Source organism: Lynx rufus, unplaced genomic scaffold, assembly GCF_022079265.1.
Source record: "Lynx rufus isolate CCGP_SWC_20201006 ecotype Redwood Valley unplaced genomic scaffold, mLynRuf1.p SCAF_2, whole genome shotgun sequence".
NCBI lineage: Eukaryota > Metazoa > Chordata > Mammalia > Carnivora > Felidae > Lynx > Lynx rufus.
This window is the reverse complement of record NW_025814834.1, coordinates 8,328,216-8,616,573: the sequence shown is the minus strand read 5'-3', so window position 1 is coordinate 8,616,573 and position 288,358 is coordinate 8,328,216. Positions and strand designations below refer to the sequence as shown.

The 288,358-nt window shown below is 44.4% G+C and overlaps 4 protein-coding genes across 4 annotated transcripts in view; 3 read left to right on the top strand and 1 right to left on the bottom strand.

Annotated features, from left to right (window-relative positions):
- CUNH2orf72 (chromosome unknown C2orf72 homolog) overlaps nucleotides 1–3,701 on the top strand; it is a 10,248-nt gene extending 6,547 nt beyond the window's left edge. The window contains exon 3 of the mRNA XM_047085302.1: nucleotides 1,052–3,701. Within this exon, the coding sequence (XP_046941258.1) occupies nucleotides 1,052–1,191 (140 nt within the window). The 3' untranslated portion in view covers nucleotides 1,192–3,701. The remainder of the gene's footprint in view (nucleotides 1–1,051) is intronic.
- A 7,755-nt stretch (nucleotides 3,702–11,456) lies between these two features.
- PSMD1 (proteasome 26S subunit, non-ATPase 1) lies at nucleotides 11,457–106,264 on the top strand. The gene is made up of 25 exons (XM_047083921.1): nucleotides 11,457–11,611; nucleotides 15,951–15,994; nucleotides 16,626–16,699; nucleotides 16,878–17,047; nucleotides 18,991–19,196; nucleotides 21,726–21,869; nucleotides 25,060–25,286; nucleotides 29,962–30,022; nucleotides 30,933–31,061; nucleotides 32,571–32,659; nucleotides 33,096–33,174; nucleotides 33,672–33,845; nucleotides 35,454–35,565; nucleotides 36,514–36,710; nucleotides 37,672–37,767; nucleotides 38,812–38,876; nucleotides 74,892–75,006; nucleotides 79,300–79,416; nucleotides 86,775–86,877; nucleotides 92,079–92,248; nucleotides 94,474–94,566; nucleotides 96,110–96,196; nucleotides 96,970–97,116; nucleotides 103,796–103,952; nucleotides 106,048–106,264. Exons 1-24 carry the CDS (start codon nucleotides 11,596–11,598, stop codon nucleotides 103,940–103,942), a joined length of 2,862 nt encoding a protein of 953 aa, XP_046939877.1. The 5' UTR covers nucleotides 11,457–11,595; the 3' UTR covers nucleotides 103,943–103,952; nucleotides 106,048–106,264.
- On the bottom strand, nucleotides 45,212–59,338 carry HTR2B (5-hydroxytryptamine receptor 2B). Its single transcript, XM_047083922.1, has 3 exons — nucleotides 58,975–59,338; nucleotides 50,162–50,362; nucleotides 45,212–46,104 (listed from the first exon to the last, which is right to left on the bottom strand). The coding sequence occupies exons 1-3, from the start codon at nucleotides 59,321–59,323 to the stop codon at nucleotides 45,212–45,214; spliced, it is 1,443 nt and encodes a 480-aa protein (XP_046939878.1). The 5' UTR covers nucleotides 59,324–59,338.
- Nucleotides 106,265–128,433: 22,169 nt separating the features above from the next.
- ARMC9 (armadillo repeat containing 9) lies at nucleotides 128,434–280,059 on the top strand. Its single transcript, XM_047084655.1, has 25 exons — nucleotides 128,434–128,498; nucleotides 135,347–135,437; nucleotides 137,096–137,221; nucleotides 142,635–142,805; nucleotides 144,598–144,753; nucleotides 151,142–151,234; nucleotides 152,957–152,981; nucleotides 160,413–160,570; nucleotides 167,069–167,167; nucleotides 178,544–178,578; nucleotides 182,049–182,163; nucleotides 185,010–185,102; nucleotides 188,296–188,386; nucleotides 189,647–189,770; nucleotides 192,448–192,587; nucleotides 194,550–194,626; nucleotides 197,312–197,386; nucleotides 201,163–201,253; nucleotides 205,598–205,653; nucleotides 246,492–246,596; nucleotides 257,998–258,113; nucleotides 262,799–262,923; nucleotides 267,521–267,635; nucleotides 276,322–276,494; nucleotides 277,890–280,059. Exons 2-25 carry the CDS (start codon nucleotides 135,387–135,389, stop codon nucleotides 277,910–277,912), a joined length of 2,433 nt encoding a protein of 810 aa, XP_046940611.1. The 5' UTR covers nucleotides 128,434–128,498; nucleotides 135,347–135,386; the 3' UTR covers nucleotides 277,913–280,059.
- The last annotated feature ends 8,299 nt before the right edge of the window (nucleotides 280,060–288,358 follow it).

Below are 288,358 nucleotides of genomic sequence, written 5' to 3'. Positions count from 1 at the left end.
TTTTGCAATCAGCTTCCTTCACAATAACATATGGTGGCTGCAGTATTCCACGGCAATGATTGCATATCAACGATATCTTTTCTCTTTTGAGGGGATAGTGTGTAATTGTAGATTCACATGCAGTTGTAAGAAATCATACAAAGAGATCCTGTGCACTTGGCCCAGTTTCCCTCAATGGTAACATCTTGTGTGAAACTATCGGATAATATTACCACTGGGATATTGACATTGAAACAATCCACAGATCCTCCTCAGAGTTCCCCAGTTTTACTTGTATTTGTGTGTGTGTGTGTGTGTGTGTGTGTGTGTGTGTGTGTTTAGTTCTATGGAATTTTATGTATCTTTTTTTTAAGGTTTATTTCTTTATTTTGAGAGAGAGAGCATGCACATGTGTGCACGCAGGGGAGTGGCAAGGGCAGAGAGAGAGGGGGAGAGAGAATCCCAAGCAGGCTCTGTGCTGACAGTGGCAAGCCCGACTGGGCTCGAACTCACGAACCGTGAGATCGTGACCTGAGTTGAAGTCAGATGTTCACCCGACTGAGCCACCCAGGCACCTGCCCCATGCATCATTTTTAATGCCTGACTCCCATCCTATGGGTGAGCCGTGGTTACCCCATCCCGTGGTTGCACATCTAATCGGTATGTTTGCTTTCAGCTGCAGGCAGAGAAAGCAGGCATAGCAGCACAGGCATTCAGTATCTCACCTAAAAGACGGTCTAGTGGTAGAGTCCGCTTCAGAGCTGGTCGATTCAGGGGCCCAGATTCTTTCCTTCTCTCCGCTGGGCTGCCGTCACTGTTGTTTCATCCTTGGGCTGGTAGCAAGACGGCCGCAGCAGCTCCACTAATTATCCCTAATTATCTCCATAGGATAAAATCCTAGAAGTGGAATTCATGGGTCAAAGGGTATGTACATTTTTAAGGTTTTTGATATGTATTTCACTGTGGTTTTTAAGTAGATATTTGCTGAGGCCAACTCTCTCCCTTTCACTCCTAGTTTATTCACTCCCAAACTTGACCTTCTGATCGGGTGGTTCCTGCTCTTGTGTTCCAGGTCACCTCCAGGACCCTGAGGAGGAGCTGGCCCTGACAGACGTGTTTCCCAATGGAGACTGTGAGGAACCCAGAAAGGGGCTGAGAGCCTGTGATGGATTTGTCCACACTCCGGCTGAGCCCGCTGGAGACTCAAGATGAAGGCCGGACACCCGGACTGCCTGGGCTCGAACCTGCACTCTGGGGACTGGCGCCTTCTCACTGAGCCCCCTTGCCTCCATGGTGACCTTGGAATGGTGGTGACCACAAAGGCCCCTGCTGCCAGGGGGCTGCCGCATTGAGCCAGCTGGGAAAACTTATTTTCCTGGAACCTGCCCCCACCTCATAATTTGCTCAGTCTCTGATCACAGTGAGGTTATTTGTTCTTTCTGTACCTCAGTTTCCCTGTACCATTGGGACAGATGGCTGTCTCCTTTGAGGCTCTGTGGTGCTGTGGCAGCCTGTGGTGTGTTTGCATGAGCATCCATCATTTCAAGTGCGACTGGAAAGAACTCTGGACCAGAAGTCATCAGATCTGGGGGGAGTGGTCTTAGACATGTCACTGAACCTTTGTGGCTTCTGTTTCTCAAATACATGAGGGGACTACCAGCCCAGGGGCTCTCACCCAAGGGCCAGGCTGCTGCTCCAGGCAGCATTGGAAACTTTGAGTGTGCGTGTGTGTGTGCGTGTGTGTGTGTGTGTGTGTGTGTGTGTTGGGAGGGTTACTGTAACTATGAGGTGCCCTTGGCACTCAGTGGTTATTTTACAACGTACAGGACAATCTCAAACAGCAAATTATTGTTCCATCCAAATTGCTCATCATGGCAACCTTGAGAAACTCTGGATGAGCCAATCCCTTCTCCCTGTGAAATTCTAGGACGAGTCCCCTGGAGCAGAGAGGGTTGGGCTTCCCAAGACCCTGGCTCCCAGAGCAAGCCAAAATAAAGACTGCATTGCTGCCCTGGGGGCCTATTGGGCCAGAGACAAGACATCCAAGTACTTTGCATGCCCTCTCTCTTCCTCATGTTGACATTGATCTGTGCCAAAGCCTTTGAGAATAAGAATGATAGGAATGGCCCACAGGACCAAACAAGGAAAGGTAGGAATAAAGACATGGGACTTTCTCTCGATCTCAGGCCCTTGTCCAAGGTCAAAGCAAACCCAGCCCAGAGGTGCCAAGTTCCTGAATCATTTTTTCTCTGTTTATGAGTCAGATAGGGTCGATGATGTTCCCTTAAAAGCCAGGAAAGCCATCCGTTCACTTGTAGAAGGAGCTCTGCATTACCTCCATTGCCTTCCTTGCCTGCCCCTGGAGTTAATACAGTCTTTGGAGTGGCAAGCGCATCTCCTGATTTTCCGTGGTAGGAAGCGCTATCTAAGCAAAGTAGCTGAATTCATTCATTCGTGCACGGTTTGCTCAGCAGACGTGCTGTTGGGCAGGTTTCTGCCCAGGGTTCTGCAAGATGCTGCATGACTTCCAGTAGTTATTTTGGTTTCCATTTCTGGTACCAAAATGTGGAATTGGGGTTGAGGGGCTGTATGAGATCAAGGAGGGTCCCTCCTGGCTCTATGCTTCAATTTATTCTTCATAATCAGCCTAATTCAACCCCTCTCTGCCTCATGGGGATAGTGTAAGGGCAGACAGGGTGACATCTTATTTGGGGCTTGGTTAACAGCAGGTGTCATTTTAATAATGCAAGGCTGTCTCACCGATAAGTGGACCCAGCTGACCTCCTTCTCCGCAAGAATGAACTCAATGAATTAACTTTTGATTTTGTTTTAAAATGGGGAGACTGGTATTTTTGAAGCTGCTATATTTTTCTATTTCTCTGTTAATTTCTTTGTAATAATCGGGTTGGAGTTTTGTTATTTGGTGGGGGGAGGGAGCTTTTATTAAGTTAGGAAGTTACCTAAGGCAGAAGTTCCAAGGCAGCCCGCCTCTGCTGTGTTCAAAAATCTTTTGTATTTGTTAACAATATCTGAGACTTGAGAGATTGCACATAAAAAAGCTAGTTTTCTAGGGTGGAGGATGGGGCAATGCCATCATCTCCAGTTTGCTGCAACCCCCTCCCCTGATTGGAGGCCCCCTCCCAGCCATCTACACCGCCCCCCATCCACTGCACTTCACTCACGTAAGCCACCTGCCTGATCCTGGAGGACATAGGAGTTTGCAAGCCTGTGGGGTAAAGGGTGGTTTGCATATTATTTTTTCATTGCTTTCAGTATCTCTGGTGAATAGTGGAAGAGAGAAGGTCTTTACTGAGATTTGTGTTCTGCCTCCCAACAGATAAACACAAGACTGAGATCCTTCCGGGTCTAGCTTGGCTTCCTTGACACATGGCTAAGATAAGCACTGTCCTTTTAGGAACAGCCTAGTTGATATTTTTTAGCAGACAGAGGAGTTAGGTGCTGGAAGGGATGACCTTGGTGGTAGATCTCTTCCAAGGACTCTTCCAAGGCATGAAGATTGGATGGGCCTGTCCGAGAATAGAGGCCCCGGATTAAGTCGGTGGTACCAGGAGCCATTGGCGAAGGCCTCCGGTCAAGTCATGGTCTGGACTGTTGGGTATTAATCCTTCTAATATGGCAGTAATTGTGCTGCTTCTGACTTGAATCAATAATTCCTTATATCTAATAAAACCAAACGGTACCTCATTGCTGTCTAATCAAAACCAGAATGGATCTTCCCTTTCATTTTCATAAGGTGTTCCTTGCAAGGGCCCCTGGGAGCAGAGCATCTGGGCAAAAGGTGGGAACTTCTGGAATAGTTTGGCCTGAAACACTTCCATTCCCGCCCTAGATCACACCTCCACCACCCTATTGGCTAGAATTGGAAAATCTATAGCTGGAAAGTAAATACTTGAAATTTTTGAAAAAGATAACATTTAGCTTGGTATTTAACAGGATGTGTGTGTTTTGTGTGCCCATATGAGCATGTTTAATGAGACCAAATGGCCTTGCCTGAGTCTCAGAGAGCCCTTTATCATTTGTGTCATGGTGCCTTTCCTCTCAAAGAATTTGTCTCCAAGACTTGCCACACAGAAGGAATCCGTTGGTTGTCAAACCAAAAACAAGGCAAAGCTGCAAAGGGGCCAAGGGCCGAGCCCCCCATACCTGTGTGCTCTAAACAAGTCCCTCTTATCCCAGACAGAGAACCCAGGGCCCAGCCTCACCGGAAAAGGTGATGGCAGCCATGTTAACCTGATGGCAGCTGCACTTCAAAGTGTAACAGAACCGCGCTGCGGGGCTGGGTTCCCTGTAGTCAGCAGGCCTGCACTTTGTCCTGTTTGGATGGCAAACGCGATCAGCGCAGTGGAGACAGCCTTTTGTGTTGTGCCCAGGGGCTGCACAACTCCCCTCTGACCTGGTTTTGTGTGTTAGTGGATCAAGGATTGAGACAGACCGTTGTTTGTGTAATTTTAGAGTTCAAAGGAAATGAGGTACAAGGCAGCGTGGATGACCAGGATCCTGCATGAATTCCTCAGGTGCCTTTGGCCCCTGAGCCAGAGCCCTCTGGTTGCATTATACTTGGGGCTGCCGAATCGGGAACAGAAACAGAGCCTACCAGCCGGGCCATGCCATGGCTCACAGACCTACCGAAGGGACCAGGGTGTGGGATTGCTTGGGTCCGAAGTTGGGCTGGGCACTAGGGCCACTGTGGGTCCAGGGCTTGGCAAGGGCGAGAGACCCCTCTGGCTTCTTCCCTGAGCTCCCCAGCCCCAGCCAGGGCTCCTGCTTCAAATGCAGACCCACACCTGCATGTTCCATGGCTGGTGAAATTCAGAGACACTCCAGTAGGAGTTCAGATGTTAAGTCTTAAGTCAGGCTTGTTGCTATCGTTCTCTGCACTCATTTGGAGTAGTTAGGCACTTAGTCCTTGTGACTAAGCTCTCATTTTGAGTTCTGGTTACCAATACTGGGCCTCTGTCTTGTCACCCTGCGTTCCCTTTTCCTCACTGGTCAGTGAGGGCTTCTCAGATCATTCCCCCAACCCCAGACTATCCTAACCCTGACCACCTGCTGTCCCAGATATATCGCCCACTCCAGAACTCCTGGCTGCCAGGACAGCCACTCCAAGCCCCTTGCTCCCTGATGGGAGTGGGTCTCACCCTTAGCCTCTGCCCCTCAGTCCGGTCTGGTCCAGCACGTGCCAGCACCAAAGAGCAGAACCAGGCCCAAGTGGCAAGTCGGAACGAGAGTTCTGGGTAGGTCTAGACCGGCCCTGTCTAAGAGAAATCTAACATCAGGGACGTATATATGTCGGTTTAGATTTTCTAGTAGCCACATTAGAAAAAAGTAGGGGCGCCTGGGTGGCTCAGTTGGTTAAACATCCAACTCGTGATTTTGGCTCAGGTCAGGATCTCACAGTTTGTGAGGTCAAGCCCCACATCGGGCTCTGCACTGATCGTGGAGCCTGCTTGGGATTTTCTCCCCCTCTCTCTGCTCCTCCCTTGCTCATGAGCACTCTCTCTCTCACTCTCTCTCAAAATAAATAAACTTGAAAAAAAGGAAAGAAAAATAATTGACTAAAGCAATGAAATTAATTTAAATAATATATCTTATTTAGCCCCATATATCCAAAATAATATTATTTCAACTTAAATATAGAAAGATTTTGAGACATTTGGCATCTTTGAAATTCTGTGAGAATTTTACACTTCGAGCTCAATTCAGACACTAAATTTTTGTTCAAAGTACTTGATATTGTTCCAAACATACTTAGAAGTTTCCCATAACTGAATTGGGCGCCAGTCTTTAAGTTTCAATGAGATAAAATAAAATTTAATTTAAAAGTCAGTTCCTGGATTGAACAGCCACATATCCAGGGCTCAATATCACCTGTCGCTAGTGGCCACCGGATGTGAAAGCAAGAGTCTAGAGAACACTGGAAAGGTGGAGACCTGTCTTGGGGGTTCACTGTGGGGTTCCCACCCCCCCCCCCCCAGACTCCCAGCAAGGAGTTGTCCTCATGGAGACCATGCCTAGGGTGGAGAGATTTCAGCATCTCAGATGGCTTTGCAGGTCTCTGGGCCTCGGTCCACCCGGGGCGATTCTCGCCCCATCCAGGCCTTTCCCTCCCACCAAGCACCCGCCCACCGGAGGCCCACGTCACCCGCTGCGTTTCACGCTTCTACTCCCGAGAACAAATGCCTTCCCTCTAAAAGCACGTGGCAGGCGTGCTGTACGTGAAGCAGTCAGCAGCCTCTCCGCCAGGCCCTGTGACATAAGATCTGAGGTTCATTGAACGCTGCTCTATGCCAAACCCTTGACTAGAGCACCCCCCACCCCGGACGAGTGGCCCCGCCAGGCAGGTGGACCCGCCCCCTGTACGCCTGGGATCGAGTGACCCCACCGCCACAGCGCCGCTAAGCGGCAAAATATCGGAGATTTGATCCTGCTGTTCCTGGCTCCGACGCCTGCCCTAATCAACTCATCATGCTTCTGCTCAAAAAGCAATCAAGCTCGATTCTTGGCAGGAATGAGCCCTCCTAAGACCCAGGATTCAAATGCCTGGAGGTGGGGCGCCGGGGTGGCAGGGAGCGGGGGATGTGGGTGGCCAGAGGGTCTCGCACGTAGCGGAGTTTTCTGCCTTCCGGGGAGCACTGTGGCCTCTAGAGGGCGCCGCGCCGATCAGGGAGTGGCTCCAGGCAGAGCGTGGTACTGAACCCTTTTTGAGGTGGGTTTCTTCCCTTCACCCTGACAGAGACCCCGGCCAGGCCGATACCCGGGTGAGCCCACAGATGACCTTGTCTGGGCTCTGAGAACTTTCGTGTCGCTCCTAAATTTGGAGGGAGATAGTTGTTTATGAACAGAGCACTGGCTAAGAATTATTTCTGTGATTTTGGTATGTCCTCAAACTTCTTTGAAGATAAATATATCTCATTTTCAAATCTTGGAGAGGGATGGGAGCCTGGGTGGCTCAGTTGGTTAAGCATCAGACTCTTGATTTCTGCTCTGGTCACGATCTCATGGTTCGTGGGTTTGAGCCCTGCGCCCAGTTATGCACTGGCAGCACAGAGCCTGCTTCGGATTCTCTCTCTCTCTCTCTCTCTCTCTCTCTCTCCCTCCCTCTCTCACTGCCCCTCCCCTACTCTCTCTCTCACTCTCTCTCTCAAAATAAATAAGTAAACTTAAAAAAAAAATCTTGCAGAGGGCAAGGGTTTGAGAGACATAGGTGTGAGTTCTAGCATTGTGCCAATAAATAACTGACCCTGCGTTCATCCATTCATTCAACAAACATTTATTGAGCACCTACTGTGTGCTGACACTGTGCTAGTTACTATAGGGGATACTGAGATGAATAAGATGTAGCTTGTTCCCTTGAGAAGGTCCTGGTCCAGTTGGAACGTGGGCAAGGAGACAGGATACTAACTGTGTGGGGTAAAGTCCGTAAGAGGGCACATAGTGGAGTGGTCAAGAAGGCCTACCCGGAGGAGGAGCTGCTTGTTAGCTGAGGGGGAGAGGGAGAGGAAGACAGAGGGAAGAGCAAGTACCAAGGTCAGAGACGAGGTGCGTGGCGGCATGGCCACTCTGGGACATAAAGATTGAGGGTAAGCAGGGTTGGGTGAAGGTCTTGGGGGAGAGAGTCCTTGTCTTCCTTGTTTTTGATTGTGCTCTGGGCTGGCTGGGAAGAATGGACTGGGGAATCATGAGATGGTAAGCAGGAAGTCAAAGCTGTTGGAAGCTGTTGCAGCCAGGAAAGAAAAGGGGCAGCCAAGACCGTTGGGAAATGGAGCTGCACTAATGTGAGAGACATTAGACTGACCGGATCGGGTACAGACCAGGTGAGGGGCAGTGAACAGTCAAGTGCACGCCCCAGGGCCCCGCTACGGTAGCTGTTGGGTGCCCTTCGCCACACTGAGATCAAGGCAGGAGACAAGAATGGAGCTTTGAGGTTGTTGAGTTAAGGATTATCTAGCAGAGATGTATGGTGCGTGTGTGGGCCTGGTGCTCGAGAGAGAGGACAGGCATGCAGGGATCTATTTTAGTGTATAGCAATGGGAGGCATTGATCTCTCACAGGGAGAATGCGGAATGAGACAGAAAGAAACTCAGAAGAACAAAGCATAAGAATAGAGCTCGGGATGAGGGCTGAGGGTTTCAAGGAGTGGAGGCAGTGGTCAGAGTTGAGTTTTGAAAAGATCGCCCTGAGTAAAGAATGCACAATTGAATGGAGAGGAAGAAACCAAAGGCCTGGAACAGGTGGAAAAGCAGAATCCCCAGGAAGAGAGGGAGCCCCTCACAGGGTTCCCACAGGGGCTCAGATGAGGTTGTGGCAGCTGCAAACACAGTATCCAAGCCAGAGACATGATTGTCCTCCCACAGGGGATTTCTTCTCTTTGAAGAGCAGGGGTGGCGACTGGCCTCCTCGTTTGTTTTGGTTTTGGTTTTTGTTTTTGGGTTTTTTTTTTTTTTTTAATGACAGATGGGTGGGGCCGGAGGGAGAGGGAGAATCTTAAGCAGGCCTCATACCTCAGTGCAGAGCCCCACGTGGGGCCGGATCTCACCACTGTGAGATCATGACCTGAGCCCAAATTAAGAGTTGGGCACTCAACTTGACTGAGCCACCCAGGCACCCCTCCTCTTGTTTTAAAACATTTTGAATTAGTTGCCAACATTTATTTTTTTATTGAGATATAACGTAACATTGTGGTTAGTTTTAGGTGTACAACATAATGACTGGGTATGTGTATATATTGGAAAATGATTACCACAATAAGTTTAGTTACCATCCAGCAGGGTGTCAGTATAAATTTTTTCTTGTGTTTAGAACTCTAAAAACTTTCATACATACAATACAATATCTTTAACTATAGTCACCATACTGTAACATCCCCAGGACATCTTTTTAGACTGAAGTATAGTTGACACACAATTGTACATTAGTTTCAGGTTAATAGACCTATTTATCTTATAACTGGAAGTTTGTACCTTTTGACTACTATCTTCACCCATGTCACCCAAGTTACCACCATTTTTTTAAACTAAAAAACAATTTTTTAAGAATTTATTTTGAAAGGGAGAGAGAGAGCATGCACATAAACGGGGGAGGGGCAGAGAGAGAGAGAGAGAGAGAGAGAGAGAGGAGAGAGAATCCCAAGCAGGCTCCATGCTGTCAGCACAGGGTCCAACATGGGGCTCAATCCCACAAACAGTGGGATCATGACCTGGGCTGAAACCGAGATTCGGACACTTAACTGACTGAGCCACTCAAGTGCCCCCAAGTTATCACCATTTAAAAGTCATATTTCATATGAAATTCTGATTTCTGTCTTTTCTTGCAAAAGTCATAAGCTTTCAGGGGCGCCTGGGTGACTCAGTTGGTTGGGTGACTGACTTCGGCTCAGGTCATGATCTCACAGTTCATGAGCTCGAGCCCCATGTCGGGCTCTGTGCTGACAGCTCAGAGCCTGGAGCCTACTTCAGATTCTATGTCTTCCCTTCTCTCCACCTCTCCCCTGCTCACGCTCTGTGTCTCTCTGTCTCTCAATAATAAATAAACGTTTAAAAAATTAAAAAAGTCATAAGCTTTCACAACAGCAGCCCTACATTTTGCACAGCAACGCTGGGCTACTCAGCCCCCACTCTCTTTCAATGGGACACTCATTCTTCGTGTTGGTGCAGTTATCACCACGCCCTCCTGCCTCCCTGACACTGTTAGTTGCCATTCACCATCATGCTGATCTAATATTATACTCAGACTGCTTCACTCCTTTACATCACCTGTTACATTTGTGATTCCTCTAGAAGTTCCGGGCATACAAGCGTCGTTATATGAGGGATTGGCCAAAATGCATCCGTAAAATGATACTCCCAGACATCTGTTTATTTTTTGTGCACACTTCCCAGGGCAGTGCCTTTCATCCTGAGCTATAGGGTCTTCAAAAGTGTTTCATAGTTATATTTGATATATTTTAACAAGCTTAGCTTAAGAATACTAATTTAAGGGGCGCCTGGGTGGCGCAGTCGGTTAAGCATCCGACTTCAGCCAGGTCACGATCTCGCGGTCCGTGAGTTCGAGCCCCGCGTCAGGCTCTGGGCTGATGGCTCAGAGCCTGGAGCCTGTTTCCGATTCTGTGTCTCCCTCTCTCTCTGCCCCTCCCCCGTTCATGCTCTGTCTCTCTCTGTCCCCAAAATAAATAAACGTTGAAAAAAAAAATTTAAAAAAAAAAAAAAAGAATACTAATTTAAAAAATTCACACATACACTCCAACATGTTATCAAGCAAATTTTAATTGCACCGCAAAATATTTTTGTGCCAGTAGGTTACATTGCTTTCACAAGGCCTCAGAAATAATCCTGATTTTTCTCTTTCAGAAATAATCTTTTCTAACTGCTATCCAATCGATGAGTAACTTGATGATGTAAGGCAAGTGGCTTAAAAATGCCACCATCTGTCTCTAACCTTTGTCAAGGCTTTCTCAGTACTGGCTATTGAAGCAAATTGGCCATTGAAGCTGGTGTATGACTGCAAACAGGGACCCCAACTGCCATTTCAAATTAGGTATATGAAACACCAAGAACCTGTTGTTATTGGAGGAAAGAAGAATTAGGCAAGTGGAAACAAGAATGGAAAGCTTTTTTTTTTTCCCTTTGGGACATTTTCACTGTATATGTTTCTACACTTCTATAAAACAATGTACTGTGTTAATGACTCTAAATGTAAAACAAAATTCTCATGGTTTAATTTTATTCGAAAGCAGTGAATACTTAGGGATTCATTATGACAATCAAGCATTTCTGTGAGGATTTCTTTAGAAGACGGGTTCTGCTTTTTAAAAACTTTTGAGACTCGGGGCGCCTCGGTGGCTCAGTCGGTTAAGCATGCGACCCCTGCTCACGGTTGGTGAGTTTGAGCCCCACGACAGGCTCTGACAGCTCAGAGCCTGGAGCCGGCTTCGGATTCTGTGTCTCCTTCTCTCTCTGCCCCCACCCCACTTGCACTTTGTGTCTCTCTCTCCCTCTCTCAAAAATAAATAAACATTAAAAAGTGTTTTTTAACAAAGAAATAAAAACTTTTGAAACTCATTTCTCTAAGAAAACGCTCTTTGCCCTGATGCCAAAGGTTTGGCTGAGGTGGATGCTGCAGAGAGACCGCCCAGGCGGCAGGTGGCGCTGCGAGCTCCGCGAGCACCTGCCCGCAACACCCTTTCTCTGAGCAATGGCGGGTGATGATGGGGTCCTCTTTCTGGGGGTGGCCATTCTGAAGCCTGATCGCAGGTGCGCAGTGGTGTCCGCGCCCCAGCGGGAGCGCCGAACCTCGAGGAGGGTTGAAGAAAAACATGGAGCTCTCCTGCACCCTTCAGCGAGGGCCAGGGCGGCGGTCGGGGCGCGGAGAACCGCAGGCCGGGGGAGAATTCGCGCCGAGCAGCAGGCGGGGAGGCGGGCAGCCCCGGAGCGGGCGGGGTCCTGGAAGAGAAGCGAGCCGGCGGCCTGAGGAGGCTACTGACTGAGCAGCGCACCGGGAGAGCGAGCAGGCGCGGCGGAGTGGACGGGCCCGGAGCTGACAGATACACGGCGCGGCCGGGACGGCGAGCGAGCGGGCAGGCCTGTGCGGGACGCAGCCATGATCACCTCAGCTGGTGAGTGCGACCGCAGCCGGCGCCGAAAGGGAGGAGCCGCCACGCCGGCTTTTAGCTGAGTCAGGGCCGGTGACTGGGCACCTCCCGGCGGAGCGCCGGCCCGCGCGGCCCCTCGCTGCCCACGGCCCAGCCCCCGGGCCGGGGGCTGGCAGTCCGGTCCGGCCTCTCTGAGGGCCCCGCGTACCCCCCGGGCTCGGGGGAATCGCGCCGGCTCGACCGCCTGGGCATCCCTCCCCAGTCACACCCCCGTGCCCGGTCCCGAGGAGCTACCTGGGCCCTTCTCTGGCCCCGGGGCGGCGGAGGTTCTAAGTTCTGCGCCTCCCGAAGTCGGCCCTGTGGGGCCGTCTCATCCATCCCAGGGCTTCCTCGCAGGTGCTTAGGATGGGCCGGTCCCCCTGTGCGGTCGGCCGATAAGGCGGCCTCCCTGTAAGTGCTCTGGCCCCATCCTCCTGATAATTATATTGAGGCGGGTGGTTTCTGGGCCTATTCCAAGAGGATTCAGTTAAAACGCCCAGACAACTTTTGTGTGCGGTGAAGACAACACCCGGAGACAGCATTACGCTGCGAATCATTGTGTGGTTTGGAGGCGAGGTGCTCAGTAAACATTCTGCATTGAGCAAAGAATTCGCGGGTGTGCGGAGCAGGCTTCACACGCTTAACGTTGTAGATGTAGATTCGGGTAATGACATTTGAAATGGGATAAGCTGTACAGGTCTGGCGGCGATTTTTAAGCCCCCTGCTACAAATTGATTTGCGTGTAGCTGCCCACAGCCTTGATGTCTCGTTTTCTTTTCTTTTCTTTTCTTTTCTTTTCTTTTCTTTTCTTTTCTTTTCTTTTCTTTTTTTCTCTTTCTTTTTCTTTCTTTCTTCCTTTCTTCCTTTTTTGCTTGCCTGCTTACACACCCTTTTCTCCTCCTGTTTTATTTATGCTTGTCCCTCAAGCATTTTGTTGTGAGCTAGGCTGGTAATCAGAATAACTTGTAAGGAGCTCAAAACCATGCATTTGTGAGGATTGCTTAAAGAAATTGGTGGAGACCCCAGGGACGTAATAGCTACTCTCAAAGACTTCAAGAGCCGTCACCTGCACCTGGAATCAGACTTTTGCCCCCAAAGAATACAAATGAGATGAATTTGAGTTGAATAGGGAAGAGTTTTTCCAGTCCCGGCTCTCCAAAGGTACAATCAGCATGAAGTCTCTTGCCATTTGTAAACGTGGGCCTCGTTCTGCTTCACATCTGTCCACTACCACCGCTTCTTTGCCGGAGACCGCCTTTTCTTTTGCCTGGGTTACCGTAACAGCCTGAAGATTAGGTTTTTCCACTGTTACCTGCATACATTCCGTTCTCCTTGTTGTAGTCAGGGTATTTTTTTTCAAACTTTAAATTTTTTTTTTTAACGTTTATTTATTTTTGGGACAGAGAGAGACAGAGCATGAACGGGGGAGGGGCAGAGAGAGAGGGAGACACAGAACCGGAAGCAGGCTCCAGGCTCTGAGCTGTCAGCACAGAGCCCGACGCGGGGCTCGAACTCACGGACCGCGAGATCGTGACCTGGCTGAAGTCGGACGCTTAACCGACTGAGCCACCCAGGCGCCCCTTTTTTTTCAAACTTTAATCACACAATATCATCTTTCTGGCTTTGAATCTCCAGTGATTTCCACTGTGTTTAGAACCAGATCCAGTCTTGTAACCCGAGACTTACCTGGCTGGATACCTGCCTTGTCCTACACCACTCACTGCATCCGAATCTTACCGGCCTTTCTGTTCCTTGAATATGTCAGTTTCTCTCCTACCTGAGGACCCTTCCCTCTTTTTAGACTCTTTTTCCTCGAGTTTTCCCTTAACTTCTCCGTCTTTAGTCTTGGTTCGAATGTTAGTCTTTCCTGATCATTCTGTTAAAACGTGCTGCCTGCCTCTCTTCCCCTTGGCTGTCCCCTCCCTTCATCGCAGTCCTGTGATTACTTTGTTTACTTGCCTGATAGCTTTCTCTCTGATACAATTTTGGGCGACAGACTTGTCGTTTTCATAATTCTTCGAGCACCGTCAGGCAGATGGCAGAAGTTCACAAGTATGTCTTGAATGAAGAAATCATTAGTCAGCTAATCAAATCAATAAATCGATCCCTAAAGTGTTTTGGAGGCTGAAAAAGCGCTTGGTGGGAATATAATGGGAAGAATTTAAGCCTTTTGGTGGTAAGAATAAAGGCCTTTGAGGTCCTACTCTGAGACTGTGGTGATGTGCTATATTTGTGGTGAGTGTGTATTTGTTACTATCATTTGTTATGTTTACTGAATTAGCTTCTGCTCCAAACCTTTTGTCACCTTATTTCCTGTCCTTTGGCTCACAGTGGCTTAGGATCTGTCCCAGGTGCTAAACAGGCTAGCTTCATGGTTCTGGTGTGGATTCATCCGTTCATTTGTTTATTTCTCTACTCACTTGCTGGGCACTAAGAACACAGTGACGAATAAGAGGTGAATGTGGATTGTTACATTTTTCAAACCATTTGGCAGAGAAAGGGAGTGGAGAGATAGAAACATAGGTGGTTACAGGAGAGAGATGGAAAATTGTTGTTGTTTTTTTTAACATAATATAGGCACAGAAAGAGAAATCATGCTACAAAGCTTTAAAACAGTAGCCTCCCACTCTTCTTTCCTCTTCTTAATCGCTGGAGACAGCCACTTTCAACTTTTAAGCTGTTTCCACTGGAACATACGTCACTATTTATAAATCACATCCAAAGTTTTCTATAAACGGATTGGATAAGTTACATAGGATCTGCTTACTTTTTATTAGGGCAGGAGAGATTTTTCTAGCATGCTAAACTTTTCACATGCCTTGTGTATCTCCCCTCCCCTGTCCAAAGGAGCGTTCTATTTTGTTTTTAAGATGAGAAAGATTTGTGTATGGAGTGTAGAGTATCTGATTTAGTTGTGTTCCATGAACAAAGGCTGTATTTCTAAGCCAGGATAACCATGTAACAAGCTAGTCATAAGTGAAACCAAATAGGAGAGTGTAAAAAATTCATTATCTCTTTTGGTAAAAGCAGTTCAGACACATCATTGATGATGGGCAATGGGTAGCATTTGTAGTACGTTGATGAAGTGTTCGGTTGTTCATGATCTGTTCCACATTTAAAGCATTCTTGTCTATCAGCTATCCACGTCACTAGTTCAAAATCCCACCCATTACATTTTTTAATTTGTTTTCTCTCCACTCTGTCAGTTTAGCCTCTCTGTTCTGGACTTGTCCTACCAAACTAGAGTACCAAGAAGTTCTTTCTATTTGCTTTTTGCTTTTAGAATAGCATTATGACCTAGCCAGCACCATGGTGTGATTTTGTTGGCTATATTTTGTATCCTTTCCTGTATGGCTCTCTAAAGACTGCTGGAGTTATTTGGCAGACTGACACCAATTAAAAATGGCGACATCTCCTAAGTAAAGTTGTCTTGATCAACTTTAATCAACTCACAGTTTGAACTCAGTGTTCCAGAATGATTTTAAGACCTACATGGAAAACCTGTATCTGAGAGACAGTTTCTTTGTGGTCTAAGGACACTAATTTCCCATATATTTTTTCTAATAATCCCTTTGACTGTATTTCAAGGTGTATTCTTTTGGAGAGGTTAGTTGTTTCCTTTACTCTCCAGTGTTCATGTTAACACTTCAGGGTCACGGGAGGAACACTGTGCTTGGGTACTTAGAATTCAGAACAAGTCAAATTGCTCATCATTTCACATAACTTCTAGGTTACTTGTGATAACAAGGAGGTGCCTTGAAATAATTGATGTATTTTACCCTGTTGAGTTGATTACGCTCTTTTTTTTTTTTTTTTTTGGTAAATAATTTTATAACTGTTGGTTTATTTTGTGTGAATAAATTTGTTCTCAAACAAATTGTCTGGGAAGGTTTCCCCTTGATCAGTAACTAGGCCAGTGATTATCAAACTGTATTATCAGTATCCCAAGGAAAACTTGTTGCCCTGTAACTGGACCCCACCGCCACATTTTCTGATTTAGTAGATCTGGAATGAGGCCAAGAATTGCATTTTTAACAAGTTCCCAGGTAATGCTAATGCTGTGGATGCAAGGACTACACTTAGAAAACTATTGAATTTGGCAAATAATGTGATATATGTGGTGTCATGGTATCATAAGGATTTGATAACATAATTCTTAAACTTCAAAATATACGCATTTATAGATATAAAGAAAAATAATTATTGTAGTGAAGTCACTCCTCAAAAAATACTTATTTTTTCCAACTGTGATATATTTTTGAATAAGCAGTAGCTTCTTTCTTCGCATATACTTCATTATCACGATAAACCTTTTGTTTTATAGCTGGAATTATTTCTCTTCTGGATGAGGAAGAACCACAGCTTAAGGTATGAGTTGAAGAAAAATTAACTGGGGTTGATAGGAGTGCTGTGAAACTCTTTGGCTATAGTGATATTTGTGTATTTTCCATCATTTAAAATAGCCATCTTACCCAGTCTATACCCATTCAAATCTAGCCCCAAAGGACAGTATTTTGGCAATAGCAGTTGTTCATTTAACAAAGCTAAGGTAAATAATTCTCAATATGCCACCAGAACACTCCCTTCACCCTTGTTTCTTTATCAAAGGAAAGCACAAAAAATTGATTCTCGTGTGTCACGTATTTTTAAATTATTTTTATTTGATTGAAATTTGGAATGTATGTTAAGAGGCTCTACACACCTGAATTCATTTATGTCCAGACTTATAGTCAACTTTGTATATACAGAGAAGAAAAATGTTCCTTATGGTAAGGAATGACCTATGGCTAGTCTGATGTTTTATGATTAAAAACCAAGGAAATGTGTAGACCTAAGAGACAACATAAGTCAGTTAATTTTTATGTTTGTCATAGTAAAAATTTTAGTAAATGTGACTGAGAATTTGGCCACTGATTTATTGGAAACATTTTTTTTTTTTTTTAAGAAAATGTAATTGTAAGTCTCTCTCAAAATTGAATTTTGGTTTTATCTTCTACAGGAATTTGCACTACACAAATTGAATGCAGTTGTCAATGATTTCTGGGCAGAAATTTCTGAGTCTGTAGATAAAATGTAAGAAATTATTTTATTTCTATAAACTGGATTCAAGTAGATCAACTAATCTCTGTGGATGTGGATCATATGGCTTATTGATTCCTTTAGAAATTTGCTGCTACTAAACATATTTAGATTTGGGATTTTTGAGAAGAACCACAGTTTAAGATTGCCCATACTTCCAAATTTCTTTCAGAGAAGTTTTGTATGAAGATGAAGGTTTCCGGAGTCGGCAGTTTGCAGCCTTAGTGGCATCTAAAGTATTTTATCACCTTGGGGCTTTTGAGGAATCTCTGAATTATGCACTTGGAGCCGGTGACCTCTTCAATGTCAATGATAACTCTGAATACGTGGAGACTATTATAGGTAATTATTCTCCATCTGGTAAGGCTTTATCTTGTTGGCTTCTCTCTTGCCGTAGTGCACATAACATTTTTTTTTTTTCCGATTACTTCTTGCTCTTGCCAAATTTAATTCTTAATCTTTTTTTTTTTTCTTTAAGTTTATTTATTTAGTTTTTGAGAGAGAAGGAGAGCAAGGGCAGGGGAGTGGCAGAGAGACAGAGGGGAAGAGAGAATCCCAAGCAGGCTCTGTGCAGGGCTTGATCTCACAGACTGTCAGATTGTGACCTGAGCCACAACCAGGAGTTGGATGCTTAACTGACTGAGCCACCTAGGCACCCTGCCAAATTTAATTTTAATTGGAAGTTTATAATCTTATAATTTTATGTAAGCTGAGTTTTTAGATCTGCCTTCCAGTTTTGTGCTTTATTATCTTTTGACATAATGAGCAGTAACATTAGTAACAGTAATAATGAAGATGCCTACCTCACAAAACATTTTAAGAATTAATCTGATAAATTATTCAGAAACTGCCTAATCAACACAAAGATAGTTATCTTACATTATGGTTATTGCTACTCCAGTGAGCATTCTGTAGCATGAAAAAGTTCAGTCAGATTATTATGAGTGACAAATTAAATGACAGCAATTTATAGAGTTGTTTCTAATACCAGAAACCATTATTGACTGCCTTCATTGTGCTAGGCACTGTGCCACTCATTCTGCATGGTGTGGTTTATTCCACAGCTCCCCTGTGAGGAAGGCGCTATAACTCAGGTTTCGAGATGATAAAGACACAGGGCTATTAAATAGGAGGGCCAGAATTTAAAACTGAGGCTTACTCACTTCAGAGTCCTTACTGTTTCTACTAGAAACCATCATTTTCTAATTTGTTTCTTTATTTTTGAAGTGGGGGGTAGGATACTGGCAAGGCTTTAGGCTCTCTATCTTATAAATTGAATTATAACTATGTAAGGTTTTGTTCAAAGATGTGTCACTTTAAAAAAGCGATTGGAAACTGATCTAATAGATGGAAAAAGGACTGCATACTCTCCAGGCAAGTGTAGGAATATCAAGTTTTCAGTCATAGTTATAGAGAGAGCCCAAGGGTGTGTTTTCTCAGGAGTGTGCGGTGTAGGTATTTTTTTGAATTGCTGATTTAGAAGAGATCTGCATTATTCACCTGAACCCTTAAAAGGAGAGATTTGGTATTCTTTCTCAGAAATTGGGAAGTGCTGCACAAGGTGGTCCAAAGGGATACTTTCAAATGTCTCTGATGTTGTAACTAGAATTCTACGTTCATGTTTTTAAGTTTTATTTATTTTGAGAGAAAGAGAGAGTAGAGGAGGGGCAGAGAGAGAGGGAGAGAGAATCCCAAGCAGGCTTCACCCTGCCAGTGCAGAACCCAACATGGGGCTCCAGTTCACAAACCGTGAGATCATGACCTGAGCCACAAGCAAGAGTCAGACGCTTAACCTACTGAGCCACCCAGGCGCCCCCACCATTATTTTAAAGAGATGATTTAGACATGGTTTCTACTGTTTTACTAACGTGAAGAAGTCTAATAATTTATTGCTCTGTGATAATTGTTACAGTAGGTCTTTTTTAATATCCTCAATGATAGCAAATATTTGATTTTGAAAGTGAAAGAGCACTTGTAGCCAGTTCTGTCTAATAAGCAGCACAGTGAAGTTGAAGAGTATAATTTTGGTTAAAATATAGTAACAAAGTAGAAATATAGTGAATGACATCAGCCTTACTGGAATTAGTGTGTAAGCCCTCCAGTATAACTTTTGAAGGGAACAATATTAATTTGAATATATAACTTCTAGAATTTAAAATTTTTGAAGTTTGCTTATTACTCTATAGTTATCCCATAAATTTTTATGATTATAAATGTAGGCATTTCTCTTTTCTAGTAGTTCAGTCCTGTTTATAAGGTGATTCGTTATTTTATTTTCTTCATAGCAAAATGCATTGATCACTACACCAAACAATGTGTGGAAAATGCAGATTTGCCAGAAGGAGAAAAAAAACCAATTGACCAGAGATTAGAAGGAATTGTAAATAAAATGTTCCAGCGATGTCTAGATGATCACAAGTATAAGCAAGCTATTGGCATTGCTCTGGAGACACGAAGACTGGACGTCTTTGAGAAGACTATACTGGAGTCGGTAGGTAGATGATGTGATTTTAGAGACTGTTATTAATGGGGAATCAGCAAAGCAAGTCGTTAAAACTAAAAAACCTCAAGGGTAGTGAAAAGAAAATCTAGTTTAGAAATAATAAGATGCTTTTTAACCAAATGTTTTATTTTCATGTATATATATATGAACTTTGGCTAGGTTTTGTGGTCATCAAATCCCTGCTTTTATCCTATCACATTCGTTCCTTTGAAGTCTTGCATAGGGAAGTTGTTTTTCATTATCCTACCCTTGTTAAGAAGACTGTACTGATAAGCTATTTTAATGCATTTATTATGGTTAAAACTACAGACTAGATTCTTGTTTGAGGGTGTTTTGCAGTAATTATAACATTTGTAGTGAGTTAGTGTAAGGAAGTGGTCAGGAAGGTATGAGACTGAGTTAAGTGGGCATTGATTTTTATGCCCACTTTGCCTGCCTAGCCACCTGTCTCCATAAGCTGGCTCTGTTCTCCAGCCAGTTTAACCTCACTTCAGTTCCTAGATGTACCCTGCCCCATTCTCCTTACCAGAAATACTGCCTCTGCCAAAAATGTTCCTTTCTTTACCTGTTTTATTCCTGTACAAGATACAGAGTTTAGCTCAACTGTCACTATTTTACAGATCCATCGATTCCCAGCACCCATACCTCCTCAACCCCTACTGCAGACTAGCTCCAATTCTTTTATTAACCTCTTGGAGCCTTGTGTTTTTTTTCATAGGGTTTACTATTAAAGTAATTAACTCATTGTGTTACTTGGTAGTTAACATCTGTCTTCGCCACTAGATTATAACTTCCATAAGGACAGGTACTTTGTGCCTTATTCACCACTGTGTCTCCAAAGCCAGAGGCAGTGTTTAGCAGCAGTGTGATAGGATTTGTTTAAACGAGTAAATGAATGAGCAACCTTGTGTGATAGAATTGGACCTTGTTTGAGACTGTTAAAAACTGAGAACAAACTGAGGGTTGATGGGGGTGGGAGGGAGGGGAGGGTGGGTGATGGGTATTGAGGAGGGCACCTTTTGGGATGAGCACTGGGTGTTGTATGGAAACCAATTTGACAATAAATTTCATATATTATAAATAAATAAATAAATAAATAAATAAATAAATAAATAAATAAAAAGTTTGCATCCATCAAAGTAAATCCAAAAAAAAAAAAAAAAAGGAATTGGACCTTGTTTTATACTGTTTCATTTTTGTGCAGTTGTAGCTTCTCCTTGTCTTCATGTGAATAGAATTTGTTTTCATTCACTCAACAAATATTTTTTGACTGACTCCTGTGTGTCAGACAACTATTCTAGGCTTTGGAGATGCAGTGGCAAATAAGACCAACAGAGTTTCTGACCAGATGGAACAAACCATTAGGGGAATAGGCAGTTGAGCAAGTAAAAATTTAAAGTCAAGGGGTGACATGTTCAAATCAAGAACAAAGCTCAGTAAGAAATGCATCTTATTTTGCATCTCCGTGCACGTATACATATGGATATAACTTAGGTTTTATGAAACAGTACCTGCTTTTACTACTTATGATATAGCTCTGATATTTTTATTTTTTTATTTTTTAAATGTTTATTTTTGAGAGAGAGCCGGGGAGGGGCAGAGAGAGAAGGAGATAGAGGATCTGAAATCGGCTCTGTGCCAACAGCAGAGAGCCTGACATGGAGCTCGAACTGACTATCCGTGAGATTACAACCAGAGCTGAAGTCAGACACTCAACCGACTGAGCCACCCAGGCGCCCCTTTTAAAGATTTTTATTTAAAATGGTTACTTTTTAATTTTTTAAACTTTTGTAAAGTTTATTTTGAGAGAGAGTGCATGCATACATGTGTGAGAGAGCTTGGGGGAGGGGGAGGGGGAGAGAGAATCCCAAGCAGGCTCCATGCTATCAGCATAGAGCCTGTTGCAGGCTTGATCCCATGAACCGTGAGATCATGACCTGAGCTGAAATCAAGAGTTGGATACTTAATTGGCAGAAACACCCAGGCACCCCTAAAAACAGTTATTTTGTTTCAGTTTTATTTATTTAATCTCTCTACCCAACATGGGGCTCAAACTCATGACTCTGAGATCGAGAGTTGCATGCTTTTCTTTTTTTTTTTTTACTGAATAATTTTTTTTTTAATGTTTATTTATTTTTGAGACAGAGAGAGAACATGAACAGGGAGGGTCAGAGAGAGGGAGACACAGAATCCGAAACAGGCTCCAGGCTCTGAGCAGTCAGCACAGAGCCCGATGCGGGGCTTGAACTCACAGACAGCGAGATCATGACCTGAGCCGAAGTCAGACGCTCAACCGAATGAGCCACCCAGGCGCCCCTGAGAGTTGCATGCTTTTCTACCTGAGCCATCCAGGCATCCGCTTAAAATGGTTGTTTTTAAGTTTTGCTGTTTAAGTAGCAAATAAATCTTTGGTTGCTTAAAATAACTAAAGAATGGAGATTAAAATAGTTTGATTTCTAAATAAACATAATACTTCAGTAACCAGATAATGATATATCTTTAAATTATCTCTTTCAGAATGATGTCCCAGGAATGCTAGCCTATAGCCTCAAGCTCTGCATGTCTTTAATGCAGAATAAACAGTTTCGGAATAAGGTACTAAGGGTTCTAGTGAAAATCTACATGAATTTGGAGAAACCCGATTTCATCAATGTTTGTCAGGTACTTACATTACGTTGTATTACTTTATGTTACCTTACCTTATGTCACACTACTTTATGCTGCATTGGTGGACTAGACCTTACCACATTACATTACTTTATGTTACTGTAATGGTTTCATACATGTATCTGAGTTGATTTTCACAACAGCTCTGTGAAGATAAGGTATATGCTTATATTCCTTTTTACTGATAAGAAACTGAATGTTAAAAAACTAAAAAACTTTTGTTACAACGCATCCTATGTATTCTTTTTTTGTTTTTAATGTTTATTTATTTTGAGAAACAGAGCATGTGCGTGCATGGGCAGGGGAGGGACAGAGAAAGGAGGAAAGAGAATCCCAAGCAGGCTCTGTGCAGATAGTGCAGAATTGTGAGATCATGACCTGAGCCGAAGTCGAGTTGGATGTTTAACCGACTGAGCCACCCAGGCACCCCTGTATTCTTTTTCATTTTGAAAGTATTCCAAACATTTATGGAAAATTTGAAAACTAGGTTAAAAAAAATAAAAGATAGAAGAAAAGATAAAAACAGTACCTTTGTTGTGTCATTCTAAAAAGAATTTCAGGTAAATGATGTCTGGTTTTATTACCCAAACACAACCAACACATTTGGGTATATTTTATCTCTTTTTATGTTTGAAAATTTTTAAAGGATTTTATTTTCAAGTAATCTCTGCATCCAGTGTGCGCTCAAACTCATAATCCCGAGATCAAAAACTGCACACTTCCCTGACTGAGCCAGCCAGGCTCCCCTCTTCATGTATGAATTTGCTTGCACATTTTTAAAAAATTCAGATGGCCCAGAAAATGAAAAGTGTATCTTTCCCTTTCCCTGGGCCTTTTTTCAAAGATAATGCATAGATGTTTTTCTTGCACTCATTAGCACATTTCTTTTAAATGGCTGTATTTTATTGACTGGAAGCGCATGAGTTTGCTTTTTAACAATTGTCATACTGTATCAATTTTTGTATTCTGCTTAGAGCATAGCATTTCATCACAGATTTTGTTAGTCACTATAATGTGTTCTCATATAATTTCATCATCTATATGTTTTTAAAATTTAGAGTAATGTATCCTTTTTTAAATGCTTTTTGAAGCAAGTTTGAAACACAGAAAAGGCTGGAAGAAAAATCATATATATCACCCAATGGCAACATTTAAGTGTATTTCCTTTCAGTTTTCCCTGTATAGCTTTTTGGAGTTTTGTTTGCTTCTAAGTAGTTTTTAATAGGTTTTGTTTGTGTTTGTTTTTTAAATAATTGTGTTTTAAAACGTACATGAGAAACAATAGTCTTCTGCTCACCTGTGTATTTCAGTTTTATTCCTCAGAGGCAATTTTATTTCTTTGTAGTTGTTTTATTTTTTGTCCTTTCAAGGTTTTTTAAAACTTTATTTCACATTTCAAAAATACATTTTTTTTGAACAGGTAATAATACATTCATGGATTCAAAATTTAAAAAGAACCAAAGGGTGGGGTGCCTGAGTGGCTCAGATGGTTAAGCGTCCGACTTCAGCTCAGGTCATGATCTCATGGTTCATGAGTTTGAGCCCCACGTCGGGCTCTGCGCTGACAGCTCAGCCTGGAGCCCGCTTCGGATTCTGTGTCTCCCTCTGTCTGCCCCTCCGCTGCTTGCACTCTGTCTCTCGCATTGGCTCAAAAATAAATAAGCGTTAAAAAAAAAGAACCAAAGGGTATACAGGGAGAAGTCTTCCCACTCCTTTCCTTTGGCTCCTAAGTTCCTTTCTCTGGAGGCAAACAGTTATCAGTTATATAAATCCTTCAGTTTTAACATTTTTCCATATTTAAGTCTTCACAAACTCTTGTTCCAACTTTCTTGAATGTGCAGTAGGCATTTAGTGGATGTACTTTGCCTTACTTAACCATTTCTCTATTTTATTTATCTTATTTCCATTATTTCCTATTCTTTTTAAATTTTTTTTAAATGTTTATTTTTGAAAGAGAGAGGAAGAGGGACAGAGCGCAAGCTTGGGAGGAACAAATAGAGAGGAAGACATAGAATCCAAAGCAGGCTCCAGGCTCCCAGCTGTCATCACAGAGCCCGACACTGGGCCTGAACTCAAGAACCATGAGATCATGAGCTGAGCCAAAGTCAGATGCTTAACTGACTGAGCCACCCAGGAGCCCCATTATTTCCTATTCTTTTTTTAAGTAGGCTCCACGCACAGTGCTGAGCCCAACACGGGGCTCGAACTCAGGACCCTGAGATCAAGACCTGGGCTGAGCTCTAGAGTTGGATGCTTAACTGACTGAGCCACCCAGGTGCTCCTCCATTATTTTCATTCTTAATTTGTAATAACTTTGGTTAATGTGTCCATTTTGAAATTAGTTATTTGCTACTTTAAGGGAACAAGAAAATTTTAATTGAATTCTTTAAAAAAATCCTAAATTTATTAGATAATTTTGTTAAAACATGACAGATTGTAAGAGTGATAAGAGAAATACTTCAAAATGGTCATTTCAGTGCCCCCTGTTCTGGCCCAGCACTATACATGTGTTAAATGAATCAATGACTCCTACAATTTATGGTTAAGCAGAAAATTCAAATTAAGGAGCACTTGACAGGGGCGCCTGGGTGGCGCAGTCGGTTAAGCGTCCGACTTCAGCCAGGTCATGATCTCGCGGTCCGTGAGTTCGAGCCCTGCGTCGGGCTCTGTGCTGACTGCTCAGAGCCTGGAGCCTGTTTCCGATTCTGTGTCTCCCTCTCTCTCTGCCCCTCCCCCGTTCATGCTCTGTCTCTCTCTGTCCCAAAAATAAATAAACGTTGAAAAAAAAAAAATTAAAAAAAAAAAAAAACACTTGACAATAATATACAGATAAGATTTGAAGAATCCAAGATTCATTTACCTATCAGTCATTAAGTACTGCTAATTGCCAGACACAGTAATTAGGAGCTGTATGATCTGTATGGGTTTTCTTATGGAAAGCAGATGCCGTTTTCAGGAAAAATTTGTCTAGTGCCAGGATCAGAAATAGAGTGCTAACACTGGAATTAAAATTAAAAATTAATTTAAAAAAAGAAATGGAGTGCTGGAACAATTTATCTGCCCCAGTTTGCCTGTGCTTATATTTTCAGGTTTCCTGTATTATTATCAACTGCTCGTCAGTCTCTAAGTATCTTGTATACACAGTTTTCGATTATTATGTAATTGTTTTTTATCTGCATTTCAGTGCTTAATTTTCTTAGATGATCCTCAGGCCGTGAGTGATATCTTAGAAAAACTGGTCAAGGAAGACAACCTCCTGATGGCTTATCAGATTTGTTTTGATTTGTATGAAAGTGCTAGCCAGCAGTTTTTGTCATCTGTAATCCAGAATCTTCGAACTGTTGGCACCCCTATTGCTTCTGTGCCTGGATCCACCAATACGGGTACTGTCCCAGGATCAGAGAAAGACAGGTATAAGTATCTTTTTCTGCATCAGAACTAATTGGACAACCTTTATTTCATTTTGAGAATAGGTGGAATATTCATCAACCATGTAGTCTAAGAATTATTTTCAGAATTAGCTTTCATAGATTGTAAAGTCTTATTAAGGCTATTGCTCTGTTTTGCACTGTGCTGGGTACATTAAGGAAAATCAAAACTGGGAACTCTTCTGGAAAGAAATGGAAGTGATTGACGGGGAGGGCTAATTGCATGTGTGCTATCTAACCAAGTAAATTAAAAATCTCAGGTTAGGTGGGCTAGATTTTAGTATTTGGAAAGTAAACATTTCCAGCTTTTTGTGCTTTTATTAGAACTAAATATACATTTATCTTAGGCTGATGCAATGTTAGATTTTATTTTACTGTATTTTTTTATGCATTTAGACCACTTATTTAAAATGTTTAAATGTTTTTCTTATGCCTCCTTTTTTCCTTTTAAAGTTCACACAGCAGTGAGAGTTATTTTTCTGAAACAAATGTCACAACTCTTTGAATCTCCAATACTTGGCGAACACATTTCATATAAAATTCTAAGTCTTGAACATGGCCTTCAAGGTTATACATGATCCATCCTCTCCATACCCCTCAACTCATCTCTTGCTGCTTTCTTCCTTACTTACTGCCCTCTGATCTCAGTGGCCTTTTTACTATTACTCAAAAACACTAGAAATAGTCCTGCTTCAGTAAGGTTTTCTTGAATTTTAGTTTTTAGTATTTGTTTTCTGCCCTTTATTTTTCTTTATTTGGGGCTTATCATTATATGTAAGTTGGATTTTCTTTGCCCATCTTCTGTATTTCTCATTTCTTTTGAATCCTTTTCAGCTCTTCAATTCTTTCTTTCTTTCTTTCTTTCTTTCTTTCTTTCTTTCTTTCTTTCTATTATTTATTTATTTATTTATTTATTTTTAACGTTTTATTTATTTTTGAGACAGGGAGAGACAGAGCATGAACAGGGGAGGGTCAGAGAGAGGGAGACACAGAATCTGAAACAGGCTCCAGGCTCTGAGCTGTCAGCACAGAGCCCGACGTGGGGCTCCAACTCACGGACCGCGAGATCACGACCTGAGCTGAAGTCGGCCACTTAACCGACTGAGCCACCCATGCGCCCCTCTTTCTTTTATTTAAAAGGAACTATTTATTTGGGGAGAGAGAGCACATGTGCAACTGTGGGAGGGACAGAGCGAGGGAGATAGAGAATTCCAAACAGCTTCCGTGCTGTCAGTGCAGAGCCCAGCTTGGGACTCCATCTCACAAACCAACTGTGAAATCATGACCTAAGCCAAAATCAAGAGTCAGACACTTAACTGACTGAACCAGCCAGGCACCCCTTCAATTCTTTCTTTTAATTGAATGATAATTTAAATACTGTTAAATACACATATCCTAATGATCCAGTTCAATGAGTTCTGACAGTGTAAATACCCAAATAACCATCATCTGTATTATCATCCCAGAAACTTGCCCTGTGCCCTTCGAGGTCAACCCACTGCCCCTGAGGCAACCACTGGTTTGATTTCCGTCAGAATAGATTAGTTTTGCCAGTTCTTAAACTTCATATAAATGGTTCATATAGCATGTATTCTTTTGTTTCTGCTTCTTGCACTGAACATGTTATATATATCTGTGGTTTTTGGATGAAATAGTAACTGATTTCTTTTTATCATTGAGCAGCATTTCATTGTATGAATATACCACAGTTTGTTTATTCATTTTTATACTGATGGACATTTGGGTTGTTTCAAAACAAGGCTACTAGAACATTCCTATACAAGTCTTTGTGGACAAATATTTTCATTTCTCTTGGGTAAATACCTAGGATTAGAATAGCTGGGTCACAGGGTATATGTTTAAATTGGTAAGAATCTGCCGAAATATTTTCCAATATTTCCAAATGGTTGCCCATTTTACCCTCCCAACAGCAATGTATTAGCATTCCATTTGTTTGTTTGCCAACATCAGATGTTATCAGTCTCTTTACCATTACTCATTTTAGTGGTATAAAGTGATATTTTGTTGTTAATTTTTATACAAGTAATTTGTCAGATATATTGTTTTGAACATTTTCTCCCAGTCTTTGGCTTATCTTTTCATTTTATTAGTGGTATTTTTTGATGAACACAAGTTTTTACTTATTTTTTTTTAATGTTTATTTATTTGGGGCTCAGTCGGTTAAGTGTCCTACTTCGGCTCAGGTCATGATCTCACAGTTCATGAGTTTGAGCCCCGTGTTGGGCTCTGTGCTGACAGAGCCTGGAGCCTGCTTGGGATTCTGTGTCTCCATCTCCCTCTCTCTCTCTGCCCCTCCTCCGCTTGCACTCTTTCTCTCTCTCAAAAATAAACATTAAAAAAAATTTTTTTAATTAAAAAAAAAATGTTTACTTAAATAAATAAGTGGGGAGAGGGAGAGAAAGAATACTATCAAGACGGCACTCGATCTCATGAACCGTGAGATTATGACCTGAGCCGAAATCAAGAGCTGGACACTTTACTGACTGAGCCACCCAAGCATCCCAAAAATTTTTGTATTTTATAATCCTGTTTTCCATTTTGGGATCCCAATCTAAGCAATTCTTTGTCAGTCTCACAGTTACAAAGGTATTCTGCTGTTCTGCCACACTCCTAGAAAATGTATAGTTTAAGGTTTGTAATATGGTGTCAGGAATAAAGAGTTTGTTTAAAAACATGGATGTCTAGTAATTCCATTAGCATTTGTTTGAAAGACTGTCCTTTCCCTGTGGAATTGCCTTGGAACCTTGGACATGTGATATGTGGATCGATTTCTCTATTCTTTTCCATTTATTTGTCTTTCCTTATACCAGTATAAGGAAACAGTGTCTTTATTACTAAAGCTTATAGTCTTGAAATCAGGTCAGTGGAAGACATACAGTTATGACCTCCCTTCTCTCCTCACCACCAAGATTGTTTTGGGTCTCTTGCATTTCTGTAAGCCTGAGGGGATTCTGGTTGGGATTGTGTCGAATCTCTTCAATTTGGAACAAATTGAGACCCTCACAATATTGGGTCTTAACAATCCATAAGCATAGTTTTGTTCTTAATTTATTTAGATTTTCTTTAAATTTTCTCAGCAGCATTTTATAGATTTTAGTTCAGAGATTTTGTACGTCTTAAATTAATTCCTAAGTATGTTTTTTGATGCTATTGTAAGTGGTATGTTAAATTTCAATTTCTATTTGTTACTAATATGTAGAAATACAGTTGACTTTTTATATTAATGTGAATCCCACAACCTTGCTTAAATCACTTATTAGGTCTAGTAATTTTTTTTTTTTATAGATCCTTCTATAGACTTTTGTACATAGGGATCCTGTTACCTTAATAGAAACGATTTTACTTCTTCCTTTATAATTTTCATGACTTTTCCACCCTTGTTTTTCTGCATTGGCTAGGATTTCCAATGTTACTGGGTAGACATAAGAGTGAACATCCATTCATTCCTGATCTTAGGGGAATGGCATTTGTTTTATTTCTTGTTAATTTAAATTTTTTCTTTCATACCTTCTCCTTTATTTGATTTGTGTTTATCTGGTCTTATGTTTCCTCTGAATTAATTTTCTGAAATTATTATTTTGCTTCCTTCGTTTATAATTTCCCCCCAGTTTTATAATTTCATTTCTGAATTATCTGATTCTGGTATGTTTTATTCTTTTATATCTTGTATAATTTTATTAATGTCTTTTACCTCTTTTGAAATAATTTTTTTCTTTTAATATTATATGGGCTTTAACTTTGATCCTTGTCAGTAGCTTGTCTTTACTGAAATTAGTTTTCCTAAATTTTTGCAAAGGAGGCTTATTTAGGATAGTTTTTCTAATTTTACTGCTCTCTAGAATTTCCTCTTCTGTTGTGTTACTGAGTTTTAAAATGGTATCTTACAACTTGAGATCTCTTAACTCTCTTTCTTGCTTTTTTTTTTTTTTTTAAGTTTATTTCTTTCGAGAGAGACAGAGACAGCATGAGGAAGGAGAAGTAGAGAGAGAGGGAAGGAGGGAGGGAATCCCAACCAGGCTCCTCCCTGCCAGTGCAGAGCCTGATGCGGGTCTCAAACTCACATACTGTGAGGTCGTAACCTGAGCCAAAACCAAGAGTCAGATGCTCAACCAACTGAGCCACCCAGTCCCCCTTACTTTCTCACTTTTATTTGGTCTTTCTTTTTTCTTTCTTTCTGCCATGGTAATTGGATTCTGTACCCAACATTTTATCCCCATTAAAATGCTTTCGCCTAGAAGGGAGTATTGGCTGGTTGTTTTTCAGAGTCGTTGGGGTCCTCAGCTGCTTCACTTCAAACTGGTGATGTAGCTGGTGATGGTGTATCTCCACCTGGCTGTGTTTTAGGAGTTTGGTGGGTGCTTTGTCATCTGGTTTTGTTGTATTTGTTGTTTGTGCTAACCTAGTTAGTTGTGTGGTTTTATGAATTTATTTGGAGGAAATTAAATCACTGGGCTGCTTCCATCTTAATAGAATCGTCTCTGTTTCTTAAGGGAAATACTTAGGTAATTAAACATTTTTTCCTTGCAAAATATTTATTTGAACATGGTTCACATTCTTTAGTTTGATAACTAGTTACCTATACATACTATTCAGAAAAGATTTATCAGATTAGTAACTGTTGATTCTCTTCATTTTAGTGACTCAATGGAAACAGAAGAAAAGCCAGGTAGTGTACTTGTAGGAAAGACACCAGAAGTGGTAAGTGTGTTTTTTGAAGTTGAGGTTACCATTTAACATACAATTATATTGTAAGTTATTTTAAAGTGTTATATATCTGTCTTTGTTAGTGGTTTAATATTAAGTTTAATACCAAAGTTATTTTATAAAAATAGATCTTCTGTAAAAAAGTAAAATTTTAAAGACTGACCCTAGAAAGTGCTTTACTTAGAAGAAAGCAAATCCTTAGATCCTTACAAAAGATTGACCTCTGTCTAGAATAACTCTGAATTATTTGTCACAGGATGAGAAAAAAGTATGGCCTCTAACAACTAAATGACAACTTAGTTGTAGACGGGGCAGGGTACTTTAGTTGTCTTTGTTATTTTTAATATTCATGGTGTATGGAGGAATGGGGTAAGTATTAGAACAGTGGTCTGTTGGATGTAAATGTTTCCTCCACCAAGACTTTTGATTTTTGATACTCAGGTATATAAGTGTCAACTATTATTTACCTGGATAGCTTGGTAGTTGATGAGATCATATATATGCGTTGGTTAAATGTGTTTTTGATTTTTCCAGTTTGGAGTAGGCAGTTTCTCACCTAAAGTATGAGTTGTTCTGTATAAAATAGTTTTCCTTGCATATCATCAGTAGTCATTCTTTTACAGTTTGGGGTTTTTTTTTTAACATTAAAATAATTTTACATTGGAAGTTTCTTCAGAGTGAATTGTATTCTTTCATTAAACTGGTATCATATTTCAGTGGTAACTATTAAAGAAATATTCTTTCTTTCAAATAAGTGATACATGAGTTTTCTAGATCCTACTATTAAGATACAAGTTTTGCTCTGTGTATGGATTGTGAATTTCACTGGTTTAGGGCTGTTAAAGCACAATTGGTGGATATCAGTAATATATGAATTTTTCTTCTTGTTTGTTTATTTTGGCAGAGTCCAGAGCCCAAGGACCAGACTTTGAAAATGATTAAAATTTTAAGCGGTGAAATGGCTATTGAGTTACATCTACAGTTTTTAATACGAAATAATAACACAGATCTCATGATTCTAAAAAACACAAAGGTAGGAAATTCATCTGTAATGGAGGCTTTCTTGTATTTATTTCTTTGTTGATTATTAGTATGTATACTTATTTATTATTGAATACTTCGTTGCATTTTATTCTAATCAAGAAAGTAACTTAAAAAGAATAACAAAGAGAGAAATTCTTGAATTTGTTGAGAGAAGAAAGGAAATTAAAATGGAGTTCCTGTTTTTGTGTTTCACATTCATTGGGAAGTTTAGTGGTTTGTTTTGTTTTGTTTTTTAACATTCATTTGTTTATTTCTGAGAGTGTGTGAGCAGGGGAGGGGCAGAGAGAGAAGGAGACAACAGAGAATCCCAAGTAGGCTTTAGGTTGTCAGAGCCTGACTTGGGGTTAGAACTCACAAACCGTGAGATCATTGCCTGAGCCGAAATCAAGAATCAGACACTTAGCGGACTGAGCCATGCAGGTGCTCCTTGTTTTAATTTTTTTTAGTTAACTTTTTAATATGTACATGTAACACTTGGATGAATGGCCTAATCAGAGCACTGATGCAGTTTGTTTATGTGTCTTTTTTCCCATTGAACTGCAAACTGCTTGAGTGTACAGGTTTTTGATATTGTGTAATGTTTCTTGAGATACTGATCCTAACAGTAGGATTAATTTTAATCTTTGAATAGATAATATATTCATCTGGTTCAAGAAAATGTTTTCATACGAAAAAACTTACGTATTTTTCTTCCCTTTCCTGTCTTATCTACCCAGCAGCTTTTGATAAAGTCATTTATTCCTCTTTTACAGCTATATACTATTTCAATACTACACAGTTGTTTGACTGAAATATGAATCATACTTCTCAAATTTTTAATAATTACAAATGTCAGATGGACACAGTTACACAGTTTGTATTTATGACAGTTTTTTGAAACTAATCTTTATAATATAGTCTCATTAGAAATAAACAAAATCCCTTTGGTTACTGCCAGAGGTGCAGAGTGAGAAGAGATGCAGCATTGTTCTCTAGGCTAGCCTGATACCTTGGAGACCTTAGACAAGATGCTGAAAAGAAATGACAAATTAAACTATTCAGAAACCAATAAATAGAAAATCTACTACCTAAATTGCTACCTAAAACCTACTGATCTCAAGACTACAGATAAATCTCTGACTTGCTTGTGTTTATAAACTACCTATTTAATCTTTACAAAAAATTATCCAGGGGCGCCTGGGTGACTCAGTTGGTTAAGCATCGGACTTCGGCTCAGGTCATGATCTCACAATTCATGAGTTTGAGCCCTGCATTGGGCTCTCTGCTGTCAGCACAGAGCCTACTTCAGATCCCCTGCCCCTCCCCCACTCTCTCATTCTCTCTCTCTCTCAAAAATAAGTAAACATTAAAAATTATAATGTCCAAGATTCATAGTTTAATGTCAGTTCAGTTTGTTAATATTTTCATCACAAAACAGGGCCTCTGATTGTGTACCTACATGTGACTTTGTGTATGTATGAATATTTTGCCAGTGGTACAAATGTATTTGTTTTTATAGGATGCAGTACGGAATTCTGTATGTCACACAGCAACCGTTATAGCAAATTCTTTTATGCACTGTGGGACTACCAGTGACCAGTTTCTTAGGTAAATATACTCGAAGGTTTCCACTTTGGTTTAAAATCATCTTTAATAGAGACACTTGACATTGTTACATAGATGTAGCTGCCAGTCCTGAATTTTAAATTCTGTTTTTGCTATTTTATACATTTTTTTAGTGCATATGCCTGCTTATTTTAAGGTAAAATTAATTCCCTTTATTAGTTGGCTTGAATCTAGGCTTTTTCATGACATGATATTAATGTAATTCTGCTTTTGTTCATAGTGAAATTACATATCATGCATTTTTTAAAGTCTCTAGAATACTAAGAACTTAGTAGATAAAATAGAATCACCAGTAATTTGAGCTCCGTAAAGTAAAATGATTTGTAATAGTTCAAGGTAAAATTTTAATGCTTTGACTTTAGTATTATAAAAAACTTTATGGCATTCATTTCAATAGTATTGCTGAATTTTCTTGCAGAGATAACTTGGAATGGTTGGCCAGAGCCACTAACTGGGCGAAATTTACAGCTACAGCCAGTTTGGGTGTAATTCATAAGGTAATATACAATGATCAGTGCGAACGGAACCAATTTTTCTGGAGTTAAAAAACGTAAAAGTTTATTGTATTTCTTTCATAAGTAAATTTTTTTAAATCAGATAGATTCTCTTACAGGAAAGAATAAAGTAAATAAGAAATGAAAATACATATGTATGTGTTTGATTTTGATAAAAGGTGGAAATCCTTTCCTTATGAAGACTAAGCCATTTCTCACAGGATGAATTGAAATAAATTATTTGTATAGTCTGAAATGAATTTGGGGAAATGTTATAAAACAAGGGAAAAAATTAAAGCGTTTGTTTCTAACAAGGATGTGATTCAATCTCTTAAAGATTCTCCTCATTTGAGTTATAAAGTTGTATAGGAGAGAGCCCCACTTCCTCCTCTTTCAGAAAGTGAACATTCTGGAGAAAAGAAAATAATTCTAGAAAATATTACATCTTTGTTCTCTCACTTTTCTCTTACTGACACCTTTATTGTGGCTCAATTTTACAGGGTCACGAGAAGGAGGCATTACAGTTAATGGCAACATATCTTCCCAAGGACACTTCTCCAGGATCCGCCTATCAGGAAGGTGGAGGTCTCTATGCATTAGGTCTTATTCATGCCAATCATGGTGGTGATATAATTGACTATCTGCTTAACCAGCTTAAGAATGCTAGTAATGATGTAAGTACGAAAATGGAAAACTAGTCTGTTACTTAAGAGTCCAAGAAAATATTACATTTGCCAAATTACTTTAGTGAATAGAAATTTTATACATTTTGAAATTCCCAAAATGGAACTGTTCTTAAAGAATTCTTTTTTAAGGGAATTTTCCTTCCTGTTCTATAAACTAAAATTGTGCTTCTCAGTCCTTTAAAATTGGTATGTGACAAGCAAAATAAAGTACCATATGTTTGTAAAATATATGTTGTATTTCCACACTTAAGAGTTTTGGAATGTTAGAACTGTAAGTGACCTTAATGATCATTTGGTTTAATCTTGTTATTTTATAGGACACTAAGTCCCAAAGAAGTAACTGTCAGGAATCAATTCTTAGTTATTTGGTGTTTTATAATTTGTTACATGTAATTGTTTTGGAAAAACTTACTAAGCAGCTTGTTCTTATTTTACAGAACTTTGAAATAGGATTTTAGACTTTAACTTTTATGTTAGAGTAGACTCTTTTTTAGAAGGCTATTAGGAGATTAGCTAAGTAAGAAAGATAACTTTGTCCTCCTATTTCAGTGAAAAGATTGAGGCCAATAGGATGATCTGTCTCCACTAATAAGCCCCTCATCCACGAATTTTATATACATTTATTCATGGCTTTGCCTCATTTCCTTCTCAGGTAAAAATTTTCTAATCAGACAAATCTCTTTGGTTACCAGCAATATAAACCTCCACTGATTGACTTTAAACAAAATGTTTATTGGAAGTAGTTTATATAATTAAAGGAAAAGCTGATGAACCAATTCTCACAACAGTTAAGAGCCAGGGCAATTCTAGAGATCTAGATAACAGGAACTAATTGTATCATTTTTCTAGGGCCCTGCTGTCAGGATGAAGGAATTTGAAATGTTTTTTGTCCTTGGGTCATTTCACTTAAGAAAGATTGGAATTTCAGAGAAAGAGCATTCAGTTGGCCTGTCTTGGGTCTCACGGTCCCATACTTTGGGTAGGAGAAAGTGGGCACGTATTAAGTTGGCAATTCCACCAAAACTAACCAGTGGGAGAAGAGTATTTCCCAAGCAACGTTGAGGTGCTGTCTCCTGTAAAAGGAGACTGCACTCAAAAATGACAGATGACCACTAATGTGTCCGTCTTGAAATAAAGACCAGCTTTTGCCCTTGACCCCGTTTTTCCTACTTCTTCATGACTGTGTTCCATAGATACCTTTTCCTCCTCTCTTCAGCCTCCTTCCCCTTAGCCAGTAAGCATATTCAGGTCTCACCTATCCTAAAAAAATCTTTCCTTGACACTTGCTTCTCCTTCTTAGTTATCATATTTCTCCCTTTCTCATGTAAACTTATTAAAAAAGAGCTATACCCTCTCTCTCCACTTTATCTCTCATTCACTTCTCAACTTACTATTATTTTGCATCAGCAAGCACCATTCTTTTGAAACTGAAATTGCTGAGGTTACCACTGGCCATCTGAGTCAAATCCTTTGGTCATACTCACTAGGTCAACTGCCCTGCATGTTTAATATCACAATACATTTTGAAGTTAGAATAAAAGCTTGGATTTTTAAGTACAGTATTCCAAATCACTGGAACCCATGCTTTTTCCCTAGATCGTTCGACATGGGGGCAGCCTGGGCCTGGGTTTGGCTGCCATGGGGACTGCACGCCAGGATGTATATGACTTGCTAAAAACGAACCTTTATCAGGATGATGCTGTGACAGGTAAGTGATTCTTTGCAAAGACAACTCACTTTAGGATTAATTAACGTGACTAAATTTGTTTTCTACTTATATTTTGTTTTGTCTTGTTTTTTAAGTATTTTGAGAGAGAGTGTGAGCAGGGAGGGGTTCAGGGGTGGGGAGAGGCAGAGAGAGAGAAGAAAGAAAGAACCCGCGCTGTCAGCATGGAATCTGACGTGGAGCTTGATCTCGTGAACTGTAAGATCATGACCTGGGCTGAAATCAAGAGTCCCAACATTTAACCAGCTGAGCCACTCAGGCGCCCCTCTACTTCTGTTTTGTAGCCTCTTAAAAATCTAATAGATTACTTGTATAGGGAGTGGATTTTGCCCCATTTGTCAAACTCATAAAAATAGATTTTGTGATGTATAAGTTTTTAAAAATGATACATCCTGTGTGTGTGTATAATTGATTTTTGCAAACAAATTTATTAGAGTGATCTATTTGTATCACAGAGCTATCTGTACTGCTTGGTGATAACATAGAAAAACATCATTGTGTCTCTTTTGAAATCACTGTTGGATTGATGGTACATTCTGTCACGATTTAAAAGGAAAATAGCTATAAATATATGGATGTGCTTTTTATCAGCTGGCTTGAAAAAATGCCTTCATTTTCATTTAATAGATGTTTTGATAGTTGATGATAATAAGTGCCACTTCCAATAGGATATGTTTTACTGAGTTTACATATGTAATTTTATTTTTTAATGTTTATTTATCTTTGAGAGGGAGCGAGAGCGAGCATGAGTCGGGGAGGGGCAGAGAAAGAAGGGGACAGAGGATCTGAAGTGAGCTCCGCGCTGACAGCCCAGTGTGGGTCTTGAACCCACAAACCTCAAGACCTTGACCCGAGCCAAAGTCAGACGTTCAACCAATTGAGCCACCCAGACGCCCTATATTTTTTAATGTTTTATTTTTTACTCACTAGGGGAAGCAGCTGGCCTGGCCCTAGGTTTGGTTATGTTGGGCTCTAAAAATGCCCAGGCTATTGAGGACATGGTCGGCTATGCACAGGAAACTCAACACGAGAAGATTCTGCGTGGTCTTGCAGTTGGCATTGCATTAGTGATGTATGGGAGGATGGAGGAGGCTGATGCTCTCATTGAATCTCTCTGCCGTGATAAGGTGAGACGATACATTGTTTATCCTTTTCCCCCTGTACTCCCTCATGCCCTAGTTATCACCTGCATTTACAGAAATACTTTTCATTAGAAATTATCTCTGTTCTTGACAGAACGCATAACTATACTCGTTGATGAAACAAGGTATATAAAGCCTAATAGAATGTAGGAAAGAAAAACACTGATTAGAAGGGATGAACAGGACTAATTTGAGGATTTTAAATTTAACCAAGATTTCAGACCAGTAATTTTCAGATAAGCAGATCCAGAAAAGGTATTTAGAAATTTACAAGTTGATTTCTTTTAGAAATAGTATTTTTGGAATTATTTCATAATCATTTCATGAGATACAAATTTATTGTTTTTTCATCAAAAACCAGTGCCAATCCCCATGCTTATTTATTTGGGTGAGTGTTTTTCATTGCCTTTTGTATTGTTTTATTTTGACAGTGGTATTGTATATGGTGGGTACTCAGTGGTAAATAATGCTGTCCTCTATAGTCTTGATAAAAAGAACTACTACTGTATTAAATGATAAAGCCACTGACTATTTTGCTCAGCTCTCAGACTCCGTATCTCTTCCATTCAGTGCTCATCAGTGCCCAAGAATTAAACAAGGTAAAAGGAGGTTACAATGTAGAATTAGAAGCGAGCTTCTTTCTTATTCGTTTAATAATGGAAGTTGAGTGTCAGAGGATAGTGTTGGTATTGGACTTGAGTTTATACTTCCTAGTAAGTGTGAGGCAGTACAGGCATGTTGCACAGAATGTTGGGAATTAGAAGTTAACTCCTCCTGTATTAGAGTCTTTTATTTCCACATTTGTTTTAGCAAATTACCAACCACAAAATAGTTCTCCTTAAGTTTATTGTTTCCATCGTTTCCTACCTAAAACCAACTCTCTTGGTGGATGCCAGTTACTATTTGAAATGCTAACTTGTCTATTGATGTACATTATTCTTCTTAGGACCCAATTCTTCGACGATCTGGAATGTACACTGTAGCCATGGCTTATTGTGGCTCGGGTAACAACAAAGCTATCCGGCGCCTGCTACATGTTGCTGTAAGTACTCTTTCTTGGCTAGGGGGAAAGGAAAGTTTGCAGATGGACACTCAATGTCTAGGTTATTGCAGCACCCACACTACATGATCACCACCAGTGATCTCAGGTACAGATTCTCATTCGCTGGACACAATCAGCTGTAACCTAAGCACCAGGTTCACTTGGCTTTTCAGAAGGATGTAGTACAGGATAACAGTAAGTCGATATGAATAGAAGTCCTTAAAATCATTCAGGGGCAACTTCTGAAAACCTACTCCAAGGGGCATCCTCATTTGTAAGGAACAAGACCACATGAGTGTGTGCAGCCACCCTAGGATAGGGAAATCTAATGAACAGTAAAAATCACTTCTTTTTTACAACCTGTGAAGTTAGCTTCCAGGCAGCCCTAAGTGACATGGTTTGTTACAAGAGATACATTATACAGGAAAGCCAGTGTCCGTGTTTTCCAACAGGCTTTTCCCACTCATAGTCCTCCCAATCCAGATGGATTTTATGAACAGTAATGTTGCCTGGTAACACAGAGGACATTGTACATGTGTCTTCACTTAGTAGGTTTCTACCATCTTGGTGCCAGGAGAAGGTAAACCTCAGGTCATCTTCCCATGCAGAAAGGGTTTAGAACTATTATTATCTTCTTCCCAGAAATACTCACATTCCGCTGTATTTATTATTAATTTATCTTTTATCAGTGCAACATGTGGTATGTTGTAAATATTAAATGTTTGTATTTTGCTTGAATTTAGGACATACTTTTTTGAAAATAACTTTGAAGAAATGGTTAGATTTTCAGTGTAGCCCACAAAAGCTATATAGTGCAGCTGAAATAATCTTTAGAAGTAGCCCTGAATCCTAAACTTCACCAAGCTTAAAAGCCCTGAAATGAAAACTATATCAGATGAGTTTTTCTAAAGTGAGGAGGACATTCTAATTAAATAGTAATAAATTAATGAGGTCTAATTTACATTTGAATGATGTGAGCCTCATATCAGTTTATTCTAGTAATGGAATGCATGGTATAATGTAATCCTTTAAAATTTTTCCTAGGTAAGTGACGTTAATGATGATGTCAGGAGGGCAGCAGTAGAATCACTTGGGTTCATTCTTTTCAGGTAATTTCTAATTTCTGGTTCTCTTTATAGTCCTTTTTTTTTTTTTTTTTTAATAGTAACTAAACAGAAACTAGTGTCTGAGAAATATGTCTAGGTTCAGAGTGAAGACCATTTAACAATAAGATTAGTACTGTTCATCTGAAAAAGGAAGCAAGTGTGTCTTGAGATTCCAAGAACCTATTTGAGAAATAGTAAAATGACTTTATTATTTGTTTTTTCATAACATTCAGTGTATTTGTTTAGTTTTTTAAATCCAGATAACATATTTAGTACTCCTCTTTCCATGGACATTGGTAATTCAAATTGGATGCTGTCTCTTACACAGATTTGTAGAGTTCTTGAAGCTCTTTAATGAGAATAAAAGGTAATGGACTTTGTTTAAAGAAGGCTGAAAAATTTGCGGAGTTAAGAAAACTGTTTTGGACTTGAGATTTGGAGATGCCTTGGCTTAGTACAGTTGTGATGAAGAGGACATACTCTGAAACCAGTCTGCCAGGATTGAATCCTGGCTCTGCCACTTACAAGCTGAGTGACTTTGGGCTTGTTACTTAGCCTTTTTGAATCTCTGATTTCGGGTACAATAATAGTGCCTATTTAAGAAATGTGTCTTTAGATGAATAACTGAGTTAATATCTAAAGCGCTTAGAACAGTGTCTGGCACTACTACGTGTTATTTAAGCGTGTGATGGTGGTAACTGTGATAGTGGTAGTTGCAATAGTACTTCTTGCAGTAGTTCTTCTTCCTGTCTGCTTATTATCTCCAATCTCATACCATTGTTTCTTTTAGCTAAGATACTTTATATTAAAATCTAACAAAGGCAGATTAAAAGAGCTTCATTTAGCTCTGTTTGTACACTGCTTATAACAACTTATTTTTGATGAAATTACACAGTAAAGTTCCCAGGATATATGTTAGATGAGTCAGATGAGTCTCATTCATGTCCGTTTAAATCTGGGATAGATTTTCTACCCCAAGTCCCCGGGAGTGAACCTTTGTTGCAAAGGTCATAATGTAAGTTTACAAATATTGAACATCCACCGTGAACTGGTTATAGGATCTTCTTCATAACATCTTGGTAGGAGCTTATTCCATTTATCGGGAAGTTATCCAGAAAGGCTGTAAATAATTTTGTTCTTATTGTGGATAAAAATGTTGAGTAAAACAGCAAAGTACAGACCCATACGACATGCTAATAGGTTTCTCCTTACACCAGTTTTGTTAAATAAGGTTGTTCACACTAACCTCCTTCATTGTGTTGTCCTCAAACCCTTATTTGCTCAACTTGTTCACAAAGACAGTAGAGAGCTTTCTTGAAATCCAAAGACATAGTATTTACACAGATCTACTGTCTAACACCTCCAAAGTAGAATATGTGATTAGTTGGTTATTACTGCTTTTAGTAAATCCATACAAGTGTCAGATATTCATTGATTGTTTTTCTAAGATGACAGAGCCTATGTGCGTTAAGCTATTCTACATTTTTAAAAAAGATCTGCAGTAGACTACACGCTTTATTTCTTGATTCCTATTTCTCTTATCTTTTTTTGAGCATCAGAATATTTAGCCACTTACAGTCTTTTTGTACCTTTGCCATTTTCTTTTTTTCTCAGATTTGTCAGCAGTGGTTCCATAATTACAACCACAAAGTTCTGTTTCAGGGAGGTGATTCATTTAGCTTAGAGAGTTGAACTCATTTAAGGCAGCTAGTCTTTTCACCCAGTCTACATTTTGATCACTCTTTCCATTACTTTTTATCTCGCTGGTCTAAAACTCATTATCCTGAGGGGGAAAAAAAAAAAGGAAGCAAAACAGAGGTTGAATAGTTCTCTTTTCTGCCTGTCATCTTTGGCCAAGTTATGACCCTAAACTTTCACTGGTTTTGCTTTAGAATTTAGACGCAATGTAGGGTTGGGCATGGGTAATTATTGCCATCCAGAGAGGTTCTTTTGTTTTGTTTTTGTTTTTGTTCTAATTCCTATCAGAGAACTAGGTAATTTTGATTTGGAAAGTATATTTTTCTAGGAGTACCTTTAATAACTGTTGGTTTGTGTAAACCATCCTACTCATGATGGTCTCTGTTTTGTTTCTTTGTTGTCAGCTGTTAATTTTTACTGGTGATTTTCCATTTCATATTCTCTATATCAGTGGTCTAGTATGTATATTCTGCCACATAGGAAGTTGAGCTTTATGAAGACTGTTTCTCTTCCCTTTTTAACCTGACAGCACTTTGCTCTCTAACAAAATTCATTTCTGCCTTTGCATTTCCTGTAGTTCACACTCATGCTAAACTCCCAGTTTCAGCAGCAGATGTCTCCCATGAGCTGCTTTTAGGCTTTGCTAAGATCTCAGTTACTTACGATAGATCCAGCTAATGAGTGGTTCTATGTGTTTGTTATTTCTTAGGGATCATTCTGAGTTTTATTTTCATGATAGGATTCTTTATAAGTAGAAGAAACTGGAAAAGTCTTTAGAGATGATTTTGTCTAAAAGTTACTTTATAGATGAAGAAAATTAAATGTAATCAACTTGTCTAAGAAATTGCAGTTGAAACCAAATTCTCTAAATTTTAGATTAGTGTCATTTCCCTGGAGGGAGAATCTTTACAGATGAAAGAAACTTAGAAATATTTTTTTAAAAGAGAAGAAAATTCAATTCTAAAATAGTTAATAAAATTTCCCATTGTCATAGAGCTAAATGGTAGAACTGAAATTCAAAACAGGTCTTGTTAGAGACCAGGGCTTTCTACATCATGCCTTTCTATCAGAGTACTATTTTCCTGAGCAACTCTCATGGAACATTTTTATTCCCAAATTTCCTCGTTACCTTTAATATTTGGAAAGTTTCTGTCCTTTCTCTTAAGAATAGTTAATGTTTTCTGGTGTATCATCATTTATTTTCTTAGAAATTGCTCCATTTTATCATTTCTTCCCTTTTAGATTTACTTTTAAAATAACTGCAGACATTTCACCTTCTTGAACCATATTTTAAGAATTTATTTCTTCTTGGGGCGCCTGGGTGGCGCAGTCGGTTAAGCGTCCGACTTCAGCCAGGTCACGATCTCGCGGTCCGTGAGTTCGAGCCCCGCGTCGGGCTCTGGGCTGATGGCTCAGAGCCTGGAGCCTGTTTCCGATTCTGTGTCTCCCTCTCTCTCTGCCCCTCCCCCATTCATGATCTGTCTCTCTCTGTCCCAGAAATAAATAAACGTTGAAAAAAAAAAAAAATTAAAAAAAAAAAAAAGAATTTATTTCTTCTTACTTTTTTAATCTTTTCAAATGTACTTACTGGACATGAATACTGAAAATATGTGGGTAAACATGTATTTGTACTTCAACCACTAAGGTGAAATTGTCTTCGTGGGAAACTAAAAATTCTTATGTATGTTATCTCTTTTACCCTCAAGTAGTCCAGACAGTTATAATATTTTCACTGTTTCTTTCTCCTGATATTTGTGAGTTATTTGTTTATAATGTATATAAATATTGAGAATTGAGTTGAAAACATTCTTGCCAAGTTGAAATGAACCTAGTACATTTTTGTTTAATAAATAGGTGATTATTAGGCCCATTGTTATCTATCGAGTAAGCAGATTTTATTATAACAAGTCTTTTTATGATACAATACTTGGCATTGACTGAAACTCAGTTGGAACTGAGCATAATCTGAATTATTTTAACTTGACATTGGAAAGCAAAGTGAAGAAAAGTTAAAAGAAGCATTGGTCTTTATATACTTGTTAAAATTAAGTTGCTATAATGATCTAATACAGATTCTTCTTAAAATTAGACAATCCTAGAGGCCCCTGGACATCTTTGCTATAACTTTACGTTATAACAATAACTGCATATTTTCCAATGTATACATTAATTTGCTTTCAGATACGGATGGATCTTATAAGATATGAGGGAGAGTCTTGGTGCAGATATTTCTTTAGACCATAAGATATGTTTCCTTGAATATAAAAATGTTGCATCATTATAGAGTCTTAGAATTTGAAGGAACCCCAGCAATCAGCTAGTTACCACCAAGTGCATGAATCATCTTTACAATATCTCCATTCACATTTTTTTATCACTTTGATACATATTGTCTGTATTCTGTTCTGTTTCTGCCTCATTGTCTTTGTGTTTAGGTTCTTGATGCTATAACTTCCTTATTTTATTTCTGTCTTTTTAAACCTTTTCTATACCTTCCCCCCCCCCAGTAATTAATAAGTATGAAATTTAATGAAAGTTTTCTTCCAAAATTATTTTTAAAGACATACAGTCTACTCTTTTTCATAGTCTTTTTATTGCCATAAATGTGGTTAACATCTGAAATTTGCTTTCAAATTACAGATTTTTTAAAAGTATTTTGAAATGGAAGTGTCAGTTTTGTATCAAAATGGTAAAAGTTTGTGCTATGTTGTACTTTTTCAGAAATAGTTTATATTGGAGTTGTATTTCGTTTTCTGCAATCTTCTGGAAGTACTAGAATGATTAACTAGAGAAAGATCTCTCAGCTAACTATAAAACAAAGATTTTTTTCCCCAGGAATTGAAGCTAACTAGTCATATAGTTAATTTTGTAAGTGTGTGATTGTTTAAGTACATACATGAATTTGGAGGCAGTATAGAGCATGTGAGAAGGTAGTCCATCTAATCTAGTTCGTCTAGGGGTAGAGCTTTGGCAGTGTGAGTGCCATCTCTAGATTTTCCGGAAACAATTTTATATGCCTTTACATAGATAAGATTCAGTTTGTGATACTTTTAAAGTGACACCAGAAAACTTAATCTTATGTGACTTTGCAAGAATATAAATCTTAATGTATGTCAAACCCATCATATTAGAGACTAGAACCAAAATGGATAACAATTTATTTATTTATTTATTTTTAGGAATGTAGATTATTTTGCCTATCTGAAATGGGCCACCCTTAATGCTGCTGAAGAATCTTAGACTGGTAGGGAAAAGTGCCTAAAGCTTTGAGATTTAGGGATTAAATTTGTAATCTTTTCTTTCTGGCAGATGACATAGAGCCCATAAGGTCTATGTTCTAACTGTGTTCTAGGAAAGGATCCTACCATGTGGAGAATATGTATCTGGTTCACTTATGCTGAGCTCCACAGCCAACGCATTTCTTGAAGTAATTTTCTTAAACTTAATCACCTGGAAAGGGACAGCGATACAGTAGTAATAAATAGGTTGAGACATAAGAATGGGTCAACACGAAAAGGAAAAGCTAAGATATGGACTGGCTTTACTGCAGACCCCCTCAGCCTAAGTTTCTTTACCATTTATGGGAATAGTGTAACAATAAAATATCAAATGTAAATAGAATTGGCTAGCATGTACAGACTGTGCACATGTACTAATTCTCATAAGAACCGTATGAAATGTAGATGAGAAAACTGAGAAATTTAAGTACCTCTCATAAATTCAGTCAGTTAGCTAGTAAGTGACATGGTTTGGATTTATTCCCAGATCTTGCAATGCAAAATGAAATGAGGAAAGGGTGAATAAAAAATGTTGCACCAGAAGTTCAACAGACTCTTTGGGTGAGCTTGGGCAACCATGATCACAGTTTTATGTGGCCATTAAAGGTTAGATTCCTGGATTGAGATCCCACAGCTCCAGTTTGTACATGTTCTTTAAGGAACAAACTGAGCTTCAGGTACCCAGGACTGACTTCATTTATTTCCTCCTCCTTCTCTAAGTTAGCCCCACCTCTGCTGAGTAGATTCCTGGTATCAGTCATTTAACAAAGAGCTCCAGTTCTAAGATGCTGTTATTTTGTGTGATATCCAACCACTATCGTCCCTATCCCTTCCATCAAGACAACTTTCCTGATCAAAGCAAAATCATGACTACATCTAAGTAAGCCAGACTGTAAATGACAGTCTTAGCTTACCACCACATGTGATCATTTTATGCATTCAGTTTTAGTCTTCTCTTCCTATCACTGTTGTTCTGTTATGCCTTATATTTTTAAGGCTTTGAGGGGGTTAATGTGTTTTCTCATTTAATAAAATGACACTCTTAGCACAGCTTTGCATACAATTAGGAACTAAACAAATTCTTACAGTGACATTATTTATTTTTAAGCTTAAAATTATTTATTTAATTTTATTTCATTTGAATGCCGTAACATTTAGCCAGAGTGCTAGGTCATTTTCGTTTGCAGCTGTACAAAATGATTTTTTTTCATGGAGTAGTTTTGTCCAATAAAGAAAATTACATAATCTCGATAAAGAGATGATTTGATACATGGCATAAAGTTCCTCTTTATATGATTCTTGGCACATTTATATCTGCTTCATCACCATACTCGTTATATTAGATGAAAACTGACATTCCTTCTATACGTAACTGACTTGCTCTTCAGTTTTGTCACCTTCATTTTCTGTGAGGAGAAGTGTATCTAGTAGAATGATTGATGAAGACTGAATAGTTGAACTGCAGAGCCTCATTGGGCTTTGGTACATGGCAGGATTAATCCCTTTTTGCATTCCATGTTTCATGAAAAACTTAGAGTTCTCTGCCATGGGGTTTCGAAAGTAGATATTGCTGGAGCATTTTCTGACAGTTTTTACTGATTTTGTGGCCTGGTAATTGCAGGTGATGTATCGGCCAAATGCATTCCGAAATGTCTTGTTGAAGAGGGTGTAGACCAAAGGATTCACCCCTGAGGAAACATAGCCTATCCACACAAATATCTCCAGGAGCATTTGGAGAGTAGTCTGGTTGCAGGAATCACATAAAACGAAAGTTATATTTGTAATAAAAAAGGGGCACCACATAAGCAAAAAGAGAAAAAAAACAATCCCTAGAACCTTGGAGGCTCTCTGTTCATTGGAAATGGTCTGCACTGACTTTTTTCCAACTGTCGACATTCTTCGCATGAGTAGATCATTCTTTGAGTTGGGCAGAGTTTTGTCCTTGTGAGTACCATCCAGCATTGCCACCTTTTCAGGTGATGAGCAAGGTGTTTCATCCCTTTGGAAAACTGTAGACACTGTCAGCCATGTTAGGCGTTGAGGTGGCTTGTTTTTGACCAAGTAAGCTTTCTTCTGTAAAGCGTGGATAGTGAGAAAGTAGGTGACAATCATGATTGCCAGAGGTGTAAAGAAGGAAGCCAGTGAGCCAAAGAGCATGAAGTTGCCAAAACGGTCCTTTGTTAGCACACAGGTGATGTTGCTTGGGTTATCCACATCAGTTTCTATGCCTTTAATAGGGACTGGAATGGCAATGCCTAAGGAAGAAGAAACGAGATAAATCTAGTTAATTTTATGACTTTCAACTCTTAGATTATGTCCTTTTAGACTTCATCTTAGTGACTTAATGTGGTTAGTGGTTAGTGTATTGTAATTCCTGATACACACAATGCAGAATTTGTCAAAGCACTTAATCCTTGGAAGATTTAACCAATAGAACCTCAGTAAGCAAACCTGCTGTTTTTAAACAGACATTGATTACTGATTTCGAGTTTATAATTAAAACTTCCCTGGGGTGCCTGGGTGGCTCAGTCGGTTAACCATCTGATTCTTGGTTTTGGCTCAGGTCATGATCTCACAGTTTGTGGGATCGAGCCCTGCATTGGGCTCAGTGCTGGCAATGCAGAGGTTGTTTGAGTTTTTCTTTCTCACCCTCTCTCTGCCCCTTCCCCACTCTCACATGTGTGCATACACTGTCTATCTCTCTCTTTCAAAATAAATAAACTAAAAAAAAAAAAAAAGCTTCCTAAATCTGCAGTATGTCCATGAAATGGCAAAGAATGTGTCCATTTATATCTGTTTATTGATCTATCCCAGGTTAAGGAAAATGAATTCAGAAGAGAATTTGCTTTTATCTTTATATTCGATGTAGTTGACTTAAAGAGACTTCACAGTACGTTCATAGAATATCTTAATTCTGGATAGAGACCTATTATCTTTGAGCTACACAGTTTCATTGAACAGACATTTTCATTTTTTGAAATTCATGAATGTCTTCATCTTTTCCTTTGATTTAGGGAAAACTAAAGGTTTCATTGTTTTTTTAAAAAACGCTACTTAAAAATTTGAGAGGATGTGGATCATAAAATTTATTTTCAAGTTGAGAGTTCCTCTCATAGATATGAAAGAAATGTATCTTATGCTAATCTTCTAATACTGTAAGTGCCATGAAGTAGGTAATAAATATGATCTTGCCTAGTGAAGTAGCTAATTAGGAAGAAAGTACACAGGTGTTATCCTCATCCTTTCCCTTTGAAACAGCAGATCCTTAAAAGAAGTCTGAGTTAACTGATCTTTGGAAACCTGTAGAACGCTTGTGTTTTATGAATCTGAAAGTACTTCGTCATGTACACAGCCTTTTTATCGTTACTGAAGAACCTTTGCCGTAAATATTTTCCTCAAATCTATGGCTGCTTTTACTGTACTGCAGAGCTCAGTAGTAGTGACAGAAACCATATAGAGCCTGCAAGCCCAAAATGTTTACTATCTTACCCTTTGTAGGAAAAGTCGGCTAACCCCTGCTGTATGTACCCTGTTATTTCTAGGTAATCATTCCACTGTTCTTTCCCCCCTAAACCCTTCCCTTTTGAAGTCTATTTAATCTACTTACACCACTCTGTTCCCCATCCGGGTCATCTACCCAGCCCTCAGAACATTTGTCTGTCTTCCTCAATGGATTCAGTGCTTTGCTATTGCCTGTCTGCTGGTCCGTTGCCGTTACCTTCCATGATTTCACCTCACTGATGACCCTTCTAACACCGTCATTTTATGTCTCTTGAACTCAACTCTAATTCTTAAAATTATTTTTAAAATTTTAATTCCAATGTAGTTAAACATACATTGTTATATTACTTTCAGGTGTATCAGCTCTTAGTAGTAGTAGTAGTAGTAGTAGTAGTAGTAGTAGTATTTTGGACTCCTGAAGCCATCCATAAGCCCTCTTAAAACTGTCCCATATCTAAAGCTATGAACTTTGTTTGCTATTTCCCTTTCTTGTCCTGCTACTCTTCATTACTGTGGAACTTCTCTTTCCTATTATCTTGACCTCTAGTCCATTCTTCCTTCTGTTTTCACACTCCATTAACCCTCTATCAAGGCTCACAATACCTGTCTCAACCAACTTGGTGGTCAGTAAGTTACATTTTCACTGGTACTTGTTTTTTTTTTGTAATGTTTATTTATTTTAGAAGGAGAGAGAGAGAGTGGGGGAGGAGTAGAGAGAAAGGGAGACAGGATCAGAAGGGGACTCTGCACTGACAGCAGCAGAGTCATCAGGTGTGGGACTCAAACTCACGAACTGAACTGTGAGATTGTGACCTGAGCCGAAGTCAGACACTCAACCAACTGAGCCACCCAGACACCCCTTCACTGGTACTTCTTATACCCTTTTCCCCTTATTCTTTCATACCTTAGCTTATATGCCAGGTCTTACCTAGGATAACTGAACTCTTTTCAAAGCACTTTGCAGAATTTAAACCTAAACTAACCTTTACTATCCTCTGCTTTTTCTTTTACAAGGTTACTTAGTTGTCACTGGTTCTACAAAACAGAGTGTGATGAAATGAACAGAGCATTGATCTTGGCCTTGGTGCTGAAAAGCTGAAAGCAGTCTTTAAGCCAACTATTTAAAACTTCTAGGTTTCTTTTCTCATCTGTAAAAGGAAAAAGTGGACTTATAAGATCCCTTCTGAAGCTATAAATCTGGAGTCTTCTTTTTATTCTTTCCCCTCTGCATACTTAACACTTTGTATTAGTCTAATTTATTATCTACCTTCCTTGAACATAAAGGCTCTTTTTAATTTATCTTTCTTTGTATTCTTGGTACCTAGCATGTCATAGGTACTCAAAGATTTGATCTGTTTATGGATTCATATGATCCAGCCTTGAGGTATCACTTCTAACAATAGGCTATTTATTGGCTTGATCATATTTCATGGTTTCAAATGTTTTAATTCTTCTTAAAGATCATTTCTCCTGTTTTCTCCCTGCCTTTGTCCCATTTCCCCACCCTACCCCAACACACATACGTCACACTGTCTTCCCTTTCCTCTCCCTCATTGCAGTGAGCTTACCAGAAAGATGTGGGTCTTTTGCCATGAGCTACTATAGTTGTACTTCTTTGCACTTTAAATTTTGGTAACTGTTACCCATTATCTCCCATGCCCTTTCTCTAACTTCTTTTTGGGGGGCCTCTTCTGTTCTGTCAATCAGCATCTGTTCCTAAAACTGTCCTCTCACCACTTGCATATCTGTCCATTCTGAATAGACTTTTCCTTGACCCTAACTTTCTTCCCAAGCCAGAATAGTAACACTCCTTACTTTTACCTCCAAACTATTCAGAAGAGGTTTGGCCCTGGTGTCATCATTTCAGGAATATAAAGGTCATTTTCATTGTCTTGCTTTCTTGCCTTTTTTTTTTTTTTTTAACCAAGCGTCCTTATTATGATTAGAGAGAGAGACCATCTTTTTCTTTTTTTCCTGTTACCATTCCAGATCTCTCTTGATTTTATTCCTCTTTAAATTCTTTTTTTGCTAGGAAGAAATGAATCCACTTGTCAGACTATTAATGTAATGATCATAGTAACTGTTGTGAATCTATTTGTTTTTCTGATGTTAACTTATAAACGGTTTGAGTTTTTTATGCTATACTTGATGCTAAGATAGTCTATTTTAGTAGCTATCTTTGAGCATTAAAGATGAGCACAACGGCATAAAACAGTTTAGAAGAAATATTTCCTTCTGTAAATCATTTGTGAATATCACTTGCATCTCTCTTAAAATCTCTGATTAAACACATATCCAAAACATGTAGACATTTACTGACTTTAGTCTATACACATACTGGCTTCCAAGATGAATTTATGATCTTTAATATCCGCATATAAAACATTTGGATTTTTTTTCTCTTTTCCTGTTTATCTTCTTAAATGTGATGATACTTTTTTTTTTTTTGTCACTTGCGATTTTGCATGCTGCCTAGACCTTAATGATCGGTTTGACAAAAATGAAAACTGTTTTCAGACTTAGTCTTCCTACATGTCAAAATTAAAGCAGGAAGATATCTCAGTAAACATTGTGAAGATGGTTCCTTCAGAACACATGAACTTTTCTCCATTTTCACACGTATTGCTGATAGTGTGGGTTAGTAGCTGTATGATGACATGGCATAAGGAGCTTGTGTTGGTATATCAGTAGCCTGCCTTGACGTCTTTTGTTGGGTTTCACAGCCTACCAGGTCTGCTATATTTCCTAGCCAAATGGAACCAAAGACTGTTTATTTACACCACCCCACACACCCTGACATTCCCCACATACCTATTGAAATTAACCATACCACTGTAATCTTGATGAATGCTGTAGCTCGTGAGTTATATTGATTGGCCTGGATTGGCTTTTTGATGGCTATATAACGATCCACTGAAATGGCACAGAGATGCATGATGGATGCGGTAGAAAAAAGAACATCAAGAAATAACCAGGCAGGGCAGAGAACAAGTGGGAGGGGCCACACAGCCTCTGAAAAACAAAACAAAAACATATTCTCCTGCAAAATGGCAATCTTCAATCTGTAATTTCTTTTTAAAGTGATAATAGATTTTTAAACTTTTTATGTTATTCATCTGAAATTTTATGGTTTATCCTCCACAAGATGTTTAAGACAATGGAGTCAATAATATTAAGTATATTTCTGCAAATGACCCCTTTTAAATACATTTTCTATTTCATATAATAATTATAACACTCTTTCAAAATCTGTAGTTTAATATTTTTAACATACCATTGCTCTTTTGTCTATTCCTTTTGTGATCTTTTAAAAATTTCCAGTGTCGGGGCGCCTGGGTGGCTCATTCAGTTGAGCATTCCACTTTTGATTTCAGCTTAGGTCATGATCTCAGGGTTGTGGGATCAAGCCCCGTGTTGCGCTCTGAAATGAGCGTGAAGACCACTTAAGATTCTGTCTCAGGCGCCTGGGTGGCTCAGTTGGTTAAGCGTTTGACTTCGACTCAAGTCATCATCTCATGGTTCATGAGTTTGAGCCCTGTGTCAGGCTCTGTGCTGACCGCGTAGAGCCTGGAGACTGCTTTCGATGCTGTGTCTCCATCTCTCTCCACCCCTCCCCACTTGTGTGTGTGCATGCACATTCTCTCTCAAAAGTAATAAACATAAAAAAATTTTTTTTAAAATTCTGTCTCTCCCTCTCTCTGTAATGAAAAATTAAAAAAAAATTTTTTTAAGTGAATGGGAGTCTCAGTGAGACCTGGGATTTGGGCTCAGTTCTAGCAATAACTAGCAGTATGATCTTTGTTTATACCAAACTCTCATTTGGTGAAATAATTAAGTGGAATGATTTGAGTTTTCTTTTTGACAGAAGTACTTCTTTAATAAAGTTTGCAAAAGGAATGGCTTCAGATCATTTTGAAGAAAAGTAGATTGTTATCCTTCCGTATTCCTTCATTCACTCCAGGCACTGGAGACTATGGTTTAAAAAGTCTCAAGTATTAGACATAGTACTTAATTTATGTAACAAACTCTTATAAAAAAGCATTTACTCAATATTTCATATAGTCTTGAGCACTTAAGAAATACTTTGAAAATTTTCAGGGTTTGGATATGATAACTATATTCTACATAGCTTTCCAATAAATTTACTTAGACAAGTATCCATACATATGTGGGTTTGACACATAATATATTATACACACACCCAGTATATATATATTTACAGTTCTAAAACACCCAAAATTTATTTTAGGGTTTACCCTAGAATATTTCAGTTAGAATCCACTTTACTAAAACACACACTCACAGATTTTAGAACTTGCTATAAAAAGCAAATTACTTCTATTTGAAACAAACGTCATATATATATGAGAATATCTAAATCTTTTTACAGTTTAACTGTTGTATGCGCACAGACAACATAAATTACTTTTGTTGGTTTTTCCACAATGATCTGACTTTGACAGGTATAAAATGATTAGGATAATTGAAGGAGGACCAAGATAACCATTTTAGGATTTCAGAGCACCAAGAAGAAACTCGTCAGTTGTGATCTGTTTAAATTCAGGAATCCTGAGGGTGGAGAGAGGTTAGTATCCCAGAACAACAACAAAAAAGACTATAGTGTAGGAAAAGAGTTTTGAAATAGACTTGAATATGTTATTTTCAAAAGTATGCAAATTAATGTTTGAGAAGGCTCTGAGAAAGATTGTGTCTTGGGTCTTAAAAGATGCACCTACATTTGTTTGCTGATATAGGTTAGGTGCTCAGAATGCCTCATATGAAAAAATTTATGGAAGACCTCTCAAAATTAATCAAGTATGGTAGAGAAATCTGTCTTTAAAAGAATCTAATACTATTTTTAAAGAATCTATAGTATTTAGATTTTCTGTTAAGTAGAAAAGGACTTTGGACAGTGAAAGACAGCAATGGACCTGAGCTTAAGTAAACTAAGAGTCTAAGTGAGTGAAAATAATGACATATGATTAAGAGAGTTTTGCAGTGGAAATGACTTGAAATGAGGCTACATTCTGTAGTAAAGTTCTACATTTAGGACTGAGTAGTAGAAAAATACTCAAGTCTAGAGCTACAACAAGAGATACTGATTATAGTTTTAAATGTGCCTATATAGCTTTTCTAATTATGGGTTCTTTGTCTTTAAATTAAGATCTGGAAAATTCTAGTCATAAATCTAGTAGCTGTGATAGGAAGCCACAATAGAACTCTCATGTAAAAAGGACAGATCTTTGGAAAATAGACTATTTGACCTACATATTCCTAGTTGTGAGCTAAAGCTCTTTAGTGCTCCTTTAATTAAGCCTGTGAAGCCTTGTTAAGCTCACTTTCCAATAGAATGAATTTATTTTATAAACTCCAATTTTGGAACACAAAGTGGGTATTAAAATTAATGCAGATCACTAGAATTTTATTATTTCAGTCAGTACTTACTGCTAACAGTAGAAGTACTGAGGCGTAATAGAAAAAGTATTGCTAAGTACTGAGGCGTGATAGAAAAAGAGACTGTAATAGGTTTAGGATTAAGAGAGATGGATCTCTATGATTAACCTTTATAATTGCAAATTTCATGAAATACTAGTCAGTAGACTTTTTATGAAATGAATATAAAAGTAACATGACTGCATTTAATTAACAGAAATCTTTTATATGCTTGTCTAATTGCTTAAGTAGGTTCAGGTAATGCAAGAATTTATACAAATTAAAAGCAGTTTTAGACATTCTCAAGTTATCATTCTCAAATTGTCTTTTCAGTTAGCATTAATTTGATAGGCTCAAGGTCAGAAAAGTTTCTTACTAGAGTAACTAGGGGCACCTGGGTGGCTCAGTCGGTTAAGTGTCGGACTTAAGTTCAGGGCATGATCTTGCAGTCCGGGAGTTCGAGCCCCGCATTGGGCTCTGTGCTGACAGCTCAGAGCCTGGAGCCTGCTTTGGATTCTGTGTCTGTCTGTCTGTCTGTCTGTCTCTCTCTCTCTCTCTCTCTCCCCCCCTCTCCCCTCCCCCACTCACACTCTGTCTCTCAAAAATGAATGAATGTTTAAAAAACTTTTTTTAATAAATAAAAAATTAAAAAATATTGGGTTTTGGCTGTCCCTAGAGAAAATTCTGTGGCTGTCTTTTTTTTTTAAGCTTTTATTTGTATTTATTTTGAGAGTGAGAATCCCAAGTGGGCTGTGCACTGTGAGTGCAGAACCTGTCACAGGGCGCAATCTCACAAACCTCAAAATCATGACCTGAGCCGAAATCAAGAGTCAGATGCTTAACTGACTTAGCCACCTAGGTACCCCAATGGCTGTCTTGTTAGATAGTTATTTAAGATATAAGTGTTGGCTGTTTGCCAAATATGACTGTTTAGGTTGGTATGATTTCTCATTTCATTTGAGAAAGCAATGTAGAAGAGGTTAAGAGTATGAATTCTGGAGTCATTCTCCCAGATTCAAATTATGTCTCTTCCATTTATTTATTCCTATGTCCTCTCTTGTAAAGTAGGGATATGGTGATGATGCCCATTTTATAGGTTTGCTTTGAAGATTAAATGCTGTACTACATGTAAAGTGTTTAGAAAATGTCTGGCATAGAGAAAGCACTCAAATGTTAGTTCTTATTACTATTATTATCTGACAAAAACTAGCCAAGTAGCGTAGCCATTAAAACACTGCTACTTAGAAATGTAAGTCATATCATTGCTATAAAATCAGTATGTTTGTCTTCCTGACTGCTGTAGCAAGAGTACATGTATCCAGGGGCACCTGGTGATGCAGTAGGTTGAGCAGCCAAAACTCTTGATTTTGGCTCAGGTCATGATCCCAGGTTTGTGGGATTGAGCCCCCTGCATTGGGCTCCATGCTGAGCATGGAGTCTGCTTGGGATTCATTCATTCATTCTCTCTCTGTCTCTCTCGCTTTCTCTCTCTCACTCTCCCTCTGCCCTTCTCCCTTGTTTCCACGTGCTCTCTCTCTCTCTCAAAGAAAAAAATTTTGTTTCCAAAGGGGGGAAAAAAAAATGAGTGCATGTATCCAATTGAATTTAAATCTGTACTCTTTAAAAAGCATGGGAACATGTTTAACTGTTTAAATTTGTCATGAAAGTATGCCTTTTTAACTGTCTATATGTGTGTGTCTAACTATAAATAGCAAACATAAATAACTTATGTTCATTGCCATGCTTGGCTATTTATGTGTATTTATTTGTTTGTTTATTTTGCTTTCTTTTTAACTGGTATAGAAACCTAAATTTTTTAACCAGAAACTCCATTTCTTGATGAGATAGACTCATTTTATCTGAACCTTGCTTAATCTTTGGGCAAGTTTTTAGTTTGGAAAGCTGAATTATTAGTTTAGAAAGTAATTAAAATTAATATGTAAGTCTGGGATATAAGATATGTGCCTTTTGAGTATTTTAAAAGACTTTTTTTTTAATGCTTTTTTATTTATTTTGAGAGAGAGAGAGAATGAATTGGGGAGGGGCAAAGAGGAAGAGAAAGAGAATCCTAAGCAGGTTCCACACTGTCAGCACAGAACCAGACATGGGGCTTGAACTCACAATCCATGAGATACTGACCTGAGCCAAAATCAAGAGTCTGACGCTTAACTGAGTGAGCCACCCAGATGCCCCTAAAAGACTCTTTTTAAAGCTATCCCAAGAGGGCTGTGCCTTTAGAGATTACCGAGGTAAACAGTGTTAGAGCAGGACAAGGCCTAATAATCCGAAAAGGCATAGTTCTCAAAATAGCCATTTTTTTAAACCTCAGAAATTCTTATGTTTGTATCTTTATCTTCCAGAAAAGAGAGACATAGATCAGTGCTTCAGTCTTTATTATGAAGCTTCTGTTTTGTTTTTGTTGTCATTTTCCTATTACATTAGAGCATATAAAATATTCTGGGATTAGATGTCTAATATGATAGTGTTTTAAATGTTTCAAGTGATTTAATACTTAGGAAAATTTTTTTCTTGGTTTTTACATTTCCACTTTTCCAAAAAGAAGTGCTTTAATTGCTTTGCTCCCTCATTTAAGAATTAGAGCAACATTTCACTGCGTAAGTGAATAACTGATGTTTTTTTCTTTTACTGCTGTACATCTGTTTCATCTCTGGTCAGACTTACACCTAAACTAAATCACATATTTAAGTATATAAACTCTTCTCATACTCCACTTGCCAATTATTTGTGCCTATAATGTGTCCCTATTTGACCATTTAACAAGATATCTGCAATGTCAGTTTTAGCATATCCGTTTTCCAGACAAGGTGATTGAACTGATGTGAGTGAGTTTCCTAAGCCAACACAGGAGAACCCGGATTCAGAGCCTGGGTTGTCTTGCTTTAAACCTCTGTAACCTCTATCTTTCAGCCATTTTATTTTATACACCCTCTTCCAGCTGTATGACAGATACTGTTCCAGCTATAATCGTGAGGCATGAGTTAAAACTTAAGTTATAAATAAACTAGTAATGATCAATGAATGACCAAACACTGTTATTTTCTCCTTTACATTTTTAATCATTTATTTAAGGAGAGAAGGGAAAGTCCAGAGAATTTCTTAAACTGTGAGTGACATTCTGTCTTTTTGGTATTAGCACATGATGTTCTGTTTTCCTTTGCATCCTATTCAAGTATTTCTAATGTAGGCATTTCCAAGCCTTCTGTCGTAAGCTACTAACTTGTGATTGTGCATTTTTGGAATTACATGCAGGACAGTAAAAACTAGAACTATAAAGCAAAGTTAGTGCTCCCAGAGCATTGACATAGGTATCACAATTCATTTGAGAGACCATGTTGGGCCAGTCATAATCTTGGTAAAATAGAAATTCTATAAAAAAAAAAATTCAGACAATATTGAAAAAAAAAATTCAGACAGTTTATGATCAAATAGTATATAAATCATTGGTTGAATAAAATACTCTGTACCATAAGAACCAGTTTTAAAATGTTTAACTTCTCTCCTTTTTTTAAACTTAATTTTAGTAGAACATTAGTTAATGTAAAGTTTCTTACGATAATTTCATTAAATTTCCCTGAGATGACTAAAATCACTCATACCACTCAGTAGTAGTTAATTTTTTTATGTTTACAGAATTGGGGACACTGTACCGACTTCAGAAGTTTGGAAGATTATTCCTGTAATGAGAGAAAAATACACAAAATCTGTTCCTGTCTTTTAGATTTATTAGAAATTCTTATAAATGCATTAATTTAGAAAGTCTTTGTTAACATGTGAACGCCTATCAAAAAATCTTAGTATTTGAAGTCAGGTCCCAATTTATAGTATGTGCAGTTCCCAATTTATGAATGTATCCTTTTGAAGCTTTTTAGAAGGCAGAGCATGTATTTTCTCATATACTTTCTCATAGAAAAAGAACAGCGTAGTCAATAAATTTCATATATATATAAAAAAAAAAGAAAGAAAAAGAACAGCGTTAAAAAAAAAAAGAACAGTGTTTTCAATAATGAATTTAATGCAATAATTTTTTAAATAGAAGTTAAATTTCCAGGTTAGTTTATTTTTTAAAAATCGAATCCCCCTATAGAGCTTAATTACTGATAGTAAAAGTGTTTGGGACTATGAAAGATTTTATTTTGTAATTAAAAATTAACAACATTTGAAAGAATGAAGTGTAGTTAAAACATATTATTAGGACAAAAATAGGAAGACATTCCATATATTTTATGTTAAAATATGTTGGGTTTTCTGCTAACATTTATTGGCAAGAATATGTTGGGCCCAAAAAATGTAAATATAAACTTAGTTGTCAGTTGCACATACCTACTATTTTCCTATGGAATACATGGAATTATCTCTCATCTGTTTTTGTGTTTTGTCAGGTCACTTTAATACTATGGAACTTTGCTTTTTAAGATTCCTTAACTATTTAGCTGATAACTTGAATATCTACCTCAGTATTTTTTTGTATGTAGTAGATTTTTCATATTTTTGGACTCGTGGACTTTAAAGTTAAAATTTAGTTCTGTGTAACTCATTCTATCTCATTTGTTCAATATAACATCAATTAAATTTTATGGTAGTATAAGATGAGCATTGTAACATTTGCTGTATGCCTATTTAAAGAGTGATTTTACTGTTAAGTTACTATTGTGTGTGCAGAGAAAAGAGCTTGAATCAAATCTCTGTACAGTCTTTACCAAATATACACAAATGGTTCTATATAATCCTCATTTTATTTCTTTTAAACTTTATTCAGGATTAAGATCCTTTAGGTTCTCCTTTCGAGTATGATTTATTAATTATTTTCCATGGTTACATGTAGCACTAAATTATTCAGAAGGTTACAGATTTACAGAAGAGAAGGGGAAAGATAGACATTATTAATGATTAGAGAGTCAATTAAAGCAGTGGAAACTTATTTATTACTGCGTGTCCTGCTACAGAATTTCAAGCCTGGATAAATGTTGATTTAGAATGAGAAGTTTTAACCTGTCACCATCTGATACTTGGGGGATCAAACACTTAATTTTAGATATCTCTATAATTACTTAAAAATGTAACATTTAACCTAAATATAATAGTTTAAATTGGAGTTTTTCTTCTCCTTCTAATATGTATTCTAGTTAAATTTTACTTTTCTAACCTGAAGTATTTTTATACTCACTATATAAACATAATTTCAAGAAGCCCTATCTGCTGCAAATAATCATTTTTCTTATGCAGTTAATGGATGGAATATCAATTTATGCCAGGCAATGAATACGTTAAATATCCTTTTAATTCTGATTCTTAGAAGCCCTCATAATTTATTAGAATTATTTGAATTTACCCACATTCTATTAACTGGAGAGGATATGCATAAATCAAAACTAGTTCATTATAATATCATTATCTTTTTATTATAACAAACTAATACTTTAATATTGAACTACATTTTATTGTAATAACTCAGGTTTTGATCACTTATTGTAATAACTTATGTTTAATAATTTTTGATGTTGTTTTAAATAACAATTTAAAGTCCGATTTTTCTTACATGTATCAAGGACCTGGATGGTCAGAAATCATAAAAATTAAACAGATGAATCATCTTTTAGAACACTGTGAGCCAGACCATTTCCTTTAGCAACTAAACATAGTGTTTTCTTAACATGACACTGGTATAAGAATTATGTTTAAGTCTAAAGTACACAAATGATAAATATAACAAGAATTTTAAAACAATTCCAGTTTTAAATTTGGGTTTGGTGATTCAAATTGGAATTTAGTTACTAAAGATTTTATCATTAATAAGTAACTCAGCACGTAACTGTCACAGAAGTGTCCTAGCTATTACTTTGTCAAGGGAAAAATATATTAATAATGGGGAAGTTAAAGTATAGGTCTGTTCTTCACTATAATTTTTAGGTGATGAATGCGGAATCTATGAATATTGCTAACTTGGATGATTTTTTAAATGATGGCTAGGAAGGAGTAGAATTTCTAAGAAATTATTTTTTGCTCTTTAAAATTGATTATCAGCCATAGGAAATGATGGGAATAAGAGTCTGTTTACTCACTGTATCTTTAAATAGTCTAAGTTCACCTTTAAAGACTAAATGAGTATCCATTTTTCTAACAGTATATCACAGTTCTGTGGTTTGATGTCAGGAACAAAGTGAAATACTTACCAAACATTATTGTCAAGAGGGCAATCGGCATCACAAACAATCCAACCAGCAAATCAGCCACTGCTAAGGACATTAGAAAATAATTGGTAGCGTATTGCAGCTTTTTCTCCAGTGAAACCGCCAGAATAACCAGGATGTTCCCACCAATCGTGGGTATTATCACCATGAGTATCAGAAGAGCAGCCCAGCGCGGTTTATTTCCCTGTTGCTCACCAATCTGTTTCATTTCTTCTGGTATTGATTCTGTCTGTAATCCAGACCAGTTAGCAAAGATTAAGTGATCAAATGAGCTCCGCAAAATGTGCTCAGGAATTCTGCTTTGTTCTGATATTCTATAAGAGAAGGCCATTTGCTGTTTTTGTGTGATTTGATCCAATTCCGGACAATGGTCAGCATGGTCAGTAGCTAAGCTGGTCATCTGCTTTTTAAAGGCATTGTACCCAGGCCACAGAAACACTCAAAAGCCAAAGTTGACTCCTTCCTTTAAAAAATATTTTCAGGTTGTCTAAAATGAGAGCATACATCATCTGTCCATTTCTGTAGGTAAGGCCCAAGTGTTTAGTCTTCAGCAGAGGCTCCACTTTCGTAAGGCTTAGTGAAAGAAACTGATAGCTGTGAAAGAAAGACTGTTGATTAGTTTCTCTTGCTCTCTTTTTTTTTTTTTTTTTTTTTTTGCTGTAGTGGTAGACTCCTGTTTGAATTTGAATGCCAGTGAGTTCCGAGTTTCTCCCTAGATGTATAAAATATGTGAATTGCATTATTTTATTTCTTTATTTAAAAAAAATAGTTAAACACTTGAGCTTAGTAGCCCTTCCCATCTGAACAAGTCTCTTGTGCACTTGTGGCAATGCAACTTAGTTCCATAGTCATATTCCTGATATGCCTCAGGTTATGAAACAGGAGATACATTAATTTTTTCAGTAGTCATAAAAAAAGGCTAGCTGTTTCCAATCCTTGAATGTCGTTTTACCTTTACTCTAGAATATGTACATAAGAATAGAAACATCAAAGCACTAAATAGTTCTGAATAGAACTTTTTGGTACACACTCACCTAGAAATACTTCAAGCCCATGTAAGGTCCAAGTAAATTATTTACCAGCTAGGAATCCTTATTTGTAGTTGGGTTTATCTGATCAAGTTTATCTTAATACTGATGTAAATAACATTTTTATGAAACATTTTATAAGTCCTTTAGTTTGAGAGAAGGAAAAAAATAATTACTAGAATCCAAATAATTGTTTTTAGTAACTTCATCTTTCAAAGAAAGCCTGTTTCTGCAACAACAAATATTCTCCAAATTTATCACTTTACGCCAAATTTCAAACAGTTCTTTCTTTTGGTTTTAAGTAATCGTTTTCTCCCTTAACCTGTCCAGTTTCCTTAGGAAGGAGGGTAAGCTAAGAGGAAGGTTAAACCATTTATTCATAAAATCTGTAAATCCCCTATTAAATATCTCTCCTTTAATATCAGTAAATTTTCATTTAGGCTTTTAAATCACTGAATAGAAATGAAAGATAGCAGTTTTTTTTGAAGAAAGAAAAAAAAAACTTTTAGATTATTTGTTAAATACTTACCTCGTATTGTCAATCTCCCAAGCATGTTATCTTATCTGCTCGGTAGACCTGTTTGCTGCTGTGACTGAAGTTCTCCCGTGGACTTATTCAGAGCCTCCAGCACTGGCACTTGAAAGCAGTGAAACAAATGTGTTGTATAGCTGCAAGCCTGCCAAGAAGGTTATTTCCTCTTTGATACATTCATTTTTAGAGAGTAGCAGCATTCATTATAATTCATAAAACTACCAGTTAAGTATGTTGAACCAGTTCATGACCCTATTCATGTTGTGTTTGTAAGAGCTTTCTTTGATATTTGGGGGAATGAAATAAGCCTCTGTCATTCTAGTTTAAAATAGTTTTGTTTCAGATTAATACTGAGCTGTTTTTCCCATTTGAGAAAAAATAAGTCTAGAAATTCTGGAGCTTGCATTCTGTGAAGATTCTGCCCTGTGAGCCTTACAGTAATTTCCAGAGTTCTAGTTTCAAAACATGATTCTTATCCAGCTTTTATGTGTTTGCTGTGGAACACAATTAATTCTCTCTGGTTGCAACCTTATATAGAAGAGTGCAGAAAGGTCTGCATTCTACTTGTATACATAGGTTTTAGCAGAAACTTTCATTGCTCATTTTTTAAACAGATGTCCTCTGGATTGGGGAGTCGTTTCTTGGCAGTTTTTTTTTCCTCCACAGATATATTGGGGAAAGCATACAGAATGTAATGAAAATATATTTCTGCCTTATTTTAGAAAATTGATATAAAAATTTTAACAGCTATGCAAAGTTTTTCTAAACTGTAAGACTAGTTTATTAGCATTAGAACTTCTAGCATTCTCAAAATTTCCTTTTAAAAGATCATCATAGATCCCTCATTTTAATTTTTTTTTGACATTTATTTATTTTTGGAAGACAGAGAGAGACAGAGCACTAGTGGGGGAGGGGCAGAGATAGGGAGACATAGAATCCGAAGCAGGCTCCAGGCTCTGAGTTGTCAGCACAGAGCCCAATGTGGGGCTCGACTTATGAACCACAAGATAATGACCTGAGTTGAAGTCGGACACTTTACCAATTGAGCCACCCAGGTGCCCCATAGATCCTCATTTTTAAAGTGTTTAATTGCTTCCAGGTCAGCCATAGCATTTGTGCCCTTTTTGTGTTTCAAATTTATATTCCTTAGCTTGTGTGGAAAATACTCGATTCATTTCAGTTCTACTGAGCAATTGAGATTTTGTTCAATATTTGTTTTTTTTAACTCAAAATTCAGTATTTTATAAAAAATATTTGCTATGAATTTTGAGTATGAAAACATATGAAATAATATTCAAGTGGATTTTAATGTTCCAGGATTCTCTGCAGGAATATGGAAATATTCTGAAACACTGCTTTATTCTGAATCACAGTTTAGTACCTGTCACACAATAGGAACATTATATTCAATGAAAAGACTTGTCTGAAACAAGTTTATGTTTATAGATACCTTCATGGATTTGTGTTTATAGATACCATGTTTGTTTGTTTATTATTCTTTCAATGTTTATTTATTTTTGAGAGAGAGAGCGCGCACAAACAAAGGAGGGGCAGAGAGAGAGGGAGACACAGAATCTGAAGCAGGCTTCAGGCTCCAAACTGTCAGCATAAAGCCTGACAGGGGTTTTGAACTCATGAACCGTAAGATCATGACCTGAGCCAAAATCAGACGCTTAACCTACTGAACCACCCAGGTGCCCCTCTAGATAAAATTTATTAAAATATTCATGGAATATATTTTTAAAATGATGACCATTATTACTATTATACTACTTTACCAGTACTAACCCTCTCACCCACATTCACTCACCTTTTTTTTAATCGTAAGTATAAGTAGTTAAAATTGGTGGTTGGATTATTTTTTTCTATTTTTAAATTAGTTTAATGGCTAGGGAACATAGCTAGTTCAAACTACTTGTTTGGCAATTTTGGGTTCTGAGAAGCATAGCTGATAATCAGGAAAAAAGCAAAATAATAATAAATAGATGAAAGGTAGACAAATCTCTCAGTTGGCAATAACTATAAGCCCTCTAAAAACTCACGCATGTTAGATGGAAAGCAGCCTGTAAGTCCTCAATCCAAATCCCTTTACATATATACTCACAGAAACATGTCTCTCTCTCCTCTTTAATGAAAATACCACTTGCACGTGGTGGTAAATCTAAATAGTACAAAAGAATGGTCAGTGATAGGGGCGCCTGGGTGGCTCAGTCGATTAAGTGTCTCTTGATTTCATATCAGGTCATGATCTAACTAACGGTCGTGAGATCGAGCCCTGCATTGGGTTCCACATGAGTGCAGAGTCTGCCTGGGATTCTCTATCTCCCTCTCTCTCTGCTTTTCCCCTGCTCGCACTCACTCTCTCTCTCAAAAATAAATAAAGAAACTTCAAGAAAAAGTTCAGTGATAAATTCACTCTTGAGACTGTTTTAACAAACATTTCGATGCCTACTCCGTAAGTAGATTAACAAATTAAAAGGTGGACAAGCACTTTGGTGATAGCAAAAGGGGTCTGCTGAAGAAACAGGAAATACAAAGTATAGGCATGTAGGTCTACTCAGAATAGAGGCTTGTGGCTCACCTGTAACTCAGCCCTTCACAATTTTATGTGGTATAATACTTGCTACCAGGGTGGTTACTTCTACATATTTAAGAAAAGGTTAAGTCATCTTTATTTAGCTCTGTTTTAGATGGCAGGAATATGTGAAATGCATTTTTTAAAAGATTGCCATCCCAAATGACAATTATATAAAAGTATGATTCTTAACTAGTTGGATGAAATTTCAAATATCTGGAAACTTCATTTGTGTGGAATATCTCATTTACCAAGAACTCCAGATAAATTCTTACTAAAGTAGCTTAAAGTTCAGATTCAGACTCTAATAATTGGTGCATTTTTTCTAAAATAATGAATTTTGTCCCTGGTGCCTTTTTAATTAACTTTTTTATTTTTTAAGTTTATTTATTTTGAAAGAGAGAGTGCATGAGCAGAGACGGGGCAGAGAGAGAGGGAGAGAAAGAATCCCAGGCAGGATCCAAGATTTCAGTGCAGATCCCAATATGGGGCTTGATCCCACGAACCCTGAAATCATGACCTGAACCGAGATCAAGAGTCAGGTGTTTGACTGACTGAGCCATCCAGGTACCTCCTTTTAATTTATGGAACAGATTCTATCTTTGACTTAAAAGAGCAGTCTAAGACTCAGATTGTCTAAAACTGAACTTCTGTTCTTTCCCTCCACATCTGCTCTATGTATTGGTTTCTTTATCTCTGGCAAAGGTATTTGCATCCTTCCACTGTCTTTTTCTCACATTCTGCATGTTATCCGTCAAGAAATCTTGTTGGGGCACTTGGAAGGCTCGGTCGTTTAAGCGTCCAACTCCTCATTTCGGCTCAGGTCATGATCTCCCAGTGTGTGAGTTTGAGCCCGCATATGGCTCTGTGCTAGTGGCACAGAGCCTGCTTGCCATTCTCTCTGCCTCTGCCCGCCCCCCCCCCCTTCACTTCAAAATAAAAAAAAAAAAACTTAAAATATCTTGTTGGTTCTACCTTCAGTATGTGTGTGTATATATATATATACATATATATATGTGTGTGTATACACATATGTATACGTATATACATGTATATATATATACACTGAATTTCCCCCCCCACATCTACTGCTGCCATCTTACCTTACTAAGTCACCATCATATCTTGACTGGATTTCCAGGTAGTCTCTTAACCAGTCTTCTTTCTTCTACCTTTGCCCTCTATTCTCAGTAAAGCAGCCAAAATGACCCTTTTAAAACAAGTCAGATCATATAATTCCTTTGTTCAGAATTCTCCATTGGCCCTTAATTTCACTCACAGTAAAAGCCAAAGTTCTAATAAACCCCTGGCCTATAAAGTTCCTGTAAAGCTTTTATGATTTGGCCATAGTTTCAACTTTTCTTCCCCTTCTTCATGACACTCAAACCATTGGCCTTTGCTGCTTCGCAAACATGCCTGGCATTGTTCCAGCATAGGGATATGCATGAGCTGTTTCCTCTACCTGATACACTCTTCCCCCACATAACCACTTGGCTTGCTTCCTCACTGCCTTCCTGTCCTTGCCTAAATATCACTTTATCATTGAAGCCTCCTCTGAGTGCCATAATTAATACTGTTAAACGCTCCTCTACTGGCTCTTCCAGTACCCCCTACCGTGACTTACCTTTTTTTTTTTTTGAAAGAGAGGGGGGTGGGGGGAGAGAGCACGCATGAGTGGGGAGGGGCAGAGGGAGAGAGAGAATCCCAGGCAGGCTCCACATTACCGGCACAGAGTGGCACTCCAACTCATGGAACTGTGAGATCATGACCTGAGCTGAAATCAAAGAGTCAGATACTTAACCGACTGAGCCACCTAGGCACCCCTATTAATTTCTTTTTTTCCTCTGAATGGGCTGTACTTTCTTACTTCTTTGCATGACTCTTAATTTTTTATTGAAAACTGGGTATTTTGAATATTATACTGTGGCAACAAAGGAAATCAGACTCTTCCCCCCTTCCAAGGGTTTATTATTGCTGCTTGTTATAGATTGGTGACTTTTCTAAAGTAGTTTTATAAAGTCTGTATTCTTTCTCATGAATGGCCACTGAAGTCTGTGTTACATTAGCTTAGTGTTGAGCTAGTGTTTTTGCTAGAGTTTCCTTCAATGCCTGGAGCCAAGAAAAGAAAAATCAAAGGAAAAGGAAAAAGACTATTTGCAAATTGGCTGTGTGCTAGGGCGCTCCTTCAACACTTAACCAGGTCATTTACCACTCTGCCTTAGCCTTCGCTTCCTGTTTGTGCACAGCCTGAGATGAAAGTTTACAGTTCTCAGGCCTTTCCTGAGTATGCATTCAGCCCTGAGTATGCGTGTGGTATTCTCAATTCCCCCAGTGTACGCGGAAGCTTTAGAAGCCCTTATTAACTCCACATGTCTCCTTTCCCAGCCTCTTTCTTTCCAAGCTTTTTGGTCTGTTTATTTCCTATCCTATTAACCCCTTTTATAAGGGTTATGGCCAATACTTTTGCCTTTAAGTGTTTTCAGCAAATATCACCTGGGAAGTTGCTGCAGCCCTGGGAGTACTCTAAGTTTGGTGAAACAAAGGCAGACTGTACACTGGTGCTTCAAGGAGCCACCAGACAGGTTGAAACATAGCCACAATTCTGTGAGAATAGTCTTTCTTTCTCCCTCTCATTAGCAGCCTTACCAGGACACAGGCCATGCTCTCCACTGAACCCACCAATCTCGGGAGTAGGGGTGGTAGGCAGGCAGTTGAAAATGTCACAGCCCTCCCTTACAACAGTGATTCCTTAAGCTGTCCCCTGGTTGTTGTAAGTTTTTGACTAGATTGCAGAGTTCTATAAAAGTTGATTTCGACAGTTTTTGCCAGATTGTTAATGCCAGACAGAGCTGCTTATGACTGTATCTACTTTTGTCAAGAACAGAAGAATAAGATTTCTTAAAATATCAGTGAAACTCTATAATACAACTTGATGTCATGAAGTGGCAATGTCCTTTAATCAAAAGAACTCTTATACCTGAAATTACAGTTGACGATCATAAAAGATCCAAATATTTTTATGTAAAGTTGCTCAGCTCTGCAAGTCTTCAGTAATCCCTGTAATCAGCTATTAGAAACAGACTTTTATCATCAGGACACTTATTTAAATATCAGAAATGAATTAAACTTTCTGAGAATTGAGGTACATTTTCATTTTTATAAAATCAAGGAAATACCAATGAAATCTTTAATAATCTACAAGTTAATAGCATCCCACTCATACTGTAGACTTTTCTTGGTTTGCTCATTTTAAGGGCTGGTGGGAATGTACTAATAATATACTATAACTTTTTTAATATTACAGATTTCTCTAGATACAGGGATGCAATTTGATATATTTTTAAAGAAGTCCCTCCTTTTTTTTAAAGTTTATTTATTTTGAGAGAATGTGAGAACAAGAGTGAGGGAGGGACAGAGAGAGAGAGAGAGAGAGAGAGAGAGAGAGAGAATCCCAAGCAGGGGCTCGAACTCACATATGATGAGATAATGACCTGAGCTGAAACCAACAGTCAGATGCTTAAGCGACTGAGCCACCAGGAACCCCTGAAATTTGATATTTTAAGAGCCATGTTTCTTATTATGGTGAAGTAGCAATTTCTTTGTATTTATAAATTTTTTAATGTTTATTTTTGAGAGAGAGCACACGAGCAGGAGAGGCAGAGAGAGGTGGGGACAGGATCCAAAGCAGGCTCCACACTGTCAGCAGAGAGCCTGATGTGGGACTCAAACTCGTGAACCATGAGATCATGACCTGAGCTGAGGTCAGACACTTAACTGACTGAGCCACCCAGATGCCCTTTTGTATTTACAAATCTTATGAAGCTGCTCTCTTCTCCCTTTTGAGATATTTTTGCCCTACTTTGGTAGCACCTGAAAGAAATCAATCTGTTTGGGAATAAAGCAAAAGCTTATCTAAAACTGTAGCTATTTTTAGTTATCTAAGTCTAGTAAAATGATTTAAAAATATATGTATATATTAAAGGTAGGACTAAATTTGTAAGGTTTAGGACAGGATCTGTGTAATTTTGTTTTTGTTTTCTTGGTACTTTACATGTAGTAGGTAGATATAAACTGATAAAGTGGAAATCCACACATAGCAGTAGCTTGTGTTATGGAAGTTTATGGGATAAAAGTATGCTTGGGAAACAGAACTGCTTCCTTTTTCGGTTATTTTCCTGATAATGCATATTTGGTGTATCTTTTTTATATTGTGATGAAAATAAAATTCAAAAAATCTCTCTCTCTGCTTTTTATCCTAATGATATTCACTTTTTTATTTTTATAAACCAAAAAGTAAAGGAGAACAAGAAAAGTTGCTACAATTCCCACTACTTTTAGCTCCATTGTTAAAAACAGATGCAGCTAACAGATTTATAATTGAGTAAATATACTTTTAAATTTAACATACCAAAACATAAATATGTGAAAAAAAGCTGTCATATGTGATACATTTTATGCTAATACAGTGGTTTCCAAACTGTTGAATCCCTTGCTCTCTACCTCCCCCTCTCCAATAAAACAAAATCCACTATTTTCCTGTGACTTGATCACTTCTAGACATTTATTTTTTTAAATATGTTCATGGAGACATAGAGATGAGGTGAGTTTTTATTGCTGATCAGGGATAAGTCATTTAAATACTTTATTATAAACGCTGATCTGAGTCTGAGGAAAGTATATCAAATGACAGGAATTATTTTGTGACATTATCTGAGAGAATTGTTTAGAAAAGCTAAGAGTTAAGTAGTGTCAGAATTATCTAAAATAACTGAAAGAAAGCCTTATGGGCTACTATTAAAGATTTGGTGTATTTTCTTTTAATTTAATTTCTCCCCATCTCTTGCCTTTCCTCGCCTCTTTTTGTTTCCTTCTTGCAGTTTATTTGTTGAAGAAACAAGGTCAATTATTACTGTCAAGTTTCCACAGTATGGGTTTTGCTAATTGCACCCTGCATCCCTGTATGTAAAATAGTGTGGTTTTTAGTCTTCTCTATTTCCTGTAAATTGATAATTGGATATCAGAGCTTGGTTGATCACATTGAGGCTCAGTTTCTCTCCCTTCCTCCCTCTCTCTCTCCTCTCTCTCTCCTCTCTCTCTCTGTCTCTCTCTCTCTCTCTCTCTCCCTCCCTCCCTCCCTCCTTCCCCCTCCCCTCCCCCCTTTGGAGGGACAGGGCTGGCAGTACACATAAGGTGTACTTGTTTCAATTTTTATGATATCAGTAGTCATTGATAATTATCCTGAAGTCCATTAATTCATTCCAAGCCTCAAAGTGATGTTGATAATTATTTTACCACTTATTCATTTATTAACTGTTACTTTAAAATTTTTATATTTATACATACATTCTACATATATTATAATGTTTAGACAAAGATTAATGTGTAGAAATTTTGCTTTCAGCGAATATTTACATTCCAATCATTGCTTAGAAAGATCTTTTGTCCTTTTAGAGCTACTTGCTAAAAATTAAAGTAAACATAGAATATTCTGGCTTTATTGTACTCTTGAAGGGACTGAATGTCTAAGCTAATTTATTAAAGAATTTATAATTTCTTGTCTTAACACTTAAACCGAAGAATGTGTCAGGATTGGAACTGTTATAGACTGAGAAATTTGACAAGAATTTTTTTATGTTCTTTGAGTTTATAGCCTCACAACCTATTTCAGTCTTTATGGTAATCAACTAGATAAAGCTCTGCATTAAGCTCCCAGTATTTATGTTTGCTGGCAAAATTTTCTCTGAACCTTATGAAACTATTAATATCTTACTCTAAGTATAATACTTTTTTAATAAGTGAACATCATGAAATAAATGAAGTTTTAAGATACATTTAGAATAAGCTCTTTTGTGTTAGTCAGTTTTCCCTGGAATGTCTTACCCTGGCTGCAGCCGAAGGATGAGTGGGTAAATGTTCTGTGCCATTAGCTCCTTAAAAACTTGGTGAGGATATCTGGAGGTCAGGACCCTGAATACAACGAGCTTTCTAGGTTTAATATCCAACTCACTTTATATTATTTTGCATGAATATTTGGGCATGAGTTACTACCTTCCCTTTTTTACAAGTAAGAACCCAAACCACAGCTAGAGTAACCAAATTCCTGGTTCTGATCCAAAGACAATTTCTGGTAATGCATTTAGATTTCAGTCATTATAATACGGTATTCTACTCTGTCTGTCATACATCCCACCAACTCTCCCCAGCATAAATAAGGTTGATCAGATACCATATTACGGGTAATGCAGTTAAGGCTCAGAGAGATTTAGTGGTTGCCACTCTGTTATTAAATGGCTGTGCTGGAATTGGAATTCAGGTCTTTCTGATTCCAAACCCATGTTGTTCTCCCTACCACAGCAAAATGAAGGCAAGAGGAAAAGAAGGCAGAGAGATTATTTAAGGAGTCACTGTTACTTCCAGTGAGAGATTATTGAGGCCTGAAACAGGCAGTGGAAACAGAAACAAGATTTAAGGGTTTCACATGACTTGGTGGTAGATAAGATACGGGGAATGAGAGAATAGAATGATTAAAGAAAGATGTGAGTTTCCTGGGTGTGTAAATGAAATGTCATGGGAAGGGAAGCCGTTTATGGGAGGGCTGGCCCTTATTCCTCTTTCTGTATGGAATTCTGTCTGTTGGTTGAGGTGTTTGTCGTATATTTGGTTGAAGACATTCAGTAGGCACTTTGAAATTCAGGGTACTACTTAGCTTATTTAATCTTTTGGTAGTGAATACAAGGGAGTTTAATAGGGTGTATATTCATTTTATTTATTTATTTTATTTAAATCCAAGTTAGTTAACATAGTGGAATAATAGTTTCAGGAATAGAATTTAGTTATTCATCACTTACGTATAACATCCAGGGCTATTCTCAACAAGGGCCCTCCTTAATGCCCATCACTGATTTAACCCATATCCCCACCCAACACCCCTCCAGCAGCCATCAGTTTTGTTCTGTTTAAGAGTCTCTTATTGTTTGCCTCCCTCTCTGTTTTTATCTTATTTTTCCTTCCCTTCCCCTATGTTCATCTGTTTTGTTTCTTATATTCCACATGAGTGAAATCAAATGATACTTCTCTTTCTCTGACTTATTTAGCTTAGCATAATACACTCTAGTTCCATCCACATTGTTGCAAATGGCAAGATTTCATTCTTTTGATCACTGAGTAATATTCCATTGTGTATATACTATACACACACACACACGTATATATACATATAATACATATATATAATATATACACCACATCTTCTTTATCCATTCATAAGTTGATGGACATTTGGGCTCTTACCATAATTCGGCTATTGTTGATAGCACTACTATAAACATTGGTGTGCATGTGCCCCTTCAAATCAGCATTTTTTTTATCCTTTGGATAAATACTTAGTAGTGCAATTACTGGATCGTAGGGTAGTTCTATTTTTAATTTTTTGAGGAACCTCCATACTGTTTTCCAGGGTGGCTGTATTTCCAGTTTGCATTCCCAACAGCAGTGCGAAAGTGTCCCCCTTTCTCCGCATCCTTGCCAACATCTATTGTTGCCTGAGTTGTTAATTTTAGCCATTCTGACAGGTGTGAGGTAATATCTCATTGTGGTTTTGATTTGTATTTCCCTGATGATGAGTGATGTTGACTATCTTTTCATGTATCTGTTAGCCATCTGGATGTCTTCTTTCGAAGTGTCTATTCATGTCTTTTGCCCATTTCTTTACTGGATTACTCATTTTTTGGGTGTTGAGTTTGATAACTTCTTTTTAGATGTTGGATACTAACCCTTTATCTGATATGTCATTTGCAAATATCTTCTCTCATTCCTGTGGTTGCCTTTTAGTTTTGCTGATTGTTTCCTTTGCTGTGCAGAAGCTTTTTATCTTGATGAGGTCCCAGTAGTTCATTTTTGCTTTGTTTCCCTTGCCTCCAGGCAACATGTCTAGTAAGAAATTGCTGCGGCCAAGGTCAGAGATTGTTGCCTGTTTTCTTCTGTAGGATTTTGATGGTTTCCTGTCTTATATTTAGGTCCTTCATCCATTTTGAGTTTATTTTTGTGTATGGTGTAAGAAAGTGGTTTAGGTTCATTCTTCTGCATGTTGGTGTCCAGTTTTCCCAACACCATTTCCTAAAGAGGCTGTCTTTTTTTCCATTGGATATTCTTTCCTGCTTTGTTGATGATTAATTGGCCATACATACGTGAGTCCATTTCTGGGTTCTCTATTCTATTCCATTGATCTATGTGTCTGTTTTTGTACCAGTACCATACTGTCTTGATGATTAGAGTTTTGTAATGCAGTGTAAAGTCCAGAATTGTGATGCCTCCTTTTTGATTCAATATAAAATATATTTGGGGTAACAGAGTGTATATCCTTTTTTTTTTTTTTAATTCTTTTTTAAAGTTTAGTTTTTGAGAGAGAGCAGGGGAAGGGCAAAAGGGAAAGGGGACAGAGGATCTGAAGCAGGCTCCACGCTGACAGCAGAGAGCCCCATGTGGGGCTTGAACTCACCAACTGTGAGATCATGACTGGAGCCAAAGTCAGATGCTTAACAGGTTGAGCCACCCAGACGCCCCTGTATTCTTAATTCCTTTGTCATTATGTTATTCCTATGGCACTTAACCTAGTGAGAATTATAAATTCACAGTTATACCGAAGGACTACCCTGAGGTTTATGGCCTCAGCAGATTGCCAGTGTGATAGACCCCATGTGCATAGAACAGTGTTTCTGCCTATATACTTATATTGCTGTATTTTTCCTTCTCTAGTGAAGGATTAGAAAAAAGACACCATATTCTTGAAAACATTTGATTTATTAATATGATTTGATGTTGAGGTTGCACAAAATATTCAGTAAAGAAACAGTAGTTAATAGCCAGTATGTTGAGAGAAAGGAGTTCATATATGCATGTATGATCAGATGATATAGCAGTGGCTTGTGCATATGCCCTTGCATAGTTCCTGCTCTACGGTAAGTTTGTATAGATAATAAAGTTGGCAAGTTGACTGTTGACTACAAGCCAAGAAATTGTACTGAAACAACAAATTAGAATTAGGTACTGGAGCACTTGGGTGGCTCAAATGGTTAAGTGTCCAACTGGCTCAGGTCATGATCTCATGGTTCCTGAGTTTGAGCCCTGCATTGGCCACTGCACTGACAGTGCGGAGCCTGCTTGAGACTCTTTCTCTCTCTCTCTCTTTCTCTCTCTCTCTCTCTGCCCCTCCCCACAAATAAATAAATAAACTTAAAAAAAAAGAATTAGGTACCTATTTCAACTGGTGTTTCATTTTTTCAAGCAGGCTTTACCTAGCCCTCTGTGTGGTCTCCCTACTGAGAACTTTAAAGCACAATAAAATTAAGACACTCAATTAGCCCTAATGGGGCAGCACAGGTACTTGTTAACTTTCCCTTTTTTTGATTATGCAGCTAAATTATAAACTTCAGAGGGCAAGGGAACAGGGAAGGGTTTGATTCCCACCCCCACCCCCACCCCACCCTCTGCCAGAGGTTAATTAACCATTAGGCTTTGAGCCTAGTAAAAATACTTACTGTTTAAGTCTGTAACTATAAATTTATCTTGGTCCCTTTACATTTTACTAAATAATAAAAATTATTTTGTCTTTAGTATCAAGCACTCTGCTAATAATTTATGGAAAATAAAATATATAGAAAACACAGTATTAGCCCTTGGGATATGTGCAGTCTTGAGTTGGTTTTATTTGTAATTAATTTGGTGACAGAATCCTTGAGTTGGTCAGAGAATTTTAGTATCGAGTTATGGACAGAGCTCTAAGTTCTTAGCCTAATAGGAGTGAAAAATAAAAGTTAAATAAAAGTAAACTGTAAGTTGCAGAATGACTCTCCAACAACGTATTGGTGTAATACCACTTTAAGTCTCATAGGAATATTTCTCATTGAAGAAATGTCCTGTAATAATGAACATTGAAAACCTTTGATGTTTGGTTCATTAAAAGCTATGAACCAAAGCTGACTGTAAAGTGGGACAGACATTATGGAACTTCTAGTCCCATTTTTCTTTTTTCATACACAGAAAGGAAGCCCAGAATGTTTGGTTCATTGAATCTTGTCTAAATTATCCCAGCTATTTAGAGACAAAACAGGAACTGGAACATGGGTTTCTGACTTTATAGCTTCCTTTTATGTAACATATTGTTATTTATGTCACTATGCATTAACTGAAGGTACGTATGTTATTACTATATTTTTAATTATTTGCTCATTTTGTTTTTTATATTACTCCTGCAAAAAGAAAAGTTATCGGGGCGCCTGGGTGGCTCAGTTGGTTAAGCGTCCAATTTCACCTCAGGTCATGATCTCACGGTTTGTGAGTTTGAGCCCCGCGTCGGGCTCTGTGCTGACAGCTCAGAGCCTGGAGCCTGTTTCAGAATCTGTGTCTCCCTCTCTTTCTCTGACCCTCCCCCGTTCATGCTCTGTCTCTCTCTGTCTCAGAAGTAAATAAACGTTAAAAAAAAAATTTTTTTTTAAAAAGTTATCTGTAATTACAAAAAGAAGAAAGTGACTTGCCTAATGTCACATACTAAGAAATTAGCAAAACTAGGACTAGAACCCAGATCTTCTATTTCCTAGTACACTGAATCTTTCACAGCCCCAAACTTTTTCTCCATGGTGTTGCCATTAGTATTATTTACAGATTATTCCTACTAGGAAACTTAGTCAAACTGAGAACATTTTCGAGAAAGAATGATGGACTCTGTTGTAAGCAGTAAATAATCCAACTTTCTCTTGTAGCAAAATTCCACTTTTCTGGATGGTTTTCATCAATTTGCCTCTATTGCATTTGAAATTTGAGTTTGCCACTTACTAGAATTTGAGGCTAGAGGATAGTTCAAACAGAGTTATAGATTTTAATTGGTCTGTAGGTAATTATTCTCTCATTCACAACAAGATAGTCTTTTAAAAGATTTTTATTAAGTGTAGTATATGGTAGTGTTTTTTTTAAGTTGTTATTGAATATAATATCCAAAAATACGCACATAATCAGCCAACAGCTTCATGAATTTTCACAACTGAACAAACACAGTGTATAACACACACCCAGTTCAAGATCATTATCAGCCTCCCATACATTCCCCTTACACTCACTTCTAGTTACTACCCCTATCCTGCTGCCCCTAAAGAGTAACCACTATAACAGGGTAGTCTTTTAATGAGTCAGGTACTTCATTAGTCAGGGTCATCCAATTTTTTTGGTCTTGGCCGAAGTATATGAAGAGGATGAGAAGAGAACAGTTTCTGTTCTTACCAACACAAAAATAATTGAAAACAGAATTTTTTCATTATTAAGGCATATTTACCAATTTTATATTCAATCAGTAATACTGGGTGACTCAAATCTTGTGTTCCACTTTGGAAACATACGGAGTCTCTGTAACAACTTTTGTCTTCTGAAACAAAACACAGTAAGCAGGAAATATAAGAATTGATGTAGAGCATTGTGTGCTCCCCATGGTTGGTTTCCACAATGGAGGAGGCATGAGGGAATGACTGTAATGCTCTAAGGCAGAGCTGTGGTTGAGGAATCACTGATACGTTCCACTTTCTTTGTGTACTCTGAATATTGAAGATAGATTTTTAATATCAATAATTGGAATTCCGTGGATTTTTAATTCTCCGACTTCTGTGTGAAATATAATTATTGTTTTCCATAAGTTAAAAAAAATTTGGTTAAAATTCTTCCATCTTGATTTAAAATATTTTACCTATAACACTGTCTTCACTTTCTCTATTCTTCTCAGGACCCCTGAACAGTGCCCCAGCGTTGTTTCATTGTTGTCAGAGAGTTACAATCCTCACGTGCGTTATGGAGCTGCTATGGCCCTAGGCATCTGCTGTGCTGGTACCGGAAACAAGGTAAAGTCCAAAGCCGGTGGGGTCAGTTCTTTCCTGGCACCAGACTGTTTTCCCTCGCAGAGAGGTTTATGCATCCGCTGCAAAAATACAAGTGTGGTGTGATCTGTAAGAGTAAACTTGCCTCACAAAGCTTACCAGAACTTCCTTCCTCACTTTACTATGCTGGATTGCTCAAAGCCAGTTATGAACAAACCAGGGGAGCCTACCTGGCTCAGTTGGAAGAGTGTGTGACTCTTGATCTCGGGGTCATGAGTTGAGCCCCGTATTGGGTATAGAGAGTACTTAAATTTTTTTTTTAATTTTTTTTACTGTTTGTTTATTTTTTGGGAGAGAGACAGAGCTCAAGGAGGGGAAGAGCAGAGAGAGAAGGAGGCATAGAATCTGAAGCAGGCTCCAGGCTCTGAGCTGTCAGCATAGAGCCTGACGCAGGGCTCAAACTCAGGAACCATGAGATCATGACCTGAGCCAGAGTTGGACACTTAACTGACTAAGCCACCCAGGTGCCCCAGAGATTATTTAAATTAAAAAAAAAAAATTAAAATTAAAATAGAACAAACCACATTCCATGGGGTGGCTATAATGGATACATGCTGTTGAATTTCTCTTTGAGAGCATTGATTTCTTTCAAAAAAGAAAAAGATAAAATACTTTTTTCTTTAAAGAATTTGGTCATTTTAAATGGTAATTTACATGTTTAATTTTCATGATTAGTAGATTTACATGTTTAATTTTCATGATTTTGATAGAGAATCAAAATTCTCATATAAGAGCACCAAAATCAATCCACTTTGATTTCTTTTTTTGTTTTACTTTAAACAAATCACTTTAAGTGCCATTTGCCTGATCTCTCCTCACAAACATAACAGATAACCTGATATTTGTTAAGTTCTCAAAAGTGACAAAATAAGGAGTTGGGTTGGATAAGTAGATGATTGGAAAGTACAGTTTATCATGAGATTCATAAAGAAATGCACTCTTGCTTAAACAAGTATTCTTGATTTATAGCAGTGACCTAATAACATTTTTTGCCTTTCATAACACAGACGGACACACCTTGACCACTGCCCCAAACTAAACTTTTTTTTCCTTTTTTTGAGAGAGAGAGGGTGCAAATGAGCAAGGGGCAGAGAGAGAGAGAAGCAGGGCTCCCCTGAAGCAGAGCTCGAGCTCACTGGACCTGGGACTCAAACTCACGAACTGTGAGATCATGACCTGAGCCGAAGTCAGATGCTTAAGGACTGAGCCACTCAGGCGCCCCAAACTTTTTTGTTTTAATGGAGTGCATGAAGGAACACAAACATAACGAGAATGAGAACATCTAAAACAAGAACATAATTAGGGTATGCTTCTGATGTCTTTACATCAGAGAGAAGGAGAAAACTTTGAATGTTTATTCATTTTTGAGAGAGAGCATGAGCGGAGAGGGGCAGAGAAAGAGGGAGACAAAGGATCCAAAGCAAGCTCTGTGTTGACAGCAGTAAGCCCGATGTGGGGCTCGAACTCACAAACCATGAGATCGTGACCTGAGCTAGTCATACACTCAGCTGAGCCACCCCAGTGCCCCAGAAGGAATCATTTTTTTATCCTCTGTTGTCCAAACTAGATAAAATAAAACATAGGTATTTATTGATTGATCCAGGAATTAAATTTTAATTTGCTTGACTTTTTCTCAAATAAAGGGTACTAGTATTGGATACTAATAACTTTTCCTAGTCCTGTAAAATGTTACTGAAGCTAGGAATTAATATGGGCATTTTCACTACATGTGACAAGAATTACATAAAAATTATAGAGAAACATTCCCTTCCAGTATTTCTCATTCATCTCCTTACCCTGCTTTATTTTTCATCATGGCACTTACCACCACCCAGCATATTTTTACATCTATTTATTTGTTGTCTATCTCCTCTCCACTGAATTGTAAGGTCCCTGAGAACACAGTGTTCATTGCTGGAATCTAAGGTCATCAGACCTGGCACACAGTAGGTTTCAGTAAATATTTGTCAAACCAGTGATTGGGGGCTGGGGGGCCTGGGTGGCTCAGTTGGTTAATAGTCCAACTTCAGCTCAGGACATGATCTCACTTTTCATGAGTTCAAGCCCTGTGTCAGGCTCTGTGCTGACAGTTTAGAGCCTGGAATCTGCTTCGGATTCTTTGTCTCGCTCTTCTCTGCCCCTCCCCCACTCGTGCTCTCAAAAATAAATAAACACATAAAAAATTTTAATTAAAAAAAATCAATGATGGGGTGGAGATCATTTAAGGATATGATAGTGAACAAGTTGGACATAGTCTGTCATCACAGAGATTTGTTTTTAAAATGCTTTTGTTTCTTTTGGGGGAGATTTCTTACATGAGAATATATCTGCAGTTTTATTGGAAATATCATTGGGTAGGGGCACCTGGGTGGCTCCGTTGGTTGAGCATCTGACTCTTGATTTCATCTCAGGTCATGAGATCATGGGATCCCAGGTCATGGGATCAAGCCCCAAATTGGGCTCCGCCCTGAGTATGGCACCTGCTTAAGATTCTGTCTCCCTCTGCCCCTCTCCCCCAGTCACATGTGATATCTTTCTCTCTCTCTCAAAAAAAAATTTTTTTTAATAAAATACAAATATCATTGAGTATATAAAATACAGTTTATAGAAATTGGCCTTCATTTTTTTTTCTGGGATACATCTGTAAACAAAGGAAAAATATAGGTGGATTTTTTCAAAGTATTTTCTCCCTCAGGTCTTCAGTAGACATTTATGGCAGGCCTCATAAGTTAAATATTTTAAATTAGATTTTTTTTCTTTCCAGATTATTCTAACCTTAATATGATATCTAGGAGCAAATGTTGTTTGAGACACAGCATCTGAACAAGTTAATTCAATGAGAAATTTTTATTACTCCTACTAAGCAAGTCTGCTTTGTTTCTAGATAGTTTGTGTGGTCTCCATATCAGTACCTATCTGACCAACGTTTGGTGCTTTATATTTGGTTCTTAAAAACCTGAAACACCTGTTTATTCTAAAATATCTATCGTTGAGGTTATATCACATAGTTCAAAGACCAAGTTAGTGTCTTTTAACTTACAAGCTGGAAATTTGGTTATATTTGTATCATGACTATCTTAGAAACAGTATTGCCAACATTATGAGTAATAGTCGAAAAACTTACTCCTCTGCACAATGTCATGACATTTTTCAGTGAAATGGGGAGGAGAAAGAATACACTTACCTGGTGTGTATAGTATCTGTTAACAGCACTGATTTAAAATAAATAAATAAATCCACATGTAAAGAAAACTGAAATTGTTTTCCCAAGAAAAAGGATTTAACTTTTTCTTTCCTTGGCCTTGAAACAAATGATATTTAAGAAATGGTATATTATATTAAGAAATCAGTTTGATTATCTTGTAAACCCATTTCTCTGTTCCTCTAGATTTATACCTACCAAGGACCTTAGAAGGAATGTTATAACGTGGCACTTAACTAAGGTTCCACAGGATGTTAATAGAAGTTAGTAGGGCAAAAGAGTTCTTGGTCAAATACAGTGGACAAATACAAAGTTCAAGTGATTTCTTTAATAAGGCTTTTTGGAGCTTTTGCTAGGATATGTACATTTGTAGAGTATTTGATAAGCAGTATATATTTTGAATCTGTAAGAGGGGGTGATATATAGTACGCAGGAACTCCCAAACTTATTTCACCAAGGAATCCTTTTTTTCATAGGACCGATTATTCTGAAGAATATGATTTTAGGGAAATCCTGCTAAATATCAATTTAATTTTTTAAGTTAGGTCTTATAAAATCATCAAAGACATTACCTTACCCTAGTATTTGAAGGAAGTTGGATACTTAATCCAGGCTTTGGGGTCAGACTAGCCTGGAGTCATTCTACTTGTATGACTTTGGGCAAATTTCTTAACCTTTCTTACTCTGTTTCTTTGTTTATAAAGATGGTTTTATGTTGTGGGTTTTTTGTTTGTTTGGGGATTAATAGAACTATATGGGATAACACATATAAAATATTGCTGTGCTTGGAAAATAATAGGTGTTTATCAAACATTAATCTCATTTTCTGTTACTTTGTTTTTGACTTCTTTTACTTCACAACAGGAGCGCTTGTGTTCTATAAGCTTCCTTTGCACTTACCATCAATTGTATTGAAACGTAAAGCATACTCAGTTCCAGGTAGTCTTTAATGAACTTATTACAATGTTAGATGAAAATACTGACTTAGAATGACAGTAACTAATTTGAAAATCCAGCGATACCAGCTTTATTTAAAGTTTTTTTAATGCTTTCAGGAGGCAATTAATTTGCTAGAACCGATGACAAATGATCCTGTGAACTATGTGAGGCAAGGAGCTCTTATAGCTTCAGCTCTCATCATGATCCAGCAGACGGAAATCACTTGTCCAAAGGTAAGCAAACAAAAAAACTGTAGAAGAGAGCTGGTGCAGGCTTTTCTTTAGTAACTTGTGTTCTTTTAAGGACATTTGTAACTCAAATATGATGAACACTGAACTCACAGGAAGTAAAAAGGTGTGAGAATGGGGAAACTTTAAATATGTAGTAATACTCCCTAAGTGCATTTTTAACAGATTTATAGTCAATTTGTTAATTCAGCTATATAGCCATAATTGAAAAATTAAAACTTACAGATTGATGAAATCATAAAAATGAACTTTAATTTTTGCCTCCTGCTGTCCTTTTAAAATGTATTTAGTAGGATGATTGTTCCTCTGATACAGGATGCAAACTCAGGTGGTCCATGAGTTTTTGATCCCATCTTTCTAAGATAATAAAAAGTCTTACATTCACTTTATATGATATATCCAGTCTCAGTTTAGAAAATGAGTACATCCAGGAGCACCTGGATGGCTTAGTTGGTTAAGCACCTGACTCTTGATTTTGGCTCAGGTCATGATTTCATAGTTCGTGAGATCGAGCCCCGTGTTGGGCTCTGTGCTGGCAACACAGAGCCTGCTTGGGATTCTGTCTCTCCCTCTCCTGCTCACTATCTCTCTGTCTCTCTCTCAAAATAAATAAACTTTTTTTTTTTTTAATTTTTAACATTTTTATTTATTCTTGAGAGAGTATGAGCAGGGGAGGGGCAGAGAGAGAAAGACACAGATTTCGAAGCAGGCTCCAGGCTCTTGAGCTGTCAGCGCACAGCCCGACATGGGGCTCAAACTCACAAACCACAAGATCATGACCTGAGCTGAAGTCACACACTCAACCAACTGAGCCACCTGGGTGCCCCAAAATAAATAAACTTTAAAAAAAAAAAAAAAAAAAAAAAAAAAAAAGAAGGAAAATGAGTACATCCAGACTCTTTTAGAGTGTCACTGCCCTCCTGGGTGATCTTTTGGGCAGAGTTTCACGTGGCTGCAGGACGGCCTTCTTTCCCTCTTGACCCCTTCTGTTCACATAGGCAGTCCTGCATATTTTCCCTTGTAGCTGGAAATATGGCTCTTAGTGCAGCTTCATCTGCTCCCTCCTCTCTGTCTTCCTTTCCCTCCTCTTCGTCCTACTCCCTCTCCACTAGTACCTCAATCGATAGCTAATGCCTCCTGTTTTTCATGTCAGATGTCAATGCACAGTGACCACTGATCATATTAAGCTCTCTAAGTGATCCCTCTGAAGCCCATCTTTAGGCTTGGAGTGAGGGGGAAAGACCCACAGAAATCCCCTTCACGTATCCTGCCGTCCCGTTTTCTCAGATAAACCCTGTGGATGACTCCCCTCACAGAGACATCTATTTTAAAATTTCCTCATGACAATCCCCTAGACATCATGTGAAGAGTATAATATCTAATGTAAATTGGCACCTCAGCCAAAACGTTTCATTTTGTTCAGAAACAGAAAATGCGTAGATCTTATTCACGTGTACTATAACTTACCACATTTACTATATTAAGTAGATGTGTAGAGCTTATGCACTAATTTCAGATCTTTTCGTTAACTTGAAATTAGGGTATTTAATAGTTTTGTGTTAATTTTGCTTCTGTTTGAGAAACAGTCAAAATTAACAAGTGGAAAAGCCATTAGTATACTGTCTTCTGCCTCATCTGCCAAGTGTAGAACATCCTCATTTTCAGCAAAGTAGATTGATGGGGCGGGTGGAGAAGAGAAGAATTGCCAGAACTCATCGATGCTGGATTATTCATTCTCATTTTATGAAACTTTGTTTAATAGATTTCCATTTCTAAGCATTTGCTGTCATTTTTATTTCATTTATCCAGTGCTGCTCTTTCTGTCAAAATAATTTGTAAGACTTTCAAAAATTGTATTATTGCAAAAATAGAATCTAACTTCTCATTCTGTTTTAATAATATATTACTTCATATATTATATCTTTTAAAACATAAACATCTTTTCAAAGAGTCTGCATTTCCTTTTGGTTTTTATTTTTAAATATAGCAATTATAGTATGAATAGTTTTCACATCTTTTATTTCTGTTTTTGATCTTCTGAGCTTTATCAGCTGGAGGTTATCCAATTGAGTAATGTCATTAAAGAAGGAAGTTTAGGCCATGGAATGCACCTCCCCTAATAGTAATATATAGATACTTATTCACTTTGACCTTGCATGTTGCTTTCATGTTATTTGTATTGTGAACAAGACAAATGTTTTACTATCTTTCCATCCTCTGCTGTAGGATTTTGTTGATTTTTCAATCATAAACTCTGCACCAACAATGGCAGAGTCCTTTGGAATGGGGGTGGGGTAGGATATAGGCTGTGTAGTTTGAAAAAGCATTCAACTATTTATTCTAATAAATAAAACTTTCTCACATTTAGAAAAAGTGAAAAAATACAGAATTTAATTTGCATTTTTAAAATCATTCCATAAAATACTGTTGAACCAAGTCTTAGCTGATTTGAATACATGGGGCACACTTCCATCTTCAGATTGTACCAGAATCCTGAGTATTGATTAAGAATGTTGAAATGCAGTTAGAGCTGGTAGCCATTGCCATTAATGTAAACTCCACAGGGAAAGTTAAACGTATACCCTGCCAACTATGAAAGCAAAGCTGTGTATGGCAGTATAAAGCTCCAGTTTTCAGGAAACTCTATTCCTTAGAGGGAAACTGTTACTCAGCTCATGAATTCTAAAATTTAAGTTCTATTTCATTGTTTTCTGCTATTAAGCATGCAGTAAAGACTTTTGTGGACTGTCATTTATATCATTTCTCTTTTATCTGATAATTGCTAACAAGACAACTTGAGATTCTTTTGGAGTGGTATGTGACATTTTGCTGAAAAGAAAAAGCTGTTAAGCTTGAAGAGAAGTTCTCAAGATTATGAGTCCTAGTCACAAGGTTGCAAACTGGTGCATGAAATAAAGTGGAAGTAAAGTGGAGATAAAGTGCTAATTTCATCAAACTATAACCACCCCTCAAAGGAATCCAAAAGGGACATTTCTCAGTTTATGAAATGCACAATGAGACATTCCAAAGGAAATGTTTTATGTAATCATGATATACATCACATCCATTTACAGAATGCTGTCTTAATGCTTAGTTTGATACGTTATGGTTTTGGTTTAAGTAATCTCAGTGCATCTTTGCTTTTCTTCTGCTGGTTTTTTGCTCACTCGCTCTCACCAACGTAGACCCAGGAACATGCATATACCCCTGGGTGATTACAAACCCAATTTAAAAAGCCTTTACACCAGACTCAGAACCATTTAACTAGAATAATGTACTTTTATAGGTCCTTGGAACTATTTTCTCTGAAGAACCCAACTCTACTCTTTATGAAGGATCTTTTATTTTCCTTATTAAATGAAATCTACCTTTAGCATTTTTGAACACATACATATTATCATATATAGAATCAGATAAAAATATCACAGTGTAGGAATAAAATATTTGGTGCTCTTCCTGGCCTAATATCCCCTGGCCTGAGGTTACCTGCTGGGGGAAAGCTTCTCCCACCACTGACAGGTACATTTTTGGCAGTAGGATCATGTTTGGCCAAGCTTGATAAGCTTTTGCAGTTCTAAAATCACAATTTAAGTAGATGAGGCTTTTGTGAAATATCATAGTAACCTAGAAGTATTTCTATGGAGAAAGTTTGAACGTCTATAGGATGAAATTATAAGAATGAAATTTTGTATTATAAGGTGATAGTTTACAGCATAACACATCTATAAGTAATAATATATATTACCATACTGTCACCTTAGGTAGAAACTTGGACTGTAATAGTGTCAGTGGTAATATAAAGCAAGGGCTGCAAGCAACTACCATAAGCAAAATAATACTCATAAAATTACGAAGGGAGCTAAAAACATCATTTGGCATATTGATAATGGGGAAATCATGGTAGCATTGACAATATCTTGAAAGAAGAATAAAGATCATTTTTTAAGCATGTTGAGTTTGAGATGTTAGCAAGTCAGCTGGAAATAAGATGAGAGCATAGGAAAAAAGTCAGAACCAAAGAGATTTGGGACTAGCCACAAAGAAATTATATAAGTCATAGCCCATTATCTGCAGTTCCAAAATCTAAAAAGCTCTGAATATTGAAGAGAGGTTTGTTTATTTTTAAGGACTCAATTTGGGGGGCATCTGGGTGGCTCAGTGAGTTAAGCGTTCGACTCTTGATTTCAGCTCAGGTCATGATCTCACATTGGTGCGGTCGAGCCCTGCATCGGGTTTCCTGCTGAGCATGGAGCTTAAGTGCTGGGGATTCTGTCCTTACCTCTCTCTCTCTCTCTCTCTCTCTCTCTCTCTCTCTCTCTCTGCGCCCCTCCCCCTTCCCCACTCATGCACTATTTTGCTCCATCAAAAACATAAAAATTAAAAAATTTTTAAGGACTCACTGGCTGCAGAACTTGACCTAATATGAACTCATCTATAGCCTTTATCCCATTTAGTGTTAATATTCAGTCATTTAGCTGCTTTTAAAATATTAATTTGTTTGATCATAACTTATTGCCCCCATGCTCCATTGAGAGTATTGCATAATGTAGGGTATATGTATAATGCTATCTTTCTGAATTCTGAATTCCAAAATTCATCTGGCCTCAAGGATTTCATGGAAGGAGTTATAGACCTCTAGTTTAAGTCATAAGAGGAGATGAAATCTCATGGAAAAGAAAAGAAAAACAACTTTAAAACTGATCGCCAATGTGCTGCTTTATTTCTGTATTTGGCAAAATAGAAGAAAATTGAAAGGAGACATTCCCAGGTGATAAGTACCAACAGAAATGACCCCAAAAAACTTTATTCCCTTCTCCCCATTTTTTTTCCTGAGAGTGATTTCCCACCACCCCCCCCCCAGCCGTATAAGGTATAGAGTTAAAAATATGATGAATGTTAAAAATGCATGAATTTGGAAAAGGTAGGTTTTTAGATAATCATGCCCAGTAGAAAGCATGGATCACAGGATTGCCTAGAGTTTAATTGTCTTTTCTGTGAGATTATCATAATATAAAATGGGAAATAAATATGCTTTTCTCCCACAAATTCTACTTTATATGGGGGCGCCATACTATGCATAACAGTGAAATTGAAACAGAAAACCATGATCCTAACTATGGTTGCAATTAGTTTTTTTGTGATTACAAGCAAACCAGGCATTTCACCCATCTTACTTCAGTTTCACATCTGTAAATAGAGGGAGTACATGATCTCAAACTTGCCTTTCAAATTTAAGATAACTGCCCTCACCTACTAAAATAATTTTTTTAAGATTTTTTTAAGCTATTTATTTTGAGAGACAGAGAGAGCAGCAGAGGGGCAGAGAGAGAGGGAGGGAGAGAATCCCAATCAGGCTCCACACCATCAGTATGGAGCCTCACACAGGGCATCAACTCATGAAACACAAGATTATGACCTGAGCAGAAATCAAGAATCAGATACTCAACTGACTGAGCTACCCCAGTGGCTGAGCCACTGAGCCACCTCAGTGCCCCAAAACGATAATGCTTTCTGAAGAATCATAAACATGAGAATTAAGTTACTGCTGCATAAATAATAAAATGTGAGGGGGGAAAAATGTTTAAATGATAAACATAAAAGTAGCTCTTTAAGTAATGTACTTAATAGTAATTGGATAATCCTGTTATACATTTGTGTTGATTTTTTTTTTTTACCAATCTTTCAGTTTCACTGAATGTTTTCCTATTGTTTTGGGTGTAGTTTTATATTTAAATTCTTCCTCATAATGTACATACAGTGCTTTGTCCAGTGTTTCTTTTTATAAGATCATGACATATTTCATAAACCTTTAGCACATAAAATTTCCATCCTATATAAGGTAATGTAAGTGTTCATCTAAAATAAGTTCAGAATCAAAGGAATTTGGCCTGTTGAACCAGAGTAAAAGCATCAAACCTTAGGATTTGTAAAACTAGAAGGGAATTTTACAATGATCTAATCATGCTGGGTTTTATAGTTAAGAGAAAGTAAGACCGATAGAAATGGCTTACTAATGGTTAGTTGCTAGGTATTGGCAGAGTGACTTCATTGTTTTTCCCATCACCTTTTATTGCTGCCTGTGAATAAAAAATGAGAAGCGTGTTTAAGGAATATTGTTTTGTTAGCAGTATTAGGTTCCCGAGATCATAGTCAAGGGGGACTGGTAGGATTCTGCCCTAGTATGGTAGGATGGCCATGCTATTGAAGTCAAAAATGCCTCTTACACATTACATTACATATATATTTACATCAGGTAGTCCTAACAGCAGCCGTGTAAGGTGTAGGCACTCTAATCCCTGTAGGGATGACGAAACTGAAGCTCATAAAATCTAAGTAGCTTACCTAAACAGCTTATTGGAGCAGAGATATTTATAAGCCAGGGTTGTCTGATTCTAGATTACCCTGCACTGTATCACAGTGTGGCCTCTAAGACCAAGGCAAGTGAAGAAGGGAAGAGATTCTGAAAGAATATGTAATGCAGATAAAGTCATTATATTAGGAAACTCAAATTCAATATTTTCTGCTTTTGGCAGATTTGGGGAGCTCCCTGATTATGTGCTTCTTGAACAAGCAGACTTCCTGGGTGCCTACCACTTGAAAAGCACTGGTGGGAAAACAGAGAAGTGTAAAATAGTTCCTTTGTTGTCACCCAAACAGATTTAAAGGAATCGCAAATACATTGATAATATTTATTTTATAAACTTTATTTTTTTTAATTGTAAAAGTAATATATATTAATTTTAGAAAATATAGAAAAGAATAAAGAAACAAACAAAATTACTGGGTATCCCATCCTAAGTTAGCACATGTTCCATTTTGGTGTTTTTTTTGATGAGACTAATTATTGTGACATGTTCTCAAAAAATTAATATGTGTGCATATACACTAAATCCAAAATATACCTCACACAACTTCAGTAAAGGGTAGTTTATTTGAAGATAGAATTGAAGGATTATGCCTGCTAGTAGTGGTTATGGTAAGCCAAATAGCTGTAATTCACAGTACAATGAAGTCCTCAGTGTTTGCTTGAACTGTTTAAGCCTACTGACTAACCGTGGTGCGATATGAAATCGCATTCAGCATTCCCATGAGTGTGAATCATCCACTGTGGAATGAGGATTGAAAACAGAACTGGTACTCCCACACAAGGAAAGTCATAACACCCATGATTTCAGCCATGGAACTTTTCTGCTTTCAAGTCTGGTTTATATCTCTCTCTCTTTTTAAATGTTGTAAAATTCAGAACTCAAGTTTCATTATAATTTGAGCAATCTATTCCCTGTTCTGAAATGACACCGCAAATGTATAGAATTTGACTATAATTCTTTTTCTTGTTCATACAGGTGAATCAGTTCAGACAGCTGTATTCCAAAGTTATCAATGATAAACATGATGATGTCATGGCCAAGTTTGGCGCTATTTTGGCCCAGGGCATACTGGATGCAGGTAAATGTTAAATCTTCCAGATGTGTTAATCTATTTAAACTAAATCTGTTGAAGTAATAACTATGTGCTCTATGACATAGTAGAAATTGAGTCTGGGGGAAATTATTCCTGTAGAAAATGTGGAGCCTAGAATTCATAGAAATACTTTAGTAGAGTTGTTAAGCGTGCAGACTGTTAGGGTTTGAGTCCCAGGCCCTTTATAGTAGTAGCTGTATAACCTTGAGAAGTTTTCCCCCATGTTTATATTCTTGTCTTGTAAAGTCTACCTTGTGGTGTTGGGAGGGTTAAAAATCCATGTAAAGCTTTTAAAACAGTGCCTATCACTTAATAAAGTGCTCAGCATGGATTTTTTTTTCTCTAATTTTCTTAGTATATATCAATTTGAAACAAGTTGACACTGGAAAGATTTTGAGTAAAAAAAATAGGTTTTAGACAAATTCTAGCAGCCAAATCATCTTAAAATAGGATGTATGGAATATTTACCTAATAAATACAGAGTGTAACCGCCATCTAGCTCCTGAATTCACACTCTTCACCTCTACATTATGCTTGATGTCAGAGACAGGCTACCCTTCCAAGGTAGAAGCGTGTGCTCTAGTACCTGGATCTTTGCTAATTTGAAAGCTGTGAAGAATAGTATCTCAAGGTTTTCATAACAGTTCTGTTACTCAATATTTTCTCAAATTGATTAGCCATCTGTATATCTTCTAATGAAAACACTCTCAGCCATAGCTACTACAGTCAGTCTTTTCTTGGTCAACTAGAAATGCATGTATATTTCTGTAGGAGGTCAGGAAAAGAAGTTGCAGTCCTTTTATGTCTTTAAAGTTTTCTTAGTCTCTCCAGGTTTTCACTTGCTGAGAGTGTTTTCTTGATTATATTTGCCAGAGATTTCTTTTTATGTTTCTTTGCTGATGCTACTTTTTTTCCTCCCTAAATTCTTTTCATTTTGCTGAAATCTTTTATTTGCTTTTTCTCTCTTGTCTTTTTCTCTCTTTTTTCTCTCTTTTCTCAGGAGTTAGTTTTTTTTTTTTTTTTTTCCTAAATGTTTGAGGCAGATAGTCTTCTCTTTTAATCCATTGTCACATGGGGGTTTTTGTTTTGTTTTCATTGTCCAAAAAGAGTTTTTTGCTTAAATTTTTAGTGGTTAAGGCACAATTTATTTGTGTCTTTTTAATTTGAAGACAGTTCTTTGTAGCTGTGTATAAATAAGGAAAATACTCCATAGGTACTTAAGTAAAACATTTCAGTTCTCAGTGGTATCGATTCTCTCCCATATATGAATAATACAGACATTGGCATGTCATAATTTCTTCTTCCTTATTCTTCATCGCCTTCTAATATTTTTATATTGTCATGGTTTATAATGTTTACATCCTCTTGTGAAATTGTAATTCTTACAGTTTAGTCTTAGTTCCATATTTGAATGGATTCAGTGCTCATCACCATTTCTTTAATTACTGCTGCTTTTTCCTGGGTATCTGTACTACGGCTTGACACTTAATTGGCTGGATTTTATCAGTCCCTAGTTTACATTCAGGTTCACTTTCTTTTTCTTTTAATTTCATTAATTTCTTTTTTTTTTTTTATTTTTAGAGAGAAAGAGTGCACAAGGTGGGGAGAGGGGCAGAGAGAGAAAGAGAATCCCAGGCAGACTCCATGCTCAGAACATAGCCTGACATGGGACTCGATCCCACAACCCTGGGATCGTGACCTGAGCTGAAATCAAGAGTCGGACGCTTAACCGACTGAGCCACCCAAACATCCCACATTCAGGTTCACTTTCTATGAGTTTTGACAAATGCATAAATATATATCTGCCATTACATCATACACAATAGTTTCACTGTCCTAAAAATCCTCTGTGCCACCTTTTCATCTCTCCCTCCTTTCACACAGTCCCTGGCAACCCCTGAACTTTTTACTGTCACTGTAGCTTTAGTTTTTCCTTGTCCAGAGTATTGTATAGTTGGAATCATACAGTATGTAGCCATTTGAGATTGGCTACTTTGGATAATTGGTTTTTAAGTAGGGTTTAGGAGTAACATTTTACTATTCCATAATCTTCTGTGTATTCATTTATTTTTTTAGCTGCAGTTTTTGAAGTTTGTACTTTTACACTCCAACCCTTTACTTGTTCATTCAGAGCTACTACGGTTTCTTGCTGGTTTCTGCTATATCAGAGTTGTTTTTTAAGAATTAGGGGAAAATAAGGGTGCTTGGGTTGGTTAGTCGGTTGAGTGTGTGACTCTTGATTTCAGCTCAGGTCAAGCAGCTCAGGCCTGCTTAAGATTCTCATATTCTCTCTCTCTCTCTCTCTCTCTCTCTCTCTCTCTCTCTCTCTATTTCATGCGCACACGCGTACTACCTCTCTTGCTCTCACTCTCTCTGTCTCTCCCTCTCTTGCTCTTTCTCTCCCCCACTCCTCCTCCCCTCCCTCTGCCCCTTTCCCCCACTCTGCCCTCTCTCTAAAATTAGAAAAAAAAAAACAAAAAACTGGGGGAGGATAATTCTCTTGTTTTGGCTTCATTTCGCTGTCTTTACTGGAAGTCCTTTCTCTCCCCTCTTCCTTACTCTTTCAGGCCTTTCTCCCTTCACTTCCTTTTGTGAATATCTCTTTGAATTGTTATGGACCCGTCAAGTTTTGATGCTTTTTTTGCATTTCTCTTTTTATTTATGTTTTTTGCCTTACTTATTTTAGTGTCATTTAGTATATAAAGGTTCTGTAGTGTCGTGTTCACTATTACAAGCATAATTATTCTGTCACCCCTTTCTACTTTGTCAGTGTCCTGTCCCCCTACAAACTGGGCTGCAACTGCATTAGAAAAAATGTGTAGTCATGTATTCTGGCTCTCAGAAGTTAGTGGTAATGGAGAAAATCTGGAGGGCAACTTCAAAGGAATGACTGAAATTTGAGAATTCACTCAACGATATGGTCTCTTCGGGGAGAAAAGCCAAAAATTAAGGTTTATGGTTGAAGTTTGCAAAACTGTGTAAACACTATCAATAGGACAAACTCTTTCTTGTTTTGTAGTAAATCTCCCGACTGTTAGAACAGAAAGCTAGTTTAGTTTCTAAGTCTGAAGAAAATGGGTTTCATTGCAATAAAAGGGAATTCAGCTTCAAAACTTAAATCAAAGATCACATTCTTTAGGAAGCCTTCCCCTCTGCTCTACCCTGCCCAGCCTCATGTTGGGGTAGGTGCCAAGGCATGCTTAGCTGTATGTTCTCACTAGTGCACAGGTTTCTATCCTAATGCTTGCCTGCTCTGGTCTAATTATGTAGTTATCTGTCTTCCCCACTAGACTAGAGACTCCTCAGGATCGCTTTCAGCATTTTGTTCAAGATTCTCAATGTATATTGTAAGCATTCAGTGAATGGGGGAGGTTGAGTAGAGAAAAGTACAAGCAGACAATAAATGTGTAACTCATTCCTGTTGGAAAAACAAAGTACACCTGATTTTTTTTCCAGATAAAATCTCGGTTATTTGGTTGAACAATTGAACCCCGATTCTTATAAAAAATTAAAGTGCTTTTTAGTGTAGTAGAATTAGTACTTCCTGACTCTAATATGGAGGCATCTGGGAGAGACTGAGGTTTAAAGAAGTGAAATGTATGGGGCGCCTGGCTGGCTCACTTGGAGGAGCATGTGACTCTTGATCTTGGATAGGAAGTTTGAACCCGTGTTGAGTATAGAGATTACTTAAAAATAAAATCTCCAAAAAAAAAAAGTGAAATGTGAGCAGTAGGGATCCAGAATTGGAATTCAATTAGGATGGTGACTAGGCACAGACAAGCGCCATTTATAGGCTATGTTATATAAACTAAAAGATTGGGGTCTCAAAGTTCTGGGGTCCAGCACTAATACTTTATATAGAGTCTTCAACACAGTAGCCTGTGGGCCACCACATCGGACTTAAACATGTTTTGTTTTGTGTGCCTAACAAAATGTGCAAAATATTGGACAAAATCCAGATTCTAATCTGCTTTTAAAAACAAAAGTACCTAGCAACCCTTGGTAACATGTCCTCTCTAAATATGACATGAACTTTCCATTTGCCTCAATTTCCCATTGCTTCCAATCCAAGTTTTCTTATTTGTTTGCCTGACTGGTTCCTAAAGGCATTCAACTTTTCAGCCCCTATTAGCCTTAGATTCTTAGTCTTTCAAGGGCCCAATAATGATCCAGGTGTCTAACTGATGGTTGGATCTTCACTCTTGTTCACTAGTTTTCAAACTGTTTCTCTGCACTCCTTCAAGGGATAGTCTAGGGCATGTGGCAAGGAATGGGCGAACAGGACAGGCTCTGAGCCATAATACTGTCTACAGCCCAAACTTCTGATTACATAGAATTGGCTCTGGTTTCATTGTTTCACATATTGTGTGTCCTCAAAAAATTTCATCTGAATCAAGGATTAGAGATTAAAATTTTTCTTTTGTTAGTGATAGTACTCTAGTTCAAGTGCTCAAGTTCAAACCTTCATATTGCCAATGGGAAAAGAGACTTTAAGAGGTAAAGTCATTTGTCCAAGGTCATAAGGCTAGTTAAAATGTTGGAGCAATCTACTATCAGACATAACTAAAGCAGAAAGAGTAAAACTAAGCAAACAATATCTGCCTCTTGCCTCTTTGCTATTGTTTGCAAATATGTGTACTGAAATTTTACTTTTTGTTAGCATTAAAAGCCCCAGTGTAGAATGTAGATTAATATTTAATTTAGTGGGACACCTGGGTGGCTCAGTCAGTTAAGTGTCCAACTTCAGCTCAGGTCATGATCTCATGGTTTGTGGGGTCGAGCCGCACATCAGGCTCTGTGCTGACAGCTCAGAGCCTGGAGCCTGCTTCGGATTCTCTGTTTTTGTCTGTCTGCCCCTCCCCCACTCAACGCTCTGTCTGTCTGTCTCTCTCTCTCAAAAATAAATAAACATTAAAATTTTTTTAATATTTAATTTAGCATTCAGTTTTTATATCCTTTAGGCTTCGTTTTTGGAAAATGCCTACTTATACAGAATGAAGGTCTACAGCACTTCAGTTTTGGAGACCCTAGATAATTCACTGGCTAACAAACTCCAGCTACTCCATATAATATTTTGTGAACTGTATGCTTAAAATAATCACCAAATGCTTCCGTAGTGCAGTGCTTAGAAATCTTTATTATGGCCCTACTGGTTTCATGTTCATGGTTTCTCTCTTTTTCTACAGGTGGTCATAATGTCACAATCTCCTTGCAGTCCAGGACTGGGCACACCCATATGCCTTCTGTAGTTGGCGTCCTTGTCTTTACCCAGTTCTGGTTCTGGTTTCCTCTTTCACACTTCCTGTCATTGGCTTATACCCCTACCTGTGTCATTGGCCTTAACAAGGACTTAAAGGTATGTTTGTAAGACTTCACGTTTATAGTGTGTCTTCTTCACTGTATCCTACCTAATCACCCACTCAAAAGGATTTTCATGAAATTTTAAAGATGAATTGGCATCTCGCCAATATTTGTTTCCCTTCAAATTGAGTCATCACCTTGTTGAGTGGAGTGTGTCAGTGGAAGTTTTGAAAATCAGGTTTCCTTACTAACTGTGTAACCTTGGATGAATCAGTTGAGAGGGAATGGTAAGAGAGGAGGCAAATTTAAAAATACGAAAAGGTTTTATAGCTCGCTCTTACCAATTTTATTTAATACTGAAGTTCTGTAAGAGCCATCGAAGGATTTCATGCAGATAAATGACATGATGAGGTTCGCACTCTAGAAACCTCATTCTGGTATCCGTGGAAATCCATTACAGTGAATGCTATTGCAATCATCTGGGCAAGGAAGAAAGAGGACCTGAACTAAATCTTAATACGGAGTGAGGCTTTGAGGCAGGGCCATGTTTCAGAGTTGTATTATGCTAGAGTATTTGATGGAAGAAAGGATTATTTCTAAAGGGAAAAGCAAAATAGGAGGATGTCTCTTTGGTAGTGGCAGAAAACAAGACCAACAATGAGAAGCCAAGGAATCTGACAGAGAGAAACTAGTCACATAAGTCAAGGACTGGAAGTGATACATCCCCTGTCATCACACCGTCCATGTTTTTTTTAGTGGGGTTTGTGCTTAGGTCTTTCCTAATCCTGTGGCCTGATGATTCACCTTCTTGTTCTTCCATCTTCTCAGAGCCTTTTGACCTTCAAATAACTCTTAAATCTGGTCATCACTTCTGTTAAAATGTTCTATTAAATTTTCAAAGTGGAAAAATTTGGGACCAGAAAATAGCTGATGAAGATTGAGTATTTCATCCAATTGACTCCCCCTCCCCCCCCCCCGGTATAGCTATACAGTCATTTATCCTTTAAGTATTTCAATATAAAACTACTCACATTTGTAAATATTGAGCAAATATTTGTAAATATTCTTTCCAAACAAGAATCTTTAGGTTCCCCAGTCCCTAACCTTTAACCTTTAACATTGTGGTGAAGCATCCTGTATAATCTGTAGGGACTTTTCCCTCTAGCACACAATCTTCTGATCTCTGTTTTCCATTCTTTACAAGGGAAGTAGAATGAAAAAGACAAGATTCCAAGGGTGCTAGGGTGGCTCAGTCATTTGAGCGTCTGACTCTTGATTTCGGCTCAGGTCATGATCTCAGAGTTTTGTGAGTTTGAGCTCCGTGTTGGGCTCTGTGCTAATAGCGCAGAACCTGCTTGAGATTCTCCCTCTCTCTCTCTGCCCTTCACTGCTTGCACTCTCTGTCTCTCTCAAAATAAATAAACTTAAAAAAAGACAAGATTTCTTATCCTGTAAATATGATGCCAGTTACCATTCTCTGTCAGTGTAAATTGGGTAAATAGGGAAAAATTCAAACTAGAGAACTTTTTTTTTTTTTTAATTTTTTTTTTTTCAACGTTTATTTATTTTTGGGACAGAGAGACAGAGCATGAACGGGGTAGGGGCAGAGAGAGAGGGAGACACAGAATCGGAAACAGGCTCCAGGCTCCGAGCCATCAGCCCAGAGCCTGACGCGGGGCTCGAACTCACGGACCGTGAGATCGTGACCTGGCTGAAGTCGGACGCTTAACCGACTGCGCCACCCAGGCGCCCCATCAAACTAGAGAACTTTAAAACCTAATCACTAAGTAATGTGAAGCTGACTTTTTCATCAGGCTCATGTTGGGCTCTTATAAGGAGTGATAACATGGTATAGAAACCATGTTCAGACTTGTATAGATTGTTAGAGTGGTGTAAGGAAGGTACATGGAAGTTAGGTGTGCAGGCTAACTAATCAAAGAACACTTTACAAAGGAGGTAACCGTTGATCTGATGCTCACACCATGAGTGAGACTTATGAAGCAGGGTGCATGGCCAGTAGAGATGAGATCAAGGGGGTGCCCATGAACAGGCACAGAGCCTCAGGAAAGTCTAAGGAACTGCAGGTAGTTCTGTAAAGCACCTAGAAACAAATTCAGTGAAGAAGACAGATGCCTGTAAGGGAGTTTTGTAAGAGAACATTTAGCCTAGATTGAAACTTCTGGCATTCCTTTGCATTGTATGCTTGTTAAGAGCATAAAATACTTAAATCTTGATTTGGGTTATTTTAATGTAAGGAGGAAAACTCTTTTATTTCTTCAGATGCCGAAAGTTCAGTATAAATCAAACTGTAAACCATCCACATTTGCATATCCTGCCCCTCTGGAAGTACCAAAAGAAAAAGAAAAGGAAAAGGTAGGTTGTTTGTTCCCTTGAGCAGCATTTGTACTTCTATATAGAAGCTGCTTAGTGTTTTACTTGGGTGTGTTTTAAATACTTTAAATTAGATATTTTCAAAGTAATACTTCTTATGGTAAAATCCAACATTACACAAGAATGTAAAGTAAAAGCCCTTTTTCTCTCCTGGTCATCCAAGTCCCACGTCACAGGAATCATAATTTCTGAATCCTTGCAAATGTTTTCTCTGCACATGTCAGTACTTTTTATACCACAAATAATTGTTGACACACTGTTCTGCAGCTTATTGTTTTCACTTTAACAGTTAATCTTTAGGGGACGCCTGGCTGGCTCAGTCGGTAGAGCATGCAACTTGATTGATCTCAGGATCATGAGCTCAAGCCCCACTTTGGGTGTAGAGCCTACTTAAAATTTTTAAAAGTATCTAAGTTTTTCAGTGTATATGGATCTCATTGCTGCAGAGCATTCCCTTTATGTACAATACCATTATCTGTCTTCTCAGTTCCTCGCATGATGAACACTTGAAGGTGGTTTCTAATTTGTCACTGTTACAAATGAGACTAGAATAAGAGTCTTTATACATGTGTGTTTGTGCACTTGTACGAGTATACCTATAGGTTACGATCTTAGATGTGATTGATTAGAAGTAATGTACATTATTTATTTTCATAGATATTAACTAAATTTCCTTTCAAAATGGATATAACCAACTTATGCTACTAACAGCAATGTATGAGAATACTCACTGATGTGTGTTAAACTATCGTGAGTTAGAGAGCTGCACTTGCCCCTGAAGTTTTCTCAGTAAAATTATCCTTTTTGATACCTTATACTAAGGAAAATACTTTTCTTCCTCTCAACAGTGCTCTGTATTAGCCAGTTGATTATTTGCTGTAAACTTTGTAAGTGGGGATAATTATACAACTGACCAAATTTGAGGGTGGTGGGTGATGAATATCTCTGACGACAACATCCTGTTCCATCAGCTATGTTTCAGACCCCCGGCTTTTAGGTCTGAAACAAAATCAGCTTATACCAATACTGCCAGCCTTCAAAGTCCCTGTTTTACCTTCGATTTTAGCAAGACCCATCAAGAAGGGTAGTTCTAGGCTAACCATTCACCCACTGTGTATTACAATTGTAGAGCATCTAATTCAGTAAGAGGATCTTTATGACCAAGTTTGGAGGAAATTTTTATGTTTTCTAGTGCTTTCCCTATAAAGTAAAAATGTATGCAGCACCCAAATATCTCAGAATCTCATGATAGCAAATCCACATCCAAGGTAGACTACAGATTAAAAAAAGTGGTAATAATAAGAGTTATATTGGATGCAGGCCTCTAGGAACTAAAGAATCACCTGAGGACTATAGTAGAAAATTATATGAATAAATGTCCTGCTTATTTTTCGCATTTATTCCCTGGTTATTTTGTTATTTATGATACTTACTTCCAGGAAACAAAGTATTATAGAACTGATTTCTCTGTGGGCTTGTACCTTGTAGGTAAGAGACTACGATTTACCATGTTCACTTCCTCTAGGTTTCCACTGCTGTGTTATCTATTACTGCCAAGGCTAAAAAAAAGGAAAAAGAAAAAGAAAAAAAAGAGGAGGAGAAAATGGAAGTGGTAAGTATAATTTGGTGATCATGTGGGTTGATATATCTATCTTTATCATGGTCCAGGTTCTTCGTAAGTGAACATTTCCATACCTTGCTCTTGGCTTCCTTAAGTAAGTATCCCGTTCCAAGCATAGAGACTCCTAAAGTTTTAATTGGAAGAGAGTTGAGTTCTTGGAGGAAATGACAACTAAAGTGGGTTTTGAAGGGCAGAGTAGAATTTTCAGACAATGAGATGATGTTGGGAGAAAAAAAGGCCCTTTCAAGCAAAGACAGTATCATTTGTTTAAATAGACCCTCTTTTTATGGTCTCTCCTGGTAGAAAAACTTCCTTATCCTTTAAAACCAAGTTACATAGCATTCTCACCCCTAAGCACAGTTGTCCTGTCCATCCTGAGTCTGGTATGACTTTAGTTGTATTTTCATTACATCTAATCCTAGCTACCTTTTGTACCTAAGAGTTGCTCAGTAAAAGGAATGTCTGAGTGGCCCAGTTGGTTAAGCATCCAACTCTCAGTTTCGGCTCAGGTCATGATCTCACAATTTCGTGAGCTCGAGCCCCACATCGGGCTCTGTGCTAACAGTGCAGAGCCTGCTTGGGATTCTCTCTCTCTCCCCCTCTCTCTCTGCCCCTCCCCTGCTCACACTGTCTCTGTCCCTCTCACTATAAATAAACTTAAAAAAAATTTTTTAAAAGGAGTTGCTCAGTAAACTTATCAAACGTTATTCAGTGATGTGGAAGAGAAGTAAACCTTTGTTGGGTAATTTTCTCATATTTTCCAGGACGAAGCAGAAAAAAAGGAAGAAAAAGAGAAGAAAAAAGAACCTGAGCCAAACTTCCAGTTATTGGATAACCCAGCCCGAGTTATGCCTGCCCAGCTTAAGGTCCTGACCATGCCAGAGACCTGTAGATACCAGCCTTTCAAACCAGTAAGTTATCTATGGCCCTTAGCTATATGCCAGTGGGATATTAATTCATAGAACAATGACATATTGATAGAAGAGGCTAAATCTCCAAAGCATTGGAGAAAGCTCTCTAGAACAAATCAGTCTCTTAGCAAAAGAGAGGACATTCCCTTCCATTTCATATAGATTTGGGAGAGATCTTTTTTTTCCTTTGGGTAACCCTACAAGCATCCTTCATCTACCAGAGGCTTACATATTAGAAGTTCCTAATACAGCATGGTGATAGCTATGAGGTCAACATAGACTCCAGGACCAGACATCCTGAGTTTGAATCCTGACTCTACCATTTACAGCCTGTGTAACCTTAAGTCTAATACTGAACCTCTCTCTGCCTCAGTTTCCTCTCCTGTAAAATAAGAATTATACCTAACTCAGGAATGAAAGAGTGAATAAGGTGATAACAGTTAATACACAAGCCCTTAGAGCATTGAATTTTACAATTTGAAAAGGATCTTTCCGCCATTTAATTTATTCTAAGGAAGAATGTTTCAGGTTAGAAACACTGAACAATAATTTGAGCATGAAAATGTCTTTTTTTCCTCCACATTCTTATAACTGGAAAACAAAGCTATTAGTAGACACATTTAATACATCCAGATCCTGGGCCTGTCTACAGTGCCATAGATGAGATTTCTAAAAAAAAAAGTAAACCCATTCTCATCAACTTGAAAGTGGTCCCTGATAGTGGTGAGTGGAAGGCATCTCTTACCTACACTTGTGAGCCAAGGTCTTACCTAACTAGATTATCAGTAGAGGAGAGAAGGACAGGGATAGATGGCTGTATTTAGTGGTGAAGAGCTAGAATTGGGTAGAACTGAGTTTATACTCCAGCTCTGCCATTTCTTAGCTGTATAACTGAGACAAGTCTTTTGATCTTTTCATGTTTCAATTTCCTCATCTGTTAATGTTGTAAAGATTAAATAGATCATTATATGTAAAATGCCTAAAACAATATCTGGCACATGGTAAATTCTTAATAAATATTAGTTGATGGGGCACCTGGATGGCTCAGTTGGTTAAGCACCTGACTTCAGCTCAGGTCATGATCTCGCGGTCTGTGAGTTCAAGCCCCGTGTTGGGCTCTGTGCTGACAGCTTGGAACCTGGATCCTGCTTCGGATTCTGTGTCTCCCTCCCTCCCTCTCCCTCCCTCCCTCTCTCTCTCTCTCTCTCTCTCTCTCTCTCTCTGCCCCTCCCCCACTCACTGTCTCTCAAAAATGAATAAATGTTAAAAAAAATTTTTTTTTAAGAAAATTTAATAAATATTGGTTGATGGTGGTAACAAGTCACCAGATGGCTGTAGGTAGCAAGGCAGTCAGGCCAGGAAGGCAGGAATCGTTTGAAGATCTTTTCCTACTTCCTATTAGTCCTTCATTATGACTAGAACCTAATACTACTTGGTCTGTAGTGTACAATGAATGAACTCATAGAACCACCAATGCACACCTTAAATGCAGTCACTGTCTGCTCGACTACCCAGTTCATCTAAGTGGCATGTTTACAGAGAGTGTATTTAACAGTGTCTAGAAACTGCTGTTGCCAGTTTAAGTGGGGTATATCAAGAATAGATCTATTAGCACATAACTAGTGAATACAGAAAGCACACAAGACACCCAGTGTTCTTGACAATTACGAAGAACCGAAGACAGCAAAGTATACGCTCCATATCGTGAGGCCATATGAGAAGACTGATATGTTTCTGTTGGAAATTAAATGTTTATTAGCATTTGCTCAGAATGAGAGGAAGCTGCAACCGTTGTCCATCTAGGAGTCAAAAGACTGGCTTTGTCAGAGCAAGCCAGCAATGAAGGCTAAGGAAGAGTTGCCAGCTGCCTGGCTGACTGTTGGTGGTGTGCTTCCCTAATGCACACACAGCCCCTCAGCAAAGACTGGAGACTTACTGGTTCCAGGTGTTTAAGGAAAGCCCTGCCCAATCGTAGCTGACCACTCAGTTGAGTAGAGACTACATGGTCACATACAGCAAAAAATACTGACTTTATGAAAGAAGTTCAGAAAAGTCACAAAACAGACAACAGCAAACCCTGGGGAAGGGAGAGAATCTGATTTCCAGAGTGCCTGCATGATATTATTTTAATGTCCAGTTTCAACAAAAAATTACAAGACATACAAAGAAATAAGAACCTAGATGCCTTAGGCAGACTAAATCAACTACTTAAAATATGTCTGAAGACCTAAAGGAACTAGGTTTAAAGAACTAAAGGAAAGTATGAGAATGTCTTAACAAGTAGTATCAGTAAAGTGATAGAAATCATAAAAAATAAGAGATTATGGAATTAAAAAATACAGTAACTGAAATGAAAACTATTAAAGGAGCTCAACAGCTGATTCAAGCAGGCTTGGGCAAACTTGAAGATAGGTCAGTTGAAGAACAATTCTCCAAAAAAGGGTGAAGAAAAATGAACCTCAGAGATCTGTGGAACACTACCAGGCATACCAAGCTACATAAAATGGGATAACGGGAGTCCCAAAAAAGAAAAGCATAGAATATTTAAAGAAATAATGGATGAAAACTTGGCAGATTTTATAAATGTTACTAATCTACATATCCCAGATGTTCAGTAAATCCAAGAGTGATAAACCCAAAGAGATCCACACCCAGCCCCATCGTGATAAAGTTGTTGAAAAATCTTGAGAGAAGCAACTCATCATATACTGGAACCCTAAATAAGATTAACAGCTGATTTGCCACCAGAAACCATGGAGGCCAGGAGGCAGTAGGATGATATATTCATAGTGCTGAAAGAAAAGACTCTCAACCAAAAATTCTGTATCCATCAAAATGGTCCTTCAAAAATGAAGGTGAAATTAAGACATTTCCAGATAAAAATGAAGAGAATCTGTTGCTAGCCAACTTGCCATACAGGAAATACTAAAGTGAATGCTTCAGGCTGAAATGAAAGGACACTAGACAGTAATTTGAATACACATGAAAAAATAAAGAGCACTGGTAAATGTAACTACATAGGTAAATCCGAATGATAGTATAAATGTATTTTTGTAACTCTTCTCCTATCTGGTTTAAAAGACAACTGTATTAAGCAGTCATAAATTGGTATTGATGTATGCACAAAAGCATAATTTGCATTAAACTATGTCATAGTTCTGGCTGCTAAAGCAGATTGCCACCTATCGTTTAAAACTAAATGGCTTAAACCACAAACATTTCTCACAGTTATGGAGGCTAAAAGTCCAAGATTAGGATGCCAGCATGATTGGGGTCTTAGTAAAGGCCCTCATCTTACTTTACACATGGCCTTCTTCTCATTGTGTCTTCACAAGGCAGAGAGCAGAGAGGAAAGAAGCTCTCTTCATGGCTCTCCTTATAAGGGCACCGATTTCATTATTAATGAGGGCTAATTGCTTGCTAATGGCCCACCTGCTAATACTATCACTTTGGGGGATAGAATTTCAACATGTGATTGGCAGGATGAGAAGACACAGACATTCAGTTCATAACACAGTAACAACAAAGGAATGGGGAAACAGCTATATTGAAGTGTAGTTTTTGTATACTTTGAAGTTAAGTTGCTATTTTTCAGTGAGATTAAGATGTTAATTGTAACCCCAAAGACAACCACCAGACAAAACAACTCAAAAGTCGACTGAAAGAAACAAGGAAATTAAACTAGTACACTAGAAAGTACCTACATAATGCCAAAGGAAGCCAGTAGTGGAAGAATTGAGAAACAAAAATACAGAAGACATACAAAAAACAAATTGCAAAAATGGTACGAATAAGTCTTACCTTAGTAATCAGATGAAATATCTTTTTCTTTTTTTTTTTAAAGTAAGTTCTAGGCCCATCATGGGCCTAGAACTCACAGCTCTAACATAGAGTCTTATGCTCTACCAGCTGAGCCAACCAGGCACCCTCATGAGATGTAAATGGACTAACCACTCCAGTTAAAAGGCAAAGATCAGCCAAATGGATAAAAAAGAAGAGGACCCAACTACATGCTCTCTTATTAAGAGACACACTTTATGAGGTGCCTGGCTGCCTCAGTCAGTAGAGCATGCAACTCTTGATCTCAGAGTTCAAGCCCCATGTTTGGTGTAGAGATTACTTAAAAAATAAAACAGAGGGAGGTAAACCATAAGAGACTCTTAAATACAGAGAACAAACTGAGGGTTGATGGGGAGATGGGTGGGGGAAATGGGAGCTGGGCATTGAGGAGGGCACTTGTTGGGATAAGCACTGGATGTTGTATGTAAGGGATGAATCATAGGAATCTACTCCCGAAGCTAAGACTACACTATATATACTCACTATATGTTAGCTAACTTGACAATGAACTATTAAAATTTAAAAATGATAATAAAACAAAAAAAATAAAATCTTAAACACACACACACTTTAGATTCAGAGATTCAAAAATTAAAAGCAAAAGGATGGGGAAAGATATCCCATGCAAACAAGTAACTAAAAAAGAGCTGAAGCAGCTGTACTAAATCAGAAAAAAATATATTTTAAGACAAAAATTGTTGCTAGAGACAAAGAACATTTTATAAAATTTTATAAAAAGGTCAGGGACTGACTGGCTCAGTCAATAGAGCATGCAACTCTTTTTTTTTTTTTTTTTTTTTTTTTTTTTAAGTGATCTCTGCACCTGACGTGGGGCTCAAATTCATGATCCCAAGATCAAGAGTCACGTGCTCTTCCGACTGAGCCAGTCAGGCGCCCCAGGGTATGTGACTCTTGATCTCAGGGTTGTAAGTTCGAGCACCATGTTGGATATAGAAGATTACTTAAAAAAGAATAAAATAGGGGCGCCTGGGTGGCGCAGTCAGTTAAGCGTCCGACTTCAGCCAGGTCACGATCTCGCGGTCCGGGAGTTCGAGCCCCGCGTCAGGCTCTGGGCTGATGGCTCAGAGCCTGGAGCCTGTTTCCGATTCTGTGTCTCCCTCTTTCTCTGCCCCTCCCCCGTTCATGCTCTGTCTCTCTCTGTCCCAAGAATAAATAAAACGTTGGAAAAGAAAAAACAATTTAAAAAAAAAAAAAAAGAATAAAATAAACCTAAACCACATAGCTTATAAAAGGCTCTTTCCTTATGTTGTTTATAATTGCAGGATTTGAGTTGGATTATTTCATTCCAATTAAGCATAAAATAGTACAGTTATAACCTGGAGCCATCTGTTTCCAAAATATTGGAAGTCCTATTTGTTGAACGTAGATATTTTCTTCTGTTTGGTAGACAGTTCATCTCCATTTGGTCCTTTAAATGGTTCAGGTAAACTTGCAGGCCATGGAGGATTAGTGGCCTTGTACTGTGATTGTTCTTGGGTGAATATGGATAGCACAGGCAGGGTCCATTCATAAAATGGCTCCTCTGCAAGGAAAGCATACTTTTTAAGGGAAAGAGTCAGAAATTAATGTGTATGGATATGTGGGTGTTGAGAGAAGAGAAATAGAATATAGATAGAAATTCATGAAGGCACACCAGTTTTATAGCATGGCAGGGCAGAGTGCCGACGAGTAAAAATCAGATTAGGTTGAACTGCAGAGATACTTGTACATACATGAATCATTTGACTAATGTGCTTGTGCTTCTTTTCCTTCCCATTAATGTGCTGTGGTAGAAATAATGTTTTTCCAGATGTGCCCTGCCACTGTCGACTGATTTAATTACAGAGAGCAGCTTTCCATTTCCTTTGACACAGGCAAGAAAATAAGATAAGATTAGCACACCAGAGATGGGTGAAGAGTTTGGTATTTGAATTTACTTGTAATATGTTTGGGAGAGGGCTAATGCAATTGCTTTTACACTATAGTTCTTCTTTGTTGCCTATCTACTACTTTGTTGTCTTGTATCACAAGGATTTATAAATTAAAGTGAAAAACAATCGGTAAATCTGTGATATTTATGTCGTTCTCTCTGTCATTCTGAAATTGCCGGAGAAAAATTGGCTTTTCATTCGTAGATTGTCTTTTGTGTCCAAAATGATAGTTTTCTCACAAATAATAAAGTATCTAGTAGACTAGCGTGCTTCTTAAACTCGAAAGTGCACACATATCACCTATGGATCTCGTTAAAACGCAGGTTCTGTAGATCTAGGTAGGGCTGTGTTTTCTGCATTTCTAACAAAGCCCCAGGTAGGAATGATGCTGCTGGTCCAGGACCATGTGTTGAGTAGCAGGGCATTAGAATTCATATCTACACTTAGACAGTAGACGTTCTCACTACATTCAGACTGAGACAATACTGGAAGTGCTTACTGTTCTTCGCTTGGGATGCATCATCTAAACCTCCTAGCATCCATAGCCACTGGGCTAAGTTTGTAAATATTCCTTATGGATTACAATTTTCTTTATCCTTTGTGATGTACACTGACGTTGCTTTCCTCGTTTAGTCTTCAGACTATTCCTGAAGGAATAGATGTGGAAGATCTTATTAGCTCCTTCTCCCTGTTGAACAGTCGGTCACCAGTGTAGCATCACACAGGCACAGATGCCCAGGTTTTCTGACTTTTGTCTAGTAAAGTGTAGTTCTATTCCAGTCCTTTACTTCCAAATCATTCGAGTAGTCTTAAAGGTACCATTTCACAAATATGCGCCCTAGACTCGGAAGCAGTCTGAAAATATGAGTGGAATTTGTGCTTCTTCATTCCTTGCTCTGTGTTTCCAGCTCTCCATTGGAGGCATCATAATCCTGAAGGATACCAGTGAAGACACTGAAGAGCTGGTAGAACCTGTGGCAGCCCACGGCCCAAAAATTGAGGAAGAAGAACAAGAGCCAGAACCCCCAGAGCCATTTGAGTATATCGATGATTAAGGACCCAGAGGTATGTGTAGAATAAAACTGTGTATCAAGGGAAATCTATTGTCAGTACGTCATAAATGTTTTAGGCAGAGACTTGTCTCACTTCTTCCATTCCTTTTATGCTTAATCCCTATTTACTTAAATGGTATTAAAATTTCCCCTCTTTTTGATTTCTTCCTGTGCACATAACCACCCGTTCCTTTTTCTTTTTCCCTCCACTCTGTCTGCCCTGTAGTGTTTGACCAATGCTACTAAAGTGGCTACAGACTGTTTTCATAGGTCCATGAGGAGGTAAGGAGCTTGCTCCAGAATGTAAATCTACTCAATGCTTCTTTCATCAAAAAAACCTTGCTTACTTACCTGCTCCCCCTAGAAAAAAGTCTGCTGAACTAACAAGTTGCTCACGGTAGAGTTGATTTACATTTTGATGTAAGCCCCTTATTACAGATCAGTTACAGTTCATGGATCACACAGGTCTAGGCTTCTCACTGATTGATCTCTCTCTCCCTTTCCTTTGGCAGTTCTTTTGGCACTGAAAGCCTTAATAATTTATTTATTCACTGAAGCTGTTGAACATCTAATGTGATAAAACATGGTGCTTAAAGGTACTTTGGAGTCCATTAGACTGTAACACAAAGCTTTGTCCAGTTGAAAAAGATTATTATTCCAGTATTCTAACAGTGTTGGAGTAGGTCTTTAGGTGCAGAAGATTGGAATAATCTATCTGAAGTCATGAAATTGTCCTTTTTTCCCCCATCTTGTTAGTAGTCATCACATATTTGAAGATAACCTATGAACTATATAATCAAGGTTTACTAAGTCCACCCTAGTACATGTACATTGTCAGACAAATAAGAATTTACTCTTCTACTCTTCGAAGATAAGAAGAACAGGGGCACCTGGGTGGCTCAGGTCAGTTAAGTGTCCAACTTGCTTTCAGCTCAGGTCATGATCTCACGGTTTCTTGAGTTAGCGCCCCGTGTCAGGCTCTGTGCTGACAGTGTGGAACCTGCTTGGGATTCTCTCTGTGCCCTTCCCCCACTCACACTGTCTCTGTCTCTCTCAAATAAATAAATACACTTAAAATAAAATGGAAATAAAAATAATAAAAACAGTATCATTTATTACATTATGACAAAAGAAAAATACATTTAAACGTCAGGTGGTAAGTCTAGCACCATGAGTGTTACCCACTGACCAGCATTTAATGAAAGCTTTTTACACAAGTCTCAGATAAATATTAAGTCAGAAACCCCGCCATTAGTAGGAAACTATATTCAAGCCTCTGAGAGTGTTTGGACCTTTGAGAGAGGGAGATTTATACTAACTTCCTGGTTATGTAAACTTACTTTTGAAAATTATTTTTCAGCCTTTGGTTTCCTAAGCTTTACCCAAGCAACACAAGGCACTGTTGATACAATGAGCACTCGGTGTCTATGTGGAACTGAACGGACTCACATTAGCCCCCTTAATTAAGCCTTTATAACACCTTCACACCTTACTGAAAACCCCCTGATTAAATCTTTCAAGGCAATTAATTACAAGATGGCTTATAAAAGTTTTAGTTAGAAATTGGACTTTTTTTCTTTCTTCCTTTTTTTTTTTAAGTGAACTCTGCGCCCACTCACAGCCCCGAGTTCGAATGTCGTACGCTCCACCAACTGAGCCAGGCCAGGCACCACAGAAGTTGGATTCTTATTCTTTTCGAAAGGATAAAATAGTCTAGTAGGAGTGTAAAAACTGTAGTCTGTCTTAGCAAAAAGTAGCTTTTAGGACGACACAGGCAAGGTTAGGGGCTAGTTTTAGACTTCAACAGCTAGTAATAAAAATAAAAATAAAAAAATGTTTAAAGAATGACCCTAGGGGCTCCTGGGTGGCTCTGCTCGTTGAGCATCTGACTCTTGATTTTGGCTCCGGTCATGATCTCGTGGTTGTGATATTGAGCCGCTTGTTGGGCTCCATGCCTAGTGTGGACCCCGCTCACGATTCTCCCTCCCTCTGATCTTCTCCCCTGCTCACATATGCACTCTCTCTTTCTCTCTCTCTCTCTCTTTCAAATACAATTAAAAAAAAAAAAAAAAGAATGACCCTAGCTTTCCCCCTCACCCCTTCCCTAGGATCTCATTGCTCTTCTGAAGAAGACTGTCCAGGCTCGTATGGGAAATGCCTGTGAGGACGTTCATGCCGAGACCCGCTATTCACTGCATGTATCATTGCCTCTGCGTTGACCTGAAGAACCTTGTCTCCAAGTCTTTGGTGAAGAGAAGATATAGGACTATTTAGTGTGCTCTTTACAGAACTTGGTTTTCAAATAAATATATTAAAATCTCAAAATGGACAAGAGCTTTTTAATTTGTTTTTCAGCCTTGATTTTAAATGAATGGACCTAATATCCTCCCCCCCACCATGAAATGCCTAAACCCAAAGAGCTAAATCCTCGATTGTCAGGATGAGTACACATGACTTTCATGTTGATGAAGTTAAACTAGTTTATAGGTTATTTGAAAAATTATACCAAAAAAAAAAAAAATCAATCTTTGTTCATGACTCCAAGAATTCTCTGCAGTTTTTAAAATTGGATTGAGGGTATGGGTGCCATCATCTACTGAAGAAGTCCTTGTAGTGGTCGAAGGGAAATGTTTACTTAGGCAGCTCAGTAACATTTGTTTTTAAATAAGCTTTGCTGGAGTGCCTGGGTGGTTCAGTCGGTTAAGCTTGACTTCAGCTCAGGTCATGATTTCATGGTCTGTGAGTTTAAGCCCTGTGTCGGGCTCTGTGCTGACAAATCAGAGCCTGGAGCCTGCTTCAGATTCTATGTCTCCCTCTCTCTCTGCCCCTCCCCCGCACTCACTCGCTCGCTCTCAAAAATAAATAAACATTAAAAAACAATTTTTAAATAAGCTTTGCTTATTGTTACCTGCTTTTGACCCTGTTGAGGACAATAGATACAATTCATTTCATTTAGCCACGGGATTTGATAATGTACCCTTTTTCCCATTTTTTTTCTGCCCTTTTTTCCCATGTGCCTTTTAATTTGAAATATAACTATAATATAAAATGCAGAAATTTGAAGTATATACAATTTGGTATGTTTTGGCAAGTCCTATTTTGATTTCTGTATTATCAGATCTTACTTAGCTGTTGGGCTTTTGAAATAAGCAGATAAGGTCATTATTCTGACAACCTCCCCTTCTCGTCTTCTTGCCGTATGAAGTGGGTCTTTGATGTACTGGGACACAGCAATAAGAGCTAGTTTGGGGGGGATTGGGTGGGGTTCTTTGTGTTTTGGCCTTCAATCACGTAAAATAAAAGGTGACTTCCAGCATTTATACAAGAATAGTTCTTTGCTGCAACCTTGATTCTTACACTTTTTAATTTAGGATACAGCCTTCTAAGGGCTTCTGCGGGGGGTGCTATCATTAGAGGAAACAAACGCCCAGACGGATCAGCCCTGTTCCACTCCACCACAGCTTTGTTGTTAGACCCAGGTCTAAAGGTTACTGATCCCAAAGGATGGCTCCACTCATTGGTTAATTTCATTGTATCCCCTCCTTTGTAAATTCCTGTTTCCTCAATATCAGATGATTCTATAAAAGAGATTATCTCATTTCCTAGCCTCTCATTAGCTATGTCCTTCCTGTTCAAGCTCTTAACATTGCTTGCATTTCAGACAGTTATCTCTAACATTTCCCTTAATATATGAAATGTTTATAAAACAGAAGTCTCTCAATGATGTCACTGTCCAAAATTGAGTAGTCTGGGAGAGGTGGTACATTCACTGGCCTCTGGCCAAAGTTATTCCACACTTATAGATTGAACTTCAGGGAGCGGTCAAGCTTTAGTTCCTTGTAAGCAGTGCAATTTAGGATTTGTAACTTGGTCTTAAATCTTGAGGTTGTAGCTCTAAAAAAAAATGTAAGCTGTAAAGTAAAATGGCCACTTGGATCAGATTATGATGAGATTGTCTGTTTTCATGATGACTTTTGTTCTCCTAGAAGACTTCCTAGCATGTGCATAGCACTGAGAGCTAACCAAGGAGCAAAGGAATTTAAGGTGAAATAAGAACAGGGTGAAATAAAGTCATGTGTAAAGACAGGATAGGAGCTAAGAATTGGCACATTCACCAGAAGAAACGGGAAAGTGGCGGCAGTTAACTCCCAGATGATGTCATTGTGGCGAACTTGCCGACTTGAAAGCAAGTGAGATGCACAGCAAGGAAACCAAATGGAAGGAAATTGATTTTTTGGACTGGGGTGAATACTAGAATCCTGTCTTTCTCAAACCCATCTGCAGTTAAATGACTGCTGAGTCTGGCTTTTAAAAGTACTCTCCTTATGGAGCGCCTGGGTGGTTCAGTGGGTTGAGCATCTGACTTCAGCTCAGGTCATGATCTCACAGCTTGTGGGTTCAAGCCCTGCGTCGGGCTCTGTGCTGACAGCTGGGAGCTCAGATCCTGCTTCAGAACCTGTGTCTCCATCTCTCTCTGCCCCTCCCCCACTTAGGCTCTGTCTCTCAAAAAATAAACATTAAAAAATTTTTTAAAAATAAAAGCACTCTCCTTAGACTTTAAGGCAAAAAACATGACTTCAGTAAATGTCTCTAGTGGAATATAACCATTTTTAACTGCTTTTTATGCTAGTTGGTTATCATGGGTAATGATATGTAAATTAATCTCCAAGAGCCATTTTGTTAGACAAAGAGCTTTGATATTTTCCTCTTCGCCCTCCAACTGTAAAGGTATAACAAACTAATAAATCCTTAAAGATACCTTATCTTTTAAAAAATTAATAAAAGTACTCTCCATGGCATCAATAGCAAGTCTTTTCCTCCTCTGACCAACCTGTTCGTTTAACAAATTCAAAAAATACTTAATTTGAGCATTTCTTTGTGCAAGGATTCTTGGGCACCTTGGCAGGTCCCACTCCCTCTGACTGCTTTTGAGCTCTAGCCTTCCTCAGAATTGGGTCTTTGACCTTCTTGGTCCACTCTCCAAGCAAGCCCATCCATCCCACACCTTCATCCACCGTCTTTGTGCAGCTGATTCTCCAGTCCACGTCTCTCCCACCCTCTTCATCTGAGCTCTTGGCACACACATCCAGCCACTCACTGGATCCCCATTCGGGCTGCCTCTCGGGCACTTAATACAGTGTATCCAAGACACTTCCAGTCTCCTCTAACTTTTTGGAGCTAATGACAACCCCTCCATCTGGCAGCTCGCACCAGAAACCCACGCTTCCCCCTTGACTCAATGTTTAGCCTCAATTATCTCTTCAGTTCATCCACCCTCCTTCCCCCACTGGTCACTACCCCTGGTTCAAGCACTTAACTGTCTATCAGCCTCTAGACTTAGCCCACTCTAATCCATTCTCCAAACTGAGCTTTCTACAATGCAAATCATAGTAATCTGCTTCAAGTTTCTCAGTGGTTCTTTGTTGAATAATGCCCAAATTCTTTAGTAAGTGTTCAAAGCTACACAAGACTTTAGCTGCTGCTCAGCTCTCCAGCTTCTCTCTTGACTTCTCCCACCTCACGCCCAGAACCACTTACACTTCCTCCAAAGATCCAAGCTTTGTGTCACCTCCTGGCCTTTGCACATACCATTCCCTGTTCCTGAAATACCCTTCTCTTCTTCACTCCCACCCTGTCCCTCTAGGTCTGGTGAATCTACTAGTTAGTTCTTGAGGTTTCAATTTATAGAGACTTACTTCAAGAAACCCACACCAATTCCACCTCCCCTCCCCCACCCCCAGAGCTGGACTAGGTCCTTCTGCTTCCCCAGCACCCAGTATCACCCCCTATTGTCCTTACTACCGTCATTCATTGCCTAAGTTACCTATTTTCCCCCTCATTTGTCTTTGTTTTTGTTTTTTAATGTTTATTTATTTTTGAGAGAGAGGGGGACAGAGGATCTGAAGCGGGCTCTGCACTGACAGCAGTGGAGCCCAATGTGGGGCGTGAACTCACAAACCGTGAGATCATCACCCGAGCTGAAGTCAGACACTCAGCAGACTGAGCGACCCACCAGGCACCCCTCCCCCTCATTTGTCTTGCTTACATTTATAACCTTAGCACATAGAGCATGATCACCTAGTCATTGACTACCTGTATCGAGAACTGAGAGCCACAGCTAAGCACTAACAGAAGGATTGGGACGGAGTCCACGAGCACGTAAGAGGTGATTAATTTGTCTGTCTTGGAGCTGCCTTCTCCAGGGATCTATAAAAGTCTTTTCTCATTCCTGTCGTGATTAAACATTCCTGCTAAGGACTGTTTTTCAGTTTTGTTCTTGGAGAACCCAGGCTTTTCTTTGTGTGTGTAGGGAAGATCATGTCTCTGAAATCTATAATTGGCATGAGATGAGAAGAAATGAGCTTGGGCAAAGAAGCTTTTGTGGCTTTGTCCCATACCCCTCCCCAACCTCCTTATCTTCATTATTAATGAGACAACACTTCCACTTTCCACGAAAAATTCCTTAGAAGGTGGTTAGCTTGATTGTTTCTAAAGTTCAAATTCCTTTTCTACCCTTTCCTTTTTTACGATTAAAAGCCACAGGGGCCCTTCCAAGCCAAACTACGTAATGGGAAAATCGTGGACTCTGGCCTCAGACTGGTTCATATCCTGATCTTGTCCCTTGGTGGTTTTCTCATTTGTGCAAAAGAAATAATGTTCACCTCAAGGTTGTTACAAGGATTAAATGATAATGGCTAATTATTACATCCTTAGTATGTGCCCGACACTACTGGGAATCACATGTGTTCATATACTCATTCCTCACGACCCCCTAGGATATAGACGCATTTACCTTGAGATCTTTTTTTTTTTTAAAACTGATAATCAATTTATTAAAAAGGCTGACTTAAGCATCTGCAGTGGTAACCTCAACGTCAACTCCTGGCTCAATACTGATGCAAGTAATCTGTTTAACAATCTCAGAAGGACGGTGCAAATCAATGACTCGCTAATGGATCCTCATCTGAAAACGATCCCAAGTCTTAGAACCTTCACCTCAAGGAGTTTTTCTTGTAGTGATTCTCAGAGTCTTGGCAGGCATCTGAACTGATCCTTTCACTTTGAGATTCTTTTCCTTGGCGCCTCTGATCAGGTCAGCACATACCTTCTCCAAAGATTGTACGTTGCGGCTGGTTAGAGTAATTCTAATTTGCTGAATCGCCACCTCTGGTTCCACAGGTGTCTTCCCGGTGGCTTTAAAAGCCACGGCTGCCGCGCGGCTTCCTGACCGACTTGTTCCTCGGCGACAGCGAACAGCGGTGAGACAGGAGCAGGAGCCGGGCCTCCAAAGCTCCGCTGTGGCTCCGAGCGCGTTTTCCTCAAAGAGCAAGATCTTCTTTATTAAAGAGCCTAGTACTTAAGTAGGCCTTAACTAAATTTTAGCTGAATAACGGTATGGTCTCACCCTTCATTTTACACATGAGGACACTCATAACGGTGACGGGACCTGTTCAACATCAAGAGCCATTTGTACAGTTGTGTCTCCAGTTCATCTTTCCATTAAGCTGGTCGGTCTCTGGCCTGTTAATTTTCTGGCCTTGTTTGATCCAAAGGGGCAACAGACAAATGGCAAATAGCTACTTCTTTGCTTATCCTATGTCCAGACTCTGCTCCTAGTTTGTGTCCGCCACACTCCTAAGCCAGGACACCTTTCTAGAAAGGGGTTGTCAACAAAAGCAGTATTTTATTTCATTGTTCTCTCTTTTTTTAAGTTTTTATTTAAATTCCAGTTAACATACAGTGTAATATTAGTTTCAGGTGTACAATGTAGTGATTCAACACTTCCCTACAACATCCGGTGATGATCACAAGTGCCCTCCTAATCCCCATTCCCCCACCCACCTCCCCTCTGGTAACCATCAGTTTGTTTTCTATAGTTAAGAGTCTGTTTCTTGGTCTGCCCCTCTCTTTTCTCCCTTTGCTTGTTTGTTTTGTTTCTGAAATTCTACATATGAGTGAAATCATGGTATTTGATGGTATCTTTCTCTGACGGACTTATTTCACTTAGCATAATACTCTCTAGCCTCATCTACATCGTCGCAAATGGCAAGATTTCATTCTTTTTAATGGCTGTGATATTCCATTATATATATATACATATATATAATGTGTGTGTGTGTGTGTGTGTGTGTGTGTGTGTGTGTGTCTATCTTACATCGTTCATCAGTCAATGAACACTTGGGCTGTCTCCATAATTTGGCTATGGTAGATAACGCTGCCCTAAACATCAGCGTGCATATATCCCTTTGAATCAGTATTTCTGTATCCTTTGGTTAAATAGTAGTGCATTTGCTGCATTGTAGGGTAGTTCTATTTTTAACTTTTTGAGGAAACTCCATACTATTTCTCTGGAGTGGCTGCAACAGTTCGCACTCCCACCAGTGCACGAGGGTTCCCCTTTCACATCCTTGCCAACACCTGTTGTTTCTTGCGTTGATTTTAGCCATTCTGACACGTGGGAGGTGATAGCTCACTGTAGTTTTGATTTGTATTTCCTCGGTGATCAGTGATGTTGAGCATCTTTTCGTGTGTCTGTTGGCCATCTGTGGGTCTTCCAAAAGTAGTATTTTTCTAATCCCCGGAGCCTCTACAACACAGCCCACTATTGATGGGCATTTCCCATCTGTTTGCTGGGGTCTGGGCAGCTCCTTTGGTGCATGCACTCAGTGTTTTCCAAATCAGTGGGTTATTTATTTGCATCCGGGAGATAATTACTTTCCAAGATCTCAGGCATTACATACAGCTGGGACTTGGCGAAGAGTTGAAGAGACAGAAAGAGTCTCCCATTAAGTCATATTCCCAGGACCTGGTGTGAGCAGCCTCTGACTCCTGTGCCATGATCTCTCAGAAGCCCTGATTCATGTTCTAAAGATTAAGAGGTTCACAAGCATCAAAGGCTTTCGCTTATGAGGGGTATAAACTAGCCTGTCCAAAATAAGGGGGGCGGGGGGGGAGGTGACGGGTCCCTAAGCAAATTCCTTTCTTTGTTCTTAGATTAGAAGCCTTCAGGGTGAGAGGAAGGGCTATTCACTTACCTCACTGCCAGCCCCAGGAATCAGTCTCTCCTCCAAGCCCCTCTCGGGCATGTACGACACAAGGTTAGCAAGGCTATTCATTGTTCTTCCATGGTTTCCTGTGTAGGATGTCTGTTAACAAGCCAGTCCATAAATAAGCTCCTGAAGGGCAAGCATCAAAGTATCCCCCAAAGTCCCTGTCACAATGTTTGATAAATAAAGCCTACTGGTTTCAGATTAAATAATTGCATTAGCTTGGGGAGTCTGGTGATTCTGACTTACACATGATTAGCATATAAACTTCATGAGGACAAGGAGCTTGTTTGAGATGGTTTTGCCGTATTCTTGGCGCCTAGAGCGGTTCCTGGTTCACTGCAGACACTAAGTATTACATAGAGAAGCGGATGGACAGACAGATGGAGGGACAGATAGCGACAAGCCTGTATTTTGCTCCCGTGTGTGCTTATTTATTTTGAGAGAGAGCATGCAGGAGTGAGAAAGGAGCAGAGAGAGAGGGAGAGAGAGAGAATCCCAAGCGAGCTCTGTGCTGTCGGTGCAGACCCCGACTTGGGGCTTGATCTCACAAACCATGAGATCATGACCTGAACATCAGGAGTCAGACACTGAGCCACCCAGGTGCCCCTCGCATTGACATTTTTAATCCTCCCAATTCTATCGTGAGGTAAATAGTTCTGCCCCAGGAAATGGGGCTCAGAGAGGGTAAGGGCACGTCATAAGTTGTGAGACGGGAGCTCAGAGCCAGATCTGTGTGACTACAAAATCTTTTTTTATTGCTTTTGCTTTTGCGTATATTTTAGTCACTATGGCAGTGACTCAGCATATCTGGAGTCCAACTCGGAAATCCAGCAAGTTTAGCTCCCGCTCAGATGATCGTGACGCAGATGGACCCGAGGCCACGCCGAGAAACACCGTCCTATACAAAACCGCCTCCACAAGACCAGTGTCCCCTTGCCACCTCGATGGGGTGTGGATCTGGGGAGAGCGGGGAGCCCTCCAACAGCGTGGCCTTCAGCAAAGGCCCACCCGAGGAGAGGGGTGTCTCCGGGGGTAATGCAGGACCTCACGACTGAGACAGTGTGAGCGCGCCTGGAGACAGGATGTCCTCCCCAAAGGAAAGGTCCTCAGAAACCAAACTGACGGCCAAGCGGCAGGAGTGGGAGTGCCGTCCTGCAGCGGTCCCTTGGAGGAGTCTTTGTGGTACAAGCGATACGCGGCCCAGGCCCACTGGCCTCGTCTCCAGGCTCTCCTAGACACGCCCCTGCGATTGCGCCTCGCCATCAAAAAGGACTTGGGATTTGTCTAACTCTGGCAGCGCCCCACTTTACGAGATGCCTCTTTGCCGTCCTTCCTAGAGCCCTGTGATGGGCACGCTGAGGAGCCCAGAGGCCACGATGCCCACTTTCCCTGGAAGGTGCCCCGCTGTGGCCCCAGCCTGAGACTGCGGCTCGTCGTGGCGCGGCATTACCCGACGGCGCCCGGGAGCAGACGCCATCCGGGGGGGTCCTGGCCCCGGATTCCCCAGGCCTCGGGCCGGCCCCACAGTGGCCTGAACACAGCCTCCCCTCTCTCGAGTGCTCTAAGGGGAACCGTGAGCAGTCAGCGCGGTCACACCTCCGCCAGCAGCCAGAGGAAGGCAAGAGGGTCACACTCAGGGGTGGGGGAGGACGGCAGCACCAGATCTGCCATCAGCAGGCCACACGCATGCTGGAGCCGGCATCGCAGGGGCCAGGACGAAATAATTCCATTCTTCTGAAAATAATTTGATCAACATATATTTGTAGTCGAAACGGTCTTGATGGGAAAAAATTAACAAGTTGCTAGACTTCCTTACGTTTATTTTGTGCCTTAGAAATGTTTTATTTTGGGGCGCCTGGGTGGCTCAGTCGGTTGGGCGTCCGACTCCGGCTCAGGTCACGATCTCGCAGTTGGTGGGTTCGAGCCCCGCGTCGGGCCCTGTGCCGACAGCTCGGAGCCCGGAGCCCGCTTCGGATTCTGTGTCTCCTCCTCTGTCTGCCCCTCCCCTGCTCGTGCTCTGTCTCGCTCTGTCTCTCAATAATAAATAAACATTAAAAAATTTAAGAAAAGAAATGTGTTTATTTTTAATGGGAGCAAGGAAGGGCGTTAAGTGGAAGCACCATAATCTTTTTAGTGCCTGGAGTCTTCAAGGGCCCTGATCTAGGCCCGAATGGGGACAGGTAACCCGTGCTGGGTCTCTTCGTATTCCCAAGCCTCTGCTTCAACGCAGCCAGGCTGTGGTGGTGGAGCCGCCACAAAGAAGGAATATGGAAGAGCGCTGCGTCTGAGCGGAAGCCAGCGGGAACAAACCAAACTGCGGAGGTCAGATCCATCAACGACTGGGTTCAGCCCCTACTTCTGTACCACGTTAGAGAGGACCCAGGAAGCTCATTCACTCACGTATCGCCCTTTCTCCAGAGAACTTCTATAACCTTTGCAGTCCAGCCACCACTTCCGTTCCCTCTGCTAACTGGCATCTGTATCTTCATTTCTCCCCGAGGAACGGGCCGCTTGCCGGCTCCGCTCAGGCACCGGTCGGTCGGCACCCTCCAGCCACAGGCCATGGGTATTGCGCCAGCGAGGAACCAAGGACTCCCGCCAGGCCGACCCCGGCCGATCAGCCCCCACCCCGGGACACCTGTTCCGGCTACTGGGAACCACCGTCTCTTCCGTTTCCGATGTGGCCTGGATGTGATGCCAACCCAGAGGACGCCGAGCCAAGAGGCAGCTCTGTGCCTCGACTTCCAGACTTTGAGACGCCGTGAGCAGCAAAATGCTGCGCTTAAGCAAAACGCAAGCCGCTTGGAGTTGAATTGGGGGCATCTGATACCAAAAGAGTACTCCCAGAGGCGACTTGCTCCTGCCACGGCCATGTCTTTAGCTGGACTTGGTCAATTCACGTTCCTATGCCCACCACTCCCAGGGCCCGAAGCAGTGGTTTTCAGACAAGGGGCACAGCTGCCCCGAGGAGGGAGGCATTTCACACATTGGTGGGGGCATTTTGGGGTGACTGGGGGCATTTCCACGATGTTTGGGGAACCCAAGCGGCACGCCTGGGGGGAGCCTGCCACACCGGACTATTGGAGAGCGTGGCTGCGGTGACACTGGTCTTGGTTCGCTTCAGACCTTTACCGAGAGCCGCTCATCATGTTGAAAACTCGCGTCGAAAATGGCCACAGCACCGGGGACCCAAGTTGCTACCACGGCACACGTGCGCCAGCCGCAGGGCGCTGGCTGCCTGAAGGCCACACGCATCAGACTGGTGTAACCGGCCCAAGTGCTTACATGCGGAAATAGGTTTGGTTTTTACAAATCGCTTTCCTTTGATTTCTTCTTTTTATTACAGTTAGGGCATTATAATGATTATTTTAAAGTCATGTGGCCAAACAGGTTAAATTACCTGGGAATTTCGGGGCACCTGGGTGGCTCAGTCGGTTGAGTGTCCGACTTCAGCTCAGGTCACGATCTCACGGTCCGTGAGTTCGAGCCCCGCGTCGGGCTCGGGGCTGATGGCCCAGAGCCTGGAGCCTGCTTCCGATTCTGTGTCTCCCTCTCTCTCTGCTCCTCCCCCGTTCATGCTCTGTCTCTCTTGTCTCAAAAATAAATAAACGTTAAAAAAAAAATTAAAAAAAAAATTACCTGGGAATTTGATTTTAGGATAGGAAGGAGGATGTTACAAAACTTGAGGCTAACAAGGACGTCTGGGAAGTTGGAGACTCACCACCCAGGGCAGCTAGGCATCCTCAGTGGGGAGCCCCTCTGAGGCCTGCCCGACCGTTCCTCCCAGCAGCCTGGCCTCTGCTGGCTGCGTCGTCGTCGGCAGGCTCTACCCTAAAAGGACATGTGAAGGCTAAGCAGGCAGAGAAAATGAATGGCGCCTGCGGCTCTCACAGCTTCCCGGAGGGAGGGAGTGGGGGCTATGGAGGGCCGGGGGCCAGGCAGCCTCCCAGGACAGGGCTTCACCCGGAGCTTGGGCTCCACTGTGGTTCCGGCCCCAGGAGCCCCGATTAGAGAATCCAGAGCAAGGCAGACCTCCAAGTGCAAGTAAAGAACATTGCCAGAGGCGCACACACATTTCTATGACACAGATGGTTCTAGAAAATGTGAGTCAGGACAGACCAGAATCCTGAGGGCTCTTGGGGCCAAGATGGTGGGGGGGGGGGTTGGGGGGAAGGAAATCTGTCCCCATCTTGGCTCCTTCCCCAGACCTGTGTTCTGGGTTTGGTGCCGTGAGTGGACATGGCAAAAGGTCTGCTCAGGAAGTTGTGTGGTCGCAGCTGGCCTGGCCTGAGACCTGGCCTCCCAAAGGCCTGGACAGCATAGACTCGAGGGGCTTTGGGGTCCAGACCAAGGCCTAGACACTGCAGGGCAGTGCCACCATACTACACCGCCATTCCAGAGTACCCCCGGATTCAGTGGTGGGTCAGCCAGCACCCCTGCCTTCCCAGAGGGAGGGCCACCCCCCCAGGCCCCAGCCCCCCCTCGGCACTTCCAGGCTCGCTCCAGAGAGAAGGCTGAGAAGGAGCTACCCTTGCACCTCCCTCCCCAGCTGTTCTTGGAACCAAAAAAGTTTATTTACCAGCCTTTTGGTAAGTTCCTCCGGGAAGGGATCTCGTGGGAAGGCTCAAGGGGGAGACGGAGGCACAGGACAGGGTGATGATTCATCGCAGCTCATTCTGTGCCTCCCTGCCCAGTCCTACTGTGTGTGGAAGCCCAAGTCCAGATCATGTCAAAGTGAGTCTCCGTTCCAGCAGTCAGCCGGGCCACCCTTCCCTCCACCTCCTGCTAAGCTCCCCCAAAGATGCTGCCCTAAGCCTAGTCCCGTGGCCACCAGAGACATAGGGATCTGTGGGTCTTTGCTGGACCACCTCTAGGTATGCCTTGACCTTGGGTCAAGACAGACAAGACAGGCAGGGTCAGAGTTCCATCCTTCCAGCTCAGGTACAGAGCTGGCCCGGGACAATGCTCTGGCACCTGCTCGAGGTAGAGTGCGTGCAGTGGATGGGCTGCGTGGGCCCGCTCACGTCCAGGCAAGCTGGTCTGCGTGACCAGACAGGCAGGGCAGCGCCAGCTGCCCACTGGCTCTCAGGACAGGGCCTTGAATCTATGTCTCCCCCAGGGTCACGTATGGAGAAGGTCAAGGAACATCGTGGGGCCGTGTGGACTGGGGTGGGCAGCAGAGACAGAGCTGGGTCCTTGAGCAGTGACAGCCTCCTGATGCTCCCAGCTCCCAGGACAACCCGTCCCCAGATGCCACCCGCTGGACCTACCCCCTGGATGCTTGTCTCCCTCCTCAGTGCTCCCAAATCAGAGTGCTCAGCGCAGGAAGTGCTTCTCGGTAGACACACCATCCGGGCGGATGTCAGCTGCCTCTCCTCCTCAGGCTGTCTCGGGTTTTCACCCTGTGCCCAATTATAAAGAGAACTCAGCTTCCTTTCAAGCGCCCCACTCATGAATGCCCCCAAGAGAAATGTGTAGATGGCATGAGGGGTTCTGAGGGGCTATATTCGCATGAGTTAGAAGTGACCACAGATCTCCCTGGACAAAGTGATAGCAGCTTAAACAAGGTGGAGGTTTGCTTCCCTCTGTTCATCACGTCTGTAGGCATTTAGAGCAGCCCGGCCTGGTGTGCCTCAGTGTCAGGGCCCCAAGCTCCCTCCACCTTGTGGTGCTGTGTACTGGGCAGAATAGAGTCCCCACAGGGTTCACGTCCACCCAGAACCTCAGAATGTAACCTTATCTGCAAATACGATCCTTGCAGGTAACCAGGAGGAAGTCAGACAGGAATAGGGGGAGGCCTTCAACCCAGCGGCGTCCTTATGGGAAGAGAGGAGGACACACAGAGACACAGACGCAGAGGGAAGGCCACGTGATGAGACGCAGCCAGGGAAGCATCTACAAGCGGAGGATGGCCCACAACCACCAAAGGCTGGGAGAAAGTTTCCAGGAGGAACCGACCCCGCCCGCACCTTGATTTCAGACTTCTGGCTTCCGGAACTGTGAGAGAACACGCTTCCGAGAGAAAGAATATGCTTCCGTCGCTTTAAGCCGCCCAGGTTGCGATCATTTGTTCTGGTGGCCCCACCAAACCAATAGGGCTACCATGTATGGACTCCTTCCCCAAGGTCACCTTGAGGTCCCACGTGGTACCTGCACTTCAAACACCCCATCTGCGTTTCCAGCGTCAGGAAGGAGAAAGGAGGAAGAAAACAAAGAAGACACAACTTTCCCCTGACGGACGCATCCCGGATGTTGGATGCAGTCTCTGCTCTCATCCCCTTGGCCACAGTTGAATCACCCAGCAGCATGTGGCCGGTTAAAAATGGTTGCTTTTATTACTGTGGAGAAAGGGGAGAAGGGTAATTGGGCCCAATATTGCTCATGCTACTCCCTCCATTAGATGTTTCTGGCCCCCAAACCCCCTGCTGACGGATCTAGCCCCACCGTGGTTTCCCAGAGTGGCTCCCCACCGGCTCTACCCCCCCCCATCCCCCCCCCAGCTCCAATCCCCTTCTTTGTCAGGGCACTTCAGGTCAGTGCCAGCTCCCCCTCGTCTGGCACAGCCCACAGCCACCTCAGCGGCAGAGGCAAAGGCCCTGGGGCCAGCACCCGGACTCCTGGGAAGGCGGAACACGAAGACCCCGGACTCCCGTCTGCTCCTCACCCCACCCTCAGCCCGAAGGACTTAGCCAAGTATTTCTTCCAGACAAGTCCAGGGCGCAGCCTATCAGAATATCTGGAGAAAGAAATTTCCTGCCTCTCCATACAAACGAGACTGTGTCATCTTTCCAGCCTGGCCTTGGTTGGTCGGAAGTCACCACTTCACGGCCCAGCAAGGGAAGCGTCCAGACTCAGAGCATCCCCCCGCCCCATTACCAGCCAGTAGGCCGCGGGGAAGGAAGCAGCTGCGTCCAAGGGGCGCAGGCTTCCCCAGCCCAGCCGGGTGTTCAAAGGCGATGGATTGCAGGGTCCCTTGGCAGCAGGAGGTCCCCCCCCCCACCCCGACCATGGACTTCTTTCACTCTCTGTGTGTTTTTCATGTGGTCCTGTTGACTCCAGAGCCCCTGTTCAGCAGTCCCAGAGAGCTCTGGGACTCTGCTTTGACAGCACCTGTCGGAGCTGGGGCCCACCGTATCCTGCAGCTGGTGGAACTGGAAGGCGGCCGCCAAGTGTCACCAAGCGGGGAGCACAGTCTTGACGTGTTAGTGTCGACGGCTGGGACGCCGAGGGGCCCAGAGAGCGGCCGTCCAGGCCTCAGGCTGTTGCAGTATTTGACGACGACGCCCCTTCTGTTTGCACCAGTGTCCCTGGAGCTTCCCCTGTTGGCTCTGCCCAGGCCCTCAGTTGGGCCATATTTGCCTGAGCCCGAAGGGATGGACACGGTTCCTATCACTTTTCCTGGACAGCTTTTTTGCCCCTAGAGGCTGCAAATACTCAGAGCAAGGGGTGACTTAACTCTATTTAGCAGAAACCTCTGAGCCCAGACAAGATGCTGCTACCCACTCGTTACTCCAAATCTCTGCCGACTTTGGCACCTCCCCCCAGGATCTTGGCAGGCCCTCCTGGGACCTGGTTCAGCCTGGAGTCAGAGAACCAGGCCGCTGCCCTGACTTACAGTAAGAGGGGGGAGGGGGTCCCAGAGCTGGAGGCGCGGGCATGTGTCTGTGCCCCCCACCCCCACCTCTCCTCCTTGATGGGGAGTTCCAAGGCCCCGGGGGGGGGGGGGGGCCACCACTGCCCAGCCTGTGTGAGCCTGTGTGAGCCCAGAGTCGTCCTTGCAAGTCAAGCGATCAGCGTGAACACGCTCAGCAAAGGAGCCCTTACCCGATACACACAGAGATGTTTTAGAAAGCCAAGGGCCGCGCGTAGCCACCCTGGAAGGACTGGAATCAGACACTCAGGGCCCCCAGACTCCAGGGAGAGCCCTGCCCTGGGGCTTAGCTCTGTGCAGGCCACCCATTTGGGGCCTAGCCATAGACAGAACTGACTTCCAGTCACTCCCACACAGAGCCAAAGGCAGAGCCCAGAGAAGAGCGTCAAGCGCAGAGCTAAAGGCGGGGCGGGAGTCCTCCTTCCAGCTTTGAGCGAGGGGGGCTCCTCCTCTGACTTGCCGCTGACGGGAGCCAGCAAAGATCCTTTGGCTTAAGCTGGGTTTATACATATATACATACATATATATATATATATTTTTTTTAACTTATTTTTTAAAGTAAGGCCACCCAACATGGGGCTCAAACTCACGACCCCAAGAAGTGTCGCATTGCTCTACCGACTGCGCCAGCCTGGCGCCGCTGGCTTAAGCTGTTTTGAGAGGGCTTCCTCAAGTTGAGGCAGGAGGGAAAGCGAGGCCGTCCCGCCAAAGGGGGAGAGCTTGCAGCGAGCGGGGAGCCCGCATGGGGGCCCGGGGCCGGGGCGGGGGAGCGGGCGGCGACGGGAGGGCGGCCCGGGCGACTGATGGGAGGAAAGCAGCGATGCCCGGGCGGCCCGGTCCCCACTCCAGAGCGCGCGCGATTTCTGGGAACCTCCGCGCGCCCGACCGCTGCGCTGGCACAGCCGGAGTCCGGGTTCCTGGAAGTGACCGCCCGAGGGTGGGGCGGAGGGGCTGCGCCTGGGGCCTGGCAGGAGCCAGATTTCCGCCCCGCCCAGGCCCAGGTCGGGGTGGGACGGCCGCGGCCCTGCTGCTCTACCCCAGGGCCCCGGCTCACCCCATCCTTCCCTGAGCTGACCGTCGGCTGGGGGTCTACCCCCCGCAGCCCCGGCTCCCGCACCTCCCCTCCCCCCCCCCCCGCAGCCCGCTCTGTCCGCGGGGCCGGCCTCGCGCGCTCTCCCCGCTGCCCCTGCGCTCCAGCGCCGTCCCAGCCCCTTCGCGGCGCCCACCGCCCGCAGCTCCGCAGTCAGCAGGTGTGGGCGGGGCCAGAGAAGGCGCACGTCCAACAGGTTCCCAGGTGACGCTGCTGGGGCCACTCGGGGGACCGCGCTTCGAAAGCCAGTGGCCAGTCCATACACATTCTCCCCTCACCGCCCGTAGTTTCACTTTTGGCTTCCTATGTCTGTTAGCAGCGAAAGGCTTTTGGTCCCAGGGCCAGACAGAAGTCCTACCTCCTGCCCTTGACCTCAGGTTCAGCTGAGCTCATGGATCCTTCGCTAATGATGAGGAGAAGGGTAAAAAGGGAGATTTAATGTGACTGTGTGCACTTTCCATCATCAGGAATGATTCCTTTTATGAAGATGAATCAACTATTTTTTCTTGTAGCTCAGTTATCTCACACTCCTTTCTGGTCTGTATGGAGGTCTCACCAGGAGAGCAACACTCACAAGGGAAAGCACTGGTGTTTAGGCTAAGGCAAGAGGAGGTCAGGGCGTGCTTAGTGGCTCACAAGAACTCCTTCTGCAGCATCCCATCCAAACGCCAGGGACAGCCACAAGACTAAAGACATTCTGTGTGTGCCTTGTCTTGCTGATTCTCGAGATGTGTCAACAGCCGGGAAACCACCCAGATGCGGTCACTTTAGCATTTACTGCTCTGTGCTCACATCACATGCGGTGCAGTGTGCATTTTTAAGCTTGCTTAGAAGCTGGCGATATTCCTAAGAACCTTAAGCGTCTGTATCTATGAACACCAGCTGCTGTGAGTCCCACCAGTCTCTTGCAGATGTACACTTGCTTTGAAAAGATCTTGCTTCCATGGGGCACCTGACTGGCTCAGTTGGTAGAGCATATGACTCTTGATCTCGGGGTTGTGAGTTCAAGACCCGTGTTGGGTATAGAGCCTACTCAAAAAAAAAAAAAAAAAGATCTTGTCCCAGATTTGCTCTTCTGCAAGTCCATTAAAAAAATTTTTTTTATGTTTATTTTTGATAAAGAGAGACAGAGTGTGAGTGGGCAAGGGGTAGAGAAAGAGGGAGACATAGAATCCAAAGCAGGCCCCAGGCTCCAAGCCGTCAGCACAGAGCCCAATGCGGGGCTCGAACCCACGAACCATGACGTCATGACCTGAGCCAAAGTGGGACGCTTCACCAACTGAGCCACCCAGATGCCCCTCTGGAAGTCCAAATAGCCTGCGTCTTTTTGCCAGCTTCATCAAGTCCACACCTCTGGGATAGGGCAAGGAAACCTGGCACTCGAAGCCAAGATGGACTCCAAGACTCCGGCCGCACCCACTGTCAGGACTCCCCTGCTTTCCTGCTCACTGATAACTCCCTCAGGGGATGGGGATGTGTATTCCCACTTGGGTATGCTCTCTTTCCACGAAATCAAGCAACCCTTGCGGACCAAAATCCAGTGCCTCCACCTCTGCATGGACTCTGAGCTAGGAAGACAGATGTATCTGAATCCCCCATACATCATGAGTTTTGGACAGTGACAAAACCCAACTTTCCTGGAAGGACTTTTTTTTTTTTTTGCCCAGGCAGTGGGTTGGCAGTAGTCCATCTTTTGATTTGCGCTCGGTATTTCAGTACGTTCCTCCTCCAACCTGCTGATTAGATCCAGGCCCTGTGCTTTCTCAGAAACATGCTCTTGGTCTGAACTCCCCCTGTTGGAGCTCCGAGATAAACTCAATCCAGCTGATTGCCAGGTTTGTCTGAGTGGGTCAGCCTTAAGGGCTTAATTTAGGTGGCTTCACCCTCTCATCCAATTCATTTTCTTCGGGGGTTTTGACACAGTTCCTCTGTGTGTGGTTTCAGCTATTTGCCCTTCAGTAGAGAGAGAGGCCAGGCACTTGCCTGCGACAGCTGCAAAGATGACTTCATTTTAGAGCTGTGTCACTTTTGGATCTGCTTTCTCCAGCAACGGCAACAAAAGAAAAAGAAAATAAACAAATGGGACTACATCAAGCTAAAAAGCTTTTGCACAGCAAAAGAAAATACTAATAAAACCAAAAAGCAACTTACTGAATGGGAGAGGATACTTACAAACTTGATAAGGGGTGGATATCCAAGATATGTAAAGGACTCAGACAACTGAGTAACAAAAAGGCAAACCCTATTAAAAAATGGGCAGAGGACCTGAAGAGGCATTTTTCCAAAGAAGACATACAAGATGGTCAACAGGCACAGGAAAAGATGCTCCACATCACTAAACATCAGGGAAATGCGAATCAAAACCGCAATGAGATACCACCTCACACCTGTCAGAATGGTTATTATCAAAGAGATAAGAAATAACAAGTGTTGGCAAGGAAAAAAGGGAACCCAAGTGCACTGTTGGTGGGAATGTACATTCGTGCAGCCATCATGGAAAACCATATGTTGGAGGTTCCCCCCAAAATTGGAAACAGAACTATCATGTGATTCAGCAATTCTACTTTTGGGTATCTATCTGAAGAAATGAAAACACTAATTCAAAAAGATATATGTACCCGTACGTAATTGCCAAGATATGGGAGCAACCTAAGTGTTCACAGACAAATGAATGGATAAGATGTGGTATATACATATATTCAATGGAATATTACTCAGCTATAAAAAGGAATGAAATCTTGACATTTGCGACAACATGGGTGGACCTGGAGGGTATTATGCAAAATAAAATAAGTCAGAGAAAGGAAGACAAATACCACATGATTTCACTTATATGTGAAATCTAAAAAGCAAAAACAAATGAAGAAACAGAACAAAACAGAAACAAACTCAGAGATACAGAGAACAAACTGGTGGTTTCCAGAGGGGAGGGAAGTGGGGGGATGGGCCAAATAAATGAAGGGAATTAAGAGGTGCAAACTTCCAGTTATAAAATAAATAACAGGGATGCAATGTACATCATAGAGAATATAATCAATAATATTGTAATAATTTGGGGGCTCTTGGCTGGTTCAGTTGGTAGAGCATGCAACTGTTTATCTCAGCGTCGTGAGTTCAAGCCCCATGTTGGATATAGAGAGTACTTAAAAAATTTTTTTTAATATTGTGATAACTTTGTATAATGACAGGTGGTAACTAGACCTATTGTGATGAGCATTTTGTAATGTATAAAAATATCGAATCACTCTCTTGTACGCTGAAACTAATATAATATTGTATGCCAATTATAATTCAATAAAAAATTAAAATGTTTGAAACTGGAAAAAAAAAGAACTGTGTAGCATGGCACAGAGATGCATGGCCTCCCACCCCCAAGGTGTTCAAGGGCTAAGGTCCATAGAAGGGCTGCAGATGGCTCAGATTTGTCCCTTGAATGCAGAACTCAGCCAGTCCCTTTTATTTTCAGGGAAAGCTTGGTTAGCTCCCCTGAAGTACTGTGCATATTCCAAGAATTGAATTTGGGGTTGAGTTTTTCCCAGCAGCAACATTTTGATAATCCTAGAATTGGAGTGATGGGTTTATACAGATTCATTTCATTTCATTTCATTTCATTTCATTTATTTTGAAAGAGAGCGTGAGCAGGGGAGAGGCAGAGAGATAGGGAGAGAGGGAATCCCAAGCAGGCTCCACACTGTCAGCACAGAGCCCAACGTAGGGCTCAGTCCTACGAACTGTGAGATCATAACTGGAGCCAAGATCAAGAGTCAGACACTTAGTCAACTGAGCCATCCAGGCACCAGAAAGTCATTGTGGGATGTATTGGTAGGCCTAAGAACTGGGAAGGGGAGGCATTGGTTTACCGTACTGCTCTGAACTCATGGATATACAGAGTCAACATGGGCACTGCCCAGATGACACTTCAGATGGAAGCAGTTTGCCTTTGTGACACAAATATTCTTTGTACTCATACCAGGACATATCACATTGACATTTTTTTTTCCAATTTAGTGCTTGTATCACACAAGTGTTCAAGGAATTGAAGGAATTCTTAAAACATAAAGAATGATAGCAATTTATCTACTGTTTCAAGTCATATCTGCTTGTTCCGGTATCACCCACAATCACAAAGGTACAAGTCAGAAACCAACCTAGATCCTTGACAACTTGAGATGATGGTAAGAAGCTACCTCTGGGTTTATTGTAAGAAAATTAACCTGACATTTTTAATTAATAACAAATCCCCTTGTTGAAGGCACTTTGAGTTGATATGACATATACAGAAATTATGTCTACAATAGGATTCTTTGGGTTGCAAGTGACAGAAACCCAACTTGAATCCGTCTGAATAGAAAACTATTTGGTTGACTGGAGGGCTGCTGGAGCTGCTGTAGGAACGAGAACAGCTCTATGGAACTCAGAGTCTGGACCCAGGGATTTGACAACCCCAGCATCTTCTCTTTGCATCTCTCTGGGTGACAGCTTCATTTTCTCAGGCCTTTTTATGTGACAAAGGACATGGTTATAAGGCTACCCTGGAATCTCATTTTACAATAACCTGAACACAATTCAACAGAAAGATGCCTCGGAAAGACTCTCATTGGCTTAGCTTGAATCACATGCCCATCCTGGGCCAATCACCATGGTCAGAGATGCAGGGTAAGATTAGTCCATTCCCAGCTGTGTGACCAACCCCGTGGTCAGGTGTATTACCAGGAGGGACAGAGGTGATGGGCAGACAAAGATAATAGCCACCACAATGACCATAATCCTGGAAGTCAGGCAAATGCACCCAGAAGGCAAATGCAAAACAGGAGTGGTATTTATTGTAGCTAAGAGCCCAGGGTTCAAAGGCACAAGGACCTAGATTTGGTCCGGTTCCACCACTCCCCTGCTGTGCGAACTCTGAGTTCTTAACCTCTCTGTACCTCCTGTTATTTATCTTGTCAAAGACAAAACTTGGACAAAGAGATTGATATGATTTAGCTTACTGCAATAGAAAGCACCCCAGATCAGACATCGTTAACTTAGGTATAAGTACAACATTAATCTATAAAATTCTGAAAATATCCATCTCATGGATGTGGTGTGAATTAATTTATGTAATTCACTTAGCACAATGCTGGGCACACATGGGGTTGTCATATTTAGCAAATAAAAATACAGGCCAATATAATGTCCTGTATATACAATAAAATAAACCAACAGTTGGGATATACTTATATTAAAAACTTACCTGAAATCCAAATTTAAAATTTAAGTGTTCTAGGGGCGCCTGGGTGGCTCGGTCAGTTGAGTGTCCAACTTTGGCTCAGGTCATGATCTCACAGTTCGTGAGTTCGAGCCCCGCGTCGGGCTCTGTGCTGACAGCTCAGAGCCTGGAGCCTGCCTCAGATTCTGTCCCCCTCTCTCTCTGCCCCTCCCCTGCTCATGCTCTGTCTCTCTCTGTCTCAAAAATAAAAATAAAAATAAAAAACGTTTAAAAAAATTTTAAGTGTTCTATATTTTGTCTGACGACTTTTGGCACACAGTGAACTGACAAATGTTAACTTATTGTGAACGTGAGATTTATTTTTTTTATTAAAAAAATTTTTTTTAATGTTTATTGAGAGAGAGACAGAGACAGAGCATGAGCAAGGGAGAGGCAGAGAGAGAGGGAGACACAGAATCCGAAGCAAACTCCAGGCTCTGAGCTGTCAGCACAGCCCAACTTAGCTGGAACTTACAAACCGTGAGATCATGACCTGAGCCGATGTCAGAAGCTTAACCCACTGAACCACCCAGGCATCCTGACATTTATTTTCAATACATACTACATGGACAGGATTTCTCTTCCTGCCAAATGTAGCTTTTCTTTGAAGGCAATCTCAGATCCCAGAAGAGCAGTGGCAGGGCTGGAGGCCAGGGAGATGGTGGCCACAGACCATCTTAGGGCTTCTTTAAAATAAAGCTCACCTAACCTTCTCCATGACTCTTCCCTGACTCTGGCCTGGACCGTCTTTTTGGAAGCATGAGGTGGAAACACGAAGACTCCCACTACAGAGCCTCAGTGCCTGGAAGGTCATGTCTCCAGCCACCTCCCCACCCTCCAGCTGAGCTGGAAACTGGCAGGTGCTCTTTCAGTGCTGTTTAACTTGAGCCCCGAAGCACCACGTGCAAGGAGAGGGAGGATTTGCGCTGTTCTATTTTTGAAAACCAAAATTTCACACGGGGCGGGGGAAGTTTCTTAAAATTCCCAGAAAGTGCTGCAGCGGGGTGGAAGGGTGAAGCGTAGGCAGATTTGGGGCGACATTTTTGGTTCCAAGGTAATTCTGAGTCGCTCCTGCGAACGGGAGTAACACCTGTTTTTCCACGAACACCACTCTGTATTGTATTCTCTGGCCGGTTTTGTTTTTCCCGGGATACAACGAGCTCCTTGAAGTTAGGTATTGAGCCCAGTCGGCTCATCCCCAGAGCCGGGCAGAGCGCCAGGTGGAAATGAACGAACGGGAAGTCGTGGAGAGGAGGACAGGGGAAGCCACCCCACAGCGAGCCTCACACAGCGGCCACCGCGCGGCGAAATCCCACTTCACTTCCGCTGCCGGGAGGCCTCAGAGCCCCAGCTCCCGAATCGCCCGCCTTTCCTCCCAGGATGCTCCGCGCCGGCTGCGTCCCGTGATTGGCTGCACCGCCCCCACGTGACGTCGAACTGGCGGCGCCGGTTGCCTGGGCGACAGCTGGAGAAGTGGCGGCGGAGCGGGTTTGGCGCGGGCGGCCGCGGCCGTGCAGCAGGTAAGCGCCTCCTCCGACGCGGCCGGGCCGCCCTGGAGGCTGCCATCCCCGGGCGGAAAGGAGCAGTGGTGGGGCCCGAGGGCCGAAGCTCTGCGGAGCCCTCGCCCCAGAGGAAAGCCAGCTTGGCAGCCGCTGCCGAACGCCCCCACTTCTGGTCGGCCGTCCTGGGCTCTTACTTTGGCGTGGGCCCGAGGCGGCCTCCTGGACAAACCGAGGACGGGCCCAGCCGCTTCCCGCAAGTAGTCTCTGATCTGTGCTGCAGTGGACCGAACTTGGAAGGGGCCGCCAGTCGTCCAGCTGGGTAGTGGCGGCACGAGCGGGTAGCCTGGGGCTTTTAGATCCATCCGCTCTGTTATCTGCCTCAGCTAACCTCCTCTCCAGACTTCATCCAGTCTAAGCCAAACTAGGATGCTAACACTGCAATTTCGTCTTCCAGACAAATCCCATAGCCTTCCCCTTATTCGATCAGCTTGTAGGTCCTAGAGCCCTATTCTATGGAAATTAAGAAGCAATCCTCAAGAATGGCTGAAGAAGTTTTGTCTAGTTTCTGCATAAAGTAGAGCAGTGGTTCTTAAACTTGAGTGTGCATAAAAGTCATCCGGGGAGTTTGTTTAAATCAGTTTCTGGGCATCGTGCTGCCATGGTGTTCAGTAAGATCAGGGTGGCGCTAGGAATTTTCATTTGCAGAAGCATCCCAGGCGATCCTGATTGAGGTGGTCCCAGCGTTTTGGGTAGTACTTGTGTAGTGGTTAATATCGGTCTGGACTTAATTTCGTACTTTTGTCACTTACTGGCTGGATTATTGGGAGCATCTCAACCTGTTTGAGCCTCAGTTACCTCATCTGTAAAATAATATAAATTATATTCATCTCTCAGTTTTGTTGTGACAATTAAATGTGAAGCATCTTGCATGTTGCCTGGCATACAGTAAACCCTTAAAGTGAACTTTTTTTAAAAAAATTTTTTAACGTTTATTTATTTTTGAGACAGAGAGAGACAGAGCATGAACGAGGGAGGGTCAGAAAGAGGGAGACACAGAATCTGAAACAGGCTCCAGGCTCTGAGCTGTCAGCACAGAGCCTGACGCGGGGCTCGAACTCACGGTCTGTGAGATCATGACCTGAGCCGAAGTCGGCCACCCAACCAACTGAGCCACCCAGGCGCCCCTAAAGTGAACTTTTTATGATATAAAGGTTTAGATGAAATTCTCATTTCCAAGATGTCAGAGTAATAGAATACCCAACAGTGGCTCACATTCACTGAGAGATCATCACAGCAGAATCTCATTCAAATAGTGGTCTTGAAGAACTTCTCTGAGTAAGTGATGTTTATAAGCACAGGGATTAGCCAGGTGAAGAAAGAGGAGGAAAGTGTTGTAAGCAGCGAGAAGAGGATGTGCAAAGGCCCTGAGGTAGGAAGAGCTTGCATTCTCAAAAACAACAACCTTCTCTTGTTCTCTGGTCTTCAAAATTCTGTTCTCTCTGCTTGGACATCATTTGTTTGTAAATATCTTGGGTGTCTGTGATGCCTACCAGGCTCTGTTAGGTTCTGGAGACATCAAATTTAAATCCACCTCCCTGCCTTTGTAGACAGGGTGATAAGTATAGCAGTAGAGGTAAGTGTAGAGTTCAGAGGAGAGAGCATTTCCTTGATAGGGAAGGAAGGGGAGGGGTTCATGGCAGACCTCCTGAAAGAGGTCAGTTCTGGGTTAAGTTACCCTGATGAGTCAGGTTTGTGGTGGGGCGAGTGCATCAGACAGACGGTTTGGAGTTGTGGAAGAGCATGTGGTGTGGGGGATATCGAGGTTTGCCGCTGGTGGGCCTGCTGTGGGGCAGAGGTGGTGGGGGTCCAGAGAAGGGCTGAGGAGGTGGTGGTCCTCAAACCGTAGCAGTCTTTCCTCAGGTCCCTGGCAGGCCTGCAGGTGCCAGGAAGGATAGGTGCGCTCCCTGCTACATCCACGTCACTGTCCCCCTTCGTCAAAACCCCCAGCTCCTTTGAAGCACGTGCCCGGCCTTTCCTCCCTGCCACCAACCTACTGGGGGCGCAGCTGCCCCTCAAAGGCTGTAGCGCCTGGCTCACTGTCTGCCCCTCCACCTCCTCTCCTTCTGTTTTGGAGATTTCCCCATTCTGGCCACTCACTCCACTTTCTCCATCTTTTTTTTTTTCTTTTTAATGTTTATTTATTTGTTTTGAGAGAGAGAGAGAGACAGACAGACAGACAGACAGACACTCCCAAGCAGGCTCTGCACTGTCAGTGCAGAGCCCAACTCGGGCTCGGTCTCACAGTGAGATCGTGACCTGAGCTGAATTCAAGAGTCAAATGCTTAACTGATTGAGCCAGCCAAGTGCCCCTCTGCTTTCTTCATCTTTCAGGCGTCTTCTTCCTCCATTCCCTCTCTCCACTCCCTGCTGTGGCCACGAATGTCCTAATATGGCATCGCCTCCCAGATCAAGCACCTGCTCCATTTTGGTCACACTTTTTCTCTTTCAAGCTCATGTGAATGTGTCTCTGCCGCTGATCTCAGGCCCCGGGCCTCTTAAGCAGGTGTTTGACCCTGTTACGTTCTCGCTCTACGATCCCCTGTGCACCTCCCCCCTCCTCCAGCCTCAGTGCTCCATCACTGTTACACTGGCTTTCTCTTTTCCCTCTCTTCCAGAAAAAACCTCACCCTGGCTCACCTAACTCAGACGGCTGAAAGTGGCTGAAAAAACTGCAAAATTGTGCAGACTGGTTCCAGGTTTCGGATTCAAGTCCATGTGTCTTTTTTTTTTTTTTTAATATTTATTTTTGAGAGAAAGAGCCCTTGTGCGTGAGAGTGTGAGTGGGGAGGGGAAGAGAGAGAGGGGGACAGAAGATCCGAAGCAGGCTCTGTGCTGACAGCAGAGAGCCTGACGTGGGGCTGGAACCCATGAACCTCGAGATCGTGACCTGAGCTAACCTCAGACAATTAACTGACTGAGCCACCAGGCGCCCCTCGAGTCCATGTGTCTTAAGCAGATTCTCAGCACTGGAAATCCTGCCACGTTTCCATAGTCTGCTTGGTTCCCACCTTCTCTTCCAGCCGTCAATGAGTTTCTTTACCTTAAAACACCTCCCATCTCTTTGAGACACCACTCCCTCCCTCCTTTCTGTGACAGATCTCCCTGTCTCTCCTTTGTGACTTCTCTCTTTAACCCTTTCCTTTCAGGTGCCTGTCCTCACTGTTCTTGTCCACGTCACTGTCAAACCCGTGTTGTCAAATCCAAGGATCGAGTCTTCTCCCCACGTGTTCCTCGACCGTGCAGAGTGGCAGTTGATGTGGGGAACACCTTCCCTGGCTCCCAGGTGCCACAGTCTCCCGCTTGTGTCCCACCAAGTCACTGCTTTGGCCGCTTCTGTCTCCCTGAGCCCCTGGTACCCAAGTGCTCCAGGGTTCAGGCACGGGCCTGAGCTCTTCTCTGCTACGCCTCCTCCCTAGGAGTCCCATCCGTGTAGGACCCTTGTCTCCTGAGATGCCATCTTTATGCTGACAGTTTCCAAATGCTGATCTCCAGCTCCCACCTTCCCCTTTACTCGGGCTCCCACGCACCCACCTTCTCCACACCCCGCCGGGATGCCTCGTGGGCCTGCGAGACTATGGCCGGAACAGAACTCTTGATGGCCTGTCAGACGGCCCCTGTCCCCTTCCTCCCCACTTCAACAGATGGCATCCGCTCAGGCCCGCGTGTCTTCCTTCCCTTCTTACCCTCACCCCCGACCTCCAGTCCATCAGCAGGTTGTGCTCCTCTCCCTTTCACGTCTGGAACCCGAACACTTCACGAGGTTCCCCTCGGCTCGTCCAGACTTCCCTCGTCACTAGCTTGGGCTCGGCCATGACCCCCTTTCCGCCCACGGTCCGCTCAGCCTCTCCCCATGCAGCAGACACTGCTGTTGGGAAACGTAAATCGGGGTTGGCAGTCCCTCCTCAGGGCCCTCTCGGGGCTTCCCATCACACTCAGGCCGCTCGCCCACACAAGGCCTGTCTGACCTGGCCCGCGCCTCGAGGCCTCCTGTGTCTGCCTCGCTTCTTCCCACCCCGGTCCTCAGCGCTCTGTGGCCTCCACGCTTGCAGACCCCTCTCCCCGGATCCGGGAGTGCTCACGTCCTCGCGTCTCCACCCAGACGTTCCCAGGGAGGCCTTCTCTGCCCACACCGTCTAAAAGAGCCCCACACCCCTCTTCTCCAGGCTCTGTCCCCTTTTTGCTGTCTTTTCCTCATATCTGAAATCACTTCCATTCGTTGTTTTTGAGCAACTACAGTGTGCCAGGCACTGCCTGGGCCCCGGGCACGCCGAGGGATGCAGCTCCTGAATCCACAGCGAGCGGTACTTAAGCGGATGGGTGTTTGAGTCAGATGGTGGTTAGTGCTGTTGAGAAAAATAAAGCAGGATGGAAGACTTAGAAGTGATGGGGCTCACCCCTTAGAAAGGGTAGTCAGGGCAAGCTCTCTGAGGAGGTGACATTTAGAAGAGACCTGAATGAGATGGGGGTGCCTGGAGGGTGTCTGCGGGAAGTGCAGAGAGAAGGCAGGCCTGGGCTGTGGGCGTCCGGTGGGTGCGGCCACTCGGTGGCCCTTGTACCTCAAGTTCACAGAGCAAAGGAGAGTGTGGGAGGCCAAGCTGTGTAGCCTTTGAGAGGTGGGCGTAAGGAGCGTGGCCTTGGTCCCGAGGGTGGTGAAACCCCAGGAGGGTCCTAAGCAGGAGAGGAAAGATCACTTGTCAATAGGCTAGCAACTGAAGTAGGGAGAGAGGGAACGGGAGATTGCGTCCCCATGCATTGGGAAAGATGGGGCCACAAGATGATGGTGAGACAGAGAATGAAAATGGGGCAAGTTACTAAATTTAATCTACCCGACTTACACTCAAATAATTCAAATCAAATGCACTGTAATGGGCAGATGTAATGTTACAGAGTTGTGTGTTCTTAGTATTAGAAGAGATCTGGTCAATTCCCCACTTTATTTCACAGATGAAAGAGGCTCCGAGTTTCGGTGATTGCCCCAGATCAGGTGCCAGTGAGTGGGTAGTTAGTATTAGTGCACAGGCTTTTTCATTCCCCTGGTTATGGGCACCCAGTTTGGGTGAAGAGCCTGGGGGTGCGGCTCAGGGAGTGGCTGCTTTGGGCACACCTGGGGACAGAAAAAGTAGAAAGTACTTCTTCAAAACGTTTGCAGTGTTTTGTTTATTTAAACATTTGGACATGTACATAGGCGTTGTGCATCCTTACATGTAACTAAAAGAAAACAAAAAACAAAAACAAACTGACCTAATAAATTCTCTAGTGCGTGAACCTTAACACTTGTGAAAATATGTATCACTTCCTCCTCCATTACTGTGAGGCTAAATGATTATGGTCTTCCGGAAACATTACGGATTCCTTCCTTCCTTCCTTCCTTCCTTCCTTCCTTCCTTCCTTCCTTCCTTCCTTCCTAAGAGAATGGGTGTGCATGTGCAGTGGGGGGGCAGAGGAAGAGGGAGAGAAAAGGAGAGGGAGAATCTTGAGCAGGCTTCTTCACACCCAGCATGGAGCCCAACGCAAGGCTCGATCGATCTCACAACCGCGAGCTCATGACTTGAGCCGAAATCAAGAATTGGACACCTCGGGGCGCCTGGGTGGCTCAGTCGGTTGAGCGTCCGACTTCGGCTCAGGTCATGATCTCACAGTCCATGAGTTCGAGCCCCGCGTCAGGCTCTGTGCTGACAGCTCGGAGCCTGGAGCCTGCTTCAGATTCTGTGTCTCCCTGTCTTTCTCTGCCTCTCCCCTACTCATGCTCTGTCTTTCTCTGTCTCAAAAATAAATAAAAACATTAAAAAAAATTAAAAAAAAAAAAGAATTGGGCACCTAACCAACTGAGCCACCCAGGTGCCCCCGATTACTATTTTTTACTTGGAGGCTGTGTGAGGAATTGGTGACTCTGTGTTTATTTATATCAGATTAATTTTAATGCATGTCCTTCTTAAGTGAATGAATCTTATCAAATTTTGTTTTGTTCTAAAATGTACTTTGTGGTCTTGATCGTTTGAATTACATATACCACACTATGGCACATTAGAAAAATAATCGTCCCCAATCTCATTAGCAAGCCTTGATCCTCATTTACACCGCCTTCTAGCCCATGTTCACACTCATTTTAAGTAGTTGTCATAGAAGAAGGAATTACGTCGGACTTTAGCCTCTGTATTTCCTAGTGCTGCTGTAATAAGTTACCATAAAATTAGTGACCTGGAGGTCAGAAGCCCAAAATGGGTCTCCCTGGGCTAGAATCCAGGTGTTCACAGGGCTTGTTCATTTTTTTTTTTTTTAATGTTTATTTTTGAGAGAGGGAGACAGAGGATCTAAAGCGGGTTCCATGCTAACAGCACAGAGCCCGATGTGGGGCTTGAACTTGCAAACTGGGAGTTCGTGACCGGAGCCCAAGTCGGACGCTCGACTGACTGAGCCACCGGGCGGCCCAGGGCTTGTTCATTTCTGAAGGCTCCGGAGGAGAGTCTGTTCCTTGCCTTTTCGAGCTTCTAGAGGCTGCCTGCACTCACTCCTTGGTGTGGGGTCCCTTCTCCATCTTCAGGGCCAGCAGTGCATCACTCTGACATTGACCCTCTTGTCTCCTTATAAGGATCATGGTGCTTACACTGGGCCCACCAGGTAATCATAGATACTCTCCTTATTTTAAGGTCAGCTGATTAGCAACCTTAATTCCATGTGCAACTCGACATAGTCAGGGGCTCCAGGGGTTAGGATGGGGGGCCATTATTCTGCCCACCACCGCCACCTTTTTATGACTTCACAGATGATTGTAGTGAAAGCTTTTATCTTCTGCTTTTGCCTTGTAGGGATTTTTGCTGCCGTGAGAATTAACAGTAACCGTTCAATATGGGGGATGTTCTGGCTCACGAATCAGAATTACTTGCACTAGTGAAAGAGGTATGTTTTACCACACACAGGTCACAGAAGAAAAGATCTTGAAAACTCATGTTTTATAATGCAACACATTTTATAGTGTCTTATAATAAATGTGTTTTCTATCCTTACATTAGAGTTCTCTGTTTTCCATTATATATGTATTTTTTGTTTTCATAACTAAATTGAAATCTTAAAGTCACTTGAAAAGATTTCTTTAAAGAAAATTATAATAGTAACGTGCTCATGGTAAAGATGTAAACAATGTGGAAATATAAAAAGTTCATTACCCTGTTCCACTCCTGTAGCGACCACTGTTAATGGGTTAGTATATTTTTCCAGACTTTTTTTCAGTGAATATGCAAAATACATGTACATGTCTATAGTTTGCTTTACAAAATGGAATATGCTGTCGTACATGTTGTTCTGAAGCTTGACTTTCCTCCACCCACAGTAGTGTAGTGTGACTGCCTTCCTGTGATCTGCCTCATACTTTTTAATGCTGTCGAATATTTCAAATTGAGTGGCCGCGTCTACTTAACGTTAGCTATGAATGGACATTTAGGTTTCCTACAATGAAAGCTTTTGAAGGACAGGACCCACACCATGTGCTTTTATATATTCTCTACTGCTTTTAGCACGGGGCTAGCACGTCGATGGTGCTAAAGAAACCGCAGCTGCCGTTTTATTCTGTGATTAACCGTCCAGTAGGCGCCGCGAGCCACGGCAGTGGAGCAAGGCATCTCTCCCGGAAATGAAGCTTAGTCATTTTTTGGTGTGCTCGTGAATAAATTATTTTTTCAAAAAATTTTTTATTATTAAAAAAATTTTTTTTAACATTTATTTGTGAGACAGAGACCGAGTATGAGTGGGGGGAGGGGCAGAGAGAGAGGGAGACACAGAATCCGAAGCAGGCTCCAGGCTCTGAGCTGTCAGCACAGAGCCCGACGCGGGGCTCGAACCCATGAATCGTGAGATCATGACCTGAGCCAAAGTCAGACGCTCAACCGACTGAGCCATCCAGGCGCCCCATCTCATGAATAAATTCTTAAAGCCATCACAGCAATGGGTTGTGGACAGGGCCTGGGGAAGTAGCCTACCCCGAGGGGGTGGCAGGAGGTGACTGCCACAAACTGAGAAGGAGGGCAGAGGAGTGTGGAGAACGACGGTAGAGTACATGGTGGGGAAGGCAAAGGAGAGGGGCGTCTCTAGACAGGCAGTGAGCTTTAGTGCCGTGCTCCAAGGTCACTGCCGACATTGCCCATCTTTCATCTTCTGTTCTTAAGGACAGGCATTTCTAGTGCTTGTTTCAAGTAGCAGATTCCCAGAGACCTACTAGACCCAGAGCCATCAGGCCTTCTGAAGATCACTTTTGCCTTTTTCAGACTGCTGCACACATCATTTTGTTTCTATTAATAATGGTAATGAATCGTGCAGCTCACTTTTTTTTCCTGAAAACAAATTTATTTTCTGTAAATAAGCATGTTCTGTGATACTGTCTTTCTAGGCTCTTGGCATGTGTGTCAACCAAGTAAATTGTAAGCTGGATCCCAAATTCTCCCAAAGATTAACCCCGTTATGAATTGGTGATAACACGGAGCTGGTACAGTTACTTCAAAGGCAGTTATTTTGTTGATGTTAAAATAGAGAAATGTATACACACTTATGTTCTTTTTTTATAGTATTTAGATTTTGCTGAATTTGAAGACACCTTGAAAACATTTTCAAAAGAATGCAAAATAAAAGGAAAGCCATTATCTAAAACAGCAGGTGGCTCTTTAAGGGATTCCAAATCACTGGTCATCCAGGTAACATTTTGCTTTTCTTTGATCTCTGTCAATAATCAAGATGCTCCCTACTTGTAAAACATGCCATTATTAGAGAATATTGGCATTGTTCTGGGAACTTGGTCTGAGTGACTTTTAGTTTGTTTGTTTATTTGTTGATTGATTGATTGATTGTTTGGAGTAAGCTCTATGCCCAACGTGGGGCTTGAATTCACAACTTGGAGATCAAGAGTTGCATGCTTTAGGGGTGCCTGGGTGGTTCAGTTGGTTAAGTGTCCAACTCTTGATTTTGGCTCGGATCATGATCTCATGTATCATGGGATTGAGCCCTGTGTTGGACTCTGTGCTGATAGTGCAAAGCCTGCTTGGGATATTCTCTCTCTCTCTCTCTCCCCCCCCCCCCCCCCCCAGTAAATAAATAAACTTTATTTTAAAAAAAGAGTTGCATGCTCTACTGACTGAGCCAGCCAGGTGCCCCCAAGCGACCCCAGAGTGACTTTTAGATGCTTAGGTGTTTTCATATGAATGAGTAATGTCATCTTTAAATCTGTATACCTTCTCTAGGAAGTGAGTTGTGATGTAATATCTTTCACATAAGTACATTTCTTCGGAAGAAGAAAAAGAAGAAACCATGCAATGCTTAGGAACAGAAACAAATGTGATCTCCATCCTGAGCAGCATAGGTTATGAATTTTAGGCTCTGGGGACACGGTGGTGAACCAGACCAAAACAAACCTCAGCCCTCCAGGTGCTCTCATTCTCTCTTGGGGAGATTGGAGGGGGCAGGGAGCGAGAGTCATACTGAAAGGCAGTGTCCTGAAAGGAAGGCCAAGCAGTTCTGTGAACGCCAGGTGCTGCGGAAGACAGACGTTATACAGGCTTCAGCTCTCAGGATTAGAAGGGACCTTAAAGGTCCTCGTTCGATCTGTTATTCGATGCCTCCATCTCATTTGTAACATTCCAAGTAAGTGATTGGTTCACCTTGAATCCTTCAGTGTCAGGAGAGCATGCTGCTTCCTGAGACGGTGTATTTCAGCTTTGCGTGATTTTATTATTATTATTTTTTTTTTCAACGTTTATTTATTTTTGGGACAGAGAGAGACAGAGCATGAACGGGGGAGGGGCAGAGAGAGAGGGAGACACAGAATCGGAAACAGGCTCCAGGCTCTGAGCCATCAGCCCAGAGCCCGACGCGGGGCTCGAACTCACGGACCGCGAGATCGTGACCTGGCTGAAGTCGGACGCTCAACCGACTGCGCCACCCAGGCGCCCCTGATTTTATTATTTTAATAACTTTATTTGTTCTGATACGCCTACTTCCAGGAAAAAATTGACACTTAATTTGAGAGTCCTAGCGACGAGCTGGAAGTAAGGCTGCAGCCACGATCCCTTTGTTCCTGATCCCCAACTCCCTTGGATGGGGCACTGTTGAAGTGGCCCTTGGCACTGTGCCCTCTGCCCAGTGTCCCTCCAGACCTCAGGCACCTGGACACTGAGCTGCCGCCATGTCAAACACAGACTCTTCTGTTGATGCTGCTACAGTGGGCGGCCTGCCGGGGCACCTCCCATCCCCAGAGCACATTTGTCAGAACATGAAACCAGAATCGAGCCATTGTTAGACTTGGACACAGAGGCTGTTCCTAACCAGAGTGGAGCTTCTTCCTCAGAATCTCAGCCTCAGTCCTGGGCGCTCAGCACCTAGTTTCCCCACGTTCCTTCAGAAGGAAGGAGGGCCACCCACCGTTATCCCGCAAGTTGGAAAACTATGTGCGCATCTCTTAATTGAAGGTACCGTTGAGAGGAGTCTAACAAATCCTTGATAGCTAACTAGCAAAATGCTCAGAATCTTCTGTGAAACTCACACATAAGCAGGATAAGCTCTGTGTCTGGAAACTTCTCTGTGTAGCTGGTATCTCCAGAAATGGCTGCCGTGCACTTTTTGCAACCGGTTTGACATCACACGCAGCGCCAGCCGCACACACTTCAGTGTTTCCGGGCCTTTTTTTAAAATTGTGATTTAAAAAGCACATGACATAAATTTACCGTCTTACCTATTTTTAAGTATACAGTTCAGTAGTGTTAAATATATTTATGTTGTGCTGAAACAGATGTCCAGAACTTTTTCATCTTGCAAATCTGAAACTCTGTCCGTTGAACAATACTACCCACATTCCCTCCCCCCAGCCCCTACTAACCATCATTCTACTTCTGTTTCTATGACTTTCACTACTTAAAGATACCTCATATAAGTAGAATCATACTGTGTTTTTCTTTTTGTGGCTGGCTTATTTCACGTAACATAATGTCCTCAAGGTTCACCCATGTTGTAGCATGTGACAGTATTTCCTTCCTTTTTAAAGCCAAAGGATGTTCTGTTACGTGTCTGTACCACATTTTGTTTATCCATTCATACATCAGCGGGCGCTTGAGTTGCTTCCTCCTCTTGGCCGTTGTGAATAGCGCTGCTACGAACATAGGTGTGCTTTCAGTTATTTTGGATTTATACCCGAAGTAGGTTACTGATCACATGGTAGTTCGTTTTTTAATTTTTTGAGGAACCTTCATACTGTTTTCCATTGTAATTGCATCATACATTCCCATCAAGAGTACACAGGGGTTATAATTTCTCTACATCCTCACCAACACCTGTTTTATTTTTTGTTTTGTTTTGTTTTTGATAGTAGTCATCCTGATGGATGTGAAGTGATATCTTGTGGTTTTGGTTTGTATCTCTCAGATGCATTCAGGTCCATTTTTCTGTAACTTGAAAAACCTTCAAACTTTCTGATTGCCACAAGCATATCTTTTCTGCTCCTCCAATGTACAGCCATACCCACCATGATGGCTATCCCAAACAAAAGTAAACAGCAAAGATATTGCACAATTTCAGTGACACTCAATAAATGGAGAATTTCCCTAAGCACTGTTCTTTAAGCAGTGTGCGCGCGCACGCGCGTGTGTGTGTGTTGTGTTTATAAGTTACTATTGATGGCGTGTAAATATTCTGATCTTGGTGGTTCTGGCTGGGATCATGGTTTATATAAGAGAAGGTCATTAATATTTGTGACTCTATGAGTTATAACACTGGATTGCTTTGTATGTAGATATTATTTTAAATGCAGGGACTGTTTCCAGGTACAGATCTATAAATCTGGTCACAGGTCTACAAATGTAGAATTAAAAAAATTTTTTAATGTTTATTTTTGAGAGAGAGAGAGAGATAGAGTATGAGCAGGGGAGGGGCAGAGAGAGAAGGGGAGACAGAATCCAAAGCAGTCTGCAGGCTCTGAGCTGTCAGCATAGAGCCCGACGTGGGGCTCGAACTCATGAACTGTGAGATCATGATCTGAGCCGAAGTCGGACATTTAACTAACGGGCCCACCCAGGCACCCCTACAAATGTAGAATTTAGAACAGACTATACGTGGTCCACTTGACATGTGGACTCTGCCAAGGCACCTGACAGAATACCTTGACTCAAAGCCTTAAAATACTCCCAAATCTACAGTAAACTCATTCACACGAAGAGCTCTCGGTCACTAGACCTGTCATGGGAGAATGCTTCCTCCAGAGCAGCTCGCAGGGATGGCAGGGTTTGCTTAGAGCTCAACAGAGGCGAGCCTGGCGTGGGGTCGGGCCCCAACAGCACTGCCACTTGGGAAGATCCCCTCCACCCCTGCGGCGGCCAGTAACGGGCTTCCTCGTTCTTTCAGAGGAGGCAGAGCTCGGCTGCTCACATTTTGTTGGGCACCGCTCTTCCTCTGGTTGCTGACAGGCTGTCCTTCGCTGTTACCAAGGCCGAGTAACAGCAAGAGGATGGTTCCGAGGAGGCAGACATTTCTTATAGGACTTACTTTGAAAAATTCTGAGTTTCATTCAAATATATGCCAAGACCTTCCAGAGTAAGGTAATATTCAGATGTTCTTTTTTTTTTTTAAACAGCATTTCTCTGATTTTTAAGTTTATTTTTGAGAGAGAGAGAGTCAGAGAGAGAGAGAGAGAGAGACAGTGCGAGCAAGGGAGGGGCAGAGAGTGAGAGGGAGACACAGGATCCCAAGCAGGCTCCGCTCTGTCAGCGCAGAGCTACTACGCAGGGCTGAAACCCACGAACCGTGAGATCATGATCTCAGCCAAAATCAAGAGTCAGACGCTAAACCAACTGAGCCACCCAGGCGCCCCAATATTCAGATGTTCTTGATCACATGACATAGAGAACATTTCTGTACTAATTGTAGTTGAAGATTCTTTACTAATGAATATCTTCAAGTATACCAGACACTGCAACATTGTTCAGTCTATTTCCATTTTATGATATTAACAAGCTCATTTATAAACAACCTTAACCAAAGAGGCAGTTATAGAGGAATACTATAAAGCCATTTTTCAAAAGTGTGAAAGAAAAAACAAAGTGTAAAAATACAATGACCAAATAATAGTGATGAATAATGGTGTTGGGTGGGGGGACCTGGAGGTTCCACAGAAAATCCAATCCAAGAAAAACTTTTGTAAATGAGCACAAAATGTAGGTCTGAGTATCTTGGGCATTTGATATCATAAGGAAAATAATATGAATCACATTGCTTTGGACTGTTAGGAAGTTCTTTCCATTCTGCCTTATACTTAAATCCACAAAATTATGCAGCAGGTATTTGCAATGGGACACTTAACATTCTTCTTGTGAGGCAGGCGGCGTGATAATCGCCACCTCCTTTCTCCAGAATTCTCTATCTCAGCTATTGCACAGTAAGTCCAGAAACCGTCTGCCCTGCATAGTCAGACTCGCACAGCCCCGAGGTCGGAATGGTACCAGGCCTGTGCCCCCTCCTCTAGCTGTAGCCTGTGCTTCCCTGCTTCTGTAATCGGTGGACACTGTATGGATGTGTTGGGATCTGTAGTCACTTCCCGAGTGCCATCTCAGTGGGACATGCGTTAGCATCCCAGGCCTGGGATTGAACGGGTCAGCGTAGATGAGCTCCGGTTCACAGCTGTGCTGTTGGCAAGCTGCTTTGTGGGCGGGGTGAGCCCCGCTGAGGCCTGACTGGGCTCTGGGTCTGGCCTGGTTTTTATCGATTGCGCGCTGCGGGTCACCGAGTCCACAGGGTATGTGTGTGCCTGTGAGTTTTCTGGCCTCAAGTCCTTGGCCTGGGAGTGGTTCCTCCCCCTTCAGGGACTTCACTGTTCCAACTGATCCTTTCAAAGCCCAGATCTGATATCGCAACCAGGGTTGGTTTGCAGAAATCTCAGCCTCAGATGCTTGAAGCCTTCTAGCTCTCTATCTTTCTGTCCTTTATCTTGGAAAGGAGACTGAGTTTTATCACGTTGAAACCCCGGAGTGTGTGGAGTATCCGGGGTATTGGGTGGGTTGGGATAATCTGGGGTGTTGGGAGAATGGCCATCCCTTGTGACTGGGGTTCGGTCTCCTGTCTTCTCCACAGAAGGACCTCATTGCTGCATTTGACAGCGGAGACCAGAAGGTGTTCTTCGATCTGTGGGAGGAGCACGTTCCCAGTTCCATCCGTGATGGTGACCCCCTTGCCCAGAAGTTGGAATTCTATCTTCACATCCATTTTGCCATCTATCTTCTGAAACACTCCGTGGGGAGACCTGTAGGTTCCTCTTGTGACTTGCGTGGGTCTGAGTGCTGTGTTCAAGGAGGATGTGCGCTGTTTGTTTTGCAGTTGAGCATTAATTTAGTTTTGTAGCCGTTTTATCGTATTGCTTCCAAGGAGTAGGTGTCTTGTGTCCTGTGAATGATTTTCTTTCTTTCTTTTTTTTTTTTTAATGTTTGTTTATTTCTGAGAAGGAGAGAGAGAGACAGAGTATGAGCAGGAGAGGGACAAAGAGAGAGGGAGACAGAATCCGAAGCAGGTTCTAGGCTCTGAGCTGTCAGCATAGAGCCCGACGCGGGGCTTGAACTCACAAACTGTGAGATCATGACCTGAGCCAAAGTCTGACCATTAACCGGCTGAGCCACCCAGGCACCCCTGTGAATGATTTTCTATCTGATTCCCAGCAGTTTATTTTCTAGTTTACATGGAGAGTTAATAATTTCTGTCTTACAAGCTGCATGGTTTTCCCCAATGCCTCAAATTTTTGAAAACTCAGCAAAATAAAGTTTCCTTATTTGGCAATTTGAAATATATACATGTATGTGTAAGAAAACAGCTACTGAGACCACACATTAGACTATCATAAGAGAAGTTTAAGTTTAAGCCGCGGAAAGATGCCAGTTGACGAAGGTCCATTTGAGCACTGGCTGAATGGCCGCCGCAGGCCGTGCGCAGGTGTGCGGAGGGCAGGGCCCGAGTGTCTCCGAGTGTAGAATGCGTGACACAAGGGAGCAGGGCCATGCTGACATTTGACCGCGTGCATTTGTTTAGTGGCTTCTCCTTATATTAGCTACTGCCCCAGCACCAGTGTTCACTCATTAAAATGTCAGGGGGGCCAGAGGAGGGGTGAGTGGTGGAGGGAGCGGCTCCACAGTACATCGTGGTAGCTTTAGAGTACATCAGGACAGTGCTCACGGGGGATGAGATCATGGGAGATTTTCACTTTCTTTATACTTATTCCTGTTCTATAAAGAAAATCAATCAATGTTGCATCTTGTTTTAAGCCCGGTGGCCAGAAGAGGGCTTCACAGTGGAGCTGCTACACTTGATCTTAGCCAAAAGGCCAAGAAGCGATTCACGGTGTAGACGAAATGAGATGCATTGATTGGAAACACACACACACAGGGCACACGTAACTGGGGCGGCCAGGTGGTCAGGGAAGGAGAGCACCCAGTTCCAGGCTGAGCGGCTCAAAGAGGCGCAGGAGGAAATCGAAGCCTGAGGGGGACTTGAGTTGCCTTGGATCTCACAGAACTGGCGAAGCCCGCAGAATCAGTCCTTAGCTTCAAAAGGAAAGGAGGAATGCTGTGGAAGCTTCTGTTTCAAAAAACCGTAAAGGTCCACCTGTTCACCTTTAGACGTCTCACCTGAGGGAATCCTGGGGCTGCAGAAAAATGTTTATGATAATCTGATGAAGGAAAACAGTGCAGATACCTAATAATGGGGGACTTGGTTAAGGAAGTTGTAATAGACCCACAAAGTGAGGTTTTGTCCTGCCAGTAGAAATGATGTCTAGACTTTTAAGGACATGAGAAAATAGCAATAATAAAGTAAAAGGGCCGTATATTGAACTAGATACCTAGTTCTCTTTAATCCCTGACAAAGTTTGATCAAGGAGTGAGATTGGGGGTGGTGTTAGAATGGCTGGAGAGAGCCCGCTTCCTGGGCCTCGTGGGGAGGATGCCACCAACGTGGCTGGAACTGAAGGAGCCTCGGAGAAAGGGTGGGATGGACAGGGGGCTGGACGTCCAGCAGGAGACCCCGGGCGAGCATCTTCCCTTCTTTGCAGGACAAAGAGGACCTGGATGAGAGGATTTCTTATTTCAAAACCTACCTGGAGACCAAAGGGGCGGCGTTGAGCCAGACCACAGAGTTTCTCCCTTTCTACGCTCTGCCTTTTGTTCCCAACCCCATGGTACACCCCTCGTTTAAAGAGCTCTTCCAGGTGAGTGACAGCCTCTGAATCTTGAATCAGATCCCAGGCCACATTGTGGTTTCATCTTGTATACGCTAGTGGTTTCTGAATGATGCTGTAAAAACACCCTAAAACGTGCTTGTTTTCAGATCATTTCTTTGACAAACTTTCCTTATGCCATAGAGTGTGATTTTTGGTTGTACTGAGACTTGTTAACCCAGCCTGACATAAATATTCTTAAGTGTACGCACTTCCTAAATCATTCTGTGCATCCCATCCTTTTTTTGGTATTGAAAGGACAAGTCTTCCAATTACATTGAAAAATAGTAGCGTGAAAAGAACTAGGTTATTTTACATAACTGCCGGCCATGTATGTTTTAATTTGTATTCAGAGTCTCACTTGCTTGGCGTATGTCCGATTACCTGGCTGTTACTATTATTTCCTTCAGACTACTTGCCTGTAGCTGTTTTAGTTGTTATATTTCACATTAGTTGACATTTCAGCATACTACTTACTATCAGTGTTTGTTTATCCATTGTAGTAATTTTTATTGACCTAATAAAATTAAGATGTCCCCGAGAGGCTTATTAAAGTGTGTTTAAGAGGGGCGCCTGGGTGGCGCAGTCGGTTAAGCGTCCGACTTCAGCCAGGTCACGATCTCGCGGTCCGTGAGTTCGAGCCCCGCGTCAGGCTCTGGGCTGATGGCTCAGAGCCTGGAGCCTGTTTCCGATTCTGTGTCTCCCTCTCTCTCTGCCCCTCCCCCGTTCATGCTCTGTCTCTCTCTGTCCCAAAAATAAATAAACGTTGAAAAAAAAAAAAAATAAAGTGTGTTTAAGAGACAGAAACAATAGTGATGCAGTTTGCTTTTTCTAAAGAAAGATCTCACAGTGTTTCTAAGAATCTCTTTGGAGAGTCCTCTGTGCCACTGAACAACAGATAAACTTCTCTTTCCAAAGCCAGCATATCTCCGTTTCCTATCCTGTTATAATTTAGTCACACGACTTCCATCACTCCTAAAAAGTAGCTGCTACATTTAGAAGGCCAGGTAGCTGACTGATTCCATCAAAGCCGGCTCGTTGTAGAGTAGCCGAAGTTGAATTCCGTGTTTGTGTTTCTTTGTCCAAATTTAGTTTTACCCCCTTCCTCTCCCAGGAGGTTGAAGATATAAAATGGTTAGGAAGGTGATGGAACTTGAAAAGAAATGTTAGATCTTCTCAGAGTGAAGACTTCGGTTTATGAAAATGATGGCGCAGTAATGTGGCCCCAGCTTAGGTCCAGGCAGGGGTGCAGCTGGCAGTCAGGGACGGGTCCAGCTGAGGCTGCCGTGGGCACCTGGCCCGCTCTGGCCTGGCATTCTGAGGCAGAGTTCAGTATTCATGGGGAGTCATTTTATTCCATTGTTTTTACTTTTGTTACTCTCTACGTGTTCTTTCAATGGCCATCCTACATGCTTTAGTATGTTTCTGTAATAAAATCTAAAGCTAATATCTGCGTCCTCTTCCTGCAAGGACCTTGGGATTCATTAGCCTCATTCACCCCTTTCCCAGTTTACTTGCTCTTGTTGTCCAATATTTGAGTTATATATTTTAACCCCACACGTTACAGGTATTACTATTTTATTCCATCTGTGTGTGTATAGATTTGCCCTTATATTTGCCAGCATTTGTTCCGTCTTGCATGAAGGACCTTCCATCAGAAATCATTTTCTCGTCTGCCTTATGTACATTCCTTTAGAATCAACTGTACTTGAAGATCTCTTTCAGTTCTCGTTTGTCTGAAATGTCTTGGTCGCTTTCTCAGATGGGGTGCAGACTGGTAGGTGTACAACTGGTTTCCTTTATTACAGTGAAGGTATGATTGTCCCCTCTCCTCGCCCCATTGCTGCTGTTGGAAGTTGGCCATCAGTCTACTTGCTGCTCCTGTGTGGGCGATCTGTCTCGCTTCTCTGGCCGTTAAGATTGTGTAATTTCACTATGATGTGTCTGGGGATAGATTTCTATTTTTACTTGGGCTTTGTTGGGCTTCCTGGATGTGATGTTTTGTGTCTTTCAACAACTCTGGAAAATCGTTTTCTCTTCATACATTGCCTCTTCCCCATTCTCTTTATAATCTTCTTCTGGGTATCTGATTAATCTACATTTAATCTACAGATCTGATGAAATCTGCATTAGACTTGCTCATTCTGTCTTCTGTGTCTATTTTTTCTTCATTAAAAAAATTGTGACAGAATACACATAAAATTTGTCATCTCTGCCATCGTGAAGTGTACAGTTCAGTAAGTGTCAAGTACGTTCACAATGTTGTGCCCTCCTTGTCCCTTAACATCTCATATGTCCCATCTTGTGATCTCTGTCTGGGCTGTATTCTGGGTGATTTATTCACACCTATTTTCTCATTCCCAGATTTACCCATCAAACTGTGTCCAATCTGTTCTTTAATCTCTTCATTGAATTTGTAATTTCAATTATTTTTAGAGTCTTTTATTTTTTGCTCATATTTTCAAGTCTCTCTCATTTCTTTACCATATTAAACATTTGTTTTATATTCTTTATCTGTTAATTTTAATATCAGGAGCCTTTGTAGATTTGATCCTGCTGTGTTTTGTGTCTTCTGGTTCTCATTCATGGGTCTTATTTCTTTTAAAAAAAAAATTTTTTTTTTAGGTTTATTTATTCTCAGAGAGAAAGAGAGCATGAGCAGGGGAGGGGCAGAGAGAGAGAGACAGAGAGAGAGAGAGAATCCCAAGCAGGCCCTGCACTGTCAGCATGGAGCCCGATGTAGGACTTGATCTCAGGAACCACGAGATCATGACCCAAGCCAAAATCAAGAGTCGGGTGCTTGGGGCGCCTGGGTGGCGCAGTCGGTTAAGTGTCCGACTTCAGCCAGGTCACGATCTCGCGGTCCGTGAGTTCAAGCCCCGCGTCAGGCTCTGGGCTGATGGCTCGGAGCCTGGAGCCTGGAGCCTGTTTCCGATTCTGTGTCTCCCTCTCTCTCTGCCCCTCCCCCGTTCATGCTCTGTCTCTCTCTGTCCCAAAATAAATAAAAAACGTTGAAAAAACAAAAATTAAAAAAAAAAAAAAGAGTCGGGTGCTTAACCAACCAAACCACCCAGGTGCCCATCCTTGTTTAAAAAAAAAAAAATCAGTTATTTTGAGTTTTGATAATGAGTTTATTTTATGTGGGACTTGTAGGGATTTTTTTTGAGGCCTGAGTGCAGTTTGATTCTTTCAGAGAAGATCTGTGTTTGCATCTCAATCATCTAGGGCATTACCAACCCAGAATCATTTTAAATCAAATTCTTTGTTCAAGGCTTTGGGAACCACACAGACAGTGTCAGTTTAGGCTGCAATTTTTAATGGGACTGGTTTGGGTTATGAACTTTCACATGAAGTTTTTCCTCCCTTCTACCTAATGTCAAGGTCAAGACAGGTAGACTTCCTTGCTGTCCCCTTCTAGGAAGTGGATTGATTCGTCCTTGAATTTTTCCTGATGGCATAGCCCTTTGGGATCCCAATTAAAAAAATTTTTTTAACATTTATTTATTTTTGAGAGACAGAGACAGAGCACAAGTGGGGGAGGAGCAGAGAAAGAGAGACACATACACAGAATCCAAAGCAGGCTCCAGGCTCTGAGCTGTCAGCACAGAGCCCAACGCGGGGCTTGAACTCACAAACTGTAAGATCATGAACTGCACTGAAGTTGGACGCTTAACCAGCTGAGCCATCCAGGTGCCCTGGGATCCCATTTTATGCAAGGGTCTTCTTTTAGATTGTTTACTATGAGCATCTGGATCCTATTGTCTTCTGTCTTGTGACAGCTCTTAGAACTGAAGTTTAAGGTCTTCAAGACTCTGGGTTATCCTTAGAGTGAAAACTCATTTTTAGCCTCTGCCTTTCCTTTCATGCCACTTAGGGATGCATTTTATAAGATGGTTTATTTATCCAACTTTTTTAGTTGTTTTCATTGCTTTTTCAGGTTATCATTTCTGCTGAGCTGCCAGAAAAGGAAATTCCTTTGTAGCGATTGTAGTGAGCTCTTTTCAGCAAACTCAGTTTGTCAGTGAGCATCTACGTGCAGAAATACTTGGGTATTCCTCTAATGATTACTTCCAGAAAAACTTTTGGGCGCTTATATAGCAAGAGCCAAGTTAAGCTTAATTAGTGAAGACCGAAAGAAATGGAAGGAATTCTTGTGCGCCCTGCGAGGGGGGTGAAGGCAGCGGGTAAGCGGGTAAGCAGGGAGAGTCCAGCATTGAGCTCTGCCCCCTGCCCCCCAGGAATAGCCCCACTCTTACTCATTTCATGTATTAGGGTTCTGGGCAAGATTTTGAGTGATCAGAGGGCTTTGCTGTTGGGACAAAACACGTCAGACAATCACTCTAGTGTAAAGTCCACATTCTACAAGTGAAGAAACTATGACACGCAGAGGGTGAGTGGCTTTGTGCAGGCGGTACAGCAGAACCAGCCCCATGCTTCCCTCGTCCCATGGGAGCTGGGGAGGCAGGTGCCCATTGGACTTGGGAAACGTCCTTGTTCTCAAACAGAAGAATAAGAGCAGTCAAGAAAAAAAAAATAAGGGATTTATTGCCCAAAGAGGTTCTATCGCAGTGTTATTTATCCCTGTCATTAGCAGAGCATCATAAGGTCAGTAGTTCAGTTGGAAATACAGATTTGTTGGTTATGCAAAATAGTAGTCAGCAACAGAGCAATTTAGCTGCAAGTCTACATGTCCCAAAGGTTTTGTTTTGTTTTGTTTTTTAAGATGTCTTGATTTATGTTGACCAACATAGCAGTCCTTTCCCGCGATTCTCTCCTGTGCGTTGAACACAGAAGCCTCGAGCTGTGGCACGCTCTGTCAGCTTCCCGCGGCTGCCGTGACAAAGGGCCACAGAGTGGGTGCTTCAATGGCAGAAACTTCCTGTCACAGGTCAGGAGGCCAGAGGTCTGAAATCAAGGTGTTGGCAGGGTCGCGCTCCCTGTGAAGCCTCTAGGGGGAAGGCGCCTTCCTTGCCTCTTCTGGCTTCTAGTAGCTTCTAGTAGTTTCAGGTGTCCCTTGGCTCATGGCAGCATACTCCAGTCCCCAGTCTTTGCAGACCCATCTTCTCTCTGTGTCTGTGTCTAAATTTCCTTCTTGTAAGGACACTGGTTATGTTGGATGAAGGACCACCCTAGTCCAGTACAACTCATCTTAGCTAATTACATCTACAGCAGCCCTGTCAGTGACCTCACATTCTGAGGAGGTTGGGACTTCAGCGTATCTTTTTAAGGGGATGCAATTCAACCCATAACACACATTATAAATAAAGAGATCGTGCCATGTCAGGGATTTACACAATCTTAATTTTTAATTTTTATTTATTTATTTTTAATGTTTATTTGTTTTTGAGAGAGAGAGAGAGAGACAGAGCGTAACAGGGGAGGGACAGAGAGAGAGGGAGACACAGAACTCGAAGTGGGCTCCACGCTCCGTGCTGTCAGCACAAAGCCTGATTCGGGGCTTGAACTCAAGAACTGTGATTATGACCTGAGCCGAAGTCAGATGCTCAACCTACTGAGCCACCCAGGTGCCCCTACACAATCTTTTTAAAAAAAAGACAGTATTTTTTCAAAAAGCCAGATGATGCCCCGGGTAGAATGGGTGGGGTGGGAGGTGTGGACAAGGACGATGAGCTGGGGGTGGGGCAGGACCTAAGAGGTAAGTAGATACGAAGTTTTAAAGATATTGCTTCTTTTTTGTGGAGCTTCTTGGTTTGGGTGGTAGATATTCTTGCATAAAGGTTGTAAGGAAAATTGTCCTGAGAAAGATAATTGCTTGTCACACTTTTACTACTTAAGTCCTTTCCTTCTCAGTGAGCATTATTTGAGATAAATAATTAAGGGACAAGTCAAACTAAAAGTATATCATAATTCTTGACGTGATGCAGTATTTAAGGCAGATAACAGCTTCTGTCCTTTTTTTTTTTCTTATCTAGATGAAATTTATGGAAATGAGTCTTTTTCTTTGGGAAACTTTTAGTAACTTAGTGATAACTGGGTGTGCCTGCCAGCGCCTTATACACTTAAACTATACTGAATTCTTCTTGGCATTCAACCTAATAAGGTTATTTGTCATGCCTGTGTTTAAATCACATGAAATATTCAAATCATGTACAGGGTTCTTTTTTCCTTGTTTATGAAAGAACTCTGTTCTTTCTTCCTGCTGTGGGTATTTGAATCTTTTATAAAGAATTGGTCAGATGTCCTAAAACCTATTTTTCGCAGCATCACACAACAGCCAAGGCATCTGCTTTTGATTTCAGTAACTGTGTTGGATAGGGTTATTTAAACCAAAGGCCACACACAATTTGACAACGCTGTTGGCATTTAATGATGTAGTACTTTATTATTTTTCTTTGTGTGTTTTTTTTTTTTTCTTCAGGATTCTTGGACTCCAGAATTAAAGTTGAAGTTGGAAAAGTTTCTGGCTTTAATTTTTAAAGCCAGTAACACGCCAAAGCTTTTAACATTATACGTATCCTTTTGAAGCAGATGGAGACCCCACCCCCACCCCCCACCCCCCACCCCCCACCCCCCACCCCCCACCCCCCACCCAAGGCCCTGGAGTAGCGCACTGGCTTAGGTTGCCTCATGAATAGGGATAATTGATACTGTTGCTTTCATATTTATGAGTTGTGTGAAGCATTAATGGGAAAGTGTGTCAAGGCACATAAAGGGAATTCCAGGTAGAGGGAACAGCACATGCAAAAGGACTGAGAGTATATTTAGGAAACGACACAGAATTCAGTATTGCTGGAACGGGAGAGAGAAAGACACTAGGCAGGGCCGGCACAGAGATTTACGTGAGGTCTTGTAAGTAATGAGGAGCCTTTGAAGCATTTTAAGCAGGAGGATACCATGCTCATATTTACATTAAAAAAAAAAAAATCAATCCTTGTATTCCTGATTATAAAATTGACCATAATTTTTATAGAAAATTTGGAAAGCACAGAAATGCATTTGTATACATACGTATACCCAGAAGTACGTAATGTTTAAGCATACATACCTGTCACGTGTGTATTCTTAAATATTTTTATCAAACGAAGAGAGCATTTCCGCATTTCATTAAATATCCTTCGAAAACAGGTTGTTTCCTCAAAAGTTTAAACACAGAGTTACTATATGACCCAGCAATTCCACTCCTAGCTGTGTACCCCGGGGAGCTGAAAACATGTCTACACGGCACCTTGTATACTAATGTTCACAGCAGCGTTACTCAGAACAGCCAAGAAGTGAAGACAACCCAAGTGTCCATCAAGGGAGGAATGGATAAATAAGATGAATGGATAGTATTCAGGCTTGTAACAGAATGAAGTACTGACGCGCTGCAACGTGGACAGACCTCGAAAACATTCTGCTGAATGAGAGAAGCCACACGTGACAGGTTGCGTGTTATATGATTCTATCTGTATGAAGGGTCCAGAAAGGGCAAAGCAATAGAGACAGCAGATGAGTGGTTGCCTGGGGCCAGGGAGGGTAGGTAAACTGGGGATGACTCCTAATGGGTACAGGGTTTCTTTTGGGGGGTGATGAGAATTTTCTAGAATTGATTGCGGTGATGGTCGCACAACTCTATGAATAGACTGAAAACCGTTGAAATATATACTTGAAATGAGTGAGTTATACGTGGATTATGTCTCAGTGAAGCTGTTACCAAAAAAATTAAGAAAACCCAAACCAAACAAATACTTTGCCCTCAGTCATGTGGCCGGATGTGTGCGAGCTGAGATTTGAACTCAGGCAGTCTGGCTTTAGAATTGTGATCTCAGCTACTGTGCTCTGTGGCTGTCTTCCCAGTCTCAGTGTCCTTAGGGTAAAGCTTTAGAATGAAGGGGCAGAGTTGAAGGGTACGAGTTCAGTTTCCTTTTTAGTAGAATGTTCAGTAGCAGTGGGGAACGTCTTTTGAAGGGGGTCAGGAGGCCACTTAGGGGGCTACCGAACAGGGTAAGACTTGCATATGCATGCAGCAGTAATTGAGCTGGAAAAAGGTGATTCACTTGAGAGTGAGCCTCCAAGTACTGAGAAGTTAGTACCTGTCTCAGCTATATATATAGCAACATTAGGAAACGGCCTTTACTCTCCTGAGAATTGCTTTTCACCTTGCTAAGACTTTCTCAGCTTGGCCACACAACGTGAAATACCGTGAGTACTTTATCTTCATTGCCTGTTTTCCTCAACTTCTTTCTCATCCCAGAAGGAGAATGGACAGAGTAACAAAGGTAAATCATGTAGATTAACATTTTTTTAATATTAACATTTTTAATGTTTATTTTTAAGAGAAAGGCAGAGACAGCATGAGCTGGGCAGGGGCAGAGAGAGGGAGACACAGAATCCGAAGCAGGCTCCAGGCTCTGAGCTGTCAGCACAGAGCCCGACACAGGGCTCGAACTCACAGGCTGCAAGATCATGACCTGAGCCGAAGTCGGATGCTCAACCCACTGAGCCACCCAGGCGCCCCTAGATTAACATTTTTTAAAGAACAACTTGGCCAACTCAAGTTTTGAGCAGTAGGCTAGGGACAGAGATGGTGAGAATTTGTGCATTTGGCAAACATGGGCTTTAAAAGTCTACATTATTTTTTAATTTAAAAGATGAAAGTCTAAATATCTACGAAGTATTTTGTGATCAAGTTTGTGATTCCTTGAGGCCCACTTTGCAGGACGGCTGGCCTTAGCTATGTCTTGTGTATCAGGTGACTAAGACCCAGAGAGATGAAGAGAAGAGAACCCAAGCAATATCCCGAAGGAATGGGGCTACAGCATGGGTGCCAGAAGTATCATTTTAGGAACTTCCACTTTTACCTTGAACTAGTCTAGTGGGGTCTTATTTACGTAGCAATGGAACACCCATCTTAGAAGCATTTCCATTTTTTTGCATTCAGTTTAGGAATTCCAGCCTTAAGGTTTTAGCATAAAAAGATGGTTTTCCATTATTATTATTATTTATTTATTTATTTTTTTTGCTAGAACTATGCCATTTTTCAGTAAGGCAAGAAAAATTCAGTTAATATGAAGTCAGTGGCCACAATTGTGGTGCTTTGCCTAAGTTTTGTCTTTGATCCTACGTTACAAAAAGTGCTTAAATTAACATTGGAAAGGGTGGATGATGATGTGTTTCATGCCTTTGTGAGTTTTGGTGGCATAGTCCTCAGTCCCCAGCAGGTGGAGTGTTACCACAGGAAACAGCACATTTGCCCTTCTCACAACAGGGCAATGTTAGAGAGGATCTCAGAACTTCCTGTCTTTGTTTTTCCACGGTCTTTTTTAAAGTTTTATAAAACAAAAAAAGCTGGGGGTGGGGTGGGGTGTAGGGTTAGTAAATTATTTATCTCTTTGCTTTCCAACACAAGGAAGGCGGGTTCAGCTTCAGATGAGGAAAGTCTGAGTGCTTCCTTTTGCCTTGTACAGCCTTGCATCTCCCCCACCCAGCAGTCCTGCTCAGGTGCATGGTCCTGCCAGCTGCCCCCCCCCACTCCTCCCACCCCCCCGTAGCTCAGAGGGACAAGCCCCACGATCCTTCGCTGGGAAGCATCAGTCCATGCCTGAGCACAGAAGAGCTGGGCCACAGATGTGGCCTCATGGGGTCAACATGGAATCCTCTAAGGGTCACCAGGCTGTGGCCTTGGAGCTCGCTGAGGCTGCTCTGTCCCCAGTAAAGTTGTGCCCGAGTCTGAGTTCCAGCGGCTCTCTTCAGGTCCTCAGGCCTGCTCCCTGAAGAGTTAGTATGGTTCCCAGGCCAGTTTTCTCATGTTCAGAACAGTGGGTATTCTTTTTTTTTTTTTTTTTTAATGTTTATTTATTTTGAGAGAGGGAGCAGGGGAAGGGCCGAGAGAGAATCCCAAGCAGGGTCCACATGGAGCCCGACATTGGACTCGATCCCATGAGCTGTGAGGTCATGACCTGAGCTGAAACCAAGAGTCAGACACTCAACCGACTGACCCACTCAGGCAGGTGCCCCAGAACAGTGGGAATTCTTAAATTGTGCCGGGCATTGGGTCCCGCCCTGCAACTCCTGGAAATGCACCCTTGCCCCCGCTATTTCTGTTTCTGTTGTGACCTAGCAAACCATCTCAGGCTTAGTGGCATAAAACAACAATGTCCCCTTATTATCAGCATCACCTTGCCTGGCCTGGAATCGTGTGCTTAGGCATTTCTCCCTGGCTGTCTCGTGGGTTCAGGGGAGCCATCCCCAAGGCTTCCTCACCCATGTGCACCTGGTGGCCAGTGCTGAGGCGCCCGACTGGAACACCTCTGTGACCTGGGCTCTCTTGTGGCATGGTGGCTGGGTTCCCAGGATGAATGTCCCCAGAGAGAGCCCGTGGAAGCTGTGTCACCTTTTCTTTTTTTTTTTTTTTTTTTTTAAATTTTTTTTTCAACGTTTATTTATTTTTGGGACAGAGAGAGACAGAGCATGAACAGGGGAGGGGCAGAGAGAGAGGGAGACACAGAATCGGAAACAGGCTCCAGGCTCTGAGCCATCAGCCCAGAGCCCGACGCGGGGCTCGAACTCACGGACCACGAGATCGTGACCTGGCTGAAGTCGGACGCTTAACCGACTGCGCCACCCAGGCGCCCCTGTGTCACCTTTTCTAAACCAGCCTCTCGAGGAACTCTGTGTCATTTCTGCTGCAGTCTCTTCATCAGAAGCAAATTCCTAAAGCCAACTCACATTCAAAGGAAGGAGAATGACGTTCCACCTCTTGATGGGAAGGAGTGTCAAAGATGTGGCCATCATATTTTAAAACCACTACCCCACCAGCATCCTTTGAGCTTCAGAAAATCGCCCTAGTTCTCCAGTAATCCTCGTTCAGACTCGGTCTTTGGACCCCTAGGCACTGGCGGAGGGAAAGTGGTGGAAAACCTCCCTCATTCCTGAGTCTCAGCCAGCCCTTGTCACCCCAACATACCCCGAAGCTTTTGAGGACAACTTTCTGCCAGGAACCAGTCCTGTCTCTCAGAAGTGGCCCAGTTTTATGGATAAAATAAACCTGGGAGGGAGGGGGAGTGTAAAGGGAAGAGCCTGCGTTTTTCTACAGATCTTCCCTTCGGATTTCAGCAAGGAGACCAGGGTGTGTGAGCCCTCTTTATGTTTGATTTTAATTGAGTTTTCTGAGGCTAGCCAAGCAGAATGTCGGTGGAATTGAGCCTGGCAGGCGCAGCGTGTGTCCGTGGCTGAATAAGCCCCATGATGCAGTATTGCCATGGAGATCAGAGGTGAGCTCCACAGGGCACTGGTACCAGGGGCGCAGGCCCAGGCCCCATGTCGCGACAGCCCCTTGTCACCAGTTTGTCCCCTCCTCCCACAGTTACTGCTGCAGTGACCACAAGGCGCAGACATGCTCCCAGTTTATTTGAATTCTAGACTTAGGTGTTGTTTTTTACATTGAATGTTTGGGCAATATCATTATTCTGCGTATCTTGAGCGGAAGGTTTCATGAGTAAGATTTCCACAAGCTTTTGAAGAAGGCAAGAAGAGTGCTTGGAGTGGAAAATTCTCTCAAAAGGAATTACATTTTAAAATGGTACTTAGAATAAAAACTCAGGTTGGAAATACAGCATATTGTCTTACTATTTTACCTAGCCATCCAAAAAAGGTACAGAGGGGTGCCTGGGTGGCTCAGTCGGTTAAGCATCTGACTCCTGGTTTCAGCTCAGGTCGTGATCACCAGGTCCATGGGTTTGAGTCCCTCGGTGGGCTCTATGCTGATGGCACAGAGCCTGCTTGGGATTCTCTTTCCCTCTCTCTCTGCCCTTCCCCTGCTCGCATGCGCTCTCTCTCAAAAAATAAATAAATAAATAAATAAAATAAAAAAATAATAAAAAGGTATAGAAATGGTATCTTTTAGCATTTCTGCCATCCATTGATCTGACCTCTTCAGAAAATGAGCAACTGACTGTTTTTCTAGAGTTTAGAGCCCTAAATGGTATTTTTAAAATGATCTATATTCACAGTACTCGTGGATTAGCAAAATAGCAAAGCTGATTTATATCTGAATACAAAGAAGAAAGAGTATGTCATATTATAAAGGTAGAGTGATTGATTTCAGAGTTTTAGATGTTAGAAAAATAGTCCCATGTATTTAAAATATATCATTTTGTCTTGAGCAACAAAGGGGTCTCTAAAGTTAAATCTCATCCGCTCTTTAAAAAAAAAAAAAAAAAGGCAACGTATTTAAAGTAGAAGTGTTGAGAGACAACTTGATGGCTTGGCCATGGAGGGAGAACTCCATCACTTTTTTTAGTGTTTCACTGGATGCTGGAATTATCGGAAAACTTTCTGTGACCTTAACTGACATTCCTTTAATTGTATATATCTCTTTGTTTAAAACTAGGGAAGTACTTCTTTGGACTTTTGTACAAATTATGTAAGTAGTTGTGAAATATGAAATAACTCAGTTTCATTAATATAAGCTGGGATTTCTAGTAACACCTCTCCACTCAAAGTTGAGCTCTTGCACGGCAAGGGATCTTGGCTTAGTGGTCCTTGTCTCATGAAACTTTTGAGAAGGAAAAAAGAGTGAAAGTTCTTTTTACTCTCAGACATAAAGTTGAGATCTTGGAGCTGGAGCCGAATCGCTTAACAGTAATGGCCAGGTCCTGTTTGTAGCCAGTTAAGGTGTCCTCTGGGTGACATCTCTGTACCACAGGCTGTTCTGTGCAATGGTGTATTTGAACTGGTCACAGGTATTTCAGCCCAACTGCCCGCTTCTCTCCTTTCTGTGGCTGCTGGCAGTTAGGCATTTTTCCTCAGGTGTGCCATACTTTGACACTGTCATAAATTCCAGTTCTGAGTTCCTAAGGCAAAAGTGCCACAAGCAGTCCCTTACGTTTAGTTAATTGCACAGTGACTTTCTGAGGAGAATTCCTTTGTGCAGGCCTCTTTCGAGGGGACGACTGTGGACACTTTTTTTCTTTCTTTCTCTTTCTTTCTTTTTTCTCTTTCTTTCTTTCTTTCCTTCTTTCGAGAGCACAGCAGCGGAGAGTGGGAGGAGGCAGAAGGGGGAGAGACAGAATTTTAAGCAGGCTCCATGCTTAGTGCCGAGCCTGACATGGGGCTCGATCCCACCAAAATCAGGAGTTGGATGCCCAGCTGACTGCACCACCCAGGTGCCCCAATTTGGGGACTTTTATATTGATGATTTGTGAGGTTATTTGCCCCGGTTAATGGGTTTTGGTACTTCATCATCTGCTACTTGGTACATGTTAAGAAAGATTGCACAGGTACTCTAATAGTCATTGCCATGAAGTAGAATTATGACTATCCTGTAGAATTTTTATAGTTGGATGTTCCAGTTTATGTAATTTGGAATTTTGTACGTATGAAAAAGCCTTAATACTATTTAGCATAGGAAGATGGTAGTGACTCCTTCCTTCTCCCTAATAATATTTAAGAAAAAACTTGACAAATGATTTCCATAGATGTTTTCCAAAGTTTCAAGTGCTAGATGTAAATTCATGCCAGATGACTTTTTTTTTTTTTTTTTTTTGAGAGAGCAGATGGGGTGGGGGGGCCATGATTGAGTAAGGGGCAGAGTGAGAAGGAGACAGAGAATCCCACACAGGCTCCGTACTGTCAGCACGGAGTGCCCCCGAAGTGGGTTCGAGCTCACCCAGTGCGGGGCTTGAACTCATGAACCATGAGATCATGACCTGAGCCAAAGTCAGATGCTTAACCAACTGAGTCACCTAGGCACCCCATGGCCTGAGAACTTTTTAAAGTTATCTTTTAATACTGAGATTTGAAGGATGCTAAATAATAATAGTAATATCAGTTCATTTTTATGTGATATTTGAGGTTTTAATAGTTAAAATATTTGACTTCTACACATAATTGTAATTGAGATACAGTTCACGCGTGATCCTCATAGCTATTTAGAACACAAATTAAGAGGAATAGATAATTTAGGACAGTGGGGCTCAAACTTGTGATATGCATCAGAGCCATTTGGAGAATTTGTTGACAATATAGTTTCTCAGTCCCCACCCCGTATCCATAAAATCAGTCTCTGAAGGTGAGGCTTGATTATCTTTACTTTTGGATGATTCTGACATGTTTCAAATTTTGCATACTGCGGCTTTAGGGTTTAACCCCTGGTTTTTTCAAGTTGTCTACTTGTATGGAAATATATTTAGGAAATCTTTGACCCCTTTCCATAATAGCTATTACTTATTGATTGCCTCTTGTGGGCCAGAATTGTGCTAGGCACTTTGAGTATATCTGTTTGTTTAATTCTCATACTAACTTGTTTTTTGTATGTGTGCTTTTTTTTTTTAAGTTGAAGTATAGTTGAAATACAGTGTTGTATTAGTTTCAGGTATACAACATAGTGTTTCAACAGTTCTGTACATTACTCAGTGCTCGTCAGGATAAGTGTAGTCCCCATCTGTCACCATACAATGTTATTACAGTATTATTGTTTCCCCTATGCTGTACAATCCTCACAATAACTCTTCAGGGTCATTATCATCATCCCCGTTTTATAGGTTAAGAAATGAGATCAGAGAAGTTAGGCGTCTTGCCCAAGATTATCCAGCAGAAAGTGGTAGAGTAGCCACTTGAGCCCAGGTCTTTAGGGTTTTCAAATCTCTCAGTGCATGGATGAAATGTGTTCTAAAATGATGACAGTGCCCAATTAGGACAAGAGTAGTTAACTTGGGTTTGGGGGCATCGTCATTTCCTTCCATCCAAACTTAGCCTTCTGGGAAGGGGAAAAGGAAGATGGGCCAAAGGAGTGCTGACACTGGATAAGATTCGCTATTCCGGCTGTGTCTAGGGTGGCTTGGCCATCAAGTGCTGTCCCTGGTGCAGAGTCCCAGAAGAGAACCCTGGAACCTTCCAAGGCTGCCTGCTCTAGGGCCCAGTGGGGTGGTTTGCGCTTTATCAAGCTGGCAGACCGAGCACCTTGAATCTTGCCTAATTCTGGATTCTAGCTTCCTCAGCATTAGGCAAGTAGCCTAACCTTTACCGAAAATGAAGAGCTGGCCTGCAGATACAGATTACCTCCAGACAACCTCACGGGGCAAACACAGAGGAAAAGCTGTAGGTTTGCTTCACCCAGTGTGTGAGCTGGAAGAAATACTGAGTTTGTGTCTTTTACACAGAGAGAGCAACTACAAGAAATTGCATGGGGCTCAGTCAAGGAAATAGATTGTGTGAGGAAAACCAGTGACGATTCAGTTGAACTACCAGAGACCAGAAATTGAAAATCAGTGGTCACAAAGCACTTTGTAATTAAATGTGTCAGGAAATAGAAGCAAAGTGTTTTTTTTTTTTAATATTTATTTATTTTTGAAGGAGAGAGAGACAGAGAGTGAGCAGGAGAGGGGCAGAGAGAGAGGGAGACACAGAATCCGAAGCAGGCTCCAGGCTCTGAGCTGCCAGCACAGAGCCCGACGTGGGGCTCGAACTCACAGCCGTGAGATCATGACCTGGGTCGAAGTCAGATACCCAACTGATGGAGCCACCCAAGTGCCCCAGAAGGAAAGTGTTAAACACGAATAATATCAAGTTCATTGTGACTGCAGAACATTCTGAAAGCAGGCACAATACTGCCTTGAGAAGAGTATATTTTTTATTTTGTGGGGGTTTTTTTTGTTTTGTTTTTACTGTTGTTTTGTTTTGTTTTGCTTTAATGTAAATCGTCTTCCTAGAAATGTCGCAGCAGCTCCACCAGCAGCTGATAGAAGCCGAGCGTCGGTCAATGACGTACCTGAAGCGGTACAATAAGATCCAGGCAGACTACCACAATCTCATCGGGGTCACGGCAGAGCTGGTGGATTCCCTGGAGGCCACGGTCAGTGGCAAGATGGTAAGGAAGATCCGCACCTGCTTGCGTGTCTGTTTGGAGCTAAAGCAGTGTTGAGGGCCTGGGCTGTGTTGATGGGATTCCTGGCCTCTCCTGTGTTGATGTGACACCTGCCCCCGTGCCTCACAGAGCCAGACGTACAAAGGAGACCACGCCAACGTTCCATGCCCATGATTGTGCTGCCCACAGTATTTTGTCCGTCTTTCCTGACATCTTTATTTCTCTACCTTACTCTTCACGTTGGCAAACGGTAAATTGTCTGGCCACAGAAAAAAATAATACGGAGTGGCATAAAAACGAGGGGGAAATATACTGCTGCTATAAAAGAAAGTTACAGATTTTCACATATTGATTTTATATCTAGCCACCTTTCTGAACTCTATTAATCTGATAGATTCTGTTGATTGATACCTCTGTATTCTAGACTGGCAGTCATATCATCTTCAGATGCTGATTGTTTTGTTTTATATTGTGTTTTCATTATGTGTAATGACTTTTTTTCTTTTGCATAGTGGCATTGTTGACTACGGGACGTTATCGAATAATGGGCCTCCTTGTCTTATTCCTGACTTTAATAGGAATGACTCTAGTGTTTCACTTACTAAACAATTAGAAGTATAATAAAATCCCTTTGTGGAATGTACATTTTCTTTAAAAGTGGAATAATTAGCACATGCAATTTTAAGAAATAATGCAGAGAGGCTTGGCACGCTTTGCCCAGTTTCCCCCAAGAGTAGCATTTTGCATAACTAGGTTGCAGTACCACAACCGGAACATTGACATTGATCCAGTCTGTTGATCTTATTCTGATTTCTCCAGTTTTGTGCTCTTGTGTGTATGTTAGGTTCTGTATAATTTTATTGCCGGTGTAAGGTCGTGTATTAAAAGGACACCTGGCTGGCTCAGTTGGTAGAGCATGCGACTCTTGATCTCAGGGTCATGAGTTCAAGCCCCAGGTTCAGTGTAGACATTACTTAAAAAATAAAATAAAATTTTTTAGTGACTTAGAAATATGACTATAAAATAATATGTATTATAGAAAATTTTAAAAATAGAGAACTGTGCAAAAATACGATTAAAATTACCTGCAATCGTGTCACTTAGTAACAACACTTGTTAACATTCCACATTTGTCGCGGTGCTTGGCTGCACTAGACGGACTCTGGTTCAGGCAAAGTTTTCTATTTTCCTTAATACCGCATCGTGCATTCTTGAAGACATGAGGTGTTCGACAAGCCTCACCGTTAGCGGCTCAAGTCCATCGTGTAGCAGTGCTGCGCTTCGTATTAATGTCCAGGTTGGACATCGAGGTTGTTTCCAGCTTTTCACTTTCATGAATTATAAATATAGTGGGAGGAGATGAGCCTCTGTTACGTTTTAAATTTTTAAATTTTATTTATTTTTAAGATTTCATTTTAAGTAATCTCTACACCCAACACGGGGCTGAAACTCATAACTCCAGGATCAAGAGTCGTATGCTCCACTGACTGAGCCAGCCAGGTGCCCCTGTTATATTTTTTTAAAGTTGATTTTCAAGGTTGAAATCTGTGCTAAGGTGCTCCAAGAAGGTTTTGCTGGTCTGGTTCCACTGGGAGTCCTTATCTTTATATCCTTGCCAGTCCTGTCTTTGTGTATTAAAAGGACACCTGTATTTGTTGCAACATTTGTATTTGTATTTGTATTTGTAAATTTGATCATTGAGAAGTAGTGTCTCAGGATTGAAATGTACCTCACATTGTTTCCACATGACAGTGAACGTTTTTTATATGCTTCTCTCATTCATTGAATGCAGATTTATTGCAAGCTTACTATGTGCCAGGCCTTCCCCGTTTTAGGCCTGTGGGATACATCAGACAACAAAACAAAGATCCCTGACCTCAGGGAGCATACGTTCCAGTAGGGGCGAGAATAATAAATAGTAAATATAAGCAGTAGATAATAAATGACATCGTCGTGTGTTAGAAAATGACCAGCGTTGTGAGGAAAAAAAGGAACAGGGTGGAGGGGATCAGAGTACGTGTGTCTATGGACAGGGGACAATTTTAACTAGGCAGGCAGGGGGAGCTTCACTGGAAGAGGTAAGGGAATTCGTTTTGCAGCCCTCTGGGATTCTCCCAGAATTCTAGGCCAAAGGAAGAGGATGCAAAGGACCAAAAGCAGAAGCGTGCCTCTCGTGTGCCTCTCCCAGTGAAGGACAGGGAGCGGCACCCAGCAGGTCAGGGCCCCAAGGGCCATCGTTAGGATGTGGCTCTACTATGAGTAAACTGGGGAGCGGAATAGGGGGGTGGCGTGGTCTGGCATGCTGTGGAAGGATTACCTGCCTTTGTTTTACAACAGTCCTCGGAGGTCTGGAGGAACCAGGGAGACCGGCAGGAGGGGCTCGCGGTCACGAGGGGAGACCTGGTGGTGGTGGTGGTGGTGATGGCAGCCAGAGCCAGAGAGGTGCCCCTCTGGGTGTGTTATGAGATAGAGCCGATAGTGTTTCGTGCTGGATTGGACCTGGGCGGGGGTTTGGGGGTCAAGCATGACTCCAGGTTTTTGGCCTAAGCTGTGGGAGGGCAGTGGTGCCTCCGGCCGCGATGGGGAAGGCCTGGGGTGGAGCAGGTTTGGGGGAAATCAGGACTACAGCTGTGGGCATCCCTGTTAAGACACAGGCCATTCAGAATTCATCTTTTGTAAATGTTTTCCTTAGTTTGCTTTTTGGTTTTTAAATTAGTGTTTCTTAAGTTAGTAAAACTGACATGTTTATATTGTCAAATCATTTTATCAGTTTTTCCCTTCGTTCATCCTGCCTTTTAAAGTGTTAATAAAGGAGCTTTTCCCACTAAAGGAGCTGGAATATTCACATTAATTTTTTTTCTGTTGGTCATTTTGTTTTGTTTTGTTTTAATTTTACTTTTAAATCTTTAATCCACAAGGAATTTATTTTGATAGATGATTTAAGAAAGAAATTTATCCCCCCCACCAGAAAAAAAGACAACCATTTCAGCCAGAACTATTTACTTCTTTCCTCACTAATTTGAATGGCTACCTTTATCATGTAGTGGGATTTTAATTTTTTCCATTGATCTGGCTATCCTTAAGCTACTAATGCATCGTGTTTTTTACTATAGTAGCTTTTTAATACGTTTTAGTATCCTGCGCTGAAAACCTCTGTGTTCGTGTGAAATCACAGCCCACACACTGCTGAAAGTTGCCTGGTACGACCATTAGCTGGGGTGGTGGCCACATGCTGAATGAGGATGCAGAGAGGATGGGCCAGTAAAGATCATGGGGAGGTTTGTAGATCATGCTTAGGAGCCCTTGATTTGTCCTGTAGTTAGTGAGGGGCTTTTGAAATATATACCTTGAAAAAATGGACTTTTTAAATTAACTGGTTTTTTTTTTTCAGTTTTAATAATAGCATGTGTTGACGTTAATACAGAAAAGTATCAGAAAGAACACAAACATGGCTTCTATAACCTCTGTTGACAAAGACATGCCCGTGATTAGGAGGTTCAAACAATACAGAAATAAATAAAAAGAAAAGTATTCGCCTTCCTTTGCCTTCTCTCCTATTAAAACATAGCTACCAGAATCCTGGTGTGCCTCTTACAGCCAGAGTCGATGTGACATCAGGGGTGGCGTGCTGACCAGAGATGGGCACGTGAGCTCCTGCTGGAGTGCGTGAGCGCCCGCAGACCACCAGGCAGGGAGAGATGGGGCGGGGCGGCAGGGGCGGGGACTAGACTTGTAACTGGCTTGTTTTTGTTTGTTTGTTTGTTTTTAATGTTTATTTATTTTTGAGAGAAAGAGAGAGAGACAGAATGTGAGCAGGGGAGGGGCAGAGAGGGAGGGAGACACAGAATCGGAAGCAGGAAGCAGGCTCCAGGCTCCCAGCTGTCAGCACAGAGCCTGACGCGGGTCTCGAACCCGTGAACCGCAAGATCATGACCTGAGCGGAAGTCAGATGCATAACCAACTGAACCACCCAGGCCCCCCTATAACTGGCTTGTTTTTAATGTAAAAAAAAATACACGTTTGTGGTAACAAATTGGAACAAGTCAGAGTAGTCTATAGTAAGGAGCAAAAGCCCCCTCCCACACGGTTTCTTAGTGTCACTTCTTTATTGGTATTCAAGATTAACATTTGCTTGCGTCTTATTTTAGAACATTTCTAGGCATAGGCGTGTGTGTGTGCATGTCTGCATGCGGCCTACGTATACTTGGGATCATATGACCCATTATTCTTCTGAAACTCGCTATTTTACTTTCGGTATATCTTGGAGATCTTTCCATATGGCCACATAGCCCTCATTCCTTTCTAGGCTTGTACATTATGCCATTGTAAGAGCGAATTATAATCCGTCAGATCTCTGATGGTGAACGTTTAGATTTTGTTTGCTATAACAAAAAAATGTGCCAATGAACATTCTTCTATATACTGTATACCTTTGAAAACAGGTAAGGTAAGATCCTAAGGGTGGAATAGTTAGGTCAAAGGTTATGGGCATTAACATTTTGATAAATGTTGCCAAATGATTTCTCCTGAGATTTCAGCGACGTCTACCCAAATCCCTGGGGGTTTATCTGTATCTGTGTTTATTTCTCCACACACTTGCCAACACTAGACACGATTATACTTTGAACTCTTTCCCAGTTTGGGAAGTAAAACTTGGTGTTCTGAATGTTTCAATTTACATTTCTTTAATTATGCATGAGGCTGAATATATTTTCATATATTTGTTGGCCATTTATACTTAGTCTACTGTCTATTTGTGTCCTTTCCTCATTCACCTGTTTTAAGCAAGAAACTGACATAGTCAAATTTGCTTGTTAAAGAATTGGTTCTGGTAGCAGTTCCAGAAGTCAAAGGAGAAAACAGTTTCAACAGTAAAGGGTTTATGCAAAGTCTCGGAAGCCACCGAGTACTTTAGAAGACTAGAACTGAAAAGTGCCCAATGATTTTGACATAATAGAAGGTCAGTGGTGATGGCCTTTGCCACGTAAGTTTCCACAGAATGATGCGTCTAGAAGCCTAATTGCAGCGTTTTGGGAGGTCCAGGGGAAGTGAGACAGGAAATGTGGGCTGTTCTCTCGAGCACCTTGGCTGTGAAGGAAGAATACTGGGAGGGTGGTTGATAGGTGGAGACCTAGGGTGGAGGAAGGGGAAGGTACTTTTTAAATATGAAATATATTTGGATGTGTTTTTAGGTTGTAGATAATGAAAAGTCGTAAAAGGAAAGGTTAAAAATACAGGATGAAAAAGGAACCTTTACTTTTCCATACTGTGGACATTCAGAGGAAATGGACGCGGGCTGATGGGGGAAGTGCCCCCTGGAGATGGGGTGCTGCTTTGTCTGAGTCGCTTCACACAGAGCTGAGTGTCAAGGGATGAGCACAGACATCTGCCATGGATGGACAGGGCCTTTGATGTGTCTGAAGCAGACCAGAAGTTTCCAGTGGGTAGACGGAGTCCCCCAAGGAGAGGAGAGGATGCGGTCCACATTCCCGGTGCTTTCTAACCCATGAATGGGTGGAGGGGGCCTCGCGTGGGGACAGCTGAGTAAGGGTGGGGTAGCGGCCAGTCACGTGACCGTGTGGGGGGTCACCACTCGGCATCAGGAGGCTGAGGAAAGGGAGGTTTCCCTCCCACTGTCAGGCACAGAAAAAAGCCTGGAAGAGAGCAAAGCGGTTAATAGTTACCTCCAGGGATTGGTTTGTAGGGAAGGATGGGACTGGGGAGAGGTTGGGACACTTGCGCATTTGGAAGGTGCATTCTTTTTATAAAAACAAAAGATGTAAAATGAAAAAGAACAGATCCTGAGATTACTACCTGAGAGGCTGTAAGCCAGTCCTGAGTCACAGTAGCTAATGAGCCGGTGAGAGAAGCAGCCAGAAAGGCCAGAATAGAGTGGCATTGACGGGACGGCAGCAGACTCCCGCCCACAGGCACTCGATACAAGTGCCTCCGTCATTCATTCAGTAAGCACGTACCCAGCCACCTGGCATGTGCCAGGCATACGTGTCATCTCGTTCACCCTGTCACCATGACCCACAGAGGCAGACATAGTTCATTTCACTCAACAGGTCACAAGGCAAGGGGCGGAGCTGCTGGTTCTCCCAAGTCCGGGACTTGAGCCCAGATCTTTAGATTTGAAGGCTAGCATTCTTTCTACCACACTGTTGGCCCCCTGATTGACTTGATTGCTTGAATTCATACACGCCCGCACAAACGGTTTGAAGTCCGTTCCTTTTGCGTGACAGTGGGAGTACATCTACTGGAATTAGGTAATTTAAAATATGACAGGCCGTGATCATACCTGTAGCACGTTAGCAGTTTTTTTCTGTCAGGCTCAGGGCTTTAGTGCCCAAGAACGCCTGGGTTAACGCAAAATTCCATCTCTGTACCTTCCAGAAAGCCCAGCAAGGGACAGCTCTGATGATTGCTGGGGCCCCTGCTGTCCCTGGGGGAGGGGGGAGTTCGTGCCTCTCACCAGCCGCCCTCCTGTCCTCTTTGCAGATCACGCCGGAGTACCTGCAGAGCGTATGCGTCCGCCTCTTCAGTAACCAGATGCGACAGAGCCTGGCCCACAGCGTGGACTTCACGCGGCCTGGGACGGTAAGGCTCTGTGCCCCGGGTCTGCGCCCCGAATTTAAAACCAGCCTAGGCGCGCCTGGGTGGCTCAGTCGTTGGGCATCCAACTTCAGCTCAGATCATGATCTAATAGACTTTAGCCTAACAAAAACAACAACCAAAAATGAAAGGGCGAGGGAAAATAACATTCAGGAATCTGCATTTCAGCTGGCTTCAGGGATCCGTAAACTCCCAGAAGGAAAAGGACGCTGTGTTTGAAGAGGGAGCAGCTGGGAGCTGGCCTCCTAGGCGTGGTGGGAGAGAGGCACGGTCTGCTCTTCCATTTGGAGCCCTTTGGTGCCAAGGGCTGGTAACAGTTATCAAATCAATAGGAAAGGAAGGAAACGTCTTTCTTTTTTTAAGAAATTACTGCCATATTGGAAGCTATACAGTCGAAGCAGGCACTCTCTTCTTTTTCTCATTTAACTTTTTCCTTGGAATAACTACAAACTTAGAGAAAATCGCAAAAATAGCACAAAGGACGCTTGTATACCCTTTACCCAGATTCGGTGACTGTTGGCATTTTACCCATTTGTCTACTTTCTCTACACACACACGGACACACACAGGCACACTCACGCACACACACACTCACACACACACACACACACACACACACACACACAGAGTCTGCTTTCTGAGCCATTTGAGAATAAATTACATATACCATGGCCTTTTACTCCTAAATACTTCAGTGTAGAGTTAATTTCTTACTAGAAGTATTCTCATGTACAAGGATCCACTTCAGTAAGTTTAATATTTTATGATACTCTTACCTAATCTGTGCATTTTCCAATTTTGTCAGTTGTTCCCCTGTTTAAAAAAACAGGACATTTCTCTTTTTGTGTTTCATATTTTCTCATGATTCGATTCAGGGTTTGCATCCCAAGGCAAAATATTACATAGGTGATATCGTGTCCTTCTTAAGATATAGCTCATCTGGAGGCAGATGGTGTTGAGTTGGGGTTCTTAACCATGAGTATACCCATGTCTCCTCAGGATGTTTTCAAAATTCTCGAACCCGTGTTCCTGGGGCTCACCCCAGCCTGTTGCCTGGGCCCCAGGCTGAATGGTAGAGCCAGATCTGTACAATTGGGAAGAAAGCACCAGGGGATCCGAGCCGCCCCCACCCCCACCCCCCCCTGCCGCCATGGGTCAGAGCCACAGCTTTTAATTAAGGGGAAGAAGGGTCTGCACATTAATATTAGGGTCTTCATGAACAGAGACATTTTTTAGTATTAAGAAAAAATTTCTAAGCTACCTCATTCTCAAGTCGGTTTGAAGCAGCCTATTGAGAAAACACAAATATGAGAAATTGGAAAGAAAGAAATTGTGGTCAGAACTCACGGAAACAGAAAGTAAAGTAGTGGTTGCCAGGGGCTGGGAGGTGGGGGAGGTGGGAGATGTTGGTCAAAGGGTGTAACTTTTGGTTATGAGATGAATAAGTTCTGGGGATGTAATGGATAGCATGGTGGCTATAGTTAACAGTGTTATATACTGGAAAGTTACTAAGAAAGTAGATCTTAAACGTTCTCACCACACACAAAAAAGTATGTGAAATGATGGATGTGTTAACTAGCCTTGTTGTGGAAATCATTTCACAATATATACATGTATCAATTCATCACTTTGTATACCTTAAAAGTACACAGTATTATATGTCAACTACATCTCAGTAATGCTGGGGTCGGGGTGGCGGGGAGGGGGGCAGAAATGGTGGTTAAGAGAAAATGAGGGTAGGACAACACAAGCCGTGGCTACGGCTAGTACAAAACAGAAGCTGCTGTATGGCCGCAGAAGCAGGCACACACCCAGCTCTGAGCTTCCTAGCGGCCCGTGCAACAGGGGCACGTGAGCAGTTACATGATATACTTAGGAGGAAAGAGAGATGATTATGTAATGTTTATTGCACATACTTGTGTATTTCACTGCATCTAAGACAACATACGGCCTGCACACGCAACCTAGGAAGCCCAGCAGCGAAGTGAGTCCCCGCGAGTCACGTTCCCCAAACAGACCATTCCTGTGCCACTGATGCGCTCTCTGTGCCCTTTAGACTGTCAGCTTTGTTGTGGATCTTCACAGAAAGGACACAGTAACATGGTGGAGAGCAAGTGTCCTTGACCCCATCGCCCAGCTGCTCACGGAAGTCTCGTAGAGCCGTTGGTTGTGGTGGCTGCACCACACATGGGCACGTGGTTATAGAAGCTGCACAGTCTGTGCTTTAGGATGCGGCCCCGGGGATTGTAGCCTGCAGAGAACTTCGAGAACCAGCCATTTGTGCGTGGGGAATCCGCCATTTTTAAATGTCAGTAAAGCACGCAGAGACATCGGAGTTTCAGAAAATTAACTGCCCCGGGCACCTGGGTGGCTCCGCTGGTTAAAGGTCCAACTTTGGGGCGCCTGGGTGGTGCAGTCGGTTAAGCGTCCGACTTCAGCCAGGTCACGATCTCGCGGTCCGTGAGTTCGAGCCCCGCGTCAGGCTCTGGGCTGATGGCTCGGAGCCTGGAGCCTGTTTCCGATTCTGTGTCTCCCTCTCTCTCTGCCCCTCCCCCGTTCATGCTCTGTCTCTCTCTGTCCCAAAAATAAATAAAAAACATTGAAAAAAAAATTTAAAAAAAAAAAAAAAGGTCCAACTTTGGCTCAGGTCATGATCTCATGGTTCATGAGTTCGAGCCCCGCCTAGAGCTGTCTGCTCTCGGCACAGAGCCCACTTCGGATCCTCTGTCCCCCCTCTCTCTCTACCCCTCCACTCACACACACATACAAACAGTCTCTCTCTCTCTCTCTCTCTCTCTCTCTCTCTCTCTCTCTCTCTCTCAAAAATAAATAACCATTTAAAAAATTTTAACTTCCCTTAGGGCCCTCCAGGATGAGGAGCTTCAAGCCACATCCCTGAGGACTGGCTGAGTTGACCCTGTGTGTACCCTGTATGCTTAGCTGTAAGTCAGCTAAGAGCAGAGTTTACCAAAAATGATGGCTTTTTGGCAGTAATTAGCATAGCAGGATCTGTGTCTAATAGAGCCATTCCTTTCCTCCCTGCCTTACACTTATTAGTTCAGAAATACTTTGTGTTTTTCAGGTCTGTGTTATAAAATCCCATCCTATCTACACATACAGGTATCCTTATATTTCCATTTTCTGTTGTCAGAGTGATGCATCCGGCTTATTTAAAATGGATATCATGTTAATAAGGAGCAGTTTAAAAAAGGGAGGGAGGCACACCATATCTGATATTTTGTCCCATGAGACATTAATTTTTTGTCAACAGACTACTGCTACCGTCCTTCCTGCTTATAGTTGTATTAAGGTAGAGATTCCAGGCCTTAGAAACCAGAGGAGAGATCATGAGCTCTGCTTGTCTTACTTCCTAACCATTTTTTTCCTCTGAGTCACTGACTTAGGAACAGACAATAAAAGCTACAAACAGTCTTTTATTATTCCCATAGATTTCTCTAGACGATAAAGAGTGGATATGAGTCATTGCAAAAGTAGAACATTGTTGTAAAAGTATAACAGTGGTGGACTAAGATGTCTGCAGTCCATACATAGTATCAGATTTATAAGGGATGGAGAGGAAATGAGGGTGCAGTTTAGAGGGGGTGCCTCGTGGTCGAACAGTAGGATTGAGAAGAGAAGCGTCGCTTTCTTACGTGCCAGGACCATAAGTTCTATGCTAGGTCCGAACAGAATGCCATCAGTTTCAAGATAAAGAGGTAGGCATGAATCAGCTTCCTTTTTAGCGTGATCCTTGATCAGCTCCTCCTCAGTGTCGGTCGACCTTGAGTGTTTGAATTCACTGTCCTCTGTAAAGGAGCTGGGCCGGGCCCATCACAACACTGCTGGTATCCATAAAGTTTAGTACATTTGATACTGGTTTTTAAATCTGCCTGTTAAGAATCTGGCCTTCTGCGACCTCTCTCGCTGTTGAAAGTTCAGGACCCAGTAAATAACACTCTTCTGACCCCTGAGTTCTGAACCACTTGAAAAGTAGGACAAAAGAACAAAGGAAAGAGGAGCTGACAATATTGCCGTCAACTCTGATGAAGCTTATATGGGAGAATGTGGATTTTATTTGTAGACAGATGGGCGTCCTGCGTTTAAATCCTGGAATTCGAGAAATGTGACTACCCAGTCACGTCCAGCTCTGGCCAAGCCCCTCTCCTCCACCAGCACCACAGGCGGCGGGGACCTGCAGGACTGACCTCTGCTCCCTGGGGGGTTGGGGGGGTGGGGGGCGCTTATTCCCTCTGGGGAAGCAGGAAGCAGGGCGGTGCATGCCCAGTCCACTCCCAAACCCACCAATCCAGGAAGTCAGCCCTGCAGCAGGGGGATTATGCTGGTGCAGGACCCTGCAGAGGCGATGCCGAGAGTGGGGCCTAGTTCATGCCCAGAGAACTGTGTCTGAACCTCCACTCACATTAGCGGAGCTGGCGGTCAAATCCAGATGTTCCCAGGACTAATAATGACGGGATTGATTTTTTGGAAAGAGAACTCTCCCAGGTGACCTCTTCTAGCTGGATTGCCTGTCGCCACCCCAACCCCAGGTGCGTCATTCTTCAGTCCTCACCAACTCCGGCTCCAAACTATGGGGCTGAGTATCCGCCGGGGTACAAGATAAATCTGATTCTATATTCTCAGCCATCTGATAATCGCAAGAAGAGAAGCTTCTCCCTCAGGGCACAAGTGGTAGGGATTTTTTGTTTTCTTTTTTTCTTTTTTAGTGTATTTATTTTTTGAGAGAGAGAAAGAGAGCAGGGTAGGGGCAGAGAGAGAGAGAGAGAGAGAGAGGGAGAGAGAGGGAGGGCGAACCTCAAGCAGGCTCTGCACTGTTAGCACAGAGCCAACGCGGGGCTCGAACTCAAACCACGAGATCATGACCTGAGCTGAAATCAAGAGCTGGATGCTTAACCGACTTAGCCACCCAGGTGCCCCTGTTTTCTAAGACTGCACAACCGATACACAAATGTGTTCACTGGAAAATATATAACCATCTAATAGCAAAGTAAACATAAACCCCACGTCTCCCTCACACTCACCCCATCTCCTCTCCCTCCATAGGTAACCCTGTTGACTGCTTCCTCTTCTTCCTTCCAGACCTTTAAAAGTTCTGTAGAATTAAGGTGTTTATTTTACAGTTCACTCTGCAACTGTCTCTTTGAACTTGGTACATTTTAAAGAATTTTCTGCGTCCTTCTGGGTTTACTCATCTTTTCTTTATCTTTTAGAGTTTTAACACGATACATTTGACCGTTCCTCTGGTAAACCTCAAAGTGGCTTTTCCATTTTTCGCTGCTTCCAGTAGTGAGGCAGCACACACCTTTGTATGGCACAGAACAGCCTGTGAAAGCGCCGTGGTTTGTCTCTCTCCTTACTCCTCTGTGTGTGCTGGGCAGGCACGAATGCAGAGACACCCCAGGAAAGGAGCACCGGGGCTGATGCGGGAGAGGCAGCGTCCAGCCCAGGGCAAGAGTGGGGCTGGGGATGAGCTGACCGTGATACAGAGTCCGGGGCACAGCCCCGTGAGCGAATCCCAAGCCCCTCCTAGTGGTACCTGTGCGTTTTGGGGTTCATTGACTGGGGAGGTTTCCCTTTAAATGCATCCTTATTTGGAAAAACGGCCCACTTGGGAATTAACCCTTTTCTCAAAACTCCCAAGGAAACCGCCTTGGGAGAATAAGTTAAAATACCACCAGGTGTGATTGCATTCTATATATTCAAGACCCCGGACATGTGGATCTTAGAAAGCATTTACGTCAAAATCAGCCATCTTTCTTAGCACTAAAACCCTGCAAGGCGCCGGGACGTGGCGGTGACCCTTTCTCGGGGTGGCCTCGTGCAGTTGCTCAGGAAACGTTGCCGTGGCATGCTTCTGCCGAGGAGGGTGCTTCCTACAGCTTCCTGTCGTGTGGACCATGGCTCTGGCTTGAAGTTCGGCACCTTCAGCCCTTACGTTCTCCATTCCATAGCTTTCTGAAGTCTTGGCGAGATGCCTGCCCTTTGTCGGCGTCGCCACTGCATCTCGAGGCAGGCTTTCTGGGTCTAGTGCTCACTGTCTTGAGGAGGAGTTGCCGTCCTCGCTCACCTCTCCCTGCCACACCTCGTGCCCAGTGCCCATCGTGTACCTGAACTGACCCTGGTGATGTGAGGATGGACCACCTCTGATCTCAGCCACTTGCTGGGACCGTGATTGGCAGAGAATGTACCGTTAGCTCAGATTTTTCTTCTGACTTCCAGACCCAGACTCACGAGCCTTTTCTCTGTGAATGTGTGACCAGCACATCATTTCCGTGTCCAAAAGCAGGCTCGTCCTTTCCTCCAAACAGGTGGTCTCCCCTCCTGTGCTTCCTGTCTCGGTGAATGACACTCCAGAGAACGCCTGGGAATCATCGAAACCTCTTCCCTCTCTTTTGCCCCATGTTCAGGCTGTCCTTGGGATCTGAGTGGCTTCCTCCCTCCTGCCCCACCTCTTTGTGGATTTGGGTTTGTTGAGCTCTTCCTCTTTCTGTCCTGGCTAAAGCAACGCTTCCTAACCGGTCTCAGCCTCTGAGCTCTCGCCTGGCTGATACTCCACGCAAGTACAGGGGTGACCTTTCTGGTTGTGTTTTATTTATTTACGCCCTCAAGTTTCGGGAAGGATTTAGGTACATCCAGTCATCGATCATGTTACTGTCTTGCTTAATACCTGTCATTGACCCAGGTCCCAAGTGCTCAGCGTGGGGTGCACAGCCTTCTGTGACCTAAGGCCCATCCCTCTCCGTGCTCAGCTCTGCTCACAGAAAGCCCAAGAGAAAGCCCAGCCCCGTCCCCGGCACCTCCCCACGGGGGCATGTTGCCGTGCACCTTGCCTAGCCACCCCCCCCCACCTCAGATGCCCACAGGCTACAGGGTGCTGAGGCAGGGCCAAGGATGAGGCCCTCAGTGGCCCGGAGAGGCTCCTGCCCGAGAAGTTTTGGAGGACGTGACTGGCACTTTCAGGAACTGGGGCACTCCCACTCCACATACATACCTAGCGCCATTCCCAAATAGGCACTGTGTTCCAGCTCAGCCTCCCCTCCTGCGTTTCCCCCTGCAGTCCCGTGTTGTGCAAGCACCCCTTCCTGTTCCACAGCTGGTTGTGGCGGCCTCCCGCCTCCTGTGGCCTCTTCTGTCCCGTGGCTAAGGCGTTTCCTCATGCCTCCCACTGTGGTTGTTTGACCTCTTCCAGGTCACCTCTCCCTGAGGCCGCTCGCCAGAGGGGCCTGCCTTCACCGTTCAGCTGTCCAGCTGTCCGGCTGTTGTCCCAGGGCCCGGGAGGGAGGCTGGGGGCAAGTGGGCCTGGCCTTAGGTTTCCAGCCCCAAACGGTGCCTTCCACGAAGTCAGGGCTCGGCGGCTGCTGTGGGCTTCAAGCCACGGCCCCTTCTCTCCCACCCTCCGGGGCTGCACGCGCCTGCCTGTGGAACAGCCTTTTCCAGAGCAAGTGCCTAGAAGCACTAATCCCACAGCCTTTCCCCGTCCCCAGAGCCAACCGCTGATGTATTAAGTTTGAGACGTGCTGTGTTCTGAGACGCTGAAGACCCTTGAAGAGTCCGGCCGGCACGTCTGCAGACGCTTTTGACCAAGGGACGCTTCGTCACGTTACACCTCATACTGCGTTCTCGAAACACTGTCTGACGTCACATGTCCTGGCAGAGCTCCTCATCCTGCTGTTGTACGTCCTCGCCCACACCGCGTGACCCCTGGGTTCGCGAGCAGTCACAGCTGAGAGGCCCGGGCGCAGGTGCCTCGCCTGCAGCAGAGCAGCGATGGAGGCATGACGCTGCCGTGTTATCTCTGCGTGGGCAGAAATTCCTTTCTCGCATATTCAGGGGGTCCCGAGAGCCTTGCCCTGAGCCTGGCACAATGTAGGTGCTCAGTGAAGAATTGATGGCTCAGGATATTCGTTCTGCGGGCTTACACCTGCACTTTGAAGGGTTCATACTGTGCTTCCTCAGATGGGAGACCACCCCCTGTCCATTCACCTGTCTGCCGTGGAGCACATGGCTTCCCTCTGGTGCCCCCCGCCCACAGAGGCCTTTCCGGAAGCTCCCAACAGAAGGTCTGGAAATCACACAGTGCCCAGTGGGGCTGCATCAGGGCCTCTTTGGCAACTCCTTGGCAAGGGGATCCATTCTGGTGCTTGTCCATCGGTGTCCACAATCCATTGTTAGCTTGTGAGGGAAATTATTATTATTCCGACTGTGACTGATGACCCTGGAGCTTCTCCCGTCTTTCTCCTCCTGAGTTATTCTTTGCCGTCCACACTGGCTACACACAGAGCGGCACCCACGGTTGGTGGCAATGACTTTTAGAAATCTAGTCCAAAGTAAAGTTTGGTCAGAAGATTGGAGCACAGCCCCTTTGGTGCTTGAGTGTTACTATTAATGCCTCCGTACAGCGGGTAGGAAGCAGCAGCTATATATAGATAGATCTATATAGGTAGATATATATATCTATATAGAGATAGATATATCCTATTGTGAGTTCTCCATTCCCTGGGCAAGTTTATCCTCAGGTATCACTGTTAAGGTCAATACCAACTTCATAACTTAAAACTGAGCTCAGTACTTCCCAGCTCTGCCAGCCCTGTGTGTGTGTGGGGGGGGGGGGGGAGGGTCTGCATGGATAGGCAGAAAGGAAGGGGGAGCAGTGCTCTTTCTGTGTGCTCTCCTGGGGGTCCACATCCAATGGGGCCGTTACTGCCACCACTTGCCAATAAGGCACTGAGAATTATTGATCATTGACTCTCCCCATTGGATTGTAAGCTCTCTGAGAAGGGGGCTTTGCTTTTTTCACTGGGGTATCTCTGTGCCTCACCGAGCCCAGCAGGTGGGAGGGAATCAGTAAGGACTCACTGAATGAATGAAATAGCACAAAGTCCTCTCTCATTAAGAGCACGCAGGGCCTTTCTTCCCCCAGCTCATCTTTTCGGGGGTTTTTTGTTTTTTGTTTTTACTTGATTGGATAATAAAATCTCAGTAATGTTTAACACACAGCCTTTTTAGTTATTAGTGTTTTTCAATTAATTTCTTCACAGGGCAAATAGAATGCTACAGAGTTTAGCAAAAGAGAAGCGCTGTTTTAAAAGATAGAAAGGGGGTGCCTAGCTGGCTCAGTCAGAAAAGCATGTGACGCTTGATCTCGGGTTGTTTGTTTGAGTCCCATGTTGGGTGTAGAGATTACTTAAAATCTTTTTAAAATAAATGATAGAAAACATTTTCTTAACCGAAGAAAGGGGCGGTGTTGATGAATTTTATTTGTGGATATATGATTAGTCGACAACACTAATTTAAAAATATCTTTATTTTGTGTATACATTAGCCTGATATTTTAACATGGTTATGCCCTTATTTGACTCACTGTTTTGGCTTCTTAGTCTTCTTAATGTGTTAGATGAGTAATTTAGATGACATTTCAAACTTATTTTCTGAGCTACTTGCTATTTAAGCCAATAACAGAAATAGGCATTTCCGTTAATTACCAAAAAAAGTCAAGGGTTAAAAAATATAAAACATGGTCATGAGCCATTTAAAAATGAGGTTTGCTGTCTCCAAGATGGGGATCTGTGTGGCCTGTAAATACTACACAGTAGAAGCAGTAGAGACCGGAGTTCTCAGCCAGGGCCAGTTTATTAAATTTATTAAATTAGTCAAGGATTCTGGAGAGCCCATTTGGGGATATCAGTCTTCATTCATTCATTCATTCATTCAACACATTTGATCACGTGCCTCTGTATGTCCAGGCACTGTAGCAGGTGCTGGGTACATATATTGAGGGTTACAGAACTCCATGTCTACTGAAGGAGAAAGGCACAGAAATAATTGTAAAATTGTCACAGTTCAGTGTGCTAAGTGTGGATAATGACCATTTGAGAGCTGTTGTGACACAGAGAGGATTGAGTGCCACCACCTGCCCCTTCAAGAATGGCTCTATGGAGGGCTGAGATTTCTTGTCTTCTCCTCTACTTAACTTTTTTTCCTGGAGTTCCTTAAAACCTAGTCCAGGGGTGCCTGGGTGGCTCAGTTGGTTGAGCATCCGACTTTGGTTCAGGTCATGATCTCACGGTTCATAGGTTCAAGCCCCGCATCGGGCTCTGTGCTCTGAGCCTGCTTCGGATTTTGTGTCCCTTTGTCTTTCGGCCACTCCCCGGCTCACGCTCTGACTCACTCACTCTCTCTCTCTCTCTCTCTCTCTCTCTCTCAAAAATAAACACTAAAAAAAAACAAAACAAAACAAAACAAACCTAGTCCAAACGTTATGTCACTTTACCTGCAAATAATTCAATGTATATATCCAACGGCTAAGGGCTTCACAAAACCAAAACCAAACATAATTATGATGCCAAATACAATTGGCACTAATTCTTCAGTATCACACAGTACCAGTGAGTCCATATTCATATTGCCCTTATTTGCTCAAAATGTGTTTTTTACAGTTGGTTTGAGTTGGTCCAAGTAAACGCCACACACAGCATTTGGTTTTTTGTTTCTCAAGTCTGTTTCAGTACATGTTTAATACAGCATTGTTTGTAGTGGCAAAAACAAAACAAAACAAGCCATGAATGGAACAATGTTGAATGTCCATAAAGTAGGCAGTGATCTGGCCTATAGATAAGACGAAAGGGGAATGGAGTGGGAGGGGGATTTTTCTATAAACACCTCTATAGTGTTTGACTTGGTACAAAGTGCATGTTATTTTTATACTCAAAGAGAAAACCTTAGTAAAGAAAAAATCAGGATAATAAAATGACTTTCATTGCTTTTGTTCTCTATGATATCCGACTAGGCAGCTTTATTTTTTTTTTTTTTTTTAATTTTTTTTTTTTTCCACGTTTATTTATTTTTGGGACAGAGAGAGACAGAGCATGAACGGGGGAGGGGCAGAGAGAGAGGGAGACACAGAATCGGAAACAGGCTCCAGGCTCTGAGCCATCAGCCCAGAGCCCGACGCGGGGCTCGAACTCACGGACCGTGAGATCGTGACCTGGCTGAAATCGGACGCTTAACCGACTGCGCCACCCAGGCGCCCCCGACTAGGCAGCTTTAAATGCCTCTTGAATTTGGTCCGGGGGGACCCACTCATGTTTTTATGGAGTATTCCTTGGAGCAGAGCCACAATGAACCAAGTGTTGTAGGCGGCTTGGGAAATACATCAGTAGTGTGTTGCTTAACTTCAGTTTGGGCTAATTTTTAAATCATGTATGATTATGGCCGGAGAATCCTCAGGGATCAAAAACTTTGCAAATCTGTTGATTTTATGTGAGTAAAGTGATTTAGGATTAATGCATTGCTCTCCCTGTTTAACACAGCCTCTCTTCTTTTGTTTCCATACCCCACCCCCAGGCTTCAACCATGTTAAGAGCCTCCTTGGCACCAGGGTAAGTCATTGCCCTTAGGAGCTGTTATTATGGAGAACAGCCCTGGGTAAAACTAGAATTCAAAGTAACTTTAGTAAACATTCATCTTAACAGCCTAGCTTAGAGGAGTGCCTTTGATTAGCTAGACCTCCAGTCTAGCTGGATATTAAAGGAAGTGCCAGTAATTATAAGCAAGATTATTAAACTAGAGGTATTTTTTAGTATTAATTCTACTTATTTTGGAGAGGTAGCATCAAATGGAAAAGTTCATTGAATTGTTCCCATGATATTGTATAGAATCTTCTGTCATAGGGCAGTCAGCAGAGTGGTGCAATGTCTGAATTTCATGATCTCTGCTGACTCACACTATGACCAGGGCCACAGGATAGCTTTGTCTAGGCCTGAGCATTCCTACCCACATCAGTTAGGTTGTCACCCGTGTGGGGGTCGGATGCAAGGGAGCTTCACCGGGCATGTATGTTGCAGTAACAAGGAACTTGAGAACCTTTAGCAAAGGCGCGAGGAGTAAAGTGGCTTCTGTTGGCCCCCTGAGCCCCCCTCGTTATGGGAGTTCGGGGGATACTCTCAGATGACTCAGACACCTGAGAGAGACACAGCCTGCCTCCTCCCTAGTCCTGCCTGAGTCTGACACTGACCCTGCACTTTGTTCCCTTCAGGTGGTGGCTGTATAATGTGATGCTTATGAGCACAGACTGCCGGGGCTAAAATCCCACCTCTGCCACTGGCTCTGTGACCTTGGACCACTTATGTAACTTCCCCGTGCCTCAGTCTCCTCACTTGTAAAATGACACTAATAATAACTTTCTTATAGGATTATTGTGAGGATAAAAATGAGTTAATATGTATAAAGCACTTAGTACAGTGCTGGGGATTTAATAAACTCCTTGTGTGTTTGTTAATGTTATTCCCAACGGTATAAGAAGCAAGGTCACCTGCAGAGAGTAAAGGGGGGTGGTTGGTGGAGGGGCTTAAGAGGACAAAGGAGAAGGTAGGACACAGTTTTCTTGGACAGTGGGAGAGTGGCTGGACTGCAGAAATGTGGGGTTTCTCAGCAACTTAGTTGGCAATAAATTCAGCCGGTAATATTGCCGTGATGGGCGAGTAACTGTGGCCTGCATGTGACAGGGAAGTGCTATTTCCAGCCATAGGAAGTACCCCAGCTATAGGACAATTTCAGACTTGGCTTTACAGATGGCACTTTTTTGTCTAGAACAAGTCCTGGTTTAAATTTCAAATTAAAAAATCTTTTTTTCATTTTGAAATAATTTCAAGAGCTACAGATATTGTACAAAGAATTCTCCTATACCCTTCACCCAGATTCCCCATGTTAATATTTGACACAAGCCCAGGGCAGTTATCAAAATCAGAGAATTAACGCTGGTACCATACCATCTAATCTACAGGCTTCGCTCACGTTTTACCAGTTGTTCCGTTATGTCCTCTGTCTGGTCCAGCATTCAGTCCAGGATCATATGTTGATGTGGTGGTCGTGTCTGATTCCTTTACTGGAAATCATTCCTTAGTCTCTGTCTTTCATGGCCTTGACACTTTTGAAGAATACTGGCCAGTCATTTGTCATCGAAATTTTTAAAGTAGTCTGTGTTCATTTTTAAACACGGTAGTATCTGCCTCAGGAGAATAAGTGTCAAAATAGTGTGAACATGTGCGTGGCTCAACTGTTTGATGTACAAAATAGGACACACTCCTCCCAGGAGTGTTTACTGAGATCTCATTTGTGGCCCCGTTTTCTGGCCTTTTTCCCTGGGCCCTTGAAGAGGATTCCATTTTGGCTTTTAAAATTTTACATTTAAAAAAACTAGCACGGGGGCACCTGGGTGGCTCAGTCGGTTAAGTGTCCGACTTCGGCTCAGGTCATCATCTCGCGGTTTGTGAGTTCAAACCCCGCATCAGTGTCTGTGCTGACAGCTCGGAGCCTGGAGCCCGTTTTGGATTCTGTGTCTCCTCCTCTCTCTGCCCCTCCCCTGCTCATGCTCTGTCTCTCAATAATAAATAAACATTAAAAAAAAATTTTTTTTTTAAACTAGCAGGTAGGGGTGCCCGACTGACTCAGTCGGTAGAGCATGAAGAAAACTGACAGGATCCTGAACACTGCCTCCCAGAGGTATTCCCTCAGTTTCTATCCCACCCTTCCAAACTAAGGAAACGAGTGAAATAGGTGAAGGAGACCGAGAGGTACAAACTTCCACTTACAAAATAAAAAGTCCTGGGATGTAATGGACGGCACAGGAACTATAGTCAATAATATTGTATTGCCAATTTACAAGTTGCTAAGAAAGTAACTTCAAAGTTCTCATCACAAGAAAAGGCGTGGGAACTTGGTATGGTGACAGAGGACAGAGAGACTCAGTGCGGTGACCATTTCGCACTGTGCGCGAGTCATCATGCTGTTTACCTGCAAGTAATATAACGTGTCCCCGTTACACTTCAGTGAAAAGCAAAAAGAACTCTTCGTTTTTGCGTCTTTTCACCCAAGTCCTCCTGAGCCCCCAGTCAGGGTTGTGCAGTTAGTGTTGATAATAGTATTAATGTTCCGTGCACAGGATCGGGAGAACCATATTTTTGTTTTGCTTTTGGTTTTTACTTGTTTTATGATGAACTAACTATAACTCCCCAGGGAGTTGAATCCCCAGGCCCCCAGTGGTGGCCTCTATGACGAGTGTGACATGAAAGCGAGGAGGTGAATGTTGCTCCAGTCCCGTAAACCAGACCATAGGCCTCGCTCCCTTGTCACCCGTCCTCCCTTCTGTCCAGTCCCCTCCTGTTCAGCCAGGCAGACTGGCAAGACCTTGGGAAACCTGGCTTCCCCCTGGGGCTTGCCTGGAGTCCTCTCGGCCAGGGTCTGCCAACTGTCCTGCTTGCTGCCCATCTCACAGGTGGGAACTCGCGCTACCTCCTGGCACACCCCTGCGCCTGCTCAGGGGTCAACCATGACTCTTCACAGGTGTTTCTGAACCCCGGTCCGTCCTTCCCCCGGTTAGGTTCCTCGGGTTCGAGAGGCACAGTGACCTCGGGTTTTTAGGAAGAACGCTCGGCCCTGCTGACGCTAATAGTTTTTGGGCTTTGCTCCAGATTCTAAGGAGGACGTTGAGTGCTGCAGCAAGTGCTGGGGCCTCCGAGGAGATTTCATCCCTGTCGGTTGGAGCCCAGGCCTAACGGGAATGCAGTGGTTTCTAAACCTGGTTAGGCAGGGACTCCTCGTTTTGGGGAAAATGTTAAACAAAACCCCAGTATGTACCACAGGAGAGACAGAGCCGGGCTAGTTGGCGCCCAGGGGGGTCGGAGCCTAGAACCAGCCCTCTCTGTGGAAGCCTGGACCTAGTTCCGGGAGCACAGAAAACAGCCAGGCCGCCGCTAGCCTGTGCAGCTCGAGACGGGGGTCCCGATACTCAGGAGGTATAATGAACCTGCCCTTTTGCCCTTTTCTTTCTCTTTGAACTTGTGTTGCCCAGTAGGAAGCTGAAGGATGTCCCATTGCTGCCCTCCTTGGATTATGAGAAACTGAAGAAGGATTTGATTTGGGGGAGTGACCGCTTGAAAGCCTTCTTGTTGCAGGCTCTGCGCTGGGTACGTACCTTAAGGGGGAAAAAGGCCATGCTAGTTTTCTTGGCTGGCTAGCTCAGATGTATCTTGTAACCCATCTACTAAAAATCTGTCTTCACGCTGCCTGCTGGCACCAACAACCTCTCAGGATCGCCTTGCCTCTTTGTAAAACCCCCGTGTTGACATCACAGTTGCCATTGCCTTCCCTTGGTCATTTGACATAGGCAGTTTCTTTCTTTCTTTCTTCCTTTCTTTCTTTCTTTCTTTCTTTCTTTCTTTCTTTTCCTCCCTTTCTTTCTTTCTCTTTCTTTCTTTCTTTCTTTCTTTCTCTTTCTTTTTAATGTTTATTTATTTATTTTGAGAGAGAGAGAGAGCCCCCAAAATATGCAGTTTCAAGACTGCCCCTGCGCCTGGTCTCGAGCCACACTCCTGGCCAACGCGGTTGGCGTGTGAGCGCCCAGAGTCATTCTGACGTGACAGCTTCACCAAGACTTCTGCATTCAGGTGTTGCCGCGTGGCCATTAGAGCAGACAGCAAGGGTGGACGCTGATGAACCAGTCTTTAAGGGAAGCAAAGCCCAGTCTTCACACTGGTCCCAGTTAAGCCAGTGGTTCGGGCTTTTTGGTCTCAGACCTCTTTATGCTCTCAGAAATTACTGAGGACCTGAAAGCCTTCCGTTTATGTGAAAATTTATCTACAAACATTTATAATATTAGAAATGAAACTGAGAAAATGTTAAATATTAATCCATTTAAGATGAACAATGAACCCAGAACATAACATAAATGACACTTTTTTTTATAAAAAACTATTTTCCGAGCAAAAAAATTAATAGGAAAAGCAGCATCCTTACACATTTTTGCAAATTTCTTTAACGTCCGGTCTGATGGAGGACAGCTGGATTCTTACATCTGCTCCCCCATTCGATTTGTCACAGTGCCACCCTTCATACAGCCTCTGAGACATTTACTATGAAAAAGATAAACCGTATGTTAGTATTATGAAAACAATCATGACCTTGTAGGCTCCCTGAAAGGGCTTTGAGGACCCGTAGGGTTCCCAAGATGACACTTTGAGAACTACAGGTCTAGGCCAGTGCTGGTTGGCTCTTTAAATGATCCGTTCTGACTTATCCTGTAATCGTGTCGGACTCCTCATGGATCGCTGAATCTCAGGTTATGTTGCCATCAAAATGCCTTTGAGCAATTTCCCCGTCTCTGGGTGGAAAAAGGCCACCTCACTTGCTCTTCTGTTGGTTGGTGGTGCTTCCTGGAATGTGGTCTCGAGGCGTGCTCTGAGGATGACTCCAGCCTCAGCGGGAAGAGTCCTGCGATCAGTGGTGATGCCTGCCTCAGCTGACGAGGTGGGCAGCGGGAGTAATCTCGGGGGGCCATCCGTGCCCCAGATGTCGCCTCTCTCTGCTCAAGTCAGCAAGCCCTTTCCTTGGCTGCTAGATTGTCTGCCCGGCGCGTCCTCACAGTTCGTGCTGCTGGGCTCTTGGTGAGACAGGGTAGTCCTTGGCTGAATGAATGACATTGTCACAGAATAGTCAGGAAAAGTAAACCTGTGTCTTAGGATTTTGTCTGTGTCCCACTCCAACCCAGCAGCCCCGCATGTGACACTCTTGGCACACCCTCCTTTAACAGAGTGCCCTCTCCCCTCAGGGCCTCCTGCTTGGCCACAGTGGGTCCAGCCTGTCAGCGACACCTGCCTCCGGAGGCCTCCACCTTTCGGTTCTGGGGGGGGGTCTGCCGCTCTTGTCTTCTCACCATGTGGTCCTTTACACACCCAGCACCTCCTCGGCCAGGAGTAAGGCCTCCAGTGTCAGGGATTGTTAGGAGGATTTTCCTGGAAAAGCAAGGACATTTGCTCACTTTAGTTATGTGATGTTCTTGTGTTGTAATTCATACCTGTACACACCCATATGTGCACACGCACACACATTGCACACATGACATTTTCTTTCCTTCTTTCTTTCTTTCTCTTTAATGTTTATTTATTTTTGAGAGAGAGAGAGAGAGAGAGAGATGCAGTGTGAGCAGGGGAGGGGCAGAGAGAGAGGGAGACACAGAATCCGAAGCAGGCTCCAGGCTCTGAGCTGTCAGCCCAGAGCCCGACGCGGGGCTCGAACTCACAAACCGCAAAATCATGACCCGAGTCGAAGTCAGAGGCTTAACTGACTGAGCCACCCAGGTGCCCCACAACATTTTTTTTCTAGCCCTATGGACATGAAGTAAATTCCTCCTTAACCCGAGACTTATGGCTCTCAAGATATACAAAATTCTACGCATCTACACCCTACACACACGCACACGCACACAATAGTGCTGCAGTGGTCTGTATAGTAGAAAGTCTAATTTGTTGGCAACACATTTGCTCCAAGCCCTCTTCCACCCGCCCTTTGTCCACCCCCCATCACTGAGCTCCACTCACCTGCACCCTGCATTTTCACGCCTCCCTGACCTTTACCACACTTCCTCCCCCATCCGCCATGCTCACATTCCCGTGTGGTGGCTAATGGTCTGCTCATCCTTTATGGGCCAGCTCTTGAGGCCCTTCCTGGCAAAACCCTCTCTAGATATTGGTGAGCTCTCCCTTATCTGTACACTTGCAGTCCGGGCATTTTACCACTTCACTTCTCTGGAGATTCCACGTGTGCAGGTTGATGCCTACGTCACCCATGAGGAAATACGACATTGTAACTCGTTAGTTGACTGGTTGGCTGGGTAACTAACCCTCCCCACCCGGATATTATTTACTTTGGTTAAATGTGTGGTTACCGGTACTGCCATTTAAAAGATGCCCGCTATGGGAACATTTTTCTCCATATTAAGACTTAGATCTGTTACTTTTCTTTTTCTTTATTCTAGCGCTTGACCACATCCCATCCTGGAGAGCAGAGGGAGACCGTTCTGGAAGCCTACATTGGCAACGACCTCCTGGACTGTCACAGCCACGGCCAGGTCTGTAAGAGGAGGGCCAGAGCCCAGCCAGGGCCTTTATTTCGAGGGGATGATCTTAGCAAAAGGAGGAGGCTTTACTTTTTATGAGATTTTCAGTCTAGTGACTGTATGTCAGCCTTGAGCTCCTGTTAGCTGGTGAGATCTGCTATTCGCCCCACACATTGGCCCACTTTTCACCTCTGGTAGAGTCCTAAACAGGTTGAACTGCCTGATTCAACTCTGGAGCTCTTGCCTGTCGTTTTTCCTTTTCCCCAAATCCCAACTCTTTTCGTGACCCTGCCGCTTAACCGTGAGTCCTGCAAGCCTAGCATGATTTACGGCCGGCAAGGCGGGTAAGCCAAGCCAGTTGTTTTCATCTGGGCCCGACTTGAAATGTGTTAACACTATGTTTGTATATAGCTTCGGACCAGATAGGTCTGACGATGCAGTGGGGAAAGTATGGGATTCAGAATGAGATTAACTGGTTTCAAACTTCTGCCCTGCTGCCTCTGAGCCAGATTAGCTTAAGTACATTACTCTTAACCACCTCTGAGAAGGAGCCTCACCTGCCTTGTGAGGTTGGGAGGATGATTGCGTTTGGTCACGTGTGGGAAGTACTTGACCCGGTGCCCAGCACAGAGTAGCCAAGGCATGGCAGTTCCCCTCCCCACTCCTCACCCCCTTACCTGTTGCCAGAACCCGGCTTCGCTGGACAGGAGGAGGAACGAGCTCTTGAACATGGCATATATAAAGACGCCGCATTTCATTGTCCCACTGAATGTTTATCCAAAATGACGTAAATACTTTATTTTCCTATTGTTAAGCTCACAGCGTGTGCGTTGAGTGGAATATCGATACCCCTTAGGCTCGCCGATGAGACGGCACCCTGCAGAAACTAATCATGTTAGTTGTGCCTGTTGTGCACATAGGTGGTAGCGTTTGAGAATTCTGAGTTGCCAGTTTATTCTTTGAATGTAGTTTTCTTACTGCTCCCATGAAAGAGTTATGTTAAGTTTAAAAATAGTCTCTCAGATTCGTGACTTATTTTCTTTTATTTTTATTTCTTTAAAAAAAATTTTTTTAATGTTTATTTACTCCCTTTTGAGAGAGAGAGCGCGCGTGCCAGTGGGGGAGGGGCAGAGAGAGAGGGAGACGCAGAATCCAAAGCAGGCTCCAGGCTCCGAGCTGCCACTGCAGAGCCCAGAGCGGGGCTCGAACTCACCAACCTCGAGATCATGACCTGCGCTCAAGTCCGACACTGGACGCTTAACTGATTGAGCCACCCACGTGCCCCTTTTTACTTCTGCTTATATTTATAATGGCATTGCAACCAACTTATCAGACATGAAGCAGTTGAAAAATACACCGTTGTGACTTTATAAACTCAAATGCAAAGAGTAAATTCAGTTGGATCTTTCTGAAACTATCTTATTTCATTGAATCTGAGATGCATTTTCCCCCCATGTTAGCATCTGGGAAATTGGAATGTATCTAATACTTGATGGCCTGTTGTAGTTTAATTGGCTGCTTTTCTTTCTTGGTTGTACATATAAAAAAAATAATGTATCCTCTAATGAAAGATACCTTAGGTTTTCCTCTCTCTGTTTTCTCTGTTCTTTTTCTGAATGTGGCACCTCTTGAACTGCTTCTCTAATTTTATCTTGTCTCTCATGTTTTCCATATTTTTCTTTTTGCTTTACTTTCCGGGAGATCTCCTCATCTTTATTTTCTAACCTTTTAGTTGAGTTTTTCATTCTCCCTTTTTGTGACATTCTGTTTTTTCATGGACATAATACAACTTCTTGTCTCTCTGAGGGCATTAGTGACACATTCGTGCTTATTTCTAGTTTTCTTCTTCCTTTACCGTCTCGTTTCCTTCAGGTTGTTCCCCCATCTGTTTTGACCTTATCTATCACCCATATTGGAAACTTATCTTGAGTTTCTGATAGACCTTGTTTAACTCATAATGTTTTGAGTGGGGGGAGTGAAAGCCGATTGGAAGTTGTGAATGCGAGGGTAGGACCTGTAGACGCAGTGCTCCACTGGAGGGTGAGCCAGGTGGGCTCTCTATTAGGAACCTCTGATTTTAGGATCTCTGGTTCTTTTCTCTTGGGCTGGTCATTTTCTTCTAGGAAGAGTCTTCTGTTCTCCTGCCTAGAGGGTGAGGATCTGGGTGCAGTGTTCCAGGACTCAGGTAGGAGAAGAGGACAGGGTGCTCCCTGTTCAGCATTCTTTCTGCATTTAGGCACTGCCCCTTACCCCCTTCTGGTGTAGAAGTCCTGCTTACCTGGGCCAGGTGCCCCCCCCCCCAAGACCCTTTGTGCTACCCTTGCAAGAGACCAATGTGGGGAAGTATGCGGTAGGACAGCAGTGTGGGAGCAGCAAAGTGGGATCTAGCTCCTGCTTTAACAGCTTTCATTCATTCTTCTTTATTTTTTTCCCTTTTGAGAGTTAAGTGCTGTAAATTGGGTAACTCCTCATTGTCCATTGCTGCCTTTGAGACTTGACATTCTTGGGTCTGCTAAGTCTGTTACTGCCCTTCATTCCTGATTCCGAAGTTGTGTTACATTTCTTGTGCTGTCTCTCTGTCCTTCAGAATTTATGTCTTTAAAAAAAAAAAAAAAAATCCGTTCACTGTAGTTTTACTGTGGTTTGCAGGGAGCAAAATTAGATGTGTGCGTTGGAGCTATCATTAACCTGGAAAAACATTAGCAACAGCAATAGCCAACAGTATTGCCTCCCTTGTGCCAGTCACTGTCTAAGTGCTCTGTATAATTGGTTCTTTTTTTTTTTTTTAATGTTTATTTATTTTTGAGAAGGGTGGGGAGAGGGGCAGAGAGAGAAGGAGACACAATCCGAAGCAGGTTCCAGGCCCTGAGCTGTCAGCACAGAGCCCAACACGGGGCTCGAACCCACGAACTGTGAGATCGTGATCTGAGCTGAAGTGGACAGTTAAGCGATTGAGCCACCCAGGCGCCTGTGTAATTCGTTCTTTTAATTTAGAAGGCTGAATAACTTATTTTTTGTCAACTCTCATAAAAAATCCGTTGGAAATGGAGATTTCCAGATGAAGCGTTGGCTTCAGTCCCTTTATTTCACCTCTAATAAATTGACACGGAGAAAGAGAAGAGCAGACCCAGAGAAGGGACGTGTGTTTACCTGTCACTTTTCCTTAACCTCATCATTTTCCTCTTTTGCTGTGTTTCCCCCACAGAGGAGTGTGCTTCAGCTGCTGCACTCCAAGAGCGAGGTGGTGCGACAGTACATGGCCCGGCTCATCAATGCCTTCGCGTCCCTGGCGGAAGGTAGAGCGTCAACTTTTCCTCCCAGAGAGCAGCTAGGTCTTATTAATGCTTTTTATTCCTTTGAAAATTGACGTTCTTCTTCACGTTTCTTAAAGATGCTGTACGTCCCCTCCATTTATTCCTGTTTAGTGCATCTAAGGTGTTTTCTGCAAATTGACTGTTGTCCTTTTGCTTAGTTTATGTCAGAGCAAATTTTGATGGTTTTAGAGTTTACTTTATAAGCCTTCTGGTTTTATTTTGTGAGCTTTCTGGTTTCGTAACCATAGTATTTCACTGGCTTTCAAGTATATAACAGGTAATGCATTTTCTATAGTTTTCTGCAAAATAAGGTTAGTGAAATAATCAAAGCTGATTCCAATAACCACTGCACCATTTCCTTCAAAGGAGTGTAACCTCTAGGGGCTCCCGGCTGGCTCAGTCAGTGGAGCGTGTAACTCTTGATCTTGGGGTTGTGAGTCTGAGCCCTATGTTGGGTGTAGAGATTACTTAAAAATAAACTCTTTTTTTTTTTTTTTAAAGCCTATAATCTCTTAAACCAAGAGGATTTGAAAATTCCAAAGATAATACATACCAAAGCTGAATTCAAGATGATTTTACAGGGTGCCATTATCTTCCATTAAGTTCTACTTTGTTTCAGCTTTTTAAAATGTGAATAAAGGGAGTTTTCAAATGATGACTAGATGATACTCCAAAAGCTGGGTCAGTCATTCATTCGCTTGTTCTTCTGTCTGTTCTTACAAGGGAGGGTACATGCATTAATGTCATCTCTATCAAGACACAAGTCTACAACAGGCTAGTGGTAGCTCAAGGCTTATTGTAGGGTGCCAGGTATGGTTCCCAACTCCTTCCCCAGGCCACGGGTGTGTCTCGAAGGAGCAAGGAATGTGCCAGAAATCATTACTGCTTGGTTGCCCCTATTATAAAGACTAGGGGCCCCATAACATATAGATTCCTTATACCCTCTTTCTCCTTGTAGATCTGACTTTTGGGTTCAAGATTTCAGGTAAATAAAAGAGCTCCCCACAAAAACATAGTGATGAATTAATTATGTTTAGATTACAAAAGGAGTCGTTTTTTCTTCATTAGTTGGTTGGATAAAACCAACTTTGCAGAAAAAATATGTTTTAAGTTTTTTAGAGCCTAAAATTACCCAAACTCTACATAACGTTACGTGCGAAGTGTTCATCGAAAGTGGTTTTGGAGCATGAACTTAGCACAAGATAAATTCTTCTGCTTGTGCGTCTCTGGTTATATTATTAGGTCGTCTCTACCTGGCCCAGACCACAAGGGTGCTGCGGATGCTGGAGGAAAGGCTGAAGGAGGAAGACGAGGACGTCGTCACCCGGGAGAACATTCTCGGGGCCTTGCAGAAGTTCAGCCTCAGGTGCTGACCGCGCAGTAGGTCATGGTAGCTCCTAACAGTAAGGTTTAGCCACTGTTTAGTCCCAATAGCAGCCCAAGGGGCACGTGATACTTTCAGTTAACATTTAGGAGAGGTTGGGTGACTTTCCAAGATAGGGCTGGAAAGCCTATCTCTAATCCTCGAGACCATCCAGCTCAGGAAGTGCCGTTGTGGTGTCCTCACGAGCACCACGGCTGGGGCCGGCCAGGGGCTGGATTGTGTCTCAGGCCACGTGCCGGGGGTAGAGATGCACACGTGAGTAAAACCTGATGGAGCTCAGCTCAGCAAGTCGCTCGCAGCCTCTGTGGGAGATGTGCACGTGGATGAGGAGTCACAGGGGGTGTGGTGGGATTTCCATGGAAGGTGGGCGGAGCCTCCCGCTCCCCAGTCCCTATGTCCCAGCGGCCCACCCTGACGTCTCCATCTGGACCCTGTTATGACTTGGATCTCGTAGCCACCTAGAGCTTTTGTTTGTTTTTCGTTGACAGCTTTATTAAGGTGTACTTTCATAGCACAAAATTCACCCCTTTTAAATGCACCATTCAGTGAGTCTTAGTAGATTTACAGAGTTGTACAGCCACCACCATAAGCTAATTTTAGAACACTTCCATCACCACGCAAAGAAACCTCATGCCCACCTCCAAGCCTCATTCTTACCCCCGGCCCCCGGTAACCACTAATTTGCTTTCTGTAGAGTTACCCATGCTGGACATTTTAGATAAATGGAATCCTATAATGTGTGTTCTGTCGTGACCGGCTTCATTCACTCAGCATCATGGTTTTAAGTTCATCAGTGGTGTAACATGTCAGGACTTGGTTCCTTCGTCATGCTGAGTAACGTGCCGTTTTATGGACAGAACACATTTTGCGTATCTATTCAGCAGTTGACAGATACCTGGATTGTTTCTACTATTTGTCTATTATGCATAAGCCTCTTAGGAACATCTGCATACAAGTCTTTGTGTGGACACATGTCTTCCTGTCTCCTGACTCGGTGTCTAAGAGTGGAATCGCTGAGTCGTTCAGAATTCTTGCAGCATGGCGTTCCCTCCTGACCACCTCACTTTCTCTCGGCCTTAGTAAGAAATCTCAGCTCTTTCTGACCATCAGCCCCCTTCTGGACATACTTTCTTCCTGTCAAATGTGGTTAACTTTTTTTTTTTTTTATTTTTATTAGCAAGAGTGGGGGGGGAGGGGCGGAGGGAGAGAGAGAGAGAAATGTGGTTAACATTTGATTGATACACTCTCGCTAGTAGCCCAAAGCCTGCAAAGTGACTTATTCTTTTTCTTTTTCTTTTTTTCCCCCAAGGTGACTTATTCTAAGTGTGTATGTTTCATGAGGGAAAGCGGTAGGTAGTTATAGCTTCTACTATTTGCCAGGTCCCTGCCAATGCTTCTTGTTCTAACTATGTGAATTGAGAAGATCTGTAAATGGTAATATCCAGTTATTATATTCCTCAGATCATATGAACACTTTGTCTCTGTTTGTTTATACAGATAATTTAGCCTAGTGTCGACTGCATTTGGAAAATTTTTAGAAATTCAGTGACTATAGTTAAGTAACAGAGATAAGATACAAGGAAGAAATACTTCTTTCTGGGAATACAGATATTTATTGCCAGTTTTTTCTTGCCCTGCAAACAGTAATTTAAGCTTCTCTGTTCTGGAAATATGCTTCATGTTTTTGCAGTTTTCTGGGGTCTGTACAGTGAATGTAGAGAGTTAGGATTACCAAAAGAGTGTAGCCTTCGTTGTATTCCAGTAAATTTCACCGAGGTGGTGAGTGTGGTGTTTAAGACTAGCACAGATGGGCACCCGGCTGGCTCAGTCGGTAGAGCGTGTGAATCTTGTTCTTGAGGTTGTGAGTTCGAGCCTTACATTGGGTGTAGAGTTTACTTAAAAATAAAATCTTGAAGAATAGCGCAAGTAGATACTGTCCAGGTAGGAGTTTTACCATAACCTGTTCATTAGGAGATGTGCAGTGGTGGTTCCTCCATGGTGTTTTGATTTTCAAAGAATTTACGTGACTTCATAGTGATACCATTATGCCTGATCTCATCAGTTCTTAAGGCCGGCATGAAGACATTCACCATAACACATTTTGATGAGGTGTTGGATTTTGTAAGGTTTTATACCTAGACTCTGGGTGGAAAACAATTCTGTATCAATTATATGACCCACATCATTCAACTACCCTTAGTTTCTAGAGACCTGACTCAAAATGGGATTGGGCTGGTTGTTTGCTTTTCTTGTTTTTCACACAACTCAAGTGCCTAGCTGGACTAGAGTTTACTAAAAACCCATTTATTGGTGATGAACTATTCCTATGGCTATCTCTCGGGTCAAGTAGACCAAAAGCTATCAATAAATATTTATGAAATATTGGAAGTAATACTCTGCTAATTGTAAATGTTGAAAAAGAAACTTTCAAAGTAGGAGGCCTCCTGACTGCCTTCTCTCTGTCTGAACCCTTAGTAGTACCCTCGAAAGGTAAAGGCATCTGTTGTTTCAGCTGTGCAGGTCTAACAACAAAATATCTTTCAGAGTCTGTATCTCCTGCACAGTTTGCCTATTCTGACAGGTGTGCACATCACCCCGCAGTCTTGCAGGGAAGGTTTCTCGACAGCTTTAGTTGACCTGTAGGGCTTTTGCATCCTAGGCGCCCACTGCAGACAGCGATGATTCGAGACGGCCTCATCTTCTGGCTGATTGATATTCTGAAGGACCCCGACTGCCTGTCTGACTATACGCTGGAGTACTCGGTGGCTTTGCTCATGAACCTCTGCCTCCGGAGTGCAGGTCTGATAGCACCCCTCCCCCACCCTGTCCCTTAGCCCTCTGGCTCCCCCCCACCCTGTCCCCCATCCCCCCTATCCCCCAGCCCTCTGGCTCCCCCTCTACCCTGTCCCCCATCCCCCCCATCCCCCAGCCCTCTTGCTCCCCCCCACCCTGTCCCCCAGCCCTCTGGCTCCCCCTCTACCCTGTCCCCCATCCCCCCCATCCCCCAGCCCTCTGGCTCCCCCCCACCCTGTCCCCCATCCCCCCTATCCCCCAGCCCTCTGGCTCCCCCTCTACCCTGTCCCCCATCCCCCCCATCCCCCAGCCCTCTGGCTCCCCCCACAACCTGTCCCCCATCCCCCCTATCCCCCAGCCCTCTGGCTCCCCCTCTACCCTGTCCCCCATCCCCCCCATCCCCCAGCCCTCTGGCTCCCCCCCACCCTGTCCCCCATCCCCCCTATCCCCCAGCCCTCTGGCTCCCCCTCTACCCTGTCCCCCATCCCCCCCATCCCCCAGCCCTCTGGCTCCCCCCCACCCTGTCCCCCATCACCCCCATCCCCCAGCCCTCTGGCTCGGGTGTGAACCCGGACCACCACCCAGCCTGCTGTGGTTTGCCTTTAGTCTCCCTCATAGAGAACTGAAACAGAAGTAGGGTGTAAAACATTTCCAGATAGTTATACAGTTGGTGAATCCCTGAAGCCAAATACCTTGCTGCCCTTGGAAATACCATTTTATGTGTTTACAGCACCTGCAGTAAGAGGAAATTAAAATACTTTATATTTTTCTTCATCTTCATTGCACTATTCAAAGGCAGGAAGTTAAGAATTCTGATCCATTCTGTCCCAAGACAAAGAACTATGTTTCCAGGATTCTACAGGGTTAAGTCGGTGGCAGAGCAAGGACGCCCGACCAGGCTCCCTGCTCCTCACCACAGCAGTCTCCCCACTTCACACACCGCCCCCCCGGAGAGGGGATTTTCACGCGCACATCTCAGCTCATCTGATCAGTAAAGGCAGTGATCGCAGCTTTTCTGCAGGTTCCATCCATGAAATGATCCGTTATGGGGATAGAAGAAGCTTCTTTAGAAGAAGTGCCAAGTCCGACCTGTGGCTGCCCTCAGTCTGAGCAGCCCCAGTTTGTGGAGAAGTTACGTGGCTAAATAGCTCCGGGGTATTCGTTAGAAGCTTCTTTGCCCTCGGATGCTTTGTAATCTGCACGGCCTGTGTCTTGTTGACTGACTAAACGACTGTTACTTCAGTCTTCTCTTAAAAAACAACGTATGCATGGGGCGCCTGGGTGGCGCAGTTGGTTAAGCGTCCGACTTCAGCCAGGTCACGATCTCGCGGTCCGTGAGTTCGAGCCCCGCGTCGGGCTCTGGGCTGATGGCTCAGAGCCTGGAGCCTGTTTCCGACTCTGTGTCTCCCTCTCTCTCTGCCCCTCCCCCGTTCATGCTCTGTCTCTCTCTGTCCCAAAAATAAATAAACGTTGAAAAAAAAAATTAAAAAAAAAAAAAAAAAAAAAACAATGTATGCAGATATCCCAGCTTTAAAGCATTCGTCAGATTCTAATCAGCTTCTCTTACTATCATCAGTTTATTTGCAGTGATTGTTACAATGCTATTTGGACTTGCTAAAGCACCTGTGTGAGTTTTGTGACGCTGGCGTGTGCACTTGGGAGGTAGAACGTTGCCCCGTAATGTATCGTGTGTTCACTGACACGACTAGCTCTGTGCCACCGTCTCCTGAGCACTCGGAGTGCACGGCCTATACCGAGTTCCTTCATTCTGCATCACCCTTCGGTAGATGTTAATAATCGCTAGGGAACCCCAGGAGGAAAAAACCGAGACCCGGATTGCTTAAGTGACTCACCCAGGGTCACACAGTTCATTAGCAGAGGGCCCAAGATTTGTGCTCAAGTTTGCCTGACTTGAAACTACTTCTGAGTTTAGACACGTCATGTTTTGTTCCATTGTCTTTTCTGAAGGGAAGAACATGTGTGCCAAGGTGGCAGGCCTGGTGCTGAAAGTTCTTTCGGATCTGCTCGGCCATGAGAACCACGAGGTACGGGGCGGCGCCGCTAGCCTGGGCTTGGGGGAGGGCTGGCCGGGTTAGTGCGTGCGCTCTGCCCCCCCACATTCTGCAACCGGGAAGCCGGAAATCGATCCCCCACTCCTCATTTCCTGTCGCCCTGCCATCACTGGTCCTTGCCAGGTCCCCCTCGGGACTTAATATCCTCCTTGTCACCCGCCCTGCTTCATTCCACCCCACGCTGATTCTCCCCGGGGTGTGTTTGTTTAACGGACGTCTGTGGACACGTACGTGGCCTGAAAATGTAGTTAATGTTATGTGTTGCGTGCGTCATCGTGTAAATCGTATTGTGCTCTAGATCTCACTCTTTTCAGACTTTTTCACTGTGTTTTGAGGACTTTACTGTGTTGCTTTGTATACATCTCATTCCTTAACTCCCACTACTGCAAAACAGCCCCTGTTTGCAGCGCCCCCATCCAGTCCCCCGGGCTTGTCGGCCTCCATTACCTCCAGTTCTCAGCCGCCACAGGGTCCTCAGTGCCATTGCCACACTCACCCCCCCGAGGCCCCTGGGGTGCAGACACTTCGTCACTGCTGGCTCGCCCCACATGGCAGTCTCGGGTCAGAGTCCCGCCACGCTGTCCCGCAGAGTGGCCTTACCAGCTCCTGCTCTCCCCCGTGGCCTCCCCAACACTGGGGTGATTTTCTGTCGTCCAACCTGTGTGCCACAAGCCCTTTTTAAATAAAGTGGAGGTCTCGATAAACTAATTAACAGAAACTTATAAACAGTACGAGGATTCTCTCTCTTGCTTTCTACAGATGCCTGTGCAGAAACCACGACATCACTCTGCCCCTGAGGCCAAAGCCTCAGCAAAAACCTGGCCTCTTTAGCCAGATCAAGTACAGGGGTGTCTTAGCAGGACAGGACAGAGTACCGCTGGGTCAGAGTGAGGCACTTGGTTTCCCTGTATCCATTCCCGTTGCAGACAGCTCCCCTTCTGTTCATTTCTCTCATACCCTAGGTCCCCTGGCCCACCAGCTGAGCGACCCCGGCTGCCTCAGCTAGCGAGGGTTCCGTGGTGATGACAGTGCTTGCTGTGCTTGAGGGCTTCAGATCAGGAGCCCTCAACGCCTTCTAGACTCTGTTCTCCATTTTATTCAACTACGGCGGTTGAAGCCTGTGGGAAATTTGTCTCTGATAGTAAATGTTGGTTTCAGGTGTTGGCACCAGTATGCTTGCTAACTCTGAGAACAGAATAGACCAACAGATGTAAATCTTGTAATTGTCACAAATGCATTTGCCTTGAAGATGAACTGGAAAGTCTCCCTGTACACATGTTAGAGCCTAGAAATGTGTTTGCCACACAAATAAATGCTCCGTGCATGGGTCCTGTGTGAGGTAGTCATAGTCTTGGAAGACGAAACCCAAAAGCCATGAAGAAAAAGATACGCATATTTGACTTTGTAAATAGTAGGCTTTTTGGATATGGAAAAAGATGCCATGATAAGAGTCCAAGGACAGATGATACCCTGAGGAAAAATTGGCCTCACATAGGACAAAAGTTCCCTTATATATGAAGATCTCCTATAAATTGATAAATACAAGTCAGAAGAAGAAGACAAAGTACACACGGGGGCAAGTTACAGAACAGGAAATCTTGATGACCAGTTTGGCCAGTGGTCAGGAAAATGAAAGAACAGCCATAGGACGCCTTTTATTATTTTTTTTACCCAATGGAGTGGCAAAAATTAAGGGACAATAAAGTCCAGCGCCAGAAAAGATGGGTGGGACATGAGCCCTTCTCCACTGCTGTGGAGAGTGTAGCACAAAATCTGCTCAGAAGGGAGCTGCCATTTATCAAGCACCTGCCATGTGCCATGTCCTGTGTGGCTTGATGTTGGGGTTACCTGTGTGAGTAAAACGTGAGTCCTGTCCTCGAAGAGCTCACAATAGGGGAGGCAGAAGTATAAATATGAACCCAGTATGGTAGTGGGGGGATGTGCAGGAAACAGAGCTGAGTGTGTGTGGGGGGGAGGGGCCCGTAAGTAACGTGGGATGTGTGCAGGAAGGGAGGGGCAGGGGGACATGATATCGAGGCCACACCTCGAAGTCTCCTGTGTGCCGTACTGAGGAGTGAGGACTTTCCAGGTAGGCTCTAAGGAAGGTTTACGAGGTAGGAAGAGGGACGATTTGGCCCACGTTGTAGAATTTTGGCAATGATGGGATTATTGGGCTAACGTGTGAACATCAAAGGCAGAGACCTTTTGGGAGGATCGATGTCGCCTAGGTCATGGAGGATGTCCGAACAAGGACCGTGGTAGCGTGTGTGGAAAAGAAGGGCTCCTATCAAAGGCAGCTTGGAGACTCAACACTGGAGAGCAGAAGCGAGAGCATTCGATGATGACTCCAGCGGTTCTAGCCTGAATGAGCAGGCCGACAGTTAAGCCGTGGCATATGGCAGGAGTGAGCTTTGGGAGCCAGTAATGAACTTGGGTTTGAACTCTTCGTTGTAGCTGTCACTGGGACATGCAAATATGGAGATATCTCCATATTTGGACATGGAGATATCTGTCCTTTGGAAACATGTGTCCTGGAGCTGAAGAACGTAGTAGTGCTCTCTCTCCTCGTGAGCCACACTGTTCACAAGCGGGGCGTTTGATCACTGAGTTGTACTGTATGTGACAACTTGTAATTGGCTGTTTTTTCTCCCCTTAAAGATACAGCCGTATGTGAACGGAGCTCTGTACAGCATCCTTTCTATTCCGTCCATTCGTGAGGAAGCAAGGGCAATGGTAAGACAATGTGCTTGAGGGACACCTGGGTGGCTCAGTTGGTGAAGCGTCTGACTCTTGACTACGACCCGGGTCATGATCTCATAGGTTTGTGAGTTTGAGCCCCACCTTGGGCTCTGCGCTGACAGCACGGAGCCTGCTTAGCATTCTCTGCCCCACTCTCTCTCTGTCCCTCCCCTGCTCGTGCTGTCTCTGTCTCTCTCAAAAATAAATAAACATTTACAAAAAAAAAAAGAAAGAAAGCAAATATGCTTGAGAAATTCGTAAGCTTCAATCAGTGCCACGGTTCAGAAGCCGTGAGAGCAAGGAGATCTGAGACTGGGCCCCGTGGCTTGCACGTAGCTTATGAACTCCCTGGAATTGTATGCCAGATATGTATTTGCAGTTTTCTGGAGAGAGAATCTGGAGCTTTTATCATATTCTCGAGGGATCCCTAACTCCTAAGAACTACCATGTTAGAAAGTTCCCAACAGGCTTATTTTTGGAAAGTTAATAGACTTTTTTTTTAAATGATTCATTTTAATTTGGGGCGTTGGGAATGCCTATGGATTTCATGGTAGAAGCTTAGCAGGAAAACAGTGAAATGGAGAAAGTATCACTGAAATTCACCTGCAGGAGTCCTAGGGGACTTGCGGCAGGAGTGAGCAGTGGTGTGGTCCAAACACTCGGAGGCTGCAGACGTTCTCACAGCAACCAAGTGGGACAGACACTCTGGTAAAGACGATAAAGCTGTCTGGTTCCTGGTGTGGTTGGTAAATAGTGAATTCAATACTTGATGTGTTTACATTAGTGCTTCTGTTGGATTAAGTATAAAATAAGCTTCAGGTGATTAGCATTGTATGCAATGACAAGTGTTTCTGGATCTAATCAGCAAAACCACTGGAGTTTTGTCCCTTTTCTCATAACATGCGGAACCAGCTCAACTGTGTGCATATTAAATGCTATGATGAAGGGATTAAATATATTTCCACAGTCAAAAGACAGGCCAAATTCAGTTTGAGACCAGTGAAACACGTTCTTCCACTTGATTTTGCTTACTTAGAAGAATTGCTAAATCTCCTAATTAGTCATCTGAAATTACATCAACAGTTATGCCAGAGATAAAAACTCAATTAGGAACTATTCTGTGTGGTCACACTGAACAATGGAACTTAATTGCCTATCGCTTTGGGGGAGAGGGGAATCATTTCAGTACGGAACAAGGGAAAATGAACTTGGTTAAATTCTGCATTATGGTCCTTCTGGTGAGAGGGATTCTCAACCAAAGGAGAGACCAAGGAAGAAAACACGTAGGCTAAGAAAAAAAGAAGGGAGGTGATATGGATCAGGCAGCAGGAAAGGCAGCTTGGAGGAAGGACATCCAGGGCAAGGGGCAGGGAAGGCAGGACAAAACAGAAGTAAAGGGACAGGGACCAAGTGGGGAGGAGAGATTCGTGTTACAGGACATTAGAGCGTGACCCTTAGAGATCGGCCAGGCCAGAGAGAAAAAGTGTGGAGGAAAGGGACAGTGTCTCAGAGACCTGGGGACAATACCCAGAGGTCTCACACATGTGTAACTGGACTCCCAAAAGGAGAGGAGAATATGACATCATAAGAACTCTGTTTTTGCAACCAGGTAAAACATTCGTATGCTTGTGGAAAACGACAAAGAGAACATAGAAATTACATCGGTACCAAATGCTATGATGGTTGGTGGTCTTAAAATAATACCCCCCACCCCCCCCCCAAACAGAGAAGAAGAAGATAAATGAGTGCACTGAGGCCATTTGAACTTTAAGAGACTGCCAAGGTCTGGGACGGGAGAGCGGTTCAGATCAGTAGGGCTGCGCCGATGCCTGCTCCAAAGCCTCCCACCCCCGGCGCTCGTGCAGTTGTCGGCCATGAAGCTCTTCCCCAGGATTGAAATCCCAGCCAGACAGTCTGGCCTGGGCTGGAGCAGACTCCTGCCCGCTTGAAAGCCTCTTCCCTTGACTCAAAGAGTATCCAGAGTTGTTCCTCCCTTCCACACCACTCCTTCATGCTCTCCTCTGTGCGCTTGCCTGTCTCTGCCTGCCTCTCTGTTAAATGTTTCCTTTCTCAAAGGTGCTGTCCTAAGCCTCTCACTCTGCTGTCACCCGGAACCTTGTTTATTCCCTTGGCCTCGGCTACCAGATCTCTCTTCTGAGCCACAAATCCCTTCCAAACACAGCAGGAACGATCTTAACCATTTCAGTAGGCTTTACACCCAGCATGGAACCCCACTCAGGGCTTGAACTCACAGCCCTGAGATCAAGACCTGAGCTGAGATCAAGAGTTGGACCCTTAACCAACTGAGCCACCCAGACTCCCCTTAACCATTTATTGAGCATCTATTATGTACCAGCACTTGGACTGGATGCTGTTTTTTTAGGTATCATTTATATAGTTCAATGCAATGGACAAACATATGTATCTACCTAACCAACACCCAATTACATTCTTTACCTTTTAAAGATTTCATGTTAACCAGCGTTGCCATCCTTATTTTATAGTTGAGGACACAGGTTGGGAGGAACTAAGTAATTTGATCAAGGTCACACTGTTAATTCATGAGGGAACTCAGATTCTAATCCAGACTTAGCCTTCTGGAAGGTAATGCTCTTCTCTACACGATGGGAATTCACCATGTTCAAAACTGCACTTGCCATTTCTTTGATTCACTTACAGCCATTGACTCCAAACAGGCCTGCATTAAAAGAGGGAAATATTGGCTCATTTAACTGAAAAGTCCAGGTGTAAGCCTCAGGCAGACCTTGATCAGGGTTCATGTGTTACTGGATCCATTTCTCTCCTGGGACCTCTGGAGTCTGCTTCCTCTATTTTGGGGTCATTATTAGATACCCTTTCCTCTTGTGGCAAGAAGGTCTCATCAGCTCCAGCCACACGTGCTCATTCAGATCCCTCAAGGAAAGAGGAAGGTGGGGAAACAGATACCTGTGGTTAAGTCGGTATCTTACATTTCCCTGCAATTCTGTTAGCTAGTATTGAGAGTTCTGATGTCAGTGTTTTGTAACAAAGTGAATATTACACAGTATGGTGCCTTTATAATTCTTTTGATAGAAGAAGAACAATAGCTGTTTAAAAAGAGGTTCTGTTTGTTCATTTATTTCTCTAAACATATGGCTTTACTCTTCATTTTGTTTCTAAAATCCAGAAGGAAGTGTATAAACGTAAAGAAATCACAGGACAGAAATTACCTCCCAAAACAACATATTGCCCAAACTAAAGGGAATACTTATGCAGTTAAATTTTACAATAGTTTTTTTTCACTTTTTATGAGAATATCGTTGATATACAGTGTTCTTTTAGTTTCAGATGTACATCCATTGCTCATCAAGACAAGCACAGTCACCATCTGTCACCATACATTATTACAGCATTATTGACTGTAGTCCTGATGTACTTTTTATCTCTGTGACGACTTATTGACTTTATAACAGGAAGTTTGTGTCTCTTAATCCCCTTCACCTATTTCACCTATCACCCCACCTCCCTCTGGCAACCCCCAGTTCTCTGTACAATAGGTTTTTGTTGTTGTCTGCCAAATGTTTTATAATTAGGTCAGATAGCCAACCAAGAAGAAAGCAGTTTCACTGTGAGTTGTGAAAAATAACAAGAAGGGTGTTTAGTACTGAGCAGAGGTATCTTTATTGTGTATATCCCTTCTCTCCTGCCAAAGGTTTTTTTTTAATTGGATAAAGCTGTTCTCCCCCACAAAACAACTAAAATACTAACTCTTACTCTGTCTACTGCCCCAGGGAATGGAGTACGTCCTCCGCTGCTTCATCAAAGAAGGCAATGCTGAAATGGTTCGCCAGATCGAATTCATCATCAAGCAGCTTAATTCAGGTCCGTTCAAAGCAGGAAGCTATAATCTGTCTGCATCTTTCATGTGTGCTGGAAGGATACACGGGCTTTCTTAGGAAGGCTTGTCATATCTTGGAATCCATTCAGGGGCTTTAAGGGAGGTGGGGAGACCCAACTGAACCCGCCAACAAGGCGGTCCAGATTGTCCCAGGATCAACGATCTTTCACCACACTTTAGGCTTAGAGTCAACAAGAAGAATTCAAAAGCAACCGTAGAAACCCTGCTCTACCCTTACGTTCTCTTTATGTGGACCTCCCCCTCGTTCTCTCCCCGCTTCACAGGGCTTCTCTGGAGGTCCCAGGGCGAGATAAGGAAAACAGTGCCGACCTCCGTGGCACCACCACAGAAAATGTCACTCTCCCGCGTGCATTCACGCTTTCAAAACAAACTTCTGTTGCCCGCTGGTGCCATGGAGGAGATGATCCTCGTTCTCTCGGGCTTTCTCCGTTACCATGACAATCGACCTCCCATAGTAAGCAGGAAAGGAAGGTGCAGGAAGCCTTGGATGGGACCAGGATGGAGGGGAAGCTCTAGCTCTTTCTGTGGACTCCTGACCTCTTGATCCTGACTCGTACCCGTGCCAGAGGCACCCAGCAGCCCACATCACTCAAAGTCCAAGTACACAGATCCTACTTAGCACGTGAGCAAAGGTGAAAAAATGAATCTCCCGATCTCTACTCCCGAGTCAGCGGCTTGACCAAGGCCAAGAAACAGTTGCCCGAAGCCATTCACTGGAGGAAGCCCATAGGTGGCTCATGGTTCGCGGCCTGAGCTGCACATGGCAGTCACCTGAGGAGATTTAAAGTCCCCAAAGCAGCACCCCATGCTAGTGAAGTCAGAAGCTCCAGGGGGGGCCCAGGTGTGAATAGTGTTTACATTTATTTCTTTTTGAGAGACAGAGCACAGGTTGGGGAGGGGGGTAGTGTTTAAAGCTCCCAGGTGATCCCCACATGCAGCCGGGGTGGTGGGTCCCTGCCTCGGACGAGCACAGAAATGGAGAGGCTGAAAGAGGACGTTGGAGGCTCCTGATCAACAGGAAGCAGCAGGGAGAGCAGCAGCCAGTGAAACCTTCACTCCCTCAGGCTGGGGCACATTTCCATCTGAACATCCTCCCCTTGGCTATTCATCCCAGATTCAGGTGAGCAAGGAACAGAATTTTGCTTTCTGCAACAGCTGCATTTCTGATTTGGAACCCCCACTCTGCTGGGCAGATGGATGGACAAAACACAGCTAAATAAAATGCGGCTGTTCCATGACAGCAGTCGGGACTCTGCTCGCTCCCTCACCGGCTGTGGGTAGAAGAGAGGCCACTGCTGGGGAAGGAGGGAGACGCAGGGAACAGCTGAGAACTCCGTCCCTAGCGAGTGGGGGTCCTCTGTGGCTTCGGGGTCACGTTTGGGCCCGGAATCTTCTTCAAGGCTGGCTTTGTGCTTCAGTCTATCAAGACCCGTGCGCCTCCATTTTCTTGTCGGTCTCCCCTCCTTCCTGGCAGCCAAGCCACAGGGGCGGTCCCCCTTGCGCGCTGGCCCCAAACCGTCTCTTTGTCGTCTGTAAAACTGGCCCTTAAGCTAACATGCTGAAGAATGTGAAGAGGGAGGGTCAGTTAGACATTTCCGTGAGGGATGTGCTTTGTCAGGAAGTTATCGTGGGTGGAGTTCTGGTATATTCAGTAGGGGCTTGACATACACCTGCTTTGCTCAGTAAGTTCCAGTTTCAATAATGAGTGTCAAAAGTATTTCTTTTTTTTAGCAAGCACTTCAGTTATTCTGTATCCATGGGACAGTGGCAGGTCCCCAGAGACCCTATTACTTAGGAGTCTGATCCTTTGAAACAAAATGAGGAAGTCATTGAACGTTTGAATGGAGGACGAGGCACACACACGCAGCTGCCTTAGGATATGTGTCGTGAGCATGGAGTCAAAATGAATGGGTGTACCAGCATCACTGTGAAAGCCACAGAGGGGAGAGCTGGAGTTTCCACCCCGTTCGGGCTTCATCCTCAAGTAGACATTAACAGTAGAGTATGAATTAGTAGTAGCTTACTAGTTTAAGATAAGTCGGATGGCATTGCCACAATCTCTATTTAGCGTATTGGCTTTATCGTTCTATTTTAGTAAACATGTGAAACGTGCGTATGGGTTTTCATACATTCGGGCCCATCTCAGTTCTCTAGTACTGTTTTTCCTATAAAGTTTTAAGGTTTCCAAGTACAGAAATTCCAGAGTATTTTAGGAACCTAACCCCACAGGTGGGGAAGGACTGCCCTGGGGAAGCTTAAGGGACGTGGCAGACAGAGGTGACCGCCACCAGCAGCAGCAGGGAGGTTCATCTATGACTCCAGCCCTCAAGGGGGGGGCCTGGCAGGTACTGGCCAGTCCCTGAGGAGAGGACGGGAGCAGGGCAGAGCCAGCATCGCCAGCTGGGCCGCAGGAAAGGAAGGACACGGACGGCTCCGAGCACCACTCACTGTTAGTTACTGGAGTGAGGGCAGCTGGCCGTGCCACAGCCCAGGAGACAGTGCGGGAAGCAGGGCTGATGTCCCTGTCACCCCCAAGAGGAGGAACTGACATTTATAAAGTACTTAATTAAGTTCACAGGACTGGATTGTTCTGGGGAATAGGATGAGCCTGAGCCAACAGGCTCAGGGGAGGGGTTGTGGCTGGACCAGCCTGTGGCTTCACGAAACGTCTAAGATTCTTTTTTAAAAAGTGGGAGGGGGCATTTGCATATTGGAAAAAGAAATGTCCACAGCTGATGAATACAGCAGCACCCCCGTTTCGAAAGCCACCTGCTTGATAGGCATTTACCTGCAGGTGGCACGGAGCAGAGCTCTACGTGCGCTGGGAGGGCACAGAAGTTAGGTGAGGGAGCTTCAGCTCAAGTGCAGAATGGCGTAATTTCCCCACCTGCAAGGTAGTTTTCTTGACTTAAACAGCGTTCCGTGACAGGGGTGGGGCCGTGATGGGCGTGGAGGTGTGCAAGCCCCCTGAGGTGGGGACAGAAGTTGGTGTCCTGCAGGCCTTGGTCTAGCCAAGTCCGTGAGAGTCCTTCCCTTTAGAATGAGGGTTGTGTCAAGGACAGTGGGTGTCCTGGGGCTTCTACATATTCCTTCTATGAAATGGTTTTGGGGTTTAAGTTTAATCTGCCCCCTTTCTAAGTATGCTGAGCAGTCTCTTCAAGAATAGCCTTTGGCTCCTTGCCTCCTACTTCCTACTTGACTTCCTCTCCTCTTCTCTCAGGCTCTCTTTACTTTCATGTCATCTGTTCAAGAAACAAATGATCGTTAAGGAAGATGCATTAGGGATAGAGGGATGAGTAAGCCCGGTGCTCTGTTCTCAGGGACTCACAGTTCAGTACAGTGGGTGAGGAAGATGCCCAGACAAGTCCATAGCCATTCATACATGAGTAAACTGATCATCCCGAAGTGGCAAGTACTATCAGACTGCTGTCCGGTGTGGTACTGTCTAGTACCACTCTCCAGGACAATGCTGTCTAGACAAAATGCTGAGTGTTCAGCAGACAGAGGGGTGACTGCCCAGTGAGGGGTCAGGGAAGGCTTCGTGGAGGAGAAAGTAACCAAACTTCTCTAATAGCCACTGTGTACCTGACCCTGGGCCAGGTGGCTTAGTTTGGTATACTGTGAAGTTCCCCCCACCCACCCACCCACCCAACAACCCTAGGAAGTAAGTGGTCTGATCCCCATTTCACAGATGAAAACACAGAGGCTCGTCCTTTCTCGGATTCCATTTTGCTATTATCCCTCCTTTATATATAAACTCTTAAGATCTAGCAGCGAACCACGGGAGCCTTCAGGAACCCTACCTGCCACGGCTGCTACCCCAGCCTCTGTGGGAAAATCATGGGATTTAAAAAACAGGCTTGAGTTGAATCTCAGCTCTGTCACTTACGGGAGTGTGACCATAGACAAATCTCTTATCCTCTGTATGCCTCCTTTTGCTGTTTGCTATAAAGTGGGGAGAAGAGTCAACCAAATCTTTGTACGGAGGAAATAACACGCGTACAGCATCTAGCTCGATGCCTAGCAACACTAGTTTAATTTCTTGTTTTCTAAATTCCTCTCAAATTGTATGCTGGCTTTTAACTTTGCTCGCGCCACTACCAATGCATTCTGGTCAAACTGGGGGAGAGATTTAATTTGCTGAGAATGATCGCAACCTGTGGCCGCAACGGCCCCAGAAACCAAATTGTTCCGAGGTGACCCGATTCTCATTAGCGCGTTTACACGCCTCTACAGCAGCTGAATGATTTTGTTGGCCAAGACTCCCAACTGTGTTTGCAGTTATTCATTTATTTTTTTCTTTATAGAGGAGCTACAGGATGGTGTTCTTGAATCTGATGATGATGAAGAGGAAGATGATGAAGTAAGTTGGTGGCCCTTGACACCACCTAGAAAACTCGTGCCAAATTATTGAGTCTCTTCCTTGCCTCGAAGAGTTAGTCCGGAAATGGAGGTTTTGATCCCTGCAGCATTATTCCTCACAGTGCTGGAGCTTGACTAAGCTCAGCTGCGGGGGGTCCTGCCGTCTCAGTTGAGGTGTCGTGTGGCTGCTTTCCGCGTCCAAGCTGGCCTCCCACCCTCCCCGGCCCCTCCGCGTGGCCTCCAGTCGCCCAGCGGTCAGGCTTACGGTTCCTCACCGGTTGGTGGCTGGGCTCCAAGAGGGAGGAAGTGAAAGCTTCCAGTCCTCTTCCGGTCTCAGCGGTCTAGAACATCCCTTCTGCTGTGTTCTGCTCGGGGCACATCACAAGAGTGGCCCAGACTGGGGAACGGAGGTTAGACATAACCGACAGGAGGGTTCGAGGCGGGAGGATTGGGGGGTGGCCATGTCTGAAGGACACGTGCCGCCCCTGGGGTGGGTTTTCTGCAGCCACAGCACACAGGTGTCACGCTCCACAGCACTCGGGGCTTATGGGAGGTTGAAAGGCAGCACTTCTGCGACATGAGTCTTTTGCTTTGAAGGGGCCCGAGCCTGCCCTGGTCTTCCTCATGTTTGGGAGCGTCGGGCCCGGAGGCTCCCGTGAGACTCTCTAGGCTGAGAGGCTGGGTTCAGAGCGGGCGGAACCAACCACCTTGCTCTTTTATTTACGCTGTTTCAATATGGGTTTCCTCGGCTCTGCAAAATCTGCTTACCTGGTTTTTTAAAACCAGAAGGTTCAGAACTAACGTCGGTGAGTCTCATGAAGCGCAGATAGAGAATGGCAACTCGTGGGCGGGAGATGGGTTTTTCAGACGACGAGCTTTTTCCTCGTTCTTCCTCCAGGCCTAGAAAACCCATACACGTTACTCTCTCCACTTCTCGGTACTAATTCCTGGTTTGCATTCCTTCTATTTTGTGGGGAGCAAGTACTCCTGAAGTGAATGCTGGAGGAGAGGTTTCCCCTTGGAGTTGTGGTCTCTCGGGTTAAAAGGTCTGTAAAGTCAAGGTTTTGTCCACTGATGGCACCAGCTGGGGGAGATCTTCCAGCGAGTTCATTTAAGAGCCTTCATTTAAGAGCCTTCCGGCGAAGAAGGCTGTGCTGAGGTCGCCCGGTGATTGTCCTTCCCACAGGCCGCCTCCCGCCTGCCGTTTTCTTCCTGAGCTGTAGGTGGCGCTAGAGGGTGAAGACCGCTCGGCCTTGTCCGACAAGCGCAGTTCTGGACCTCGGCTGGGGATCCTGGCCCCTTCCTTTGCAAAGGTGGATCCAGAGAGGGGAGGAGACCAGCCTAAGGTCACACAAAGTCGATGGCAGTAAAATCTGGTTTAGAGCAGGGATTGGCAGGCTTTTTCTGTAGAGAGAAAAGTAGTAAATATTTTAGGCTTTGGAGGCAACGTGGTCTCTGTTTCAACTACTCAAATCTGCCGTTGTGAGGCAAAGTAGCTATCAGCAATACATAAAAGGATGAATGCGGCTCTGTTCCCATAAAATTGTATTTATGGACACTAAAATTTGGATTTCATTTGATTTTTGTGGGTCACTAAACTTTTTTTTTTTTTTTCAAATATTTAAGGATGTAAAATCATTCTCAGCTTGCTGGCCTTTCAAAAGCAGGCATCTTGTCCTGTAGGCTATTGTTGGCCAGCCACAGGAGAGAACCCAGCTCCCTGACCCAGTCTTCTCAGGACTGTGATAAGAGACCATCTTTGTTCCCTGTCCCATCAGTATTGTTTTAAATTATATTTTGAATTAATATCTTAATTAATTAATTCCATTGAGTTTTTGTCATTATATCCAGAAGTTCTCCTCAGGAACTATTTGTCCTCTTCCTGAGTTATCTCTTTGGAATTTTTTTGTTTGCTTTGGATTTTTTGTTTTGTTTTGTTGCTCTCAACCCCTTTGTCTTTGAATTGCAAGGGAAAATTCATTTGGCTCAACTGTTCTGTTAATGATGGGAATTCGACTTTGGAAAATATCCCTATGGAAGCAATTATAGTCTACTAAAAATTAAGGAATATACAGATCTTTTATTTTATTTTTTTAAGATTTTATTTTTAAGTAATCTCTATACCCAATGTGGAGCTCATCCACAACCCGAGATCAAGAGTCACATGCTCCACCAACTGAGCCAGCCAGGCGCCCCTATAGAGATCTTTTAATTTTCTGGACTTTTGGCTACCCTGATTTTTATTTTAAGAGGGTAGGGTTTGAAAATATTTGTTGTGATAACTAGAATTTTCAGAAGACTCCTAGAAGGTGTTTAGTTGGGAAAGTGTAAGGAAAGGATCTGGCCTTTGGGGCCGGAACATGGCTCTGCGATGCACTCCAGTCAACAGATCCCGGACTTTCCCTCTCTCTTCACCCCTACAGCACACCGCAGAGTGTTAGCAAGGGCGACCCGGGGAGGGCCCCAGCTATCTGTGTTTTACTCAGCTGGTAAACCGAGAGTGGGTGTTACTTTTTAAATTCGAAAGAAAAAGGAAAGTGAAAGGTGCTTAGACTCAAGGAAAATTTCCACAGAGCATTTGAGCACGTGGCACTGTCATTGGAACATGGCTACTACCTCCCAAGGTGACAGCTTTGAAGGAGACAGCACAAGTGTTTTCAGGACCTTTGAGTCAAATGTCATCTTGCTTAGCATTGTGAAAAAATTTTTAATTTCCTATTGAAACCCAAAACACAGATAATGGAGCCAGTGTTTTCACGGAGCTACTCAATGCTTCTAAAGATAACATGGCTCTGTCGGGGTGGGGCTGGAAGCCAAGGGGAATTAGGCTCCGTTTACCTTACATCCAGTTAAAATCTGTGCACTTGCAACTGTGGCCACTGGTCCTGCTGCCCAGGAAACTCAAGAGACCCCCCAGGTGCACAATCTCATCTAATTTCTAAGAATGTAATGACTTGTCCTGGTGTGCTAAAAGTTCTGTCTGATATACACACATTTATATGCAAAAATAAAAAGATGTAAAGGTAGCGTTAGGGATGTTTTTTTCTGACTTACAGGCTGTCTAGTGTATAACGTCAAATAGGAGAAGGAAATCACAAAGCGATGTGAACACTATGATTCAATTTCAGAAAGAAAACAAACATAAATACACAGCCTGATGAATGATGTATGTACTTCTGTGTACGCGCAGCAGAAAGGCGTGGCAAGTTACGCCCTCTTTGTTGACACTGGAAACTACCTGGAGACCAGGAGGAGGAAATGGGGGGAGGCAGCGAGGTCCTGGTCAGCGGGGAGGGCCGCAGAGTCACCTGTGAAGTGAGAAGTGACAGAGAGGGTGCGCCAGATTCAGTGGGCGGAGGGCGGGTGCCGAGCACCTTGAAGACTAATGGGGCAAAAAGTCAAACCGAGTTGGGGAGCAGGTGGGAAGTAAGAGAATGGAGCCGGTAAGATATGCGGCTCTTCCCGCGAATCTGGCTGTGAGCGAGAGAGCAAGTGCGAGAGCCCGCAAGCAGGGCGGTTGTGTTCGGTTCTGATTTGGGAGACGCCGAAGCTTATTAAAATGCTGCTGGGAAGGGTCCAGCTGAGAGGGAGAGGTGGAGCATTCAGGGCAGGAGGAGAGAGGAAGCATGGCCTCGGGAGGACAGGCGTTTTCATCATTTTCTAAATTGCTTCTGATGCTCGCTTGGCCCACAAGCCCCCAGACCCATTTAAACCTCCAGAGAAATAAAACCTTCATTAGATGGGCTTGGCCAGCGCACACACAGGAACAGGCAGGTAACGGCTACAGTTTGTAAGGGCGCGAACGCATCTCACCAGGTGGCTCAAAGAAATGTATCATCTGATACAATTTAGCCTTGTTTCTAACATTTATTCATGTTTGAGAGACAGAGCGTGAGCGGAGGAGGGGCAGAGAGAGAGAGGGAGACACAGAATCCAAAGCAGGTTCCAGGCTCTGAGCTGTCAGCACAGGGCCCGATGTGGGGCTGGAACTCACTAGCTATGAGATCATGATCTGACCCAAAGTCAGTCGCTTAACCAACCGAGCCACCCAGGTGCCCCTAGTACAATTTAGTTTTATGTTAAACATTTGTCTTATGTTCCCAGAAAGCTGATGGTAAATCACAGGGCTCAGGAACCCTGATTCCAGTGTTCCCACCACAAATGGCTCATTTCCTGATTACAGTTTAAGGTGAGGTGTCTAGCTCATAAGTGGAGAAGAAAAGCCTTCTTGTGCTATTTGAGAAGACTGATTTTAAGACAAATATTCTCCCCTCTTAACAAAACAGGCTTAAGTGCCAGGTGAGATCAGCATGGACACTGACTTGCTGGTTGCCATGGAAGTGACAGTCCTATGCTCAGCAATCTCCTTCTCTAGAGATTTCTCGAGGCTGAGAGTCATTTATTTATTCAACAAATATTTGAGCGCCTTGACATAACATCATTCTAGGAAATAATGAGGAAGGGATACAAAACAAATCTGAAAGAGTATCTGGGCTTAAAATACCTCCAAGTAAGATTTGGATAAGTGAGAGAATAATGATGCTGATCATCGCCACTCACGGTTGTGGCATCACCAGGTGCCGGGCGCAGTTTAGGCACCGTGCGTGCATTCGCTCATCTCCTCACAACAACCCTGCGACGGGTGCCATCGTTGTGCCCGTTTCACAGATGAGAAAACAGAAAATACGGCACTTACCGAGTTCACACAACCACAGTGACGGAGCTTGGAACCAAACCCAGGGGGTCTGACTCGCAAGTCCACGCCGTTAACCACTACACGATTTTGTCTCTTATGAGACGTGTGAACACGTGTAGACAAAAAGTAATAGAAAATAAATATATAATTATAGGTTCATGAATGTGATAGAAACAAGAAGTGCTGTAGAAATTCCAAAGGCTGCAAAAGTACTGGAACGTGGCCGTCCCGACAGGACTTCCCTAGCCTAGGTTGACAGATAAGAGGAATGGATTGAGGACGAGAAAAATGTGGTCAGGAAAGCAGGAGAGGCATCTTCCACGGGAGACAGCGTAAGCTTATCCCTTGCTGCCCCTGTGACCCACATCAGTATGTGTTTGTGCTTTCACATTGTTCTTGTGAGATACACACATACAGCATTGTACATAGACATACACATATCCATGTACGTTTTCATCAATACTGGTTTTACAAAATGAGATGGCATAGATTATAGATCCAAGCACACACATACACTGTGTTGTCTTTGCTCTTGTTAATATTTCCTGGCAGTCCCTCTAGGTCAGCCAGCAGGGCAAATTGATTCTGTTTAATGCCATAGATGTACAGTTTTCCGGATCTTTGCTTTGTCAAACAATGCCGCAGTAAATATATGCTTTGTAAATATATGCTTATTTACTGGTACTTTTATTTACGTGGGCTTTTGTTGCTGGGTTGAAGTGTATGTGTGTTTTTAATTGTAATAGACTTCTCCAGATTGTTTTTCAAAAAGGCGGTGGCAATTCGGATTTCACTGGCAGAGCAGGAGAGGAGACTTCCCTCCATCTCCACCAGCGTTAGGTGCAATCATTATTTTTGCCAATCTCATGTTGATAAAGTGCTATCTTGTTATCTTAATTTGCATCCCCATTGTATAGTGTGAGCGTCTTTTATGTTTATTTTATTGGATATTTGGGTTTGCCATGCTGTAATTTCCTATTCGTGTCCTTTCCTCATTTTTAACATTGTTTGTCTTTCCGTGTCACTTCATTTGAATTCTCAGTATGTTACAGATATTGCCCCTTTTTCACCTTCAATGCACAACATTCAAAGATACATCTTTTATTCATTGACTTATTTTTATAAATTTGCCACAACTCTTTTAAAATTTTTAAGAAGATACATATATTGACTTTTCTTTTACAGCTTCTGTGTTTCTGTCCCAATTAAGGTCCCCTGAACCATACATTTTACATTAGTCTCCTAGATTTTCTCTTCAGACTTTATTTTTTTCATTTAAATTTTAATTATTAAATATATATTTTTTAAGAGTGAGCAAGAGAGCATGTGCACACATGGGGGAGGGGCAGAGAGAAGGGGAGAGAGAATATCCCAAGAAATCTCCACACAGAGCATAAGGCTCAATGTCACAAACCACAAGATCATGACCTGAGCTGAAATCAAGAGTCGGGTAGGCGCTTAACTGACTGAGCCACTCAGGTGCCCTTGTTTTGTTTTTTAAGTAAACTAACTCGACCTCCAACGTGGGGCTCGAGCTCTTGACCCTGAGATCAAGAATGGCATGTTCCATGGGGCGCCTGGGTGGCGCAGTCGGTTAAGCGTCCGACTTCAGCCAGGTCACGATCTCGCGGTCTGTGAGTTTGAGCCCCGCGTCAGGCTCTGGGCTGATGGCTCAGAGCCTGGAGCCTGTTTCCGATTCTGTGTCTCCCTCTCTCTCTGCCCCTCCCCCGTTCATGCTCTGTCTCTCTCTGTCCCAAAAATAAATAAACGTTGAAAAAAAAAAATTAAAAAAAAAAAAAGAATGGCATGTTCCTCTGACTGAGCCAGCCAGGTGCCCCAATTCTTACATATACATAGAAAAATACATATCATATTTATGTAAGGTTTGAAGTAACTTCTCAGATTTTTGGTTTCAGGACATTTTTTCACTCCTAAAAATTATTGAAGATTCCAAAGAGCTTTTGTTTATGTGTATTTTGCCTATCAATATTTGCTAAATTAGGAAGAATTTAAAACTGATAGAATGTGTTTATTACCTTTTATTTTTATTCTTTTTAAGTTTATTTCTTTTGAGGAAGAGAGAGAATGGGGGAGGGAGGGAGGGAGGGAGGGAGAGAGAGAGAGAGAGAGAGAATCCCAAACAGGTTCTGTGCCATGAGCACAGAGCCAGAAGCAGGGTTGACCTGAGCCAAAATCAAGACTCAGATGCTTAACCAACTGAACCACCCAGGTGCCCCAAGCGTCCAACTCTTGATTTTGGCTCAGGTCATGATCCCAAGGTTGTGGCATTGAGGCCTGCATTGGGTTCCACGCTGAGTGTGGAGCCTGCTTAAGATTCTCTCTCTCTCTCTCTCTCTCTCTCTCTCTCTCTCTCTTCCCCCCCCAACCCCCCACTCATGTTCTCTCCTTAAATAAACAAAACAAAACATTAAAAGCAAAACAAAAAAAGGTTAGTTGCAACATAAATTCAAACACCATACCAACAAATCTTTTTTATTCTGTTAAAATCTGCTAGTCTCTTTTGCATTCTGTTAATCTTACTTTCTGATTGTTCATTGCTAGTGTATAGAAATACAATTGTTTTTAGTGTATTGATCTTGTATCCTGAAACCTTGCTGAACTCGTTTATTAGCTGTAAGAGTTTTTGTTTCTTTGTTTTGTTTTGTGATGGGTTCCTTAGGATTTTCTGTACACAATGCCATATCCTCTGTAAATATAGATAATTTTTCCTCTCTAGTTTAGATGTCTTTTATATTCTTTTCTTGCCTAAATTGCCCTGGCTACAACTTCCAGTACAACATTGAATAGAAGTGGCTAGCTGGACATGTTTGTCATTTTCCTGATCTTAGGGGGAAAGATTTCTGTCTTTTACTGTCTGTTGTGATGTTGGCTGTGGGTTCCTTATAAAGGTTCATTATCAGGTTGAACTTCCCTTCTTTTCAGAGGTTGTTAAGTATTGGATTTTGCTGAATGCTTTTTCCACATTAATGAAGATAATCATGTGAAATTTTTTCCCTTCATTCTGTTCATAGTGTATTACATTGATTGATGTATGTTAAACCACCCAATAACCACCCAATAACATATAAAAGGGATTTGTAATCCCTTTTATATGTTACTGGATTTGGTTTGCTGGTATTTTGTTGAGGATTTTTGTATGTATATTTATAATAGATATCACAGTGTAGTTTGACTTCTCTTATGGTGTCTTTTTCTAGTTTTTCAAAAATTTTCACTTCAAGTCTGGTTGACATACAAGATTATATTAGTTTCAGGTGTATAACATAGTGATCAACAATTATATACACCTCTTTTTCTAGTTTTGTACCAGGGTGAGCTGGAATATGTTCCCCCTTCTGTTTTTGGGAGAGTTTGTGAAGAGTTGATGTTGTTAATTCTTCTGTAAATGTTTGTTGGCCTTCGCCAGTGCAGCCTTCTGGACCTGCGTTTTTCCTTGCAGGAAATTTTTATTTTTTATTTTTTAATTTCTGGTTTGATCTCTTTACTTGTTATAGGTCTATCTGTTCAGAGTTTTGATTTCTTCTTGAGCCAGTTTCTATAATTTGTGTCTTTCTGAGAATTTGTCCATTCTATCCAAGACATCTAATTTGTTGATTTGTGTGCAGTTTTTTGTAGTATTGCCTTATGATCTTTCCTTCTATAAGGTCAGTAGTGTCCCAGCTTTCATTCCTGATTTTAGTAACTTGAGTCTTATCTCTTTTTCTTGGACAGTGCTATGGACTGAATTGTGCCCTCTCACATTCATATGTTGAAGCCCTGACCCCCGTGTGTGTGTGTGTGTGTGTGTGTGTGTGTGTGTGTGTGTGTGTATTTGGAGACAGGGCCTCTAAGGAAGTAATTAAGATTAAAGGAAGTCATAGGGGTGGGGCCCTAATCTGGTGGGATTAGTACCCTTAAGAAAAGAGACACTACAAGATACTCTCACCACCATGGGGGAGGGCACAGAGAAAGTGGCTCTCTGCATCAAGAGAGCTCTCATCAGGAAGTGAAACAGCCCACACGTCTTGGCCTTGGACTTCCCAGCCTCCAGAACTGTGAGAAATACATTTCTGTTGGTTAAGCCCCCCGGTCTGTGGTATTTTACTATAGCAGCCCGAGCTGACTAAGACAGTCAATCTAGCTAAAGATTCATCAATTCTGTAGATCTTTCCAAAAACCAGCTTTTCATTTTATTGATTTTCTCTATTGTTTTTCTGTTCTCTATTTCACTTATCTCTACTCTAATCTTTATTTTTCCCTTCCTTCTGCTTTTCTTTTTCTGTTTCTTTAAGGTGTAAACTTAGGTTACTGATTTGAAAGCCTTCTTTTTTCTAATGTAGGCATTAAATGCATACATTAAATATATATCACTATAGTTTGCAAGGATATGGTGGATTTGCCCTGTTGGTGGAAAATAGTATGGAGTTCCCTCAAAAAATTAAAAATAGAACTACCCTACAATCCAGCAATCACAGTACTGGGTATTTACCCAAAGAATACAAAAACACTCATTCAGAGGAATACATGTACCCCTGTTTATGTTTATTGCAGCATTATTTACTATAGCCAAACGATGGAAGCAGCCCAAATGTCCATCAATGGATTAATGGATAAAGAAGATGTGGAACACACACACACACACACACACACACACACACACACACACACAGGAATATTATTCAGCCATAAAAAGAGTGAAATCTTGGGGTGTCTGGGTGGCCCCGTCGGTTAAGCATCTGACTCTTGGTTTTGGCTCAGGTCCTGATTTCACGGTTTGTGGGTTCGAGCCCCATGTTGGGTTCCATGCTGATAGTGCAGAGCCTGCTTGAGATTCTCTCTTTGCCCCTCCCCCTCTCACTTTCTCTGTCTCTCAAAAATAAATAAACTTAAAAAAACTTATAAAAAAAAAGTGATATCTTGCCATTTGCAATGACATGGATGAAGCTAGAGAGTATTATGCTAAGCGAAATAAGTCAGAGAATTCAAGAAACAAACAAGCAAAGGGGGAAAGAAGAGAGAGAGGCAAACCAAGAAACAGACTTGGGTCGCCTGGCTGGCTCAGTTGGAAGAGCATGTGACTCTTGATCTTAGGGTTGTGAGTTTAAGCCCCATGTTGGGTGTATAGATTACTTACAAGTAAAATCTTTTTAAAAAATAAAGTAAAATCTTAAAAAACTAAAAAAAAAAAAAAACAGACTCAGGTATAGAGAACAAACTAACGGTACTAGAAGGGAAGGGTGGGGATGGGTGAAATAGCTGATGGGAATTTAGGAGGGCACTTGTGATGAGCACCAGGTGATGTATGGAAGTGTTGAATCACTATATTGTACACCTGAAGCTAATATTACACTGTATGTTCACTAACTAGAATTTAAATTAAAACCGAGAGAGAGAGAGAGACATCTGACAGAGGTACATACCCAGCTCACCTAACATGGGATGTCTGTCACACCCTCAACCAATGTAAAGTGTATATGTATATACATTTATATGTGTGTGTGTGTGTATATGTATATATATGTATGTATATATATGTATATACATATGTATATATGTATATATGTATATATGTGTGTGTATATGTATATATATACGTGTACATATGTATGTACATATATATGTATATATATGTGTGTATATATATATGTGTGTGTGTGTGTGTGTATATATATATATATATATATATATATTCCCACTATAAATTTCCCTCAGAGTACTGATTTTGCTATATCCCATAAGTTTTGGAAAGTTCTGTTTCCATTTCCACTTACCTCGAAATATTTTCTACTTTTCCTTGTGATTTCTTCTTTGGCCCATTGGCCATTTGTGAGTGTGTTTTCAACGAGCCCTTGAGACAAGGCTGTTGACACTAAACAGGCTCTCAGATCAAATAAAGATAAGCCCTGGGAGGTGTTCCCAAGGACTTGCCTGACAGGTCAAATAATGATGGTTCTCTTGGAACGGGGCTTTTGGGAAGCTCAAAGCCCACCTGCTCCTTCCAGTGACCGCTTGGTTGCTGGTTTTCACTTTGATTGCAGGGCTGGGGGGTTTCAAGGAGATGGGGAGAGAGAGGAATACCACAACATTTGCTATTCTTACTGACAATTAGCCCTTTTTTTTTTCCTTGAATAAGCACCCCTCAGATGACAGTTTTTGCCAGTGTTTTCCTTGCTTTTGTGGAGGAGTGGATTTTTGGAAGTTCTTACATCACAATTCCTGCTGGCATCCTGCCTAGTTTATACCCATGCATGATTTTGTATTTTCATGCACTGATCATTTGGGAAATAACGCTTTCTCATTTTTGCGGTTTTTCCAAATGTGGCCGTACTTCATTACAAAACATCCAGAAACTGCACTAGTTAATATTGCCTCTGATCTCATCAGAAAAGTCTTTAGAAGGGCGCCTGGGTGGCTCAGTCGGTTAAGTGTCTGACTTCGGCTCAGGTCATGATCTCACGGTTTGTGAGTTTGAGCCCTGCGTCGGGCTCTGTGCTGATAGTTCAGAGCCTGGAACCTGCTTCACAGTCTGTGTCTGCCTTTCTCTCTGCCCCTCTCCTGCTTGTGCTCTGTCTCTCTCTGAAAAATAAATAAATGTAAAAAACAAAAAATTAAAGAAAAGAAAGGTCCTTAGGTACTGGGAAGCTATTAAGCTTGCGGTGGCAGGAGCAAGTGTTTTCAAATGTTTGTTTTCTCTGGAAAGTTCAAATTTCATCGTTGATAATAGATCCTACCCGTTGTTTTCCTTGATGTGAGGGGCTCACCTCATTAATCTCTGAGAAAATGTCTGCCCGACACCTAAGTCTGAAACAACATAGTTTGTCTATCATTCTTTCAAGTAAAAACGGTGTTCCTTAAAAAAAAAAAAAAACAACTGCCTAGTTAGGCTCGCAGCTCAGATAATCTCACAAATGTTTTTCAAGATAACCATCACGTACATCCCATTTTGTTACACAGAATGTTAGAAAGACAGTCCACTGGAGTCGAGACTTCGTCAAATTCCTGCTGCTTCATCAAGGACATTCTTCAGTGAAACTCTAACAGCTTTCTGTCACTGATCTATAATTTTTCTGTCTGTCCACGTGCTCATCCATCTATCTGTCCGTCTATCCATCTGTCTATTAACCTGTGGTGGCAGTGGCGACGGCTTCTCGAGTTTGGTGGCCCCGCCTGATGAAGGCACCGGTGGTTTTACCCTCTGTTGCGTCTGTTCCATCAGCGCAAATGTCATCACAGCTGTCCAGGGATAAACCATGAAAGTCAATACATTAAATATTTCATCTGGCAACACTTGTGTTTGTTGTCAAGCAACAAAAAAGATCTCTATGCAAAAGTCTTTGGTGGCTAGTTACTGTTGATACTGGATGAGTATAAGCGAAATAGCAAGTCCAGGCATACTTCTGCAGCTGAGATATAAATTAACACAGCGTTCATGTTTGCAGCTTAATCTTTGATTCGACAAGCTACTGTTTCATTGGAAAGTAGCATACTGTAATTTCTTTTGTTAACTGCCCATTCAGCAGTGTAAGCTCTACAAGGCTATTGGGTATGTTTCTTCAACAAAGACAATAATTACCCTTCATTGTTCTTCAGTGGTTTTGTTGTTTCTTTTTGAAAATAATTGGGGGTGGGGGGTGGTTTTAGATGCACAGAAAAAAACAATACAGAGTGCCCATATACCCATCACACAGCTTCGGTGGCTTTTTAATTTCTAGTTTGAAAAAAAATGAAAACAAATTTTCAATTATTGACTTTTAAAGAAGTCATCACATCTATGTTTAAAATATTCAAATCCATTCTCTTTAAATTCTCAATGATTTGTCTCAAAATGATACTTCAATTATACTTATCTGTCATTATAATATTATCCAAATATGTTTTGTTACATAAGACACAATAAGGCATCTGTTGACATCTACAAAATTGAGGGAAAGATAGCTTCCGTGTAATTCCGTTTTTTATTTGAAGTCTGTCCAGCTTCTTTGGAATACATCCTTCCCTTCCATGAGTCAGAGAACTTCCTGATAAGTATTTTTCTCGGCATCTTTTCATATAAATGGTGCAGCTGTGGGTTGAGAAAGTGGGGCCTCCGGTCTCCCTTTTTAAGCCAATGATCCATCCTTAAATATAAGAAAATATAAGAAAAAATACTGTATAAATAAGTTTTATTTTAGAATAAATGATTCTTAAATTTTAAAATAACAGTTTTAGTGAAAATCTTACAAATTAGAAAATTTCTTGAAAAAATTATAAAAATACTATTCCAAAAGAAAACAATAAGTCTACTTATAGTCTGTTTCCACATAAGAGCAAGGAAAGATTTGATTTTGAAATAATGACATATTGAATGATAATGAAGTTATATCAGTTATAGTAGATGTGACCAAGATAGCTAGTGAAGACACAAGGGAAGAACTGAGCACATGTTTATATCCCGAACCTTAGAAGCTTGTAGAAAGTACAAGAATACTCAAACATACATTCTGTTAGCTATCAGAGTGATATCATCACATGTCATGTAGCTCTAGAAAACTTCAGTGTATCATAAGAGAATGAAAGTAAAAAAGGCAAGTATTATTACTATTAAAATAATTATATATTATATTTTATAAATTATAATATAGAAGTATATTTTAGCTGTGAACATAGTTTAGACTTCATGGACCCCCTGAGATCTTAAGGTCTCCAAAGTTTCCCCAGACCACACTTTGAGAACCACTGGTTTACCGTTTTGTTTTGTACAATCTTTATGAGTTTGAGTATTACAATTTAATGAAAAGGGGCGTCTGGGTGGCTCAGTCAGTTAAGAGTCCGACTTTGGCTCAGGTCATGATCTCATGGTTCGTGGGTTCGAGTCCCGTGTCAGGCTCTGTGCTGACAGCTTGGAGCCTGGAGCCTGCTTCCAATTCTGTGTCTCCCTCTCTCTGCCCCTCCCCTACTGACACTGTCTGTCTGTCTCTCTCAAAAATAAATAAACATTAAAAAAAAAATTTACAGTTTACACTGACTTTGTAAAGTGGATAATAGGGTTTCTTCATCTTTTCCTAAGGACTAGAATTAGTTTTGTTTTGTTTTATTTTGCCCTCTCAGTTCTTCTGCCCCCACCCCATCCACCTGGCCCAGTGATACCTGCACGGTCTCTCCTGAGGAAATGAATCTGGTCAGGTACAAGTAGGAAGATGGCCGGTGGGTGGGTCTGCGGCTGACCTCCCCAGGTGGCTGCAGTGAACTCAGACCCAGTGACCATTTCCTGTGGTTGACTGTGACACAGAAGGGCTAGATTTTGTTTTTTTAAATCTTATTCCCTGCAGCATCAGTGCAGAAACAGAAAACTGGGTCTTATTCCTTTAAAATACAAATGCGTGTCATTTTCAACATACAACTCAGTATGATACTCTCTTAGATGTATTTCACCAAAACAAGGCCCTGCGTAGAAAGGCGGCAGGTAGTAGAGCCGCATCGGTAGCTTTTATAACATCCCTGTGGGTTCTGGCATCGCTAAGGGATAACTAGCATCAAATCACTTTTTGCAGTTTCCGGGACATTGTGAGCCCTTGCTGAATGTTAGCTCTCATTACTATTGGTGTGACGATGATGATTGTCATGATCATCAATATCCCCTCCGGCGTCAGCTCCAGGCCCACCGCGCCTGGCTATGGAGAACCACGTATGCTGGTGTTTCCGCACTTGGCATTCCATCGCCGGCTCTGGTGGCAGCGTGGGTGCCACAGAGGAGCCCTCGATAAGAATGTGGCCTCAGGTGTTTTAAAATACAGTGTATTTATAGAAAATTTGAGGTTCAGTAAGGCTAAGAGATCAGAAGACAAGTGCCTTTGAAAAGATAGTTTGTTACAGTTCCCAAAAGTCAGGGGCGTGCTGCATCCTGGGGGGGGAGGGGTGGGCGGGGGCGGCGCCGGGAAGCCCCAGGGTCAGTCACGAGGCAGAGGGAGAGAAGGGACATGTAGCCAAGAGCTTCGATTGTGGTTTGTGCAGGAAGGAGTGAGGGAGGCAGGGTAAGCAGGTTCACGATCCGCTAGTTTGAATGGTTTCAGTGGGCTCTGGCCTGAGGGGCTGCCCCTGGTTGTCTCGCACGTGGCCCTGGGGTCATTAGGGCAGGTGGATAATGGCCAAGAGTGTGAGAGCCTGATAACAGGAGGTAGTTGGGGTGCGGGCCCTGGATCGGTCGGCTTGCCCTTGAAAGGTGCGCTCCCGACTGAGTTTTCCACCGTCTCTGGGAACTGGCTTCTAGCCTCATCTCCCTCGAGAAGAAATGGACTCTCCCAAGTGTGAAGGAGCGCCAGGGACCTTACGTGGTCTCGAACCTTGCGTCCAAGTTAACCACTTCCTTCAGCCCACCATTGCTGCCACCCGCACTCCAGGGCCGGGATAATTACCGCCATCATCCTGCCCGGTTGTAAGATTCACACGGACCCCCTTGGTATTGACGAACGTTAAAAGGCCAGAGCCTTTTGAAAGGAGCTTTTGTTTAAAAACCAGAGGAAGATGGGGCGCAGTCGGTTAAGCGTCCGACTTCAGCCAGGTCACGATCTCGCGGTCCGGGAGTTCGAGCCCCGCGTCGGGCTCTGGGCTGATGGCTCAGAGCCTGGAGCCTGTTTCCGATTCTGTGTCTCCCTCTCTCTCTCTGCCCCTCCCCCGTTCATGCTCTGTCTCTCTCTGTCCCAAAAATAAATAAACGTTGAAAAAAAAAAAAATTTAAAAACCAGAGGAAGAAACGTAGCAAATGAGAGAGCTGCTAGAGCCGTTCGGGTCCAGAGCTGCGTCGCAGAGAGGTGGGCCTCAGGCCGAGGAGTGGCATGAGCCCAGAGCACAGGCCCGACCCAGCCAGGGATGCTTCACTGTGGCCTGGGCATGGGCTGTGCAAAGCGGGAGGCGGGACACAGCTGCAGCAGTGCCGAAGCCAGACTGCAGAGAACGGAGAGCCACTGAACTGTTGTGTGCCCGGGAGGGGTGTGAACAGAGCTGGGTCCTAGGAAGATTACTCTGGCACGAGCGTTCACGTTAACTGGAGATCCATAACGCTTAGAATTACCTGACGGGCAGATTTTCTGAGCAGTTACTACGTGTGGGACTGGGCCAAGAGCTCTACAAGCTGTTTTCTGTTTATTCTTCGTACGCCTGCTGTCAAGAAGGTTCTGTTACCAGCACTATGTACTGGACGAGAAAACCGAAGTTTAGAGAGATTCAGGAACGTGTTCGCGGTTACACGGGCAGTAACTAGCTGAAGCGAGGTTTGAACCCAAGCCCACGGACCGCCCCACACCCCACCTCCCCGCGGCTTGCACTTTGAGCTTGGGTGGGGAGTGACGCTAAGCTGGCCGACGGCAGGGAGACGTTGCGCAGGGAGTCCCCGTGGACAGAACCCTCAGGAGTGCCGGCTACCGGGGTGTGCCATTAGGAACCTAAGGCTGGGGTGACCTTGGGAGGATGATGGTGCCTTGAACAAAAGTGGGGCACACAGGCGGGAGGTGCATATCACGTGCAGGGTAAAGCTGGATTTTAAACGGGGAGGTCCGGGGCGCCTGGGTGCCTCAGTCCGTTAAATGTCCGACTTGGTATCTGCTCAGGTTGTGATCTTGTGGTCATGAGATCGAGCCCCGCGTCAGGCCCTATGCCGAGCGTGGAGCCTGCTTGGGATTCTCTCTATCCCTCTCTCTCTCTCTCTCTCTCTCTCTCTCTCTCCCCTGCCCCTCCCCTGCTTGTGCGCGTGCTCTCTCTCTCTCTCTCTGAAAATAAATAAACATTTTTTTAATAGATAAATGGGGAAGTGCCTACCATGATCTAGCTAGAACAGAAACCAGAGGGGCGTAGAACCAGTCAGTTTCTACCCAGGCTTCCCTCATGACCTTGCATTCCACAGACAAAGACACACTGTGGAGTGCTTGGGCCATGACCTCCTTTTCTTCTGCCACCCTCGTATATAACCTGTAAGACGGCTGACCCACCTGAAGCTGTACGTGTCCAAAGAGCCAACGGCAAGCTGCTCTCATGAATCATCTCTGATGGGTCGCCCGCTGTGGTCAGCATGGTTGGCATGGTGCAGATAGGCTTGTGATTCCCTGTTACCTAATTAGCAAAGAAATGTCTGTCTGTGTCTGTATTACTTGCAGGACCTTTCCATTATTTAACCAAGTCAATAAAGAAACCAGTGTTTCCCAATTAAGGCTTTCGCTTTTTTCTGGTTCTAAATCCGTTTATTTCTATAACGGCCCCTGTGCTCCCAGACCTTGGCTGGGATGAACCACCCGTCAGGCTGACTCACGGCTGCTGCCCTCATTTCCACTCTGGTTTCTATGGAAATAGACATCAGAAGGCTCAAAACAAGGTGAGGGCTCTGAGACACCTCATGATTCTGAGGCTTTTGCAAACCCTATTTGTCCGACATCTGTTTCCATGGAAACAGATGCAGAAAAGGTCAACCAGTGCTCTACAATAAGCTTCTCTTTCTCTTATCTAGTTTTGTTTTTTTACAAATAATGAAACAGTGCATGTCTTTTTCACATTATCACAGAGGTTTTTATTTTTATTTATCTTGAGAGAGAGAGAGACATCAAGGTAGGGAGGGGCAGAGAGAGAGAGAGATAGAGAGAGAATAGCAAGCAGGCTCTGCACTATCAGCACAGAGCCTAATGCAGGGCTCAGTCTCACAGTTCATGACATCATGACCTGAGTGGAAATCGAAGGCCCCTAGAAATAGTGCCTTAGGGATGCCTGGCTGGTTCAGTTGGTAGAACATGTGACTCTTGAACTCAGGGTTGTGAGTTCAAGCCCCACGTTGGGTGTGGAGCCTACTTTAAAAAAGACAAAAAAAAAAAAAAAAAAAAACGCTTAGTGTCTTAGGTCTGGGAATATGACTGGAGAAAAATTGGTACATGACCCGCCATTGCTTCCGGCTTCAGAATTCAATTCAGGTGGTGACTGAGCCCCCCTCACGTGCATCACTGTGGCTTGGCTGTAAGGGCCCAGGGTCTATTTGACTCCAGTTTGAGCCCATTTGTATCTAAATTCTATCTACCACCTATGGTATATAAAGTACCGAACTGTCGACTGACTAGAACTTAAATAAAAACTTGGAATCAAAAAAAGTAGTGAATACATCTGCTCTGTAAAACGTAGAAACAGAAGCAGTTTTCTGTTCTGGTGAGCAAACTGAGCCAAGGCACCACACTCAATTTTGTAAAATGACGAGAACCATGGAACTGATGGTCATGAAGCACTTGCTGGGCGTGGAGCAAGGACAGTCAAATCTCTAGCGGGAGAAGCTGAGCAAGCTTACTGGAAATAGAAAAAAGCGAAAAATAGTGAAAGTCATCATTGTTCTGTGGGAGCCACACTACAGAGCATTAGTTACGCAATTCACTTAGCAGCTATTTTTTTTTTTTTAAGACTTTATTTTTAGGTCATCTCTACACCCAGTGTGGGGCTCGAACTCACCTGAGATCAAGAGTCACAGGCTCCGCTGACTGGCCAGCCAGGCACCCCAGTGTTCTACTTCGTGGCATTTATTTTGATGCTATCTTTCATGATTGATTCATCTTCTTTTTTTTTTTTTTTTAATTTTTTTTTTTTCAACGTTTATTTATTTTTGGGACAGAGAGAGACAGAGCATGAACGGGGGAGGGGCAGAGAGAGGGAGACACAGAATCGGAAACAGGCTCCAGGCTCCGAGCCATCAGCCCAGAGCCTGACGCGGGGCTCGAACTCACGGACCGCGAGATCGTGACCTGGCTGAAGTCGGACGCTTAACCGACTGCGCCACCCAGGCGCCCCCATCTTCTTTTTTTTTTTAAGTTTATTTATTTTGAGACAGCGCGAGAGAGACAAGCACACAAGCCAGAGAGGAGCAAAGAGGGAGAGAATCCCAAGCAGCCTCTGCACTGTCAGCACAGATCCCAACACAGGGCTGGAACTCACAAACCATGAGATCATGACCTGAGCTGAGACCGAGAGTCAGACCCTTAACCAACGGAGCCACCCAGGTGCCCTTTTTTTTTTTTTTTTCTTTTGATTCGTCTCTTTTTAGCTGCTGTTTATTTGCACTGCCTTTTATCTCCCAGTAATGAATTAACTGTTAGTGACACCGGGGCAGGGACAGCGTTAGCTTCGCTTTGTTCTCCAGGGCACCCCCACCACCTAGCACGACACGTGGCCCACACAGGTTGGTGGACAGGGATCCACCGGGGGAGCAAGTGCTCACGGCAGACAGTTGTGCACGAATGCTGGTGGTTTTCTCTCTGCAGGGAGGTCCGCCAGGGCAGGCAGAGGCTTCTGCTTCAGGCCTTGGAGAATTTTCACAAAGCGCATATGCCTTTTAGAACCACCCAGCTCATTAGAACCCACATCTCAGCAGCCCTCCCTTCCCTCTGCTTCTGACTCTGGTTTTGAAATATATCTCAATGGAATCACACAGTATGATATACTCTGAGTCGGGCCCATTTACTCAATGTTATGTTTGTGGGTGCAGAACTTAGGCCTTGCTGACTGATACAAAGCACCCCAAATCTTAGTGGCTTAAGAAAGCAACAGCCTTTCGCTCCCGATCCTGTGTCGGCTGGGCAGGTCCTGGGCTGCTTTCACTGGGCTCACTCCCCGTGGCTGTTTCTGGCCGGAGGTCAGCTGGGCGGGAAGGTCCTCGGTGGTCTCACAGCCCGGCAGTCGGTGCTGGCGGAAGGGCGTGTCCTCCGCGTGGCCTCCCCTCCCATGAGCTCGCTGGGCACGTTCACAGCACAGTGTCGCCAACTTCCAAGAGGCTGAAGGCAAAGCCGCCAGGCCTCACAAGGCCTTGGAACTGTCTGGGCCTCACTTTGGCCACACCCTTCTGGTTAGAGTCACAGCCAGCCCCACCTGGGGGGGTTGGGGATGCACACCCACCTCCGCCACAGAGGGCTCGCAAGGCACTGTTGCAAAGGGGAGCTTGCTGGAGTTGGGGGGTGCTGTGTGCTCAACAGTCCACCTCGGTGAGAGTCACCTCAGAAGACACCAGTAGCCTCTGTATACTAAGCAAAATAACCTTCTATAACGAAAGGAAAAAAGACACAATAAACCAAGGAGTTCTGTCCGATTGAAGTTAAGAGTTTTAGCCCCCTAAATTCACATGTATTACCATCTAAACCTTACCCAACATGGGAAAATCCGACTGCCCGTTGCAATCTGAATCTCCTACTCTGAGTTTTTAATTCCAGAAACTGAAGTTTTTCCTAACAACCAGAGAGCAGTGTTGCAAGGACTAAATGGGTACCTGTGTGTCTGAGCAGCGTGCTTGGCCCATATCGTCAGCGGTAGCCCTCTGTTTTCTCCTGCGTCGTCCAAGTTGATCACGCTCTGGGAACCGCACAGAAACAGACTTAGCGAGAATTCATCCGCTTAACACATGTTTGTCGAGTGCCTTTTGTGTGCCTGGGCCTGTTCTAGATCCTTACTGATTTTTCTCTCCGTCCTAACAGAGAGAGAGGAATATAGAAATCTCAGATGATAATTCTAGATTTGCCTATGTGTCCTTCCAATTCCATCATTTTTGTGTCATCTGTTTTAGAGTTCTTATGTTTTAGGCATATATGTTTGTGATTATTGTGTCATCCCACAGGGTTCACCCCTTTATCGTTGTGAAATATCTTCTTTGTCTCTCTGAATGTCCCCAGACTGTCTTGTCTGTCTGATATTAATATAGCCACACCAGTTCTCTCCTGCTCACTGCTTGCATGGTGTCTAGCTTTTTCCATTCTTCGGCCTCCAGCTGTGTCTTTGAATTTAAAGCACTTCTCATAAGTCATAGGAATGAAAAGTACAGCATAGGGATATTGTCCATAATACTGTAATGCAGTCATCATGGCGGGCATTTCATAATGTGCATAATTGTTGAGTTACTGTGCTGCACACCTAAAACGAATTTAATATTAATACGTCAATTAAAAATCTTTAGGGGCGCCTAGAGCATGTGGCTCTTGATCTCAGGGTCGTGAGTTCAAGCCCCACATTGGGTGTAGGGATTACTTAAATATATGTTTAAAAAAAATGTTTAGGGGCGCCTGGGTGGCTCAGTCAGTTAAGCATCCAACTCTTGGTTTTGGCTCAGGTCATGAACTCATGGTTCGTGGGTTTGAGTTCCACCTTGGGCTCCACACTGACAGTATAGAGCCTGCTTGGATTCTCTCTCTCTCTCCTCTCTGCCCCTCCCCCCCTCTCAGCATGGATGAATAAACTTAAAAAAAATTGTTTTAATGTTTATTTAAGAGCATGAGGGAGGGAGGGGCAGAGAGAGGGGGAGGCACAGAATCTGAAGCAGGCTCCAGGCTCTAAGCTTGTCAGCAAAGAGCCTGACGTGGGGCTCAAACTCACAAACTGCGAGATCGGGAAGGACCTGAGCCAAAGTCAGATGCTTAACCAGCTGAGCCACCCAGGTGCCCTTAAACTTTAAAAAACGTTTACTAAAAATTTTTTTCTTTAATAATAAAGTGCTTCCCCGTAGACAGGATATAGCTGGATTCTGCTTCTTTATCCAGTCTGACAGTCTGCTTCGGATTGGATTATTTAGTGCATCCATGAACACTTAAAACAGTTTTATTGAGGTATAATTTACGTACCATAAAATTCATCTTGGGGCGCCTGGGTGGCACAGTCAGTTGAGCTCAGTCAGTTGACTCTTGATTTTGTCAAGAGATCAGGTCATGATCTCACGTTTTCTGAGTTTGAGCCCCACATCAGGCTCTGCACTGACAGCACAGTGCCTGCTTAGGATTCTCTCTCTCCTTCTCTCTCTGCCCCTCCCCTGCTCATGCATGCACGTGACCCCCCCCCACCGTCTCTGTCTGTCTCTCTCAAAATAAATAAACTTTAAAAAATCCATCTCTTCTAAGTGTACAACTGAATGATTTTTAGTAAATTTACAGAGTTGCACTACTGTCCCCACAATTCAATTCTAGAATGTTTCCATCACCCCCAAAGGAATTCCTGTCCACCTTCCCCTTCCCCCCAAGCCCCAAGTAATTACTGATCTGCTTTCTGTCTGTATAGATTTGCCTTTTCTTTTCCTTTCTTTTTTTTTTTTTTTTTTTGAGAGAGAGAGAGAGAGAGAGAGAGAGAGAGAGAGAGCGAACTAGGGAGGGGCAAAAGGAGAGAAGAAGAGAATCTTAAGCAGGCTTCATGCCCAGCATAGAGCCTGACATGGGGCTTAATCCCATGACCCTGGTATCATGACCTGACCCAAAGTCAAGAGTTGGACACTCAACCAACTGAGCCCCCAGACACCCCTAGATTTGCCTTTTCTGGACATTTCAATAGCAGGTCGTCTTTTGCATCTGGTGGCCTTCATAGAGAATGCTTTTGAGGTTTAACCCTGGTATAGAGCACAGCAGCACCTCACTCCTTTCTGTGGCTGACTAGAATTCCATCAGATGGAGACACCACCTTTGTCGTTTGTCCATTCACTGGTTGATAGACATTTGCATTGTCTCCACTTTTTTAGCTCTGGTAAGTAACGTCGCAACGGACATTCGTGTACCAGTCTTCGTGTGGGCTGATGTTTTCACTTCTCGTGGGTAACCACTCAGGAGTGGAATCCCTGGGTCATATGGCAAATTTATGTTCACCCTTTGAGGCAATGGACAGACCGGCTTTCCAAAGTGGCTGTACCCACTGTTACGTTCCCCCCACCCCCCGCCCCCCAGCGGTGTTCAGGGTTCCAGTCTCTCCGCATCCTGCCCGATAGCATTGTCTGTTGTTTTAGTCATGGCCATCCTAGTGGCTGCGAGCTGATATTACAGTGTGTTTTTAATGTGTGTTTTCCTAACAACGAATGACGTTGAGCATCTTTGTGTGTCCTTGCCAGCTGCATTAGTTGGCTAGGGCTACTGTAACAAAGTACCACTAACTAGGTGATATGTATTGTCTCATAGTTCTGGAGCCTGGGAGTCCCGAGCTAAGGTGTCAGCAGGGCTGTGCTCCCTCAGGGCTCTAGGGGAGATTCTGTTCCGTGCCTTTGTCTCGGCTCCTGGTGCTTCTGGAAGTCCTGGGCGGTCCTCGGCTTGAAGCTGCACACCTCCAATCACTGCTCCCCTTGTCGTGTGGCCTTCGTATCTACTGTGTCTCTTAGTATCTACTGTGTTTCCGCATCATCATATAGGATTAAGGGCCCACCCTACTCCAGTATGACGTCATCTTGACTAATTACATCTGCAGCCACCCTATTTCGAATGAAGATCACCTTCCGAGTGTCTTGAGAAGCCGGAACTGGTGTACTGAATGAAGGATCTACAGACTGGCCTTCTGAATGAGGGGACACGAGCCACGCACAGGCAGCTCCCTCAGCATCCGAGCTCCCGCTTTGGGGAGGTGAGACCACAGGGTTGTTTTGCTTGAAGGCACAGTTTTAATACACCCACACCAAGGAAGTAGAGTGACAAGATTTATTCCTTGCAGATCCCAGAAATTGAGGGGGTTGGACAGTGAGCCAGGGGAACAGCTCCCCTTCCCAGGTTGCAAGCAGACGGGATAGAGAGCAGGCCGGTCAGCACCTGCTACTTGCAAGGTGGTTGGAGCAGAGGTCACTAACTTCCCTCAGACTTCCCTCCAAGTGGTTGAGTGGTAATTTTAAAAGGTGCCTGGGAGGGGTGCCTGGGTGGTTCAGTAGGTTAAGTGTCTGACTTAGGCTCAGGTCATGATCTCACAGCTCATGGACCCGAGCCCCGTGTCAGGCCCTGTGCTGACAGCTCAGTCTGCTTCAGATTCTGTCTCCCTGTCTCTCTGCCCCTTCCCCGCTCACGCACTTTCTCTCTCTCTCTCTCTCTCTCTCTCTCTCAAATATAAATAAACATTTAAAAAAAATTTTAAAGTACCTAGTAAAAGCGAAGCAGGAATTTATGGCAAGAATCCTAAACTCGAGTCCTTAACTAAATGTCCAGACTCTGGGTGTGAGTAAGGTTATTATACTATAAGATGTACAGGCAACAGCTCAGTAAAACAAACGTTTTTCTCATCACACTGAGGTAGTGGGGGTTAGGACTTCCACGTATCTTTTGGGGATACACAATTCAACCCATAATAGTAGACATTTGTATGTTATCATAAGTGAGGTATCTATTCAAATATTTTGCCCATTTTTAAAAACTGGGTCGTCCGTCTTATTATTGAGCTGTGAGAATTCTTCATATATTCTAGATACAGGTCCTTTTTCTGATACATGATTTACAAATATTTTCTCCCAACACGTGGCTTGTCTTTTCATTTTATTTTATTAAGTTTTTTATTTTAATTCCAGTATTGTTAACATACAGTGTTCTGTTAAGACTGGTGTCCTGTCTTTTCTTTTTATCTTAATAAAGTTGAATTTATCTTTTTTTTTTTTTTTTTTATGGTCTGTGCTTTTATAGTTGCATCTAGGGCCTCTGCCCCACCCAGAGTTTATCAACCTTGGTACTATTGACATAGGGAGAGGTAGCTTTGTTGTGGAGACCGTCCTGTGTTATGTGGGACATTTCACAGCATCCCTGGCCTCTACCCCTTGGATGCCAGTATTAGCTGCCCCACTCCAGAGTTATGACAACCAAGAATGTTTCCAGACATTGCTAAATGTCCCCTGGGAGGGAACAAGATCACACCTAGGTGAAAACCATTGGCCTAAACCAACACTGCAAAGATTTTCTCCTGTGTTTCCCTCTAAGAGTTTTGTAACTTAAGCTCGTACATTTACTTTTTTTTTAATTTTTTTTTTTAACGTTTATTTATTTTTGAGACAGAGAGAGACAGAGCATGAACGGGGGAGGGTCAGAGAGAGGGAGACACAGAATCCAAAACAGGCTCCAGGCTCCGAGCTGTCAGCACAGAGCCCGACGCGGGGCTCAAACTCACGGACCGTGAGATCATGACCTGAGCCGAAGTCGGCCGCCTAACCGACTGAGCCACCCAGGCACCCCTAGCTCGTACATTTAGACCCAGGACCGTTCTTGGTTCATTGTTATGTTTGGTGTGAGGTAAAGATCTAAATTTCTCTTTATGCCCATGAGTACTCAGTTGGCCCAGTACCATTTGTTGAAAAGACTATGCTTTGACCCATTGAATTACTTTGTCAAAATTGTACCTCTGTAAAAAAGAGTTGATTGGCATAAATGTAAGCATTTATTTCTGGACTCCTGTTTCTGTTGGCTTAATGTATATGTCTGTCTCTGTTGCTGGTACCACATGATTTTAGTTGCTGGGGCTTTATAGTAGGTTTTGAAATATGAGTCCTCCAACTTTGTTCATTTTCAAAAAAAAACTTTTAAATAAATTTGTTTAGTGTTCATTCATATTTCATGTAATTATCTAATTGGGTTTAATCCTGCTATCTGCAGTTTTCTATTTATGTCATCCTTTTATTCCTCTGTTCTCACTTTCTTTACATGCATTGCCTTTTTTTTTAAATTTTTTTTAATGTTTTTATTTATTTTTGAGACAGAGAGAGACAGAACATGAGCGGGGAAGGGGCAGAGAGAGAGGGAGACACAGAATCTGAAGCAGGCTCCAGGCTCTGAGCCGTCAGCACAGAGCCTGACGTGGGCTTGAACTCACAGACTATGAGATCATGACCTGAGCTGAAGTCGGACGCTTAACCAACTGAGCCACCCAGGCGCCCCTGCATTGCCTTTTGTACTAAACCAATATTTGGGGGGCACCTGGGTGGCTCGGTTGAGCGTCTGACCTCGGCTCAGTCATGATCTCATGGTTCGTGGGTTCCAGCCCCGCGTCAGGCTCTGTGCTGACAGCTCGGAGCCTGGAGCCTGCTTCGGATTCCGGGTCTCCCCTCTCTCTGCCCCTCCCCTGGTCATGCTCTGTCTCTCTCACTCTCAAAAATAAATAAACACTAAAAAAATTTTTTTAAACAGGTATTTCTTAGTATACCATTTTAATGACTCTCTTGGCTTTTTGGCTGTATTTGCCTTTTTCCTTTTAAGTTGGTTCTAGGAATTGCAGTGTGCATATGTTACTTACCACAGTTGACTTCTGGTCAGTACTGATCTGTTTCTGGTAAAAGAGGAGAATTTCGCACTAGTATGGCTCCATTTCTGTTCCTCTTTTGTGCTCTGTTGCCATATTTACTACATCTATATTTATTATTGACCCTGTGTTGTAACTGTTTGCTTTAAATAGTCACACGTCTTTGAAAGAAATACGGGGAAAGAATGTATCTGTGTCTCCACCCACATGTTTACCATTTCCAGAGCTCTTCATTTTCTCCTGTGTGAAGTTACCATCTCATGTTAGTTCCCTTTCGCCGGAAGCACTGCCTTTAGCGTTTCCGGTAATTCAGGCCTGTGGACGACAGATTCTGTTTTTTAATATCTGGAATTGTCTTTATGTCACCTTCATCTTTGAAGGCCCATTTCCCTGGCCAACAGGCTTTTCTTGGCCAACAGGCTTTTCTCTGTCACTTGGAATATGCCAGTGCTTTGTCTTCCGCCTTCCAGTGTCGCTGAGGAAAAGCCGGCTGTTTTTTCATCTTGTCACTTTTCATCGTTTCCCTCCACCTGATGAGTTCTTTTTTCCCCTGTTCCTTGAGATTTTGTTTTCAATTTTGGCTCCCAGCAATTTGATTGTGATGTGTCTAGGTGTGCTTTTCCTTGCACGTATCCTTGTTCGGGTCCACTGAGCTTCTTGGGTCCATAAATCATCGCCTTCCGCCACATTTGGGGAGTGTTCGGCCATTATTTATTCAAGTATTTTTCCTGCCCCTTTCTCTCCTCTCCTTCTAGAAATCCGATTACACATACAGTGGAATATGTGATATTATCTGACAGATCCCTGAGGCTTTCTTCATTTTTCTTCAGTGTCTTTTCTCTCTGTTCTTTGAGCCAGATAGTTCTATTGGTCCATCTTCCAGTTAAGGGATTTTTCTGCCATCTCCTATCTGATGCTGAGCCCATCCACTGCGTTTTTCATTTCAGTTACCGTATTTTCAGTTCTAGAATTCTATTTGGTCCATTCCCCAGTCAAGATTTTCTGGGTTTTTTCACTCATTTTCAGTATATTTGCCTTTTTACTCTTGGGCATGTTTTTCTTTAATTCTTCAAACGTTTTCATGATAGCTGCTTTAGAGTCCTTGTCCGCAAAGTCCAACATCTGAGCCTACTCAAAGTTAGTTCTGTTGGCTACTTTATTTGTCCTGAGAATTGGCCACACTTTTCTCTCTCTTCACCATGTCTAGTAATGCCCTTGGCTGAAAACGAGACATTCTAGATAATATGTGCTGGTGATTGCAGATTATGTTTTGTTCTCCTGAGTATTGTTGTCTTGCTTGTTTTAGTAAACAGTTAACCTGCCTGGTCTCTGGCTGTGCAATCTCTCTGCCCGGTGGTCTGCAACCAGTGGCCTCTCCGTGTATTATGTCCCCACTCTGGGGGGCTCCCTGCGTAGTCTGTTGGCCAGTCAGAGATGATGTTTATGTGCCTGAAGTCAGGAGGATTTCCACCTGCTGCCACTGAACTATGTATAGGTTGAGGAACACATTTAAAAGCGCAGAAAATTTGTAAGTTCACCCAAGCTTTTAATTTTCACTGCCCCCCTGCCCCTGGGGCTTTCTGCCTGTATTTGTAGTTTAGCAGTGAGTCAGAGATGCATGGAGATTTTATTATCTCAGTCTTTCTGCAGCTTCCTTGCTTCGAGATATCCCCCCTTAGCTTCTTGGCTGCTCTGTTACTTGTTACCGAGTCCACGCCTTCGGCTGGTAAAGCCGTGGGTTTTCACTGCCTGAAATAGATGGGAACTCCCCAGGCCAGCGGACCGTAGATGCGCCTTTCTCGCCGGGCTGCAGGAGTGCCTCCCCAGGGAGCAAACACTTCTCGGGTTGCTGTCTGCCACTGGTCATCTTCCAGAGCTCTGAGATGAGGGCTTTTAATAAATTTGTCACATTTTGCACTTGGTTTCTGTAGAGGGGAGTTGCCTGGCCTACTCGCTCCTATTACCAGATGCCGTCAGGCACTATTGTGGGCCCTGGGGATACAGCAGTGAGCAAAATAGATATTCCGTCGGGAGAGAGCAGACCTTCAACAGATGAGCAGCCAGGACTATAATATGTCGCGTGACAGTGCCTTGAAGAACAGTCAAGTGGAAGGGCACCAGGGAGCAAGCCCCATGACCGTAGGGACAGCAGAGGTCAAGGTCCTGAGATAGAAGCGTACTTGGGTGTTCTAGGAACCAGGAGAAACGGAGAGGGAATAGGCTTTGGGGCAGAGAAGATAGCAGTGGTCCGATCACCACGGGCTTTGAGAAGGACATAAGCTTAATTTATTCTGAGAGGAAGGAAGCTGTTGGAAGATATTTTGTGAGAAGTCCCATTATCACTCCTCTTGCATTAAGTGCAAAGAGTGCCCATTTACTGCTTCAAAGTGAGAAATAAAACTGCCGAGTGAATTCAGTAAGTCATTGATGGGGCTTGACTTTCGTGCACTTGGACTCAGCTTTGAGGCACTGAGTTCTGGGCCGAGGAGGCATTCTGGCTTAAAAAATCATCACCCGTCTTGGAACCGGGGACCCTTGTTGGGTCCTGACTCGGCCACGTACGAGAGTCGGTTTCTCTGAGCGGGCCAGTTGCTGGCTGTCCTAAACAAGAGCTGCGCTCAAGCCAGGGTCTAACCCGTGTGACACATAGTCGGTAAGACGGTCTACGTCGTATGTGAGCGCTGACAAACCGTGAGGGTAGCAAACCGCCTGCTTGTCCAGGCACCCAGACTCTTCGAACTGCGAGGTGACCTGTGGTTGCTCCTTTTCACTCCTACTCTGTCATCATCTTCCAGAAACTGTAGCTCATCGTTCTGAAAGTCACTTTCATCTTCCTGTTCATTTCCTCTTCTCCACATCCTTGCTTAAACCTCATCCCTGTGCCCTGCTGATTGCTCAGCCCCGTCTCTTTCCTTCCCGGCCTGCATGTGGCCGCCAGACCATCTTCCTACAGCAGGGCTTGGGGCACGCAGGGACACGAGCACTTGATTTCAAATCGGGGAACGTTTTAATCTTTCCAGAAAGTACAGAAAATAATATAACAGACAGCTGTGGCTCTATCCCTTCATCCGGCCCCACCCCCACCCCGCCCTCCCTTTCTCCCAAGAATCAACCACTGGCCTGAAGTTGGCGTATACAATTCCACGGAGGATTCTGTGCTTTTATAATATTGTTCTGTTTCCGTAAACAAATACGCCGTTGTTTCACGGGTTTTAATTTCACGTAAATGGCTTGGTACTCTATGAATCATTTACCAACTTGCTTTTTCCACGTAATGTTATGTGTTAAGAAGAGATTTATCCGTCCCAATACGTGCTGCCCTGGTTCATCGATTTAACTGCTGCGTGGCATTCCATTGGATGCTTTTATCCATTCTTTTCTGAGAGACAGCACGTTGTTCCTGTGTTTTCCACAGTGCAGCGAGGAGCTTCTTCACACGTGCCAATGCTTCTCTGAAGCACGCGCCTGGGCCTCGGCTTGCTGCGTCACAGGGTGTAAGAGTCTCACCTTCACCAGACCCCACCACACTGCTCTCCAGAATGGCTGAACCCATTTACACGTTTACGTGCTCCCTTTTAAAACATACTTCTGGGGGCGCCTGGCCGGCTTGGTCAGTGGAGCATGTGACTCTTGACCTCTGGGTTGTAAGTTCGAGCCCCATGTTGAGTTTAAAGATGATATTAAAAAAATAAAATCTTGGGGCACCTGGGTGGCCCAGTTGGTTAAGTGTCTGACTCTTAATATTGGCTCAGGTCATGATCTCATGGTTCGTGGGTTCAAGCCCTGCTGTCAGCGTGGAACCTGCTTGAGATTCTCTGTCTCCCCCTCTCTCTGTGCCTCTCCTACACATGCACACTGTGCTGTCTCTCTCTCTCTATCTCTCTCCCTCTCTCTCTTTCTCTCAATAAATAAACTTAAAAAAATTAATAAAATCTTAAAAAAAAAAAAACCATTTCTATGTTCCCCATTACCTAATAAAATGCTAACAGTGACATTCAAAGCCCTACTCAATGAGACCCCAGTCTACCTTTATCTTTTCTTTCACTACTAGGTTTATTTCTTCATCTATAAAAATAAGGATAAATCGTCATTACGGAACTGTTGTGAGATTAATGAGTTAATCTGTGGCACATAATGGACACACACGAAACTGATAGTGTCCTTTTCTTCTTTTCTGTCCAGACAGAATCCTCGTGTTCCTCCTTCTGGAGCTATGCAGAGTAAATCTAATCCAGAAAAGCCGGGGGGCGGAAGGTGGGGGGGTTGTTAAAGCCAAGGCTAGGGCACCATCTTGCTCCCTGATAGATAGCTCTTTGGCAGGTCACTTTATTGTTGCAGCTCACTGGGGTCTTGGGTCAGATTCTTGTCTCGTGTCATTGTGCTACCCGTATCCTCATTGCAAGTCCAAGGTGAGAGGGAACTGGCGGGGCCAGGCACAGAAGCCTCTCCGTACTCCCCCAGACACCCTAGGAAATGACAGATGCTTACTGACTATGGGACAGCGACTGGCTAAATCTGAATAAGAAGGAAGTGGTTCAAGAATCAGACTGCCTGGGTTTGAGTCCTGCCCCACCACTTACCAGCTGTGTGGCCTTGGGCAAGTTGGTTAACCTCTCTAGGCTTGGGGCACCTGGGCGGCTCAGTCGGGTTATGATCTCTCTCTCAGCTTATCTCACAGCTCATTGTCCTTATCTATAAAGTAGGAATATAAATACCCACTTCATCAGGTGGTTGCAAGGATCCAATGACATAATCCCAGCAAGACGCTAGCACAGACTCGATGCGTGTTAGCTGGTTTTAACATTAACATCGTAATCCAGAGGCAGGCTGGATTGGAGCGGTCCAGAATCTTCCAGGGCAGGGGCTCCTCACGTGTAGCCCGGCCAGAGCTAGAACTGAGGCCACTGAACGGGTGGCCCCGGGTGGAGCTGGGGGTGGAGAGCAAGGAGGAGAGAAGTTGGGCCCCCTCGGTGGGTAGACAGGGGAAGGAGCCCGTTGCCAGTGCAGACCTTCCAGTAACAGCGGGCCTGGGAGGTTTTTCCTGAAAAACGGAATGAGTTCAGATTCCTACCTTGCCCTCTGTCCCCACCCCACCCTGGGCACTTGAGAAACACTGACGGAGTCTTACTTTTCAAATCTCCTTCGTCTAGATTCTACGAGGACTTTGAGGTTCGTCTAAATGTTCAGAACATGTGTGGTTTCTTGAATAATAGTTTTTCCTTATGACATTCTTGCTGACACATGAGAAAATATCTTCATTATGTCAGGGGCATGGTTTTCACTTCTGGGGTGGGGGTTTCTTGTTGCTGAGCCCTACCCCTGCTCACTCCCATTCGGGGGCACACCCAGGCTTGGTCCCAGGGTCTGTTGCTCCCCTGAGCCCCCCACCTCCTGAGCATACTCATGGAACCCCTGTTCAGAAGGAACTACGATTCGGGTTGCCCGAGTCCACTTGTCTGTATAAGGCATGGTCTCTGGACCCTGCTGTGCTGTCGGCTCCTGTCTTTGACTTCCAGGCCCGCGAAGCCTCCCAGTCTCTTCCGATGCTGTGTGCTACGTATTGTAATAAGCTCCCTTTTCACAGAGCAGCTATGCCCCCTTCTCCGTGTATCTTGCTATTTTCACTTAGACTTCAGAGAAAGTTTAAGCAAGCAACTTGAGCAGCTAAAACAATGGATTAAAAGAATCAGGGAGGGGCACCTGGTGACTCAGTGGGTCGAGCATCCGATTCTTGGTTTCGGCTCAGGTCATGATCTCGCTTGGGAGATCAAGCTCCACATTGGGCTCTGTGCTAACAATGCTTGGGATTCTTTCTGTCTGTTCCCCCCCTCCCTCTCTCAAAATAAATAAACTTCAAAATATATATATATACATATATATATGTATATGTATATGTATATGTATATGTATATACATGAATCAGGGAAGTAAAGGGTGTTGGGTTTTCTCTGGTTTCTATCATGTGGTCACTTGTGAACTGAGCTGGTGGTTAGACCAGCTGTCTGCACCCCGGGATGCGTTCATTCTGTGAATGAGGAAGTTGCTTCTAGAACAACTTCTCAACATCACAATGAGTCCTCCAGGATCCGGGGCCCACCTGCATCCACAGTCCCGGGCACACACTCAGAGCCGCAGAAATGGGAAGGATCCATGACGTTGGGGAAAATATGTTCATTATACTGCCCGCCAGCTCACCTCGATCCACCCTTTCTCTCCCACGTGGAGTGATTTTCCCTTATTTTCACAAAGAATGAGATTTGCAATTCAGTGTTCTGAGAAGGTGTCTCAAATTTAAACTGCTGGTAGAAGTCTTGTAATTATTTCAAGTGGAAAACACACTTGATACTTTCACTTGTCATACGTAAAACCACTTGAATACATTCTGCTCTCCGCATTATATCTGGAAGAATCTGAGTTTTCAAATGCATTTAGTGGTCCACCTTAGTTTTGTTTTCAGGCCAGTTGCTCAGAATCTGGTTTGTCTGGAGTATTATGTATCTAAAGCCTCCAGTTAAGAATCTGGTAGTGTCATAAGATCACCAAGCTGCTACGGGGAAGCTTCGTATTAGAACATCTAAATTCATCTCAGCTCAAGTGCCTTTTTTATGAGGCATTCTTCATTTCTGGAAGTAATCAGTTATCCCTGATCTGCACCTTTAGTAATCTGATGCATTCCGCTCAAGTACATAAAGACCAGTAATTTTAGTAAAATTCCTCCCAACAATGGTATTTAAAACCCATCCTCATGAGGCATCTATTCTTGAAGCATTTCCTTATCCATCAGCTCCTTGCTTCGCAAAGTAGGTTTCAAAATATGCTTAATTTGGAATTCACAAGCAGCTGGGAAAAGTTAGCAGCGTGGCTGGCGCTGTTTTCACGGGGTGCCTTCCGGCCCCGGGGCGCCGCCACGCTCAGCCCCTCGCGCCGGATCGCGGAGAATAAAATTCTTCCCATCTAAACTGGGGGAAGCTAATGGAAAGGAGTTGCTTCCCTCCCCGGTAGACCACATACACTCTAATTATCACGGAACGTCTCCCGGGTTTGTCCGTTGCAGAAAGTGCTTAGACATCCTCAGTGGTTTCAATCTGCTTGGCACCCACTGAGAAAGTAGAGCAAGGGCCCCGCTATCAGCAAGCATCGTTTCTGGTAGGCTCTCTGCTTACATTTCCCACCGCATCTAGTGCTTCCCTCTGCCTCCCCAAATCTCCCTCTGCACATAGTTTCCCAAGTGCTGCCACAAACGGATTGAATAGCACTGAATTAAGCTCTTGCTTCTCTTTGTTAACTTGCATTTTCCAACCCGACTGGTACAGCTCATTTTACGTGCGCTCTTTACATTTCAGAAGTCCTAACGTGCCTCTGCTTCCTTTTCACTGATGGTAGTGTTTCTTAGGAAAACCAGGGCTGTTACTTGTCTCTATCTGTACAGTACATGGCTTTTCAAAACCGGAGAACTTAAGAAATGTCCTCAGTCTGTAAGTCGTGATTTTCAGGGAGGCAGCCAGATGATCTCATCTGACGAATGGAGAAACTGAGACACGCCGACAAGAATCATGTCTTTACGAATTCACAGCCTCAGTACGCTTTCTTAACCAAGAACTATCAATTTAGTCATGATTGCCATGTCCGTTTTCCTGCCTTTGTGCATTTTACACTAACCTAATATTCTTGGTGCTTCCCTACCACATGCACCAGAGGAAGCAAATTCTCCAGGCCGACTCTGGAGCCCAGGTTCTCTCTCTGGCCCCGCACTCACGTATCACACTGTGGTTCGAGTTAACTTCCATTGAACGGTTTTATATATTAGAGACCAAATGCAGAAATTGCCCTGTGTTTCTAGAGATTGGGGAGGGCCTATCAGTTGTCAATGAATTTAACTATAAAGTAGTTGTGATGAAAAAAAATAATAATAACCCAGCTTCAACTTGTTCTAACTAAAAAAAGAAAATTGAATACATATTTCAATGTATTTTTTTTAAGTTTTTTAAATTTATTTTTGACAGAGACAGTGTGCGAGCATGAGCTGAGGAGGGTCAGAGAGAGGGGGAGACACAGAATCTGAAACAGGCTCCAGACTCCAGGCTCCATGCTGTCAGCACAGAGCCTGATGCAGGGCTCGAACTCATGAACAGTGAGGTCATGACCTGGGCCAAAGTCGGACGCTGCACCGACTGAGCCACCCAGGCACCCTTCGGTGACTCTCTTACTAGCAAGTTTAACTTGTGCTGAGAGTGTGTGTGCTTGTGTGTGTGCTTGTGTGTGTGTGTGTGTGTGTGTGTGTGTGTCTGCGTGTGTGTGTGCGCGCGCGCGCAGGTTGATTTGCAAGGGAGTGTCTTACATAGGTACTTGTCCAGGGGAAAGAAACACCCTTGCTTGCACGGGCTGAGGTTAGCCATCGACCACTGATTTTTCATCGAAATGGAATGTGGACGTTTGTATTGTTTCCTAACGTTTCATATTCCTCCCTGGCAGGGGAGCGGTGTATCACCCGTACCTCCGTGAAACTGTGATTCATATGACCTCTTCCAGCCAGTGCCTACAAGGCTTCAGTCCCTGGAAACGGGATGAAATACTACTCCACTGCCCGGAGCTCCCTGCCACTCGACCCTGACCACAGGGCCATTTTCCTGAAATAATCCTGTAATGTACACACTGTTCGATCGCTAAGATGTTGGCATTTTAGTAAACCAAACTCTAAGCCACGGCGGCACTGTAACTCTCACCTCGCTGTCCCAGAGCTGACCTCAGGCAGGGCCTCACAGATAGCATTTCCTTTAAGGACGCCGAGTGAAATTTCAGGATAGTGGGTGTACTAACGCTGGGCCAAGGTGCCGACTCAGGTGAGGCAGCGGGAGGAGAAGGCAGTTGCCCCATGGAGAGGAGTCGGGACTGGGGGTGAGGTTGCTCTTGAAGGTGGTGGTTCTAGGGAGGACAGGAGTGCACTTTCTGTTTGGGATTAGACGGGACAGGAAGGAGAAGGATGGGACCGAGGGCTCCGGAATGCCACTGGGCCCTGCCCTTCGCTCTCTGCCCCGTTGAGCTCCCTTTCAGCCAGGCGTGGGGACCCTCGGGCCTCAGAAGACCCCGGGCAATCCAGCCTCAGCTTCCTCAGAAACAGGCTTCTCTGCAGGGCCCCAGGGGGCGGAGTCCCAAAGATCTGGGCAGAAAGGGGCTGCCCCCAGCTTAAAGTTGAGACTCCTGGCCTCCAGGCCAGCCTGTCACTGCGGACTGGTCACTTCTCTCAGTCTCAGGGTCCACACTAGACAAAATAGGTGTAGTAAAAGTAATCCAGACAGAGTCACTGTGAGAGCTTCAGATGTAAAGTGCCATGGAAATAAATGCAAGGTGGGTTCTTCAATGGTGCTGCGGTACGAGGGCATCACAGAGATGCTGTCGTATGTAAGCTGGCGGGGGAGTGTCTGCTCAGCTGCCCAGGCCACGAGTAAGACAATGCTGATTGTTAGAGAAGGCTCTGTGCCTTTGGGGACCACCTAGAATAAGTCAAACCCCCTTTTCTTAAGACAGCCTGCCCTAGGTGACGTTATCTAGTGATGGCAGATGGCCCTGTCCATCTGTGTGCTAAAGAGAACTGAGAGAGATGGCCTGTCCCCCCAGCAACAGCCCTGCCTGGAGGCTGCCCTCACGGGAAGGTGAGCCCTCAGATCCCTTGAAACCTGACTCAGATAAATCAAATTCACAAGAGACCAGGGCACCCAGAATGACCAGATATTGGTTTGAAAATAAGGACCGGCCACACATGTTTGCAGAATGGAGCTCTTTCTTCTTGTTGGCAAGTTCAGAGGAGCCAAATTACAGGTTGTTGAGTGGGCAAGGAATCGGGGGAAGGATTGATTAGAGATGATCTCAGGGACCGTTGTCACCAGGCCTGGGGCATCCCTACGCCCCAAGGCTGGACCAGCACTCGACTGCCGGCTTCCTCAGGGTCCCATCCTCCCTTTTCTCACTTCCATCGCCACCCAGCCCCCTTCATAGACACATTCCTTCCTTAGTCCCTGCCAGGTGAAGGTCTGGTCTGTTTGGGTTGATGTCATTGCTGGTCCCCCCACTACCCAGTTCCATCCAGTGGTAACATCTGGCAAAACCATAGTATATCACCACAGCCAGGATTTTACCACTGAGACACTCAAGACCCAGAGGATCTCCATGACCACCAAGGTCCCTTTTACAGCCACCCCTACTTCCCTCCCACCACCTGTCCTCCATGACCCCTGGCAACCAGTAATCTGTTCTCCAGTCCCACAGTTTTGTCATTTCAAGAATGTCACGTAGACGGAATCATATAGTTTATAACCACGAGGACTGGTTGGTTTCACACGACGTAGCTCACTGGAGAGTCATCCAGGTTTGTGTGTGTCAGTAATTCCTGGTGTGGGTGTGCTGCGGTTTGTCTCATCGTCCTCCTAGGGGGACATCTGTCATTCTCTGTTTTGAGTTATTACAAGAAAGCTGTTACACGCATTCATGTAGAGTATTGTATGACCATGGGTTTCCCTTTCTCTGGGATAAATGCCCGAGAGTGTAATTGCTTGGTCGTATGTAGTTGTGTGTTTAGCTTTTAAAGAGACTGCCAGATCTTCCCAGAGTGGCTGGACAAGTTTGTGTTCCCACCAGCAGTGTATGAGGGATCCAGTTTCTCTGCATCCTCTCCAGCATTTCTTTTTTTTTTTTTTTTTGTAATACGTTTATTTATTTCAAGAGAGAAAGAGAGTAGGGGAGGGGCGGAGAGAGGGAGAGAGAATCCCAAGCAGGCTCCACGCTCTTAGTGCAGAGCCAGAAGCGGAGATCCAACCCATAAACCACGAGATCATGACCTGAGCCGAAATTAAGAGTCAGAAGCTTAACCGACTGAGCCGCCCAGGCGCCCCCTCACCAGCATTTCTCATGTTAGCCATTCTGACAGGTGAAGAGTGCCATCTCGTTGAGGTTTTAATTTACGTTTTCCTGATGCCTAATGATGTTGAATATTTGTAGGTGCTTATCTGCCACCCAAAGATCCTCTTTGGTCTCTTCATGTCTTCTGCCCATTTTCTAATTGGATTGTTTGGGTTTTTCCTGTTGAGTGTTGGGAGTTTCTGGTATGTTCTATAATCAGATACTAGTCCTTTATCAGATATGTGGTTTGCAAATCTCTTCTCCCAGTCTGTAGCTTTTTATTCTCTTCGCAGGGTCTTGCAGCAAAAGATTTTTTAATTTTCAATTAAACCCAGTTGATCAAATGTTTCCTTTTATGGAATGTGCTTTTGGTGTCAGGTACCAGAACTCTTTGCCTCATGGATCTTTAAGACTTCCTTCTATTTTTTTCTAACAATTGGATAGTATTACATTTAAGTCCATGATCCATTTTAAAATAATTTTTAGATAAGTCACGAGAGTTCGGTTGAGGTCCATTTTTTTCCTATGCATGTCTAGTTGTTGCAGCGCTATTTATTGGAAAGGCAGTCCTTCCCCCGTTGAACTGCTTTTACGCCCTTGTCAAAAATCGGTTGGGCAGGGGTGCCCGGGGGGCTCAGTCAGTTAAGCGCCTGACTCTTGATTTTGGCTCAGGCTGTGATCTCATGATTCGTGAGTTTGAGCCCTGCGTCCGGCTCTGCAGAGCCTGCTTGGGATTCTCTGTCTCCCTCTCTCCCTGCCCCTCTCCTGTTCGCGCTCTCTCTCTCAAAAATAAATAAATATTTTCAAAAAATCAGTTGGACATGTTTGTGTACATCTGTTTTGAGGTTCTCTATTCTGCTCTGTTGATCTCTGTCTGTCCCTCTACCGCATAGTCTTGAAACCTGTACCTATAGAAGTCTTGACACGGGGTATACTGATTCTTCCCACCTTATTCTTATTTTTCAAAATTTTCTTAGCTGTTCTAGTCCCTTTGCCCTTTCCATATAAATTTTAGAATAATTTTGTAAAAATCTGCAGAAAAATCCTTCTGGGATTTTGATAGAAATTACATTAAATTTATGTACCAATTTGGGCAGAACTAACAACTATGTTGAGTCTTTCAGTTCGTGAACAAGGTAGGTCTTTCCATTTATTTAGATCTTCAGTTTCTTTCATTAGCACTTTATAATTCTCAGCCTACAAGTCCTATACATGTTTTGCTGGATTTACACCTAAGAATTTTTATTTTTTGTGAATTATAAATGATACTGTATCTTTAATTTCAGTGTTTTAAGTTCATCACTAGTATATAGAAATTGATTTTCATATATTTATCTTGTATCCTGTGACCTTGCTGAACTCACTTATTAGTTCTAGGATTTTTGAGGGGTTGATTCCTTGGGATTTTCTACATGGACAATCATGGCATCTCCAAATAGAGACAGTTTTGTTTTTTTTTTTAATGTTCATTTATTTATTTTGAGAAAGAGTGAGTGAGCAGGGGAGGGGCAAATAGAGGCAGTTCTGTTTCTTCCTCTCTGATCTATATGCTTTTTATTTCCTTTTTTTTTTCTTGCCTTATTGCTCTGGCTAGAACTTCTAGCACTAAGAATGAATAAGAATGAATAGAAGCAGGAATCCTTGCCTTGTCCCCAGTCTTAAGGGGGAAAGCCTCCAGTCTTTGATCATTAAGTGTAATGTCAGCTATACGTTATTTATCGAGTACTCCTCTTTTCCTATTTTTCTGAAAATTTTTGTCATGTTGAGTTTTTTCATGCCTTTTTTCCATCCATTACTATGATCATATGATTTTTTTTCTTGACAAACCCCTCAATATTATGGATTACAATGTTTAAATTTTAAATATTGAACCGGACTCGCACTGCTGGAACAAACTGCACTTGGTCATGGCGTATAATTCTTTTAACATAATTGATCTGTTGCTCCATTCTGTTTGTTAAGATTTTGCTGAGGATTTTTTTTACCTTTCTCTTAGCTTGGTTGTTAAGGATTTTTGCATTTTTATTCATGAAGGACTTTGGTTTATATTTTTCTTTTTATGGTACTGGCTTTCTCTGGCTTTGGTAACACAAAACCTTCATGAAATGAAATAAGAAGTATTCCTTCCTGTTTTGTTTTCTTGAAAACATATAGAATTGGTGGTATTTTTTTAAAAGTTTGATAGAAGTCTCCAGTGAGACCATGTAGGCCTAGAGATTTCTTTCAGGGGAATTCTTAAACTATGAAGGAATTTCCTTAGTAGTAATAGGACTTTTCAAGTTATCTTAAAATTATATCAAAATTTCATATTGAGAGGCTTGTGATAGTTTGTGCTTTTATCTGTGTTGTCAACCCCCTGTGTGCAGAATTACTCACAGTGATCCCTCATCCTTTTGATATCTCCCGGATCTGTAGTAATATCTTCTGTTTCGTTCCTGACATTGGTCAGGATAATTTTATTAATCTTTTCCAAGAACCAGCTTTTTTCTTTGACTCATTTTCTCCCTTGTTATTCTCTCTCCCTTTTCATTGATATCTGTTCTTTATATTATTTTCTTGCTCGTGCTTGCTTTGGGTTTATTTTATTCTTTTTCTATGTTCTTGGGACTGCCTAATTTTTCACTTGTCTCAAGAATGTAATTGCTCACTGAAGCATTTTTGTGATAACTGCTTTAAAATCTATGTCAGATCATTCTAGTAGCATCTCCGTTACCTTGATGTTGGCATCTATTGATCGTCTCTTTTTGTTCAGTTTGAGAGAGCTTCCTGGTTCCCGGTATGATGAGTGATTTTTTATTTAAGCCCAGATATTTTGAGGATTATAAGACTTTTGATCTAATTGAAACCTTCTGTTTTAGCTGGCTGCTTCTGATACTGCTCTGGCGGCGGGGTTGGGGGTGGGGGGGTGGCGGTGAGTCTCCTCCTCATTGCCGCCAGGTGTGAATAGAAGACCAGGATTTACACTCAGCCTCTGTTGACACCCAGGGGTGGTAGGGGACAGGAGGAGACTCCTTGTTACTGCAAGACAGGGGTGGGAGTTCCGGATCCCTACGCAGCCTCGACTAGTATCTCTCTAACTAGAACAGGAAGGAGTGCCTCATTAGTGCTGCCCACAGAGCCTCCCCTGGCACCACAGAAACATGTGGGCAGTGGTAAAAGCATGAATCTCCACCAGGCCTCCTCCGACGGCATCAGAGCATGGAGAGGGGGTATCCCGTCACTGTCGGCTGGAAGGCTGGGCTCTCCACGTGGTCTCCACTCTCTCCTGGGGATGGGGGAACCTCATTACTGCCCAGGAGGGATGAAATTCCCCCTCCCTACTCGTGTCACCCCAGCTGAGGATGTGGGGGTGCCTGATGACAGCCCAGTGAGGGCAGAAGCCTGGACTCCCGAAGGCCCTGGCAGGTGTGGTTGGGACGGGGCCACAATATTTTCTGTGGTGTTTGGTTATTTTCTAAAACTTCTGTCATTGCTAGGCCCTCCCTTTCCCGGTCCTTCAGCTAGAGGAGCAGGCTCTGGGGAGACTTTTTTGTCTTCGCCACTCAAACGTTGCTGGGCTGCTGGCTTCTTCAGCTCCCGAGTGTGGAATCTGTAAGGAACCTAGGAACCCCAGGGAACTCAGCACCTTTCGCTCCTTGTGTCTTTGGGGACCCGGCCAGTCTGCCTCCTTCTCTCTGTCTTTCAGGGTCTCTTGTGTTTCTTTTATGTTTAACGTCCAGTGTTTTGAGGCCGTATTTGGTGGGAGGAATAGGGAAAAGTATATCCACTCCATCTTCCCAAAAGCAAAACAGCTCTTCTCTTTTTGATGAGTCTTCTTACTTATTGACTGTAAACTGCTTGAGCACAACAAGCCTATAACGTACAGTTGCTGAAGGCCTGTGCCTGTGAAGGTGCTTCATAGTTCTTGGTGGACTGGCCTGGCTATTCATATGGTCCCTTGACCTCCCAGAGAAATTCTGAGAGCTGTGACTGAGGGAGACTGTTAAGTGTCTCATTGAACCTCTTCACACCTGTGGCCGTGGAGGTGTCCATAGGTGCCCAGCTTCCGAAAGAGGTGGGCTGGTATTTTCCCTTTTGGCTTCATGGTTCAGGTTATGAGCAGAGGACAGACTGCCCCTGAAGCCGTTTGAAATGCAAACCCACCAGTTGCTGTGGTTGGGCAGACGCCTTCTCGTTCCGTTGGCAGGTGCCCACTTGGGGACCCAGCTGTCTGGGAATGTGCAGCAGGGGGATCCGGAGCACTGACCCCCGTGTGTCCTTTGAAACAGGAGGACCATGACACTATGGAAGCTGATCTGGACAAAGACGAGCTGATCCAGCCCCAGCTTGGAGAGCTCTCAGGCGAGAAGCTTCTGACCACGGAGTACTTGGGAGTAAGTACCACATGAGGGGGTGGGGGAGAAGTAGAAAGGAGAGATGGGCCATTGATGCATTTAGCCTTTGCAATGACACATGACTGTGTGGTTTGGTCGATACTACGATACTATGTTTATGAGAGTGTTGGCCAGTCTGCTTCCAGCGGTCCTGAAGAGCACTGTGGCCCTAGCTACCTGTCACAGATAGAGCTGTCGGTGAACAGAAAAGAGATCACGATATAACACGAGGGCACATGTCAGGGGCCTTCCTAACATCCAAAGGTGTGCCCGCCTCAGTAGTAATCACCCACCTGTCCAGCTTCTTAATTTTCGTGTGCCTTATCTAGTAGAAGGAAAGACTGGCGGGTTTGCAAGTCATCGGCACACCGGTGATGGCTGAAACCATCAGAGCAGGCGAAGAGATGCCTAATGAAGCAAAGGGTGGAAAGAGAGAGAGAGAGAGAGAGAGAGTGAGGGGCTGAGGACAGAGGGGCAGACCAGCATGTCAGGAGTGGGAGCAAGAAGCGGGGCCTCTGAGAAGGACAGAAAGTGGCCAGAGAGGCTTGAGGAGAACCAGGATAATGTAGCGCCATGGGAATCGGAACGGAGGAGTATTTCAGGATGGATTGGGTGGCCAGTCCAGGCATCCAAGAGGCCTGTGGAGTCACGCATCTGAGATGGGGCCATCATCTGAGCTCAGAGAGCTCCCCGCTGACTCTGATGCCCATCCAGCTCCAGGAGCCCCCTGGTTACCACCCGCCAGCTAAACAGGGGAGGGCGTGAGGAGGGAGCTGCCTATCGGCCAGGAGGGGATGGCAGTGTCGGGGGCCCGCCCGCAGGTGTCTCACGAAACCTTGATCAGAAAGCACATCAATGAACAGGTGGAATGTTGGAGTGTGAGGTTTCTGAAGGGAGGAACAAGAGATGGGGGCCTGTCCGCTCTCCTGGGACAGACAGCAGAGCACACAGGAGTGAAGGCATTGGCATTAAAAGGAGCTCCTGGAATTTTGAAGCTGCTGTTTGACTGGGTCAGTCCCGTGGACTCTGACATCGCGCATTAGTCAAGTAATTGCTGGAGCAGAAGGCCAGGAGCCAGTCTTTCAACAATCTTTGAACAACTTGCTCAACAGACAAGTCAGGGACAGTGACTTGAGAAGGAAAAGAATGTGGGTGCAGGTGGCATGAGCCTTGTAGGAGTAGACAGAAGCAGAAAGTGCCTTCCCATCACTGCCCCCATCCTGGCCCTCCTCATCTCACCCTGGGTACTGTTCTCCCTGGACACCTGCCCCAGTTTTCCTCACCTGTCAAGGAATTTCCAGGGCCCCAGGCTGGGGTACAGAATCTGCTGGTGGAACTTGACGTTAGAGGACAGCCAGAAGCCCATCTGTGGGAGCTTTGTAGGCAAGGGTTTTGGATTTTCTCCCAGCCTGAGCTGGGAGAATACTGGAGCAGGGGAGTGACTCAGTTTGACTTGTTTTAATGTATGAACTTGTATTTTCATTCTGGTTGCATGATGGAAAATGGACTATAGGGGGCAGGAGTGAAGGGAGATGACCCGAGGAGGCTCGGCCGGGGTTCTACCCTTACCCCCCGTACCACCACTACCCACCACCTTGCCTCTGGTCATGGTCAAGGCCTATAGCCCATCACAGCCCTTTGAATGTCTCAAGGATCAAAGGAATCTAACTGACTGTGGAGGCTCTGTTTACTTTCAGTCAAGTGGGGAGGTGCTCCAGAAACGTTGGAAATGAGGCAGTTGGGTTCCAAGTTGTTGACGGAAGTCTGAAGCCCTAACTAGGCTTTGTTTCCCTTTGGAAGAGCACTGACTTTGGCAGGGAGGGACTGGGCTCCATTTGATAAGATGTGCGTTTTTGAAAGCAAGGCTCTCCTGGGGCACCTGGGTGGCTCAGTCGGTTAAGGGTCTGACTTTGGCTCAGGTCATGATCTCATGGTTCCTGGATTCGAGCCCCACATCGGGCTCTGTGCTGACAGCTCGGAGCTTGGAACGTGCTTTGGATTCTGTGTCTCCTCTTTCTGCCCCTCCCCTGCTCACGCGCTCGCCCTGTCTCTCTCTCTCTCTCTCTCTCTCTCTCTCTCTCTCTCTCTCTCAAAAATAAATAAAATATTGAATGAACGAATGCAAGACTCTTTTGCTACATAGGCAGGAGATGAGAATGGAACAGGCAAGTGGGTGGGGCATCTTCAGAGGTGGAAGCCACGGCCGGGAACCCAGCCCTGCAGTGTTGGGACTTTCCCACAGACACAACCACGCAGGCATGTGATGGTCAGCAAGGACATTCACAGAACTTGGCGAACCGAAACCAAGTGTGAATGCAGAGCGATTTACAGCCCCTCTCCCAGGTGAAGTAAATGCTTATGCGATCTTAGGTTGAGGATGGTGAAGGTTTTTAAACAGCAACAAAAACCAAGGCACAGAACGTCTGAGACTCCCAGCTTAACCGTGCCGCTTGGTGGGGCACAAAGGGCAGAGCTCTCAGACCAACCAGTAACCCGGTAACCCAGGGTAATGGCATCTGGAAATGGCGTCATTTTACCCTAGCGTGCAGTTCTAAATCTCCTTCACGTATCTTCACTATCCTTTCACCAGGAGGACATCTTTGAATCCAGCAGAAAAGTTCCCTGCACGTTTGTCAGTTACTTTTTGGTGGAGATATGAGTAACACGAGTACAAAGTACAGAAAGAATTCATTATATAAACGTGAAGACCCAGTGTCTTAGCTTCCTGGTGCCGGAAGGACAAATTAGTATAAAACACTGGAAGTTTATCCTCTCACAGTTCTGGAGGCCAGAAGTCCAAAATCAAGAGGCCCGCACAGCCACGCCCCCTCTGAAGGCCCTGGGGGAGAGGCCCCCATGCCCCTCCAGCTTCCGGTGGCTCCAGGGGTTCCCTGGCTGGTGGCTGCACCCCTCCAGACTCCGCCTCTGTCTCCACAGGGCCTTCTCCCCTTCTCTCTTTTGTGTCTCATAGGGACACTTGTCGTGAATCTAGGATAATCTAGGATGATGGCTTCATCTCGAGATCACTAACTTAATTACATCTGCAGAGACTGCTTTTTGCCAGATGTCACATTCACCACATTCACAGGTTCGTGGGGTTAGAACATGAGCGTATCTACTTGGGGCCACCTTGCAACCCTCCACACCAGGTCACCGTAGGATCTCGTCATGGAAGCAGTTTTAAAGTTAGAAAACAATGTGGGGCAGCCACTGGTTACTGGACACTCCCAGTTTTGCCGTCTCTGCCCATCAGTCTTGCTAAGCTGCCCTCAGTCCCCCGATCTTGATTTGAAATCGACAGCCCGCCAGCCTCTCTGTGGGGCTCATCGATTTCAAAGAGCCGTGCCTTTGGCTCCGGTACCCACAAGGCTTTGAGTTCGTATCTCCGCAACTGCTCGTGCCCAACGAGGGAACCCGCTAAAAACAGAAGACATTTCACCAGGGACTGTGTGCCCGAAAGCATTCACGCCTCCTCTTCTGATGTACGAGGTAGACTGTAGATTTTTCAAGATCACTTGAAAGATACTGACTTTTTGAAACATTGTATCAGAATATTATATTCAAAAAGTTTTCACCGAATTCATGCCATTTGCCTCACACATAGCAGAATGCCAAAAAGTTTAAGACCTAGCTGTCACCTTTGAGAAGTTTATGAAAGACACAGAGCAGACGAAACTGTGCTCTTGGTAGGGATGCAGGTAACAGCAAGGAGCGGCAAGTGGGGCAGCAGATGCTGTCCTGCAGGACAGAACTAGCCCAGGCTCTCTCAAAGCCCCAGACCCTCAATGTGGCTTAACGATAGAGCCTAGGACCCTCCTCAGGCCTCCTTACCATAATCCCAGGAACCGGGTATGGGACACACCAATGATTTAGAAACTACTGGCTTGGGGGTGAGGGTGGAGGTATGGCAGGGGCAGCCCATCGGTATTGGGGGATGGAAGGAAACCATTCCCAGGATTCCTGGACCCAGTGGCTCACCCCTGCTAGGCATTTGGAGCCACGCCCTTCCCAGAAGGGTCCCGCTGCCATCCTGACCCTCCCGAGTGCAAGCAAACAGCTCCTGTGCACAGCAGAGCCCAGGCCACAAGCAGTGCCGCCAACCACTGAGAACTCAGAAAGCTGGGACGAGAGAACAAGTCACTTCCTAAGCTTGCCTGAGCGTGGCCATGGTCACGAGAAATGTGCTGCTTACTCGTAATTCTGGTAGAAAGCAGCACGCCTTGTTTCTTTAGGCCGTGACTGTCAGCAGGTCAAGACTGATGATTTGCCAACTTCTCCTTGCTTATTTCTGAATTTTTTTTTTTTTGTATCATCCATACTATGCTGAACAATCATTTAATCCTTCCTGAAAGAATGCCCTGATCTAAATAGCTTTGTCACCTCGGTTAAAAGGGGTGTGGATACGTGTCACAGAATCTCAGCTTTTTGTTTTTATTTCACAGTTTAAACCTATTATTAATTACCTTTAACAACAGTAATGGGCACGTCTTAAATCAGTTCAGCACACGTCATGAGCCAAGCCCTGTGCAGACCACTTCGTACATCTGACTCCATTTAATTTGGTCCACAAACTACGGGGGAAATCCTGCTTGTGTCGCATTTTCTAGACAGGAGAGCTGAGGCTGAGAAAGGGTAAGGGACACTCTCAGGTTTATTTGAAGCTGCTTGCCCTTGCCCTTTCCCACTAAGCTGTGCCACCTTCTGGAAGAGCTGTCGATTTTCCAGTGAATTGCCTGCTGCGTCTGAAAATTCAGAGAACTCCAGCTATGGCATATTCACAGTTTTCTGTCTGGTCTAAGTTCCCTGCATAAACTCATTTTGCGGGGGATGCCTGCTGTAAAAGCTGATCACTCCCTTCCCACCGTTTCCTCCCTCTGTCAAACGGAGACCCAAATTCGTTTAGTTTTCCAGAGATTGCCTGAAGGACGGGGTAGCCCTGCCTCCGAAGAATGTGTGTATGGAGACGGGCCTGGGAATCCGCATCTTTATTACTGCCACCCCCCACCCCGCCCCAGTGGTCCTGAAGCCCGAGTCTGGGCCACGGAAACTTTGCCACTTGGGCGGCGGGCGCAGCTGGCCAGGGTGCAGGGCCGAGCCCGTCGGAGACAGGGCAGGGCCCCGGGCCCCTGCCGTCCCACTGCCCGCCGTGGAAGCACACGGAAGGGCCTCGGTTTGCGGTTTTTGCTTTTAGATTTCTTTTTTTCAAATGTGTCTCCACTTTGGAGCTTATTCTGATCACTTTCCAGTTATTCCTGCCCTGCCTGCCTGATAGTTGAAGTCTCAGTGCTCTCTACACATTGGGAGATGAGTTGGAACCAAAAGTCCACATTCTTGTGTGTGAAAACACAACCAAACAAGCAGGCGAGAAAATCCCAAGCCGCAAATATTCCAAATCCATTTCTTTTTCAGTTTGTTTCTTGTATTTTTTTTTAAGTTTGTTTGTTTTTAACTAATCCCTGTACCAAATGTGGGGCCTGAACTCACAACCCCAGGATTAAGAGTCGCATGCTTCTGCTACTGAGCCAGCCAGGTGCCCTGTGTATGCTTCCTTCTAATTATAAAAGAAATAGGGACGCCTGGATGGCTCAGTTGAGGCTCCGACTTCAGCTCAGGTCACGATCTCGCGGTTCGTGAGTTCAAGCCCCACATCGGGCTCGCTGCTGTCGGCACACAGCCTGCTTCAGATCCTTTGTCCCTCTCTCTTCCCCTTCCCTGCTTGTACTCTCTCAAAAATAAATAACACGTTAAAAAGAATAAATTAAAAACATTAAAAAAAAAAGATGGGGGGGTGGGAGGGAGGGGAGGATGGGTGATGGGCATTGAGAAGGGCACCTGTTGGGATGAGCACTGGGTGTTATATGGAAACCAATTTGACAATAAATTTCATATTAAAAAAAAAAGTCCCTCTAAAGCCTTTTCCAAAATAAAAAATAAATAAAATAAAACAATAAAAAAGAAAGAAATACATGCTTATTATGGGAAAGCCCAAATAAACAGTCTAAACAACCATAATAAAACTCCACCCACCCAGAGCTAATACCACTGTTCCTTCTGTTATTCTTCCATTTCTCTCTGCACCTTCTCTTTCCTTTATTAGTTAGGACTGGCCCAGCTGCCAAATGCGGAGAATCTATCCATCCCGCTGATAATACTGAAGGATGTGGACTCCAGGCTCTTTGCATGTCTTTCTACACTCTGCCTGTCAGTATGAAGGGAAGACCCAGGTTTTGTGGGACCTCTGGTTTACAGGGCTTGGGAAGGCTTCTTTCAATAAAGGAATACAGAGTTAGTTATGAAGTGGATACTTAATCCGAATGGGAATGAAAAAATAAATCACAGTAAAATTCAAATTTTAAGAATTGACAGAAAAGTGATGTTTTTATTAATTAGCTGCCTTGCATACCTTATAGGGGTTTTTGTTTGTTGGTTTTTGTTTTATGCCTTTTAATTACCTCTACCTATATAATAATGAGTCTGTAATGTTTTCCACGGAGAGAAAAGGAAATTTGTCCTTCCTGTAACATATTTGATCAAATTTTGTTTCTCATTATTGATAGACTGGAAAAATCTTTTGGCCTCACATTTAGTTTTTGGTAATGCTGTTGTATACATTTTTAGGATTGTCGCTGAATTTGAGAACTCCCTCCTCAAATGTCTTCCACAAATAAGCTGTAAGATTTGGGGATATTTCAAGTTTTCTTGCACACTGATTATTCATAAATACTCTGACAACGCAGGGAATTTCCAGAAGCCATTCCTACCCCAGGACAGCTAGCGAAGGTTTGACTGTGCACCATGATCGGGAATCATATGAATCTATTCGAAACCTGAATTAAATGTCATCGAGACTCAGCGCGCCCTTAGCTAAGTCCCAAATTATCCCCCCTTAGCTAAATCCCAACACCACGCCACCAACGTGAAGGGAAGTATGACAAGGGAAGTCAGAGGAGGAAGAAACAGCAGAAGGGAAGTCAGAGTAGAAAGAAACAGCAGTATTAAGTGCTTGCAGTTAAAATATCCTACTTTTGCAAATGTTACAAAAACATTGGACCATGTGAACACATTGCTAGGGCTTCTTCTGGGTCTTGAAGCTTCAGTTTCATCCACTCCATGGTAGTTCTGCCTCAGTGAGGGAGCACCTCATTCACACGCTTGTGGCCTCTTGGTCACGAGATGGCAGAGGGAGCTCCCGGCACAAACCCATGATAAAGTCAGGAAGAAGGCCCGACAGGCAGACCAGCCAAATCTGCCCCTTCTATGGTGCTCCTTCCCAGGGTTCCAGCTGGTGACCTCCACTGGATTCTTACTGGTCAGAAGTGGGTCACGTGACCCCTAGCTGCAAGGGAGTCTGCAAAAGGGGGTATGTTTTTATTAAAAAAAAATTTTTTTTTTTGATGTTCATTTATTTTTGAGAGAAAGAGTGTGAACGAGGGGAGAGTCAGAGAGAGAGGGAGACACAGAATCGGAAGCAGGCTCCAGGCTCTGAGCTGTCAGCACAGAGCTTGACACGGGGCTCCGACTCACAAACCGCGAGATCGTGACCTGAGCCGGAGTCAGGCACTCGACCGACTGAGCCACCCAGGCGCCCCAGGGGGGAGTATTTTTAAGTAGAGCATTTGCGTGCCAGTAGAATCAGAGTACTGTTGGTCAGGAGAGAATGAATATTGGGTGGACCGCAAAGAGTGTCTACTTCAGCCTCCATGTCATCTTCTGCGCGGTGGGTGGATTGATGGGTGGATAGAGAGAGAGAGAGGGAACTTGCGTTTCCTTACAAAAATTCGTACTGCTTTATTAACGTGTCACAACTTACGTGGTTCACCGATTCTCGAAAATTAGTCAATGGGAAATAACATTTTTTACCTCGATTGACATGTGTTGACCATCTTTTGCTATTAGATAAATTACATTCGGCTAAATCATATGCGGCATTTTTTTATTGTGGTTCAATAAGCTGCATTTTTTTAGGAGCAGAACCTTCTTTCAAGTGAAATCTCCATCTGTCACACAGATGAAGGCTGAGTCCTCTGGACGAATAAGGTGGCTGCCAGGGACCCGTTCCATTCTCTCTCCCAACAGCCGCCGGAGCATTTCTGCAGAACTCGGTATTGTCCACAGGTTGTTGGACTAGGTATCGTTTCAGATCTTCCCGGCCTAAAAGGGCCGCACTGAAAGTGAGGGGCCCAGAGAGGGGCCTGGGGACCTGTGGGCTACCGGGTGGCTCACGCTACAAGCACAGCACGTTGTCGGGTGAGAAGGAAACAGACCCTTCTGCAAGGCACCTGCTCTGACTCGCTGGGTCCTGCACACTTAGCCCTCTTGCCCAAGGGCCTTTCCTCGGGCGTTTGAGTAACAGCCCAGACAGTTCTGGCCCACAGGCCAGACTCCGTTTCTTCATCCCCTGGAAACCAAGACAGATACCATCCACCTCAAGTTATTTCTTAGGCCCGTGTGCCTTTGAAGAGATGGTATGGCTGGGGAGCCTGGCTGGCGCAGTCCGTAGAGCGAGCGCCTCTTGATCTCAGGGTTGTGAGTTTGAGGCCCCCTGTTGGGTGTAGAGATTACTTGAAAATAAAATCTTTAAAAAAAAGGGTGGGGGGAGATGGTATGGCCGACGGTTTTCCAAAGGCTGAAACACTCTCCAACGTACGTGATACGTTCCCTCTCCTCTAGGAAGGAGTTGGGAGGGTGAGCCCAGAAGGACCGTGGAGTGGAGGGGCAGGGGAGGGTGGGGCTGGAAGGCACCTATTCACCGTCTCCCCTTTTCCAGTAGCTAAGGACTTCACCTTCTGAGCCTTCTTTGGAAAGACCCAGGCGTTCTGTCGAGAAGTATGGAGAGGGAAAGAGAAACACGAGTGTTCCTGGGGTGCCTTTGAGAATCGGACCTGAGGGGCCTGCTTCCCTGATGGGTCGTGCAGCCTGTAAAGTTACCCCGCATACTAGGTGGGGCAGCACGACCGTGAGCCGAAGGGAAGTCCGAGTAAAAGCAGCCGGCGGAGTGAAGTGATTGTGGTTAAAATAGCCTCTTTTTGCAGATCACACAGGAGATACAAAGGGTACTGCCTGCTAGTTCTTACTTGGAAAGCTCAATTATGTTCCGTTTCCGGGGTGCCTGGTGGCTCAGGTCATGATCTCGCGGTTTGTGAGTTCGAGCCCCACATCAGGCTCTGTGCTGACAGCTCGGAGCCTGGAGCCTGCTTCCGATTCTGTGTCTCCCTCTCTCTGCCCCTCCCCCACTTATACTTGCTCTCTCTCTCTCTCTCTCTCTCTGTCTCTCAAAAATAAACATTTAAAAAAAACTAATTATGTTCCATTTCCTCCCCAGAAGCTCACACTTTCTCTTTCCTCTTGTCCTGCTCCCCTTCACACTCCCACCTGTCCACCCCTATCTTCACCAGCCCAGGTGCGGCCCACCCTGCCCACCCTCCCTCGCTGGTGCTGGCCCCACAGCACAGTGAGGCCCTTTTTTTCTCCCTACCTCAAACACTAGATAGACCCTAATAACTTCTCAGCAAAAATCAAGAAATCAAAGATGTAATTCCAATTTTTAAAAAAGTGTCTGCTTTGTTGTTGTTGTTGTTTTTACTTTTTATTTTCAAATAATTCTAGGTTCACAGGAATTTGAAAAAGTGTAGAGAGGTCCCATGTGCCCTTCCCCCCAGTTTTCCCAGGGATCCCATCTTATAGGACTGTAGCACCATATCATGCGGGCAATCCACACTGGCACAATCCACAGACTTTATTCAGATTTCACTAGCTTTACAGTAATTTCTCTTTTAAACAAATTTTCTGAAGTGTTAATATAATCATATTAGAGAACACTTGGAAAATAAAGAGGAGAAAAATTCCTCTTGGTTCTACTATCCTATCTATCACTGTATTCATTTTCGTGTATATTTCCTTCCAGCCTTTTGTGTAATTTTAGCATAATTGAAGGCATCATTTATGTACAGCTTTATAATCTTCTAGTAAATGTTTTAAATAAGCATATTTTTCATAACCTAGTCTTTATCATTGTAAAGGGCCACTTACTATTTCGGATGAATATGTTGTATTTCACTTAATTCTTCCCCTATTACTGGACACCTAGATTATTCCAGTTTTACTCTATGACAGTTTTGTAGCAAACAACTTTGTTTATTTGATGTTTCCCGTATTTGGGGTTCTTCCACTAGGGTTTACACCCAAAGATGTGAACATCGTTACGACTACTTAAAACACCAAATTACTTCCCAAAGTAATTGAACATGACTCAGCTTTCCCTGCCACTAAGGCTTTTGATTCCTGCCAGCAGCGGGTGGGATCCTTTCTTTAATTGTCACTCATTTAAGAGTTGAAAAATGATACTTTTTTGTGTGAAATTGTATTTCTAATTACTTGTAAAGTTGATAATTAGTTTTCCTTCCTTTACTGGCGATCTATTCTATTTTGTGACTTGACTATTTGAATTCTTTGATCACTAATGGACTGTTTCACCTACCGATTTGTACGAGCTACTTACCTAATGAAAGTCTTAACCTTTCATCTGTTAAATATGTGCAAATATTTCTTCCCAGTGTGTTGTTTACCCGTTCATTTGGCTTATCTCTAATATATAGGTGGAAAGGTGACTTTTTTTTAATTAAAAAAAAAATTTTTTAAGGGCGCCTGGGTGGCTCGGTCAGTTAAGCGTCCAACTTCGGCTCAGGTCAGGATCTCACGGTTTGTGGGTTCGAACCCCACATCAGGCTCTGTGCTGACAGCTCAGAGCCTGGAACTTGCTTTGGATTCTGTGTCCCCCTCTCTCACTACCCCTCCCCCACTTGTGTGCTCTATCTCTCTATTGCTCTCTCTCTCAAAAATAAAACATTAAAAAAAAATTGTTTTAAAGCTTTTTCATTTCTTGAGAGAGAGAGTGTGAGCAGGGGAGGGGCAGAGAGAGAGGGGGAGACAGAATCCCAAGCCGGCTCCACACTATGAGCGCAAAGCCCAACACGAACCATGAGATTATGACCTGAGCCAGGATCAAGAATTGGACATTTAATGGACTGAGCCACCCAGGCACCACTGGAAAGTTTACCTTTTTATGAAACCAAATCTGCCCATCTTTTTTTTCTTCTCACTTTCAACACTCAGTCTTCCCAGAGATGTAATTGTTACTGTATTCAACTGTTTTCTTCCCTTTTCCATGGTCTGGTTTTTTTGTTTTTTTTTTTTAATTTATACTGCTAAATGGCATAATACGCAAACCTAAAGGAATTTTTCCCCAAATTTCTGTGTATCTGAATACTGTGTGATCCTTCTTCACTTATTTGCAAAGCCTCTTACTCCTATAGGTTACTTTATTGCGTGTAGTATCTGCTACCTCTGGGTCAGCTTTCAAGTAGGCGATTTCTCCAGCCCATCTCCCCTTTCCTTCCACCAGATCATGACCAACACGGGGAAGATGAGGCGGAAGGGCCTGGCCGGTGTGCAGCGCAGTGCCGACGAGCCCCTGTGCCGGCCCGTCACCCCTGGCGGCCACAGGACGGGGTACCCAGTGTAAGTCCGGGCTAAAGGAGGCGGGGATTTCTTAAGCTTTGTTTTACCTGCAGTGTAAGATGTGTGTATTGAAAAATCCGAAATAAAACGTTCACGTTGGAAAGCATTTATCTCTTCATTATTTATCTCTTGGGAATTTTTGAGGGGAAAGGTGTTGTCTCCTTCCCTTGAGGTTTCTTCTTCCAGAAAATGAAGTGGTAGGATTGCAGGACCTCCAGGCACTTTGCCCTGAAGAAGCCAAGTGTTGGCCAAATGTAATTTCAAAGGAAAGGACCAGAAGGAGCAGTGGGTCCACCCAGACGCGCGACTCTGGTCCTTCTTTTCTCGGCCGCCACCCCAGGCCTTTCGTTCTTTTGTTCTTTTGTTCGGGTGGAGCATCACAGGTTCAGACACCAAATCAACTTGGCTTAAATAAACACACTCACTTTTTAAAGCAACCCTATGTGTGTTTAGCGGCCCAGCTTTCTTCATTCTTCAGAGCCTTGCTCCTACCCCGTTTATGTCAACAAAACTACAGCCTCTGATCTCCCTGGGAACCCTGTGGGCTCTGGGGGAACCCCAGCCCAAGCAGTCCAGCTGTCTAGAGAAACAACAGGTACAAACCAGGGGGTTACAGAGAGCAGGCAGAAAACTGGCATTTCTTGATTCCTTCGACAAACACCGGCCATAAAATAGTTCGAGGGAACATGACACATTTTACTTAGTTATTCCCTGTAGCTGGGCAGTTTGGCTGTTTCCAGTTTTACCCTGTAGTAATTTGTAACTAACCACCAGGCCCTGGGGATGCAGCCACAGGCACAGTGCGGAAAGGCCTGCTGGCATGCCGGAGCCCCGCAGCCAGACCCCGCTCGTGCGGGACTCAGCCTGGAATTTCCAGGCCCACCCTGTGGATCGGTGATCGTGTGATTTGATCTCAAAACTAGCCGCCATGCGCTTCACGTTTCAGGGTTATTTTAAGTTACTAGCACCGTGGTGTTTTTTTTTTCTTAAACTTACTATCAGTATTTTTTAACTCAGCTTCCAGCTATTAACGTATCGCCACCTTGACATCTTCTCTCGGGCTCCTTCCGTGTGCATAGTATATAACTTACACACGCATACTCGCTTGGCTGAACTGTTTGAAAGAAGGCTGCCGGCTTGCAACACGTCCCCTAAGAATAAGAGCATCCCTGTGCTTAACCACATTATCTATCACACCTAAGAAAGCCCACATTCGCATGATATCGTGTAGTGTATCAGTATTCCCTGATTGTCCCAAGAATGTCATTGATATCTAACAGCTTTGGTGTTTGCTTTTTGGATCTGGAATACAGCCAAGTGTCAGCTACTAGTAAATCTGGCTTATGATATATTTTTGAACGGAAGTGGTGGTGGGAACTAAGAAAATTTCATCGTGCTTTTAACGTGGGAGAGAGGACACCAAATGATCATCTTTAAAATTTGTAAGATTATCTTTGGGGCACCTGGGTGTCTCCGTCGGTTGAGCATCCGACTCTTGATTTCAGCTCAAGGTTGTGATCCCGGGGTCCCAATGTACACAATCCCGATGTACTGGGTCCGTCGGTGGTGGCAGATGCAGGGTGCTCCCTCCGGTGAACTCTCAGGATCTTTAGTCAAAGATTACGTGACTCCGTTCAGCCAGTCGGCTCTGATAACCTAGTATGGCGAAGAGCGTACGTCGAGAATCTCAGCGATCTTGGGGACCCTTGACAATATGTATTGCACGCTCTGGGGATACGCTCCCCAAATATGTATGTACATATACATATACGCTCCCCAAATATATATGTACATATACAATATGTATTGCACACTCTGGAGTCAGTAATCGCACTGCTAGGATTTTATGCGGAGAAGTAATCAGCTATTCACAGCTCTGTGTACCAGGTATTTATTGCAGTGTTATTCATGAGGAAAAATCTAAATGCCCAAAGCGGGAGGCTGTTTACATAAATTATATAGCCACACAAAATGGTATTGAAAATAATGTTTTAGCAGAATATTTAATACATGGGGAGAGCCTCGCAATATATTTGCTAAGTGAAAAAGCAAATCATAAAACTGGGTAGATCCAGCCTGCCAGCCACTTACAGTGATCACACGTTGTATTTTTTATTTTTTATTTTTTATTTTTTATTTTTTAAATTTTTTTTTCCAACGTTTATTTATTTTTGGGACAGAGGGAGACAGAGCATGAACGGGGGAGGGGCAGAGAGAGAGGGAGACACAGAATCGGAAACGGGCTCCAGGCTCTGAGCCATCAGCCCAGAGCCCGACGCGGGGCTCGAACTCACGGACCGCGAGATCGTGACCTGGCTGAAGTCGGCCGCTTAACCGACTGCGCCACCCAGGCGCCCCTCAGGTTGTATTTTTTAAAGTATGTATTTGCAATTTGTTTTTATTCATTTTGAGAAAGAGTGTGTGCGTGCGCGCACACACACACACACACACACGCACACGCACACGCACAAGTGGGGCTGAGGCAGAGAGAGAGAAAAAATCCCAAGCGACGCAGAGCTCAATCTCCCGAACCGTGAGATCATGACCTGAGCCAAAATCAAGAGTTGGCCCCGACTGAGCCACCCAGGGGCCCCTATCTTTGAATTTAAGATATCAAATGTTAATAGTGGTTGTGTCTAGGTACTGGGAGGGCAAACCATGATTAACTGCTTTTTAATCAAGAAAAGAAAGACTGAAAACAAAAAGACAGTCACCCTGCACAATTCAAGACCCTCTGTCACCCCAGCATCAGATGTGTGCCCCCCAGCCCTCCCTCAGCACCCCCGCCCCCAGCCTCACCCCTCCATGGGTTATGGATCCCTCTCCTCCTGTCACTGTCCAGACTCAGCGTCACCATTTAACACCTCCTTTGCTCCACCTTCAACCTCCCTTTTGCTGCTTTCCTTCCCCCAGGCCTTTCTGGTCCCCAAGTGCCCTCCCCCAGGTCCTCTCTGGCTGCCTCTCCGCCCCCTCCCCTCCTTTCATAGCCCGCAGGGTCTGGCAGTGACTTCAGGTTACTGCTGCCACGGGTCTGCTGACCACATTCCTGGTCACTCACCCACCCCCACATCCCACTGCCTTGTCGGCTTGGTCCCCAAATCACCCCTCTTCCTCCTAAAATGCCCCGTTTCCGGTCCCCGCCCATCCTGCTTGTGCTGGGGTCTCCATTACATACTGCAGACACAAAATCCCATTCCATTGTAGACTTGCCCCAGCTGCTAGGTATGTCCCCGCAGCACCCTGAGTCTGCGCTTCCTAGGGGAACACCACCGTCCCCTCAACCCCCTGCTTCAGGGAATGGCGTTAACACCCCCAAACACCTGAGCCAGCCTTCCCTCTCCCAGCCCTGGCCCTTCCCCTCTACCCTCCTGAGCCATCTCTTCCCCCCCCAGTGGTTCTCCCTGCCACGGTCCACCGTCCGTCACCCCAGAATGAGGTTTCTAGCACGTCATCATGGGATGTCATTTCTGTGACTCCTGTGTCCCTTAGGGATCAAATCTAATCAAACCCTGGCTGACAGGGTCCTTCTCGGTTGACCCCCCACCTTGACCCTGGGCCTTGAAGCTCTTCCCCAGGACACCCTGTCCCCTCCAGCCTGCATTTTTTTTCACTTTGGTGGTGCCTTAAATATTTCTGTAACAATGCAGCATAAGTATATACTTTTTTTTTTTTTTTTTTTTTTGCCTCTCCATCTGCCTCCTGGTGTTACTTCCCCGGTGGAAAAATTTCCCCCCTTTGGCCCCAGGCAGTCCTGACTCAGAGTTCATGACTGGCTGAATGCCACACACACACACACACACACACACACACACACAGCCTTTCCTGCCCCTCCGGGCGGCTTAACGTCTACTTGTCTTTGCTACTGGAACTGACATTCGAGAACAGCCATCTCACAGGGCCCACCCCTAGGAAAAGCACCCTGTACTTGCCATGGTGTGCCTCCCACCAAGCCCTTGCTGGGCAGGTGGCTAGCGGCTCCTTGTTGAGGACCGTGCCCACCTGGAGAGCCTCCCCTGGGATCTGTTGTCAAGTCTGAACGGAGAGCCGGCCTACTTCCCACCACCTCTCTGGCGGGGGGATCCCTGGCTCCCACGCCTGGCTGGGGGTCCCGCACGATGAGGCACCTGACAGGTGTCTGCCGGGTGAATGCGTCTGCCTGGGCCGGCTCCACCGCCCCGGGTGCCGTCAGGCGATGTAGGCACACTTAGGTGTTGACATAGAGCGAGCTCTCCCCGGTCCCGGGCCTGTCCAGCTCTTGTCATGGCTGACGTGACACATCATGTCTCTTCTGATGGCATTCGTCCGTTTGCTAATCTGCTTCATCCTCTGAGGAAAAACCAGAAGCTGGGTGCCTTCAACGGTTTGGTTGAAATGCCGTGCTCCCACGTCCCCCAAAGCCAAAAGATGCAACTGTGTGTCGGACAGATACTATCTATCACCGTGCATTTATAGGAGCTAAGAGGGTACATCCTAGTTTCTGCCAACACCTTAAAAAAAAACCTCATATCTGCTTAACTATGTGTTAAGCATATCATATCTGACAGCTATCATATGTATTAGATATCCATTTAACAAAAGAACTTCGGGGGCTCCCGCTCCCTGTCTTTGTTTCTGGCGTCTCACGGTAGGCAGCAAATTCCTCCTGGCTACCTGTATTTACTGCTGTGTTTCATTCTTCCCTCCAGGCCGGAAGACCGTCCCGTTCCTCCCCAGATGGCCCAACGTGCGGGAAACGGCGGCCTCCCGTCCCTGACAAGCGCCCCCCGTCCGGTGCACCAGGGGGGTGAGGCTGGTGCTTCGGGGCCTTCACGTAAGAACGGAACGCCGGTGGCGTGGGGACCGGGCAGCAGCAGCCACACACCCGGAGAGGCCTCGTGCTCACACCCTGGTCTCGGCCACTGCCCCGCGTTCCCGAGGCCCGCTGACCCGCAGCCACGCGGCCACACCTGCCCGTGGCCTGTTCCTCCAGACCCCCTTCTATCGCAGAATAGTGAGCACTGCCCACGTCTGCAAGCGAGTAGCGCACTTGTGCTGGGGAAAGCTGCGTTTGATGTGAGCTTTCCGAGTAGTCACGTCTCAGAAGGCGATGTCGATTTATGACCGAGGCTTTGGCACCTCAGACTTTGGACGAGGCACGCGGCCGCGTGTTCGAAGGCTGGCCTGAGACAGAAATGTGTGAGCAGGGGCACACGCGTGGATAAAAAGTATTTTTTTTTAGATGCCAGAAAAAATATATATGCTTTGAATAATCGAATATGTACGAAAGGTTTTGTTTTGTTTTGTTTTTTTAATTTTCAAGAGGAAATTAAAAGGATATGAGCAGGCCAGATAAGACTGTAATCTCCATTCAAACGGGAAAAACAACAGAGGAGCAGGTCAGATTCCAGTATGAGAAACATCTGAGAACTTTTATAATCTGCTCACAATTGGATTCGAACGCTGCTAAGCCCCGGTTCAGAGCGGTAGGCTGGTCACAGAGCCGGAGGAGAGCCAGGTTGTTGGAGAGTCTGGGGGAGGGTCTCCTGGTTAGGGACAGTTTTAGAGGTTTTACCACCTTAGGTCATGTGTTATTTCACATGTTTTGTTAGAGCTGTAAACGTTAATATGCCCTCACTGAAAGCTGATTAGCTCCACCATTTGTCCAGAGATTTCTGTGCCAGGGTGGAGATTTGAGGTGGTCTAACCACTTTTGCCAATTTCACCTAATGCCCTTTGAGGTAAAAACGATTTCAAGTTCAGCCTGGACTTCTGAAAAGTTGCATTTAGGGCCGTTTATTTATCAGGTACGTCCTTGTTTCACCGAAGTGACCACCAGGGTGGCCCTGTGTCTTGCACTGATTATCAGTATGGTCCTGGATTTTGGAAGGATTTAGCATGTGTTCCGTGTAGGATAGAGGCGTTCGAGGCCGCCGTGGATGGAGTAGCTGCGTGGCCGCTGGTGATACTGCTGGAGATGTTGATGTCATTGTGATTTTCAAACACCATTGCTTTTAGCCCTGACAAAGTCGAGGCCCTGGCAAATCCCGGTTCCTCACATGAAAACAGTGGGCAGCCACCAGGGGACCCAGCCTGGGTGATCAGCACGGTCCCCAGTGCCTCCCCCTGGGGAGGCGGCAGCCCCTCCACATGGGGCCACCTGGAGCCAGGACAGCCGCTTGGCCGGAGTTAGCTCCGATCGCTGAGACCATGTCCCCCATGTTCCACGTGCCCCCTTCTCCTACCTGCTCCTCTCTGCTTAGGCCTGGCTGGGACCCAGGACCCCCACCCTACTCATCAACTCCCCTCCCGCCTCAGTGGGCTCCAGAAATAACCACCCTCACTCCGTGGGCCAGAAACCGGCCACAGGAACCATTCTCCCCTGCCCTGCGCGGCCTGCTGTCAGCCTCAGGGCAGCACCCCTAAATCTCTCTTACAATCCTTTTCCTTGACCGAGGGTCTCCCGTGGGAAGCCAAGCCTCCACCGGGTTAGTGGCTCTCCCTGGGTCATTTAGGAAGCCTTTAGGGAGCATTTGTGGTGTAGATTCTGTTCTTCCTTCTGCCGTCTTCCGGGCTTGCCCAGCTGCAGCCACCCCAGGACCGATGTCCCGGGACCACTGGTCCGCTCCCTCGGTTGGTCTTGTCGCCACCGTCCCTCCCTCTTCTCACCCAGCCTCTATGTGAGGACGACTGGCAAGCAGCCTTGGGTTTATGTGCTTAGAATGCGCATAACCAGGGGCCCCTGGGTGGCTCAGTCAGATAAGCATCTGACTCTGATCTCAGTGCAGGTCTTGATCTCAGGGTTGTGAGTTCAAGCTCCATGTTGGGCTCCACACTGAGCATGAAGCCTGCTTAAGTAAAAACAAAAACAAAAGCCAAAAGCAAGAACGCACATAAGCAGTGTTGAGACTGGTTCTGAGGCTGCATCTGGGCCAGCAGATCAGAGGGCTAGAGAGGGAGACAACACTGGTGGGCTGGGTGGCCACCCTGGCCCTCGTCGTCTTCTGTGTAACTCCTTTCCTGTCAGAAGCCTGATTTGACTTCCTCTGGACCCCTCCGTCCATATAGTCCTGCTTCTCCGGCCCTTTCTCCTGCTTCCGTGCTCTGGCTCACTTTGTCCACCGCCCCCCCCCCCGACGCCCCCAGCCCGATCTGGCTTCGCCCAGCTACTCCTCAGAGGCCCCTCACACATGACTTGCTGCTAAGCCTGGCCTCCTGGCCTTCACTCATACTGGGAATTCATGCCACACCTCAGACCCAGCGGGAACCCACCACGGTGGCCTCGAGCGCGTTAGCCCGGGAAGCCCCTTCACACCTCTGCATTCAGTCGATGCTAAAGGTGAAAACTCATGATGGGAACCTGTGGAATCCTCCAACCGCTTGATCAGCTGACCGCAGGGCCAGAAAGTACATTCTTTTTAGGCAAAGGGACTGGCTCCACAGAGCCAACAGGAAATAGTTCCCAAAGGAAAAAGCCAAGAATGTGACTTAGAATTTTGTTATGACATCGGCCTGGGGGGAATTTATTCTCATTCCCCCTCAACCAAGGCTATCTCAGATATCAAAGTCACATACCTTGTCAGTGGCCTCAGGTGAGAATGCCCAGCCTGGTCTGAAATGGATCCACAGGCGGGAAAACAGTACTTCATCCCAGGAAGCCTCTGGTGCCCGCACACAGCTGCTGGTGTCCCCCGGTCCCCAGCTTGCAGTGGATCTGTCCTTCTGTGGTGGGAGCTCTGAACGCCTACGTGGTGACATTCAGTGGAGGGAGTGGGAAGGGGTGTAGGGGATGACTACTATTTGGTGACAGGACCAAAAAGACCTCAGAGGGTCTCAGGACAGCTCAGCTTAGTTCCTCCTCCCTCCTGCCAGGGGGCTTTCCCACCCACCCCCCAACCTGTCCCTCCACCCACTCCCACCTGGGAAAGCTCCTGATCCTGGAGGACTACCCACCCACCCTTGGGCGCCATCTTGGTGGCACCATTAACTGGGATGGGATTTTCTGTGTAGCCCAGCACACAGCTGTATGTGGTTCCACTCAATTATTTCTTCATACGCCTAAATTCTGTGTCCCGGGCTATATTATAAGCTTGTAGAGCAGAGAGCACAGACAGGCCAGTTGTCCACTGGAGAACAGATCAGAGAAGGCTGAATTTCCAGGTCCAGTCCCAGCTTTAAGTGGAGACTGTCCTGGTGGGCTGTAAATAATGCCACCCATTGGGCTCCACACCAGAAACAGATTCCCTGTTTGGGTCAAAAGATAGTTACCTGGAAGTCAAAGCTGTGTCCCTTGCTATGCGTTTGAGGAAACCTGCAAAGAAGATTGTTTATATTGAAGATAAAGTAGAGGCCACGTTGCAAAGGTACCGGGGACATTTTTAAACGAAAGGGCTTGGGGCTCCTGGGTGGCTCAGTCGGTTAAGCATCCAGCTCTTGATCTCGGCTCAGGTCATGATCTCACAGTTCGTGAGTTCGGCCTCCACCTGGGGCTCCGTGCTGATGGCGCAGAGGCTGCTTGGGATTCTGTTTTTCCTTCTCTCTGCCCCTCCCCCACTTGTGTGTGCTCACTTTCGCTCGCTCTCTCTGTGTCTCTCTCAAAATGGATAAAATTTTAAATGAAAGGGCCGGAAGGAGCTTGGACTAAGGACATAAATCTGGACTCTGTCACAGAATTGCTTTGACGGTGGCGTGAAGCCCTTTGGCTGTAGAACAAGAAGAAAAGTGGGGCCGGAGAAGAAGGGGTTCATATCATTTGAAACACAGAATAGGTCCCTCCCCGGGCCCTCAGGAGAGCTCCCTGGCAGTGTCGTCTGGGGCTTCTCGGTCATTTCCCTGTGAAGGTCTCCGGGGTGACCCGGGTGGCCTGCTCCTGGCCCATGATGTCAGCACAAACACTGCTGGCTGCGAATCAGGGCAGTGCCTGCCCCTGTGGGTGGACTGGGGGATTCGGGCCTGAAGGGTCCTGGGGTAGCTCAGGGGGAAGAGGGCCCCACCTCTGGGGTTGCCGAATCCGGCAAATAAAAGTACGGGACGCCCAGCTGAATTGGAATTTCAGACAAAGAACAAATAGTTTTTTACCGTGCCTCCATGCTCCTCTGCACTGGCACCAAGCAGCGACCGAGGGAGACAGTTCCACGTTTGTCGGCTTTTCCCTGAGAGGCAGAGGGGGGGCCAGGAGAAGCAAAGGGGCCAAAGGTCTGTGGTTCCCTGTGCTGCGCGTGTATCCAGCCAGAGCGCTCGCGCTGCGCCCCCAGGTTGTAAGCGCGCCGAGCGGCCGCCTGGAGACTTCTCGGGCTGCACACAAGCGAACGAGTCCTCCCCGGTGGGCTCCAGGGAGCTGTCAGGGGCTCGCGTGGGCATGTGCTGTTCTTGGCTTTGGGGCCCAGCCCAGTAAGGAGCAAAGAGTCCACTGAACTCTCTCTCCTCCCCAGCCTCCACGGTGGACATCAAACCGGGAGAATGGTTGCCAGCGGGACATCAGGGAGAGGTTCGTCTGCCCTCGGCGGGGGACCCCAGCCCGGCCCTAGGCGGTGGAGACACCACCAGGTAGGGACGGGGAGGTGTCCTGGGAGGGCTCCTCTGTGGTCCAGGCTCTGACTCTGACGGCACAGGAGCGTTTCACTGGGGCCCAAAGCACCCTACGGAGATACCCAGGGGCTGTGGCCACCACACCTGTTAACCTCAGAGCCCACGGGGAGGCACCTGCCACCTGAGAATTATCGGTTGTCAGACCGGAAGGAAAGGAAACTCATAAACCTACCCAAGGGACTGGTTTTAAGAACTGCAAGCTGAACGTGCTTGTGAGGATGTGTGATTTGGGGTAACTTGTGAACAGTGTCCTATCTCAGCGGTTTGCTTTTGGAGAAGATAGGATGGATGGGAGAAAGATGGAGAACGAGGTTAGTGAAATGGTTTCGCTCAGATGTCGCCTTCCTATAAAGTTTTTTTTTTTTAATGTTTATTTTTGAGAGACAGAGAGAGAGAGAGCACAAGCAGGGGAGGGGCAGAGAGAGAGGGAGACACAGAATCCAAAGCAGGCTTCAGGCTCCGAGCTGTCAGCACAGAGCCTGACGCGGGGCTCGAACCCACGAACCGTGAGATCATGACCTGAGCCAAAGTCGGACGCTTAACCGACCGAGCCTCCCAGGTGCCCTCCGGACCTTCCTAAAATAGACACAGGATCCCACACGGAATACAAAGGTGTTTTCTCTTCCTCAGCACCAAATGAGTACAGACTGGCCTTTGCTGCGTCACTTGGGGTTCTTTAGAATGGAGAAAGTCTGGGGCTCTAGGCCCCTTCTTTCAGATCTCAAGGAGCTTGCTCAGGGAGAGGGGCCTAGCCCTGGTCTCAGCCTATCCGCCCGGCACCCCGGCTGCCCCCACCGCGTCCGCCCGGCCACGCGGTGCCCTGCAGCCTGTGTAATTTCAGGATGGAGAAGCCAGCCTTCTGCACTAAAACACTGGCCTAGAACCGTGTTTAACATGACTACACCCTTGGAGTCTCTGATTTAGAGGAACTTTGCCATGGTGACCGGTCAGGCCTTCTGTGCCCCCACCTTTCTACAGAATTGGGAAGTGTTTCCACGACTGCGTCAGCAGCGGGCAGGCCTGCACCCCAGCTGTGGTCACGGCTGACCTCGGCCCGGTCTGGAGTTCCTTGAGCGGCAGAGCCTTGCGGAGCCACAGACTCCAGACCCCCGAGGCGCGAAGCCTCCCCCACGCCCTGCAGACGCTTCCCCCTGGCAGTGTAGAGGGCCGGAGGAACCAGCCTGCTGGCTGCCCTCCCCATACCCAGGCCCCCGCTGCCCTTCCTGCAGGCTCCCGCAGATGGAAGCCGCACACACGGGAGTCCCCGCTGAGCTCTCGAGGCTGCAGGGACACCTGGAGCGGCCTCTGCCCCCAGAGCAGGCAGACGGCCTAGCAGAACCACGCACACGGTCTGAGAAGGCGGGCAGCGAGGGGGTGCTGCGGCCCATCCCCCTTCCTGGGTGGGCGGCGCCCCGGCACCTTCCTTTCCCACCGCTGCGGGCGGAGATTGCGGCCAGGCACGGGGTAGAAGGGAAGTCAGGGTTTCCAGAGGCAGCAGGGCTGCATGGCGTGGAGCCAGAGGAGTTTGGGGCCTGTACTGGGGTGGGGGCCACAGAGGCTGGGGGCAGTGGGGGGCCTTGGGGGCCAAGCATCTGGTCTCCTCCAGCTCAGCCCGTGACCAGCCGGGGACCCAGGGACCCACCTCCCCGATCTGGGGCTCCTCCCCTCTCTCAGAGCGGCTGAAGGCGTGCTCCCACAGGCTGGTCCACGGCTCAGGGATTCTCTGACTCTTGGCACCTCCGCGAGGTGGGGGCCCCAGAATGAGAAAGCTCAGAGGGGTAAGCCAGAGGCTGGCGGGGCCCCCTGCCGTGCCAGCCCCCTGCTCTCAGGCCCGGACCAGATCCCACATCTCGGCCAGACCAAACCTGCTCTCCTGGGGCTAGAGCCGTTTCTTCTCCCTTCCTGTAAAGGCAGAATTCATTGCTGAGACTTACCAGTGGGGATAATCCTCTCTCTCCAGAATAAGTGTTTTCTTTTTTTCTTTTTAATGTTTATTTATTTATCTTGAGAGAGAGAGAGAGCACGCACAAGTGGGGGGAGGGGGAGAGAGAGAATCCCAAGCAGGCTCCATGCTGTCAGCGCAGAGCCCAACATGGGGCTCGAACCCATGCACCCTGAGATCAGGACCTGAGCTGAAATCAAGAGTCTGACGCTTAACCGACTGAGCCACCCAGGCACGCCCAGAATAAGTGTTTTCATAGTTGGCAGGGGACCCCACAGGCTCTCCTAAGAAACCTTCCCCCTGGTTACACTAAGTGGGCTGACCCAGTTGGCCCTCCAAGCTCCTCTTGGGCACAAATGCCCCGTTGGGGTTAAATCCGTGGGTGCTCCTGCCTTAACGTCAGCCATGTGAATCCTGCTCTTACTTTAAGCCCGGGGAAAGGGAGTATTCTGTCTGAGGAAGAGGAGGAAGGAAAGAGGGAGAAGGATACAGTTGGGCCACCCACCTCCCTCTCCACTGGCTATGTGACCCCTGCCAGCAACATTCTCCCCCCACCCCTGGCCTCCACTTCACCGGCTGCCCCAGGTCTCAGCTAAGCACCCCATCCTCCTTCCTGACCCCAAAGTCCAGTCACGCAGCCGTGTTCCCTTGCACAGGGGCACAGAGCACTGCGGTCCCTTGGTCCATGGCTCTAGGGGGTCTGCCCCTGTGTTTGCACCTCGCCCGGAGCAGGCTCTCAAAATATTTGTTGGATGAATCAGCTAAAAGGGAGAGCGAGTGGCTCTCTGCATGGCTTGATGGGGGACATTTGTCCCTCTGCTTCCCCCAGCCCCTCTCTCTTACTCCTTAGAGTGAGGACAGCCCCTTGCCCAGAAGACAGGCCGCGGGGTGGGCCCCGCTTGGCTGCTGGTATCCCTGGAAAGCTCTGGAGCTGCGGTTTGGGGCAAACGGTAGATTAAACCATACTCTCATGGCTTAGCCCCAGATTGGAGGCGGTTTAAAGATCATTGAGGCTCCAGTTCCATTCTAGTGGCTTCCAGCCACTAGTCTGACCATGAAACTGGCTTCCTGGAAGCCAGGGAGTCAACGGTTCAGACCTTGTGATCCCACTGTCTCCCTCCCCCTCCCCCATGCCAAGGGGTTCCTGTTCTCTTTTCTGTCTGCTTCATAGAATCCCTAGTATTGAGTAGTTGGGGAAGATACTGTTAACCAAGCCGGCACATGGTCCATGCAGACAGGAGCCCAGCTGGACCGACCGGGAGGCATTTGCCTGGACGGTGCCTCCCTGTGGCCCAATGATGGGCGGAGGGAACAGGCTCCTCAGGTCGGAGCGCTCGCTCCTGCACAGATGCCCGCTACCCCCCGCCCAGGCCAAGATCCAAAGACAACGGTGTCAAAGTTCCCGTCCCGCCACAGACAGGAAACGACTCTTCTGCAAGTATTACGGCTTTTAGAAAAGAAAGGAGAAAGAAATTCTGCATATGTTTACATACATGCTTTATCCCCCTCACGTGTGTCCCCAAATGTGGCATATGGGGTAGCTCATGACAGCACTTCGATGCATCCAGCTAAAAGAAACTAGAAACTAGGAACCAGGAAGTCGGGGGAATGAGGACAGGAGCCCCGCGTGTCCATGTGCAGACATGGTGGGCGACCTTCTGGACCTGCCTTCATCTGCTGTGTCCTCCCCCCGTCACCCACCCCGCACCCCTCTCTGGGTTCTGTTAGCGCACAGATGAAATATCCTGAATCCTGATGGGCAGAGTCCGCTAAGGGGACCCCCAAGCACTGTCGTTTGTGCCTTAATGGCCTCTTGAATAATTGCCTGTCTTGCAGGACACCTGCCAATTTACATATGTAGTGAGGTTTTCCTTTTCCCTCTACTACCCAGCACCGTTATCCCTGCGGCAACTTACTTTTCCTAAGTCATAGGCGACTGCCGTCCTGAATTTCCTTTCCGCGTGCTTTTCCTGCTCTACCCTAATCTGGCCTCATCTCCTACCAAACCATCACCATTTCCCGGCTCTGGCTCCTCGCTGCTCAGAGTGCTCAGGTCACCGTTCAGGGGGGCTGGGGGCCTGGAGGCCAAGCTGACCTCTACCTCTGCCTCCCTCGGTGTCCTTCCCAGAGGGCCTTGATGCCATCCCCCATGCCGAGGTCGGGGACGGTGGCCAGCATCCTCAGTCAACACCACCACCCCCTGCAGCAGCCCGCGTCGTGGTTTGGGCTCTGCTGAGGGCCACCTTCTCCAATGCTGGAGAAGGAGCCAGAAGGAGCCCCTTGTCTGCGGGTGCTCTTTTCCCAAACAACAACACTACCGCGGCCAAACAAAGGTTGTGTCCTAGGGCAGAGAGGAGGGCTGGCTTTGACGGTGTATTAGTCAGGGTTTTCCAGAGAAAGAGAACCAACAGGATGTGTGTGTGGGGTGGGGGGTCAGTTATTTTAAGGAGTTGGCTCGCATGATTGCAGAGGCTTGGCAAATCCAAAATCCACAGGGTAGGCCAGCAGGCTGGAGACCCAGGGAAGAGTTGCAGTTGGAGTGCAAAGTCAGTCCGCCGGCACAGTTCCTTCCCGCTCGGGGGAGCTCAGACTGTGTCTATTTGTGCCTTCAACTGATTGGATGAGGCCCACTCCCCACTAGGGAGAGCAATCTGCTCAAAGTCTGCCTATTTAAGTGTTAATCTCACCCAAAAAAAAAAAAAACACCCGCACAGAAATATCCAGAATAATGTTTGGCCAAATATTTAGGCACCATGGGCCAGCAAAGTTGGCACATAAAGTCAACCTATACATAAGAGTTTTTTCATACACATCGCCAAATTGTTCTCCAAAGGGACAGGACCCTTTTCTGGTTGCTCTGGGGTTGGGAGGTTATATATAGACCTCTAGCCCTGTTACGCAGACCTTTCTCTCCCTTCACTTCTTGCCAACTCATCTCAGCGTCCCCCCATCCCTGCCACCTGACCTTGCCGCCCATTGGCTCTGAGGCCCAATGCAGTGAAGCTGGCCAGCCCTCCTGGGCTTCCACCGCTCACTCCTTCAAATCTGGCCTCCCTGTCCCATGACCACATGATGGACATCCCAGGTAACCCACAGCTAACCCTGTGCCAGGAAGAGCTGCCAGTGTTCGCCGAGTCATTTTTACTAGTTTCTCTTAGTCGCTCCTTCTTAAAATGTAGTAGGGCTACAGTTTTAAATGGTCAAGATGGTCATTTTTATGTTATGTATATGTTATCACAATTTAAAAATAATTAACTGCTATAACAGTACCGAAGATATCAAAATTAGAATAGCAAAGTAGGGAAAAAATCATTTGAACCAAATAATATTTTCAAAAAACAACAAACACACACCTCAGGGTACCAGGGTAGCTTAGTCAGTAGAGCGCGTGACTCGTGATCTCAGAGTCATGGGTTCAAGCCCTACGTTGGGCATAGAGCTCACTTAAAAAAAACAAAACAAAAAGTAAACCACCTCACTAAACCACATAAAAATCGTCTTTATATGTGCAAGAAAAGCATCATCAGTGTGACTCATTTCATTATTTTATCTTTGTGCTCTGGTCAAACTGCCCTACTTCTCTGTGAACTTCCTAAGAGCAGAAATTTGGTCTCGTTGATCTTTGATCTCCAGGGCCTGGAACAGTTTTTTGCACACGTGTGCATTATCAATGAATGAAAGAAAAGCAAAATGTTAGGGAAAGGCATGATAGATTCCAGTAGATCCATCGGATGAAATATATATGTATATTATAAACATAAAATATTTATATAAAAATCCTCCATTATAAATAATAGTGGAGGCTACTCAGAAGTCTAGAGAGCAGGTGAAATGAGGGTCATAAGAACAGGGAAGTATCAGGGCCCCGGGTGTCGGTAAACTTCCAACTCTTAATTTCAGCTCAGGTCATGATCTCGCAGTTTGTGAGATCGAGCTTCACATCGGGCTCTGTGCCGACAGCTCAGAGCCTGGAGCCTGCTTGGGATTCTGTGTCTCCCTCTCTCTCTGCCCCTCCCCCACTCATGCATGTTCTCTCCCTCAAAATAAATAAAAATAAACATTTTTAAAAATTAGAAGAATAGGGGCGCCTGGGTGGCTCAGTCAGTTAAGCGTCCGACTTCAGCTCAGGTCACGATCTCACAGTCCGTGAGTTCGAGCCCCGCGTTGGGCTCTGGGCTGACGGCTCAGAGCCTGGAGCCTGCTTCCGATTCTGTGTCTCCCTCTCTCTCTGCCCCTCCCCCATTCACTCTCTGTCTCAAAAATAAATAAACGTTAAAAAAAAAATTAGAAGAACATAGAGCAGCATATAAGTATGACTACAAGTATGTGAAAATGCACATGCGTGTAAAAGGTACAACGTGGAAAATATTCAGGGAAATACTATTATAAATGATATAAAAATATAATTTCTTCTTAAAGAAAAAAAAGTCACGGGGGCACATGGCTGGCTTAGGCAGTAGAACGCGTGACTCTTCGTCTCAGGGTCGGGAGTTCCAGCCCCGTGCTGGGGCACGGAGCTTACTTCACGGACGTATGTACACACATACATATACATACATTTTTTTAAACAAAGAAAAAATCATTTTAAACTTTAATAAAATACTGTAGGGCTAAACCTCCCTATCCTTTCCAATCTGGTATCAAAGTATGGGCAGTTTTTATGCCAGACTTGTCCTAAATTTGAATTTGGAAATTTTCCAGATGTTTAAGTTTTATTTTTCTGATGATTAGAGTAAAACAGTCTCAATGTAGAAAAACAAAAAAAGGAAAGAAAAAAGAAAGAAAAAAAAGAGGGGCATATAGAAATATAGAAGTGAATCCAAAAATTCCAGTTTCCTCCCAAGGCCCACTCCCCAAGAGCCAGAACCCCAAGTTATGGGGCCCACGATGGGGCTCAGGACACAACCTCCCTTGCAGAATCATCACAGCTGCCCTCCATGCTACAGGTGGGGAAACTGAGGCTCCCCAGATGTCAGCAAACTTGCTTACATTGCAATGCTCAGCAAACTGTGCACCAACTCTGTGAAGCCCGTAGACTAAGGCACCCACTTAGGGAAGGAACACGGACCTGCCATTTATGGAGCATGCGCCAGGCTGGCAGCTGGGCTGATGCTCACATTAGCTCGTTCGGTGGCTATGACAACCCTGGGCGACAGCCTGGGACTCCGGTCTTCAGAGTTATAGTCAGGAAAATGGGCACGTGGGCAGCAAGGGCCCCAGAAGTCAAGGAGGGAGCAGCGTGGATCCAGCTCGGTGACAGCCAGACAGCAAAGCACTGGGCGGGGGGGTCCCCAACTCCAGCTGGGTGACTGGGAGGTCACAGAGCCACGATCTCACTCCCAGGATTTTCGTCCAACAGCACCGAGTTTCACTGGCTGCAGGTGCTGGAGGAAAGGAAGGCCCTGGTTCCAAGTCGGGTCCACCGTCTCTGTGAGGCCGCTCCCTGGGGCTGGGAGGCCGATGGCATCTGGAGAACAGCCGGCTGTAAGATCCCACTGGGCTCAAGTCTTGGCCTCACAACCTGCTTGTTATGTGTGTGACCTTGGAAAGTTCACAAACTCGGGGCCTCAGTTTCTACGTCTGAAAACCGGGGCGGTACTGCCTGCCCCACAGGATCATTTGGGGGCTCAATGTCACCTTCCCAGCACGGCCCTCCCTGGCCACCACGTCTAAAATTAGTTTCCTATTGCTGCTGTAACAGGTGACCACAGAGTTAGTGACCTGAACACCACAAATGTACCACCTTACAGTTCAGTGGGTTAGAAGTCCGACAGGGCTCTCGCTGGGCTGGAATCGAGGCATACACAGGATACACTGTTTCCCCGAGTTCTATGGGAGAATCTCTTTTCTGCCTTTTCTGGCTTCTAGAGCCCTCCTGCCCTCCTTGGCTGGCGGCCCCTTCCGCCGTCTTCAAAGCCGGCAGCCTTGCATCTGTCTTTCTTCCGTGGTCATACCTATTTCTCTGTGTTCTTCTGCCTCCCTCTCCCACTTTTAAGGACGCTGCGGTTTCCCGGGGCTCGCCCTGATAATCTAGGATAATCTCCCTAGTTTAAAGTCAGCAGATTAGCAACCTCGATTCCACTGCAGCCTTAATTCCCCTTTGTCAGAAAAGGCTCCAGGGAGGAGGACGTGGACAGAATGGGGGGCCATTACCCTGCTGGCCACACCTTCCCTGGCCACCCTCTCACTTCAACACTCTCAAGCTCCCTGTCCCCCTTCTCTGCTTCATCCCCTCCTTGGCGTTTATTCCTTTTTTTTTTTTTAATTTTTTTAACGTTTATTTATTTTTGAGAGTGAGAGAGAGAGACAAAGTGTGGGAGGGGGAGGGGCAGAGAGAGAGGGAGACACAGAATCGGAAGCAGGCTCCAGGCTCTGATCGGTCAGCACAGAGCCCGACGAGGGGCTCAAACTCACGGATCGTGAGATCATGACCTGAGCTGAAGACGGATGACCAACCGACTGAGCCACCCAGGCGCCCCAGCATTTATTCCTTTTTTTTATTATCTCCCTCCTCCGCTAGAATATGAGCTCCATGGGGGCAGGGATGTATGCCTCCGGGTGCCCGGCTCTACCCCACCCCTACCCCATGCCCAGGACAGTGCCTGCCTGGCATCTTTGTGCTCACAATGGCAAGTCCTTCCTTCCTCCTGTGACCCCTAGCCATGCAGTGGCTGTGACTCTAGACTACACATTTTGTTCCAGGGAATTTACATCGGCCTTCACCTGCAAGCCCCGGACCCCCCGGACCCCTGAGATCCTGGACCTGAACCCACCCAAGGCCAAGGCATCCGCTCTGGCCCCTCAGTTCTCCTCGTGTGGCCCCCAGCAGGCCAGCCGCCCCAGCTCCATGACCTCCTCCACGAGAGGACCACAGAGTAAGTCAGACTGGAGGGAAGGGCACTGAGCTCCTCTGTGCCCAGCAGGCACAGGACCAGGACCCCAGGCAGTGGCTTCTTGTGCCCTAGGGACGGATCCGTTCTTCACTAGCCTTTCTGTTTATGAAACTGCCATTGGCCCTGGTGCCTCATACACAAGCTGGTAAACTGAGACGGTCCAGGCAGTGCCTCTCGGAGTTAACATCCCCCCACCCCCACCCCCGTCTGTGGGACTTGTGTGATCGGCCCTGAAAACCTGGACCTGCTTCCTGGCGGGAGGCAGGCAGCCTCAAAATCCAACAGAAGCAGGTGCCTTGGCGGGAGGGCCACCAGAGGGACTGAGGGTGCGGTGGGCCCAAGGGGCCTCCTTCCTGCCCTGTTGCCCACTGTGAAGGCCACTTCCTCTCTCCCCTCCCCTCCTAGCCTCAGCCGGTTGACCACACCAGAGCCTGGACCTTTCCAAAGAGTCTAAAGATAAGGGAAGGTCGCCTGGCTGGAGTGTGTGACTCTCGATCTCAGGGCTGTAGCTTTGAGCCCATGTTGGTTGTAGAGGTCGCTTCGAAATTTAAAAAAAAAAAAAAAAAAAATGATAATAATTTTTTTAAGTACATAAATAAATTAAATAAAAATAAAGGAAAACAAAAGAGAAGCCGGACAAAAGAATGTCAAGTGGCAGAAGGTCTGTCACACTCAGGATATATGCATTTTGCAGCTGTGCTGTCCCCTGCTGCCCCAATCGCTTCCTGCCAGAGCCCCGGGCTCCCCGGCCAACGGGGACCCGCTGGGCTGGCCGTGTGGCTAATGGGCCGTGGCTGGAAAGCAGGGCCGCCCTCCCTCTTCGCCAGCGCCCATCTGCTGGGAAACACACGGTGAAGCCCCAGCCCCGTGTCCCCACCAGCGGTGCAGGCCAAGCTGTTTCCTCACACGGGCCCAAAGGAAGCACCGGCAAATGCCAGGAACACTGGCCCGAGAGAAGCAGACAGACCCGTTTGACCCCTGCCGGGCTCCAGGCCACACCGGGCAGCACCGGGCCGGAGCCCCCGTGGGTCATAATCGAGGCAGCAACGGCCAGTACCCGACGGGCTCCACGGGGCCCTGCCTGCACGTAGATTGCTCAGCTAGCAGCAGATTTATGTCCTGTGGCCTCGACAAACAGCAAAACTATTGCCAGCAAAATTCACTGGGAGCCCCACGCCAAGCAGCCTGCTTCCTGAGAGGAAAGAGCGTGGCCACGTGAGTCACGCCCCGGCCACGGAGCAGGTGACCTGGGGGAAGGGAAGGTTTCAGTATTCGGTTTGCACAGAGCCGGTTGAAAGAAGGCTTGTATGGGACAGAGGGGACTCTGTGCAGTTACCGCCTTGGTGCTGGCAGCTTGCTCTCGCCTTTCTTCTCCAGGCGGCCAATCTTACAGGAAGTGAGGATGGTCTCTTCGCCGGTGTCACCGTCCCGTTGCCCGAGGACCAGCCGGCTTCCCTTCCTCGGCCGGCCAGCAGCTGCAGGTGACAGATGTGGAGGAGACCGTTGTCTGCCAGCGGCCAGGCGAGGCTAGCTCTCCGGGCAGCCCAGGAGCAGGCCCCCCACAGCCCCCGGGACACCGGGCCCTGTCCCTGCCCGTCCCCGGCCGCCCCTCACACACAGGAACAGACCTGGGTAGACGGTGCGAGCTGCTCACGTCAGGAGCCTGTGGTGGGGGGCAGGGACTGGAGACTCGGCCCGAGACGGGGCCTTGGCCTCAATGGAAACCGTCGCTCCTCTTGGTCCAGCCAAAAGGAGACTGAAGGGATTTAGAATAAGGGAGACGCATCCTGAAGCCATATTCCTGAGCAGCAGATTTGATATTCTTCCTTTTTTAAAATCTGGGACGAATATGATATATTCCCATACGTAGCTTGGACTGTATCGCTGTTTCCGATCTTCTGCAAGCGTGTTTTAAAGGCCTCGTAGGGTTGACGCCATTTCCCCCTCCCCTGCCTCCTTTAAGACCGTAAACACAAACCGCTCCCCTGGCAAAATGAGCGGGGGAAGCTCGCCCCTTGCAGTGGGTGACGTCAGAGCTCACGGCTTAGGATAAAGGAAAGAACTTTGCCCGCCGAGCCAGCGAGGTCCCCCAAACTAGTAGCAGAATCTGACCTCTCCTCAAGTATAAATACTGAAATAAACTGAATGTTTAGACAGTCCTTGCGTGTGGTAGGGCGTGTGTGTGCGTGTGCGTGCGTGTGTGTGAAGTTATGTACTCTACCCTAAGCCCTCCACCTGCCATGGCTATGCCCTTTAGAGAAGACCTCCCTGTGGTCCCGCTGGATGTAAATAGAGAAGATTTCATTTTTCGACGGCCTCCTAGCTCCTCAAGAGAGCGAGCAGAGGAGGGAAGCAGGAGTGGTAGAGCAGGCCAGTCACCAGGTTGTCCCCACGACATCCGTAAACTTGTCACGGGCCAGGATCCCGGGTTAATCTTGTTTTTGGCAGTGGCACAAGGCCGGGCACGTTAGAACTCTGTGGTCACGTGACTGGCCCGGAAGCCGCATCTGGATTCTCTGGAAACGTGTGAGCCCCTCTTTGTTCCTGGGCAAGAAAGCTGTGGAGAACAAGGCCCTACCTTCTTCTTGGGAAGGCACTCCAGGCGCTCGGCGACTTCTGACGTGGAGGTATGAAGAGAAAACACCCACACTTATCACAGGTACTGTCGATGTGGACAGAGACCGGGTCCCTGAAATGGGATCACTCCACGGTGACACTTTGAAAAGTGGTTGCGGAGGAACGTAATGGAAAAGTCTCTCCTGTTCTCCCCAGTAAATCCACTCCCTTCAGATTCCTCGGATGCCGCTGACTGGCGCGGCCTTTCCCCTGCCTTCGTGTGGGAGCAGCCCCGTCTCCAGAAATCCAGGGGGAATGGAAGAGTCCTCAGTTTCCCCCCCTTCTCCACGGTGAAAAGGCAACTGCTGTTTTTCCCTCAAACCTGCAGATGAGCTAAAGTCTGGTTTGTAAACCTCTAGTGACTTTAAGGGGGAAAAAAAGACAATCTTTTAGCGATTCAGGGAGTATCCAGTTCTGGATCAAACTGCACTGAAGTCATCAGGTGTGGTTGGGGTGGTTCTTTGGGGAAAGTAAATACTGTCCAGCCTCTGCACCACGCCCTGGGAGACTCCTCTCTCTGCAACACATGTCCACATGCCACGGCTGATGGCTAGGTTTGGTAAAATACCAGCAACTTCTTCCCAAATATCCCAGCTATCTGCTAGCCTCACTGACTTTGCCGGGGTCAGACATGAACGCGACCGACCTACGGGGGAAAGAATCGAGTAGATGAATGAACCCAAATGGTTTCAAAGGTCATCTGGACATTTAGTCATAGAGCCACTAGGACTGGCCCATGACACCTACCCAGGGAGCCATGGTGGAGAGCCTGTGGAAATTTCAAGAATGGTAGGCCTGCAGAAAGATCACTTCTTCCCCTGGAAGCTGACCCCACCTCTCCAGTTACCTGGCCTCCTAATTTCTCCTGAGCAGAAATTAAAATTTTTTTTAATGTTGATTTATTTTTGAGAGAAACAGAGACAGAATACGAATGGGTTGGGGCAGAGAGAGAGGGAGACCCAGAATCCAAAGCAGGCTCCAGGCTCTGAGCCGTCAGCACAGAGCCCGACGCGGGGCTCGGGCCCGTGGACCGCGAGATCACGACCTGAGCCGAAGTCGGACGCTCAACTGACTGAGCCACCCACGCGCCCCATCTCCTGAGCAGAACTTGATCTCATTTTGCTTCATTCACAGTAAGGTGCAACTATCTGACAACAGCTTAAATTTTGACCTTGGGTGGGAATATAATAGGTAGAGGCTTGAGATCCAGTCAGATACCAGCAGTCAGTAGGTTGGGAAGGATTTAGCCCAAATCTAAAGAACTAAATAAAAAACAAATACACAAATAAGACTAATGCAAAAATTCCATGACCAAAAAAGCCAAACTCGTAATAAAAACAAGATCTGACCCTCTGTTTACTAAATCCTGATCCCGGCCCCAATTCCAATAAAGCTTTTTTTAGCGAAAAGGGCAGCCAGCCCATGAGGCAGAGTTTGCTGATTTGATTTTTTTAAATACTGCATTAAAAATATTATTTCTCTTGGGGCGCCTGGGCGGCACAGTCGGTTAAGTGTCCGACTTCAGCCAGGTCACGATCTCGCGGTCCGGGAGTTCGAGCCCCGCGTCAGGCTCTGGGCTGATGGCTCGGAGCCTGGAGCCTGTTTCCGATTCTGTGTCTCCCTCTCTCTCTGCCCCTCCCCCGTTCATGCTCTGTCTCTCTCTGTCCCAAAAATAAATAAACGTTGGGAAAAAAAATTAAAAAAAAAAAAACATATTATTTATCTTGATTACTAAGTTTTGGGCTACCGCCTTACATTTTGTGTGTGAAACGAATGCCTCGCTGCCTCCCCCTTATCCTGGCCCGAGATCTGGGGGATCCTCCTGGGCCCTCCCAGTGTGCCAGTAGCACAGCTTCATAGCCGGCCGGCCGGCCTTCCTGCCTGCCTGCCTGTCTTCATCTCTCCAGACGCTGTTTGTGGTACCTTGTGCTAAGGAGTGGTTCCCTTTGCTTTGCGCATAACAAACTACCCCCCCCCACCCCGAAGTGACTTAAAACCAACAGTTTGTCAACTTTACAATTCTGTGGCTCATTGACGGGGGCTGGGCCGCAACTGGGCAGTTCTGTTGCACTTGGCTGGACCCAGGTGTGTGTGTCTGTGGCCAGAGGGCAGTCAAGGGCCTCGCTCGTGTCCGACAGCTGGCCGTTGGCTGGGTCCTGAGTTCTCCTCCATGAGGCCTGTCCTCCCGCAGCAAGCTAGCCCTGGGCTCGTTCACGGGCGGTCTCAGGGCTCGAACTGCCGTAAGATGAGGCCCACGTGCTGCTCAGGTTTCTACCTGCCTCGTGCTTACTCTTCGCCCGTTGGCCAAAGCAGGCCGCACAGCCGTGGCCAGAAGGTCGCGTGGACAGATGGGGACACGGGGAAAGTGAACAGACCCAGGGCATGGCCCGAACAATCAGCCACATTGAAGGCGTTCGGAACTTACCTCCCTCCTCAGGGCCAAATCTTTCAAGGTTGTTTTTCCGCTGGGGAGTAACATGTAGATTCAGCGCAACAAACATCCTGGGGCGCTACTCTGTGGCCGGACGTGGAATGTGGTGATTTTGTTAACATTTGTTGGGGCGCCTGGGTGGCTCAGCCTGGCGTCTGACTCTTGATTTCGGCTCAGGTCATGATCCCAGGGTCGTGGGATCAAGCCCCACTTGGGCTCTGCACTGAGCATAGAGCCTGCTGAAGATTCTGTCTCTGTCTCTCTCTCTCTCCCTGTGTCCCTTCCCCCCCGCTCACACTCTCTCCCTTTCTCTAAAATAAAATTTTAAAAAAGTTTTAAAAAAAACTGTTAAATGGGGCAACAGCAAGAGAAAGTGAAATAGAGAAGGTTGTTACTCACAGGTCCTGACCCTGGGGAGGTCAGGCAGGGAGGTCGTGGTGGGGTGCCAGCGGAACGGGAGAGCAAGCCCGGGACGTGGGCCTTTCCTACGGTTGGGCGGGCGGAGTGTCTCTAGGGTTCCTGGATTAAGGCCCGGCTGGTCAATCCAAACAAGAGGAGCAGGGGTTCTAGTAAGCGCTGCCGCGGTCTTGTCTAAGGGGCGCATGGGGGAAGGAGCTGAGAGGCAGGGGAGACAGTCACCAGGGGCCGCGGGGAGGTCCTGTCTTACTTCTGCCTCTGCCGGCTATGACCTCAGGTGTGCACTCGAGGAAGGCCTAGTGTCAGCCCCAGGCCCCGCAGGCCGCATGGATACCGCGGGGGCAACACTGTGGAGACCCGGCTCCACTGCCCCCCGAGTCGCTACCCGTCTTCTACGGAGAATTCCCAACCTTTGCCACAGTCCAGGGCGGAGCACCAGCGCCGCAGGGAAGCGAGGGGCAGACTTTCTGGAGGAGGTTGTGGGGCTGAGAGAAAGTGCCCCCTCGAGCGACCTACACAGAGTCCCCCGTCTAAGGGGACAGTTGAGGACCCGGAGCGGACGGGCTTTCAGAGGAGGGGACTAGAGAAATAAGAAACTGAGGGCAGAAGGGGGGTTGAGAGAAAGAAGAGGGGCTGGTGCAGGAGACGCCCTCGGGGGAGGCGGACAGGGACCCCGGAGGAAAGCAGGGCACGCTGGGCAGTTGTCGCTGGCAGGACAGGGCTGCCGAGACCACCTTCCGGGGAACAGGAGCCCCACAGCGATGGGCCGGAGGAGGTCGGCCTGGCACCAAGAAAGGCTGCCGAAGGCACTGAGGTCAGCGGGGGACGTCCTGGAGAGGGAAGAGGGGGCAGGGCGCAGCATGAGCTCAGAGAGGGGAGACGGAGCGAAGGCCTCGGGGCAGTGATCTTGAGGGGTGCCAGCGGGGGGGGGGGGGCAGGGGGTCCACCAGGCCCTCCTCTGGCACCCGGGCCCGCAGCAGCCTGTGTCAGCTCACAGGGGCCGCTCCCTAAATTTTCATGGGTTCTATGAGCTGCTGTCAAACGTAACGGCTAACAGAAAATTTTAAATTATCTAAACTTACAATTCAATAAATTCTATTTGATAAACGATAAGGGGCGCCTGGGTGGCTCGGTCGGTTAAGCGCCCAACTCTTGATGTCAGCTCAGGTCATGATCCCAGAGTCTTGGGATCCGGCCCTGAGTCGGGCTCCGCGTTGAACATGGAGACTGCTTGAGATTCTCTCTCTCTCTCTCTCTCTCTCTCTTTCTCTCTCTCTCTCTGTCTCCCCCTCCCTCCGTCTCCCTCTCTCTTTCTCTGCCCCTCTCCCTGGCTGGCGCTTGCTTTCTCTCCCTCAAATTAAATAAAGTAACAAATACTCAAAACTCATCCCTTCCTAATTGTTTTACTGTATTTACCATCGTCTATGTCCTGGCGGTTACTTACATCTGTCGTATCCGTTTGGGGGAAATAGGACATGACAGCCGCTATGCGTCTCTCCCTGACTGTTCACGGATATCATTTCCACAGCCTGGAATTGGCCGTGTTGGGAACAAACACACCGCAGAAGCTGGGAAACCCTACAGACCGGGGCTTCTCCCCTCCCCCACCCCGCCCCCCTGCTTGTGAAAGACGGCCGGCAGGGGTGTGCAAAGAAGGGCAGTCGGAGGCAGAGTGTCAGGTGCAGGGCGGGTGCCCCCGACAAAGACAAGCCCGAGTGGCGAGCAGCAGCCACTCCGAAAGCCTCTGTCCATACCCATGTCTACACCACCTCAGGTCTCTGGCGTCGGCCCAAAGTGCTAACATCACCTCGCACCCAGGCCTTCGCCTTACGGGAGCCAGCCCGGAGCCTTTGCTCCTGGATTACGCGCCGAGTGAGGGACGACACCGGGTTACCCTGGGTGCGCCTTGCCTGGACCTTGCCGCTTGGCACACTCCTGCCGCTCGCACTTCCAGTACCTACGCTGCCCAGAGACGCACCTGCCCCACCTGTTTAACGACAGGGCGCTGCTCTGCCTGCCAGTGACGGGTAGCAGTCACCACTCCCCGGGAGTGAGAACTCACTAGATACACAGTCGGACTCCTAGGACTTGGTGTTGTGGTCAGGGCGGGGCACCGACAGGTCTGAGAAGAGATAAGGGGGCCCTCGTCACACTGGCAGGTCCCTGGGTGCTGCCCGGCCAGGCTTGAACTCGGGCAGCAGCATCTTCTAGGGAGAAGCCAGGCAGAGGGCCTCAGGGACTTTATAGGTCCGGAGGGGCCGCACCCAGGGTTTCCTGGGGACACTGGGCTTACGGGCAGAAGGCAGGGCATAGAGCCTAGATTCAGGCTGGGGTGTGAGGTGAAGAACACTAGCACCATTCCCAAGGCCAGTCTTCAACGGCCCACCCGGGGAGCAGCGTGATCAGAGGGCTTGCAGGGCCTCAGGGGAGCCCCCTGGCCCTGCGGCTTGAGGGTCCATTAATGACCTGGTGTGGGGACCCAGCTGGAGCCGCCGTTGAGAGTCTCCTGCTGGGCCACTTTGGGGGACGCCTGTTTCTGTGCCCAGAGCATCACAGACAGGACGCCGGGGGCCCAAGGCAGTGGGGCCAGGGGACAGTGGGGAGCAAACCCTGGACAAGGAAGGCATCAGTGGCCAGAAACCCCCTTCTACTAAAGGCGTGGAGCGGCCGGCAGGCGGAAAAACACAAAAACCAGGCAAAAGAGGAGGAGATTTCTGAGATTTTGTGGGATCCCCAAAGGAGCACATGGAAACAGCGAGGGAAAGGAGGCTGAGCCGGGCTGGGCCAGCCCCTCCTCTGAGCGGCAGAGTGAGGCAGCACCCAGGCAAATGGATGATGTTCAGGCGGCTGCGAAGAGCACCCCCTGACCCCCCCTACCCACCCCCCAGAAGAAATGGCGGGAGTGGCATTTTCATCACAAGGCTTCGGGGAAAATCAACTACTAAGAATGTGCAGGGCCGCAGCTGGTCCGAGGGCGCGACCCAGGGGCTCTGGGGGCTGCATGGCGGGACACCCGACACCCACACCCGGAGATGGGCTTGAAGGCACCGCGGCACCCTGCAGGCCCCGTCTGTGGGGGCCTCTGATTCCAGGCCATCCCTGGGGTGCTGCCCTGGGAGGCCTGGGATGACTCCCTCCCAGCGGGAGGCGGGTCCCCCCGCCACATGGTCCGAAGGGCAACTCCCATTCACCGCCCGGACCCGCCTCTCCAGGTTCTTGCAGGGTGGGAGATGGACTGACGCGCCACTCAGAGCCCCGAACCCCTATCTGGTGAGGCCGCAAAGCTGATGCCAGTGGCCATGTCCCCATCTGCAGGACGAAAGAAGGAGGCACCACAGGAAGGGGCGGAGGTGACGCTGGCCAGGCGGGCTCCCTGGTAGCAGTTGTCTCCAGCCACACCCTGACCTTTTCCACTTATCTGGCCCAATAAATCCGCCTTTTCTTTTCCCCCTAATGACTCTCAAGGTTGAGGGTGTCACTAGCAACCAAAAGATTTGAGAGTGAAACAGTGGCCCTCGTCGCTTCCACTTTGGCTGGTCTGCCACACGGTCCCCAGTATTCCTTCCAAACCCACCTTCGGTTAGGGGCTGAGCAACTCTGAAAGCGTGTGTGGTGCAGTCACCCCCCCCCACACACGCACACATGCTGCTTACCCTGGCTGCCGGCAGGAAGTGTCTCAACGCCAGCGGCTCTGCCTCTGGTCCTTCTAGGGAAACGTCATGTAGCTGGGTCCCTTCTGATTCTTTAGCAGCAAAGCTCCAGACCCTTCCATCCGTCACTCTTGTGAGAACAAGTTTCCACCTTCATTGTTACTTCAACGTGGTGAGAGTCCCCTCTGTGATATGTGTAACTACAAGCCTCGGAAGGGACAAGTGAGGTGACCTTGAGGTCAGGTGGAGGGGAAATCAGCAATGGGAGTAAAGGCGGGACAGACGGCGACGTCACAGTGCCAGACTGGTGGTCAGATCGGCCCTGGGCTCTGCTGGGGGACTAGACTCACCCCACAGCCTCTGTCATGAGGGTCAGGGTTCCCGCCAGGATTCTGAGGTCACCATAAGGCAGGAGTACCTGCAGACCAAACCGGACCAAAAAGTTCAAGGTCATAGTTAACCGTTAAATGCAACTCCTCAGACATTGGCCCGGGCATGAACCGTACCTCCATCTTTTTCCTGCACGATGGTGTGGCTGATAAAAAAGTTTACCGGCAGGATGTGAGGTTCTGTGACTGCTGGCTAGGGTGGGGACAGACAGGCACTGAAATATGCCCCGCCTGGAACAACTCTGGCCTCTCCCCTCTGTGCCCTGGAGCAGGTGGCTCGGGGCTCACTCTGCCCTCGCTCAAGCTCCATTTGGTCGACTTCTGCAGCATCGAACCCACGACTGGGTTTTCTTTTCTCCGTTGTTGGTTCTCTGACGTCAGAACCAGTGACTCCTCACACCTGACATGGCGGTCCCATGTTAAAGATCCCGGGTCCCAGCCTCCAGGATCATGGGTCCCCTGGCTCTGAAAATGCCCTTTTCTGTTCCCGCCTCTCATCCCATCCACTCACTGACCCGCTTCCTTCTGGGCCTTCCTCTCTCATCACCCAGCGCTCCGCTCCAGTCTGGTGACAGTTCGGGAAAGGAGGGCACCGGGGACTCCACACCGAGACGGGAGGATCCAAGCAGAGGGGAGGGGTGGGCGCCTCCTGGCCTGTACTCTTCCTTCTCCCCGGGTGTCTCTGGCTCCATGAAGTCTTGGAAGACAGATGTCATCCTGTGACTAAACCCAGCCTGAGACCAAGCTGAGATTCAGAACTATAGTCCACGATTGGGCAAAAAGTGGCTTGAGCCACAGATCCAGAGAGAAGCTTCCGGTCAAAGGAAAAATGATTCCATCAGGGTATCCTTTCCTCGTTTCGATGGGGAGGGCAGGAGGGGGTAGGAGGACCCCTGAAGATGTGGCCTCCCTGGGCCCTGGAGTAGACCAGCTCAGTCTCCTGCAGGGAACCCAAGGCTGTTCAGAGGGAGGTCCACCCGTGAGGATGGGGTGAAAAGCCCTCCCTACCCTGCTGAAAGCGCCCTGGGTCAAGCAGGTGTGGATGTGGGGTGTCACCTTCCCAAGCAGGCTTACCTCAGAGGGGTCCGGGGAAGTCAGCACCACACTCTTGGTGGCCTGTTCCACAGAGGCTGCCCTTACGGCCTCGTCCCTTCCAGTGTCCGAAGCTTGCACCCCGAAGACGGCCAAGGGGCCCCACAGGGAGGCAGTTGCCCAGAGCCCAGACACCTTTCTGGCGTGTGGCACTCCTGTGTCTGCACCCAGCTCTCTTGGCCACGCCAGAGTGGTGGAGAGGCCCCCCAGGGTCCATCTCGCCCACTCTTTCCTCACTGCCTGTCACCTGGTGCCCTTGTCCCTGGGTGACCAGAGCGGCCTGGGGCCTCTGGTGAGGCAGGGGCACAGCCCTCGAGATGTGCATCCCACCTATCTGCGTTACCCCTTTCCGGGCAGAGCCCTGGGTTCTGAGACCCCGCCCCCCTCAGGGCGTGAGACCGGCAGCCGGGCACTGGAGGGGGTGGGGGCCGCGCAGGCTGCGCAGACCCCAGGCTGAGATGGGGGAGGGCCCACGCCTTCAAGGAAGGAAGACTCTGCAGGCCCCTGGGGAGGAGGTCACCCCCAGGGGACACGGGGTCAGGTTTCTGCCTGACCTTTCTGCTCCAGCCTCCGCCTCCCTTACCTGCCTAGGCCCCAGGAGGACTTTCCTGACCCCTCTCTGTCCCTGCTTCCCAAGATCCTTTGACGCCCCGTCATCTCACAGGCACACTGTGGGGTCCCTGCCCGTGAACTCCGCGGGGGTAGGGAGGGCCCGGGCTGCTCCCCGCAGTGTCCTGTCTGGGCCAGGTGGGAGTCAAACCTGAATTGCGGGAGTCTCCTGGGTACCAGGGCTGTAGGTCTCAATTCAGGGCCCCGTCCTGAGCTCCCCACACTCTGAGGTTACTCCCGGCTGCGGCCGCCGCTGGGTGTCCACTGCCTGCCTTCCCCGCAAACTACAGGTTCCCTCGGAGATCCTGTGCGTAGCTGGTCTCTGGTTCCTTTTAACAGCTCTACTGAGGAATCGCTCAGGGCTCCTGGCTGGTTCAGTCGGTAGAGCATGCGACTCTTCATCTCCGGGTCATGAGTTCAAGTCCCACATTGGGCATGGAGCCTACTTAAAAATAAATAAATAAACAGGGGTGCCTGGGTGGCTCAGTCGGTTGAGTGTCCAACTCTTGATTTCGGCTCTGGTGTTGAATTCGAACCCCTCGTCAGGCTTGGTGCTGCACAAAGCCTACTTGGAATTCTCTCCCTCTCTCTCTGCCCCTCCCCCACTCTCATTCTCTCTCTCCCTCTCTCTCTGCCCCTCCC

Excerpts from the sequence above, each read along its gene's own strand:
- ARMC9 (XM_047084655.1), top strand. The coding sequence starts at position 135,387 with ATGGGGGATGTTCTGGCTCACGAATCAGAATTACTTGCACTAGTGAAA. Across the intron at positions 188,387-189,646 it reads CTTCGCGTCCCTGGCGGAAG|GTCGTCTCTACCTGGCCCAG; the intron begins GTAGAGCGTCAA and ends TTATATTATTAG. Across the intron at positions 189,771-192,447 it reads TTGCAGAAGTTCAGCCTCAG|GCGCCCACTGCAGACAGCGA; the intron begins GTGCTGACCGCG and ends TTTGCATCCTAG.
- PSMD1 (XM_047083921.1), top strand. Across the intron at positions 25,287-29,961 it reads CCAGGATCAGAGAAAGACAG|TGACTCAATGGAAACAGAAG; the intron begins GTATAAGTATCT and ends TCTTCATTTTAG. Across the intron at positions 33,175-33,671 it reads GTTTGGGTGTAATTCATAAG|GGTCACGAGAAGGAGGCATT; the intron begins GTAATATACAAT and ends TCAATTTTACAG.
- HTR2B (XM_047083922.1), bottom strand. The coding sequence starts at position 59,323 with ATGGCCTTCTCTTATAGAATATCAGAACAAAGCAGAATTCCTGAGCAC. Across the intron at positions 50,363-58,974 it reads CCTCTTGACAATAATGTTTG|AGGCTGTGTGGCCCCTCCCA; the intron begins GTAAGTATTTCA and ends TTTGTTTTTCAG. Across the intron at positions 46,105-50,161 it reads GGTATGGTTAATTTCAATAG|GCATTGCCATTCCAGTCCCT; the intron begins GTATGTGGGGAA and ends CTTCTTCCTTAG.